Raw genomic sequence first — 241,647 nt, 5'->3', positions numbered from 1 at the left:
ATTTTTGATGGTCTCTCTTTCATCATCAAGGTTATGTCTTAAAACCTACCTACCTCCTGTACATTTTTCATATAATTTTCAATGAATTGAACTCAAATTTTGGGTTGGCAGTGCTACTGCGAAATATTTGATATGCCTCCCACTTTATTTCAAGGCTTTCTCACTTTATAAGACCAACCAAATGATTTGGTTGTAGATAAAGTCTGTCTCGAGAATCATAACTGCAAATTTCTGCCCCTCCACAACCACCGCTCTTCATTCATAGAGATGTGGGACAGGGACCTTCGGTGGGACAAGAGCAGTCATTCTTCTTTCTTTTCTTCTTTCTTTGGCTTGGCTTCGCGGATGAAGATTTATGGAGGGGGTAAATGTCCACGTCTGCTGCAGGCTCGTTGGTGACTGACAAGTCCGATGCGGGACAGGCAGGCACGGTTGCAGTGGTTGCAAGGGAAAATTGGTGGGTTGGGGTTTTCCTCCTTTGTCTTTTGTCACTGAGGTGGGCTCCGCGGTCTTCTTCAAAGGAGGTTGCAGCCCGCCGAACTGTGAGGCGCCAAGATGCAAGGCTGGAGGCGATATCAGCCCACTGACGGTGGTCAATGTGGCAGGCACCAAGAGATTTCTTTAAGCAGTCCTTGTACCTCTTCTTTGGTGCACATCTGTCTCAGTGGCCAGTGGAGAGCTCGCCATATAACATGATCTTGGGAAGGCAATGGTCCTCCATTCTGGAGATGTGACCCACCCAGCGCAGTTGGGTCTTCAGCAGCATGGATTCGATGCTTGCAGACTCTGCCAGCTCGAGTACTTCGATGTTGGTGATGAAGTCATTCCAATGAATGTTGAGGATGGAGCGGAGACAGCACTGATGGAAGTGTTCTAGGAGCCGTAGGTGATGCCGGTAGAGGACCCATGATTCAGAGCCGAACAGGAGCGTGGTTATGACAACGGCTCTGTACACGCTGATCTTTGTGTGTTTCTTCAGGTGATTGTTTTTCCAGACTCTTTTGTGTAGTCTTCCAAAGGCGCTATTTGCCTTGGTGAGTCTGTTGTCTATCTCTTTGTCGATCCTTGCATCAGATGAAATGGTGCAGCCGAGGTAGGTAAACTGGTTGACCGTTTTGAGTTCTGTGTGCCCGATGGAGATGTGGGGGGGTGCTGGTAGTCATGGTGGGGAGCTGTCTGATGGAGGACCTCAGTTTTCTTCAGGCTGACTTCCAGGCCAAACATTTTGGCAGTTTCTGCAAAACAGGACGTCATGTGCTGGAGAGCTGGTTCTGAATGGGCAACTAAAGCGGCATTATCTGCAAAGAGTAGTTCACGGACAAGTTGCTCTTGTGTCTTGGTGTGAGCTTGCAAGCGCCTCAGATTGAAGAGACTGCCATCCGTGCGGTACCGGATGTAAACAGATCCTGTCGGAAGAGGCCTGTGAGGCCTTCAGCCACATCAAAGGCAATATTGCCAAGACTGTGATGCACGTTGTTGACAAATCCATTCCATTCCAGGTGGAGAGCAATGTGTCTGACTTTGCCCTTGCCACCACACTTAACCAGGCAGGCAGACCTGTAGCAATTTTTTCCAGTATCCTCCAAGGCCCTGAGATCTGGCACTCCTCCATCAAGAAGGAGGTCCAGGCTATCAGTGAAGCAGTACGGCACTGGAGGCACCATCTTGCCGGCAAATGATTTACCCCTCTGACTGACCCACATGCAGTCATTTTCATGCTCAATAACAAGCAGTGGGGTAAAATCAAGAACAATAGGATTCTGAGGTGGAGAATCGAACTCTTCACCCCGTTTGGATACACCAGCTATATTCATAGCGACTGAAGGTCCTCCTTCATGAGTGATGAGCTCTGCCAAAACCTGCTGCCCAGAGATATCTTCATGAGCAGGACCACCAGCTACAACAACAGAGGGAATGGTGAGGTTGAAAGGGAGAAAGGCCCCGAGGTCAAAAGACCTACCTGTCTCCCACTGGCAAGAGGTCCTCCCCGAAGTGCCCACACAATCAGATCCCTCCTGTGCACCGTCACCAATGCCACATGAAAGGTTGTTTCCCTTCTCCAGGAAGTCTGTGTCTGGGACCACGCTGCCATTCTAATTGACGAGTCCAGGGCCAGTCCTGCTCCAGAAGGATGTGAGAAGCCGTAAGTCTGAACCACTCATTGAGAGGGTCTATATCCTCCACGCCAACCCCTAATATGCCAATGTGGCATACCCGGATGGGCATGAGGACACTGTGTCCATCCACGACCTGGCGCATGCAGGAGATCCCACGACTCTGGCCAACCAACCAGTACCCTATGACATACCATGTCACCCTACCCCAGCCCCCACCCTAAATGTCTTAGTTCAGTCACTAGACACCCTACCCATCAACAACAACCAGACCATCCAGGAGTTAACAGCTGAGCCACAGCCAGAGCTACGACAGTCACAACAGTGGACAAGACTACAGGACAGACTGAATTTGTGATGGACATGGAACCCAGTTCACACCTCTTTTTAAAAGAGGGGTGAATGTGGTGGAACCACTATTAGTACTGTTTGTGTGTGTATGGCTGGCCTGCCCTTTGCTGATTGTACCCCCTTGATTCCCCTAATTAAGGCAGCAATACCATAACCCCTTCCCCAGAACAAGCTCAGGACTCAGGGCAGCAACACGAGATGCGCCTTCTGTTTATGGTAATAAAAGCATATCATTCAGGTAACTTCTAGTCTTTGGAGTTGTGGTGATACAACCACTACTATAGCTGCACTTCTACTGGCCTGCTGCAGGGGACAACCATTGTATCTGCAGGTAGGCAACCTGGGAGGCTGGCCCCACCATGCCATCTGTCATTCACCAGGCCATATAAAGACTTGAGCTGGCCTCTTCCTAAATCAGTCAGGTACATGGAACCAGAGGCTACAGAGACCTGGTGTTCAACTTTAAGCTGATTACAGCCTGTAGTACAGTCTTCTCGAGTTCTGTGTCTGCACCACAATTTAATCAGCTTAACATTTTGAGGTCCATGGAGAGATTCCTCACCCTTGAGAGGCTGGACACAGACAGAGGCGATCCACACTCAAGCAGAGGTCATCAATATGAACCAGAAGAAGTTCATGGTCCTATGCACCAAACTGGGCCCCCGTGCTTTCCGGGCTATCAGAGACTGCACAGACTTTGAACCTGCATTGGCTACCCTGGAAGGTATGTACCGGCCCCCGACAAATATACTCTACACTCAGCATCAGAGTACAGCAGCCAGGTGAGAAGGCTGATGATTACCTGGGGGCTCTGCGAGAGCCTACCACACCCATGCACCATTGAAACTGACGTGACTGCTGAGGAAGTGGAGGGACTCGTCTGAGATGCATGCATGCGAGGGCTGCAGTCGAGAGCAACTCAATGGAGACTGTTGTAGGAGAACAATGCCTCCCTCATCAGGATCATGGAAGTTATCCGCTCCCTTGAAGCTGCAGCTCACCATGTGGAGGTCTTCAATGTTTGCCTCCCCCATTCACTGGCCTGGCCGACACCAATGACAGCAGCAGTAGCTGAAGGGCCCCACAAGGAAGAGACGATCACAACTGCCGACGCCAGCTGCCACTATAAGTACTATGGGTCCTGGTGTGGGTCCCGGTGTGGGTCAGACAGGCATTCCTGAAAGAACTGCCCCGCGAAGAACTCGCACTGGTTCCGGTGCGGGATGAAAGGGCACTTTGCTAAAATGTGCCTCCCCAAACCTACCGGGAGTGCTGCAACCCTCCGCAACCAGCCGGGAGTACTTCCCCACCCTCTGGGTCCCTCATGTGCGAGTGCGGGCGATGTCATTACCCTGCCCATCGCTTCCGCCCGCACCGATGTCACTTCCGGTCCGGCCGTTGAACTACGCTACTGTCTTGTGCTTACCATGGGCGCTGCCATCTTTCACCATCCAACTACTGCCTGCACAGATGAAATCATTTCTGGCCGAACCTCCACCCACAATGGTAATGTCACTTCCACCAGGCCACCGGGCTGAACTGACGCCATATGCATCCCCTGGGCGATGCCATCATGGGCCAGCCGTCCCCCATCCACACTGACCCGAGTCACACCAGCACACCGACCAGACATCATGGTCAACACGTGTGTGCACAGAACTGCGCACTCGTCACACCCCACACTCCAAAGGCCACCCACTGGCTTCTGCTCACCAAAACCATTGGGGAGCAATGACTCAGACCACAGCCTCACTCTTGCCTTCATTGGCCCACTCTCCCATTTACTGTCCACAACACAAAGACCAGCGACCATTCCAAATCCACCTGCGCACTTTCCACCCTTCAGGTATCCCTGCCATCCCTTTTCAATTACCTAATGCTGGACTGCAAACTAATTGTGGCCAAAAGCAGGTGCTACTGTGCAGCCAACTGGGCCTTTATCAAGGCTGAGGTGAGATGACTCCTGGCTGAGGGAGTTATAGAACCCAGCAACAGCCCCTGGAGAGCCCTGGTCCTAGTAGTAAAAGGGGGCAGCAAACCGAGGATGGTTATCGATTATAGCCAGACCATCAACTGGTGCTCACAGCTGGACGCCTACACATTGCTGATGTGGTCAATGAGATCGTCCAGTACCAGGCCTTCTCCACCATTGACCTGAAGTCGGCCTATCACCAGCTCCCTATCCATGCCTGGGATAAACCTTATACTGCCTTTGAAGCAGACAGACGCTTCTACCAGTTCCGTTAGGTCCCGTTTGGGGTCACAAACGGAGCCTCCATTTTTCGCGGGAGATGGACCGTATGGTAGACTGGCACAAACTAAAAGCAACCTTCCCATACCTGTTCAATGTCATCACCTGCAGCCACAACCAGCAGGACCACGATGCCAATCAGGAGAGATTTCTCCAGATGGCAGATGCCTTAAACCTCACCTAATAACAGGGTGGTGTGTATGTTCAGCACCACCGGCCTCACTGTCCTGGGTTGCATCATGGAACATGGTACCATCAGTCTCAACCTTGAATGCATGCGCCCACTAATGAAACTTCCCCTTCCCCACATGCTCAAGGCCCTCCGCAGGGGCCTAGAGCTTTTTTTGTATTTCTCCCAGTGGGTCCCCCGCTTCTCCAACAAGGTCCGTCCACTAACCCAGGCCACCACCTTTCCCCTCCCCGCAGAGGCGCAAGCGGCCTTTGCCTGCATTGGACAAGACACCACCACGATACATACTGTGGATGAGACTACCCAATTCCAGGTGGAGTGCGATGCCTCTGACGTTGCCCTCATTGCCATCCTCAATTAAGGGGACAGACCTGTGGCATTTTTCTCCAGGACCCTCCACAGTTCAGAGCTTGGGAACTCTGCCATCGAAAAAGATGCCCAGTTGATCATGGAAGAAGTCTGCCACTGGCACCACTACCTGGCAGGCAGGAGGTTTACCCTTCTCACTGACCAGTGCGCGGTGGCATTCAATTTCAACACCACCCACAGAGGCGAGATCAAAATCGACAAGATCTTGGACTGGACAGTCGAGCTGGCCACCTTCAGCTACAACATCCAGTATAGGCCGGGGAAGCTCAATGACTCCCCTGATGTCCTGTCCCAGACCTGCACCAGTGTGCAGTCCGAACAGCTTCAGGCGCTGCACAACACCCTTTGCCAGGCGGGCGTCACATGCCTATACCACTTCATTAAGTATAGGGACCTCCCCTTCACTGTCCAAGAAGTCCGGACCATGACTGCTTCCCGCAGGGTCTGTATGGAGTACAAACCGCACTTCTTCAACCCACCACAGGCCCATGTAGTAAAGGACACTCGGCCCTTCAAGCGACTCAGTATCAACTTCATGGGACCACTGCCTTTCATGAATAAAAATGTCTATTTCCTCTTGGTTATAGACGAATACTCCTGTTTTCCCTTCGCCATCCCTTGCCCTGACACCTCCACCGCTTGCTTTGTCAAGGCACCGGCGCAGATCTTCACCATGTTCGAATACCTGGCATTCATCCACAGCAACCAGGGGTCTAGCTTCATGAGTGAGGAGCTGCACCAGTACCTTGGGGTGCGAGGCATCACAACTAGTCACACGACTAGCTACAACCCCAGGGGCAATGGGCAGGTTGAATGCAAAAATGGGGTAATCTTGAAAACACTCCTCCTGGCCCTGAGGTCAAAAGGATGGTCCATCAACTACTGGCAAGAGGTCCTCGCAGAGGCATTTCACGCCATGTGGTTGCTGTTGTGCACGGTTGTACCTATCAGACTCCTCACAAACGCCTTTTCTCCTTTCTTAGGAAATCGGCGACTGGCATCTCCCTGCCAGCGTGGCTGACTTCCCTCGGACCAGTATTCCTCCGTAAGCATGTGAGGACCCATAAGTTTGACCCCCCTGGTCGAGCAGATGCACCTCCTCCACGCAAACCCAAACTATGCCTACATCCGGTACCCCAATGGACGGGAGGACACCGTCTCAACCAGGGATCTGGCATCATCAGAGACCCAGCCCCCTCACCCAGCCCATTCAGGACTCCCCTGGGGATGACGCCTGCCTGCTGCTTCTCCACAGGACTCCACCCCCTGCGGACCCGCCCTGCTCCTTCACACCCGCTCTGTCAGGCACTATCCCACTTGCGCCAGCAGTCGCCCTGACCAACCCAGATCCATCTGATCTTCAAGTGGCCCCACACCCACTGACCATTGGCCAGGAGCCTACCCTACCATGGTCCCAGCGACAAAGGCAACCACCGAACCGCTTGAACTTGTAAATACACTTGAACAACCCCCACACCCCACCAAATCCACCGGGACTCTTTTTCGAAGAGGGTGAATGTGGTGATACAACCACTACTATAGCCGCACATCTACCAGCCTACTGCAGGGGGCAACCACTGTGTCTGCAGGTAGGGAACCTGGGAGGTTGGCCCCACCATGCCATTTGTCAATCACCGGCCCAGATAAAGACTCCAGCCAGCCCCTTCCTAAATCAGTCAGGCACATGGAACTAGAGGCTACAGAGACCTGGATGATTCAAGCCTGTAGTACAGTCTTCTCGAGTTTTATGTTTGTTCGCTACACCAGAGCACAGCACAGCCTCAGGAGTTATTAATAGTGCATCACCATGCCTCCTCCTCCTGCTTGCTGCTGTGCCCTCCTCCCTTCTTCACCTATAACCTCCTCCCTTTGGGATCATGCTTCTCCCCCACCACTCCCACCTTTACATTTTCGTCTGGAAGCCTGCCAACATTTTTCCATACCTTGATGCTCAAGCTGAAACATTGGTTCTGTATCTTTATCTTTGCTGTATAAAGTTTGACTGTTTGACTTCCTGAGTTTCTCCAGTGTTGTGATTTTACTTTTCCCTTCTACACTGTGTTTTCCTTGCCATACTATGTTTTGGGATATCTATCTGGATGGCTACAAACTCTCACTGCAGCTGACCCTAAGCTTGAACATCAAGGGGTCAGCAAGGGAAAGGATAAAGAACTTCAATTCCTGGGTGTCACCGTCTCTGAAGATCTATCCTGGGCGCTCCATGTTGAGGCAATCATGAAGAAGGATTGCAAGCATCCCGACTTATGTCACCAAAGCTTCTTGCAAATTTCTGCAGGTGTACCATGGAGAGCATTCTTGACATTTAGGGCCTGAGCCTTTCTTTAAGGATGCTGCGAGACTGGCTGAGTTCCTCCGGCATTTCTGTGTATTTTTACATCACCATCATGGGCACCAAGTAAGGTGGCCATTTTCAAATTTCCATGAAGGAGGGCATGCAAGGTCAGCATCAGAACAAGTCAAGGCTGTGAGAGATGAGTAAAACTAATATGAAAATATGAGAGATGAATAAAGCCAGTATGAAAGGATAGATAATAGATAATAGAATGTAGGAATAAAGTTAGTCTGAATAAGATAAGGGACTTCTAGTCTTAGACAGAATCAGCAAGTTCTGCATATAAGAAGTTAGTAAGTCCTGAGGGTCGGGAAGGTGTGAATAAGGACAATAAGGACAATGACATGATGGGACACCGACAGGATACCCCCTGGTCCTCCAAGTTCACAGAAACAGCACATAGGCAGACAGGATTGCCTAATGCCAAACTCATCCAGGAGGCAGAAGAATGTAAGGGGGAGGGTACCTCTACACTGAAATAAACTGTATAAAAGTTGGGTGAGCCCCAGTGTGTGTGTGTATTCCCAGGGTAAGGGGAAGCATCCAACTTTGCATTGTTGTATAATAAATGTTCTTTGTTCTCAATTTTTGTCTCGAGCAAATTCTGTGAAGGTACTTCTGTTTCTCACAAGGCCATTAGGATAACCGTCTGGGGGTAGGGGACAAACTGCCGTTAGAAGACTCTCTTGTGGGGGGGGGTGGTTGCTGTGATTATATCGCATGCTGATGCTAGTGACACTAGTGTTGCAGGTGGGGGGGGGGCACAATAACTCATTTGCAGGGGAAATGCCAGCGAATGACACCCCCCCCCAACCTTGGCGCCGGCCCTGGGGATATGGTCATAGCTATCATATACAGTCTGTTTCAAAATAAAATTTAAACTGTATTGCAAAAACAACAAATACAAACAGATGATCACCTCATTTATTTTAATTAAATAAAAATTCTAACATGAAACTTTTTTTACCGATATAAATCCAGCAAAAACCTAGCTATTTCAACAAATCAGTGATTATCTGCTAGAGCCCTTTTTCCTATTCAATGATTTAACATTCTGCATATCACATACTTGTATTCATGCAGTATAAATAAAGAACAAAATGTCAACCGCTCTGTCTCCAACTCTCTACACCTCCAATATATTAGTATAATGTAAATTTATGTAACGGTCAACAAAATATCTGGAGCCTCACTTACCCTCCTTCAAAGACCCCACATGCACCAATTGGCCCCAGTAAATTAACCCACTGGCACATGCACCGGCTGGCACCAGTACTCAAATCCATTGCATTTGCGCCGGTCAGCACTCGCGCATGCACGCAAGAAGAAACATGGCTGTGCACAGCCTACAGCCCCTGGGCAGCCGCTGTTGCCACATTTGACAGGTAAGTGTCCCCACCAAATGGAGGAAAAATTAACGTCAGGCTCGAGGTGGTGCCGGACAGAGGACAGAAAAGCCGGACTATCCGGCCACCCTATCTACAAGAGGCAGTGTCTCACGAAAGCAGCCTCTATCCTCAAGGACCCTTACCATCCAGGCCATGCCCTCTTCACACCGCTAGTATTTGGGAAGGAGGTGGAGGAGCCTGAAGACGAGCATCCAACGGCACAAAGGCAGCTTCTTCCCCTCTGTGAGAAACAGAAGTACCTTCACAGATTTAGCTCGAGACAAAAATTGAGAACAATAACAATACAATGTTATTGTATAACAGTGCAAAGTTGAGTGCTTCCCCTTGCCATGGGAATACACACACATTCTGGGGCTCACCCAACTTTTATACAGTTCATTTCAGTGTAGAGGTACCCTCCCCCCCCTTAACATTCTTTCGCCTCCTGGATTGGTTTTGCATTTGGTAATTCTGTCTGCCTACGTGCTGTAATCTTGAAAGACCATGGGGTATCCTGTCTGGGTCCCATCATGTTATTGTCCTTATTCATGAATCTGCCTTTGTCTTTATTCACACATCTCATCCCCCAGGACTTACTAATTCTATGTAGAACAACACCCAACCCCAACCAACCAATTTTCCCCTGCAACCGCTGCAACTGTGTCTGCCTGTCCCGCATCGGACTTGTCAGCCACAAACGAGCCTGCAGCTGATGTGGACATTTACCCCCTCCATAAATCTTCGTCCGCGAAGCCAAGCCAAAGATAAGACCCTTATTCTATTATACTTGCATAACCCTTCCTCACACTCTTATCGGAATTCATCCCTACTCAACACTTACTTAACTTCCTCTAGTCTAGTCTATTATTCTTTATTTCATTCATACTAGCTTTACTTCCTATATTCTATTATCTCTCACAATCCACCCTTTTTCTTTAATTATGCTTAGTAAATTCTCAACTGGAAGCTTGGTCTTTTTTCCAGCGAGTCAGCAAATGAACTGCAATCTCAGCATCATATGCAGATGGAGTTTGGGAAACATACATGCTTTGGGTTGCAGTGATCTGATGAAGGGTCCGTTGAATTAAACACTGCACACAATTCATTAGGCAGGGAAGTATCATGATGGCTAAAAATAATGAGTCCAACTGCTATAAGGGCTGTGTGTATCCACCTCCAGTCACCAGTAAAAAGTTCAACTGCCTGACCATTGTGACCGTTGTCATCAATCGATCTTCCACAAACGCCGCCCTCAGCAACCAACAAGTAATCGAGAACCAGGAGGTTTTGATAAGCTATAGCTCGTATCTGTCGTTGATCTTCAGCCAATAAATCCAAGGCCGTCGCTGTCTGTTTGGTGATAATCTCCAAAACTGCCTGGAGTCTGATTAAACGGTTTAAATGCCAAACAGCTGTGGTACTCTGGAGCAGCTTGAGCCGTTTACAACTGGAATCCCCCTTATAGTGTTGGCCTTTAGCCTTCTGAATGTATTTGTGACCCAAAGGATGATTTACAAGATGCCAAGTTGGGGGGGAGCGTTTATTGTTACCTAACCTGTGAGTAGCAGCTTGTCTGTGAGTATTAGCATATATACCCCCTTTATCCCTACTCCAAGTATAGCCCTGACTAATGTTCTACCTATCATTTTCCCACCATCTTCTTTGTACCATATTTTTAGCACTCATCTCTTTAATATCTGTAGAGGCCGGGACGCAAACCCAATCCACTCCCCTAGGGCAGTTCTGTTTCCCTGGTCCATGTTGGGATCCTAAATTAATCCATACTAAATAAGGTACCCCACTATGAATACACTCTATACCTGTGCCCTGTCTGCATTCTAAAGGTAAACTTGTCCATCCCTCAATGTGCTGCCCCTTTTCCAGGAGGACTTAATACACTGTGTACACTTGGGTGGTTTCCCAAAAATTGGGAACCAGCAGAAAAACAATACAGCAAATAATAAAAATAACATTACAGCACTTTTTCCCGGCGTAGCGTAACTTTCAGACCAGAAGGATGTGAGACTGCATGCCAGGTGGAGGGTATATTATCAACGTCTTTAGTTCGTGGATTAGCTTGTTTAATGCGTTGTATGTGAGTCCACCCCTTTTCTTTTGTTCGCACTGCAGTGTCTGTAATCAGAAGTACACAATAAGGGCCGTCCCATATCGGTTTTAGTTTATGGTCTTGCCACGCTTTTACATATACCCAATCACCAGGTTTAACAGAATGAATAGGATAGTCCAGGGGTGGGTTCTGAGCTAATAAACCCTTCTGTCGTAAGTCATACAGAGAAGTAGAAAGTCCCTGTAAATATTTAGATATGTACTGGTCATTTGCCTCAGGGATAGGGGTATCAGTGTGGAATCCCATGTAAGGAAGACCAAACATCATTTCATATGGTGAGACAGCAAGGTCCTTACGAGGAGCTGTGCAAATCCTGATTAAAGCTAAGGGTAAGCATTTAATCCAGGAGAGGCCAGTTTCCTCATGAAGTCGAGTGAGTTGATTTTTCAGGGTCTGATTCATCCGTTCAACACGGCCTGAACTCTGGGGGTGCCATGGGGTATGTAACTGCCAATCTATTCCCAGGATTTTACACACACCCTGAAGTACCTGAGAGGTAAAATGTGTACCTCGATCTGACAATGGTTTGAATAATGCCATAATGCAGAATAACAGTCTCTAGTAATATCTGGATAACGGTGCTAGCACGATCATTAGGGGTCGGGAAAGCCTCAACCCATCGAGTAAAATGATCCACCATCACCAGGAGGTATTTATAAACCCCTGTCTTAGGTAATTCCGTGAAGTCAATCTGTATTCGTTGACATGGGCGTACGACTATATCGCGACCGCCAGGCATTACCTGGCGCATGACTTTCTTATTTACTCGCTGACAGATTGGGCATCCCCGAGTACTTTGCTTGGCTATGGTGTATATTCCCGAGCAATTAAAGGACCGTACAAAAGCATCAACAAGTGCCTGTGTTCCCCAATGTGTCTGCTGGTGGAGCTGATCAATAATCTGATGAGCCAAGGCTTTGTTCAGTACTTGGCGTCCCTCTGCCGTCCACCACAACCCATCGGCAGTTTGACGCATTCCATGGTCTTTCATATAAACTTCCTCTTCCGGTGAAAAGATGGGAGTCTTTTGAACCTCATGTGGGGTAGGGAGTAACAGCTGCATGTCTATTTTTTCTGTGAGTGCAGCCTGTTTGGCAGCTTCATCTGCCCGTCTGTTCCCCTGTGCTTCAAGACTGTCAATAATTTGATGGCCCCATGCATGAACTACAGCTATCTCCTCAGGTAACATAACACCATCTAAGGATTGAACAATTAAGTTTTCATGGATCAACTTTTGACCTTTCCCAGTTATCATTCTCCGCTCTTTCCAAATCTTTCCAAAGGTATGCACTACACCAAAAATATACTTTGAGTTGGTATAGATTGTGCCCACCTTTCCCTCCAAACCCTGGAGAGCTCTACAGCGGGCATATAATTCACAGGATTGTGCCGACCAATGTCCGGGAAGATGACCGGCTTCAATCACAACTCCTCCATTCCCATCCACTACACTATACCCTCTACCCCTCCTCTACCCCTCCCTCTGCTCTGGTCTCTACTTCCCCACTCCCGGCCCTCCTCCCAACGTCCAAGAGCTGGCATACAGCTCCTAACATTTCTCTGCTGTCCCTCCACAACTTCCTTGACTGCCTGCATCAAAATCTTAGCCTTTCCTTTCTGTTTATCTTCAGACCTCTGGACGTATGCCCTTTGTGCGAGCTGTAAAAGCTGCCTGTCCCGCATCGGACTTGTCAGCCACAAACGAGCCTGCAGCTGACGTGGACTTTTTACCCCCTCCATAAATCTTCGTCCGCGAAGCCAAGCCAAAGAAAAGCTGTGTTATTCCCTGTTCATACCAATTCTCTGTCTTTTGTAATTTCTTCCTGACATCTGGGGCTGAATTAGTAACAAAGCCCGTCAATACCAACTGTTCACCTGCTGGGGATTCTATATCCAACCCCCCATATTGCTGTATGGCCGCACGCAATCTATTCAGAAATGCAGAGGGGGTCTCCTCAGGACCTTGGGGAACCTCAAATGCCTTCTTAAAGTTCTGTCCTTTTGGAACAGACTCCTTCATTCCTTTTATTAGATTAATGCTCTACTCCTCCATTCGTGTGCGACCATCATTAGTATTCTTATCCCAATTCGGGTTTACCAGGGGGAATTTAAGTTCCCCAGGTATCGCCTCTAATCCCCTTTGGTGTTCCCTATCCCAGACTCTAATCCCTGCCTGGCGAATCATTCCACGCTCATCCAGAGTGAATAGAGCCTTGAAGATCGATATTAATTCATCCCAGGTATATATATTCGGTCCCAAAAATTGATCTAATTGTTCTGCACATCCCTGAGGGTCTTCTATCAGGGAGGTCATTTCCTTCTTAAAATTGCGTACCTCCGTTCTAGTCAGAGGCACATTTACGAACCCAAGACCCCCCACATCCCCTCCCATGGGAACCTCTCGTAAAGGTCTCATCCAGTTAATTTCTGGCTTATCCCCTCCTCTATGATGTTTAGGTTCCTGCCCTCCGGGAGACAAATCAAAGGGTTCTGCCCTTCCCTCCCGAAGGGTCTCACACTGTTCTGAATAACCCTCATAATCAAAGTCTCCTCCCTCTCATGTCATTTGAGGCGGTAATCTTGTACTCTGTGAGCGGGTCATCATACCACCCCTACTTTCTTCTTCTTTCTCTCACTGTGGAGGAGGAGGGGAAGGTAAAGAAGGGTAAAGCGTAGGTGAGAGGTGGGAGATAGGACCCGGCACAGGGGGAACATAAGGTGGAGAAAGGGAATGTAACACATCCCATCCTTGTATTTCAGGGGCAGAAGGTTCCTCATCCTTCTTGTACTTACATTCCTTTTCGCTCAAAATCATTTGATCAAACGATCCACTGAGCCAACAGGCTGCATATTCTCTGCTCTCGGTATTACCTCCTTGATTTTGGTAGAGCCAGATGTTCAATCCCTGACACATCCAGTCCTCGTCGGATCCGAACTTTGGCCAATATACCGAACTCCCTTTTATCGGATTCTTAACCCATTCCTGACAGCAATACCTGACCATGGTCTGTTTATCTTTCCCACGGGTTTTCCCCGCACCCCAATCAGATAACATTAATCCTAACGGACTATGTTTAGGTATCTGATCATCCCGTCCTTCCTTTGGACTATTTCCCTTGCTACTCACACCTCCCATACTAACAGGTAAGTAAAATTCCTCTTACCAGGATCCAGTAGCTATTCCTAGCGCGCTTCCTTAACGTTCTCCCGTCGTTTGTTCTCAATGCCTCCTTTCGGATATCACTCGCTTCGTCCACTGACCAGTCACCCGTCGTCCGGGAGTCCAGCTGAATCAGCCGGGGTGCACCTACTCTCGTTGTTGGGCACTCTGTCAGTGGAGGGAGTGGGATCCCGGACGACCCCCATTTGTGAGAAACAGAAGTACCTTCACAGATTTCACTCGAGACAAAAATTGAGAACAAAGAACATTTATTGTACAACAGTGCAAAGTTGGGTGCTTCCCCTTACCCTGGGAATACATACACATACTGGGGCTCACCCAACTTTTATACAGTTCATTTCAGTGTAGAGGTACCCTCCCCCCCATAACATTCTTCTGCCTCCTGGATTGGTTTGGCATTTGGTAATTCTGTCTGCCTACGTGCAGTTTCTGTAAACTTGAAAGACCATGGGGTATCCTGTTTGGATCCCATCTTGTCATTGTCCTGATTCATGAATCACTATAAGACCCTTCCTCACACTCTTATCGGAATTCATCCCTGTGATATAGAGAATTTAGGTTAAAAAGACTTAAGTTAAAATGTGATGATTAATCATAAACAGGGAAGCCAGAACGGACAGAGAGTTTACTAGCAGTCAAGGACAGAAGGAGCTGCTGAATATGTTTTTTTTTAAAAACCTATCTTTTCATGGTCATAGTGAGAGACATGCAGGAGACAAAGGATTGATAAGAAGTGTGAGAAACAGAATTCAGTGAATGTAGAGTTCACAGCGTACGTAACGAACGTGATAATTAATAATGCAGTTATACTTAGAATGTTTTTGTAATACTAACCAATTAAAACAGTATTAATAAGAAGGGGAAGGGCAAATAATAAAGGTATAAAAATCAATGCACTGTATGTATCGGGGCTTAACTGGTGAGAAACCAGTTGAGTCCAACTCTGCAGACTTGTAAATAAAGCTTGTCGTGTCATCAGTTTTAAAGAGACTCATGTGTGAGAAGTTTTATTTCTGACAAATGGGGACTCGTCCGGGATCTACACTCCGGCCGTGAGGGGAGGCGAGAAGAGGGACATCGGAGGCGGTGCACCCCGCTGAGTTCAGCGGCTCCTAGTCCCTTGCTCGTCGCTTCGGGCGGCTTGAGCGAGTGGTATCCGGACAGGGTGACACGACAAGACGGAGAGGAGAAGGGTGACGGTTCAATCCCCGGGAAGACACCGGTAAGTGACGACTTACGATTGTGGTGTGGGGATTGGGTAACAGGTGTAACGGGATACACCTGTTTGGATAAAAACCTAACGGAATAGATTAAGTATAGATCTTTTGTCGTTGTGTGAGGACCCTGTCGCGGGACTCTAGGATAGACCCCAGGGAAACCTCGGCGGTAACCGAAGGAGGGACAGCACCTCCGACGAAGTGCCGAGAAGAGAGGGGTCAACCCCAGGAAAACCTCGGCGGTAACCGAAGGAGGGACAGCACCTCCGACGAGGCGTCTGAGAGGAAGGGAGTAGGGTCCAGAGCGAGAGGGTCCTCAGCAACGATAAACAGATCTAGGTGGGAAAATGGGAGGATCAAAATCTAAGGGCTCGTCTGAAAATTCAGGACAATTCCTGGGAGTACCCCTTGACAGCCCTTTGGGGAGAATGTTTGAAAATTGGGATAGTAATAGATATCGGGACAAAAACAAGAAAAAGATGGTCCAATATTGTCTCCTTTGGTCAAAACAACCTATTAAAGGTTCCTCGGTCTGGTGGCCGAAATTTGGATCTGATGAGGATTGGGTTAGACAAGCATTAAACATATATGTAAATTCGAGACCAAAGGTGAATCAAGAAGAGTCAGCATATGCATTTTGTTGGGTTCCCTGGCCAGGATCCTTAACAGAATGTTTTAAATTGAGAGTGGCAGGAGAAAAGAAATGGGAACCTCTGGACAACCTTCACCCTCCTTATATTCCCCCGGTGCCTACTGCGCCCGAGGAAAGCTTATTACCGGAGGGGAAAGGTGATGAATCTGATTGCCCCGAAGGGGGCCGGGATAAAAAGGATGAATTAAGGGAGTCGGACCCTAAACTTCCACCGGTAAACCGACCCTGGACAAGATCCCAGACTGGTCCAGGACCATCAAAGTTTTCAATAAACCTAAATCCCCTGAGAGAAGTTCCTATGGGAGGACCGGGAGGGGGAACGGGATATGTGAATGTTCCCCTAACTAGTACAGAGGTGCGGGGATTTAAGAAAGAAATGAAAAAGTTATTGGAAGATCCTATAGGACTGGCTGAACAGCTTGACCAATTCTTGGGACCAAACACATATACGTGGGAAGAGATGCAGGCAATAATGGGAACATTATTTTCACCCCAGGAGAGGCAGATGATTCGACGGGCTGCCCTCCTCATGTGGGAATATGAACAACCTGGGGACCCTAGACCCCATGAACAAAAATATCCCCTAAATGAACCCAGGTGGGACAAACGAACACCCGAGGGATTGGCAAGTATGAGACAATATAGAGAGTGGACAATTAAAGGGATACGGGAGGCTGTGCCAAAGGGTCACAATTTTACCAAGGCATTTGGGAACCACCAGGGGAAAGACGAGTCCCCTACTGATTTTTTGGAGAGGGTGAGAAAGAATGTCCAACAGTATGCTGGTGTGGACCCTAGTACACCAATGGGTGAACAGCTTATTCGAATTGAATTTGTTTCCAAATCATGGCAAGACATTAGAAAGAAACTAGAAAAGGAGGAGGACTGGAGTGAAAAACCCCTAAGTGAACTGTTAAAAAAGGCACAAAAAGTATATGTGCAGAGAGAAGAAGAAGATCAAAAGAAGGCGACAAAGGTTATGGTACAGACTATCCGACAGATGAATGCTGAATCCAGAGGGGAAAGAAAACAAAACCTTCCTCTAAACAATCCAAAATATCCAAGAGAGGGAAGACCCCGGAGATTCGTTAAGTGCTATTACTGCAATGAGGAAGGACACTTTAAGAGGGAATGCCCCCGATACAAGAGGGAATTGCGTGCCCTCGAACTTATGGAAGAAGATTAGGGGTGTCAGGGGTTCCAAATGTTAGGGACCAAATATAAGAGGGAACCCCTGGTAAAACTAAAAATTGGTCCCAAGGGAGAAGAGGTGGTGTTTATGGTGGACACAGGAGCGGAACGAAGTAGTGTAATAACTGTGCCAATCGGAACTGAGCCTATAAAAAGTAATTTGACAATTTCTGGGATAGAAGGAGCTCCCAGAATGGTATCAATAATTCCCCAAGTAACAGTGAAACTGGAAGAAAGAGAAGGGGTACAAGACCTCTTGTTATTACCTTCGGCTGGATTTAACCTCCTAGGAAGGGACTTACAGGCTCTCCTAGGTTTGGGTGCTCTCCCTGTGGACGGAGAAGTGCGAGTCCACCTCTGCGCTTTAAAGGAAGAGGATGAACGGCAGATTGACGAGAGAGTCTGGTATAAGGAGGGAAATCGAGGAGGTCTGGACATCCCACCTTTACATGTCACATTAATACCAGGTCATCAGCCGGTAAGGAAACGTCAGTATCCTATTTCTTTGGAAGGGAGAAAAGGGCTACAGCCGGTAATTGAGACTTTAATACGAGACGGACTATTAGAAGAATGCATGTCACCTTATAACACCCCTATACTCCCAGTAAAAAAGTCAGATGGATCCTATCGCCTAGTTCAGGATCTAAGAAGTTTGAATGCTATTGTTCAGACCCGCCACCCAGTGGTGCCTAATCCCTATACTATTATGAGTCGGATTCCCCCAGACCATGAGTGGTTTAGTGTTATCGACTTGAAGGATGCCTTCTGGACTTGTCCGTTAGAAGAGGAAAGTAGAGATATGTTTGCGTTTGAATGGGAAAATCCATGGACAGGTAGACGGAGACAGTTTCGGTGGACTGTATTGCCCCAAGGGTTCACTGAATCTCCAAACCTGTTTGGACAAATGCTAGAACAAATCCTGATGGACTATCCACAATCTGATGATTCCCAACTAATGCAGTATGTGGATGATTTACTATTATCAGGACCCAAGGAACAAGAAATGAGGAGAGAGACCATTAGACTCTTGAATTATCTGGGGAAAAAGGGTCTACGAGTGTCCAGAAACAAGTTACAGTTTGTTGAGAAAACTGTGATATATCTGGGACACCAGATAAGTAAAGGACAGAAACGGATTACCCCTGAACGAATTGCGGGAATCACTAGAATGCCTTTACCCCGTAATAAGAAGGAAATAAGACAATTCCTGGGACTCTTAGGATACTGTAGGTTATGGATAGAGGACTACTCAGTTTTGGTGAAGTTTATGTATGATAAACTGACAAATGAAAATGACTATCCATTGAAATGGACCCAGGAGGAGGACGGATGGTTCGAGGACTTGAAACATCGCCTAACACGAGCCCCAGTGCTCACTCTGCCCTCTTTAAAACAGCCCTTCCAGCTATTTGTCACTCATAACCAAGGAACAGCTGTGGGAGTTTTAACACAAGAAAAAGGCGGTCAGCGACACCCAGTAGCTTTCCTTTCCAAAATGATGGACCCAGTGTCTCGCGGATGGCCGACGTGTATCCAGGGAGTAGCGGCTGCTGCTCTGTTGGTAGAGGAAGCACGTAAACTTACTTTTGGAGGAAAGATGACTGTGTACACCTCCCATTCTGTGAGTGTTTTATTAACACAAACTGCCCATCGATGGCTGACTGATTCTCGCATATTAAAGTATGAAACCATTTTAATGGTTGGAGAAGATTTACAGTTTGCAAAAATTAATAGCTGCAACCCAGCTCAATTTTTATACGGTAGTGAAACAGAGAAAGAGGTGGAGCATGACTGTGTCGAGTTGACAGATCTTCAGACCAAGACCCGAGAAGACCTTTGCGATACTCCGCTGGGAGAAGGATATGAATTCTACATTGATGGCTCCGCCAGATGTGTTGACGGAATGAGAAGAAATGGGTATGCTATAATAGAAGGAAATACTTGGAAAGTAGTAGAATCCACGAGACTACCCGGAAGCTGGTCAGCACAATCCTGTGAACTATATGCCTTGCAGAGAGCCCTCAAAATACTGGCAAAGAAAATTGGAACGATTTACACAGATTCCAAATACGCATACGGAGTAGTGCATACCTTTGGTAAGATCTGGAAGGAGCGTGGTCTAATTACATCAAGAGGAAAGGAATTGGCACACGAACAGATGATTACTCTGACTCTAGAAGCCTTAACATTACCCCAAGAAATAGCAGTGGTCTACATACCAAGCCATCAAAGGGGAGATAACCCGACAGCAATTGGAAACAGACTGGCTGATGAAGAAGCCAAAAGAGCAGCCATGCAACAAGAAGTCCGTTTGCTGACTTTAATCCCAATAAGGCAAGGCATAAAGACAGCTCCCATTTTCACTGCTAAAGAAGAAAAGAACATGGATCAGCTGGGCGCAAGCCAGTTACCTGATGGAACATGGAAAACACCAGATGGAAGAATTGTTCTAAATAAAGAAATAACTCGCAATATTTTAAAACACCTGCATCAACAGAGCCACTGGGGCACCCAAGCCTTATGTGACACAGTGCTTCGAGAATATGTGTGTAAGGGAATCTACACCTTGGCCCAACAAGAGGTGCAAAATTGTTACCTATGCACAAAAATTAATAAGAAGATAATGAGGACAGGGACCATGGGAGGTCAACCATTAGCCATACGCCCTTTTCAACGTATCCAGATCGACTTCACAGAGTTACCTCAAGTTCAAAGATGGAAATATCTGTTGGTGATAATAGATCACTTTACCCGATGGGTAGAAGCCTTCCCAACAATAAATACTACAGCCTCTACAGTAGCTCGCCTCCTCCTAGAGCAGATAATCCCCAGATATGGTATAATGGATTCTATAGACTCAGACAGGGGTCCACATTTTTCTTCAAAAATCCAGCAATTGATTTGTGATGCATTACAGGTCTCTTGGAAATTACATACCCCTTGGCATCCACAAAGCTCAGGGAAGGTCGAGCGTATGAATGGAACACTAAAAATCCAATTGACAAAGTTAATGGTGGAAACTAAAATGCCTTGGATAAAGTGTCTGCCCCTAGCCTTATTGAGAATTCGTACTGCCCCACGAAAAGATGTAGGGCTGTCCCCTTATGAAATGATGTTTGGGCTTCCCTTCTGGAGTACAGTTGAGGGGTGTCCCACCTTGGGGGAAGGGGATATATTTGTTAGGAACTATTTACAGGCACTGTCACGCTCTCTTACAGATTTACGAAAGAGAGGACTATTGGCACAAACACCGCCTCTAGACTTTTCTTTACACAAAGTGGAACCGGGAGACTGGATTCTTATCAAGACCTGGAAGACTGAAAAACTCCAGCCCCAGTGGGAAGGTCCATACCAAGTTCTCTTAACTACAGAAGCTGCAGCACGAACAAGAGAGAAGGGGTGGACACACGCATCCAGATTTAAGGGACCTGTAGAGGCGCCACAGGACCCTGATACGAACTCAGATTGGACTTGTATTCCTGGAGAAAAACCTCTTACCTTACGATTTCGCAAAAAGACTTAATTCACAATGTTATTGTTATGTTCTTTGATTTTTCTTAGTTTGCCTATGTCTTTATCAGGTGTGAAATGTAAGAAATGCAGAGATACAGTGGTCCTGTTTCAGGACCACATTTGGGGAAGAAAGGAAGGTAATTTCATTTCCCATACCTCAGTTCCTGAGAAATGTTGGGCAGAAAATACCACCCAACATCCATATACCCCTTGTGTGGAAAAAGAAGGAAATAATATGGGTCATTATATACAGATTCCTAATACCACTCCTTTCCCTCTTAACGGTTGGAAAGGTGACTCAAGCCCACCATGCCCTGATGGACTCTGGTTTTGCATACACCAACGTACTGTTCCAATGAGAAGTTACACTCCACACTCGAAATTGCCTGTCCCTTTAAGACAGCCGGACTTAGTTCGAGTCCATCCAAATAACCATGTAAGTTTCGGTAATGTAATTGAGGGAGATAACCTTTTTGTAGATCTGGCAACTAAAATTGCAGGAACTTTTAATGTAACTAATTGTTGGGTCTGCGGGGGTCCACGGATGTCAGAACAATGGCCTTGGTGGGGAGAACCTCTCAATTCATTGACCATGATTTCCCGCATTTGGACAACTAACCGAACGAGATCAAGAGAAACCTGGTCTCTCTCTAATGTCCCCTCTGGTTTTTATTGTCTCTCACGAGCCGGCAAATACCCAGTAGGAGAAAGTCCCTGCAAGGCTGTATGGATTCGCATTTCGCCTGGTGTTTTCACTTGGTTTCCTAAACCTCAGACTTGGTTCTTATCCACTGTTTTTAAAACTAATTGCCTACCCCTGTCTAATAGCAGTATTCAGTTTTGGAATTGTACCACTTCCACCATCACAGGACCATACCAATCAAATCCTGTTCTTAAAAGAGTTTGGGAAAGGGGGTATGGAGTATCCCCAAATGGATTATTCTGGGTATGTGGTAATAAAGCTTATACTCGTCTTCCCTCACAGTGGAGTGGAACTTGTTTCCTAGGAATAATCCGCCCAGAATTTTTCCTTCTACCCCACGATCACGGTCATAAATTAGGCGTGAAGGTCTTTGATACATTACATCGTGAACCCCGCTCTACCACGGTACATTTGGGAGAATGGAGAGATGATTGGCCTCCAGAGCGCATAATTCAATATTATGGTCCCGCTACATGGGCTCAAGATGGATCTTGGGGTTATCGTACTCCTATATATATGTTAAATCGCATAATTCGCTTACAAGCAGTGCTTGAAATTGTTACAAATCAAACAGCTATAGCCCTGCAATTACTTGCATCCCAGCAAGGTCAAATGCGCTCTGCTATATATCAGAACCGTCTAGCCCTAGACTATCTCCTAGCCACGGAAGGAGGTGTATGTGGCAAACTTAATTTGACTAACTGCTGCTTACAGATTGATGATAATGGAAAAGCCATTCGTAAAATCGCTGATAATATTCGTACATTGTCCCATGTACCGGTTCAAACCTGGCATCCTTTCCCACAATTTAATTGGATGGACAAATGGTTTGGAGGAACCCGGTGGCGTACCTTCTTGTGGGTCATCGGAGGTATTTTATTCCTCCTACTTATTTTGCCCTGTATTATTCCCTGTCTACGCAGCCTGGTGATTTCCATGGTCGAACAAGCTATGCAACCAGGGGGGATGGGAGACCCTGTAAGACTTTTATTTCAGCGTGAGATTAATGTATCATAAAACATTTCTCTTCCCTAGCTTAGAATCCCCATTCATATCTATACATATATTCAACACATTTTAAAGAGAGAAAGGGGTGGATTGTGATATAGAGAATTTAGGTTAAAAAGACTTAAGTTAAAATGTGATGATTAATCATAAACAGGGAAGCCAGAACGGACAGAGAGTTTACTAGCAGTCAAGGACAGAAGGAGCTGCTGAATATGTTTTTTTTAAAAACCTATCTTTTCATGGTCATAGTGAGAGACATGCAGGAGACAAAGGATTGATAAGAAGTGTGAGAAACAGAATTCAGTGAATGTAGAGTTCACAGCGTACGTAACGAACGTGATAATTAATAATGCAGTTATACTTAGAATGTTTTTGTAATACTAACCAATTAAAACAGTATTAATAAGAAGGGGAAGGGCAAATAATAAAGGTATAAAAATCAATGCACTGTATGTATCGGGGCTTAACTGGTGAGAAACCAGTTGAGTCCAACTCTGCAGACTTGTAAATAAAGCTTGTCGTGTCATCAGTTTTAAAGAGACTCATGTGTGAGAAGTTTTATTTCTGACAATCCCTACTCAACACTTACTTAACTTCCACTAATCTAGTCTAGTATTCCTTGTTTCATTCATACCAGCTTTACTTCCTATATTCTATTCTATTATCTCTCAGACCCTCCATCATCAAATTTCTGAATGGACCACGAACCACTGTTTCTCTTCTTTCGCATTAATCAATTAATTAATTTCAAAGTATAATTTACAGCAATTTTTGCACCTGCTGCCACAGAACAAGATTTTGTGGCCGTGTATTCATGACAATAAATTCTAATTAATGCAATTCATGCCATTAAATTTCAAGGAACAGATGTGATTTAACTCTATTAATGGAAACCAAAATTGGAATAAATTTTAATTAAAAATACATTAAATGTGCTGTTGTTATTTGAGGAAATCTGATATTTGGCTTCCAAGTTTGGCCTGTGGGTAAAACTAGCCGGAATCATGTGGTGTTATCAGTCATTTATCAGACAAGGACAGATATTATGGAAACACTCAACCATTCAAATGTCGTGAACGAAAGAGAAAAAAATACTTTTCAATATAGAGGTTGCGTTTGTCATGGTGCAGAATAGGCTTGGCGCAGCTCGGTTCGCCTCAAGAGCGGCGCCATCGTGTATGTGTCATTGGGGCTCGAGCGGCGCCATCTTGGGTGTGTCCTTGTACCCGAGCGGCGCCATCTTGGGTGTGTCCTTGTACCCGGGCGGCGCCATCGTGGGTGTGTCGTTGTACTCGAGCGGCGCCATCGTGGGTGTGTCCTTGTACTCGTGCGGCGCCATCTTGTGTGTGTCACAGCGCGAACGTCGTTTCTTCGCGCACTGCCATATACTGCGCCTGCGCGGCGTAGTTTCCGGTAGACGCAGCCGGGGCGGGGCGGTAGCAATGCCGGAGGATTGGGACAAGGACGTTTACCAACCGCCCACCAGCCGGACTCCGGTGGCGGACAAGCAGACCGCCTTACCCAACCCCGCGGTCATTGTCGGCAAACTGTTTTACTATGCGGTGGACTTGCCAGTGACAACTTTCCGGGGTGAGTGAGCGTTGCTTGTGCATGAGGCCTGCTGCCCTGGGCCGGGTGGGGGTCTGCCCTTCACCGGGTTCTGCAATGGAAGGGGTTGCGGTGGCTGCCCCACACATACTGCAGATGCTCGTATCTGCATTCAGGCAGGAATTGTGAACACTCAGTGGGTCGAGCAGCATCTGTGGGGAGAAACCCAAACAACCCCAGCTTTTTTAAAGTTTGATGACAGCTGACTGGAGAATCCCAGCTCAGTTTGTCAGGAAACCCATGCAATTCTGTTTATCATCGGCGCAATTGTAGAGGCAAGTCTCTGAGCAACTCCCAGAGGAAGGAGTTGGTTCCTTGCAACACATTGCCATCATTTTGTCATTGTGCCTTGAGCAGCAAGATGCTGGTGTTCACTATTTAGTTTTTCTTACTATAACACGCAAAGGATTAAAATTAATCCAGGTTGACAACTTTCTGAGAAAAATCAGAACAACAAGAAGTTTTTTTTAACTAATGGGGCTGAGATAGAGGGAAACTCAATTGGAAGTGATTGACAGTGGAATCAATGTGCTGGTGATGGAGCGGTACTAATCAGGCAGGCTCCTTTGTCCCAACGATGTGGGACTTCTTTGAAGTTTGGAACCGTACTCATTCCAGGCAAGTGAAGGGCATTGGGTGTGCATTGAAGATGGTGGAAAAGCTTGGGAATAATAGGAGTTCCTGAAAGGATACCAAGGTTTATGACTTTATATGACTGCACGAGTGAAGTTTCTGGGCAATTGTGACTTCGGTGATCGGGGAGTTAACATTTGTAATTGTTTGAATATAAAGGGAGTGTTAATGTAACAAGTAGAAGATTTGTGCCTGGTGTGTAATTTTTAATCAGATCATTGGTTATCTTTATAACCATAGTGCCACTTTACTTTATAACCATAGTGTCTCTTTTGGGGCTTTTCACTCCATGCCTACACTTTCTCTCGGTCTTGTTGCAGACAGAGGTGGATGGCAAGTTTGTGTACAGTCCATAAATTAAACAGTGGGTTGAATTATTTAGCTGCACTTTGGATGGTGCCTTTTGACCCATAGTCTCAAGATTGTGCATTTTGAACTTGAATTAGATTATTTGAAATTTTGTATCCTGGGAGGCCTTTGTTGTTCAATTATTGTGTGTATTTAAAAACTGGGATGAGTAGATTTGTGGTCAGTGAAGAATTCAGAAATTCTGAATTAGACAGAAATTTGATGAAACAGGAAATTCATCTGTAATCCTATTGAATGACTGAGCAGGATTGGGAGGGTCTTAAGACCGGCTTTTATCATTTTTTTTTCTCAATTTATATATTTGTTCCAACACAATTACATTTGAACAAATGTATGCCCTTTTGTCATGCTTCAAATGTATTATTGATTGTGCAAGTATTTAAAATCTTTATGCTAAAGATGCCTCGTGTTGCACTTGTACCAATAATGGAAAGTGGTTATAGGTTGAATATTTTTATATTCATGTAAAATCTCTTTTCAAATCTGGGCAGTACTGCTTAGATAGTGAAATCAAATTTGATTAATCTGGGGACAAGGTGCATGGTGCTTCATTGTTGAATGAAGTTCAACAAAATCTTCCAATGCAAATATCCCCCAAGCTGTTAACTGTTTCTTCCTCCATAGATGTTCCATACCTGTATTTTGGTAAATTTCAAATTCAACAGCAAATCCATTCAATAAAGATCTTTCTTTAGGATATGTTGAATCAAATTTATTGTCAAGAGTGGATACATGACATCTCACACAACTCTGAGATTCTTTTTACTGCAGGCCAGACAGAATTTCTAATTACTGGTATTATTCATCCTGGCCATTTTTATTTTAGGACCAAGGACAGGACTGAACCTACAGGAGAAAGAAAGAATCGTGCGCTGCTGTATAGTGATGAAACAGCGTTGGGAAAGCTGACAGCTGTCAAAAGAGTGAGAGTCATGTTCTAGAATCCAGTGGGCTTGTGGAAAGTGTGCCTGTAATGGAGACAGCGTCCACCACTGGGTGAGGCTGTTGCGCTTCTATTTGGAGGACGCACTACCTGCCAATCAAGGTCAGAAACTCACCCCAAGCCATCAAGGTGACCCTCACGATTGGCCCAGTTGAATCACCTTGGTTCACCCCTGCTAAGCCCCTGCACTTGGCCTTGAGCCATTGGACACAGCCACCAACAAGGCCCATACTAGCCGTATGATTAGGGCCCCCCCCCCCCAGCTTTGCCCCCAGAACCATAAAAGGACCATGTGCTCCTTTGTTCTGTCTCTTTGGACTCCTCGTGGATCGTGAGTATCACCTTTCATACTGGGTTGGGGTGAGTCCCGAGGCTAAGTAACAAGAGCCATGCCCATACTGACCAAGGAGTGGGGGCTCATACAATCACCTAGAGCGTGTGCATTGAATGTGTCTGTTACTGTAACTCTTAGTTTTGTTGGTTACTCCAAAGTGTATATTTTTCCCCCAGCGTACTGTGTATCTGTGTGTTTAAAGGTCTACTTGATAAACCAACCCCCACTGCTTCCTCTTTTATTCCCGAAATAAAAGTTTGTTTTGTACCCTCCACCTCGGTCTGGTTCTTAACCTGTGGGACCCACATGAACCCGAACAACAGCGCCAACTGCTGTCAACCTCGCTCCATCAATAGGGGAGCTGAAGGCACACATTGGGGCATTTGAAGAGGCCAGCGTGTTGAGTTTTCAACAGGTTAGTCTGTTGGTTGGAGGGCAGTCAGTCAGACTGTCGGTGTCTTCATCCAGTAGTTTCAGTGGGAGAAAGGAGACTGAACTACTTTGTTTGTGAGTGCCAGCACTGTTGCCCTCACAGCAGTTTGTGCCACTCTGATACCCAGAATGTGTGTGTGCGACTGACATGGGCTTCCTCAATTCCCTTCCAAGAGGAGAACTTTGTGTGACAGGAATCACTTGACAACCCAAGACTGGGTGTTTACAGGGGAAGACCTGTGTGACAGAAGGTCACTTGTTAAACCTAAAGTGGGCTTCGGAGGCGTGAACCTCATGTAGTGACCAAGAGGTCACTGGATGAAGATTTCCGTGTGAAGAAATCAAAAGTGGTTGTTTCCACATTCAAAACTCAGGAAAATCTTAAGTTTACTGTGATCACGGCCATCTGTCTCGATGTCCAACTAGAAGACCAGTGTGCAACCAAACTAAGAATTCCATTCGTGGAGACCCGACTCTGGGAGCTGTTCCTCTTTGACTGACAGACTTGACGTGAGTGACTTGAGGTTTTGTTTTGAGAGTTTTCTTTTGGAGCTTGGATGGTAAATTTGTTGTAAGCCCCGAACACATGGCAACTCTACATTAATGTTTATTGAGGTAATTCTATTATTAATTTGTTACTAAATTTTGCATTAAACCTAACTCATCTGTTTATGCATCTCTCAATTGTTGCTGGTGAGGCATAACACTGGTAACTGTAAACTACCTAAAGAAAAAATGTAAAAAGAAAAAGGTGTAAAGAAATTGTGCAAATACAGAAATACAAGTATTCAGTAATAATGAGCAAAGTACGGATCCTTAAATTGAGTTATTCAGGAGTCTGTAGGGGTAGCAGCTGTTTCTGAACCTGGTGAAATGAGCCTTGTGGCACCTTTTCCTCTTTGCTGATGGCAACATTAGGAGCAGACCATGTCCTGGATAGTGTGTATCCTTGACAATTGCTGCTGCTCTCGGACGACAACATTCTATGTAGATGCTCTTGTCAGTGAGAAGAGCTTTGCCTGTGATGTACTGGGCTGAGACCACTAACTTTTGCAGGACTTTTTCACTTTGAGGTATTGGTGCCCCTATACCAGGCCATGATGCAGCTGGTCAGCATACTTACCACTACACCTCTGTAGAGGTCTGCTAAGGTTTCTGATGTCATACTGAACCTCTGCAAACTCCTGAGGAAGTAGAGGCACTGGCGTGTTTTCTTCACAATGGCATTAATATGATGGACCCAGGACTGATCCTCCAGGCGAGTGACCCTCAGGAATTTAAAGTTGCTCAGCCTCTCCCCCTCTGATTTCCTCTGGTTTTCCTTTCCTGAAATCCACAATCAGCTCTTTGGTCTTGGTGACATAGAGAGGTTGTTTTTAGTATACCATTCAGGCAAGTTTTTGATCTCCCTCCTTACTTATACTTGAATGCTAATTTATTCTTTTCAGAATGGGTGGAACGCCAACAGAAGAAGAAGTTTTATTATTATCATCAAAATTTCAGACGAGTGCCGGATTTGACGGAATGCCATCTTGGTGATTATCTGTGTTTCTATGAGGCAGAGATGCAGTGGAGAAGGGACTAGTAGGTATCTCTTTTTATTGGGAAAAAAAAATCCCATTGGATAAAATTCTGCAAGTACAGTTTTGCTAGTGGAGAAGAGATGGAGATGGGTAATGGTTTCAATAAAGTGTTAAACTTGGCTTCATAATCAGACATCAAAGTACAACAGGAGACTGGTTTCTTCCTTGATTGTTTTATGATTTTTCTCCTCATTTGCTCATTATTTTGGAACTAGTTTCTCAGCTCACATTGCTCAGCATCCATTCAGTTGTAAGTTTTAGTTATAGTAAATAAGCAACTGCTTGTGGAAGTCTAATATCACTGGACAACAAAGATTTTTGTTCCTGAACATTTTTGGGTGTATTTTATGAATTTTGGGCTGTTGATTATAAATATCACCTTAACATTTCCTATCATATACCTTTTTTAAAGAAATAACCTATTTGTGTGATTTCTTGTCATTTAAAATCTATTTCAAGAATCCAAAACCATCCAAGTGCAGCATTTCATTGAAAATTCATTCACTGCTGATCTTGGTGCAGTTGGTGACGAACATTGGGAAAGGTTTTTACCAGGACATTGATCAGGGCAACTGGAATCCATCAAAGCCAGCTGACTATTGTTGGACACTGATAGGAGAGGCATCAGATGCTGAGTACAAACGAAAATTAGCAGCGAGACATATTTTTTGGGACAGTTGAACTAACACATTGTGTCCACATCATTATGTGATCAAACCTGCTAAATTCAATAAAAGTTGATGTTTCTCCAATTTCCTATGTGATACAGCAAATCTGAAATTATCTTTGTGTTCAGCTTGAAATTGTCTATCAAAATCCCCAATTATTTTTTTCCGGAAGCAAACCTTTTGAAAAATTTGTTGCCCAGTGTATTCAGGTATTACTAAAGCCGCTTTCAGGTGGCCAGAATACCCGACTGTAAAGCTGCCTATTTTACCCCAATGCGGCTGTCAGGTGGCCATCTGAAAGTGGAGAACCCGTCCAGGAGGAGCACTTACCTAACCCTCCTCGGATATGTATATTTTCAGGCCTGGAGAATCCCCCCGATGCACCTGAAAGTAGCACCAGGCAAAGTGGCTCACAGCTTTCAGGGGCCTAGCAGTCCCCACTGCCTGAAGGTCCCCGGCGTGGGATGTCCTGCATCGGCCACTCCAGCCCCGTAGTCCCATGCTGGGGGGCTATCGGGCAGCGAGGAAGGGGCTGTCGGCAATGGGGAGGCGAGCTGTCAGACTGATGCCCCGACTCAGGAGCCGGCATTTGCTCCACGGCACCTCTCTCTGCCTTCAGCGCTTCCACCTGAAAGTCCCTTTGCAGACACCTGCAGCCGCCCCGGAGCTGGAATTCCACCTGAAAGCGGCTTCATGTATATAGACTTTTCCAAACAGTGAATCTTCAAAAAATGAAAACTTTTGTTTTAAATAAATTTCCACACTTTCCTTCAGCAAAGTCGATCAGGAAATTATTAAAATTCTCCAAGAGCGCCTGAGGGCCTGTCAGCAAAGGGAAGGTAACAGCTATGTACAGAACTGTGCCAAGGAGCTGGAACAATTCAAGGAAGCAGCTAAAGGCTACCAATCAAGATGTAAGTGACACCAATTATCTGTGTAAAGAGAAACAAAAGTTAATCTTTTGTGTTGAACATCCTTTGTCAAATCATTGACTCTGATCCATCCATAACTTGGTGTGTAAAAACAAAAATCAAAAAAAAAAAAAAATTTTTTTTAAAATTCCAAAATTAAAATGTGAAAAGTCATCGACTAAGCTGGGAATCCTTTAAGGATGTTTGAAGTAGAATAGGTGAGGGGGAACCAAATGTTGTATTCAAACTTTTGATATGGTACCACACAGTTTAATGAATTTGTGGAACTGGGGGTAGTTCACTGGGATAGACTGAAAATTGAATTGTCAGCAGTTATAGGTAGGATTTAGTGCCTGGGCCCCAGCTATTCCCAATCTGTTAGCCATGATTTGTGCCAGGCTTCTAAAATTGGTAGGATTGTGAATAATATAAAAAGGTTTCAAGGGAATGTTGATCCGCTGAATGAATGGATGAGAACAGGGCAAATGGAAAAACAGAAGTGAAAAGCAGTTTTTTTAAAATTTGGTGAAATACCTGGAAAAGTTTGTCCTCAAAGGTCCTAAATGTTACTAACATTCAGGTGCAGCAGCAGGTCAGGGGGATTTTATTGCAAGAAAATATGAATGCAAATAAGGGTGGCATGGTTGGTGTAGCAGTTAATGCAATGCTGTTACAGAGCCACTTCTTGGGACTGGGGTTTAAATCCCGTGGTGCCTGTAAGGAGTTTGTACGTACACTCTTATGTCTGCATGGGTTTTCTCCGGGGACTCTTTCCTCCCATCGTTCAAAACATACTGGGGGTTGTAGGTCAACTGGGTATAAATTTGGGAGCACGGGCTTACAACCATGCTGTATGTCTACATTTAAATTTTAAGTAAAATTATGTAGACCATCAGTGAAACTGCTCCTGGGATATTGTGCCCTGATTAGAGCAAAGATCCAAGGAACTAGGCTGGTGAAAATATTTGGTGCATGAGGAAAGTGAGTCTGAAAGACTTTATTCTCTAACTTTAGATTGTGAGGCAAGCTCATTGAAGTCAGGTCTGGATATGTGGATTTCAGGATGTTTTGCCAGTGAAGTCCAGAATTGGCTAATTATGTTTGGCCATTTAAGGTGGTGAGATTAAATGTCTTCACCCAGAGGGTGATGGATCTCAGGACTGGAGATCAATTTCTGATTATGGAAGTTATTTGAAATTTTAAAAGTTCCAATATAGTATCTTTACCTAGTTTGAAAGAGTTGTAAATGAATGTGAGATTTGTTGAATTCCTTGCAGTAGCTGGTGGACGTCTTTTTTTTGCTTTCCTTAAACACAAATTGTTGAGTAAATGGACTAACTTTTTTCCTTGTGGACTGTTTCCCTCTTTTAGATGGAGATCTTGGAGCTTATGCTAGTTCCAGAAAATGTCTAATGAAACAGAAACATCGAATGATTGAGGAAAGGGAAAAGGCTAAACAGGAAGCAAAGTCCATCCACTGAACAATGCTGTTGTCATTTTACAATATTTGTGACGTTGAATTGTGCAGAATGCTAAATTTCACGTGAATGTGATTTAAGATGCATAGACCTGCTAAATAAAATACAAAATCTGTTAACTTGTACTTTGTCAATGCTTGTGTTGATTGAGACACAAAGGTTCACTTTGGATTTTTTTTAAAGAGATGGGTTATGAATCTTTAGCAACCTCTGGCTCACACACGTCAAACGCTGGCCCGTTGGCCCGCGATATAATTATATTTGGCCCGCAAGATCATTTCAAAAATGTATTAGAGGTGGCCCGCCCTGCAGCGAGAGCCGATGCTGTTTTTTGGTAATGTCACCCCCACCATCCTGCCCCATTGTAACACGAGAAATTGTAACACAAGAAGTCTGTCAATGTCATCAGCCGGCAAGCCAGTTGGAAGGCTCCCCGCACAACCAGTCACTTCTCCCACCTGTTGAGCGGTGCGGCAGATGGGCGAGCGCCTGTGATTTCCTGTCGGCGCGACGGGCATGGCAGGCTGCGCACGGCCCCCGCGCGACTGGCACCGGACGGCCCTTCCACAGCGCGAGCGCACTTCTCCCGATCGCCATGGCCTTCAGCGCTTGCACCCGCGCAGACCCCAGGGACGGCTGGTTCGGCCCTGCACTTGGAGAGAGATGGTGGCTGTCCACAAAGGCTGATCGGCAGCACACTGGGCCTGAGTGGGTGGGTAAGCAGGGGTGGGCAGAGTGTGTAGGTGAGGAGTAATGGGCAGGGGAAGTTATGGTGGTGCGAGGGGCAGTTAGAGGGAGGGATGAGTAGAAGGAGGGGTGGATAGGGAAGAGGTAAAAGGGGAGGGGCAGGGCAAGTAGGGGAGGGGTGATTAGAGGGTGAGAGACAGGTAGAGGGACAGGTTGAGGGGAGAGGCAGTAGAGGGGGATGTAAAGGATGGGTAGAGGCAGAGCGAGTGGAGTGAGGGGTGAGTAGAGGTTGGGTAAAGGACTGGTCAGGTAGAGGGATGGTGGGTCGAGGGTGAATAGAGGCCTAGAGCCTGAGGAGTGAGCAGGAAATGCTGAGTCCTGATGCAGGCCAAAATGGACACAGCCTGTGAATGCTGACTACATCTCCACAGGGACCAAATAGGTTTCCCTCAGGTCAAGCAAAGGGTGAACTTGAGCTACCTACTCCTGACCTGTAACATTATCCTCCTAAAGTTATATCCTAAAGTTTAACATTACATATGTTGAAATAAGAGAAAACATGCAGATGTTGTTGAAAATTTTCAATAAATATTTAGTTCGGCCCTCGACTTAGTCCAAGTTTTTAATTTTGGCCCTCCGTGAATTTGAGTTTGACACCCCTGCTCTAGGCCTATAAGTAACTGCCATTTAATAAGTACATTACAATGATCATTTTGAAAATAAAAGGGTTTTTTACCCATAGGAAGGATTTCAGTATTTATGTTTCATTGGACTTCTGAGGAACAACCTGACAGTTAAGATTAAAAACTTGTGATGATCTTTCCACAAGTATGCTACATTTACATTTCATATACCCAATTATGATACCCTTAAATTGTATTCTGGAAGAACTTTATTCATTTTGCATCATTTGAAATTAAATTGCTATTGTATTGTTGGACAAGCAGTTCCAATGATCTGCTCCTTAATGAAAAGTACTGTATCTCCTCCTACCATACATTCCTTGGAATGATACATAATGGCTACATTGTGTACCATTTAAAACATACTGCAGGCTAATCTTATCACTTATGAGAGTAATTTGCATTTTTCTCGTACCAGAATGGTCTAAGTTCTTTAAATATTATATTCTAGTATGGAGCAAGTCCTCACACAAAATGACCAAGCACCAGTAATTGGAGAAAAATGGTTGACATTTTGAGCCAAAACCTAAATGGGACAATAAATGATAAACTAGGTAATGTTTTCAGTGCTTGCTTAATGACACACAAGCCTGCTTTTTTTGATAATATTTGCTCAATTATTTGAATCTGGTTATATCAATGTATTTCCAGTTTTAATGTTTTACCCTAGCAAGTTTAAGACTTGGAAATGTCATGAAAAGTATGGCTATACAGAGCCACAGACTGATCACCTTCCAATAGGGTCAACCATGTTTATAGATCATGAGTAACATGACCAAAAGGTTTGCATCCATGGTCCCAATGGAATAGTGAAAATGAGGTGATGCAGATAGTGGCATTCTAATAAGGGAAAGTTATGGAATAGTGAATAGTCTGTGTACACATCTAGAATAGGACGAAAGATCCCCTTAATTCTCCACTACTGAATAACAAAATTCTAATATGCTAGTTTACTTAAGCAATTCTTTCTTGCCTTAACAATTGAATGCTAGTACTGTAGATTTTTTTTACATAGGGGGAAATGGAAATAAGTGGAACAGAATCCATGGCAGGATCAGATACGATCTTATTAAATGTGGAGCAGATCAATAGGTCAGGTGGCCACCTCATGTTCTTAGAGGTAAACTATTACAGGCAAAAACACTCAAGATGCACACAGATCAATCTGTGTGACAGCAGCATTTGAATTGTAATGAAATGGAGTTTCAATTATTACTACTGAATCCAGGATTGATGATCAGTTGACACTAAATCCATTGCATAGACTGAAGGACAAATCTCCTTCCAAAGATCAGGGGTCTTTAACACAAGGTTGCTAATTTCCTCATAATTCCATTAAAAAATTCAATAAAAATTATTTGTTTTTATACTTTCATAAGGACTTTCAAATTCAATAGTGTTTAGAAATGCTATTGGTTTAAATAAAGTAATGTGGATCAGTTGTCTAGAACAATTAAAATCTATTAGTTGCAAGGTAAACTATCAGGTTCAGAAGGGAAAGAACTCATTGAAACCAAATTTTTTTTAAGCCAGGAAAGTGAACAAAAGTCTGATTTTTGGGCTAGAGAGAATAACAAGTATAAAAATTAGAATGTATACCCCTCAATGTAGAAACCTGCAGTACTTTATATTTTAATTTCCACCTCTATTCAATTATTTCCAAGGGTCAAAGGGTAGGTTATATCAGTGTAGTGGGAAACTGTCATCTATTGATCCTGCTCTCAACTTTAAAAATGATCAAAATATCCAATCAACTACATTCATTTATAACAAATTACATTTTCTCCAAAATTAACTCCTATCCAAAGCAGCACAATAAACGCATTAATAACATGAATTAATTTTATTTCATTCTTTTCAGAAATGCTCATGTTGTTGGAGCCACAGCAGACTGGGACCTTTGAACAGACACCCGGGTGTGAGTTTTGGCCAGATGATCAGTGAATTCCTAAAAAAAAAAGATTTTAAAGCTAGTAACACTGACTATGGAATGAACATTAGCACAAAAAAACACACAAGGGTGTTAGCTAAAAGTTAATATAAACAATGTAATTGACTACATTCTACATAGTGTAACCAATATTTGACATACAACTAAAAAATAAAATCTTTAAAATCAACGTCCAAAGCCTTCATCGTAATAAATCATGCTCCACAAAGTCCAGTGTAAGTCAATCATAACATAAATTCATGATCTTGTGCACATCAAAACTCCTTAGGCATCTATAACTCATTTGCTTACCTGGTAAGGAGCCTTGGTAAATACAGTCTCCTTCCAAAGATCAGGGGTTAGATAGCTGTAAGTCTTAGAGACAGCATCAAAGGTCGCTTTAGCTGTAAATAAGCAAAGCAAATTATGCTACAGGATCTAGATTGCTCAGTTTTCAGAATGAAACTTGAAAGCCAGTGTTAAATTATCAAGAGATCACAAGCATTATATTTTGCACAAAAACGAACTGAAATAAATAGCTACATATAATTAGGGTGACCTATGAAGTTATTAACTACCCAATTGTTTTAAAAGTTGTATCAGTCAACAAATCTACTTTCATGTTACTCTATCTTCAAACACAAGTATGTATTACAGACTTTTCTCCATAGGAAGTTAAAATGGAAAACTCAACAAAAAGGTTTTTGCCAAGGCCAGGAACCTGACTTACCAAAGTTGCCCAGTGTGGCGGTGCAGCCTCTGGCTGAGGTGTAGCAATCATCTATACCAGCCATCTGGAGTAGTTTTTTGGGCACCGGGGCTGAGACAATGCCAGTCCCACGGGGGGCAGGAATCAGACGGACCAAAACTGAGCCACATCGACCAGTCACCTGTTTAGGAGGCAATCAAAAGGAAATTTTTAACTTCAAAATACTAGTTAATAAATCACAAAACATGTTTAAAAACTAGCATGTATTTTAAAACTTTACCAAAAAAAGCAGAAAACCATTTGTCGTACAACACAATTATCTGAGTTATTAGATTTCAATAAACTGCTGCAGTGTTATGGGCTCACACATACAGATTAAAATGTTGTAGACAGAATATTAAAAAAATAAGGTGGTGGCATCCCTCCGAGAGAATGGAATTACATTATAGCTGTACAAAGCTTTGCTTATACGTCACCAAGTGGTGACCACTATTTTGGTCCATATATTACAAAAGGCCTTCATAAATTTGGTGTGCAGGTTACATTTTGCTAAGCATTAAATGAGAAATGGAAACTGAAACAAAGATCAATTATCTTTAGATATCAGATTAGCAACTTTTAAAATCCCAAAGTGATACAAGGGGCATGTGATGGTCATAAGTTGACTGCAATTTTCTTGAATGGCAGAGCACCCCCTAGGAAACATACATATCCTAAGCACATTTACATATTCATGTTGATGCATCCACTTCAAAAAATAAATGAACTAAGGCAATTGATAACGTGGTGCTAGGTATCAGACGCCACTTTCTTCAAGTCATTATTAAAAACTAATTAACTCCATCCCATCATGTTGATTTACATTACTGTGCATTTCTGATTAACTGAAAACCGATCAACTGAAATTCCGAATATCTGAAAGTTTCTCCTGGTGAGTCAAGACGTCACATTTTGAAAAAAAGTTGGAAAAGATTTACCCACGGTTCTGAAGTGGAGCTACTAGGAATCAGTTTTACAAAGGAGACACATGTCCACATGTTACACATTGAAAGGATAGCACTGATTATTTTTAAATTGTCATGTTTTGCTATCAGTTACTGCAACTTTGTGATAAATTGCATTGTGGCATTCTCAGAATTTGAATGAATACAAGTGCTCTCTCGCCGCTTGCCTGAGCCACTCCCTCTGTCAGATAACCTTTCAGCAGGGTTGCTGGAATTCTGCTGGATGACAATCCATGTGCAATCACCTATCAATTACAGGTGAGGTGAGGCTTTGGGCAGGTACGGGAACCTCAGGCCCCTGGGCAGGATCGGCGACGGTGGTGGGGAGGTGTCGGGGATCAGAGAGAGCCGATACAAGTATTCTCCTGACGCTCCTGAGCTGCTTTAGAGAAAATTCCCGACTATCCGAAAAATCTGCTCGACTCCACGGTCCTGCCCCAAGCATTTCGGATAATTGGAAACGTACTGTACAAGGCTTATTCATTAAACCCACAACATTCACCAATATTTGAACTTGCCTTGCAAGGTACAGTATGTGGTTTTCCAATTTTGTTACCCCAGTAACCACGTCGCACAGGAATGATTGACAGTTTTGCCAGAATGATAGCTCCTCGAATGGCGGTGGCTACTTCCTTTGAACATTTGACACCCAATCCAACATGGCCATTATAATCTCCGATAGCAACAAAAGCCTGAAAATCATGAGAATAATTAAAATTCATGATTAAAAACTGAATAAATGTGGTCATCTAAAAGGACACAAAATGCTTACTTTGAATCTTGTGCGTTGACCAGCACGGGTTTGTTTCTGTACAGGCATGATTTTGAGAACCTCATCTTTTAAGGCCGAACCCAGGAAAAAGTCAATAATTTCAGACTCCTATACAACAGAACAATGTTTTACATCAGAGGATTAGAAAAATAGGCAATATTTATTAAAAGATGCAATTATTGATAAAACTATTAAACCAGTCAAAATACTCAGAATCTTGATAATTATCATCCAACTAGAGGCAAGGCATTTTCAACAACTACCATGACCCATAGCCATGCATCTGAACAACCAATGAACTGATGCTACATTAACTAAAAGGTATTTAATACTGTAGTCAACCCATTAATTAACTTAATCATCAACTGGCAGCACTTTACCTTAATAGGAAGGGAAAAAAGGTAAATTTCTTCCAATGTCTTGATCTTCATATCTTTCACCAAACGTCCAAGCTTTGTAACTGGCACCCACTGTGGAGGGTTGAAGGAAAGGAACACACATCATGACTTGGCCCCAGGAAGTAGGTGTTTACGCTCAAAAATAGTAGTCATTTGACACGCTCAACTTACTTCCTTATCTTCAGCTTTACCACCACGAGCACCCCTGCCTCTGCCACGACCCCTACCACGGCCTCGACCGCGGCCACGCCCACCAGAGCCGAAACCACCACGAAACCCTCCTCTACCACCGGCGTCGTCCGCCATTTGCTACAAAACAAAAAGGACTTGGGGATCACAGGTTGTAATAGCCCGTTTATATTTCCGGAGTAAAATCCAGAGTTTGATCTATGTAAATGCAGTGTAATGGAACCCTTTTAGTGTAACACTGTGCGATCAGTTTGCAATCCACACATTTATCAACCCTGCAGAACTGAGATGAGCCTTGAATACTGCACAACACCAGGGGCTATCCCTTTATCCATATCTCAGTAAAGAGGGAGATTCAATAGCAACGTGGGATGCCAGATTGATAGAGAAGCAAGATTGAAACTTGCAACAATAGACCAAATACTAGCCCTCATTCTGCCAACCCAAAAAGGGTTGGCAGAATGAGGTTAAAAATATAACGCAGACAAGCAGGCCATTAGATATCACAGGATATGAACCGTGATTGGGGGTTAAACACGAGGAAGGACTTTGCACTCAAATATCCTGTGGAACTTTGGAGCTGAATCGTTGCCCACTGCTAACAAATGGATAGCACGAGCTTCATCCCATCGCACCTCCAGATAAACTGGGCGCGAAGGTGATTCAGGCCAGGCTACTCGGACTCCACGGGAAGGTCCTGCTCTTCACGTTGGGTGCGCGACGTGAACGGGCCTAGTCGGACGAAAGTCAGGAAAGCAAAAAATATCCTCAGCACCCGCTTTATGAGCCGCGCCGCAGCGCTTCCCGGCCTTGGACAGGCGGCGAGGGGGGCAGATTGCCGGGATGGGCCGCCGACGTGGTTGGAGGGGCGGGGGGGGGGGGGAAGAAGCACCGACAACCTCCTACTTACGTGATAATTTTCAATAGAAGGCCCAACTCTCGCGGGCACGGTAATTAAAGCTTTCGGAGTCTCGCGAGAGCACCGCGGTGGAACCCCGGATCGAGCATTCCCTATTTCGTCGGCACTGCGACAATAGGTCGCGGTTATGGGTGATGCATCGTTAGGGGTTAGGCGGCCGGGGTATTTCCACCCCCCCCCCTCCGCAGGCCTATAAAAGAGGCGCTCGGCTGCCGTCCGGCCTCAGGTCTAGTCGGGAGGTGAGCGGGGCCGGTGAGGGTGTGTGTGGCCGCAGTATGTGGTTGGGTTTAGAGTCCATACGGGTATATGTGCGGCTGTCGTGGGGCATAATTATATTGGGCACATTTTAAGCGCTAATTAGTGTATAATCGAGTTAGATAGTAAGATGTAGATAGGATGCGCCCTGTGAAGGCGTGATGTGTGTAGACACGTTAAACTCAATGTTGAGGAGAACCAGTGCTCCTCCCACCGTGGTGCCGATGGGCGTTTGGCCATGTGTGGAGCACACTTGAAAATCACCCACAGCATTTATCGGTTGTTGTCGGTAAGATGCGTGTGCTGAGATTAAACGGCATGCTAAGCTTATTGCCACACTTCCCTCACTGTGGCCAATGAAACCCGCGTGCCAATAAATTTGAAATTGTAAAGCATTGAGGCGAAGGAGCGGGAATTAGTTGAGGATGAAAAGCCTTTGATAAAGTTGGCAAAGAGGAAATGTTTCTCGTGTGTTGATTCCATTTTGCACTAATTCTAGCTCATGAAATTGCAGGGTGGCCAACCTATGGTGCATTCGGTGAGGAGAAGTCGCTGCTCGAGTTGAACTGGAAACATCCATGACAAGTCATGAAATTCATCTAAACCAGAGAATCCCTGAGCAGCCCTGGATGTTTGGCCTTCTGTTGTGTTCTCTATTTTCCATAAGATGCAAGTTGACTTTTGAGCGAACCTTTGTAAGAAGTGTTTTTGTTTGCTAATAAGTTTCTTTTTAGAAATAATTTTACCCATGAGTTCCTCAGCGGAAGTATCAGCAGTATTTGGAATAAATCTCTGCAAAACTTAACAGTGCAACAACTGGATGCTCCCTTAAAAGTTAAGCATGCCCCCTCCCCGACTTTAGATTGGTTATCCTCTGCAACTTGTTTTCCTTTTATTTCTAATGAAGGGTCTTTAAAATGTTAATTGCTGGCTGCTCTGTTTAGCACTTTCACCACTTTTGTTCTTGCCAATCAAGTTTTAATATGTGCAGTGTTATAAGTACTATAGTGTGTCTAAATTTTAATGGGTGAAAGTCTTTATTTCAGGCATCAAAATATGAAGTGAAGTGATTGTCATTTCTAGATTTGTTTGTATATTTAAATCGGGCTGGAACTCTGAGATAGGGAAAATAGTGTAGATGTTGGAAATTTGAAATGAAGCACGATGGTATTATTAAACAGACCTGTTGTCCTCCATTTTAGTTTCATGTTTGGAGCAACATCTTCTGATCAGGCATATTCAATATATTCAACAATGCTCTTTTCTCTATTTTTGGTTGACAAAAAACCATTTCTGCCAAGTCCATATGGGAATTAGAGGAGCAACACCTAATCTGTCTGGGCACTGCAACCTGATGGCATTAACAGCAACTTCTAGACTGCTCCCTGTTCTCCCTCTTTCCTTCACCTGTCTCCTTTCCTCTAGCTCCCCAGCCCCTTCCCTCTCCATTCACAGAACTGTCTCTCTCCCCCCACCTCACCCACCACCATGTTTACAAGAAGCCTGGCTAGTATACTTAATAAAGATATAAACTCTTATTAGAGCTAGGGAGACACTTTGGGAGTCCCCCTGCAGCATTGACTGGCTTTTTGTCCTGGTCAGGTGCTTGGCGCAACCTAACTCACCTCCATGCAAGTGTCCCAGTCATGCTTTCAGTGCAACCCGGCTCATCTTATAAGTGTCCTGGTTAGGCCCTTGGTGTTCCTTTAAATTCAAATCCATTTGCTGCTGCTGTGAGTGTTGTGCTAACTGCTACACTAACCATGCTGCCATCATGATTGTCCCCCTCCCCAAGTTTACAGATAAAGCCTTGTATACTAATAAAACTCTTACTAGGCAGGGTCAGGGAGAAATGTCTCCCCATCAACTGGCTCTTCATCCTGAGTGCTGCCGTTTTATTCAAAAATAACTTTATTCAAACAGCTGTTGTGGGCTGGGCTTTCCACTAGCTGAGCAACTTTGGTTTCTGAATGTAGTCTTTCGTTTCCCAAGTATTTTGTACATACAAATAAACCTTGTTTAGAGGGAAGAGTTTTTAATAGAGGAGGGTTTCTGTTTTCTTCCTTTGTTTTCTTTTGAGATGTTTTGAGAAGTACAAATGATCTGTCTTGTCTTAATCCAATACATGGATTGAAATGTGCATTTTTTAAAAGAAAAAAGGAGAAAAAAAACCCTTTCTCTAAAGATGAGAATGTGCTTTTGATTCTCAGTTAATTTCGTGCCTGTCTCTTTACGAGAACTATTGTTTGTAGTGTTACCATAGTGACTACGATGTAATATTTTGTAATATCTGCCCAGGCTAACAGCTTGCCTTTCCTTCTACAAGATGTGAAGGAAGCGTGAGCATGTGAATATTTTATTTGACCTTTTGTATCTTTCTCTGTTATTCATTGTTATGAAAGATGTGAAGCTCTGTAAAATGTTTATCCATTCTATCAATGAAATAAAACTACATCAAGTAACAGCCACAGTTTGATTTGTTGGATTAAAGAGATTGAAATTTTGGATATGATTTTGAAATATGATGCTCTGAATTGAGATATTAGAATAAGGAAAGTGTCATCTATACCTGCTTAACAATGTTGCCAGATGCTAGATGTGATTTAATATTAAAAGAAAAAATGGAATGCTACGAGTTAGACAATTTGATAACCATAAGATGAAATTGTAAAGTGAGTCATAAATGACCCCCATAACATCTGAAATCTTGTATCGCACACATGTCAAACTCTGGCCCGCGATATAATTATATTTGGCCCGCAAGATCATTTCAAAAATGTATTAGAGGTAGCCTGCCCTGCAGCGAGAGCCGATGCTGTTTTTTGGTAATGTCACCCCCACCATCCTCCCCCTTCATTGCACATCCTTCCCCATTGTAACACGAGAAGTCTCAATGTTATCAGCTGGCAAGCCAGTTGGAAGGCTCCCCGCACAACCAGTCACTTCTCCCACCTGTCAAGCGGATTGGCGAGCGCCTGTGATTTCCTGTCAGCGCAACGGACATGGCAGGCTGCGCATGGCCCACACTGTTCCGTGAAGGCTGACCGGCAGCACGCTGGGCCTGAGTGGGTGGGTAAGCAGAGTTGGGCAGAGGGTGTAGGTGAGGAGTAATGGGCAGGGGAAGTTATGGTGGTGCGAGGGGCAGTTGGAGGGAGGGATGAGTAGAAGGAGGGGTGGATAGGGAAAAGGTAAAAGGGGAGGGGGAGGGGTGATTAGAGGGTGAGAGACGGGTAGAGGAAGGAACAGGTTGAGGGGAGAGGCAGTAGAGGGGCGTGTATAGGATGGGGTGGGTAGAGGTTGGGTAAAGGATTGGTCAGGTAGAGGGATGGTGGGTTGAGGGTGAATAGAGGCCTAGAGCTTGAGGAGTGAGCAGGAAATGCTGAGTCCTGATGCAGGCCAAAATGGACACAGCCTGTGAATGCTGACTACATCTCCACAGGGACCAAATAGGTTTCCCTCAGGTCAAGCAAAGGGTGAACTTGAGCTACCTACTCCTGACCTGAAACATTATCCTCCTAAAGTTATATCCTAAAGTTTAACATTACATATGTTGAAAGAAGAGAAAACATGCAGATGTTGTTGAAAATTTTCAATAAATATTTAGTTTGGCTCTCGACTTAGTCCAAGTTTTTAATTTTGGCCCTCCGTGAATTTGAGTTTGACACCCCTGTTGTATCTGAACTATTAACTGAACAACAAATCTTCTCTATTCAAACAGAACATGTTCTCTATTCAAACAGAACATGTCACGCAACCACTAATGATGAGTAGGTGGGGCAGCATCCTTCCGTTTAAGCAAAATTGCTCATCTCGTTGAAAGAGGCAAAAGAGATAGCAGGACTCTGAACCAAAGACCGAAGAATCATTCTCCCATTGTACTAAGAGGGCCACCAAAAGAGTCAGCATTAGATCTGTTAAACATTTTTGACTAAGCATGGATCTTTGAATAGTGCCGACAGGGTGTTTGCTTTGCAGCCAGCGTCAAGATTCTTCATTTTTTTTATTTTGCTGCCCAAACTATCTTTGCTATAAATCAATTTCTCGTATCATTGTCATGTGGTCATTCATAAACTAAATGCTGGCTTGCACGGTCCAGGCTGTACTGACTGAGTATTTGATGGACATCTCCATTTGATCTTGAACCATGAACACTAGCCATTAATGTAGGTAGTGAATTGAACTAGGTAAAATCATGACTGCTTTTAAAGTTTTTGTAGGTGCTTGTGTGACCTACATTTCTAGCATGTTACACTAATGTACTTGACTTCCATTTTCGGATCTGGGACTTGCACAAGTTTGTGAGCAATGCTAACAATGGAGCCATGGCTGACAATCAGGAATCAAATGTGAATCTTTACAAACTACTTGCCTTGACTCTGGGGTTGATGTTATTACAGCAACCAGTGTTTGAATCCAGTGATGTAAGGTGTTTGTCCTCCCCATGTCTGCGTGGATTTTCCCCAGGTACTCCCATCTTTGAAAATGTACATGGATGTCGGTTAATTTGGGTGGCATGGGTTTAAATGGTTGGAATCAGCTTCTACTGTACTGTAAATAAGATTTTAAATTAAAATGAAATTTAAATTATATTTTATTGAAAAATGGCAGGTGTTTAAGCAGTTAATTAGTAATTGAATAGGTTAACCTTTACAGGAGCAAGACGCATTGTACAGATTTCCACTTAATACAGGCACTTGTGTTCAAATAAGTTCTCCATTTGGAACATACAGGGTTTGTAGGTGAACTTGGATGGCACACATTTGTGGCTTGAAGAGCTTGTTGCTAAGCTGTAACTTAATTTAAATTAAATTGTGAAGAATTTTGTTTTAAATGACTGGGTTGCAAGATTAAAATGCGACTGCAGATCCCAAAATCAGGAGTGGGAAAAATCTGGTGGAATTCAGCTGGTTAAGCAGCAGATTAGAACCCGTCAAGGTAGTGCAAAGGAGAGGATAGTGGGGAGGTGCAGGCACGTGCCAGATAAAGGCAGAGGAAAATGGGGTCAGGTGGAGGAAAAGGAGTTGTACATGGTGAGATCAGACAGCTAGAGGGGCTGACATTTACCCCCTCCATAAATCTTCGTCCGCGAAGCCAAGCCAAAGAAGAAGGGGGTGGTACTGAAGGGAGGAATAGTAGTAGAGAACACACTAATAACATGAAATTGGAAAATTCATTTGAAAATACAAGTTTAGGCAGAAGACAGGGTTCTTCAAATTTGTACTGGGCATCATTCTAACACTGAACCAGGAACTTAAGATTGGCATTACAGATTCTCTGAAACAGTTTGGATTTCATCTTGGAGGAAGCTATCGGAGTTGATGAGGGAACGTACATGATTCTTTGCCCCAACCCGAAGGGATGTTTAAATACCCAGAGGGAGGAAGTCATCCTTGGGGCTTTCAATGTAAACTAGAGGAGCACCTATTTTGGCTGAATAATGGTAGAGTACAGATCTTAAACCCATTTCCTTCTGCGCTACTGTTTTGTTTTTCTTCCCCCATGTTTGTCACCTTTCCCATACAATATACCCTTTTGTTCCATTCTCTTGCATGCACACTCTTCCCCCACCCACTTTAGGTTCCATTTGATCCAATTTGTACTTTCCTAATAACCTCTTGTCACCTTAAACAGGAAAGTCTGCAGGCAATACACAAGTGCTGAAGAAACTCAGCAGATCACACACCATCGATAAGAAGTGAAGTAACCAATGTTTCAGGCCTGAGCCTGAATTGTACCTTAAAAAAGCCTGAGCTTTGTTATTTTTTCATTTCTACAGATGCTGCATGACCAGAGTCTCCAGGATTTGTCTATTGCATTTTACAGGGTATCACCTTTTCAGATTCTACCACTAGGGTTGGTCTCTAACCCTGTTTGGCACTTTCTCATCAACTACCCCTCATTAGTTCACCCATCCTGTAAACCCTGTCCTCAGTAGCCATCTCCCTCTGCACGTCGTCTTATATAGTCATTGAGCAATGGGAGAAAAATAGTCAATGTATCAATTTCCTCTAACGATGGTTTTCAAACTGTCCCCTAAACTCACATTCCACCTTGAGCAACCCTTATGCCATAAGTGCTGTGATTAGTAAGGGATTGCTTAAGGTGGTATGTGAGTGGGAAGGGAAGGTTGAGAACCACTGCTCCAGACCCAATTGCTATTGAAATATTTTTGAGAAAAATTGTCATTGGCCCATTTCCTTTGGCGTTATGAAACCGTGCACATAACGAGTCAATTAGGTACGATTAAAACTGGTTTTCAAACTTTCTTTCCACTCACATACCATTTTAAGCAATCCCTTACTAATCACAGTACTTGTGGCTTAAGGTGGAATGGGAGTTTGGGGGGCAGTTTGAAAACCACAGCGCTAGCACATTATCTTCATCTTGTACTTAAATGTAGGCTGAGATAACAAAACAGTGGCAACATCATAACCCTTATTTTTCTGAATATGTTTTTAAAAAATTACAAAATAGTACATTACACATTAAGAATTTTAACACCTTGTCTACCTTTCATTTAGGCCCACTTGTTAAATTGAATACAATTAAGTAGGTTAGATATAATCTTGACTTTAACTGGAGATCAAAAGATCCACTTTTAAATTTAGTTGTTTGTTGATAGTCATCCCATTTTTTTTTTAAAAAACCACCAAATTAAAAAGTTCAGCAAGCAGTGGTTTAACTAGTGTTGTGGAAAATAGTAAGATTTTCCAATAAAGTGGTTTGTTCTTCATCTGGAAATTTGAGCTTTTTCCACAACAAATAGTTTAAAAAAGACCAATGCTTTTTCTTTATAAATTAATGGAACACCAAACACTGGTGGACACACTTGGAGACCTGTAGCTGAAGTGTGCAAAGAAGCAACATCAATAAAAACCTGATCTGTAATTCTATGTTTAAATGTACAATAATGTAGAATGCCTTGACAAATGCATCAAATGTTATCTGACCAAAGTATTTTCTGTTCTTCTGGATGTTTTCATTAGTGATGTAAATAATGCTGGAAAAAATAGTGGGAAACAGTTAAATCAACAATATACCTCTGTCCAACTCATACAGCTTTGGATATTTTAATTCCTTTTGAACATTACCAGTTAAGAGCACTTGTCTTTGTGCTCCAAGCAAGATCAATGAATGAGCAAATTTGTCATACACCAAGAACTGGACAGACCAATTTTGTGAAATGTGGGGATAAGGGTTTAATTTCAGTTCCAAGAAACTACAGACTTATGACCAATGTTGAATATAACAGGCACAAATATTTCAGATAAGAGCACTGTTCTGTACAGCATGTCCTGTTGTACTCAAGAGGAAACAGTTGCTATCAATGTGTGTGGTGGGGGGGGGGGGGGGGGGGGGGGGCGGCGGAAGCAAGTTTTAGATTTCATACATTTTTAAACACAAACTTGAGTCACAAAAATTTTTGGTTTTAGCATTAACTGAAAAGATTAAATATAATCACAATACAAGTTATGTAAGTTGAAACAGCAAGTGGTATTGTTATGAGCCCAAAGGACCTTAAAACCCAGCAGCAAAAGACATTCAAGACGTGGCTTTTAAAACAAAAGTTATTTTTAATCAACTTCAAACATGAAAATAGAATCAAACTTTAACTTAACTCTATTCTTATACTATACTCTATACTAACCCAAATTACCCCTTCTAATTCTAAGCGCATGTGTATGTAAATTCAAGAAAAGTTCTTTGGTTCAGAGTTCAATCTCACTTCTTCCAAGTTCTCTGATTGCAGGCAATCACCATACTGTGCACAGAATTTAACATATATAAAGTTCACCAGGTTTGGTGCTTGAAAGGTAAATGTTTACCGGTCAGGAAGGTTCTTGTAGGGTTTGCAGAGAGATATTTGTTGCTCCAGGATATCCACAACTGAGGTACCGCCACTAGACACCTCAGGATCTCGCTGATCAAACTTACCCCATCAGGGTCATCTAGATGGCAACCGCTTTCTTCAAGCTACCACAGAATTCCATTCCTTCCTCTATTTCAAGAGAAACATGAGACAGATAGCACTTCCAGCCATCTACTGCTCTGGAACTTGCTTTCATCAGTTTCAAACAGTTTTCCCTGGATTGCACTTTTCAGTTACTTGTCAGTGTCCCATACACTGACTGAACTGTTGACTCAACTCTCTCTCTTTTCCAACTCCCAACTCCAAAGAGAGCATGTGACTCATGTCTTGCAAACCACCCCCCCCCCCCCACCTTCCTGAACAAAACAACAGGATTCTTTCTTCTGCTCCCATCTGTTGTCAGATAAATAAAATCCAGGAGTGACCTTTCTATGAGCACTTTGCAGAAAGGGTACTTACTGATAGACAGCATGACTCCAGCAAGACAATGGTCAAGCATTTTATGACTCAGTTCAATGAACACCAACTTGTTAAATGTGCTTCCATTCTCCAAAGATCTTGGAATGTGAATTCTTCAGTCTTTCAAATAAGATCTGTTTTAAAATGTGTGAATGTATGTAACCTGCTCTAAATCTTATAAATTTTCCCCAAATATTAATATTACAGTAGTATTTTTCCATCTTTTTGATGGTCTCATTAGAGCAGAATGCCATCAGTACGGTTGGGTTTTTGTCGTCTTGGGAGAAATCCAAAGTTCGCCTTGCTTCGCTTCCCAGAATACCTTCGCCATCTAAGAGGAGATAGAGGTAATGAATGTTTAAAAAGTTAACAAAATTTGTGTCCTTTGGGAAAGGAAAAAAATAATGGGGCAAAACATGTTCAAAATTATACCAAACTGAAAATCTAGAGACAAAGGCCGTAGAAAAATCTGATCTAATAAGCTGCTGATCAGTTGCAAACTGACAGGTTTTTAAATCTTATTTTTTCCCCCAATCTCAATATGTGCAAGTTCTATGCCCAAAAATGCTCATGGTTGAGAATGAACATACAAGATGGCATTGTCAAGTGCATGCAGAAGCCCAACATCAAATCATGCAAAGAGCATTACACTTCTCAAACTGTATATTGATTGCCTCAAGTAATGAGTGTAGGCTCTACATTGGAGGTGGCTAACGAGACCTGATACGAGGCCCCAGAAGATTGCTGCTAAAGAGAACATAATGGGTCCCAAGATACCAATTGTAGATAGCTGAAAATCAACATTTTGCAAATGTCCTAAAATTATGATCATACAAAAGCATCATAAAAAGTTCACAGTGGTTATTTAATGAGATTCAGCAAGTCTAATGAAGTTTTCCTGCAATTTTAGAGCCAAAGTTTTAGCAAGTTGGTCACTTAAATCGAGGTCAAATGAATTATTGTAAATAAATTACCTCAATAAATTAAATGTCCATGGCCTGTGTCTCTTTCTGGCAGCAGAACTTTGACTAATTGAATTATTGGAAATCTGTGAAGCAGCATTCTCATTTTCATCATCCAGTTCAAAATACAAATGGGAGGTGTAGGAACTAGTGTTATTTCCATATTGTCTGGGTTCTTGTTCAGTGGTGGAAACACTGTCCTCAATTACATGGTTGGGTGTTGCTTCATCCATCTCTCCATTGTTGTTAACTTCAGATTCAACTGATGGGAAAAAAAAACTTGAAAGTTCTTCATTGCATCTTCAAAAATATTTGTCACATTTCTTAAAGCAAATGTAATTTCAAAATGAATTTCACATCTTTGCCATATGAATTGTTATGTAAATAGAATCTGATCAGCAGAATATAGACTCAAATTCTTGTCTGAACAAGACCAAAAAGCTACCCAAGATGTTAGTCATCCTCTATAAAGAGAGCAGAGTGCCCAATCTCAAGTTTGTTCTAATGTCTAGTTTGTGGTAAAAAAAATTAAACTTGATTGCAATGAATAAAATTCCAAAGCTTTGTTCTTCTTAACAGGAGACTGCAACCATACCATCCTTAGCGTGCTACAAAAATTCCACAGCACATTACAATTTGCTGGAAGAACTCAGTGAGTCAAGCAACAGTGTGAAAATAAATTGATTAAAAGGGTTCTAGCCTGAAACATTGTTCCCCCCCCCCCCATTGATGCTGCTCCACCCACTGTGTTTTTGCAGCAGATTGCATTTTGCTCCCAATTCTCTTGTGTCACCACCAACAAATTACCTCTTCCAAGGCACCAACATTCTCGACCACTGCTGCATATCCAAAGATATCCACTGCTCTATCAACATTGAAAGCATCATGTCAGAGTTCATTGCTATTTAGTACAAAAGGTGCTCCACCCAAGACTGCAAGAAATTGCAGAGATTTGGGAGCATGGCTCAGCAATCCCCACCCCATTCATCAACTGTCTACAACTCCCACCATCTTGGAAAAGTAGCCAACATGTTAAAAGACTCATCCCACCCTGGCCACACTCTCTTCACCACCACCTACCTCTACCCTGTAAGGAAGAAGATGCACAAGCACGAGATCATGTGCCACAAGATTAAAGAAGTTTCTTTCCGACCATATAAGACAGTCCCTTACCGACTGATACATCTGTAACTCAGTACAAGAAATACAGGGCAGAAGTACAATGCAAGCAATATCTATTGGTCTATTTGCAATCCACCTCTATTTTGGTACTTGCAGACTAAACTTTAAAAATGCAAAAAAAAAACCTTGCAGTTCTATATTACTGCTCTCAGATACATTTTTATGAGACATTAGCTTGTATTAATTCAAACAGCAATGATTATTACTACAATTAGTCTAATCAATGTGCAAGGCCTTCAGTTTTTATTTAAATATAAATTAGTTCAAAGGAGTTCTCTGCAGCAAAGAAATAAAATAAAGCATGTTTACTGGGGGGGGGGGGGAGCAACAACTGCACATTTTCACTTGGAAACAAATTTTGATCCTATTTTGGATTTAGCAGTTTTCCATATGACTGACTCACTTTCAGAGTGTACTCCTAAATTGTCCCAAGATATTTTAGTTTGCAACTTCAGAAGCTAATGTCTTAATTAATGAATTTTTAATAGACATACATTCAAAGAAAATACTTAGTTATACAGGTGGAATATTTATAATTAAAGCTCAATTACTTTTAACTTACTCCCTCCCCTCTCAATGTGATCCTTTAATAAAATTAAAAACAAACACACGAGAATAAAAGAAACCTCTGACAAAACAATTCCCCTCCTTTAAAGTATTTGGCAGCAACTACCAGGGGCAGAAAATTTCACCCTGGTTCTCAAATGAATCTTTAAATGGACCAAAGCCAACATGAAAAAAGATCTCAAAATGCAACAGAACTTGGGGCAAAAAAAATCATAGGCCAATTTTTCATATTCAACCATATTTGCCAGTTTTAATCTTTGGATTGTAAAGTTGATGCCAGCTCAGCGTTTCAAGGGAATATTTATTCCTGGAAATGCTAAAAGTTATAAGAAAATCCAAAAGTTATAAGAAAAAAGTTAAAGATGAATATTCTGCATGGCTGAAATTACTGCTGCTTTTTAAAAAAAATATTAAATTTAAATCTAAAACACGATAGAAGTAGGTTCCAGCCATCGAAACCCACGCTGCCTAATTAATCTACTAACCTCGTACATTTTTGAAGGGTGGGAGGAAACCAGAGCACCCAGTGAAAACCCACGCAGGTCAGAAGGAGAACGTACAAACTCCTTGGAGGCAGCACCGGATTCAAACCCAGGTCAGCGACGCTGAAATAGCATCGTACTAACCCCTACACAAACTATGCTGCCATTTTCTGGTATATATGCAAACCATTTTTATTCAAAGTCTGTGACTGTGATTATATTAGTTTTTTCTCAGCAAAGAAACTGTATTGCAGTACATTCACTTTCCTGCCGTTACCCAAATTAGTGATAATCAAAAGCAGCTGCTTTCATGATTATTTACTCTAGTCCTGGTGTAAATTTACTGGTTGAACTCAATCAGCTGTCAAATAAATCATTATGTGCTATGTGACAGAAGAAATTTCTAAACCAGTGAAGGATTTAAAAAATTAGACAATTATAGATTCCTCCCTGGCCAAAAGCTAGTATTTTCCATCCTTCCCATTACATTATTTGAAATAAAATGAGAAACTGAGTTATTCTGTCTCCCCACTTTTCCAGTAAATGCTGTGACAAGGAATGATGTTTATAGTTTCGTGCACAACTACAAAGTTTACTCCATCCTTGTTGCTATTTTGAAACAATGCTCAAGAGTTCAATCTATTCTGTAGGGAGTTGTGATTACTTACCAGTATCTCGACCAGCACACGATTCCAAACGCTGTAGGTGATTGCTTGCAGTCAAACTCTCCACAATTCCTTCGACTGACTTTAAACGGCAGTACATACAACTCAAGCGCATTTTGAGAACTGAAATCTTTTCCTTGTATTTCTTCTTCATGTCCCTGTAACAGTTGTGCTCCTCCAACTGATTCCAGGTAAGTTGCACTCCACATCCCATCCTGCATGGTTCTTTCCAGTGTTCACAAATTTGTTCATGAGCAGTAATGTTCTTATGAAACATTTCAGTGGCACAGCCTTCATACTTGCAGCTCACTATCCTAAATTCACAAGTAGCCTTGTGGATTTTGCGCTGTTCAAGCGGAAATGTACACCGGCAACCATAGCCTTTGTTTTCACACTGAGGCGGAAAAAGAAGCATTTAGCAGGAAAAGAACTCAAGTGCAGTTAGCAGATTTTCTTAAATTGAGAAATTACAGTACATATATCCAGATCTTTTGAAGGCCAGTACAGAAAAAAATAAATGAAAATAGAACTACAACAACAAAAATATTTCCACTTTCTATCACTTGATTTTTTTTTAAATCAAATTTAAGAGCCTATTGATTCCTGAGGCATCACAATGTTATTCAAGGTTAGAATCATCAGCTGAGTTATGAGGAAACAAAACAAAAAAATCCTGGCCTTAAAACTTGAATATATTGTGAAGAAGTGGTCAGGAAAGTCCAATTACATGCGAGTGAACAATTGCCAACATTCCTCAAGGTCCTTTCATCTTGTTCAGATGAGAGCAAGATCATGCTGTGGTTAAGCTAACTGACTACGACACCATGGATCAAAAATGATTGAAGTGTGGGAGCGAGTAAATATATAGTGGTGGGGGCCAATATTACATTTCTCTGCAGACAGCAGCAAGGGTCCAGAAGTCTGTGTGGTCTGTTTACTATATGAGTTTAGGAAATCTGCTCTTGGTTGGAGAGGAAGTTGTTTTAATTATGATGGAACATGCAAATACCAAAGGAAAGTCTGTTATTTAGTCAGTTGGAATTAGTTATCAATTTAAATATAATCTCAAAAATTATTTCCAGAAAGTGAGACAAAGAAAACTAGTAAAAGAAAATAAAGAGATGGAGAGGTAAATTACATAGGCATTTTGCATCAATTTCCCTGCAGATGAAACAAATAATAACCCAGAAGTAGGAAAAGGAACTGAGGGTGAAACTCAGAAAAACTGTAAATAAATAAAGTCACCAGGTAGGCACATGCTATTGAAAGGATTGTTAACTCAATTAGAACTCTCACCTGAACAAGCTGAAAGGACCTTGAGGAATCTCGAGGGACTGGATGGCCTGTTTTCTGTGTAAAAGCCATTAGCGAGTTAACAGATGCTTTGATATTAATTTTCCATATTTCCCTTTATTTAGAGATGTTCTTTTAGATCGAATAAGGCAAATGAAACTCCTTGAAGCCATTATATCAAAGCAGTGAGAAAAATTCAAGATATTCTGCCAATGGTCAAAATCTTTTGTTAAATGGAAATCATGTCCAGCCAATTTATTGGAGTTTATTGAATTAGTGACATGCATGTTGATAAAGGTGGGCTAGTAGCTGTACTATACTCAATTCCAGGAATGAATTTAGCAAGAAGCCAAAGAGTATTGCGGAAAATATAAGCTAACAAAAGAGATAATACTGGCTTATTGGAAACCAAATCAGCCTAAATTTGTCTTTTTTTTCCCCCCATTTAGCACAATTATCTACAAATCTACAACAAGAATCAGTGCTGGGACCTCAACTTCTTACAATTGATACAAAAATAACTTGGAAACCATGATTGTTAAATTTATGATGGTAAAAGCAGACAGGAAGGCAAGTTATGCAGAGGGGCAAAAGGAGATGAAAAATGGGGTGTAGGCAGATTGAAGATCTGGCAAATGGAGCAAAGCAGGAAACAGCAAAGCTAAAAATTGTAGAAAATTTCAGGCAATATTTAAGAGCACAAATTCAGTTATCATCAGGGCACTTAACTCTTAACGCATGCACCAACTGAACTCCCATACACGAAACCACTGTGCATGAGCCAAATGAAGACTTAGAGCATGTGCACAGGAATCAAGATGGCTGCGCCCAGCCTATGGACCCCAGAACACTAACAAGGTAAGTATGCACATTTTGACTCTTACATGCCCTATATCCCTGTTATAGTTTGTCAAATACAACAAAAATCTACGATGAAAAAAAGATTTTATTAAAACATTTGCTTTAAGACTTCAGTACTCCAGGCACGCAGGCAAAATTCCAGCTTATGTCCATCTTGAGGTATGACCAATCTTTTGGTCCTAATTATGGTCATATGTCAAGGACTACCTGTACCACAAGTAGTTAGGGAAGCTAACAATGTCATTAGTAGGAGAGGTGAAAAAACTCCAGGGTTAATATAGGCAAAGAACTGTCAAACACTCCTCATATGATAATCTTTTCATTTCCATATTTATCCTGTGAACCTCATTTGAACCCTCTCCAACTTCAGCACAATTTGTTTTCTTAAATGAGGAGCCCCAAACTGCTCACAATACCCCCAAGTGAAGTCTGACCAGTGCTTTATAAAGTCTCAACATCACACCCCTGCTCTTATATTCTATTCCTCTTATAATGAATGACAGCATTGCATTTGCCTTCTTTACTACCGTTTCAACATGCAAGTTTACCTTCAGGCTGTCCTGCACAAGGACACTCAGGTCTCTTTGCATCTGGGTATTTTCAATTTTCTCCTGATTTAAAATAGTCCGCCTGTTTATTTTTTTCCACCAAAGTCCACTTTCCAACATTATATTTCATTTGCCACTTCTCTTCCCATTCTCCCAATCTGTCCAAGTCCTTCTGCAGCCTCCCTGTTTCCTCTACACTATCTGTTCCTCCACCTATTTTGGTATCATCTGCAAACTTGTCAACAAAACCATTCACTTCTTGAATAGTGGGGTGACATTTGCAATTATCCTGCTCTCATGGACCATGCCAGAATCTATTGATTCCTGAAAGATCATTTCAATGCCTCCACAATCTTTACATCTACATATTTTAGGACCTGAGGGTGCAATCCATCTGGTCCAGGAGACTTAACCAACCTTAGTCCTTTCAGCATTCTGGACACCTTCTCCTTTGAAACAGTAACCACATTCACTTCCCTCCCCTGATACCCTTTGACATCTGAAACACTGCTTGTGTCTTCCACAGTGAAGACTGATGCAAAATACTCATGTAGTTCCTCTGCCATCTCCTTGCCTCATTATTATTTCTCCAGCAACATTTTCTAGTGGTCCTATATCTACACTTACCTCTCTTTTACTCATAATTCACTTGAAGCTTTAGGTATCCTTTGATATTATTTGCTTGCCTACTTTCCTTTGATCCTCACTGGGACATATCTACTCTGTACCCTCAAAATTTCTTTTTTGAATATCCTCCATTTTTCATTTAGTTAGTTTTGGGTTCCTCATTTAAGAAAAAAAAAATTGCTAAAGAAATGGTGCAGGGGGCAAGGGATAAGATTTCTGAACAATTGGGATCTCTTCTGGGGAAGGTCAGACCTGTACAAGAGGGACGGACTCCACTTGAACTGGAGGGGGACCAATGTGCTGGCAAGCAGATTTGCTAGAGCTGTGGGGGAAGGTTTAAACTAGTTTGGCAGGGGGGTGGGGAACAGAGTGTGAGAGCAGTGTCAAGGGAGCATGGCCACCTAGATAGGAATAATAATGACAACAAAGGTAGGATGGAGATTAGGGTAAAAGGTAGAAAAGAGAATATAGGTGAGGGTCATTCTCTGAAATGCATATATTTTAATGCAAGAAGCATAGTGAACAAGGTAGATGAGCTTAGAGCATGGACAGATACTTGGGGTCATGATATTGTGGCAATTAGTGAGACCTGGCTACAGGAGGGGCAGGACTTGCAACTTAATATTCCAGGATACATTTGTTTTAGATGTGATAGATCAGGGGGTAAAAAAGGAGGAGTTGCTCTGCTTGTTAAGGAGGACATTACTGCCGTGAGGTGGCAGGATGGTCTGGAGGGATCGTCCAGTGAGGCTGTTTGGGTGGAACTGAGAGGTGAAGGAGGCATGAGGGTGCTAATAGGGGTGTATTACAGACCACCAAATGGGCCAAGAAAATTAGAGGAACAAATTTGTAGGGAGATAACGTGTATGTGTGAGAATCATAAGGTAGTGATCATGGGAGATTTTAACTTCCCTCACATTGATTGGGATACCCATACAGTTAGAGGGCTGGATGGGCGAGAGTTCATTAAATGTGTTCAAGATTGTTTTCTAAATCAATTAGTAGAAGAACCGACTCGGGACGGTGTAATACTGGATCTCCTGTTAGGGAACGAGCTAGGTCAGGTATGGGACATTAATGTTGGAGAACAAATTGGGTCTAGTGATCATAACTCTGTTAATTTTAGGGTAGTTTTTGGGAAGAGCAAGGAGGGGCCTAAAGTTGAGGTTCTGGATTGGAGAAGAGCAAATTTCGAAGGAATAAGAAAGGATTTGGGGAGTATTGAGTGGGACAGGATATTTTCAGGTAAGGATGTAAATGAAAAATGGAGGATATTCAAAAAAGAAATTTTGAGGGTACAGAGTAGATATGTCCCAGTGAGGATCAAAGGAAAGGCTGGAAGTCATAGGGAGGCTTGGTTTTCGAGGAATATTGGAAATTTGGTTAGGAGAAAAAGGAAGGAGTACAAGAGGTATAAAGAGCAGGGTGCTGAGAATTTGAAGGAGGACTACAAGGAGTGTAGAAGCAATCTTAAGAAAGAAATTAGAAAGGCCAAAAAAAGGCACTAAGAGGCTTTGGCAGACAGAGTAAAAATAAATCCAAAGGGTTTCTGTAGGTACATTAAAAGTAAAAGATTAGTGAGGGATAAAATTGGACCCCTTGTAGATAGCGAGGGTAGGCTGAGTGAGAAGTCAGAGGAAATGGGGGAAATTTTGAATGATTTCTTTGCCTCGGTATTCACTAGGGAAAAAAATATTGAATCAGTTGAAGTAAAGAAAAATAGTGGGGAGGTCATGAAGCATACAAGGATAACCGAGGAGGTAGTGATGGTTATGTTGAAAAAGATAATGGTGGATAAATCTCCGGGACCGGACAAAATATTCCCAAGGACACTCAGGGAGGCTTGTGGACAGATAGTGGGGCCATTAACAGAGATATTTAGGATGTCACTGGCCACGGGGGTAGTGCCAAAGGATTGGAGGGTGGCGCATGTGGTTCCGCTGTTTAAGAAAGGGTCCAAATGTAAACCTGGGAATTATAGGCCCGTGAGTCTGACGACTGTGGTGGGCAAGTTGATGGAAAGTGTTCTGAGGGATGGTATTTACAAATATTTGGAGGTACAAGGATTGATAGGGAGTAATCAGCATGGTTTTGTCAGGAGTAGATCATGCTTGACAAACCTGATTGAGTTTTTCGAGTGGGTTACAAAAAAGGTTGATGAAGGGAAAGCTGTGGATGTTGTCTATTTAGACTTTAGTAAAGCTTTTGACAAAGTTCCTCACAGGAGGTTAGGAAAAAAGGTGGAGGCATTAGCTATAAATAAGGAGGTAGTGAAATGGATTCAGCATTGGTTGGATGGGAGGTGTCAGAGAGTAGTGGTAGAAAATTGTTTGTCCAATTGGAGGCCGGTGACTAGTGGAGTTCCTCAGGGATCGGTCCTGGGTCCACTATTGTTTGTTATATATATTAACGATCTGGAAGTAGGGGTGGAGAATTGGATAAGCAAGTTTGTGGATGATACAAAGATTGGTGGTTTTGTGGACAGTGAGGAAGATTACTGTAGATTAAAAGGTGATTTAGGAAGGCTGGAAGTGTGGGCTGAGAAATGGCTGATGGAATTTAATACAGATAAGTGTGAGGTGTTACATTTTGGAACGGCAAATCTAAATAGGTCATATGCATTAAATGGTAGGCTATTGAGATGTGCAGAGCAACAAAGGGATTTAGGAGTGATGGTAAATAGTACCCTCAAGGCTGATACTCAGGTAGATGGTGTGGTGAAGAAGGCATTTGGAATGTTGGCCTTCATAAATCAGAGTATTGAATTCAAGAGTAGGGAGGTTATGATGAAATTATACAAGGCATTGGTGAGGCCAAATTTGGAGTACTGTGTACAGTTTTGGTCACCAAATTATAGGAAAGATATAAACAAAATAGAGAGAGTGCAGAGAAGGTTCACGAGAATGTTGACAGGATTTCAAGGTTTGAGTTACAGGGAAAGGTTGTGCAGACTGGGGCTTTTTTCTCTGGAGCATACAAGATTGAGGAGGGACTTGATAGAGGTGTTTAAGATTTTAAAAGGGACAGACAGAGTAAATGTGGATAGGCTTTTTCAATTAAGAGTGGGGGAGATTCAAACTAGAGGGCATGGTTTAAGATTGAAGGGGGAAAATTATAAGGGGAACATGAGGGGAAATTTCTTTACGCAAAGGGTGGTAGGGATGTGGAATGAGCTTCCGGCAGATGTGGTTGAGGCGGGATCATTGGTTACATTTAAGGAAAGACTGGATAGTTACATGGAGAGGAGAGGACTGGAGGGGTATGGACCGGGTGCTGGTCAGTGGGACTAGGAGGGTGGGGATTTGTTACGGCATGGACTAATAGGACCGAACTGGCCTGTTCTGTGCTGTAAGTGGTTATATGGTTATATCTTTTCCCTCAAGTTTTTTATTTCCTCTTTTTTGGTATGTATTTATCTTGCACCTTCCCTATTTCTTGCAGACACTCCATCCATTGCGACTTTGCCATCTCCCCTACTAGAGCCCCCTTTCAATCTATTTTGGCAAATTCCTCTCTCATGTCACTGTAATTCCCTTTAATCCACTGAAATCCGACTTTAGTTTCTCCTTGTTAAATCTCAAATAGAACTCTTTCATATTGTGATCACTGCCCCCTAAATGGTTCCTTTACCAAGCTCTCAAATCACCTCTGTGCAATGCACAACACCTAATCCAGTACAGCCTTGTGAGCTCATCAACAAGCTGCTCTAAAAAGCCATCTCAGCCTTCTACAAAATCTCTCAAGATCCAGTTTCAATCTGGTTTTCCTATTCTACTGCATGTTAAAATCCAATGACTATCACAACATTGCCCTTCTGACATGCATTTTCTATCTGCTGTTGCAAATTGTTGTCTGTTAGGAGGTCTATATTTAACAGCAAACAGTGTCTTTTAACCCTTGCCATTTCTTAACCCAACCCACAATGATTCTACATCTTCGGATCCTATGTCACCTCTTTCTGATGATTTAATATTTTTCCTTACCAAATGAGCCACACCGCCCCCTCTGCTCACTATCGATACACTGTGTACCCTTGGACATTTAGCACCCAATATCCATCCTTTAGTCCCGACTCTGCAATGGCCAAAACATCCTACCTGCCAATCTGTAGCTCTACTACAAAGTCATCCACTTTATTTCTTATGCTGCGAGCATTTAAATACAAAACCTTTAGCTGTTTATTTGTTACATTTGACTGTGTCCCTGTAGCATTGCAACGCATTCCCATAGCTGCAATTTTGCCCTGCCTGTCTTTCCACACAAGCTCTCTATCAGCTGTTCCTACTTGGGCACAAACCACCTCTTCCTCTGCTTCACTTTGCTTCTCACCCCCCTCCCCAATGAATCTTTTTTAACTTCCCCCCCCCCCCAAGAATATTGGTTCCTCGTGTTTAGCTGCAACCTATCCCAATTGTACAGGTCACCCCTTCCCCAGAAGATGTTCTCATGACTTGAAACCCTGCCCCATCTCTTCAGCCACACATAGGTCTACTCCATCTTCCTACTCTGACTTTCCCTCTAGCTCATGGAACTGGGAGTAATCCAGAAATTACCACCTTGGACGTCCTGTTGTTTAACCTCTTTCCTAACTTCCTAAACTTACTTTGCAGGACCACTACCCACTCCTGCCTATGCCATTGGAACCTCTATGTACCATGACCTCCGGCTCATCACCCTCCCCATTAAGAATATTCTGTATCTACTCAGAGACATCCTGGACCACACCTGGGGGGCAATGCACTATCTTGGAGTCTCTTCAGTGCCCGCAGATTCTTCTATCTTTTCCCGATTTTCAAGTCCTCCATGACTATTGCTCTACCTGACTTCACCCTTCCCTCCGAGGCTCAGAGTGAGGGGAATAGCTACAGGATTCCCTCCATTGCTTGCCTGTCCCCTTTTCCTCTCCTGACTGTTATCCAGCTACTTTCCCTCTACCACCAAGGTGAGATTGCATCCCTGTAACTCCCATCTATCATATCCTTAGCTTCTGAAATCCCTGTTGTACATCCCAAAAGTGAATTAAATAAATCTGATAGTCTATTTATTTTTTTCACTCCCCTTTTCTCACACCTTTATAACTGAAGCATCTTTCCATCACTGAGTAGACAAATGTCCATTCTTCAAGAATAACTTGAGATTAATGTAACTCCACAGTCATCTAAAAATGAAATAATTTCAAATACCAAATTTTCAATTACATCTCATTCTATAATATTCACAATTTACCTTCATTATCAATCGTCCTATCATGTTGTGGATCATAGGTATCACAGATCGAGTCACACCTTTCACCTTTTTCCTGCAATATGGACACTCCCACTTCCTAGAATACATCACATTAAACACAAGGAAAGTTGAACTTTGTTGCTGAATACATTAAAACCAGTCTGCAAAATACACGACCCACTGAATAGCTTTTATTGGATTTATTTACATATCATGGCCAGCATCTCCAACTTAATAGTTAGTAGTTTAGCCTAGAAAAGCTGGCTTATCTAATGGTTCTAGATCTTTAGCAAGGGTGGATCATCTCAGGACTCAGCTGACCACTGCCATCATCTTTACCATAACTCCAAAGCATCTCTGCCAATGTCCTCGTACTTATCCTGCAGAAGATGCAAATATCTGTAGATTTCCAGCACCCAGGCTAGAAGTTTACTGATGCACTAGGGAGGTCAAATTCAAATGACAAGAAATGAGTACAACATTGTAAAAGGGAAATCTAATAATTTTAATATTTCAATAGTTTGAGTATTTTTGAATGTTCCCTAAGTTATCAACTAGCCAGCAAATCTGGGCAAATTGTTCAACTGGTCTTGGATCTCTTCCTGTGGCTGGGACCACTAATATTTACAATGCTGGAAAACTACTTGGCCTAAGTAGTTGGAAGATTGAATAAAAGGAGATGCTCTTGGTGAATCTGTCAGTCAATTGCATAACTAGATTATTATGGAGATACAAATGTGGGTTTATTGACATATAATTTGCAAGCTTATCAATGCTGACAAGGTGTCGATGTAAGTTAGTGTCATTTGCCTACATTTGTCTAATATCCCTCTGAACCTTCTCTTCCCAATCATGTACGTATCTTTCAAATATTGTAATTGTACCTACCTCTACCATTTCCTTTGGCAGCTCATTTCATGTACCAACCACCTTTTTATGGAAAAATTTTCCCCATAGATCCTATTTAAATATTACCCCTTTCATTTTCACTCCTGGGAAAACAATCCCAGCTTTGAGTCTTCCCTCACAATTCAAGCCATCATGTCCTGACAAAATCCTTATGAATAATTTTTGTACTTCCTCTAGCTTAATCATTTTCTTCCTATAGCATGGTGGCTGGAACCACACAATATTTCCAGTCTTGCCAATACTTTTACAGTGATTCCATGTCTGATGAAGGCAAGAACGCCATACGCCTTCATCAGTTTGTCTACTTGTATTGCCACTTTCAAGGAACCATACACTTTTATCCCCAGGACTTTGTTCTACAACAATCACCAGGGCCTTGCCCATTCACAGTGCATTATCCTGTTGTAATCTTTACACTTCTACAATTTAAATTCCACCTGTCATTCCCCCATTTTTAACGTTGATCTAGATCAGTGGTTCTCAACCTTTTTCTTTCCACTTATATACCACTTAAAAAAATCCCTATGCCATTGGTGCTCTGTGATTAGCAAGGGATTGCTTCAGGCCATATGTGATTTGGAAGGGAAGGTTGAGAACTACTACTCTAGACCCAATTATTAATGAACTATTTTGCTTGAGTAAATTTGCCATTGGCCCATTTCCTTTGGAGTTATGAAACCGTGCACATAACAACTCAATGAGGTATGATTAAAACAGTGGTTTTCAAACTTTTTCTTTCCACCCACTTACCACCTTAAGCAATCCTTTACTAATCACAGAGCACCTATGGCATAGGGAATGTGAGTGGAAAGAAAAAGGTTGAGAACCAGTGATCTAGATCCTGTTGTAATCTTTTACCTGTTTCACACTTGCCTGATTGCAATGCCAGCATATGCTGGGGATTGTACTAGGGGTCGAGGCCGTCAATCCCCAGTGTGAGGTGACATCATATGATGCTGGCATTGAGCTGATTTACTTTCACACTATTTGTATTTTCCTTATCCAAATCTTGACTTCAGTCAGTTTTAATGCCTTAAAAATAACCATCAGTTCCTCTTTTCTCTTGCTCTGCAGCTCTGCAGGTGACGGATGTGACAAAAATGTATCAACATCCATTGCTGCTGTTTTTCCACACACAAGCTTTAAATTAGCTTGAAAAAAACAATTAACATATAAATCACAAATACTCCAATTTTCAATCCGAACGGATGAGTCCCCATAAAATGTTACGAGCCCAGAGGACCCCAAAACAGAGCAGCAAGAGATATTCACCAAGATGAATGGTTACTTAAACAAAAGTTGCTTTTAATTATCTTTAAACATGAAAACAGAATCACACTTTAACTTATCACTATTGACTTAACTAACCTAACAACCCCCTCTTTTAATTCTAAGTGCACATGTATGTAGTGTGTGTGTAAATTCAGAAAAGTTCTTTGATTCACAGTCCAATCTCACTTCTCACTCCTCCAAGTTCAGTGGTTGCAGGCAATTCTTATACTGTGCACAGAATTTAACATTTATAAAGTTCACCAGATTTTGGTGCTTGAAAGGTAAAAGATTACCACTCAGGAAGGTTCTTGTTGGTTTTCAGAGAGATTTGTTGTTCCTGGACACCCACAACTGATTTACTTCCATCAGCCACTTCAGTGTCTTGTTGACGAAACTTGCCCCCTCAGAGTTCTCCAGATTATTACCTTTTTCTTTCAGGTCACCACAGAATGCCTTTTTGTTTCTCTTATTCCAAGTGAAACATTAGACAGCCAGTCCTCTTCTCTTGCATGAATCACAAGGGCTTTGATCAGGCTGAACTAAGCACTCACAATCTGTCTTCCAAAAGGGGTTTTCCACAATCTTGCCAGCTTGTCCTGCTCCAGTCCCAGTTACTGCTGCAGACTGTAACATTGTAGAACTGATCTCTGTGTATGTGTGTGTCTCTCTTACAGAGAGAATGCCTCCTTGACTCTCTTCGCTTACAAAACCACATGATCCTCTTATAACAAGTTCCCCCGCAGACAATTAGTGGCTCTGACAAGTTCTTTCATCTGTTGCCTTTTTCTAAACAACAATCCATTAGTGACGGACTCTCCGAAGCTTTTGCAAAGGCTCTGAGGCCCCAACATGTCTAGCATTAACAGAGATCCAGTATTTTAAATAAGATCTGTTTTATACTGTTTGTATGTCACCTACACTAAACCTGCCCCAATTTATCTCCCAAAAACATATCTATATTCTGTCACACTTTCCCCCTTCAAAGGAATTTTAACTCTTGAGTTAAAATTCAGTTATAACTAAACTGTCTTTAAAATCACTAAAGAGATAATAATATACAATATATAACATGTTATAATTAAGTAACCCAATGTTGAGAGTATATATTTCTAAACACGATCACTTTTAACATCCTGACAATCTGCTATCACATAATTTGTATCTCTGATATGACTAATTTGCAGATTATATTCTTGTAATATTAAACTCCAGTTTAACAATCTTCTGTTTTTATTCTTTGTTTTATTTAAAAAGACCAGAGGATTGTGGTCAGTAAATATCAAAATTGGTTCATGAGAGGTACCGAGATACAAGTCAAAATTATGCAGAACAAATATTATAGACAACAGTTCTTTATCAATAGTAGAATAGTTCCTTTGATGAACATTGAATTTTTTTGAAAAGTAGGCAAATGGATGGTCAATTTCATTACGTTTTTTCATAAAACTGCACCTGTTGCTCTCTCACTGGCATACACTAAAGAAAATGGTCTGTCAAAATCAGAAGATTTTAACACAGGTTAATGGCATAGCATCTCTTTTAAATTTTCTAAAGCTGTCTGACAAACATAGTCCACACAAATTTCTCCCCTTTCTTCAAAAGATTGGTTAAAGGAAGAGCAACCTGTATTGGGAAGGGTTGTGGCTGTTATATGACCCCACTGCCACCTATCTAATTGGAGGACACACAAGCTCCCAATCAAGGTTTGGTTCCGCCCACCCATTAGTGCACACCTTGCTGTTGGCCATATGTAAATTACCTGGACTGCATTCTTGAGCCTGCTTGTACTTGACCTTGGCCCATTGGCTGCTGTAATTAGATTAGCCCTCTTGCCACTGAGCTATTGGCCTCCAGTAACTGATGTGGGCTTGTCCCTCCACCACTATAAAGGTGCCATGTGCTCTTTGTTCTTTCTCTTTGCCAGCTTGGGACCACCCTGGTTCACTCCAAGCCTAGAAATGTGGAAGGGTGCTGGAGAAAGTATTGGTCAGATATGCACTGTTAAAAGGGTTGGGAGTGTTTAATTAGTGTCCCTTGTAGCATCGAGCCGTGTCTGCACTGAGTCAAGTGGTGGTGGGGCGTTGTAGTGATTTTTCTCTGATCATTGTATGTACCAGTTCATTGTGTGTGTGTGTAGAGGTTTTTGTGTGTGTAGAGGGACGCTGCTGTCCCATTTCCATCCCCAAAACAAATATGAACTTTGTACCCTCAATGTGGTCTGTTCTTAACCTGTGGGACCCACAAGAACCAGAACTCAACTACATTTCCCAAAACGGTTTAAAACAATTTACAAATAATTTCAAAATTAGAAGTTTCTCTCAAATAGTTTTTACCTTGCAAGCCAAATTGAAATGCAGCTTTTGCAGAAAACATGTTGGCAGCGGAGTTCCACAGGATCTTTGAGCACACCATGACAGACAGTACAAATTAATTCAGGGTCTGGGGCATTTACAAACAGCTCAATATCATATCCAGAATCCTAATTAAAACAAATGAAATTAAAATGAAAATGTTGAAAGCTGAAAGTAAAGCAGAAAATAGTGCTGAACATTTCCATATCAGACAGTATGTGCGAGAGGAAAATACATTTGTAATTGCCTTAAAAAGTCTTCTCATGAGAACGAGAATGGTCGGTGCTGGAAATGTCAAGTCTATTTCTCTCTCCACAGATGCCGAATGCTTCCAGTATTTTCCATATTAGGCTTTAAAAAACAATTGCAAATTAAAAAGAAAAATATTGTTGACTTTTATGCTGGAAGACTAAAAATTCAAAAGGAAGTTGTTTCAAAGTCAAAATCAGATTTATGGAAATAAACATCGCATACACTTGGAGACAAGTTCTGTTCACCATAGATTTATGGTCCTGCAATTGTGGTGATGGGTTAGTGTCAGACTGAATATGTCAGTACAATGCTAAGCATCTATCATTGAAATCCCTGCAAAAGTATACACCACTATACTAATGTACAAAATCATTGCAAAGGTAATAAGTATATCCTTGTGAGAGATGAGTAAAACTAATATGAAAATATGAGAGATGAAGAAAGCTAGTATGGATATCTTCTCTTCTTCTTGGCTTGGCTTCGCAGACGAAGATTTATGGAGGGGGTAAAAGTCCACGACAGCTGCAGGCTCGATTGTGGCTGACAAGTCCGATGCGGGACAGGCAGACACGGTTGCAGCGGTTGCAGGGTAAAATTGGTTGGTTGGGGTTGAGTGTTGGGTTTTTCCTCCTTTGTCTTTTGTCAGTGAGGTGGGCTCTGCGGTCTTCTTCAAAGGAGGTTGCTGCCCACCGAACTGTGAGGCACCAAGATGCACGGTTTGAGGCGATATCAGCCCACTGGTGGTGGTCAATGTGGCAGGCACCAAGATATATCTTTAGGCAGTCCTTGTACCTCTTATTTGGTGCACCTCTATCACGGTGGCCAGTGGAGAGCTCGCCATATAACACGATCTTGGGAAGGCGATGGTCCTCCATTCTGGAGACGTGACCCACCCAGCGCAGCTGGATCTTCAGCAGCGTGGACTCGATGCCGTTGGCCTCTGCCATCTCGAGTACTTCGATGTTAGGGATGAAGTCGCTCCAATGAATTTTGAGGATGGAGCGGAGACAACGCTGGTGGAAGCGATCTAGGAGCCATAGGTGATGCCGGTAGAGGACCCATGATTCGGAGTCGAACAGGAGTGTGGGTATGACAACGGCTCTGTATACGCTAATCTTTGTGAGGTTTTTCAGTTGGTTGTTTTTCCAGACTCTTTTGTGTAGTCTTCCAAAGGCGCTATTTGCCTTGGAGAGTCTGTTGTCTATCTCGTTGTTGATCCTTGCATCTGATGAAATGGTGCAGCCGAGATAGGTAAACTGGTTGACCGTTTTGAGTTTTGTGTGCCCGATGGAGATGTGGGGGAGCTGGTAGTCATGGTGGGGAGCTGGCTGATGGAGGACCTCCGTTTTCTTCAGGCTGAATTCCAGGCCAAACATTTTGGCAGTTTCCGCAAAACAGGACATCAAGCGCTGAAGAGCTGGCTCTGAATGGGCAACTAAAGTGGCATCGTCTGCAAAGAGTAGTTCACGGACTAGTTTCTCTTGTGTCTTGGTGTGAGCTTGCAGGCGCCTCAGATTGAAGAGACTGCCATCCGTGCAGTACCGGATGTAAACAGCGTCTTCATTGTTGAGGTCTTTCGTGGCTTGGTTCAGCATCATGCTGAAGAAGATTGAAAAGAGGGTTGGTGCGAGAACACAGCCTTGCTTCACGCCATTGTTAATGGAGAAGGGTTCAGAGATCTCATTGCTGTATCTGACCCGACCTTGTTGGTTTTCGTGCAGTTGGATAATCATGTTGAGGAACTTTGGGGGGCATCCAATGCGCTCTAGTATTTGCCAAAGCCCTTTCCTGCTCACAGTGTCGAAGGCTTTGGTGAGATCAACAAAGGTGATGTAGAGTCCTTTGTTTTGTTCTCTGCACTTTTCTTGGAGCTGTCTGAGGGCAAAGACCATGTCAGTAGTTCCTCTGTTTGCGCGAAAGCCGCACTGTGATTCTGGGAGAATATTCTTGGCGACACTAGGTATTATTCTATTTAGGAGAATCCTAGCGAAGATTTTGCCTGCAATGGAGAGCAGCGTGTAATGAATAAAGCCAGTATGAATATGATAAAGGTAGATAATAGAATGTAGGAAGTAAAGTTAGTCTTAATAAGATAAAGGTCGTAAGCTTTAGACAGAATTAGCAAGTTCTGCATATAAGAGTTAGTAAGCCCTGAGGGTTGGGAAGGTGTGAATAAGGACAAAGGCAGGTGAATAAGGACAATGACATGATGGGACACAGACAAGATACCCCCTGGTCCTCCAAGTTCACAGAAACAGCACGTAGGCAGACAGGCTTGCCTAATGCCAAACTTATCCAGGAGGCAAAAGAATGTTGGGGGGGGGGGAGGGTACCTCTACACTGAAATGAACTGTATAAAAGTTGGGTGAGCCCCAGTATGTGTGTGTATTCCCAGGGTAAGGGGAAGCACCCAACTTTGCACTGTTGTATAATAAATGTTCTTTGTTCTCAATTTTTGTCTCGAGCAAATTCTGTGAAGGTACTTCTGTTTCTCACAAATGGGGGTCGTCCGGGATCCCACTCCCTCCACTGACAGAGTGCCCGACGACGAGGGTAGGTGCACCCCGGCTGATTCAGCTGGACTCACGGATGACGGGTGACTGGTCAATGGATGAAACGAGTGATATCCGAGAAGAGGCAATGAGAACAAACGACGGGAGGACGTTAAGGAAGCGTGCTAGAAATAGCTACTGGATCCCGGTAAGAGGAACTTTACTTACCTGTTAGTATGGTAGGTGTGAGTAGCAAGGGAAATAGTCCTAAGGAAGGACGGGATGATCAGATAACTAAGCAAAGTCCACTAGGATTAATGCTATCTGATTGGGGTGCGGGGAGAACCCGCGGGAAAGACAAACAGACCATGGTCAGGTATTGCTGTCTGGAATGGGTTAAAAACCCGATAAAAGGGAATTCGGTATATTGGCCAAAGTTCGGATCCGATGAGGACTGGATGTGTCAGGCATTGAACATCTGGCTCTATCAAAATCAAAGAGATAATATTGAGAGCAGAGAATATGCAGCCTGCTGGCTCAGTGGATCGGTTGATTAACTGGTTTTGAATGAAAAGGAATGTAAGGACAAGAAGGATGAGGAACCTTTTCTCCCTGAAACACAAGGATGGGATGTGTTACATTCCCTTCCTCCAACTTATGCTCCTCCTATGCCAGCTCCTATCTTTCCCCTCTCTCCTATGCTCTACCCTTCTTCACCTTCCCCTCCTCCCCCACAGCTAAAGAAAGGAGAAGAAAGTAGGGATGGTATGATGACCCGTTCACAAAGTACTAGATTACCACCTCAATTGACAAGAGAGGCAGGAGACTTTGATTCAAAACAGTGTGAGACCCTCCGGGAGGGAAGGGCAGAACCCTTTGATTCATTTCCTGGAGAGCAGGAATCTCGACATTATAAAGGAGATGATAAGCCAGAAATTAACTGGATGAGACCTTTACGGGAAGTTCCCATGGGAGGAGGTCTCAGTTTCGTAAATATGCCCCTGACTAGTACGGAGGTGCGTAATTTTAAGAGAGAATGCCCAATAAACAGAAAGGAAAGGCTAAGATTTTGATGCAGGCAGTCAAGGAAGTCGTGGAGGGACAGCAAGGAAAGGGTAGGGGCTGTGTGCCAGCTCCTGGACATTGGGAGGAGCTCCAGGAGTAGGAGAGTAGAGACCAGAGCAGGGGCAAGGGTAGAGGGGAATTCTGGGGACGACGACCGTTCCCGGGACCTCGTGGTAATCCGGTAGGAATTGGGAAACAGAAGCATTAGTTTGCTACCATTATAAAAAGGAGGGACATTTTAAGAGAGAATGCCCAATGCGAGCCAGGGAGACGCGATCTTATGCACTGATGGAAGCAGATTATGTATGGGGGGGTCATGGTTCTCAGTCAATACACACTGTGGGGCTGCACGGAGAACCATTGGTAAATTTAAGCATAGGACCCCCACAGTGACAAGATGACCTTTTGAGTAGATTCTGAGGCAGCCCGGTCTAGTATTTTACAACCACCCGAGGGTGTTAAGATCGAGGGGACAGTGATGATTTCGGGAGTAGGAGGAAGAGACTTTACAGTCCCTGCATTAAAGGATGTAAGAATACAAATGGATGAGAAGATAGTAAAGGAGGACATTCTACTAGTTCCCCAAGCTGGAGTTTGTTTGTTAGGACGAAATTTACAGGACCAATTGGCTATCGGCACCAGACCACAGGAATCAGGTATCGGGGTTCAATTGTATGTATTAACCGAGGATGATCAGGAACTAATAAATCCTGGAGTATGGGCAAAAAGAAGCAATAGAGGAATGTTAGATATTCCTCCCCTGCAAGTTACTTTAAAAGATCCTGAGCAAGTAATTAGACGAAAGCAGTATCCAATTCCGATGGCTGGCTGAAAGGGGCTGCAGCCAGTAATTGACCAGTTGGTGAAAGATGGTATACTCGAACCTTATATGTCACCTTTTAATACCCCTACCCCTGAGGCTAACGACCAGTACATATCCAAATATTTAAAGGGACTTTCTGCCTCTCTATACGAATTAAAACAGAAGGGTTTATTAGCTCAAAACCCATCCCTGGAGCATCCTATTCATTTTATTAAATCTGTTGATTGGGTATATGTAAAAACATGGCAAGATCACCAACTAAAACCTGTCTGGGACGGCCCCTATTGTGTACTTTTGATTACAGACACTGCAGTGCGAATGAAAGAAAAGGGGTGGACTCACATAGAACGAATTAAACAAGCTGCTGATCCACGGACTAAAGACATTGATAATCTACCCTCCACCTGGCGTGCAGCCCTTCATCCTTCTGATCTGAAAGTTACACTACGCCGGGAAAAAGTGCTGTAATGTTGTTTTTACCATTTGCTGTTTTGTTTACTTGTTGGTTCCCAATTTTTCGGAAATCACCAAATTGCTCACAATGTATTAAGTCCTCCTGGAATAGGGGCAGCAGAGGTGACAATTATTTACCTTTAGAATGCAGACAGGGCGCAGATATAGAGTAAAGTCATAGTGGGGTACCTTATTTAGTATGGGTTAATATAGGATCCCAACATGGACCAGGGAAACAGAACGGCCCTAGGGGAGTAGACTTGGTTTGTGTTCCGGCCTCTACAGATATTAAAAAGAGGAGTTTTAAAGAGATAGCACAAAGAAGATGGTGGGACAATGACAGACAGAATGTTAGTCAGGATTGTACATGTAGCAGAGATAGAGTGAATACAGATGCTAATGTTCACAGACAGGCTGCAACTCACAGGTTCAATGATTCTTATGCTAATGTTCGCAGACAAGCTGCAACTCACAGGTTCTTTGGCTTGGCTTCACGGACGAATATTTATGGAGGGGGTAAATGTCCACGTCAGCTGCAGGTTCGTTTGTGGCTGACAAGTCCGATGCGGGACAGGCGGACACGGTTGCAGGGGAAAATTGGTGGGTTGGGGTTGGGTGTTGGGTTTTTCCTCCTTTGCCTTTTGTCAGTGAAGTGTGCTCTGCGGTCTTCTTCAAAGGAGGTTGCTGCCCGCCGAACTGTGAGGCGCCAAGATGCACGGTTTGAGGTGACATCAGCCCACTGGCGGTGGTCAATGTGGCAGGCACCAAGAGATTTCTTTAGGCAGTCCTTGTACCTTTTCTTTGGTGCACCTCTGTCACGGTGGCCATTGGGGAGCTCGCCATATAACACGATCTTGGGAAGGCGATGGTCCTCCATTCTGGAGACGTGACCCACCCAGCGCAGCTGGATCTTCAGCAGCGTGGACTCGATGCCGTTGGCCTCTGCCATCTCGAGTACTTCGATGTTAGGGATGAAGTCGCTCCAATGAATTTTGAGGATGGAGCGGAGACAACGCTGGTGGAAGCGATCTAGGAGCCATAGGTGATGCCGGTAGAGGACCCATGATTCGGAGTCGAACAGGAGTGTGGGTATGACAACGGCTCTGTATACGCTAATCTTTGTGAGGTTTTTCAGTTGGTTGTTTTTCCAGACTCTTTTGTGTAGTCTTCCAAAGGCGCTATTTGCCTTGGAGAGTCTGTTGTCTATCTCGTTGTTGATCCTTGCATCTGATGAAATGGTGCAGCCGAGATAGGTAAACTGGTTGACCGTTTTGAGTTTTGTGTGCCCGATGGAGATGTGGGGGAGCTGGTAGTCATGGTGGGGAGCTGGCTGATGGAGGACCTCCGTTTTCTTCAGGCTGAATTCCAGGCCAAACATTTTGGCAGTTTCCGCAAAACAGGACGTCAAGCGCTGAAGAGCTGGCTCTGAATGGGCAACTAAAGTGGCATCGTCTGCAAAGAGTAGTTCACGGACTAGTTTCTCTTGTGTCTTGGTGTGAGCTTGCAGGCGCCTCAGATTGAAGAGACTGCCATCCGTGCAGTACCGGATGTAAACAGCGTCTTCATTGTTGAGGTCTTTCGTGGCTTGGTTCAGCATCATGCTGAAGAAGATTGAAAAGAGGGTTGGTGCGAGAACACAGCCTTGCTTCACGCCATTGTTAATGGAGAAGGGTTCAGAGATCTCATTGCTGTATCTGACCCGACCTTGTTGGTTTTCGTGCAGTTGGATAATCATGTTGAGGAACTTTGGGGGGCATCCAATGCGCTCTAGTATTTGCCAAAGCCCTTTCCTGCTCACAGTGTCGAAGGCTTTGGTGAGATCAACAAAGGTGATGTAGAGTCCTTTGTTTTGTTCTCTGCACTTTTCTTGGAGCTGTCTGAGGGCAAAGACCATGTCAGTAGTTCCTCTGTTTGCGCGAAAGCCGCACTGTGATTCTGGGAGAATATTCTTGGCGACACTAGGTATTATTCTATTTAGGAGAATCCTAGCGAAGATTTTGCCTGCAATGGAGAGCAGCGTGTAATGAATAAAGCCAGTATGAATATGATAAAGGTAGATAATAGAATGTAGGAAGTAAAGTTAGTCTTAATAAGATAAAGGTCGTAAGCTTTAGACAGAATTAGCAAGTTCTGCATATAAGAGTTAGTAAGCCCTGAGGGTTGGGAAGGTGTGAATAAGGACAAAGGCAGGTGAATAAGGACAATGACATGATGGGACACAGACAAGATACCCCCTGGTCCTCCAAGTTCACAGAAACAGCACGTAGGCAGACAGGCTTGCCTAATGCCAAACTTATCCAGGAGGCAAAAGAATGTTGGGGGGGGGGGAGGGTACCTCTACACTGAAATGAACTGTATAAAAGTTGGGTGAGCCCCAGTATGTGTGTGTATTCCCAGGGTAAGGGGAAGCACCCAACTTTGCACTGTTGTATAATAAATGTTCTTTGTTCTCAATTTTTGTCTCGAGCAAATTCTGTGAAGGTACTTCTGTTTCTCACAAATGGGGGTCGTCCGGGATCCCACTCCCTCCACTGACAGAGTGCCCGACGACGAGGGTAGGTGCACCCCGGCTGATTCAGCTGGACTCACGGATGACGGGTGACTGGTCAATGGATGAAACGAGTGATATCCGAGAAGAGGCAATGAGAACAAACGACGGGAGGACGTTAAGGAAGCGTGCTAGAAATAGCTACTGGATCCCGGTAAGAGGAACTTTACTTACCTGTTAGTATGGTAGGTGTGAGTAGCAAGGGAAATAGTCCTAAGGAAGGACGGGATGATCAGATAACTAAGCAAAGTCCACTAGGATTAATGCTATCTGATTGGGGTGCGGGGAGAACCCGCGGGAAAGACAAACAGACCATGGTCAGGTATTGCTGTCTGGAATGGGTTAAAAACCCGATAAAAGGGAATTCGGTATATTGGCCAAAGTTCGGATCCGATGAGGACTGGATGTGTCAGGCATTGAACATCTGGCTCTATCAAAATCAAAGAGATAATATTGAGAGCAGAGAATATGCAGCCTGCTGGCTCAGTGGATCGGTTGATTAACTGGTTTTGAATGAAAAGGAATGTAAGGACAAGAAGGATGAGGAACCTTTTCTCCCTGAAACACAAGGATGGGATGTGTTACATTCCCTTCCTCCAACTTATGCTCCTCCTATGCCAGCTCCTATCTTTCCCCTCTCTCCTATGCTCTACCCTTCTTCACCTTCCCCTCCTCCCCCACAGCTAAAGAAAGGAGAAGAAAGTAGGGATGGTATGATGACCCGTTCACAAAGTACTAGATTACCACCTCAATTGACAAGAGAGGCAGGAGACTTTGATTCAAAACAGTGTGAGACCCTCCGGGAGGGAAGGGCAGAACCCTTTGATTCATTTCCTGGAGAGCAGGAATCTCGACATTATAAAGGAGATGATAAGCCAGAAATTAACTGGATGAGACCTTTACGGGAAGTTCCCATGGGAGGAGGTCTCAGTTTCGTAAATATGCCCCTGACTAGTACGGAGGTGCGTAATTTTAAGAGAGAATGCCCAATAAACAGAAAGGAAAGGCTAAGATTTTGATGCAGGCAGTCAAGGAAGTCGTGGAGGGACAGCAAGGAAAGGGTAGGGGCTGTGTGCCAGCTCCTGGACATTGGGAGGAGCTCCAGGAGTAGGAGAGTAGAGACCAGAGCAGGGGCAAGGGTAGAGGGGAATTCTGGGGACGACGACCGTTCCCGGGACCTCGTGGTAATCCGGTAGGAATTGGGAAACAGAAGCATTAGTTTGCTACCATTATAAAAAGGAGGGACATTTTAAGAGAGAATGCCCAATGCGAGCCAGGGAGACGCGATCTTATGCACTGATGGAAGCAGATTATGTATGGGGGGGTCATGGTTCTCAGTCAATACACACTGTGGGGCTGCACGGAGAACCATTGGTAAATTTAAGCATAGGACCCCCACAGTGACAAGATGACCTTTTTAGTAGATTCTGAGGCAGCCCGGTCTAGTATTTTACAACCACCCGAGGGTGTTAAGATCGAGGGGACAGTGATGATTTCGGGAGTAGGAGGAAGAGACTTTACAGTCCCTGCATTAAAGGATGTAAGAATACAAATGGATGAGAAGATAGTAAAGGAGGACATTCTACTAGTTCCCCAAGCTGGAGTTTGTTTGTTAGGACGAAATTTACAGGACCAATTGGCTATCGGCACCAGACCACAGGAATCAGGTATCGGGGTTCAATTGTATGTATTAACCGAGGATGATCAGGAACTAATAAATCCTGGAGTATGGGCAAAAAGAGGCAATAGAGGAATGTTAGATATTCCTCCCCTGCAAGTTACTTTAAAAGATCCTGAGCAAGTAATTAGACGAAAGCAGTATCCAATTCCGATGGCTGGCTGAAAGGGGCTGCAGCCAGTAATTGACCAGTTGGTGAAAGATGGTATACTCGAACCTTATATGTCACCTTTTAATACCCCTACCCCTGAGGCTAACGACCAGTACATATCCAAATATTTAAAGGGACTTTCTGCCTCTCTATACGAATTAAAACAGAAGGGTTTATTAGCTCAAAACCCATCCCTGGAGCATCCTATTCATTTTATTAAATCTGTTGATTGGGTATATGTAAAAACATGGCAAGATCACCAACTAAAACCTGTCTGGGACGGCCCCTATTGTGTACTTTTGATTACAGACACTGCAGTGCGAATGAAAGAAAAGGGGTGGACTCACATAGAACGAATTAAACAAGCTGCTGATCCACGGACTAAAGACATTGATAATCTACCCTCCACCTGGCGTGCAGCCCTTCATCCTTCTGATCTGAAAGTTACACTACGCCGGGAAAAAGTGCTGTAATGTTGTTTTTACCATTTGCTGTTTTGTTTACTTGTTGGTTCCCAATTTTTCGGAAATCACCAAATTGCTCACAATGTATTAAGTCCTCCTGGAATAGGGGCAGCAGAGGTGACAATTATTTACCTTTAGAATGCAGACAGGGCGCAGATATAGAGTAAAGTCATAGTGGGGTACCTTATTTAGTATGGGTTAATATAGGATCCCAACATGGACCAGGGAAACAGAACGGCCCTAGGGGAGTAGACTTGGTTTGTGTTCCGGCCTCTACAGATATTAAAAAGAGGAGTTTTAAAGAGATAGCACAAAGAAGATGGTGGGACAATGACAGACAGAATGTTAGTCAGGATTGTACATGTAGCAGAGATAGAGTGAATACAGATGCTAATGTTCACAGACAGGCTGCAACTCACAGGTTCAATGATTCTTATGCTAATGTTCGCAGACAAGCTGCAACTCACAGGTTCTTTGGCTTGGCTTCACGGACGAATATTTATGGAGGGGGTAAATGTCCACGTCAGCTGCAGGTTCGTTTGTGGCTGACAAGTCCGATGCGGGACAGGCGGACACGGTTGCAGGGGAAAATTGGTGGGTTGGGGTTGGGTGTTGGGTTTTTCCTCCTTTGCCTTTTGTCAGTGAAGTGTGCTCTGCGGTCTTCTTCAAAGGAGGTTGCTGCCCGCCGAACTGTGAGGCGCCAAGATGCACGGTTTGAGGTGACATCAGCCCACTGGCGGTGGTCAATGTGGCAGGCACCAAGAGATTTCTTTAGGCAGTCCTTGTACCTTTTCTTTGGTGCACCTCTGTCACGGTGGCCATTGGGGAGCTCGCCATATAACACGATCTTGGGAAGGCGATGGTCCTCCATTCTGGAGACGTGATCCACCCAGCGCAGCTGGATCTTCAGCAGCGTGGACTCGATGCTGTCGACCTCTGCCATCTCGAGGACTTCGACGTTAGGGATGAAAGTGCTCCAATGAATGTTGAGGATGGAGCAGAGACAACGCTGGTGGAAGCGTTCTAGGAGCTGTAGGTGATGCCAGTAGAGGACCCATGATTCGGAGCCGATCAGGAGTGTGGGTATGACAACGGCTCTGTATACGCTTATCTTTGTGAGGTTTTTCAGTTGGTTGTTTTTCCAGACTCTTTTGTGTAGTCTTCCAAAGGCATTATTTGCCTTGGCGAGTCTGTTGTCTATCCCGTTGTCGATCCTTGCATCTGATGAAATGGTACAGCCGAGATAGGTAAACTGGTTGACCGTTTTGAGTTTTGTGTGCCCGATGGAGATGTGGGAGAGCTGGTAGTCATGGTGGGGAGCTGGCTGATGGAGGACCTCCGTTTTCTTCAGGCTGACTTCCAGGCAAACACTTTGGCAGTTTCCGCAAAACAGGACGTCAAGCGCTGAAGAGCTGGCTCTGAATGGGCAACTAAAGCGGCATCATCTGCAAAGAGTAGTTCACGGACAAGTTTCTCTTGTGTCTTGGTGTGAGCTTACAGGCGCCTCAGATTGAAGAGACTGCCATCCGTGCGGTACTGGATGTAAACAGCGTCTTCATTATTGAGGTCACAGGTTAAGTGACAAGAAACACCCCTCCCCAACTTGGTCTCCTGTAAATCATCCTTTAGGTCACACAAACATTCAGAATGTTAAGAACCACCACTGTAAGGGGAGTTCCAGTTGTAAACGACCTAAGCTGCTCCAGAACACCACAGCTGCTTGGCATTTAAATTGTTTAATCAGACTCCAGCCTTGGAGATCATCACCGAACAGACAGTGATGGCCCTGAATTGATGGGCTGAAGAAAGACGACAGATACGAGCCACAGTTCAACAAAACCACCTGGCTCTCGATTACTCTTTGGCTCCTGAAGGCAGCGTTTGTGAAAGACTGGTTAATGACAATGCTCACAACGGTCAGGCGGATAAAGACACTTCTTCAGGAGTTCGAAAATCTTCCCATGCCCAGGTTCAGACTTGGCAACCTTGGTCCGGTGTGGGATGGACTAGACTTTTTATTGGTAACTGGAGTCTGATACCCACAGCCCTTATAGCAGCTGGACTCGCTATTCTGGCCATTATGGTGCTCCCCTGCCTAAAGACGTGTGCAGTATTTAATTCAACGGACCCCTCGTCAGATCACTATAACCCAAAGGATGTATGTTTCCAAAATTCTGTCTGATGATGCCGAGACTGCAGTTCGTTTACTGACTCGCTGGGAAAAGTTTACAAGTAATACATTCCAGTTGAGAATTCACGAAGCGTAGCTAAAAGAAAAGTGAGGATTGTGAGAGATGAGTAAAACTAATATGAAAATATGAGAGATGAAGAAAGCTAGTATGGATATATGTGTAATGAATAAAGCCAGTATGAATAGAATAAGGGTAGATAATAGAATGTAGGACGTAAAGTTAGTCTGAATAAGATAATGGTCTTCTAGCCTTAGCGAGAGTCATCAAGTTCCGCATATGTAATTAGTAAGCCTTAGACAGAATTAGTAAGTTCTTCATATAAGAGTTAGTAAGCCCTGAGGGTTGGGAAGGTGTGAATAAGGACAAAGGCAGGTGAATAAGGGCAATGACATGATGGGACACAGACAGGATACCCCCTGGTCCTCCAAGTTCACAGAAACACCACGTAGGTAGACAGGATTGCCTAATGCCAAACTTATCCAGGAGGCAGAAGAATGTTAGGAGGGGGAGGGTTACTCTACACTGAAATGAACTGTATAAACGTTGGGTGAGCCCCAGTATGTGTGTGTATTCGCAGGGTAAGGGAAAGCACCCAACTTTGCATTTTTGTATAATAAATGTTCTTTGTTCTCAATTTTTGTCTCGAGCAAATTCTGTGAAGGAACTTCTGTTTCTCACATGCTTCAATATCTTTACAATTCACATGATCAATCCTGCTTCATCAAGTGGTAAAGTACACCAAGAGTACATCAGAAATATCCAAAAAAGTGTCCCGCTGAAGCTGCATTGCAGGCTGCAAGTGCATTTATCACCTTGCTGACAGACACAACAGAGCTTAAAGCTCTCTGGTTAGGAATGGTGGGGCTCCATTAAACGGCTAACAGATAGTAGAAGTGTCATCGATTATCCAACTCTACTTTCACCCAAGATCCCCACCAGATTTGAGTGAATTCAATTCACTCCACGTGATATCAAGAAACAGCTGAGAGCTCTGGAGAGCAAAGAGAGATCAAAAGAGAATGGAAATAATCAACATACCAGACGTAGCACTGAAGTCTTGCTCTCCGAGGAAGACAACACATACATTTACAAAAGTGTAAAATTGTTTAGCATCTATTCAAAATCAAAATGGGAAAATATAATTAATTTCGACCAAGTACCTTAATGAAGCACTAACTCACCAAAACCTTGCACATCGATACCTACTTTGAGTTTCATCAGGTCCATTCTGCTTCAAACATTAAATACTTGATCCAAACATGAACTCAAGAACAGATTTCTAAGACACATGGCCAATTCGACTGTCTTTGCTATCAAGGCAGCATGTAACCAAATGTGGCATCAGGAATCAAAAGGAAACTTAAAGTCAATAACAATCAAAAAGGAAACACTCCAATGGATGGTGTCATTCTGTGCTATTGGAAGCCAATCAGAGTCCAAATGCTCAAATGAAAGAGGGCAGTGTCCTAATTCAATACACTCCACAGGGCTGCAATATGTTCTCAAGAGCAAATGTTTCCACTGAGAAGAATCCTCCTAGTGAGATCCTTCTTGTACAACCAGAATATCACCCTCTACGCACGTTGTCCTTGGGATGGCTGCGGTGGAGTGGAGACTGTGGCCCACCTCTTTGTTGAATGGAGAATCATAAAAGAGTGTGTGGAGAAGGATGCAGGGGGCTTTGTCAAGGTTCATCCTGTGACAGTACAGATTCTATGACCAATGTGTATATGTACATATGGTACTGTAGGATTACTGTGATTGGCTGAGAGTGTAGCCACACCTACTGGCAGGTCTTAAAGGATTGCTCCTCGCCAGACCTGGTCATTCTGGACTGGTCGACCTACTTGTAATATGCTCCAGTCTTTTAGTTAATAAAAGCCTTGGTTTGGATCATCAAGTCTTTGGTTCTTTCTTTTTTTTTCACACCATAAACCACATTAACCATGATACATACTTTTTCCTTTTCAAATATATACAGTGCCATTTTCTCCCCCCCCCCCTCCCTCCTCCCATCCCACCCTCCCTACCTTCCCCCTCCCGTCCATTTAAAGTACAAAATCTAGGATACTTTTAAACCAGTCAAACAATGTTGTCATTCAATAAAAATAAACAAGAAATTCCACTGAGTCAATTCTTTTCATTTCCTTCTCCATTTGTTAATTTAGGTAGTGCATGTCCCCGGTCGGTTTTCGCTATTATGTTTCATGTAAGGCTCCCATATTTGTTCAAATATTTCAATATTATTTCTTAAACTATATGTTATTTTTTCTAATGGAATACATTTATTCATTTCTATATACCATTGTTGTATTTTCAAATTATCTTCCGATTTCCAGGTTGACATAATACATTTTTTTGCTACGGCTAGAGCTATCTTAACAAATCTTTTTTGTGCATCCTCCAAATCAATTCCAATTTCTTTGTTTTTTATGTTACTTAGGAGGAAGATCTCTGGATTCTTCGGTATATTGTTTTCTGTAATTTTATTTAATATTTGGTTTAGATCTTCCCAAAATTTTTCTACTTTCTCACATGTCCAGATTGCATGAATTGTTGTTCCCATTTCTTTTTTACATCGAAAACATCTATCAGAAACTGTTGGGTCCCATTTATTTAATTTTTGAGGTGTAATGTATAACCTGTGTATCCAGTTATATTGTATCATACGTAACCTCGTATTTATTGTATTTCTCATCGTTCCAGAACATAACTTCTCCCATGTTTCCTTTTTTATCTTTATATTTAAATCTTGTTCCCATTTTTGTTAGTTTTACCATTTGTTTCCTCATTCTCCTTTTCCTGCAGTTTAATATACATATTTGTTATAAATCTTTTGATTATCATTGTATCTGTAATCACAATTCAAAGTTACTTCCCTTTGGTAAACTCAGACTGCTTCCTAATTTGTCCTTCAAGTAGGATCTCAATTGGTAATATGCCAGCGCTGTATCTTGAGTTATATTGTATTTATCTTTCATTTGTTCAAAGGATAATAATCTATTTCCTGAAAAACAATTTTCTATTCTTTTAATCCCTTTTTTCTCCCATTCTCTAAAGAAAAGGTTATCTATTGTAAAAGGGAGTTACTTGTTTTGCGTCAATATTAGTTTTGGTAATTGATAATTTGTTTTATTTCTTTCTACATGAATCTTTTTCCAAATATTGAGTAGATGATGTAATACTGGAGAACTTCTATGTTGTACCAATTTTTCATCTCATTTATATAATATGTGTTCAGGTATCTTTTCCCCTATTTTATCTAATTCTAATCTGGTCTAATCTGGCTTTTCCCTTGTTTGATAAAAATCTGATAGGTATCTTAATTGTGCGGCTCTATAATAATTTTTAAAGTTTGGCAGTTCTAAGCCTCCTTGTTTATACCATTCTGTTAATTTATCTAGTGCTATCCTCGGTTTCCCCCCTTTCCATAAAAATTTCCTTATTATTTTCTTTAACTCCTTGAAGAATTTCTCTGTCAGGTGTATTGGCAATGCCTGAAATAGATATAATATCCTTGGAAAAATGTTCATTTTAATACAGTTTATCCTTACTATTAGTGTTAGTGGTAAATCTTTCCAATGCTCTAAATCGTCCTGTAATTTTTTCATTAGTGGATAATAATTGAGTTTATATAGTTGGCCGAGATTTTTATTTATTTGTACACCTAGGTATCTTATTGCTTGCATTTGCCATCTAAATGGTGATTCCTTCTTGAATTTCGAGAAATCCGCATTATTTACAGACATTGCTTCACTTTTATTTACATTGATCTTGTAACCCGACACTTCTCCATATTCCTTCAATTTCTTATATAATTCTTTTATTGATAGTTCTGGTTCTGTTAAGTATACTATAACATCATCCGCAAATAAACTGATTTTATATTCCTTGTCTTTTATTTTTATCCCTTTTATATTATTTTCTGTTCTTATCAATTCTGCTAGTGGTTCTATAGCTAACGCGAACAGTAAAGGTGATAGTGGGCATCCCTGCCGTGTTGACCTGCTTAAGTTAAATTGCTTTGATACATATCCATTTACTGTCACTTTCGCCAATGGTCCCTTATATCATGCTTTAATCCAATTAATATACTTCTCTGGTAAACTGAATTTTTGCAATACTTTGATAAATAATGCCATTCTACTCTGTCAAAGGCCTTCTCTGCGTCTAAAGCAACTGCTACTGTTGGCGCTTTACTCCCTTCTACTGCATGAATTAAGTTAATAAATTTACAAATATTGTCTGTTGTGCGTCTTTTTTTAATAAATCCAGTTTGGTCTAGATTTACCATTTCGATACATACTCTGCTAATCTGTTTGCTAATAGTTTAGCTATTATCTTTTAATCTGTGTTAAGTAAAGATATTGGTCTATATGACGCTGGTGCGAGTGGATCTTTCCCTTGCTTTAGTATTACTGTAATTATTGCTGTTTTACATGAATCTGGTAAGCTTTGTGTTTTATCAATCTGGTTGATTACTTCCAGGAGGGGAGGAATTAATAAATCTTTAAATGTTTTATAGAATTCTATTGGGAATCCATCCTCTCCTGGTGTCTTATTATTTGGTAATTTTTTTATTATCTCTTGTATTTCTACTATTCCAAATGGCTCTGTTAATTTATTTTGTTCCTCTATTTGTAGTTTTGGTAGTTCAATTTTAGTTAGAAATTCATCTATTTTCCCTTCTTTCCCTTCGTTTTCAGTTTGGTATAATTGTTCATAGAATTCTCTAAAGTTTTCTTTGATCTCCTTTGGATTATATGTGATTTGTTTGTCTTTTTTCCTTGATGCCAATACCATTTTCTTAGCTTGTTCTGTCTTAAGCTGCCATGCTAGAATTTTGTGCGTTTTTTCACCTAGTTCATAATATTTCTGTTTTGTCTTCATTATATTCTTCTCCACCTTATATGTTTGTAGTGTTTCATATTTTATTTTTTTATCTGCCAATTCTCTTCTTTTAGTTGTATCTTCCTTCATTACTAATTCTTTTTCTATATTTACTATTTCCCTTTACAACTGCTCTGTTTCCTGATTATAGTCCTTCTTCATCTTGGTTGCATAACTTATTATTTGCCCTCTAATGAATGCTTTCATTGCATCCCATAGTATAAACTTATCTTTCACTGATTCCGTATTTATTTCAAAATACATTTTAATTTGTCTTTCAATAAATTCTCTAAAATCCTGCCTTTTGAGTAACATGGAGTTTAATCTCCATCTGTACATTCTTGGAGGGATGTCCTCTAACTTTATTGTCAATATTAAGGGTGAATGGTCCGATAATATTCTAGCTTTATATTCTGTTTTTCTTACTCTATCTTGCATACGAGTTGATAACAAAAATAGGTCTATTCTTGAGTATGTTTTATGTCTAGCCGAGTAATAAGAATATTCCTTTTCCTTTGGGTGTTGTTTCCTCCATATATCCAAACGTTGCATTTCTTCCATCGATTTAATTATAAATTTGGTTACTTTGTTTTTTCTGTTAATTTTTTTCCCAGTTTTGTCCATATTTGAATCCAAATTCAGGTTGAAATCCCCTCCTATTAATATGTTCCCTTGCGTATTTGCTATCTTCAAAAAAATATCTTGCATAAACTTTTGATCTTCTTCGTTAGGTGAATATACATTGAGTAGATTCCAACCTCCGAGTATATCTGACATTTTATCATTACATATCTCCCTGCTGGATCTATTATTTCCTCTTCTATTTTAAATGGCACATTTTTACTAATTAACATAGCTACTCCTCTTGCTTTTGAATTATATGACGCTGCTGTTACATGTCCTACCCAATCTCTCTTTAATTTCTTGTGCTCCAATTCAGTTAAATGTGCTTCTTGCACAAATGCTATATCAATTTTTTCTTTTTTCAGTAAATTTAGCAATTTCTTCCCTTTAATTTGGTTATGTATTCCGTTAATATTTAAAGTCATATAGTTCAGCATAGCCATTTTATACTTTGTTTATCTTCCCTTTCCGTTTCTCCATCATTACCTTTCCTTCTTATCCATTTCTGCTTTCTTATTTTGAACACTTTATAAGACAACATTTCTAAAACATCAAACATTTTCCCTATTCTCCTATTTAAAACTTCTTTAACCCCAATTTCCCCTTCCCCTCCTGGGTTGTCCTTTATCCCTTGCCGGACAACCACATCTCCCCTCTCCATTTGGCTTTGCGAATTCACTCGCAAACGTCAGCTGATTTTGCAGTGACTGTAACTCCTCCCCACTCAGCCCCCCCAGAAAAGATTTCAATTTTCATATGTAACAAAGGTCACCCTTTTAATTCCCTCCTTATTCCCTCTATTCCATTTCCCTCCCTTATTAATTCTTGTCTATACTCTATATATTTTCCTCTAAATACGGATACATTCATGTATGCACACTATATATATATATATATATATATATATATACACATATACCCCTTTACGCACATACATATAGATCGTGGTCATTTTTACTCTTATTACATGTCTTCATCTCTCTGCTTGTTTTGTAGTTGTTCTGCAAATTTCCTTGCTTCCTCTGGATCCGAGAATAGTCTGTTTTGTTGCCCTGGAATAATTATTTAAAAGTACCGCTGGGTACCTTAACATAAATTTATATCCTTTTTTCCACAAGATGGTTTTCGCTGTTTTGAACTCCTTCCTCTTCTTCAGGAGTTCAAAACTTATGTGCCTTTTTAGTTCGCAGTTTTTTGTACTCTCGTTACACGTCTTCATCTCTCAGTCTATTTTATAATTGTTGTGCAAATTTTCGTGCTTCCTCTGGATCCGAGAATAGTCTGTTTTGCTGTCCTGGAATAAATATTTTCAATAACGCTGGATGCTTTAGTATAAATTTATACCCTTTCTTCCATAAAATCGCCTTTGCTGTATTGAACTCCTTTCTCTTCTTAAGGAGTTCAAAACTTATATCTGGATAGATAAAGATTTTTCGCCCTTTATACTCCAGTGGCTTGTTGTCCTCTCTTACTTTCTCCATTGTTTTCTCCAGTACCTTTTCTCTTGTAGTATATCTTAGGAATTTTACTAAAATAGATCTTGGCTTTTGTTGTGGTTGTGGTTTAGAGGCTAATGCTCTACGTGCCCTTTCTATTTCCATTTCTTGCTGTAGTTCTGGACATCCTGTCTCTTTAACTTTTTTATTAGATTCCTCTAATTTCTTTTTTAAGTCCTCTACCTCCATTTCTACTGCTGCTTCTCGTTCTTCCACCTTGTCCATTCTTTTTCCTATTTCTGATATGGTCATATCTATTTAATTCACTTTCTCTTCTGTACTGTTTATTCTTTTTCTTAAATCACTAAATTCTTGTGCTTGCCATTCTTTAAATGAATCCATGTATTCTTTAATAAGAGAAAGTATATCCATTGTCTTGCCTTTCCCTTCTTCTTCCATTTCACTGTACTCTTCCTCTTCTTCTTCCTCTGGGTTGGCCATCTGTTGTTTCTTTGTTGTCTTTTTCTTCTCTTCTTTCTTGTTTCCGTTGTCTTCTATGTTCTCCTCTTGCTGCTGCTGTACTGTAGCTGTCAGTGCCGGCTGTGGAGATCGACTCCCCAGCTGGTCACCCCTCCCGTCGGTGTGTTTTTTTTCATCCGCGGTTGCGCACTTTTACTCGGCTCAGCGAGCCATTTTTGTAGTCCACTTTCTACCGACCTGAGAGAGCGGGTTTCTCTCTCCACCGCAGGCCTCTTCAAAAAGGTAAGGCCTTCTCCTTCTTCTTCCGTTGTGTTCTCTTCCTCTCTTCTTACCGTTGGTTTCGATTTTTCTTTTTTCGTCGCCATCTTCTTTCCACCTTTATACTCACTTTACTTTAATTTTTATTTTTGTGCCTTTGTGCTTTCCTTTATTTTTTCCGACTTTTCTGGAGAGGGCTGGAGTTCACCGTCCGGTCACTACTCCATCACGTGACTCCCCCCAAGTCTTTGGTTCTTTCAATGCGGATTTCAATTTTATTAACTAAAATAAATTTTGAAGGGATGGAGCGTATGCTACTGTGAGAGATAATAGAATATAGGAAGTAAAGCTAGTATGAATGAAATAAGGAATACTAGACTAGACTAGAGGAAGTTAAGTAAGTGCTGAGTAGGGATGAATTCTGATAAGAGTGTGAGGAAGGGTTACGCAAGTATAATAGAATAAGGGTCTTAGTGATATTCAGAATTAGCAAGTTCTGCATATAGAATTTAGTAAGTCCTGGGGTTGAGATGTGTGAATAAGGACAAAGGCAGATTCATGAATAAGGACAATGAATTGATGGGACCCAGACATGATATCCCATGGTCTTTCAAGTTTTACAGAAACTGCACATAGGTAGACAGAATTACCAAATGCCAAACCAATCCAGGAGGCAGAAGAATGTTAGGGGGGAGGGTACCTCTACACTGAAATGAACTGTATAAAATTTGGGTGAGCTCCAGTATGTGTGTGTATTCCCAGGGTAAGGGGAAGCACCCAACTTTGCATTGTTGTACAATAAATGTTCTTTGTTCTCAATTTTTTCTCGAGCGAAATCTATGAAGGTACTTCTGTTTCTCACACTACGGCTGGAATGCCTCAACATCGACCCACAGTCAGCCACAGCCTCGAATGACTTTAAACACTGGGTGAGATGCTTCAAAACATACTTACAGCTCTCTGATCCTGCTGTGACAGAGGACAGCTATCGACTACTAATATTGATGACCATGGTGTCCCTGAGAGTCTACTAGAGTGTCCAGGACGTGACCACTTATGCCGCAGCCGTGAAGGTGCTGGAAGCAACCAGTGAACAGGGTCTATGCTCGGTACAAACTTTCTACAAGGAGGCAACAGCCCGATGAGTCCTGTAAAGCTTATATTCAGGCACTAAGGGCAATGGGCAAGGACTGTGCCTGCACAGACAGAACTGATGCGGAGACCACAGATGATCTAATTCGGGATGCCTATGTGGCCAGGGTTAGATTAAATGAGGTGAGGCAGCGTCTGCTAGAGCACGGGGAAGAAAACCTAGAAGACGTGATCCGGATCGCAGAGACGATGGAGGCTGCAATCTTAAGTATGGACATGTGCACTCGGGGCTGGACCCCACACTCTGATGTGAGTAGGATGCCTTCCCTCTACCCTACTACTGCCGCTACACTGCCCGATGCAACCCCAAAGTGTTATTTCTGCGGGAAGAACAACCACAGCAGGTCCCAGTGCCCGGCGAGAAAATCCAGGTGCCAGAAGTGCCCTAAAAACAGCCATTTTACTGCTGTTGGTCGCTCCAAAATGGCTGCCATCAAACACAGTGCCTCATGAAGCCAAATCACCACTCTCCATTTCAAACATTTCTTACTCCAATGAGAGTGAAGACTCTGCCGTGCGGCAGCACCTGACGTCATGGGGCAGATGCCGAGCGTGGAAGGTACAACCCACTCTTGCCGCAATCACGCTCACCCTAATGTCCTACCAGGCCCCAAACTCAATGCCCGCCGCCGCCGATTAGATACCCACTGCCGATTAGGGACCCGCCGCCGCCGACCGGGGACCTGCTACCGCTGCCGACCGGGGACCCGCCACCCGCCGACCGGGGACCCGCTGCCACTGCCGACTGGGGACACGCTGACGCTGCCGACCCGGGACCCGAAGCTGCCAACTGGGAACCCGACGCTGCCGACCGCCCCACCGCCGACAGCATGCAGCGACCCCCAACACTTACCTTTGGCTGCAGGCAGCAACACCACCTCCCCAAAACTGTTTTTTCAGGCCCCACTGTTTGCGTGACATCATCATGCAGGTCTCCACTGTCTACATTACAAGTCTCTGCCTCAATAACCCTTGACCAGGACTTCCCCTAACCCCTCATAAAAGCAATGGAATTGATTAAAGTGCATGGACACTATACCACTTGCTTATTTGACTCGGGGTCATCTGATAGTTTTATCCGCCAGGACCTGGCCCACCGTTGCAGACTGACTATTCTTCCCACTGTAATGCGTGTCGGAAGAACCAAAGACTTGTTGATCCAAACCGAGGCTTTTATTAACTTACAAGTCTGGAGCATATCACGTAGGTCAACCAGTCCAGAATGACCTGGTTTGGCTAGGAGCAATCCTTTAAGACCTCTCAGCCAATCATAGTCATCCTACACTACAATCTGTACATATTTACATATACACATTGGTGATAGAATCTGTACTATCACATTCACCCCTTCTTTGAGAACCGACCCCAGGGTGGATGGAAGTTAGGGGCTGTACCAATCAGGGGGCCTGACCATCTGGCATAACCACCGTGGTGCCGGAATTGGGGTCGCAGGAGTTGTGATGCCGGGTGCGACCACTGCTTCGCTCAATTTCCCAAAGGCGTTGTCGACAGACTGGCCTGAGCTGGTGTGGAGGTGCTGGTCCCTCTGTTCAAGCACATGACTGGGGGAGAAGGAATAGGGGGAGGTTGGGTTAAAGGCACTGCTGCGCCTGATCCGGCTTGGGCTAGGTCCCTTACCGAGACTGTGTCCTCCTGTCCGTCCAGGTACTCAACGTAGGCATAATATGGTTTCGCATGGAGCAGAGTCACTCAGTCAACTAAGTGGTCATTCTTAGAGTACCGGCCGTGGCATCATAAAAGGACTGGACCAGGAACCGTGGTATGGTCGTACCCGACTCGGATTTTCTCGGAAAAGAGAACATCATTTCATGGGGGGTGGCATTGGTCGCAGTGTATAGGAGGGAGCGGATGGAGTGTAAGGCACTAATGAGCACATCCAGCCAGCGAGAGGTGGGGAGACCTTTGGAGCCAAGGGCAAGCGTAACCGCTTTCCAGACGGTGGCATTCTCTCTTTCGACTTGCCCATTACCACATGGGTTATAGCTGGTGGTCCTGCTTGAAGCAATACCACGCTCCAGAAGGTACTGCCGCAGTTCTGCGCTCATAAACGAGGACCCCCTATCACTGTGGATGTAATTAGGGTACATGAAGATGGCGAAGATGCTGTGCAGGGCCTCTATAACTGAGGAGGCAGTCATGTCCGAACAGGGCACAGCAAACAGGAAGTGGGAGTACTCATCAATGGCTGTAAGGATGTAGGTGTTACGGTTGATCCACGGTAGGGGCCCCTTGAAGTCTATGCTGAGATGCTCAAAGGGGCGGGTGGCTTTGATGACGTGGATGTTCTCCGGATTGAAGAAGTGGGGCTTGCACTCAGCGCACACTGGGCAGGTTCGGGTCATGGAGCGAATCTCCTTGACCGTGTAGGGCAGGTTGCGAGATTTGACAAAGTGTGCGAACCTAGTGACCCCTGGATGACAGAGCTTCTCGTGGAGTTTCTGCAGCCTTTCCAGTTGCATGTTGGCGCAAGTCCCCCTGGAGAGCGCATCTGGCGGGTCTTTGAGTTTACCTGGCTGATACAGTATGTCATAATTAAAGGTGGAGACCTCGATTCTTCACCTGGCGATTTTGTCATTCTTGATCTTACCTCACTAGGTATTGCTAAACATGAAGGAGACCGTGCATTGGTCGGTCAGCAGCGTAAAGCACCTGCCAGTGAGGTAGTGTCTCCAACGATGTACTGCCTCGACTATGGCCTGGGCCTCCTTCTCGACAAAGGAGTGTCGGCTCTCAGGACCCTGGAAGGTTCTGAACAAGAAGGCTACCTGCCGACCGCCCTGGTTCAAAGTGGCTGCCAGTGCAAAGTCAGACACATCGCTTTCGACTTGGAACGGAATGGACTCGTCGATGGCATGCAGCGTTGCAGCAGCGATGTCTGATTTGATGGTTGAAGGCCACTCTGGCTTCGGTTGACAGGGGGAAGGAGGTGGTCTTGATGAATGGCCGTGCCTTGTCGGCATAGTGTGGAACCCATTGGGTATAGTAAGAGAAAAATGCCAAGCAGCATTTGAGTGCCTTCTGGGTGTTGGTGGGGGGTGGGTGGGTGGGCAAGTCCATGAGGGGATGCATACGGTCAGGGATCAGCATGTCCACCCCGTTCTCCACCACACATCCCAGAATTGCGAACCGAGTGGTCAGGAAGACACAATTGTCGAAATTGTAGGTCAAGTGCAGCCGAATTGCAGTTCAAAAAAATTTCTCAAGTTTGGCATCATGATCCTCCGTGTCGTGGCAGCTGATGGTGACATTGTCCAGATACGAGAAAGTAGCAGTCAGCTCGTTCTGGTCCACCATCTTGTCCATTTCCCGCTGGAAGACCGCGACACCATCTGTGACTCCAAAGGGTACCCTGAGGAATTGATACAGCCGCCCATTCACTTCGAAGGCTGTGAAAGGTTGGTCTTCTTGGTGGATCGGGAGCTGATGATAGTCCGAACCTAAGTCAATGGTGGAAAATACATGGTATTGGGCGATCTGATTCATCACATCCGTGATCTGTGGAAGGGGGTACGCATCCAGGAGCATGAAGTGGTTGATAGTCTGGCTATAGTCAACCACCATCCACGGCTTCTCCCCGTTTTTAACAACCACTACCTGGGCGCTCCATGGACTTGAGCTAGGTTCGATAATGCCCTCATCCAGCAGTCTGCGCACCTGGTTTGTCATAAAATTCCTGTGTTCAGATCTATAATGCCGGCTTTGGGTGGCCACAGGCTTCCAGCCAGGGGTGAGATTTGCGAAAAGAGCTAGCGGAGCAACTCGGTGTGTGCAGAGAGTTCAGGTGAGGCACGGGGGCGGGTGGCTCGGGCTGCCGCTGGGTTCCCGGGCTGAAGTTGTTACAGACAGAGAGCAGAGCGTGAGGCCCCCCAAAGTGCAGGGAAATGGTTTGAAATTGGCACTGAAATCCAGTCCCATCAGAGCAGGGGCACACAATTGGGGAAGGACTAATAGTTTTAAGTCTGTGAACGTGATGCCCTGGACTTTCAGGGTCGCCACGCAGTACCCCTTTATCCCAGTAGAGAGCGATCTGGTCGCCAATGAAATTTTCTGTGTAGTGGGGAGAATAGTTAGTCCGCAACGGTGGGCCAGGTCCGGGCGGATAAAACTGTCAGTTGACCCCGAGTCAAATAAGCAAGTGGTATAGTGTCCATGCACTTTAATCAGTTCCATTGCTTTTGTGAGGGGTTGGGGGAAGTCCTGGTCAAGGGTTATTGATGCAGGGACTTGTAATGTGGACAGTGGAGTGCTTTGGCTGCAGGCAGCAACACCACCTCTCCGACACTGATTTTTCAGGCCCCACTGTTTGCATGATATCATCACGCACATGTTGCGAGTCGTCATCACACAGGTCTCCACTGTCTACATTACAAGTCCCTGCATCAATAATCCTTGACCAGGACTTCCCCCAACCCCTCACAAAAGCAATGGAACTGATTAAAGTGCACGGACACTATACCACTTGCTTATTTGACTCAGGGTCAACTGACAGTTTTATCCACCTGGACCTAGCCCACCATTGCAGACTAGCTATTCTCCCCACTACACAGAATTTCATTGCTGACCAGATCGCTCTCGACTTGGGTAAAGGGGTACTGCGTGGTGACCCTGAAAGTCCAGGGCATCACGTTCACAGACTTAAAACTATTAGTCCTTCCCCAATTGTGTACCCCTGCTCTGCTGGGACTGGATTTCAGTGCCAATTTCAAACCATTTCCCTGCACTTTGGTGGGCCTCACGCTCTGCTCTCTGTCTGTAACAACTCCACTACAGGAACACAGCGGCAGCCCGAGCCACCCGCCCCTGCGCCCCAGGGCCTCACCTGTAGTCTCTCCACCCTCCCGAGTTGCTCCGCCAGCACTTTTCGCACATCTCACCCCTGGCTGGAAGCCTGTGGCCACCAAAAGCCAGCAATATAGATCTGAAAGGAAATTTATCACAAATGAGGTGCACAGACTGCTGGATGAGGGCATTATCAAAACTAGCTCGAGTCCATGAAGGGCCCAGGTAGTGGTTGTTAAAAACGGGGAGAAGCCGTGGATGGTGGTTGACTATAGCCAGACTATCAACCACTTCATGCTCCTGGATGCGTACCCCCTTCCACAGATCACGGATGTGATGAATCAGATCGCCCAATACCATGTATTTTCCACCATTGACTTACGTTCGGCCTATCATCAGCTCCCGATCTGCCGAGAAGACCAACCTTTCACAGCCTTTGAAGTGAATGGGCGGCTGTATCAATTCCTCAGGGTACCCTTTGGGGTCACAAATGGTGTCGCAGTCTTCCAGCGGGAAATGGACAAGATGGTGGACCAGAACGAGCTGACTGCTACTTTCCCGTATCTGGACAATGTCACCATCAGCTGCCACGACACGGTGGATCATGATGCCAACCTTGAGAAATGTTTTTGGACTGCAACTCGGCTGCACTTGACCTACAATTTTGACAAGTGTGTCTTCCGGACCACTTGGTTCGCAATTCTGGGTTGTGTGGTGGAAAACCGGGTGCTCATGCTGGACCATGACCGTATGCATCCCCTCATGGACTTGCCCCCCCCACCAACACCCAGAAGGCACTCAAATACTGCCTGGGATTTTTCTCTTACTATGCCCAATGGGTTCCACACTATGCCGACAAGGCACAGCCATTCATCAAGACAACCTCCTTCCCCCCGTCAACTGAAGCCAGAGCGGCCTTTGACCACATCAAATTGGACATCGCTGCTGCAACGCTGCACGCCACCGACGAGTCCATTCCATTACAAGTCTAAAATGACGTGTCTGACTTTGCACTGGCAGCCACTTTGAACCAGGGCGGCCAGCCGGTAGCCTTTTTCTCCAGAACCCTCCAGGATCCTGAGAGCCAACACTCCTCTGTCGAAAAGGAGGCCCAGGCCATAGTCGAGGCAGTACATCGTTGGAGACACTACCTCACTAGCAGGTGCTTTTTGCTGCTGACCAACCAATGCGCGGTCTCCTTCATGTTTAGCAATACCCAGCAAGGTAAGATCAAGGATGACAAAATCGGCAGGTGGAGAATCGAGCTCTCCACCTTTAATTATGACAAACTGTATTGGCCAGGTAAACTCAAAGACCCGCCAGATGCGCTCTCCAGGGGGACTTGTGCCAACATGCAACTGGAAAGGCTGCAGAAACTCCACGAGGAGCTCTGTCATCCAGGGGTTACTAGGTTCATGCACTTAGTCAAATCTCACAACCTGCCCTACACGGTCAAGGAGATTCGCTCCATGACCCAAGCCTGCTCAGTGTGCGCTGAGTGCAAGCCCCACTTCCGTCTGGAGAACACCCACGTCATCAAAGCCACCCACCCCTTTGAGCGTCTTAGCATAGATTTCAAGGGGCCCCTACTGTCGACCAACCGTAACACCTACATACTTACAGCCATCGACGAGTACTCCCACTTCCCGTTTGCTGTGCCCTGCTCGTACATGACTTCTTCCTCAGTTATAAAGGCCCTGCACAGCATCTTTGCCATCTTCATGTACCCCAATTACATCCACAGTGACAGGGGGTCCTCGTTTATGAGCGCAGAACTGCAGCAGTACCTTCTGGAGCGTGGTATTGCTTCAAGCAGGACCACCAGCTATAACCCACATGGTATTGGGCAAGTCGAAAGAGAGAATGCCACCATTTGGAAAGCGGTTACTCTTGCCCTCCGCTCCAAAGGTCTCCCCACTTCTCGCTGGCAGGATGTGCTCACTAGTGCCCTACACTCTATCAGCTCTCTCCTGTGCACCGCGACCAATGCCAACCCCCCATGAAATGATGTTCTCTTTCCTGAGGAAATCCCATTCAGGTACGACCATACCGTCATGGCTCACGGTTCCTGGTCCAGTTCTTTACGACGCCACGTCCGGTACAATCCCTTGGTTGACCAAATGACTCTGCTCCATGCGAACCCACATTATGCCTATGTTGTGTACCCGGACAGTTGGGAGGACACAGTCTCCGTAAGGGACCTAGCCCAAGCCAGATCAGGCGCAGCAGTGCCTTTAACCCAACCTCCCCCTATTCCTTCTCCCCCAGGTCATGTGCTTGAACAGAGGGACCAGCTCCACCCCACCAGCTCAGGCCATTGGGGAAATGACCGAAGCAGTGGCTGTATCCAGCGACACAACTCCGGCGACCCCTATCCCACCGCCACTGCGTTCACGCCGGATGGTCAGGCCACCTGACTGGTACAGCCCCTAACCTCCATCCACCCTGGGGTCGGTTCTCAAAGAAAGGGTGAATGTGATAGTATAGATTCTATCACCAATGTGTATATGTACATATGTAGAGATGCAACCTCCTTTGAAGAAGACCGCAGAGCCCACCTCACTGACAAAAGACAAAGGAGGAAAAACCCAACACCCAACCCCAACCAACCAATTTTCCCTTTCAACCACTGCAACCTTGCCTGCCTGTCCCGCATCGGACATGTCAGTCACCAACGAGCCTGCAGCAGACGTGGACATACCCCTCCATAAATCTTCGTCCGCGAAGCCAAGCCAAAGAGAAGAAGAGTGTAGGATGACTGTGATTGGCTGAGAGTGTAGCCAGACCTACTGGCAGGTCTTAAAGGATTGCTCCTAGCCAGACCAGGTCATTCTGGACTGGTCGACCTACTTGTGAAATGCTCCAGTCTTTTAGTTAATAAAAGCCTTGGTTTGGATCAACAAGTCTTTGGTTCTTTCAACATGCATTACACATCCCTAGCAACAGCTGACAGAAGACTCTTTCATCCATGGACTGTTCCAGGGAACACAGACTGAGTCCGACATCCAGAAAGGCTGGAAGACCATCAACTCAGTGAAAGACACCTTTTGGTTGGCCTGAAACCTGTTGGTCTTTCAGCACAGTGAGATTTCAGTCCTGGAATGCTACCCACTAGCACATTCCAGGCTGTAGAAGCATGTGGTGAGGGATGCAATGCAGCCAAAGCGAGGGCACTGTGGGGAATGACCACAGTCCAGAGGCCTCCCATTACCAGGCATTGAGCGGAAGTCCCTCAAGCAACAGAGGGGAGGAGGAACAACAAGGTGCCTCAGTGAAGGTAACGAAAAGAATGTACAATGATGAGAATGTATCGATATGACTGACACTATGTAAAAAGTCTTGAACAGTTTTTCCTGTATTGTAAATAATTTATTGTGAATGAAGTATTTTTTTGGGGGGAAAAAACAGGGGTTTAATCCTTGTAAAGACTGTGTGAAGGAAACGGGGGTTTAACCCTAGTAAAGACGCTGTGAAGGAAACCCTACTCTACTGCGACATCCTGCAAGAGAACTAGAAGCTGCAGCTGCTGACAGATCCTATTGGTGAGCCCTGTTCTATGAAGCCCACATCAGTTTTGCTGACAGGCGCTGCCAAAAACTGATGGAAGACTGTGAACGGCATCACAAAGCATCAGTACAGTTATTACAAAACTGGACTTCCAGTGCCCCCATTGTGCTACCCTCTATGCTTCCAGACTGGGACTGTGTTTGTTATTGTGTGCTTAATAACGAGTCAAGTTGGTGGCGGAGCTAATCAAATAAGAGACTTTACTGAACACAACTAAACATGATAAACGGGGTAGAGAGAGAGAGAGAGAGAGAGAGAGAGAGAGCCCACAGCGTGGCTTCTGCTCCCTACTGGTACTCAATTCAACTAACACACCTTCACAGTGCTCGCGTATGTGCAATAAGCTGTTGCGAGTATGGTTGCAGTGGGTGAAAGCAGCTGATGGCAGCAGTGTTTACAGACTGCGGTCACCTTCGTGTCCACAGATGAACTACACAACAATGTCTTCTTCGAACCGAATGACTACCAATACAATGAATGTAAAAAGTCTTGGAGATTTTCTTGTAAATATATTTTTTGTGAATGAAGTATATTTTTTTGAAAATAAAACTGGGGGTTTAACCCTAGTAAAGAGACAGACAACAATTCTCATTGACATACCGGTGGGCCCCACTAAAGCGGCGAAGCCTAATGCAGCAAGGTTAGCAATGTTCTTACAGCTCCAACTACACTTATTCAAGTCAGCGGTTGTCTGTAATGAGCTTTGTAAGTTTTCTCTGGTTTCCTCCCAAAACGTATGGCGATGGTAGGTTAATTGGCTGTAACCGGGCAACACAAGATTCCTGGGCCGGAAGGGCCTTCTACTGTGCTGTATTGTTCAAAACAGTCTGCAGACACTGAGATTGAAGTAAAAATACAATGCTGGGGAAATTCAGCAGGTCTCAACTCAAGGATGAAGGGCTCAAGTCAAGCTCGAAACAGTTGGCTATGTAGTTTATAGAGCAAACTGTTTGACCTACTGAGTTTTTCCAGCATTGTGTTTTTAAAATTAATTATGGCATCAACCATCTAGCATCTGTAGAGTTTCTTGCTTAACTTAATGTCCATTCACCTGAACCCGGTCACCTTCATCGGTTTTTCTTACAAATTGTTCCCATTCAATTGTTCAATTAGCCAGTAATTTTTTAAAAATAAAATGTATTCATAAAGTTAGATATCCACAGACACACAAATACAAGACTACACGACTTGCTTCACAATCATAGTTACCTGTTCCTGCTCCTCAGCCTTTTCCATTCTAGTGGAACCTCAAACTCCTCTTACTCTGCCTGATCAGCCATCACGACCCAATGACCATTACTGTATGTGGTGATGGAAGACGTTTTTCTGACAAAAATCCCTTTTAAAAACAAAGCAGGAAACCTCATTGAACGTGGATTGTTGAACTGAGGATGGATTTTGCACTACAAAACAAACCAACAATATAGAAGGCCATGGAAATAACAATCAATGAATTGGATTGTATTCTAAAGAATGGGATTGCACAAGCTTAAAGTGAGTAAATGCATTGTATTGTGATCGATTGAGCTGGATTTTACTACAGTAAAATGAAAAGCACAGACTTTTAAACAGGTATTGTGATTACGATTAGTTTTCACTCATTGGTACAATAATTGGTACAATGACAGAATTGGATGGATGGAGCTAAAATTGAGCATTTCAGTAGCCCCTTTCAAATTGCAGCACCTGGGTAGCCCTCCTGGGACCCGGGTACGATTGCTGGAAGCACCTTTCAAATTGCAGAGGGATCTACCCAATAAATCACCAACACGGTGATTTAAGGGGGAATCCTGTCCCCGCAATGATGCGTCACGCACTCCGCAGAAGTACTGCTGGATGTTCAGATCCTGGCTGCCCGGTGACGCACGCACGCACACAAGCGCTGACTTCACCGGAATAAGCAGACCGGCCTTTTTCGCTTTCAAACTGGTCGTGAACAAGACCGAGGTAGGTTCAACTGGGATACCGTCAGGTTGACCCGGTCGGACCCTTTCCGACTGCGGCGTCACTGGGGCACTAACCGTGCAAATTGCCCGTTAACCCCAGGTTACGCGGCAGCTTGAAAACTGCGTGCTCCAACTCCGGTGTGGCATTTGGGGGAGAAAGGAGACATCCAGAGCTGATCCTTGTTAACGAGCACTCGCGCAGCTATTTGTGCTGAGTTTTGAGTCATTTCTCTTTTTTCAGTTTTCATCGGTCTTCAGATTCAAAAATAGGATAACGCATAGATGTCATTGATTAGTTAATGCCAGTCATTAATTACACTTGAAATGTATAGTAGAATCAGATGTATTGGGACAGGCGAGGAAAATAGCTGAGAAGAAGAGAAGCAGGCATTTTGTTGAATAATGGGAGAGTCTAGTAGGGAAGGGCCTGTTGGGTGTGCTGTCTGGCCCTTGACCTCCTCATGTGGACAGAGTCGTCCCCACCCAACCAGCTCCTCCGGGACTGACTGTCACAGGGTGGGAATGACACAGTGCAGCAAAAATCCCAGCCTCACCCAGTCAAAGGAACTGCCTCAACCAGAGGGCACCAACGCAAGTGAGCGGGACAAACGAAGAGGGCGGTCCGTTGCTATGGGAACGGGGTGACGAACATCGGGGCCGTCATCAGTGTGCGCCGGAAGTGCCCCGCGTGCCTGGGAGGAACGTGCTGCCGGACCGGCACGTTGTTGGTCGCTCGCCTGGTGCCGATGTGGTGTGTGTGTGCACGGAGTGACGATGGCTGCCGGCGGAGTGCGCTTCAAGACAAAGTGAGTGTCGCCGGCAGACCCTGATCCCGCTCGATAAGGCGCTGGTGCATGTTTCGGACGTGCCGGCGGTCCGCCTTGCGCAGGCACCGCTCCCTCCCTTCTGTGACTCCCCTCCCCACCCCACCGATCGTCCCCTTGGGGCCCCGACCACTGGTGACCGCAGAAGATACTCCACTGGCGCCCACATCTCCTCCCTCACCACCATTCCGAGCCCTAAACAACCCTTCCAAGGGAAGCAACGTTTCACTTGTGAATCTGCTGCATCCGGTGCTCCCATGGAGATCTCTTCATCGAGCAGACTTGTCACAGACTGGGAGAGATCGCTTTGGGTTGTCCTCCCCTCTGCTTGCTGCAATAGCGTGGATCTCCCAGTGGCCATTCATTTCAGTTCCCTGCCCATGGTCTCATATACTGCCTGACTGAGACCACCCACAAATTGGAGGAATAACACCTCATCTTCCAATCAGGCACCCTCCAACCCGATGGCATTAATATCAACTTCTCTGGCTTTCGTTAACAACCTGCCACCTCTCTCCTTTTTTCCCGTCTCCTTTCTCACCTCTCCGTTTATCGTAGCCAATGAACCCCTACCTCCCCGACTAGCATTCTCTGAATTCTGAGTTTTCCTGGGGTTTTTTTTGGCTCTTTCTGCTTATTCTTTGAAGATGGGCTCAGGCCCGAAACTTCGGCAATATATCTTTGTCTTCCATGGACTCTGAAAGACCGGCTGAGTTCCTCCAGCATTTCAGTGTGTTTTTACTAGTCACAGTGTCTGAAAACTCTCGTGTTTCACATCAGCCCTGCTTCATCCAGTCATCAGAACCTGTGAGGAGATGGTGGAAAATGAGCAAAAAGAGAACATAATTGAAGTAACTCTATGGGTCAAGCAGCATCTGCAGAGGGGAAGAGGAGGTCAATGTTTTGAATTGAGACTTTGTACCCTATGATGTTCCCACATTAGCCGAGGCACTGTGCGGCTGTGACCACTAAAGCTGATGTATTGTGTCCAAGGTGGCTGCACTTACTGGTTTTAAAATGTCACATTATTATTCATAATATTGGATATCGAAGATTTCAGATATCTTATTGCTGACAGTGCGTCCAGTTCAACTGAGTGGTTTAAATATCTATATTTAAAATGCTGAAAAGGGATTGAATTGATGAGTGGCATTCATTTTGTGGATGGTAAATGTATTTTTGGTTTCAGTAAGAGAGAGCTGTGCCCATGTTTGTTGCAAAAATGGGAAATTTATTTTCCAAAATGGGAGGGAAGACACCTTATTCTTAATATTTAATTTGAGATTGGTTTGGATATGACACTGGATTTACATCACCAGTCACATTGGCTCTAAATTATGATTTGCACTTTAGAACTATTGAGAATGCGGAATTTGATTTTCTGAATTTATTTTTGGGATTTGTGCTTGGCAAGGCCAGTGTTTATTGTCCATCCCAAAATCGTCTTTGAAGATGATGGTAACCTGCTGTCTTGAATGGTTGCAATCCTTCTGATGAAGGTACTGCCACAGTGATGCAAGTTTCAAGGTACAGACACAAGAAGCTGTGGATGCTTGATATTAATGCCATTGGGTTGGAGCAAAGAACAAATTACTGGAGGAACTCGGGTACGCAGTATCTGTTGTGTATGGTGGTGGTGGGTGCAATTGTCCATCTTCAAGACCCATTCATAATAAGGATTGGTATTGTGTGACTTGGAGGAGAACCGGCAAGTGGAAGTGTTCCCATACGCCTGATATCCTTATTTTTCTTGATGGTGTGGAAGAATCAGTTGGGGTAGCTCATAAAAGTATGTGTTGCATTTTGTAAATGGTACGTGCTCCTATTTGTGCTGATTGAGGGAGTGAATGTTTAAGATAGTTGATGCTTATAAACTAGTCGGCTTAGTCCTGGATGGTATTGAGCTTCTCAAGTATTGTTGATCATGTAATCATTTAGGCATCTGGAAAGAATTCTGTGATATTTGTAACTTGTGCATTGGGGTGGAAAGGCCTTGAAACATGCAACAGCGTCAGTCTTTCAAAGTGGGATCAGGATCTGCCAGCGACACTCTTGGGTCAATAGATGATTCTCTTGCTACCGCCTCTGAGCTTTTCTTGTAACTGTAGTATTTAGGTGAATGGTCCAATTGAATTTCTGGTCTGAGGTGACCCCCTGGGATATTATTTGTGGAGAATTGATATTGATAATGGCAATTGTTGTTAGAGTGGATCATCATTGATCATTGCCTGGCAGTTTTGTGATGATCATATTTCAGATTTAGATTTCAGAGTACATACATACATATAACCCTGAGATTCCTTTCTCTTGCGGGCACGACAGAATTACCACTCATTGGTAGTGTAAAAATAAACTGTATGCAGCATAAAACATGGAAACAAAGAACTGTAAACAAAGTGTAATACAGAGAGAACAAAAAGAAAATCAATAAACTGCACAAATAAGAGTCCTTAAATGAATCTCTGATTGAGTTTGTTGTTGAGGAGTCTGATGGTGAAGGGGTAGCAGCTGTTCCTGAACCAGGTGGTGTGAGTCTTGTGGCACCTATACCTCTTTACTGATGGCAGAAGCGAGAACAGAGCATGTGCTAGGTAGTAAGGGTCTTTGATGATTGCTGCTGCTCTCCAACGGCAGCACTCCCTGTAGATATGGTGAATAGTGGAAAGGGTTTTGCCTGTGATGTCCTGGAATGTGTCCACTACCTTTTGAAGGGCTTTACACTTGATATTGATGCTTCCATACCAGACCGTGATGCAGCTGGTCAGCACACTTTCTACCACACATCTGTATAAATTTGTCAGGGTTTTTGATGTCATGCTAAACCTCCGCAAACTCCCTAGGATGTAGAGGCGCTGATGTGCTTTCTTCACGATTCCATTGGTGTGTTGGTCCCAGGGAATATTTTCTGAGTTACTAACTCCTAAAAACAAACTTGCCACTTTTCAGCCAAGCCTGACGGTTGTCTTGGGCTTGATGCATGCAGGCATGCATTGCTTCATGTGCTGAGTATCAAATGCCATGGACATTGTAGAATCAACTGTGAACATTCCATTTTCTAATGTGGTGAAAGGAGGGTCTTTGGTGAAGCAAGACAGTTAGATCTAGGACACTGCTCTAGGTAATCCTGTGATAATATCCTGGGGATGAATTGATTGTCCTCCAACAACTATAGCAATCTTTCTTTGAGAGAGATTTTACTCCAACAGCTGGTTTCTCTTTGATATCTATTGACTTCAGTTTTACCAGTTAAAAATTTGTGCTAAATTAGGAGTAAAATGCACATTGTGATATTTTAATATTTCCTCAGGAGATTCATTGATTTAAATATTTTTTTTAACTTCTAGCAAGCAGTGATCAATTGTATATGTAACTGTTGAATAATCAAAAAATATATGATAGGATGGAATTTAGTTTGTCTGTACGTGGTGCACAATTACCTTTTTTGATGTGATTTGGAAAACATCAAACCTCATACTTGAAGTAAAGAAACTGATAAATTGAATAGGTTCTCATAATTAAAAAAAATTATATTGAAAGCTAGAAGTAAAACACGAAAATCTGCAAACACTAAGGTTGAAGTAAAAACACGATGCTGGAGAAACTCAGCAGGTCAGTGTCCTTTATATAACAAAGGTAAAGATACATAACTGACGTTTCAGGCTTGAGCCCTTTATCAAGGAATGGAAAAATGTCGGCAAGCATCCGAATAATAGAGTACGGGGTGGGGGGAAGAGGCGTAGTCCCAAAGGCAAGAGGTGTAAAAGGGAGTGAGGGGACAGCGGCAAGCAAGGGAAGGAGAGATGGCTGGGTGAATAGAGAGGAAAGGGTAGGGGGAAGAAGAGAGATGGAGGGGAGGAGGAGGAGGAGGAGAGCTGGAATGGGGAAGGTGGGATGGAAGGGAGAGCAGGTTAGCAGAAACTGGAAAAGTCAATGTTAATACCCTTTGTCTAGAGCGTGCCCAGACGGAAAATCAGGTATTGTTCCTCCAATTTATAGGGGGTCTTGGTGGAATAATATGCTGCACTCTCCAGCCAGATGGTATTAACACCTACTTTTCCAGTTTCTTCTAACGTGCTCCCACCTAGGCTCCCCTCCCCCCTTTTGATCACTGCTGTACACTCTTTCCCTTCACCTATCACTTCCTGCATTTGTGACCACTCCTCCCCCCCCCCCACCCACCCTGCTTTTTTATTTGGACACCTGCCGACATTTTTCCATAACTTGACAAAGAGCTCAAGCCCAAAATATTCTTTTGTATTTTTACCTTTTCTTTATAAAGGGAACAGTTTGATCTCCTGAGTTTCTCCAGCATTGTTTTGTTTTACTACAGTATATTGAAAGCTTTTTGTTAATGACACTTGTATTTTGCTTTCATGGCTCCTGTCAATATTTTAAGGTGCATTTGCATTGCAGTTGTTGTGTAGGTGTGGAAAGTGTTTAGACTTTTTGTCATTGGGTAACCTGAATGGAGTCAAGATGAGAGCCCTGTTTGAATATATACTGCACACTCATGTGCGTGGTCCTTCGATGGGTATTAAATGCATGTTTTGTGAAAGCTGAAGACTGAAACTGAGATGAAAAGTATGTAAAATTATAATAGCCATCTAGTATGAATTACAACAGATGAATTCATGATAGGTATCCTCATGCATGGCTGTACAGTTTATTAAAATAATTATTTTTAATGATTGACATCCAACAAAATTCTTCAAATTTTCAACAGAAATAAAAACAAGGTATTCATTGCAAAGGGAATGGTAAAAGTCATGGTACAAAATGAGGTGAAATTAATGTCTAGGCATTTAAAGAAGTGAGTACTGTCATTACTGAGTCTTAGTGAACTCCATTTTTTTTTCCTTTTTATTTGTGATCTTTAGTTTTTAAGGTCCTTACCTGATCCTGAATTGTAAAAAAAAGTTCATCCGTCCACCCTACAACTGTTTTTCTTTTTTAAGTGGTAGAATAGATAAGTCCATGATTATTGAACTGGCAATGTGCCCAATTTTTGTCCTAAAAGTAATAGATCTTGTTTTAGATGTTCACAGGACAAGCTAGAATTAAGTAGGTTAATGCATAAGATGTGACCCATGGCCAAAATATAATAAACAACGTTTTCCTGTTATTCATTAGATCACGAAACATCTTAAACGTTTGGATTGGATTTGGTTGTTGTTGTGATTTTCTGAAGAGTTTTCATTTGCCGAAGCAATTATGAGGTGCAAGTGTGTTGAAACTGTGACAAGAGGTTTCTCCAACAAAATTAAGGATGGGTGATCAGCAAGCTTTGAATCTAAAACCTTGAAAAGCAAGAATGCAGAAGAAGTAAGAATGTGACAGAGTATTTAGAGGTGGTTTGGGAGGAATTGTTAGAGCAGCTTGCACACACATTTTAAAAGACAGAATATTCTTGTGTCATTAATGTTGTCAATCCTCAACTGATGGGCATTGATTTACTTAGTAAATAATTATGAAAGGATTGGCTGTCACAAAGCCCCTCCAGGACTTTGCGTTTAATACAAAAAAAAATCACATTTTGACAATAAAAAGAATCTTAAATCCTGCTGCCTTGGCCTCATTGCATTGCTGATTGAAGTTTTAAATACTGTCAAATTTACATTTTCATTTATTGTTTTTTGATTACCATCTAATCCACTGTTTGCATCTTTTCCAGTTATGCTGTTTCCAGCAAAATTGAACCATTTTACAAAGGAGGAAAAGTACAGGTATCTTTAAATTTATTGAAATTTAGCACAGCTGTGTTTTATTTGTACTTCCATCTTTGCAGTTGTTCATAAGGTTTTCATCCATCTTGTATCTTAATTTTCTTTCACATTTGATCTCTGCCTAGCATAATTTATCTTTCATTTTGCATTCAGTTTTTTTTCCCATTAGAATTGAAATTCTACAGATGTCAAAATTGTGAAATAACAAACGCTGGAGATAAGTAGGTGGCTTCGATTGGAAGAGAAAAACATTAACTCTGTTTCAAATCAATGACTCTGCATCAGAATTTGCAGTTAAACTGGCAATGCTGGATATCCAAAATATAAACAGAATTATACAAAATTTGGGACTTTAGAGCATTGGAGGTTCGGAGGTTGTCTTGCAGAAGTTTATGAAAAAGTGAATGCTTCTTGTCTTTCCCAGGGTGGATGATTCTGGAATTAGAGGGCACAGTTGAGGGCATAGGTTTAAGTTGAGAAAGGAGAGGCTTAAGGGGGACCAAGGGGGCAATTTACAATGTAATCTGTTTCTGAAATGAGTTTCTAAAGGAAACTTTGGAAGAGGGCACAATTCTAGCATTCAAAAGACTTAGACAGATTTCTGGATTAAAAAAAAAGGCTTTGAAATGTATGGACCAAATGGGACAAACCTGGAATTCCAACTTGGTCTGTGTGGACGGAAGGGCCTGTTCCCGTGCTGTATGACTGTGCTCAGCAGGTCAAGCAACGTCAGCTGGGACAAAACTCAAGATGGCCTTACTGGTCAAGAGCAAGTTCTATCAAAGGCTCCTTCGCCTGCTGAGGCCCTTGATTGTCTCTTGTTACGAGCCCAGAGGACCCCAAACCCAGCAGCAATAGATATTCACCAAGACAAATGGTTACTTTAACAAAAGTTGATTTTAATTATCTTTAAACATGAAAACAGAATCAAACTTTAACTTATAACTATTAACTTACTTTACCTAACTTAACCCCATATTAATTCTAAGTGCACGTGTATGTAATGTGTGTGTGTAAGTTCAGAAAAGTTCTTTGATTCACAGTCCAATCTCACTTCTCATTCCTCCAAGTTCACTGGTTGCAGGCACATCTTATACTGTGCACAAAATTTAACGTGTATAAAGTTCACCAGGCTTTGGTGCTCGAAAGGTAAATGGTTACCACTCAAGAAGGTTCTTGTTGGTTTTCAGAGAGAGATGTGTTGTTCCAGGATATCCACAACTGATGTATTTCCATCAGTCACCTCAGTGTCTTGCTGAGGAAAATTGCCCCATCAGGGTTCTCCAGATGAAAACCTATTTATTTCAGGTCACCACAGAGTTCCTTTTTGTTTCACTTATTTCAAGTGAAACATTAGACAGCCAATCCTCTCCCCTTGCATGAACCAGAAGGGCTTCGATCAGGCTGTCTTCCAAAAGCTTGTCCTGTCTCAGTCCCAGCAACTTCTGCTGGCTGACACTGTCAAGTCCTCTGCTTTTCTCTCTCTCTTTCTCACACACAAAGACTGAGACTGAGAGAAAGCCCGTATAAATCTCTATGCTTGCAAAACCACATGACCCTCTTACAACAGCAAACCTCTCCTGCAGACAATAACGGCTCCAGCCTGCTCTTTCATCTGTTGCCTTGATAAACAGTAATCCATTAGTGACGTCTCTGGAGCACTCTTCAAAGCTCTTGCAAAAAGGTGTGAGAAGCCACTATGTCTCCAGTATTTCAAATAAGATCTGCTTTAAAGTGTTTGGATGTGACCTACTCTAACAAACTTTTCCCAATTTATCACCCAAAAACATTTCTATATACTCTGTCATGCTCTCATTTGATTTTCTGAGCACTTCCAGCATCTGTTCTTTATCACAAGAGTACCCATTTTGTAGTTTATTGCAACATGAGGTTGAAAGTAGGAAACAACTTTTTAGTAAATGTGAAGCATATTATTTAAAAAAAGTTCTCTTTCCAATACAGATGAATAAAGATGGAACATGTATGTTCTGCACATGTGGAACAAAGATCAATATCTTGGATGTTGCCACAGGAAAAGTTTCAAAGACCATTGAGCAGGTGAGGAGTTCTAGAAGGGATGCTGTACTGCTCATATTTTGGCACGAACACATTTATGCTCATACAGAACCTTTCCGATTATCCGAAAACCATTTTACTGAAATTCTCAGTTATCCAAAAAATATTTGGTGGCAACATGACGTCATAAGTTGAAAACAAGTTCTCCTGATGTGCTCATGTGGGACTCGGACGCCATGCTAGTGCCAGTTTTGTAACAACAGAACCAGTCGAAGCAATTCATGGCATGAAATGGGTGGGGGGGGGTGGAGGTGAGATGTGGGGAGGCAGATACTACTATTTGAAAATGCTGCCATGTTTTGTGTTGCTGCAAATCATTCTGGGCTTTTTCTGGGGAAATACCACGACAGACCTTTGTGAGAGGGCATCTTCGTGTATCAAGGTGGAAGGCATCCTTCACATCTCTAACCTGCAGCATTACAGCACGCCCCCCCCCGCTCCCCCGGGCTGCGCTCTCTCCCCTCTCCCCCGGGCTGCGCTCTCTCCCCGCTCCCCCGGGCTGCGCTCTCTCCCCGCTCCCCCGGGCTGCGCTCTCTCCCCGCTCCCCCGGGCTGCGCTCTCTCCCCGCTCCCCCGGGCTGCGCTCTCTCCCCGCTCCCCCGGGCTGCGCTCTCTCCCCGCTCCCCCGGGCTGCGCTCTCTCCCGGCTCCCCCGGGCTGCGCTCTCTCCCCGCTCCCCCGGGCTGCGCTCTCTCCCCGCTCCCCCGGGCTGCGCTCTCTCCCCGCTCCCCCGGGCTGCGCTCTCTCCCCGCTCCCCCGGGCTGCGCTCTCTCCCCGCTCCCCCGGGCTGCGCTCTCTCCCCGCTCCCCCGGGCTGCGCTCTCTCCCCGCTCCCCCGGGCTGCGCTCTCTCCCCGCTCCCCCGGGCTGCGCTCTCTCCCCGCTCCCCCGGGCTGCGCTCTCTCCCCGCTCCCCCGGGCTGCGCTCTCTCCCCGCTCCCCCGGGCTGCGCTCTCTCCCCGCTCCCCCGGGCTGCGCTCTCTCCCCGCTCCCCCGGGCTGCGCTCTCTCCCCGCTCCCCCGGACTGCGCTCTCTCCCCGCTCCCCCGGGCTGCGCTCTCTCCCCGCTCCCCCGGGCTGCGCTCTCTCCCCGCTCCCCCGGGCTGCGCTCTCTCCCCGCTCCCCCGGGCTGCGCTCTCTCCCCGCTCCCCCGGGCTGCGCTCTCTCCCCGCTCCCCCGGGCTGCGCTCTCTCCCCGCTCCCCCGGGCTGCGCTCTCTCCCCGCTCCCCCGGGCTGCGCTCTCTCCCCGCTCCCCCGGGCTGCGCTCTCTCCCCGCTCCCCCGGGCTGCGCTCTCTCCCCGCTCCCCCGGGCTGCGCTCTCTCCCCGCTCCCCCGGGCTGCGCTCTCTCCCCGCTCCCCTTACCCACTCCTTCTGTCAAATACACTTTCAATGGGGTCACTGAAATTCTGCTGGAAGACAATCCCTGGGAATGTACCTGCAATGTCCTACTACTTAAAGGTGAAGTGAGACCTCTGGCTCCCAGGTAGCAGTGGGGACCTCGGGCTCCCGAGCAGGACGGGCGACAGCAGTGAGGAGATGTTGGGGATTGGTGACTGTGGTGGAGAGGTGTCAGGGATTGACAACAGCCGATACAAATATTCTGCTGATGCAACTATAACAATTTTCCAGTTGTCAAAAAATCCGGTTATCTTTTTAAATTTTAATTTAGACATACAGGCCATATCGGGCCACAAGTCCAAGCCACCCAATCACACTCAATTAACCTACAACCCCTCGTAAGTTTCAAAAGGTAGAAGGAAATCTGAGCCCCCGGGGAAACCCCACGATCAGAGAGAGAACATACAAACTCCTTACAGACAGCATGGGATTCGAACCCTAATCCCAATCGCTGGCGCTGTAACGGCATTGCGCTAACCACTACTCTATCCATGCTTCCCTTTTATGATCACTTTAGAATGGAAAACAATAAGTCCCCAAAGGCTCTGACTACCAGATTTCTGAGGCTGGCGTGAAAAGAACCTTCAGGAAGGTGAATTCTCAAAAAGCGTCTGCACCACGCGGTATATCTGGCTGTGACTTTAAAACCAACTGGCTGGAGATTTTGCATATATTTTCAACCTCTCACTGTTATGATCTGAATCCCTATCTACTTCAAAAGAATACCCATTATACCAGAAGAGCAAGGCAACCTTCTTCAATGACTAATGGCTGGTGGCACATCTACTGTGATAAGATGCCTTGAGAAGTTGGTTATGGAGCAAATCAGTTCCTATCTTGGGAAAAGCCTGGATTCACTTCAATGAGCTTATTGTCACAACAAGTCCACAGTAAGCACCTTGTCGTTGGCCCTCCTCTCTGTGTGTGTTAGATGAACTGGATAATAAGAGCACTGATGTCAGACTATAATTGACTATAATTCACTGTTTAACACCATCACATCAGTAAAACATAATCAAAATTAAAGTTCTGTACTTCCTCTGACAATGGATCCTAGATTTCCTTATTAGCAGACCCTAATGATTTGCAGCTTGGCAGCATCACCTCCCCCTCGCTGACCTTCCTTCAAAACCTCTGAGCTTAGATAGAACAGTAGAACAATTACAGCACAGAATCAGGCCACCTCAGCACCTCTAGTCTGTGCCAAACCATTTCTCTGCCTAGTGCCACTGACCTGCACCCAGCCATAGCCCTCCTTGCCTTTCCCATCCATGTACCTGTCAAATAAGCCCACATTTATCACTTCAGGTGGAAGCTCGTTTCATACTCCCAACACTCTCTGTGTGAAAATGTTCCCCCTAAACTTTTCCCTTTTCAGCCTTGACCCATGTCCTCTAGTTTGTATCTTACCTACCCTGGAAAATGCCCTCTTACCTTTACTTTGTCCATCCCCCTCATAATTTTAAATACCTCTATCAAATCTCCCCTCATTCTTGTATGCTTCGGGGAATAAAGTCCTAACCAGTTTAACCTTTCCCTGTAACTCAGCTCCTCAAGTCCAGACAACATCCAAGTCAATCTCTGCACTTTTTCTATTCTGTATAAAATACTGCAAAAACTACCCAAAACTGCACACAATACTCCAAATTTGACCTCACCTAAGTCTTGTACAACTTTACCATAACATGCCAACTCATATACTCAATATTTTGATTTATGAAGGCCAATACGCCAAAAGCTCTCTTTACAACCCTATCCATCTATGACGCCACTTTCAGGGAATCATGTATCTGTATTCCCAGATCCCTCTATCCTACTGCACTCCTCAGTGCTCTACCATTTACCGTGTCCGTTCTTGGTTTGTCCTTCCAAAATTCAACACCTCACGCTTGCCTGCATTAAATTCCAACTCCCATTTTTCAGTTCATTTTCCAGCTGATCAGATCCCTCTGCAAGCTTTGTAAACCTTCTTCGCTGTCCACAACACCTCCGATCATAGTGTCACCTGCAAACTTACTGATCCAATTTACTGCATTATCATCCAGATCATTGATAGAGATGAAAAACAACAAATGACAAGCTTCTTGTTCATTGGGAAGGGGAGGCTGAGGACAGATGGAGGGGGTTCGTACCTTCAAGATTCTGGATGCTCAACAAAGTACTATATAATTTATTCTATTCGAGGGTAACAGATATAGAGCATTAGAGAAACTGTTCATTGCTTTAGTCAAAGGCTCCTAATATTACCTTTTATAAGTTGTGTTTGTGGCAAAATAATTTAGTGTTTTGGAAATATATTTTTATGTAATACATCACTCTGTAAGGTAGCTAGTTCATTAGTATACATTGCTTTGAATTGATTCATGTTCCCATTTTCTTTGAAGGAAGAAGAAGAAGATATTACCTGCTTCAGTGTCAGCCCTGATGATAAGGTACATATTGGAACTGATTTTTTTTTTTGCAGTCTATCAAACCATACTTTAGGAAAAATTTGTGATTATGGAATTCAGTCTAGTACTGTAGTTATAACTATTTTGTTAAGTAAAGGACACTATTTGACTAGCTGAGTTTCTCCAGCATTGTGTTTTTACTTGTTAAGTAAAGTGCTGCATTAGCCTAGGTTTGTGTATTGCTATGATAGCACAGTGCTGGAGGCCTTAGTTCTTCTAAAAATATGTAAGAATCCACTACAATACAACTCCAATTATCCAAAATGGTTGGGGCCAGGCTATGTTTGATAAACATTTTTTTTTCAGAGAACTGGTCATTATTTAAAAACAGTCCAGTAGCAACATCAAATCACTTGTAAAATGTTTCCAATACAACAAATAACAAGGGAAGGCTTTTCAAGCATTAAAATAATGTTTAATTCTCTCCAAAAAAAAATGCTGGCAGCTACCAATCACTGACACTTCCCCACCAAGGCCCTGCTGCCGCTGGCAACCCGAGGTCCCCAGTCAGTTCAGCTCCGAAAAAAAATTGGATGAAAGGATATCCAAAACAAATCAGAAATTCGACATCGGATAATTTTAAAAGAATTTTGGATAAATGAGGATTTTGGAATATCCGATATCAGATAATCAGGGTCGTCCTGTATTGCTGCTGGAGAATTTTAAATTTAAGATATCTGAAATATTAAGCTTTTTGCCATGTAACTACAGCCTTCAGGAAAGTGAATCCACCTTCCCTGTAGATCTATAACTTCAGACCCAGAGTATTTTGGTTGGTTCTAAACCCAGCCAGCCAGTCATTTCAAGAGCTGTTTAGGGAAGACCATACGTTGATCTTGTTGGGGGTGGGGTGGGTGGGGGGGGGGGGGTCATGTGATGGTGTAGCATCAGGTCGGAGAACTTTGCAAACTCATAAAATAGAGATATAATGAGAACTAAGCAAAAGATATTATGAATTAGGAGAGAGGACTCAAGGTTCTTGCATGGCAATAAAAAACAACAGGTATCTAGAACAATTATAGCAACTAAGAATGAAATTAGATTACTTATAAATCACAAGAAATAATTGAAAATTTTAGAGGTTTATAAAAATTTATATCAGTCAGAATCGTTAAAAGATGACAATAAAATAGAAGAATTTTTGTATTGAATAAATTTACCAAAATTATGCAGAGAAGATCAAAGAGTATTGGCCACTCCATTTACTCAAAAGAAGGTTAAAGAAGCATTGCAAAATAATGTCTCATGGAGAAGATGGCTTTCCCCTTGAATTTCATAAAGCATTTAAAGATTTATTAATTCCTCCATTTATGGGAGTAATAGAACAGGTGGGTGCGACAAATGATTTGCCAGAATCATTTAAGACAGCAATAATAACAGTGATTCCAAAAAAGGAAGGATCCTCTGAAACCATCATCACATAGACCTATTTCATTGTTAAATGCGGATTATAAAATAATATCTAAAATGTTAGCAAATAGAATAGCAAATTATTTACCTAAATTAATAAATATGGATCAAACTGGATTTGATAAAAAAGAAAACTAGCTAATAATGTAACAGAGTTAATGAGTATAATACATTTAGTACAGTTAAGAGAGTAACCTAGTGTAGTAGTTACTTTAGACACTGAAAAAGCATTTGATAGATGAATCAGATTTTTAAAATTTAAAATCTTAAGGAAAATTTGGGATAGCACCCACATTTATAAATTGGGTCAAAGCTCTAGATAAAGCGAAAGGGCAAATATCATTATCCTTTTTATTGACTAGATCAAGTAGACAAGGATGTCCATTGTCACCTTCATTATTTATTTAGCAATAGAATTTGGCAGAATTAATAACACTTGATAATGATATTAAAGCCTTTAAAGTAGACAGGATAGAATATAGGATTAGTTTATTTATAATATATTTGACTGAAGCAGAATGGTCATTAAGTAAATTGTATTTAAGATTAAAAGAATATGGTATATCTGGTTACAAAATAAATTGTGATATAAGTGAAATAATGCCTATAGTAAAGGCAGATTATGAGGAATGTAAAAAGGAAAGTAAATTTACATGGCAGAGAGATACAATTTAATATTTAGATATTAAAATTGATAACAATTTAAATAATTTATTTAAATTGACATACACCATTGCTTAAGAAAGTAGAAGATTTACTGAAATAGAAGGAACTACCTATACCATTAATAGGAAGGGTTAATTGTATAAAAATGAATATATTCCCTAGAGTGCAGTATTTATTTCAAACACTACCTATATTTATACCATCAAAAAAATTTTCAAGAACTAAATAAGTATAAGGAAATTTATGTGGAATGGGAAAATGAGAAGAGTTGCATTAGAAGAATTAACATAATAATTTGAATTAGGAGAACTACAATGACCAAATTTTAAAAATTATAGAGCAGCACAGTTGAGGTTTCTCTCTACTTTTTTTTTTCCAAGAGGGAGAGAAGCCAACATGGATTCATATCGAAATAAATAAAATAGGAGAAGATCAGTCAGAGAATTTTATATATAAGTAAAATGATGTTTTATATTGGAGATAGATAGTCCTTTGTTAAAACGTATTTTTAAAATACGGAATAAAATAAATTTTGAAATGGGAATAAGAAATTTTCAAGTACCAGGAATGATATTAAATCAGGATCAACTTATTCCTTTTACCATAAATAATTTTTTTTTTTGATATTTGGTTTAGCAAAGGAATTAAGACTATAAAAGATTGTTTTCAAGGTTCAACTTGAAATGACATTTGAGCAATTGAAAAGTGAGTATGGAATCCAAAACTACAATATTCTCAGTTAAAGGCATATTTAAGAGATAATTTAGGTCCAGATTTGATATTACCTGAACAAAGGTATTTAGAACAATTAATCACAGATCTAAGTATTAAAAAGTTTATTTCAATTATGTATACAATTTTTCAAAATGAAAGTATAAATCAGGTGTTCATCAGTCAGGACATAGATGGGATAAAGATTTAAAAATAGATATTCAAGAGGAAACTTGGTTAGAACTTTGTCAGGATAACATGACTGGACAATTAATGTCCGGTACAGAATTGTACAATATAATTTTTTTACATCAACTATATCTTACTCCACAGAAATTAAATGAATTAAATTCTAATTTTTCAGATAAATGTTTTAGATGCAGTAAAAAAAATGGGTACTTTTTTATATTCTAATTGAGATTGTTCAAAATTAAGGCCCTTTTGGATAGGATTAGGTTTATGTTTTGGAAAGAGTTGCAAAAGTTAAGTTTCCTCAAGATCGAAAAAATTTTTTTACTTAGGAATATTATTGATACAGAATTGAAATTGAAATTAAATAATTATCAAAAAGAATTCATCAAATTTCTAGTGATAGCTAGAAAATGTGTTTCAGTAACTTAGAAGTCAGATGCATATTTGGGAATGAATAGATGGCATACTGAAATAGGTCATTGTATGCCACTTGAAAATATTACATAAAATTTACCTAATAAATGAAATTTTTCAAAAGATTTGGAAATCAAATTATAGGAATTAGGTTGTAATCGCCCAACCTGAATCTTCTGACTCCTAAAAATTAAGATATGTTAGACTTTATTTGATAATTTTAGTAAGTTTTTATAAATAATAACTAGATGTTCTCTTTTTTTTCTTTTCTATTGGGTTGTTGAGGGGAGGATGGGAGGGGAAATTTTTAAAAAAATTCACTACGTATTAATTCTAATGTTTTTAATCAAGAAATTTATTTTTAAGCATTTGTGAAATGAAATAAAATGTTCAAAAAAAAAGTTGGTCTTGCTAGCTGCATTAAAGACCACAATGGTGGAGAAACTTTGCAGGTCAAATGGTGAACTTAATGTAGCAAAGATACATAATCAGCATTTCGGGCTTGAACCCTTCAAGATATGAGGAAAATGTGGCAGGGACCTGCTCATATTTTGTACATACCTTAATGAAGGCCTCATGTATTTTTATCTTTGCTGCATCAAGGACACTTTTTGACCTGCTGAGTTTCTCCAGCTTTGTGTTTTTACTTGGAATCCAAGTATCATTAAATTAGATGCTGCTTTCCCACAGACCGTAAGGTTGGTTGTGACCTGATGTTAATAGATAGGTTTGGTGTGGTCCTTTCTTAAGATTTATGATGAGAAAAGGTGCTTGAATCAAAAGGAGCAACATGCTGAAAACTACCTCACAATAGTAATTTCTCTTAATGAGACCTATAGTTAAACTTTGGGTTCTGACTGAGACCAAGTGATGGGCTCCATTGCTAGTTGAGCAATTAGCTCAACTTTAGAGTCCAAACATTGCCTTTTGTTCAGATGTTCTCTGCTTAATTAGTTTGGACCCATTTAAATACTTTTTTTGACCTGAGAATGTAATTGTGCAGGATAGAGGAGACACACATATACACAATTGTCTTGTTAAACAAAAGTTATTTTGTTGTTCACTAGTCTATGGACTATCTGTGGTAAAGGGAAAGAAAAGAAACCTGCCTCAATGTTAACCAAGGTTTCTGCTAATATTCAAATGAGAAAAACTTCCAATTGAAGCATTCTGATCAAATTCATTTTTCTGACTGTTTTACTTGCCAAAGACACAAATTGTTTGTGGTCCAAATCAGTTCTTGAGAGTAAGTAATCGTCGGCTGAGTAGTATAATTTTGGGCAGAGATGGTGGAATTAGGTATAAGCGAGGTGGATACAAGATAGTTCACTGAAAGCAATACAGAAGTTTTTGGGTGAATTAATTTTAAATTTTAAATTTAGATATACAGCACGGTAACACGAGTCCTTGCTGTAAAATTTATACCAATGAACTTACACCCCTAGTACATTTTGAACGGACCCCCTGGGGAAAACCCACGCAGACATGGGGAGAACAAACAAACCCCTTATAGACAGCACGAGATTCGAACCCCGGTTCCGATCACTGGTGCTGTAAAGGCGTTGCGTTAACTACTACGCCAACTGTGCTGTAAGTGGGATAAATTGAGAAAAAAAATATAATGGAAAGCGAAATCGGCAGATGGCGTGGAGGAAGAAATGGATGAAATATTTTGTACGGAATGGAATGAGCTTCTTGCATTATATATGAAGCTTTCGTATTGATGTACTGAATGTTGATCAGCAGTTCCATGCAGTAGGAAATATAATTCAAGATTCCTTTGTTGTCATTGTAATAAAACAGATGTAATATTACTTAAAATATTGCATTTAGACCCATAGGACAAAGATTCATCATCAACTGAAATTGCCCAACACTCCTTACAGTCAGAGAAAGAGAAGCAAAACAGAGTCACTGAGTGTCCGTGGATTTGTCTCCAGTACTCCCATAAGTCTGAACAATCGGCAACCCGAGTTCGAGACCCAAACCTCCAACTTGATCAGGAATCCTTCAGCATTCGAGTTCCCTGGAGAGCTCCTCCTGTCCATGGCACACTCTCACATTCCGGTTCCGATATCTGGTATCCCTTTAGCCGGTTTTGAGCCAATCTCCAACAGTCCACAGCCTGGAATGAGTCCTTTAATCTCATCACCAGCAGCCCTCAGCCTGCATGGGTTCCTCGCCTTGAATCGACAACAGACTGTCACCTGCGTGTCCTTCAGCTGCAGAACCCCTCACTGGTCCGTCACCATGGTCACTGTCCTGTCGGGTCGTCTTCTCTGCTTCTCCTTCTCAAACAGGGATGTTCCCCTTTGTGCCCTGATCCAATCCTTTGCTTCCCCAGAGTCTGTAACCCCTTGAGGCCACTGCCAGCACAAGCGCTGCCATCTTGGGACCAGGCCTTGCATTCCCAGGATTTAAAAATAAAATGCTGTCAGCACCTTTAACAGGCTGTTTAAAGCCTGTACTGCACCATCAGTAGTAGGACTGGAGATTCAAACCCTGCGGTGGAGTGCTGTATCTCTGCTACCCTCTCTCCCCGGGTCCATATCAGCGGCGTCACCTGCCATTGAGGCAGTTCTGGCAGTACTGCCTTTTTTTAAAGTACATGTTCTGCATCTCCCAATTAGAACACAGTGATTTATACACTGCTTTAAACGGTGTTTTTGACGCTGCCAGTCTTTACTAGTTTGCCAATGGTGAAACACGAAAGTCTGCAGTCGCTGTGATTATAGTTAAAAAGAGAAAATTGCTGGAGGAACTCAGCAGGTCTCAGTGTCCGGAGGAGGTGAGGATATACAACCAACGTTTCTGGCCTGAGCCCTTCATCAAGGTATGAGCAAAAAGCTGGCATGTGTCTGAATAAAAACGCTTGGGCAGGAGGAAGAAAGGACAGTGGGAGGAGCATAAGCCAATAGCTAAAAGGTGATAATTGGACTTGGATAGGACGGGAGACAGCAAGAAAGAGAGGGAGACAGAGCTAGAGGAAAGAAGACATAGGGATACAGAAAGAGAGAGACACCAATGTGTGGGGGTGGGGGGGAAGGTGGGCGAGAGCTAATGGAAACCATGTTAATGCTCTCTGGTTGGAAGGTGCCCAGGTGGAATATGAAGTGTGTTCCTCCAATTTGCAGGTAGCCTCAGTCTGGCAGTGAGTGTGACCAGGGACAGACATGATGGCATGGGAATGGGGCAGGCAATTGAAATGGGTTACCACTGGGAGATCCCCGCTACTACAGTGGACAGAACAAAGGTGCTCAACGCAGTGAACTCCCACTCTGCGTCCAGTAGAGGAGTCCACAATGGGAGCACTGGATGCAGTAGACGACCCCTGCAGATTCAGAGGTGAAGTGTTGCTTCACTTGCAAGGACTGCTTGGGGTCCCAAATGGTGGTGAGGGAGGTGTAGGCTCAATTGTAGCATTTCCTGTGGTCACAGGGGTAGTTGCCAATGAGGCAATTAGTGGGAAAGGCAGAGTGGATGAGGGATCACAGAGACAATGGTCCCAGTGGAAGGCTGGGAGGAAAGGGGAAGATGTGTCTGGTGGTGGATTCATGTTAGTCGATGGTGGAAATGGTGGAGGATGATTTATTGAATCTAGAAGGTGGTGAGGTTTTAGGTGAGGACAAGGCCAATCCTGTTCTTATGCATGGATGCGGAGGGACCCAGGGTCGATATGTGGGTAATTGAGGGGGGGGGGTGGTGAAGTGGTGGGAGGGCTGAGTTTATGGTAGTAGAGAAGAAGCCATGTTTTTTTGAAGAAGGAGAATACCTCAGATGATATCGCATGGAATATCTTGTCCTAGGAGCAGATGAGATGGAGAAATTGCGAGAAAGGAAAGGTTGCCTGGAATTTCCTGGGTGGTGGTGAGAGACCATCGTAAGTAGGGAGTACCTTGTAGTTCTTGTGCAATTTAATTAGGTCTTGTTCACAAGCAACAAAAAAACAGTTTGTGTGTTTTCAGAGGAAACCCATGAAAAGTGGCAAAGTTACTCTCTCAGTTTTGCTGACTGTCAGAGTGGACAAGATCAATATCTCTAATCTATTGTCCATAAACCCACTTCTTGTATTTTCCAAAATGCCACATCATTCAGGTTTGTTAAAGGTGATTGCTTAATATATTTAATGATGCTTGCATATTGTTTGACAGATGCTGGTGACAGGTAGTCGTGCCTTGCTCTTGAAGCAATGGGACTGGAAAGAGAATGTGTGTATTCGAACCTGGAAAGCTATTCACACTAGTCCAGTGGCTAGCATGGCTTTTGACCCTACCTCAACATTATTGGCCACAGGTATAACTATATCCTTTTCTTGCTTTTATTCATTTTTGGAATCTAGGCGTAATTGTCCTTGATAAGGTGATAGTGAGTGTGATAGTACAGATCTATCACCAATGTACATAGTGTATATAGTTACTGTATCTAGACTGTGCTTACAGCGATTGGCTGAGAGCTAAGCCACACCTATTGTCTGGGCCTTAAAGGGTTGTGTCCCTAGCCAGGTCGGTTCATTCCGGACTGGTCGGCCACCTGTGAAGAGCTCCGGTCTTTTGCTAATAAAAGCCTTGGTTTGGATCAACAAGTCTTTGGTTCTTTCGACGAGCTCTACAATTTTATTAGCAAAAAGAATTTTTTTTTGAAAGGGATGGAGCGTTTAACTCGGCCAGAAAAACTTGATATCGACCCACAGTCAGCTACAGCCTTCAAAGCCTTTAACTACAGCGATTGGCTGAGAGCTAAGCCACACCTATTGTCTGGGCCTTAAAGGGTTGTGTCCCTAGCCAGGTCGGATCATTCCGGACTGGTCGGCCACCTGTGAAGAGCTCCGGTCTTTTGCTAATAAAAGCCTTGGTTTGGATCAACAAGTCTTTGGTTCTTTCGACGAGCTCTACAGTGAGTGGTTAAGTTGAACTGCTGCAATCCTTCTGATGCAAGTGGGTAGGGGGTTCCAGGATTTGGATCCAGAAATGCTGAAAAACTGGTGGTATATTTCCAAATCAGGATGATGTGCAAACTGGAGGTGATGTTGTTTGAAAGCACTAGTGAACTTCTCTTTTTTGGGGGGAGAGGTTCTGCCTAATAGGATGCATCAGGGTTGACACTGTTTATCTTTTTAGATCACACAGTGGATTCATTTGGTGGACTTGTGAAGAATTCAACACTTACAACATGCTGTTTTTATTTCAGGTGGATGTGATAGCACTGTCAAGATCTGGGATATCATCAAGCAATACTGCACACACAATCTGAAGGGCTCTTTTGGAGTAGTCCAGTAAGGAAAATTAATTGTACTTAACATCGAGTGAAATTATATTTGGCTCTAATGATGCCAAGCATAGGTTAAGTTTTCTTTTTAAAAAGCACAACATTGAATTAAAAGTTAAAGGCAAAAACTTAATTCCTCCAATGTTTACAGGTAAAATGGTTCAGTATATTGGCTAAAAATTGAAAAGGGATAACCTGGATTAACCCCTTTCTTTGTGATTCGCTATCCCCATTCTGTTCTTTTGCAGCCTTGTTGAATTTCATCCCGACATATCACGTCTTCAACTTTTCTCCTCTTCAATGGACAACAAAATACGACTTTGGAACTTGAACACCAGCAAATGTAGGATGGTGCTGGATGCTCACTACAGTGCTGTGACTTCATTGGCTTTTACTGAAGACGGAAACACACTTGTCAGGTACTGTCAGCATTTAGGAATCATAACTTAGTAATATAAACTTTGTAGTAAAAACACAAATATGCCGGAGGAACTCAGTGGGTCTCACAGTGTCTCGAGCAGGGGTGGGGGCGGGGGATGGTTGAGAAGCACTTCTCTAGTTGTTCCTGAAATATTTTACTTGAGAAAAATTGTCATTGGCCTATTTCCTTTGGAGTTCTGAAACCGTGCACATAACGAGTCAATGAGGTACGACTAAAACAGTGGTTTTCAAACTTTTGCTTTCCACTCACATACCCCCTTAAGCAATCCCTTTTTAATCACACAACACTTATGGCGTAGGGATTGCTTAAGGTGGAATGTGAGTTTTATTTAAAGAAGTTGCCCGCCCCTGGTCTAGAGGATGTAAAGATGCATAGCTAACTCCTGGGTTAATGGATTTCTACAAATAAATAGATGCCGATGTTTTGTGAGCAGGACTTTGCAATTTGTTTAAAACATGAATACATTTGCTCCCTTTGTGTTCCATTTATACCTGACTATCTATTTCATTTAAAATACCATGCTTCTTCAAAACTTTACACTCCTGAATATGCTAAGCACGAAATACTGCTTAATAACATTCTATATTTTGCTGGAATTAATGCATTCTTTCCCTTGCAACTTCCTCCTCCGGCCATACATCCAATTCTGACCTTTTTTCCCAAACATGCTCATTGCACAAGCCTAAATCCCTGGATTTTGAGAGTTTTTAAAAGAATCTTCGTATGAACCTAGACAGTAAATATTATGGAAGCTATTGAATCATTGGGCCGCAGTTTGCATTCACATTGCAGCACTCTTCATTTGATGAACATATTGCTCAAGTCACTAATTAAGATTACCAATCAAATTAAGATTCAAGATTCCTTTATTGTCATGTAATAAAACAGAAAAAATGCTAATTTTACTTTAGTCTGCCATAAGGCTGTCTATAAGGAGTTTTTACATTCTCCCTGTGTCTGTGTCGATTTACACCAAGGGTTATAAGTTAAAATGATGTATTAGACAATAGACAATAGGAGCTGGAGTAGGCCCTTTGGCCCATCAAGCCAGCACCGCCATTTTACAGATCATGGCTGATCACTACCATCAGTACCCCTTTCCAGCCTTATCCTCATAACCCTTAACTCCTTTGCCCACTAGAGTCTTATCTAACTCTCTTTTGAACATAATCAGCGAATCTGCCTCTACCACCCTCTGTGGCAGAGCATTCCACAGATTCACACTTCTCTGGGTAAAAAAATGTTTTCTCATCTCCGTCCTAAAGGGCCTACCCTGTATTCTTAAACTATGCCCTCTAGTCCTCGTCTCCCCCATCATTGGGAACAAGTAATCCGACTTCACCTTGTCTATCCCCCTGATGATTTTGTAGACCTCAATCATGTCCCCCCTCATCCTTCTAAACTCCATCGGATACAAGTCCAGTTTTTCTAGCCTTTCAGCATATGTCAACCCCGCCATCCCTGGAACTAACCTTGTAAATCTGCGCTCCATACCCTCTCTAGCTAGTATGTCCTTCCTCAAAATTGGAGACCAGAACTGGACGCAATACTCCAGGTGGGGTCTCACCAGGGCCCTGTACAACTGCAGAAGGGCGTCTCTGTTCCTATACTCCAATCCCCTCTTTATGAAAGCCAACATGCCATTAGCCTTCTTCACAGCTTTCTGAACCTGCATGCTAGTCTTCAGTGACCGGTGAACAAGTACTCCCAGATCCATTTGCTCCTCCCCACTCCCTAGCTTGTCTCCATTTAAATAATACTCAGCTTTCCTATTATTGCCCCCAAAATGGATAACCTCACATTTGCTTACATTGAACGTCATCTTCCATTCAGCAGCCCACTCCCCCAACCTGTCCAAGTCCCTCTGCATTTTCCTGACATCCTCCTCACACCCCACACCGCCACCCAGTTTCGTGTCATCTGCAAATTTGCTCAAGTTATTAATAATCCCCTCATCCAAATCATTTACAGTAAATTACAAACAACTGAGGACCCAATACCGATCCCTGCGGCACTCCACTCGTCACATCCTGCCATCCTGAAAAAGACCCGCTTACCCCAACCCTTTGTTTCCTATTTCTTAACCAATTTCCTATCCATGTCAGCACCTTACCTCCAATACCATGCTCCCTGATCTTGCCCACTGCGGTACCTTATCAAAGGCCTTCTGGAAGTCCAAATACACCACATCCACTGGCTCTCCCAAGTCCACCCTCTTTGTCACATCCTTGAAAAATTCCAGAAGGTTAGTCAAGCATGACTTACCCTTAAGGAATCCATGCTGACTAGCCCTTATACTATTATTTCTGCCTAAGTGTTCTGCTATTACTCCTTTTATGATAGACTCCAATATCTTCCCCACCACCGACGTCAGTCTGACCGGTCTATAATTTCCCGTTTTCTCCCTCCCTCCCTTCTTAAAAATCGGCACCACATCAGCCACTCTCCAATCCTCAGGGACCTCCCCCGAATCTATGGAACTTTGGAAAATGTCGACCAGTGCTTCCACAATTTCCATAGCAACTTCTTTAAGCACCCTGGGATGCATCCCATCAGGCCCTGGGGATTTATCAGCTCTCAGTCCCAACAATTTACTCACAACCTCCTGTTTCTGGATCCGGATATCCATTAGATCCCCTACTTCCCCAGGAAAGTTCCACAAGACTCTTGATACCGCAAGACCACTACCCCTTAACTGACCATAACCTATATCCTCCTTGGTGAAGACAGTTGCAAAGTATTTGTTAAATTCCTCAGCAATCTCCTTGTTTCCGGTAATAATTTCACCCTTTTCCATTCTTAATGGACCAATTTTAGACCGAACCAATTTCTTCCTCTTCACATATTTAAAAAAGCTTTTGCTATCTTCCATTATATTATTTGCTAATTTCCTCTCGTACTTCATTTTCCCCTCTCTTATGACTTTCTTAGTTTCCCTCTGATGCTCTTTGAAGATTTCCCAATCCTCTAACTTCCCACTCCGTTTCGCTATCCTATACTTACTCCCTTTGGATTTGATATTACACTTGATTTCATGAGTTAGCCACGGCTGCCATTTGCATCTCCTAGAGCCTTTCCTCCACTTTGGAATAAATTTGTCCTGAAACCTGTGAAAAATGTCCAAAAATACCTGCCATTTTTCCCAAGTTGTCCTCCCAGCTAGTGTACCTTTCATTTTATTTTGGCTAGCTCCTCCCTCATAGCTGCATAATCCCCTTTATTTAACTGCAGTACAGATGCTTCCAACTTCCTTTCTTTTTCCCTTTCTAATTGCAGCTCAAAAGAAACCATACCATGGACACTATTCCCTAATGGCTCCCCTACATCGAGGTCACTTATTAACTCTGCATCACTGCACAGCACCAAGTCCAGAATCGACTTCCCCCTGGTAGGTTCCTCCACTAGCTGCTCCAAGAAAGTATCTCGTAGACATTCAATAAACTCAGTCTCCTGTGCTCCTACCCCCGTCTGATTATCCCAGTCCACCTTCATGTTAAAGTCCCCCATAACTACTGTATTGCTACCACTTTGACATGCCACTCTTAATTCCTGATTTATACTTCTACTGATATCTAAGCTACTTTTCGGAGGCCTGTAAATGACCCCCATTATGGTCCTCATGCCTTTACAATTTCTTAATTCTATCCAAACAGACTCTACCCCACCTGTTTCAATGTCTTTCCTTTCAAACGCCTGAATTTCATTTCTTACCAACAGAGTTACCCCACCTCCTCTTCCTAACTTTCTGTCTTTTCTATAGGACGTGTACCCTGGAACATTTATTTCCCAATCCTGCCCTTCCCGCAGCCATGTCTCCGTTACTCCGACAATATCGTAACCTCCCATTGCCATTTGTGGCTCAAGCTCATCCATTTTATTCCTTACACTCCGTGCATTCATACACAATACCTTGATACCATATCTCCTTTCTCCCTCCACCTTTGTTCTCGATGCACTTGCCCCTACTCTCCTATTCTTTTTAGTTCCCTTTTTCCTTATTGTTTCACCGTCTAATGGAAACACCCCTATATTCACTCTCCTATCTGCTTCCCTATCAGTCCTGTTCCCTTCCCCCTGCCAAATTAGTTTAAATCAAATCTGACAGCATTTTTAAACCTAACTGCCAGTATATTGGCCCCCATTGCATTCAGGTGTAAACCATCCCTCCTGTAAAGGTCTTGTCTTTCCCAGAAGAGATCCCAATGGTCAATGAACCTGAATCTCTGCACTCTGCTGGACTGTTCATGGGCTGGAAGAGCCTGTTATCGTGCTGTATGTTAAATTTAAATTAAAAAAAAGATTTGCCATCAGTAGAAATTGTCTGGCGCCCCTTGCAGTCAGAGAAAGAGAAGCAAAAGTGTGTACCCCAAGAGTCACTGAGTATCCATGGATTTGCATCCAGCGCTCCCACAGCCTCACAGACTTCAGTCCAAACCATCAGCAGCCCAAGCTCCAGATCCAAACCACTGACACAATCAGGAAGCCTTCAGCACCCTCTCGAATTTCAGCTCCAATACATGGTACTCCTTTAGCTAGTCTCCAGCTGTCCGCTGCCTGGTATGAAACCTTTGACGGCAGTCACCCCCATTGTCCACAGCCTGTGTGTTCTTTAGCCATTGAGCCTCTCACTGGTCCATCACCTTCTCTGTTTCTCTTCTCAAACTGGGGGATGGTCTCCCCATTTTCTGATGATTCATCATCAGCTCCTTTAACAGGCTGTTTAAAGCCTGATGGAGCCATCAGTAGTTGGACTAGGTGGTAGAACCCTGCGAAGGAATGTTGTATCTCCTCTAGCCACAGCTCTACACCACCAACAGTGCTGCCGATACAACAGCTCCAGCAGCGCAGACATTTTTTTCTGATACTAGTCCTATATTTTTTTTAAATGGAAGTTGTTTTGGTAAAGATTGTGAAAAATACACTGTAGATTTAGCCTATAATTTCTGACTTACGGGAACTTTTTTTCCCCCCCACAGTTCTGGCCGTGATAAAATATGTACCGTCTGGGACTTGACAACCTACAAATCACTGAGAACAATTCCTGTGTTTGAAGTGAGTTGAACTGGGAATATCTAATGTTAAAGCTATTTTCAAAGTAGGAAACATTTATTACGAGCGAAACGACTTTTGCTAGGTTGACTTTATTTAAATCTCCACATGGATGGTTATTTCGATCAAAGTGTGAAAGCACATAATCAAGATAATAAAGCAGTCGTGTTTAAATATGGAATTATAGAGCACAGTTTTGGACCTAATTTCTATTTAATGTAATTCAAACATACCATAAGATGTTGAAGCTGATGCTTACAAGTGGAATTTAGGTACATTTTTTTCTTTTTTGTTATTTTTATTAGTTTTCATTTAGCAAATGTTACGTAGGTAAATAAACAGGAGTAGTCCACTATCTGATAATGGAAAAAAAAAGAATCAAAAATTAGTTAAACTTACAAATTTGGGAAATAATTAAGAAAAGAACCCCATAAAGAAATAAAGTTTACATCATTACAGTAGTGGAACATCACATTTTTATAAAGACTAAACAAGCTATCATATCAGACAGCCATTTAGAGTGAGTAGGAGGGACAAATTAGGTACTTTTTTTTAAAAGAAGCAACAACTCTGGTGGGCAGAAAGACCTGGGAGTCCTTATGTGTGGATCGCAAAAAGTTAGCTTGTAAATGCAGCAGGAAATCAAGAAAGCAAATGGGATGTTGGGCTTCATTGCTGGAGTGATCGACTTTAAGATCAAAGAAGCTCTTCTGCAACTGTACCGAGTTGGAGCACTATGTGCAGTTCTGGTTTCCTTACTTGAGAAGAGATACACTGATTTCAGAGGTATTGCAGAGGAGGTACACCAGATTAATTCCAAAAATGAACAGGTTAGCCTATGAGGAGAGATTGAGTAGCCTGGGACTATACTCTTTGGAGATTAGAAGGATGAAGGAGGGGAATCATAGAGATGTATACAATTATGAAAGGAATAGATAAGCAGAGAACTTGTTTCCACTGGCAGGTGAGAGTAGAACTATGGAAATGCAGCCTCAAAATTCAGGGGAGTAGATTTAAAACAGGGAAAAGGAGGAACTGGTTCACCCAGAGACTTGTCTATGGAATTTTCTATGCAAGGAAGCAGCAGAGCTTGACTCATTGAAGAGGAAACATCATCATTCAGGAGTCCCAAAATTGCTCCTTTCTTGAGTTGGTCTGGACAAAATGGAGTGAATAGTCCTCATTGTGAATATCTAAGAACTGTTGAAAAATAGAACCTTTTATCTGAAAGAAAGGCAATTTAATTTCATTATTCCAGCATCTATCTAAATCTATTGATTTCTGATAGGCTGTGGAAACCGTAATCTTACTACCAGAAGATGAGGATTTAACTGCTTTGGGGGTGATGAACAAAGGACAGTATTTTATCACTGCTGGCCGCAAAGGTAAGATATATAATTGGGTACTAATGAAACCATTTAAGCAGTATGTCTAACAAATGCAAAATAAAGGGACGTAAATGGATTCAGCCTTTGTTTAAACCGTAATTAGTGTGTTTAAGGTAACTACCTTGGAAGATATTGATCATAACATGAAAGAATTCACCGTTCAGTTTGAGAGGAAGGGTGCACAGTTAACATAGTGATTTAGCATAATGCTGTTTCAACGCCAGCGTTTGGGACTGGGGTTCGAATCCCGCACTGTATGTAAGGAGTTTGTGCATTCTCTCTGTGTCTGAATGGGTTTCTTCTGGGGTTCCAGTTTCCTCCCACCGTTTGAAATGTACCAGAGGTTGTAGGTTAATTGGTGACACTGGCTCGTAGACTGAAATAGCTTGTAACTGTGCTGTATATCTAAATTTTAAAAAAAGTTAAAGTCAGTTATGTTGGTGCTACCAAGGAATAAAAGTGACCATGGTGATATGAGAAGAGCTGGCCAAAGTTGATTGGATGAGGACTCAAGCAGGGAAAATGGTGGACCATCAATGGCAAGAGTTTCTGGGAATATTTTGGAAGACTCAGGATAGATTCATCCCAAAAATAGAAAAAGTTTTCTAAGGGGAGGGTCAGGGTGACAAGGGAAGTCAAAGACTGTATAAAAGCAAATGAGAAGACATACAGTCTTGCAAATTTTGTAGGAAGCTGTAAAATTAGAGTAGTTTTTAAAAGCCAATGGAAGGAAACCACAAAAAGCAATAAGGGGAGAAAAGAGTAAATATGAAGGTAAGTTAGCCAGTAACATAAAAGAGCAAGGGCAGCACGGTTAGTGTAGCAGGTAGCATCAAGCTGTTACAGCACCAGCGATTGGGTCCGGGATTTGAATCTCGCACTATCTGTAAGGAATTTGTACTTTCTCCCCTTGTCTGTGTGGGTTTTCCTCAGGGGCAATAGCTTCCTCCCACCCCTCAAAAACGTACTGGGAGTGTAGGTCAATTGGGTGTAATTGGTGGCACAGGCTCGTAGGCCAAAAGAGCCTGTTACCGTGATGCAATTAAGTATGCCAAAAGTTTTTTCAGGTATATACAGTATGGATATTGGATTGCTGGAAAATGTAACAGAGTAATGGCAGATGAACTGAATAGGCATTTTGCATCAGTTTTGACTGGAAAACACCAGCGACATGCTAGAAATTCAAGAGAATCAGGCGAAGAAGTGAGCGTAGTTGTTATTACTGAGGAGAAGGTGCTTGAGGTAGATATGTCAACTGGACCAGACGGACTACTTGCCAGGGTCTGAAAGAGCTGAAGAGATTGTGAACCTATTAGTAGTGATCTTTCAAAAATCGCTAGTGTCAGTTAGTCTGAAGGTCGTTTAGTCTGACTTGGGTGGTAAGCAAGATTTCAGAGTCCATTAATAAAGATGATGTTTCGGAGTACTTAAAAGCACAAGATAAAATAGGACAAAGACAACATCACAAGATAAAGGAGTAGAAATAAGCCCATTGGCCATCAAGTCTACTCCGCCATTCTAATCATGAGCTGAACCATCCACCCATTCAGCCCCACTCCGAGTTTCTCCCTGTAACCCTTGATGACCCGACTAATCAAATACCTGTCAATCTGTGCCTTAAATACAATCAATGTCTTCCCTTCCATAGCCGCCTGTATCAACAAGTTCTACAGACCCATGACCCTCTGACTAAAGAAATTTTTCTCGCATCTCTATTTTAAATAGAAGCCCTTTTAACGTGAATCCCTAGAATCCCATACCATGGGAAATATCCTTGCCACATCTACTCTGTCCAGGCCTTTCAGCATTCAAAATGCCTCTATGAGGTCCTCCCTCCCTAGCCCCTTCCTTCTGTACTCCCAACAAGTACAGTCCAAGAGTCGACAAATGTTCCTCATCATTCCTGATATCATTCTAGTAAATCTTCTCTGAACCCTCTCCAAAGTCAGAGGAGAGGGAGTTATCCGAAACGAGAACAATAGTTCTAATTTTATGTCGAGTGGTTTTCTTTTGAGCCTGTGACGTCAGTTTAGCTCCAAAAATTTTTTGGGTAAATGAGGATTTCTGATTCATTTCAGATATCCTCATTTATCAAAAGTTGTTTTTAAAAATTCATATAAATAAAGATTTTGGAGAATAGATTTCAGATAACCAGAGTTGTACTGTATTCTCCAAAGCCACACACAAACCCTTGGGAGCAAACATTCTTCCAGCATAGCACCCTGATCAAGCCCCGCCCTCAGCAGGTTTTTGTATAAAGTTTCAATAAAATTGCATTGGAATGAAATAGTGACGCCTAGGATAAAGAGATGGTTGATGCAGCTCGCTGCTGGCTACTCTCCCAAAGTGTCTCCATTATCCTTGCCTAGTGAGAATCGTTATCTTTATTAGTATATTATTAAGTATATTAGTAAGGCTTTGAATGTAAATTTTGGGGGTAGGGGTTAATTATGGTTAGTGTGGCAGATGGGTCAATGCTGTTCCAGCACTTGCAAATGGTATTCAAATTTAAAGGAAGGTGTGCTGAAGGCCTGACCGGGACACTGACATGAAGATGAGTTGGGTTCCTCCGAGGGTCTGACTGGGACATTTGTGAGGAGGTGTCAGGTTGTGCCAGCCACCAGGGATCGAATTTAAATTTTGTAAGTTACGGGAATGACTGATTAAAGTGACCTTTACATTATTAAGGACTACAATACTGATTTTTTTTTTTTTCAAAATTGCTTTACATTTGGCACTGTCTTGTCTTTTAAAGGGTGTATTCTTAATGCATGTGCATTAGTTTGGCATTAGAAGAGTGAGTCACAGTTAACCAGAAAATTCACATTTCCAGTATCGGCGATCCTGTGGTACCAAGTAATGGGGATTTTACGGTACAATGTACTCTTCATTTCAAGAGGACTAGAATATAAAAGCTAAGACTTTCTAAGGCATTAGAAAGACCACATTTGGAGCATTGTGAGCTGTTTTGGCCCTTGTATCTAAGAAAGGACTTTCTGGGATCCAGAAGAGATTTATGAGAATGATCTCAAGATTAAGAGGAGTAATACATGAGGAACATTTAATAACTCTTGGCCTATGCCTGCTGGAGTTTAGAAAGATGAGGTAGGATCTCATTGAAATGTATCAAATATTGAAAGGTTGGATAGAAATGTTTCCAGGTGGGAAAGTCCAGGACCAGATGCACACACAGCCTCAGAATAAAAGGGCATCTCTTTTCAACAGAGATAAGGAGAAATCTCTTCAGCCAGAGAGTGGTGAATCTGTGGAATTCATTGACACATACAGCCGCAGAGGACAAGTTATTGGGTAGATTTAAAAGCAGGCATTGATCGGTTCTTGATTAATGTCAATCAAAGATTATGGAGGTTGAAAGGAAAAGTGCATCAGCTATGATGCTTTGAATAGTGGAGAGTCTCGATGGGCTGAATGGCCTAATTCTTTTATGATTGTGATAATTTTGCTAGTTGGGCTGATATCGCCTCAAACCGTGCATCTTGGCGCCTCACAGTTCGGCGGGCAGCAACCTCCTTTGAAGAAGACCGCGGAGCCCACCTCACTGACAAAAGACAAAGGAGGAAAAACCCAACACCCAACCCCAACCAATCAATTTTCCCTTGCAACCGTTGCAACCGTGTCTGCCTGTCCCGCATCGGACTTGTCAGCCACAAACGAGCCTGCAGCTGACGTGGACATTTACCCCCTCCATGAATCTTCGTCTCCGAAGCCAAGCCAAAGAAAAAGAAAGATATGTGTTTACTTTAAAATAAAATAATTCAAAGTCAAAAATACAAGCCAAGATAAAGCCTGCCCACACACATTGAATGCCAATGCTAGAATCTAAAACAACCACCAATCTGATGGGGGATTAAAATAAAAATTAGAATACAGCACTGAACAGGCCAATTCACCCTTATGAGTCCATGGCGCCCATTTTACTCACCATTAACCTACGATTCAGTATGTTTTTGAAAGTTGGGAAGAAACCCCCTGGAGAAAACTCAGGCAGACAACGGGGAGAACATACAAACTTCTTACAGACAGTGGGATTCAAACCCAGGTCCCGTTCCAATCGCTGGCTCTGTAAAGGCATTGTGCTAACTACTACGCCATCCGTGCTCGACAGGTTGAGCAGCATCTGTGGGAGAAAGAAAGTAAATTGTCAATGTTTCAGCCAGGATCTCTCACCAAGACTGAAAATGCAGACATCAACCAGATTTCTGTGTTTTACTTTCAGTAACTTAGGCTGAACATTCTAACATCCAACCTCCTTCAAGTAAACAGCATCAGCCCTTTGCTTTTCACTTCCCTTTTTGATCTTGCATGAAGCCAGCCTTTCATCCAAGGTTTTGTTTATTCCTTCGAATATCTCCCTTGTATTTTTGTCTGTATTAATTATTTAACTCTGAGTTAATTAACTCTGTGAAGTGTCTTATTTCAAATTAGAGGTGTTCAATAATAGATTTTACAAAAATGTTATTGCATATTAACTATTTTAAAATTCACATGCTTTTGTTTCAAACCCTGACACTTAAAACAGCAAATATATGAACTGTTTCCCAAAATGGTTTTATCTTGCATTTACTTCTCAGTTCTAATATCTGAAACTTTTTTGTTAGGAATCCTTCGAATTTGGGAAGTTCATTCTGGAAAATGCATCTATTCCCAGAATATACCTTTTACGCCGATAATGGAAACTGAAGATGAGGCAAATGAGCGATCTTTGACTCACTGCATGCTTGTCCCAGCTACAAAGAAACTAACCACTGTAACTGCAGAACATAACATCCTCGTATACAATCTCTGCACTCTGCAACTTGAGTGCCAGGTGAGTAAAGCTAAAGGAATGACTTGATGTGGGCATCATAAAATTACACCTGAAATGTGAATATACATATTAGGAAATGTTGCATTGCCATTTAACTGCAATAATATAATTCATACCCTAACGAATGTGTCATATTTTCTCCTCATATTGTATGCAATTTTCTCCTGGGCAGCCTTATCTCCAGCATATAGGTACGCAGATATAGAAGAAAGGTTAAAATCCGTACTAATAGATAAATGAAGTGGGTCATGGCACAGATGACGTGGTCTTGTTTTGTATCTTTAATTTATGTTACTCTGGGTTTGTATTTGGTTCCTTTAAGGGTCTGTGACTGTCGATTTTTGGTTCTTTATGTTTGTTTAATTTTCATAATCTTTTCCTTGTGGCATTAGGGTATGGGAGGGAAGGGAGAGGGGTGGGCAGAGGGAAAAAGGCTCTGAATGTAATATATCATGTTGAGAAGGTTGTACTGTTATTTTGGATTTGTGTGAGTCTTGGAAAATCAAATATTCAAAAAAATATATTATATAATTCATATAGTGCTTAATAAATTTTGAAATGATTCAGTGGTAATTTTTTCAATGTTGATTTCCCTCCTAGAAATCAAACTGATAAACTTATCTGCCCATATGATGGAGAATGTTTCAGGGAAGACTGCTGGTTACCTTAGTGCATGTTGTGGATGGGACTGCTTGGTAGACAGCACTTGGTTAGGAGGATTGACGGTTCTATGGAGAACTGGTGGGTGCAAAGCTGTCATCAGAGAGACTGGCAAAATTTTGAGGTTTGGTAACAGTGGGCGAGAGATTTGGCAATTAGGGGTGGTTGATGACACTGGGGTAAAAGGGTGCTTGGATTTGCAAAAGACATGGAGGTAGAGGTTTACTGGTTATCGTGCTAGACCAAGGGGAAACTATGTGTTCTTGGCTCAGGAGCAGGATCGTAAAAACATTTAACTTTCTCATAATTGTTGGGTTTCGTGATCCATTAAATCGAGGTTAACTGATTATAGTCACGTCCTCAATGTTTCATCTTTGGTAAACTGATTGCCTATTAGCAGAATCTACAGAAATGGTCGATGATATTTCATCAGGAGCACTTTGGTTGAATACTCATTATCCACAGATATGGCCAAATATGCTGAATATTTCTGGCATTTTTATTTCAATTTTACAACATCTGCAGCATATTGGCTTTTGTCTACCTCCTGTTTGCCTTCATAATAACAGAAATTGGCTGAGTTCAAATGGAAAGGGCATTTTGTCCTAGTTTCAGAATTAGCTTTACAACCAACCCATGACCCCTGTTTTTGGATAATTAAAATTAACCCAATATTTCTGAAGTTATAAATGTACTCATTAAAAAAGATCGGTAAATCCTTTTAGTTTCTTCATTAATAAGGAGCCAAGAATGCTTTGCTGTGGGAAATAATCATTACTAAAACCATTGTATTTTAAACAAAATAAGAATTAATAAGAAAGCAGAGGATTTTTGCAACTATTGAAAAGAGCAGAACAATGGGAAGTGTCATGTATTAGTGTGGCACAGCCAGGGTGAGTAAAATTAAATCTTTCACTGCTACAGGAGTTTAGTGTTGCAAGGAGCTGTTGAATTCTTCATATCACATATTACAGTCATGCACCACTTAACATCCACAATACGTTCTGTGAACTAGGACGTTATGCGATTTGGACATTGTGCGAACACCATAATATATACTAATGACAGGTAATTAGAAGTGGCATGGGTGCCAGGGTATTTAAACCATTCCATGTCAGTAACATTTGGTGCTGTGGTATTCCTGCATTAGAATAATTGTTGCAGCACAATTTCACCAGCTAAGTCACATCATTAATTTTGTACTGGAACATGGTGCCTGGAGAAATGGACGCTGGTTCATTTCCTGCAACCCTTCTGCTGGATGCCTGGAATTCTTCAGTCTTGTGACAGTAGTTCTGTCAGTGTATGTGACAAGAAGCATTTTGCAATAATGACCAACAGTGGCTGTGACTGAGAGGATCACTGAGTGAATTGAGCAAGTTCAGTTACAAGAGATATGTCCGCTACGTCCCATTCTCTGATGGGGATTTCTGAATGGACATAGATACGGTCAGACGTTGCCCAAATGGATGTTAAGTGGTGCATGACATTAAAAATTTGGTGAAAACCTAATTGTCTATGAAGCCATGTGCAGACCCTGTAATGTGAGAGCACTAGTATTTAAATATATGTAAAAGCATCATTTAATGTCTGCATGCTTTACAGCATAAATTTGAAGTTCTAATCCTTTCTCTTTTTAGCTTGTTGGTTATAATGATGAGGTGCTGGACGTAAAATTCTTGGGACCTTCTGACACACATATTGTGGTGGCCACAAACAGTCCTCAACTGAAAGTTTTTGAGCTTGCAACGTTAAATTGTCAAGTCCTATATGGACATACAGGTGAGTGGAGAGTATGGAGAAATTATTATGTTTATTTTTGCCCGAGGAAGTAGACTGTTATTGTTGGTTTGGCCATCGAGCGAAATGGTTATGTCTAATACGTAAGATTTATTGGATCTGTGTCAAGGGAATGCAATTCCTTTGCAGGCCAACAGCTCTAAATGTTTCTGATTTCTGAAAAAAAGCTCTGCATGAGAAATGGAAGTTTGCACAAATCAGTTTCTGAATAAAACTTCAATATGTGGCAAAATGTTGCTGTTGAATCTGTTCTTTTGAATCCATAATTCTAACTCCCTTTTACCTCAGTTTTTCTTTGTTTTTTAACATGTGCTGATAAATCAGTAGAGGACTACTACAGTCATCGATTTATTATTCCTTGACTTTTTTTTAAAAAAAGGAACTTTATATCAGTAAGAGAACTGGAATTTTTATAGTGTGTTTAAAATTAAATCTATTTAAAGTGTACTCAGTGGAAAGTGGAAGTCGATTTATATTACCTATTCAGAGTGACCACCCACTTTTATGATGTTGAATAAGGGATAATTATTGGCCAGATGATAATTTTTATTTTCTACAAAATAAAGTTGTTGCAGCCCCTCAGCACAGCACTGGATCATCATTCTAGATTTTCTCTGAAATGGGGCTTCAACCTATAACCTACTGTCCTGTGTTGTTGGCTGATAATTATTCACTATTTTTTCAATAGCATCTTTGTGTCTAAAATGTATTTTGCTTGATTTTTTTTCCTCAAGGATAGCCAGAAGAGATTGTGGGGGGAATATCTTGTGATCTTTTTCATCAGTATTCACTCAGAAAACTGGCACAGAGTCGTGGGAAGTAAGGAAAATGAGCAGTGGGGTCATTGAACCCATGCAGATTAAAGAGATGGATGTGCTTGTAGCTTAAAGCATAAAAGGGTGGATAAATTACAGCAGCAGTGATCGGGACTGGGCTTCAAATCTCGCACTGTCTGTAAGGGGTTTGTACGTTCTCCCCTTGTCTGCGTGAGTTTTTACCCAGGGCCTCTGGTTTTCTCCCACCTTTCAAAACTTATCAGGGGTGTCGACTTGGTGTAAATTGGGCGGCACGGATACATGGGCTGAAATGGCCTGTTACTGTGCTATATGTCTATATTTATATTTTTAAAAAGATATTCCCCTGGACTTTGAGGGAGGCTAGTGTTGAAATTGCAGGGACTCTGGCAGAAATATATAAAATGTCCTTGGCCATGGGTGCGGTGCCAGGGGATTGACACGTTGTTCCATTCATTGAAAGAGTCTCCTTAAGTAACCCTGGAAATTATAGGCTGGTGAGCCTGATGTTAGAAGTACGTAAATTATTGGAAGGTGTTCTAAGAGATTGAATGTACAATTATTTGGACAGCCAGAAACTGATTAGGGATCGTCAACATGGATTTGTGCATCGTAGGTCGTGTTTAACTAATCTTAGAGTTTATCAAGGAGGTTAGCAGGAAAATTGAAGAAGGAAAGGGGGTGGATGTTGTTTACGTGGACTTTAATAAGACCTTTGACAAGGTCCCACGTGGAAGGTTCAGATGCTTGGTGTTCATGATGAAGTAATAAAGTGGGTTCAACAATGGCTGGATGGAAGAAGCCAGAGAGTAATGGTGGATGATTGCTTCTCGGGCTGGAGGTCTATGACTAGTGGTGTGCCTCGGGTCAGTGCTAGGACTTGTTGTTTGTCATCTATTATCAATGATCTGGATGATAATGTGGTAAATTAAATTGGCAAGTTTGCAGATGACACTAAGATTGGAGGTGTTGTGGATTGTGAAAAAGATTTTCAAAGCTTGGAGAGGAATCTGGACCAGCTGGAAAAATGGACGGAAAAAAGGTAGCTGGAATTTAATGCAGACAAGTGTGACGTGTTGCATTTTGGAAGGACAAACCAAGAAAGGGCATGCACAGTAAATGGTAGGCCACTGAGGAGTGCAATAGAACAGATGGATCTGGGAATTCCCTGAAAGTAGCATCTCAGGTGGATTGGGTTGTAAAGAGACCTTTTGGCATATTGGCCATAAATCAAAGAGTTGGGATGTTATGGTAAAGTTGTATAAGACATTGGTGAGGCCATATTTGGAGTATTGTGTGCAGTTTTGATATAAATAAGATAGAAAGATTGCAGAGAAGATGTATTAAGATGTTGCCTGGACTTCACGAACTGAGATACAGGGAAAGGTTAAACAGGTTTGGTCTTTCCCTGGAATGTAGAAGAATGAAGAGAGATTTGATAGAGGTGGAGGGGTATGGAGGGATCTGGGCTGGATGCAGGTTAGTGGGACAAGACGGAAAAATGGTTTGGCACAGACTAGAAGGGCTGAAGGAGCCTGTTCCTTTGCTGTAGTGTTCTTTGGTTCTCTGGTTCTATCTCCTAACCTCTTTCTATTACCCTCGTTATATCCACAAAAAACTCCAGTAAGTTTGTCAAACAGGACCTGCTTTTGCTGAATTCATGCTGCGTCTGCCTGATGGATCCATTTTGCTCCAGATGCCTCACTAATTCTTCTTTAATGATAGCTTCAAGTATTTTCCCAACTACAGATGATGAACTAACTGGACTACAGTTCCCAACCTTTTGCTTGTATCCATTTTTGAATAGTGGCATGACATTCATTGTTTTCCAATCTGCAGGGACTTGCCCAGAATCAAGAGAATTTTGTGGTGTTATCACCAAAGCCTCTAGTATAACTTCTGCCATTTCTTTCAGTACCACTCCATCAGGACCAGGGGACTTATCAGTACTACCTCTGTAGTGATCGCTATTACATCCAAGTCCTCATCTCCCATTACATCCATAAGATCTGTCTTTGGCATGGTAGATATATCCTCCACTGTGAAGACCAACACAGAATAGTCATTCAGAGCCTCAGCCATTTCCTCATGACCCAATATCGATTAGCCCTTCAGGTCAGCCTTTAAATCGATCATTCCTCAAAGGTTGGTGGAGAAGCTGTCCTCGCTGAAACTCAACACCCCACTCTGAAACTGGATCCTAGACATCCTAACGGAAAGCCCACAGTCTGTCCAGATCAGTAGCAGAACAGAACGTCTAGCACCGTCACGCTGAGGACTGGCGCACCACTGACCCACGACTGCAAGGTCAGATCCAACTCCAGCAGTATCATCAAGTTTGCAGATGCCACAACAGTCGTCGGCCTCATCATCAACAACGATGAGTTGCACTACAGAGAAGAGGTGGAAAATCTCATGAAATGGCGCGAGAGTCTCAACGCGGATAAGACTAAGGAGATGATCATGGACTTCAGGAGGACCAAGAACAACCACTCTCCATGACAAATCAACAATTCTGTATTAGAAAGAGTGGAGAGCACCAAGTTCACTTGAAGTTCACTTACTAGTGACCTATCATGGACACTCAACGTCATCTCACTTGTCAGGATCTCACCTGCAACAGTGGCTGCTCTTCCTGAGATGATTGAAGTGGGCAAGGCTACCAGCCACCATTATGTCAATCTTCGATAGGAGCTGTATTGAGCGTCCTGGCCAGCTACCTCAGAGTGTGATACAGTTGCTGTAGAGAAATGGATCGGAGGTCAATCAATAGGACCATAAGAGGATCACTGGAGTCTCCCTCCCCACCATCAATGTGATCTACCAGGATCGTTGTCTGAAGAGAGCGCACAAATTAATTGAGGACCCATTCCACCCTTTACAGCTGCTCCCATCAGGGAAGAGATCCAGGAGGATCAGAGCCACCACCGCCAGACTGAGGAACAGCTTCTTCCCACAGGCAGTGAGTTTGCTGAACAACCAAAGGAACTGCACACACTAACCACCTGAGACTCTCGTATTTCTGAAACAATATTAATTTATTTATTTGTATGGATGATTTCAGATTTTTCAGATTCAGCATAGTCAGTTTGTTGACATTCTTTACCTGTTTACAGTTCCTTCATTTGTTTATCAGGTTATTAGTGGTAATTCTGCTGTGCCTGCAGGAAAAGGAATCTCGTGTACTCTGACAATAAATCTGAAATCTGATGAATTACTTGTTCTGCATATGCATTGCTTGTCTGAATGTGTGCTATATCTGTTTGCATGTTTTGCATCAGTCTGGAGTACGCTGTTTCGTCAGGTTGTTGTACAATCAGATGACGACTTGACCTTCCTATCTTCTAAGGGACCAACGCTTTAGCCACCCTTTAGAGCTTAATATAATAATAACATTTTTACCAACTTTGTACTCCGTTTTTACATTTGTCTGTTTTTATACTTTGTGCTAATGTTTTTTCATAGTATGCCTTACCTCGTTTTATTGCTTGATTCATGGTTCTTTGTGCTTTTTAAAATTTTCCCAGTCTTCTAGTTTCCCAGACATCTTTGTGGCTTTGTACGCATGAACTTTAAGTTTGATTCCTTTTTTTTTCCTTAGTTGTCCAAGGATGGCTGTCCCCACCCTTATTGTCCTTGCTTTTAACTATAGGATACTTTTGTTGAGCCCCGTGAAAAAAATATTTTTAAAGCCCTCCACTGTTCCTCAACCGTCCCTCCACATAGTCTGCAACTCTTACCCCATCCTCGTGTAGTTTCCCTTGTTTAGCCATCACACATTTGTTTTAGACTGAACTATTTTGTATGAGAAACTCACTCATACTGTAATCACTCTTTCCAAGAGGATCCCAAACAAGATCACTAATTTTACCTGTCTCATTGCACAGGACCAGATCCAAAGATAGGATGTACCCTTGTCAGTTCAATTACATGCTGTTAAAGAAAGCCATCACGTCAATCAGTGCCACCTCAGTTAGTGTTACATCGTGCATTGCATCCCTTTCCCTTTTGACCCAAGTTATTTTTATGAAATCCTTACCTTGGTTTAGCTTCAGATACATCACAATTACCCAACCAGGCTGCCAAATCTGAATGGAAGGATATGTTTGTCATTCCAGCATTTCTATCAAAATCTTGCCTTATCAATAAAACATCTGGAACTGTGGATTAAAATACCAAGTTCAAATATTTGCAGTTTTCGATATTTAAAATTTTGCCAGTGGCAGATCCTAAATTCTGAATTACCCTTTTCGGATTAATCAAGAGCTATATTTTCTTTAAAAAAAAAAATTTCAGCGTTAGAAAATGTCCTTTATGATGACTGCAGTGATGCTGTCTCGTGCACCCATGATGAGCTTGTCAACTTTGCTGCTAACTTTCACCCCGACCTCATTCATTTGGTCCATCTCCAGTGACAATCTCCCCTTTCTTGATCTCTCTGTCTCTCTCTTGGGAGACAAATTTTCTGCAGACATTTCCTATAAATCTACCATCTCCCAGAATTACATTTATTCACATCCAGTCCTCTCAGGATTCTATTCCTTTCTCTGTCTCCGTTACATCGGCTCCCAACTTGCAGTCTTCTGTTCCAGATCATCTGAGATTATCTTCAAACAAAACATGGCTTCCCCTCTACCTCCTCACCACAAGTCCTCCATTACCCGCACCTCTGCCCTGGCTCCTCTGCCCCGAGACGCAACAAGAAAGGTATTCCCATTATCCTCACCAGTCTACTTATTCATGGTCATTTCCGCCGTCCACTGCATGATCCCACCACCACACATCTTACCCCCTTTGCTTCTGTAGGGACCACTCCCTCTGTGACCCCCCCCCCACCCCGTTCCATTCATCCCTTCCCACTGATCGCCTCCTTGGCACCTTCCCTTTTACCCACAGGAAGTGCTACACTTTTACCTACATCTCTTCCCTCACCACCTTTTGGGACCCCAACAATCTTTCCATGTGAAGCAAATTTCACCTGCAGGAGTCATTACTGCATCCGATGCTCCTGCTGTGGCCTTCTCTACATCAGAGAGACTGGATGCAGACTGGGAGATCACTTCACTAAGCATCACCCCTCCTTCCATAAAAATGACAGTGATCCCCAATGGCCAACCATTTCAATTCTGCACCCCACTCCCATGTCAACATGTTTGTCCATGGCCTCATGCTATGCCATACCAGGGCCACCTAATATTCCATCAGGGCATTCTCTATCGGCTTCTCTGGTTTCTTCTAGACCACTCCCCATTTTCCTTCTCTTCCCTATCCCTCTGCCTCCTTTCCTCCATCTCTCCTTCCCCTCCCCCTCCATTCATAGAGCCATCTTCCCCCCCCCACCCCTAATCCCTTGTTTTCTTGATGCCCTGCCTCCCTTATCCACCTGTTACTTCTTGCCTTTTGGACTGTGTCCTCCGCACTAACCATTTTATTTAGGCACCTGCCTACATTTTGATGAAGGGCTCAGGCCCAAAACATTGGTTATATTTCTTTATCTTTGCTATATAAAGTACTGTGAGTGAGCTACTAAGTTTATTCAGCATGGTGTTTTTAATACAATCTCTGCACCTGCAGACTTTTCTATTCCAATAACTGCATGTATGCACTGTTCTGGAAATTAGCGATGACTAGTAATGGTTTCTGGTGAGAAAGTACTGTTGAGGCAAGTACGTCACAGATTCAGCATGTCAGCTGTTTCTCTTTGGCTCAGCTTAATAGTCAAAGTAGCGATTTTGTGTAATTAACATTATCAAACAGAACGTCTTGTTTTTTGGGGACAGGAATCATGGAATTGGGTCTCCATCTCCACTGTTTTAATTCAACATGGGCTCGGAGACTGAAATGGTTATTATTGGGTGGTCTGGTTAAAGTGAGCCACCTGAAAAATATTTGGAAACCAAAGGTGGAATGTCACAAAGAAGGCTCACCAGTGGCTATACTTTGAGAAGTGTTTGAGTAGATTCTGTACGTCACCAAAGACTCTCGAAAACTTCTACAGATGTTCTGTGGAGACCATTCTGGCTGGATGCATCACTGTCTGGTACGAAGGCGCCAACTCTCAGGACAAGAAAAAAAACTCCAGAGGGTTATTGACTTGGCCTGCGACATCACAGGTACCAGATTTCACTCCGAGGACATCAACATGAGGTGGTGTCTAAAAACACAAAAGCAGCTTCTATCTTCAAAAATTTTCACTACCCAGGCCATGACCTCTTCACTCTGCTACCATCAGGAAAAAGGTTCAGGAGCCTGAAAACAAGCACTCAGTGGCACAGGGACAGCTTCTTCCCTGCTGCCATCAGATTCCTGAATGATCTATGATCCAAAGACCCTACCTTACTTTTCATACACTATTTTTTTAAATTTATTGTTGTAAAAGTGGATTACATAAATCTTTGCACTGATACTGCCACAAAACACTGAATTTTGTTACTTGTTCATGACGATAAATTCTGATTCTGATTGATGATGGTGCATCTTGATTGTAATACTCACAGATGTACTGTAGGTGGTGCCCTATACCGTGTGGTTGAGTACTGCATCCCATCCTTGAGTTTCTAGTAAATGGTTTGTCTATGGTGGTTCATTTGCATTTCTGATCTTTCAGTATGAAAAGGAGCAGTTGTTCAAATTGCCTTTTTTCTGCACGCTTTTGTTGAGGAAAGTGATTTCCTTCAGAGGGATTTTTTTAAAATTTCTCAGCAATAATTTTCCTTTCTGAGATAATATCTGTTGAGGGCTAAAACACCTGTTATGTACCTAAACTGGGTGATGTTCGTCTAAGATCACAATGAGTGGCTTGGAGGGATGTGGGAGAAAGAAATTTCAATTCAAAGGGTACAGGTGCCAACATTGTTGAAAGATGGAGCTACAGTATTAAAACGAGCTTCAGTTGAAGTAGGCTGTGTTCTATCAAATCAAGTTACTGTTTGCAGATAAAGCCTCAAGTTAAATAGTGTGCATAGCGGTTGGAAGGGGAGACTTAGTGTGAGGGAAAAAAAATGAAGGGAGTTTAAAAAGCAAATACAAGCTAACAATTTTGTTCTGGTGAAGTGAGAATGCAGTAACAAAAAAAATCAATGCAGTGGTTAAGAAGTCAATAGCAAAACCTCCAACAGAAGTGAGCTCATAGTTGATGAAAGAGTGATTGTAATACGATAGAATCATGTAATTATTTGGAGACTGATAAACTTAAGTCTGAAGCTCTAATCTCGAGTGTCCATTTACATTCTAGATTTCAATTTAGATAAGCCAAATTGCATCTCTTCCATAAACTCATGAGACAATTAGTACTGTTGTTAGTTTTTTCAGATTTTGGGTGCAGCACAATCTTTAATGCTGTCGACCTTTGAGGCTGGACATTGTGTCTGCAAGTCACATTACTGAGGTTGAGTAGAATCTTGGCTGATACTCTCAAGCAATATCTTTTTTAAAATATTTTATTTAAAATGTTCTCCATACATGCAGAAATCAGAACTAATGTAATAAGACAGATTGCAAAAGAAACAAATCAAAAGTTGCATACATTATGGTATTCACCCTCCCCCAACACCTCCCTCCCGAACCTCCTTCCTTCAAAATAGTCAATATAAAAGATATAATTAGCTATATAGCTAAATGTAGAAAGAACATTTTCAGGATTGCACAGAGAAATGTCGTCTTAACACGCGTAAACAAAATTTCTTACCGTGCAATATCAAGGGAGTGGTATATATTGCTGCGAAATAAATTTCTGGTCAGATTTAAAATGAAATATTGTCCTCGTTCAGATGTATGCAAAAGATTGTGTCGCAGAATTGCCAACCTGATTAATATTCATTCCTCGATCTACAACTCGAAGAAAGATTGTCATTTAATTTTTTTTTAGACAAACAGCAGTCCACAAGTTCGTGCCACCCAATTACATTCAATTGACCTACAACCTCCATATGTTTTTGAACAATGGGAGGAAACCGGAGCCCCCAGGGAAAACTCACGGGGTGAACGTACTGTTATGAGCCCAGAGGACCTCAAAACCCAGCAGCAATAGAAATTCTACAAGACAAATGGTTACTTAAACAACAGTTGATTTTTAAATTATCTTTAACCATGAAAGCAGCATCAAACTTTAACTTATTACTATTAACTTCACTCCCTTCTAATTCTAAGTGCATGTGTATGTAATGTAATATGTATGTAATATAAAAGTTCAGAAAAATTCCTTGATTCACAGTCCAATTTCACTTCTCATTCTTCCAAGTTCACTGGTTCCAGGCTATTCTTATTCTGTCATAGAATTTAACATTTATGAATTGATGTTGGAAAGGTAAATGATTACCACTCAGGAAGGTTCCTGTCAGTTTTCAGGGAGCGAGATTTGTTTCTTGTTGGACACCCACAACTGATTCCTTCAGATCAGCCACTTCAGTGTCTTGCTGAAGAAACTTGCCCCATCAGGGTTTTCTAGATTATAACCTCTTTCTTTCAGGTCTCCACAGAGTTCCTTTTTGTTTCCCTCATTTTAAGTAAAACATTATAGAGCCAGCCATCTCCCCATGCCATCACAGGGCTTTGACCAGGCTGAACTAAGAACTCACAACCCATCTTCAAAATGTTCTTTTTCCAAAAGCTTGCCAGCTTGTCATGTTCCAGTCCAAGGTCCTGCTGATGAACTGTAGAATTGAACTTTCTCTCTCTCTCTCACTCAGAGAAAACCACATGACCCTCTTAGAACAGCCAACTGCACTCAGACAGACTGCAGCTCTGGGCCTAATCTTCCGAGTTCGTTCATCTGTTGCTTTCCAAAACAATAATCCATTACTCTACAGCATGTTCAATTAACACCTACTTGTGAAGTCCATATAGGCCTTTTTCAAAGTTTGTGCAAAGCCCTGTACTGATACTCTCATGCAATGAGACCCTGAACTGTCTGGCTTGAGCAGAGCTCTGGCATTTGAAATGAAATCTGTTTTGAAGTGTTTGTGACCTACATTAAAAAAACCTGCCACAATTGATCTCCTATAAAACATATCTATTTAAAATATAGTAATCTGTTACAGTACCAACTCCTTACAGTATGGGATTCCCAGTCACTGGTGCTGTCATGGAGTTGTGCTATCCATTGCCATCATGAACATAAAGAGTCTTTTTATGGAAGCTTGTATTTCAACTGTTTGACACATTCCTCGTGCTTTAATTCTGTGTTAAGTTATTTAATTGGCTGTAAAGTTCATTGCTTCTTCCTAAGTTCATTAAAACTTCTGCGATTTTGATGAAAATCTGCTTGCCATTCATTAAAATTGGATCCTAAAAGTTAAGCCAAATAGGAGAACTCAGTTTGTTCTCAACATTGGCAAAATTTAAAGCAGTAAAACATGAACACTAGCACAAATGATAGATGATATTAGTGTTAGCTGGATTTAATTTTTTGGGAATTCCACAATCAGCACATATAGGCAAATGTAAAAATCCTGATTGAGGCTTGATAGCCACAGTCCTGAACCCAAGGCCATTTCTCATTGCACTCTGATATTGTATGCCACATGGGGTTCAGCGTTGGAGTACGAACCTGCTAAATTCCCTTGCATTTACACTGGGGGATCTCACTATTGACTCTGTGCTGTTTTACACCATCAATTTGAGGACAGCTGAGGGGCATAAAAGCAAGTGCTGGGTAGATTATTAAGTGTTTTTGGTTTTAATAACCCAGTTTTTGAATGATTCTCAATGCTTCTGCATTCGTGCATTACCATTTAAAGTTTTAAAACAAGATTTCAGATTTATTGTCAGAGTACATATATGACATCACATTCAAACCTGAGATTCCTTTGCCTGCAGGTGAGCCAGAATTACCATTTATTGGTAGTGCAAGAAACTGTACACAGCATATACATGTAAACAAATAAAGAACTGTAAACAGATAATGAATGTAAACAAACTGACTGTGCAATGCAGAGAGAATTTAAAAATCAATAAAATGCACAGGTAAGAGTCCTTAAATGAGTCCCTGATTAAGTTTGTCGTTGAGGAGTTTGATGGTGGAGGGGTATCAGCTGTTCCTGAACCTGGTGGTGTTAAGTCTTGTGGCACCTAGACCTCTTTCCTACTGGCAGCAGTGAGAACAGAGCTTGTGCTGGGTGATGTGGATCCTTGATAATTGCTGCTGCTCTCCGACAGCAGTATGCCCAGTAGATTTTCTTGATCATGGGGAGGGTTTTGCCTTTGATGTCCTGGGTTGTGTCCACTACCTTTTTAGAGGGCTTTGCACCAATGCAGCCAGCCAATCATCAGACTTTCCACCACACGTCTATAGAAATTTTCCAGAGTTTCCAATGTCATACCAAACTCCTGAGGAAGTGGAGGTGCTGATGTGCTTTCTTCATTGGTGTGTTGGGTCCAGGAAAGATCCTCGAAGATAGTGACTCCCAAGGACTTAAATGTGCTTTCCCTCTCCACTTCTGATCCCCCATTGATCACTGGATTGTACACCTTTGGTTTTCCCTTCCTGAAGTCAACAATCAGCTCCTTAGTTTTGGTGATATTGAGTGCAAGGTTGTTGTTGGTCTACCATGCAGTCAAATCTAGAAAATAGCTTGCATTTAATTTATCGGTTTGGGATAGTAGTCATACAATAGCCAGTTCTCCTTCCTCAAGTTTCAGGGACCAAACTCGATTCTGATCTTGGATTCTGGAGTCTGTACATTCTGCCCATGACTGCATGGGTTTTTTTATTGGGTCCTCTATAGTTTCCCATGATCCAAAAGATGTGCTGTGGCTTTAAATGGGCCCGTGATGTATATGATAGAAAGAATCAAGTGGGAATTGATGGACACTTGAGGTAGAACAAGTTGTAAAGCTACAACAGAATAAAGAGAGAGGAATTGAGGTTGATGGGATTTGCTCTGCGAAGAGCTGATGTGTACATGATGGGCATAATGGCCTCTTCATATATTCTGATAACCAAGTAAGAAATGCCTTTGTAATCTCCAGAGTGAATCATAGAAAACTTTGTTTTTATTTCTAGACACAGTACTAGCTCTGGATGTTTTTGAAAAGGGCTCCAAATTTGCCAGTTGTTCTAAGGTAAGATTTATTATTTTCTAGAACTACTCGGATAAAATTGCAAACTGATTTTATTGTATAATTAAAAGAAACAAAAACCCACATGATTAGTTTTTAAATTTTAGTTTCTCTTCCATCTTTCAGGACAGAACTATTCGAGTCTGGAAAATGAATAAGGAAACTGGCAACGTGAAATGTGTGGCCTGGGGGGTAGGGCATACTCACTCTGTTGGCGTTATTTCCTGCTCACGGTATGAAAGCTGTCAAAGGTTTTCAATTACTTTTCATTAAAGTTTCGAAGATACTTCTGCCACAAAATTCTTTGGAAGTCTGGAACTGAGGGAAAGAAAATAAATTGGTTTTATTTTAAAATTCTCATCCTTACTTTCACATCTCTCCAGAACTACCTTGACAATCTCCGCAATCCTTGAAATTTCTGCCAAAACTTGCTTGTCTGACAAGCTTTTTGACCACCTGTACTAATGGCTCCTTTTTTTTGGCTGGAATTTTTTTTATTATAATTCTGTGAGGTTGTTTTGAAAGATTTGTATTATATTTAAGTTAACATTTAAATGTTTGTTGGCAATTGAAATAGTCAGCACTTGATTAATAGCGTGCACTTGATTAAGCTTCTCTCCTGATGCCTGACAAGTATCACAACCATTATTTCTTGGTTCCTTGATGATGCAGTGTTATTTTCTCTGAAGCTGCGTTCTTGATTTCCAGCTTGGGAGATTACATTTGGTCGTCTTTCAGTGGAAACTTTCAAATTCGAAAAGATGATAGTCGATCCCTCCTATTAATAATGTGCTCAACGTCTGACCTCTTTGTCAATGGTTTTTTTGCATTGAATCCTGAGTGAATACATTTTCTCTCTCTGCTCATTTTCTGATAACAGTTTGAAGTCCAATTTCATAGTTAGTGGGAGCCAGGACTGTACCGTTAAGATGTGGAACCTTCCAACATCCCTGGCTGGTAGGAGGGGTAAGAAATCTGCAGAACCTGAAGCCCTTCATGCTGATCTGACAGAGAAGGCCCACAGCAAAGTAAGAGATTACATATTCTAGTCTTTTTAATCCAGAACAGCAGTGAACAGTTGTGCTAAAAGTGGCTTTCAAACTTCCCCCCTTAACTCACTTTCAACCTTAAGCAATGCCATAAGTGCTCTGTGATTAGTAAGGGATTACTTAAGGTGGTATGTGAGAGGGAAGGTTGAGAACCACTGCTCTAGACACAATTGTTACTGATACATTGTGCTTGAGAAAAATTGTCATTGGCCCATTTCCTTTGGAGTTATGAAACCATGCACATAACGAGCCAATTAGGTACAATTAAAAGAGTGGTTTTCAAACTTTTTCCCCCCACTCACATGCCACCTTAAGCAATCCCTTACTAATCAAAGAACACTTATACTGAAGGGAAAAACAAGGAAATGTTATGGTTTGGAGGGAAGTTTCTGGGTTAGATCCATAAATATTTACCCAACATATGTCACTATCTTGGTTGGTTCCACATTTCCCTCATGCTATTGTATAAGCAGACCAATATTTTCCTTTTTTTCTATAACCACCCGTAGAATGTTTCCATGCTCTCTTGCTGCTGCTTGAGAAAAGCTTTTACCAACTTGGGAATGGCATAATTTGCTTTATCATCTCAGCTCTCTTATCTCATCTACCTGTGTTCTTACTTGGAGAATAATTTATTTAGACATACAGCACATTAACAGGCCATTTCAGCCACGAGCCCGTCCCTTCTAATTACACCCAATTAACTTACAATCCCCCGGTTGGTTTCAAACGGTGGGAGGAAACCAGAATCATTGGGGAAAACCCACGCAGGCGCAGGGAGAAGGTACCGACTCCTTACAGACATCACAAGAAGCAATTCCCAGACCCGATTGCTGGCGCTGTAGCAGCGTTGAACCAACTGTGCTGCCCTTGCGCTAACCATGCAGTGCTGCTCTATTCATGCCGCATTCTCCTTCCAGACATTCCAACACATCCTCCTGTTAAATGTTGGGATGGCCGAAACAAATGGATTGAGATTCTGCATGCCCACACCATTGATTCCATCCACATGCTGCCCATTTGATTTATTTCACATTGTCAGCATCTGATCTGACTCTGAGCCAATATCCACTTCAATACAAACACTAGCCTCCACCTTGGTTGCATCATCCTCCTTTGCTACTTGGCTCTGATGCTCCCATATGAGCCGCAGTCATGAGACCCAGGCTCAGTCCTGGCCACTGGTACTATCTGGATGAAGTTTTCACTTTCACCCGGGAATTGCTTAGGTTTCCTCCGCATGCTCCGATTTCCTGTCAAGTGCTACAGACATGTGGGTTGATAAGTTAATTGGCCACTGTAGAGAGCACGAGTGGTAGAATCCAGGGTAGTTGATGGGAATGTGGGGATCTTTTTAAGTGGTGACTGGGTGCCTGATTGCTTCTGTTTCTGTGCTATATGGACTATCCATGCATTCATGATCTGCTTCAACTTCCACTTTGCCGACCACTCATTCTCCTTCCTTAAACCTGATGAAAGATTTGCATGACCTTACAGAGTGCATCTATTCTCATTGATTTGCATTGGCTATTAAGCCTTTAGAACCTCCGAGACTAAAGGTTTCTATTGTTGCATTAAATCCCTTCATGAAATAATGCTTTGCTGTCTTTGTCCCTGTAGACTTACTTTCCCAACCAATCTCAATCTCAGCAGGATACTCCATTCCACTGACCCCCCCCCACCCCCCACTCACCCCCACCGTAGCTTTTGTTTCTCCACTCTACCTTGTTCTATTCCCCCTCGCAGCACCACCTCCACTACTATCGCCATCCATACCATCTCAAAAATACCTCTAACCAGCCTTTTTACCCCCCTTAGTCTATGGGATGGTTTGTGAGGTGTATTGCAATTTACCAGGTATTTAAGCTACAGTAAATGCATTTATAATTATTATGAACCATATTGCATTGGGTTTAATGCTGATCATTACTTATGAAGGAATCAGTTTTATTTACTGTGTTCTCATTTTGTAGGATATAAATAGCGTGGTTATTTCTCCAAATGATAAGTTGATAGCAACAGGCTCCCAGGACAAGACAGCAAAACTCTGGTCGTCCTCCAATTTCTCTCTCATGGGAGTATTTCGAGGCCACAAACGTGGGATTTGGTCTGTCCAGTTTTCCCCTATGGATCAAATCCTTGCCACCTCTTCAGCAGACAGCACTGTCAAACTGTGGGGACTAAAGGACTACAGCTGCTTGAAGGTAAAATAAATAAATCGAATGCAAAGAGAATGTGTCTTTCTGTGTGACGGAAACAACCGAGCTTCCTTAATATGAATGCTGGCAAGTGATGATTCCTTAACACCAGCTGAAATCCACAGCAGGAATTGGAGGGTTTGGAATGGGTGGTCAAGGAGGATGTTGAAGCATTTCAGCTGTCCGATTTAGCTTCAGGGCCCCAGCCTACAGTTTTGTCACGGATTCTTCTGAAACAGGTGGGATTTACCAAAAGGGGGGAGCCCAGACCATGGAGCATCGCTAGAGACTTGTGGAAGATCCTTGCTCGGAGAAGTGAGGGAACTGCTGTGAAAGTTGATGGGAAAAGATCAAAGATAGCTTGATACGAGAGAGGTTTTTTTCTTATTTTTTAGACATACAACACGATAACAGGTAATTTTGACCCACAAGTCTATGCCTCTCAATTTACACCCAATTAGCCTACGCCCCCCGGTACATTTCAAACGGTGGGGAGAATCCTATCCAGGGTGAACCCACACAAGGCAGTGGGACCAGATAACATACCTGGCCAGGTACTGAAGGACTGCACAGACCAATTGATGGAGGTCCTTACAGTCATCTGCAGCAACTCACTACAGAAGTTTTCAAGATAGCCACCATCATCCCGGTGAGCGACAGTAACATGCCGCAATGACTACTGCCTGCGCACTGACCTCCACCGTTATGAAATGCTTCAAGTGTCTGATGATTTGAGTGGGATTGCCTTGGATTGGCATAAAATCTGAAAATAGGTCAATATTTGATGTGTATCCAGGAGAACTGCTCACACGCCATTCAAGACTTATATTTACCAAATAATATTTATTTATTTGTATATGTGAATACTTGTCCTGCATATATATTTGTCTGTATGTGTATTATGTCTGGCCATGTGTCTGCGTGTTTGCACCGAGGACTGGAGAATGCTGTTTCATCAGCTTGCACTTGTACAATCAGATGACAATAAATTTGTAAGGAAGGACTTGGCATGTGTAGAATGGAATATCTACTTGCATCTCTCTACATCTGCACAGTGGAAAACATTCAGGGGTGAAATTGTAAAAGTGATTGTATAAATAGGGTAACCAGTATAAGAAATCCTGGATTTGAGGGATATTTAGGGTTGGATAAAGAGCAAAAAGGAACAAATGACAAGTATGGGGAAGTAATGGCGGGCAGACCTGTCATAAGTATAGGAAGTGTAGGGAGGCACTGGGAAAAGAAATTAGGAAGGCTGAGAGGGGTCATGAGAAATAATTGGCAGACCCCAGTAACCTGCCATTTCAATTGAGTCACACTCCCAGACTCGCATGTCTATTGACGGCCTCGTACCATTCCACCCCAACCACCCGCAGATTAGAGCAACACCTTATTTTCCATCTGGGCACTCGGCAGCCACATGGCATTAACATAAACTTTACTGCTTTCCACTAAACTTGCTCACCTTTTCTTTCCAGCTCTCCCCTCCCTCCTATCCACCTTACCCAGCCAGCCACCCCTCATTTCTCTGCTTACCATCTCTTGCCTTTACCAATCCACTCCCCTTTCCTCTTCACTCTTGTTCAGATGCCGGCCAGCATTCTCTCATACGTTGAAGGGCTCAAGCCCGAAACATCAGTTCTATTTTTCTTTGCGACATAAAGGACACTGACCTGCTGAGTTTCGCCGGCATTTTGTGTTTTTAGGGAATAATCAGTGACAACCAAAATGGCTTTGTCAAGGGCAGATCCCATGAGAGCAATTAGATTTAATCATTTGAAGAGATAACAAAATGTATTGATGAGCAGTATGTATGATTTACATTAATTTTAGTAAAGCCTTTGACAAGGTCCCACATGTGAGACTGGTTCAAAAGGTTACCTACGCCGATGGGATCCAAGGCAAGTTGGCAAAGTGAATGTAAAATTGACTTGGCAATAGGAGACAACTGATGATGGGAGAGGGTTGTTTTGCAACTAGATGTCTATGACTGGTGTGTCCCACAAGGATCAGTGCTGAGCCCTTTGCAGTTTGTATAGGTGAATGTACAGGTGAATGTCAAGAGCAAGTCAAGAAATTTGGTGTTTTGTGGCAGCATCATTATGCAAACATTCATGTTATAGCCATTTTACAACATTACTTTGTAAAAATAATAGTACAGTGTCTTTGGTTCATTGATTATTCAGGAATGTGATGGCAGCGGGGAAGAAGCTGTCCTTATGCCAGTAACTGCTCGTCTTCAGGCTCCTGTACCTTTTCCCCCAATGGTAGCAGAGTGAAGAGGACATGGCCTGGATGGTGGGGGTCTTTGAGGACGGAGGCTGCTTTTTTAATACACCACCACATATTAGATGTCCGCAATGGAGTGAAATCTGGTGCCTGTGATGTCACAGGCTAAGTTAACAACCCTTTGGAGTTTATTCTTGTTCTGAGAGTTAGTGCCTCCATACCAGGCAGTGATGCAACCAGCCAGAATGCTCTGTAGAAGCTTACGAGGGTCTTCGGTGACGTACAGGATCTCCTCAAACACCTCACAAAGTATAGCCGCTGGCAAGCTGCCTTTGAGATTGCACCAATGTGGAGGCTCCAGGACAGATTCTCAGAGATGTTGATACCCAGGAATTTCAAGTCCTACTGAGCCCTCAATGAGCACTGATTTTTTTCCCCTGAAGTCCACAATCACCTTAGTTTTGCTAACGTTGATCACCAGATTGTTGATGTGACACCATCAACAAGCTGATATGTCTCCCTCCTGTACACTTCCTTATTGTCATTTGTGATTCTGCCGACAACGGTGATGTCTTCGGCACATTTGTGAATGGCATTGAAATTGTGCCTGGCCACACAGTCATGGGTGTATAACTAGTAGAGCAGTGAGCTAAGCACACATCCTTGGGATGCACCTGTGTTGATAATCAGTGAGGAGGAGACGTTTCCAATTCATACTGACTGGTTTTCCAATGAGAAAGTCAAGGATCCAGTTGCAGGGAGGGGGGGGGGGGGGCGGGTACAGAAACTTAGAGTTCTTGACTAGCACTGAGGGAATAATGGTATTGAGGACTGAGCTGTAGTTGATGAAGAGCAGCAGTATGTAAGAAATAAGGTGATCCAGAGCTGAGAGGAAAGCCACTGATATTTTATCTGCTGTCGAGCGATTGTGACAAAATAGGCAAATTGTAGCAGGTCCAGATCTTTGCTTATGCACTATTCATTCTGACCATGACCAGCCTCTCAAAGCATTTCATCAGAAGTTGGTGCCATTGGGCTGTAGACATTGAGGCAGCTCACACACTCTTCTTGGGCGCCGGGATAATTGACGCCTTTTTGATTTGTATGTGGATGTGGTGAAGCACGATTAGTAAATTTGCAGATGTCGTGAAGATTAATGGAGTTGCTGATTAGTGCAGAAGGCAATCTTCGGCTGTAGTTATATTTATCTGTTACTGAAATGAGCTAAAAATGGTAAATTAAGTTTTATCCAAACACAAAGGTGGTGATACATTTTGGGAGTTCTAATGAGGATAGGATTAATGAAAGGTGGGACCTTGGGGAGTATTGAGGAACAGCTGGTCCTTGGAGTACATGCCCCTAGATCCTTGAAGGTGTGAAACAAGAAAAAAAAAATGTGGTTAGGAAGGCATACTGGATGTAATAAAATATGGAACTAGAGAGGTTTTACCCAATGTTATAAAGCCTTGATCAAATCTTAGCTGGAGTACTGCATGCTGTCCTGGTCCCATGTGATTGTTCTGGAGAGGGTGTAGAGGAGATTCACCACAATATTGTCAGGAACAGGCAGTTCTGTTATGAGAGACTGGGGAAGCTTGGCCTGTTCTCCTAAGACTAGACGATGTGATTGAGGTATACGATCATTGTGATAGATTAGAGTGCAGGAAACATTTCCTCATATCAGAGGTGGGTAAAACTTCCCCTGAGAAATTAGTGAATGTTTTAGTCAATATGCTCTTTTAAACTGCAGCACTTGGGTAGCCCTCCTGGGACCCAGCTGCGATTACTGGGGCAAATGTGCTGAAAGCACCTTTTAAACTGCAGAGGGATAGACCCATTAAATCACCAACCCAGTGATTTAAGGGGTATTCCACCCCCACGATGGCGTGGTAAGTGACATGTCACGCATTCACAGGAACTATCGGTAAATCTCCCCCGTAAATCCCCCCGTTAGTTACCACCCACCGTCAGTTTTCACCCCACCGTCAATCACATGCCCCTCCGTAACGTAGTGGCATTGCGGCCACCCCACTCTACCCCCCCTCCCCCGCAGCAGCAGCTCCTCTCTCCCCCCGATCATGGCACTTCAGCCAGGGGTTTCCCTGTGATGCCAGCACGCAAGCACTGACGTCACAGGAGTAACTGGGTTTGCCATTTTCCTTTTCAGGTCACGGGTGGACACGACCTAGTTAAGTTTAACTGGGTTCCCATGACTATCTCCTGAGGTAGGTCAGAGACTCGGTTGGATTAGGACTTCGCTGACTGGGTCGGACCCTTTAAAGCTGCCGCGTGAGTGGGGCATTAGCCAGGTAATTTGCCCGGTTAACCCCATTTTATACGGCAGCTTGAAAGGGCCTAATGATGTTCATCAGAACTGAAAAAAACGAGAACATGAATACATTTTAAATTAGAGAAGAAGGGTGGAAAGCACAAAGGGAATGTCTATGAATTAATGTGTCAGATAACACATTAATTTCAGAGCTGTCTAATTAATAGATGACTGAGGCAGTCAGTGGATGGAAAAAGAGCCTGTTGGAGCAATGAGAAGAATACAGCAGTCACTGGAAATAGGAAATAAAAGAAAATGCCCAGCAGATTAGTTAGAATGTGTGGAGAGAGAAAAGAGAGCCACAAAGGAAAAAACATGTTTACCTGAAATTCTTGAATTCCTTATTGAGTCCCTAATGCTGTAACATGACTACTATGATGCTGTTCTTTGAGTTGACGTTGAGTCTCATTGGAACAGTGTAAGAAGCCAAAGATAGGGAGGTCAGAACAGGGAAGGGATGGGGAAGAAAAGTGACAAAGAACTGGAAATTCAGGGTGATCCTTGCAAACAGAAAGAAGAATTCTGCAAATTAAAAACTGCTGGAGGAACTGAGCTGATCAGGCAGCGTCCATGGAGAGAAATGGGCTGTGATGTTTCAGGTCGAAACCCTGCTTGGATCCAAAATGTTGACTGTGCATTACCTTCCTGGCCTACTGAATTTCTCCATTGTTTTGATTTTGCTCTGGACTTCAGCATCCGCATCTCTTGTGTCTCCAACGGAGTGTTCTTCAATGTGGTCACCCAATCCCTATTTTGTTTCTCCAATATCAAGAAATTTGCAGTGCCAGTTCCAAGAGTAGTCCATTAGATTCCAGCAGTATTTCTCAACCTGTTATCTATGAACCACGGTCCATGAGTTTGTTACAACTGCTCCACAGTGATCCAGTGAAGACACCTGGTACCTGTACAATAAACAATCTGTAAATAAAGGTCATAAATTTGACAAAACAAAAATCTCAAAACGTTTAAAAATACTATTAGTGGTTTGGTGGCCTGGAAAGTTGCTTGAGCTTATCCGCCCACCCTCCTCCTCATTTATTCTGCTGGTGGACCAAGGGGTTTGTTAATTTAGAGTGGTCTGCAGTAATTAATCGAATGCTTCATGTGACCTATGGGTGAAAAAAAACATTGATAATTATTGGATTAGAGGAAATGTAATTGAATGTGAAAGAACAGTCAAATTTAAATTACCACAAAGATGTAGCTATTGCTAATTATTAATAGGATAGTGTTTTTTTTGCACTAATCTAAGACCCTGGTATCATTTCAATTTAATTCCTAGTTTCATTAACAAACTGTTTACATTTTCAGACATTTGAAGGTCATGATTCTTCAATACTGAAAGTTATTTTTGTCAGCCATGGAACTCAGCTATTGACAAGGTACAGCCTATAATGCATTGGTATAAATATAGTAAGTGGGTATCACCATTCATTTTCAACATTGGAGGAAAATATAAAGGCAACAGAACCCCTCCAATTTACTTTGCAGATCGTGTCTGATCTGCTTCAGTTTTCTGTCTTTTGTCATATATGCTACGAACCTTTACCTTTCAAAAGTCCTTATCAAACTCCATTTCCAGTGACCCAGCATCCAAATGAGGTAGAATTAAATTCCTGATTTCCAATATCTTTTGCAGAAAAAAGATTACTGTCCAGCCTATTTTTTAAATAGAAGAAATAATGTTGGTATCTGCCCGATCTAGTCCATTGGTCATTTTGAAAACTTAATTCGGCAGTCGCTCAATTGTCTAAATAGACGAACCCGTGCTAAGTTTGTAGAGACTCTCTGCACAACTGGAATCTTAATCAATGCCACCACATTCAGGCATTGGGAAGTAACATGGTGAAATAAAGAGTGTAGACAAGTACCACTCATTAACCACCACCTCCAACAAGAGAGAAACTATCTCCCATTAACAATGGCATTTCTAAGACTTCACAGTTCATGTGTTGTCACTGGCAGAACAGCATTGCTTCAAAATGGTAGCTCAATGTCATCTTTTCAAGGGCAATAAGGAGGTCAGTAAAGCCTGGTCTCTCCACATCTCTAAAAAAAATCTTTTTAGAAAAACCCATTATCAATCTACAAGATCAACAGCTAAATTATTTTTCCTTTCAAATACATTTTGGACCCATGCATAAGTTTTTATTGATTTGAGGACAAAAGCACTCACCCTTTTACTCTTCCACAGTGATTTTTGAAAATTGAATTCTGATTTGTCTTTCTCAAAATTGAATGTTCCACAAATGATCACACCAAGCCCCCCCCATCTGCACAAATGATCACACCGACCCCCCCATCTACACAAATGATCACACCGAACTCCCCCCCCCCATCTGCACAAATGATCACACTGAACCCCCCCCCATCTACACAAATGATCACACCGAACTCCCCCCCCATCTGCGCAAATGATCACACCGAACCCCATCTGCACAAATGATCACACCAAGCCCCTCATCTGCACAAATGATCACACCGAACCCCCCCATCTGCACAAATGATCACACCGAACCCCCCCATCTGCACAAATGATCACACCGAACCCCCCCATCTGCACAAATGATCACACCGAACCCCCCCATCTGCACAAATGATCACACCGAACCCCCCCATCTGCACAAATGATCACACCGAACCCCCCCATCTGCACAAATGATCACACCGAACCCCCCCATCTGCACAAATGATCACACCGAACCCCCCCATCTACGCAAATGATCACACCGAACCCCCCCATCTACGCAAATGATCACACCGAACCCCCCATCTGCACAAATGATCACACCGAACCCCCCCATCTACGCAAATGATCACACCGAACCCCCCCATCTACGCAAATGATCACACCGAACCCCCCCATCTACGGAAATGATCACACCGAACCCCCCATCTGCACAAATGATCACACCGAACCCCCCCATCTACGCAAATGATCACACCGAACCCCCCCATCTACGCAAATGATCACACTGAGCTCCCATCTGTAATAAATTTGTCTTGTGTTTAGCTCTGCCCATGTTGCTTTGAAACCTCTTGCCCCAAGTGTACAACATTGTGTAACACTAACAGTCCCAAATAAAAACCTAGATAAACTATTCTCTCCTTTTGGTGAAAATACGAAATGCATAGATTAGATTTACGAAGGAACTACAGTCCATGCTATGTGAGTAATTATTTTATGCTAAGGATAAATTTGGAGAAGTCATTCCTCTTCAGAATGAAGAGACTTTTAAAGCAAAGGGAGGCCATTTTATCTTGAACTGTAGATTCTTTGGACGATTGTAATGTTGTTTTTGCCTCGTCTGCCATCCAACTGCCCTCTTCACATTGCTGTTTTTTATATTGCTTTTGCTTTATTTGTATTTCTTTTCCCAATTCTCTACCTCCTCCATAATTTCTCCCCCCCCCCCCCCCCTTCCCCCAATTCCATTTCCTGCCTTGGTCTTTAACCTCCTGATTTCTTGAACACTGGAGAGAAAAGCGTATGTTTTGAAAATATCGTAATTTTTTTTAAAAAAGGGTGGTGAGGTGAGGGCTTATTCTGTAAAATGTCAGTTCTTCAATTTTTAGTTTGTGCAATAATCAAGATTTGATTGCTCAGATCAAAGATTTGATGCAACTTTAGTGTAAATTGAAAGTTATTTATCGTTTTATTTGTTTTTTTTAATCCACAGTGGGTCTGATGGTCTCATGAAGCTCTGGACTATTAAAACCAATGAATGCATCAAAACATTAGACGCCCATGAAAATAAAGTATGGGGTTTGCACAGTAACAAGAAAGGTGACTTGGTTGTTACTGGATCGGGAGATTCGTGCATAATTATCTGGAAGGTATCATAAATGAAATCACTGATACAGCTTTGACACATAATTAAATCTTGTGTTTTCAATCATTCTGTTGTATTTCAGATTTTTGCATTCCTTTGGTCAGAGAGGGATTTCTGTTTGGTAGCATTGTTCATTTTCTATGATGAAACAAGGCCTTGTGCTTTATTTGGCACAAGGATGAAACTCCCATCAAATATATTTCTGTCATTTTAAGAGTTATTTTCAGATGAATGGACACAGCAGTAGTTTAAGTACTATCTTATTACCTTTGGGCCTGTTCATAAACCAGGAAGATAACTGAAGAAAAATCTATTAAGCTAGCTGTGCTTTTGGACCATATGAATACTGGGCTTGGAGTTGTATCACTAAGCTTCTTGCAGTGCAACTTGATTGGCAGTCTCATTTCCAAGATTACATTACACTTACTTTGGACTGGAAAGCATAATGCCTACACCAGGTAACTAGAATGCACACCACTATCCTTTAACTTCACTTATCTATTCTCCATGCAGCCATCTGAGAAAGGGCAGCAACATGTACATCATTAGAGCACCTAGCATGTTAGTTAAGCCATTTTATTATTGGAGGCCATTGTGGAAATAGCTTGTAAAGCTCTGTACGTTGGCGGCCTTAAAATAAATTTTGTGGGACAGGTTTAAAAAAATGTATTTTTGTGTTTCAGGATGTTACAGAAATAGAACTTGCTGAAGAGCAGGTCAAACAGGAAGAACAAATTTTGAAGTAAGTTGTGTCGTTAAAAATTCCCAATACCATGTTTATATTTGTGTCAAGGTAATTTTGCTCTGAATTAGGTGCCTTGTTGAACTTGGAGCTCACTGTCCCATTCTGAGGAAGATGGTGCAGTAGCACTCTCATGAGTTCTAATTGAATGTCCTTAAGTAAATAAATGTGTATTTTAACGAAATACAACAGAAAGTGGGTCATTCTATGTCTTCTTATCCTGAAAGGGCGGGAAAGAGCAAAGCATTAAAGAGTTCACTTATGGTGTTTGTGCAACAATTGCCATTGATGTCGAATGAGTGAGAGTGATCCCGTAAATGAGTGAGAGTGATCCCGTAAATGAGTGAGAGTGATCCCGTAAATGAGTGAGAGTGATCCCGTAAATGAGTGAGAGTGATCCCGTAAATGAGTGAGAGTGATCCCGTAAATGAGTGAGAGTGATCCCGTAAATGAGTGAGAGTGATCCCGTAAATGAGTGAGAGTGATCCCGTAAATGAGTGAGAGTGATCCCGTAAATGAGTGAGAGTGATCCCGTAAATGCTGCCGCACAATTTATCAGCATTTTTCAACTTGTGCAGTAAGTGTGGTTACTCATGTCAGAAATACATTCACCTTTTGTCTCTAAAACAAATCTTCCTTTTCCAGGCAACAAGAATTATCCAATTTATTGCAAGAAAAGAAATACTTGAAAGCTTTGGGCTTGGCCATCTCTCTGGATCATCCACAAACAGTACTCAGCGTCATCAAAGGTAAATATGATGTTTCTACCATCATAGATGTTTGCTTAATTACTTTTTTTTTGCACATGTAACACAAAATATAGCAGGCGTGGGAAAGTCGAACTGGCAATTTATAGCGGGCGTGGGAATATAATAGCGGCATTGAAAGAACGCGCACGATTTATAGCGGCCATGGGAAAGACGCGCTGGCAATTTATTAGCGAGTGTGGGAAGTTATAGCGAACATAGGAATATACATTCCGCTCTGTAAATGGTTATATGGTTATAATACTGGCAGTGAAATAGTGCACTATTTATAGTGGCTGTGGGAAAGATGCAATTTATAGTGAGCATGTGAATGTTATAGCCAACATGAGGATGTAATAGCGGCCATAAAAGAACGTGTACAATTTATAGTGGATGTAGGAAATTTTGATTTTCGGACTATTTCATGGTATTCCTGTAGACAGGAGATTCTGGCTAGGACACTGTATCATATCAATGTTAATTGTTCAGACCTGTCCCTAACATCTCAAGTGCCTCTGATTTGAGACAACATTAGAATTAAAATCCTGCTCAACTCTGAAGCAAGTCTTTCATTTAGTTAATTGATTCCTCTCCGAAGCATGTTCATGTGTTGCAACAAGATATCATCTTTCGCATGGGTGATTGACACCTCTTGGGGAAGTTGATTGGGTGTAAATTGCAAGAGATTAACTGTGTCCCATTTAAATGCAAATTGCTTTTGAAATTTAGAATAATACTTAAATTCAAAAAATTTAGAATACTACACACACCCACATGGTATATGTGCGTGTGCGTTATGCGAAAATATTTTTACACAATTTACGTTATAAGTGTGTGTGTGTTTTATAAGTGAAAATACAGTAGTATAAACTTAAGCAATAAATAAGTAATTGGAACTAATGTAATATAATATAATATAATGCAGATCTCAAAGTTCAAAGCCTTTTACACTTTCACTCCTGTAAAATGCCTTGCAGCTAATCAACTATTTTTGATGCAATTTCATCAGGAGATCTTAATCAACAAAAAGGGCTTCAGGTAGAAAAGTCGACCATTCTTTTTCTCCCGTTGACGCTGCGTGACCTGCTGAATTCTTCCAGCAGATTGTATTTAAAATCTGTTGCTTGTTCAGTGCATCTTTGTCCAATATTCCATTCCAGACCCCATAAACAATTCTGACCCACTGAAGGAGGCTGCAGGCCATTGGTAATTTCTTGAAATGCTACCTTCCTTCAGCAAAGTTTAGTCATTTTCAAAAATGCGTGTGATATTATTTTGAAAAGTAGCTTGTCATTTGGAGTTAGAATGTAGTTTCCCAGTTGTTGGAATAAAATGAACTTCTGTTGGTATAATCAAATTCCTCAGTCAAATTAAAGTTTTGCCACTATTTCTGCCTTCACGTGTGTGAGAGATGGGAAAATTGATCTAAAATTATGAACATGGAAGAAACTAAAATTCATCAGTTAATGGCTGTAACCAGTACAAACAGGATGAGCTTGGGGATTAATTTGCAGGAAAGCAGAGTCAGCACGATTAACATAAGAATCTTCTGTGTGACAAGAGCCACCATAAGACTAAGAAAAGGAATGGTAAGGTACAATAGAATGTAGGAAGTTGAGGTAGTCTGGATCAGATAAAGGTCTCCTAGACCTGGACAGAAGTACCAAGTCCTACATATCTAATTAGCTAACCATACACAGATTTATACATATGAAACTAGCCAACCCTAGATAGAATGAGTCAACTCCGCATACCAAGAGATTGTAGCCCCGAGAATCAGGAAGGTGTGAATAAGGACAATGACATGATGGGACACCCACAGGATACCCCCTGGTCCTCCAAGTGTACTGAAACTGCTCGTAGGCAGGAAGGATTACCTATGCCAAACCCATCCAGGGGGCAGAAGAATGTAAGGGGGAGGGCACTCTGATACTGAAATTGACTGTATAAAAGTTGGGTGAGCCCCAGTATGTGTGTGTATTCCCAGGGTAAGGGGAAGCACCCAACTTTGCATTGTTGTTGTAATAAATGTTCTTTGTTCTCAATTTTTGTCTCGAGCAATTTCTTTAAAGGTACTTTAATTTCTAACACGTGTTAGATCAAAAAATTTACCTACTTGATGCCCTTTATCGTTTTAAAAAGTTGAAATCTAACCTATAAAGTTCTACAAATCCAAACTGACTCTGTCCTTTTTATAAGCACAAGGAAGAAGAGCAGACCGTAGACCTGGTCAAGTTTGCTCCACCTTTCAGACGGATTTTTTTTAATTCAAATTTTAAATTTAAATTTAGACATACAGCATGGTAACTGGCCCTTTCGGCCCACAAGCCTGTGTTGCCCAATTAAACCCAATTGACCCTCCACCCCCAGTATGTTTTGAAGGGTGGGAGGAAGTTGAAACCTCTTCCGCCCCCCCCCTACTCCCCCCGCCGCCGCCAGGGGAAAACCCACGTAGACACTGGGAGATCGTAGAAGCTCCTTACAGATATTGCAGGATTTGAACCCACTGGCGCTGCAACAGCATTTCACTAAACCACTATGCTAAACGTGCCATCCTAATAGGGGTGATTTCTCTCAACCCTATCTCACTGATCTATTATATCTTAATTTTCTTAGTGTCCAGAAATCTATCAATCTTAGACCTCAACGAGGTAATCCTGAGGGCCAGACAATAACAAAGGCTCCACAGCAGGTCTTCATTTTGGTTTCAATACTAACTAACCCCTCCCTCTAATCAAGATTACGAGAAATAGAAAGATGAATCAAGTCATGACCTCCAAAAGTTGGATGGATCAGGACTAGAGCACCCAAATCATCTAAAACTGGCACTTATAATAGTATTCTATAAATGGGTCCCATACTTGTCAAACTGAAACTTTTTATCTTTAATACTTTACCTAATTTTCTCTGAACTTCGATATGTCGTTACATCCTGTAACCACTGTGCCTGAGTCAATGGGAGTTCATCTTTCCATTTCATTGAAACTGCTTGTCTGGCTATCAATGTGCTAAAAGCTAAAACTTTCTCTTAAGATGCCAATAAAAGTTTTATCTGGTTCACGTGAAAAACAAAATAGGGCAGTTAAATGGAATGGATCTAGTTTAATCTTAAAAAATAATTGACAGAGAATGAAAAATATTCTGCCAATATCTTCCTAATTTAGGACATTCCCAAAATGTATGAATGAATGAGGCTTCAAAAAATGCCCGCTCTTTGATTGTAATAAGCAACTCTCTTACTGTATTATGGGATGGCACATAGTTGTACCAGCCCACTGAATCATCACCACATATATCTAGATGCTTATATTGTCATGATAATGAATATGCATGAGATGTATTCACCTGACCGGAAGTCACATGGTATGAGTGAGAGAGAAGAGCGCAAAATGGAGGAACAATGAAAGCTGGAGAATAAAGACACGGAGATGTTTAACTGGTAAAACTTGCGTTATTAGTGTTATTAACTTCACATTTCGGGCCACAAATGTGACATTGGCGACGAGGATTAAAACAACAACATTTTGGAACTTCAATGTGATAAGAATTTTGATCTTTGATTCGGTGGCTTTGGGCTGAAAAAAGTTTTCTCATGGCAGGCGCAGAAGCTGACTTTCTAACACTTCGAGGTGTTCCTCATTTTTGACCCAACGGGTGATGCAAGCACTGTAAGTGTGAAGTGGAAGGCATGGCTGGAAGAATTTTAAGCCTACGCCGACAGTCGTGGCCTATTTCTTGATAGCGGTACGGTGGAACAAGAAGCGCAGAGGAGGGCGTTACTTCTTTTCACCGCAGGACCCGCAGTTCGGGAAACTTTTAAGACACTTTTGAATACAGGAAGGAAGGATGAATACCAGAAAGCAGTCAATGCATTGAATGCACGCTATGTAGTGACACCGAATGCTACATTTCAACGCCATTTGTTTCGGAGAACGAAACAAGAAGATGGACAAACAATTTCTCAGTACGTGACGAGATTGCGCCAGCTGGCTTTTGGATGCAATTACATGGCATCTGATTTGGACAACCAATTATTTGATCAAGTCGTGCAGCACTACAGATCAGACAAGCTCAGGAGACGTCTGCTGGAAAAAGGGAGTGAGTTGAAGCTCACCGATGCTTTAGCCATTGCTGCTGAATTAAAGGCTGTTGAGGGGCAATTTCATACCATGACCCTGAAGGACAACTCAAGCCAGCAAGTTAAGAGGCTCTCGCATCGCCATAACCAGCCAAGATATACGTCGACACATGACGTGGAGTGTTATCGATGTGGAAATAGAGGTCATTTTGGAAAAGACCCATGCTGCCCAGCAAAAGGCAAAGTTTGCAGAAAATGCGGAGGTAAGGACCACTTTGCAAAGAAGTGCAAAAGCAAGTCCAATGCAGAACAGAAGGGGAAGAGCACAGCTTCCAAAGACAAAGCTTGGGGGGAAAGGAAAGTATCCTGGAAAGAAAGACACTATTCGCCATATAGACGGTGACCCAGAAAGTGACGATGATAATGATAACCAGGATGGACAGATATTATCAATTTACATTGAATGATGTACATCATGAGAAGGTCCCAGTGATCATTGGTGGTGTGACAGTTCAGGTCATTGTAGACTCTGGCAGTGAGAGTAATGTAATTGATCGACATTTATGGGAGAAATTGAAAAGGAAAAAGATCATCTGTACCTCAAAGAAGTGCTCCAAGAAACTGTATCCATACACAGCAACCAAGCCATTGCAGACCATTGGATGTTTTACTGCAACTGTTGAAGCTGGAGATAAGTACACTGAAGCAGAGTTTATGGTCATAGAAGAGAGGGGAGAACCATTGTTGAGTAGAAGCACAGCGCAAGACCTGGCAATACTTCATATTGGAGCTTGTGTCAATTCAATTCAGTCATACGAGGATATGAAGCAAGAATTCCCCGCAGTCTTCCAAGGAGTAGGAAACCTGAAAGGTCGACAATTGAAGCTAGCAGTGGACAAAACGGTCAAACCCAAGGCGCAACCAGTGCGCAGAACTCCGTTTGGACTTCGTGGGAAAGTCGAAGCCAAAATTAAAGAGTTGATCGAGCAAGACATTATTGAACCTGTGGAACATTCGACACAATGGGTCAGCCCAGTAGTGATTGTGCCCAAACCAAATGGTGACATAAGACTGTGTGTTGATATGAGGATGGCCAATGAAGCTATAATTCGAGAACGACATCCTATACCAACAGTGGAGGAAATACTTCAAGAGTTAACTACCAGTAAGATATTTTCAAAAATTGATTTAAAGTGGGGCTATCGTCAATTAGAGCTGGACCCAAAATCCCGAGACGTAACAACATTTGTGACTCACTGTGGATTGTACCGATACAAGAGACTATCGTTCGGCATTAATGCAGCTTCTGAGATCTACCAGTATGAAATCCATCGAGTGATTCAAGGCATTCCTGGAGTTGCCAATATTTCTGACGACATCATAGTCCATGCACCTACAGACGGTTGAGGCGTGTACTATCTAGACTACAGGAGGCAGGCCTTACCATGAATGGAAACAAGTGCCAGTTCGGTGTGTCAGAAATGGACTTCATGGGACTCAGACTTACACAGGAAGGACTAAACCCAGCAGAGGCCAAGGTGAAGGCTATTGCAGATGCACGTGCACCCCAGAAAGCAACGGAGGTGAGGAGTTTCCTGGGATTGGTCAATTATTGCGCAAAGTTCATCCCTAATTTTGCTACGGTGGCAGAACCACTAAGGAACTTAACCAGGAAAGGTGTACCATTTCATTTTGGATCGGAGCAGAAGAAAGCGTTCACAACGCTGAAGCAAAGTCTGACAGATGCTGATATTCTTGGATATTATGATCCGGCTGCACCAACCAAAGTCATAGCGGATGCTAGTCCCGTTGGTTTAGGAGCCGTGTTGGTCCAGATGCATGATGTAGGACCAAGAATCATTGCCTACGCCAGCAGATCGTTGTCAGATGTGGAAAGAAGATATTCTCAGACAGAGAAAGAAGCACTTGGACTTGTATGGGCCTGTAAGAGGTTCCATGCATATTTGTATGGCATTGAATTTGAACTCATCACAGATCATAAGCCATTAGAGGTGATCTATGCCACTAGATCCAAACCGTGTGCCAGAATAGAGCGATGGGTACTCCGACTCCAACCCTACAAATATAAAGTAGTTCACATTGCCGGGAAAGCAAACATTGCTGAACTGCTGTCCAGATTGGTGAAGGATGGATGCCCGCAATACAAGTCAGAATTGGGACAGAAGCAGAGAGCTTTGTACGCTTCGTAGCTATTCAGTTGACACCGAAAGCTGTGACCACGAAGGAAGTCGAGAGAGAGTCCGAACATGACCCAGAACTCATGGACGTGAGAGAATGTATCCAGAGTGGACAACGGGACAAGTGTACTCACAAGGCTTACATTCCCATTAGAGACGAACTTTGTTGCATCGGACAGTGTGCATTGAGAGGTTATAGATTGGTGATACCACAGAGGTTGAGACCGAAGATCGTATCCTTAGCTCATGAAGGACACCTAGGTATTGTTGGCACCAAGCAAAACCTCAGGAGTAAAGTATGGTGGCCAGGTTGTGATAAAGACGCAGAGAAATTTGTCAAAACTTGCCATGGATGTCAAATCACAAGTAGGAGTAATCCTCCAGAGCCGATCCGGAGTACGCAACTCCCGACAGGACCGTGGATCGACGTAGCCGTTGATTTTCTTGGACCTTTACCGACTGGTGAGTCAATCATGGTAGTGATAGATTACTACAGCAGATACTATGAGTACGTTGTGATGAGGTCCACGACCACTGAAAGAACAATACAAGCATTAGCAGAGATCTTCGCAAGATATGGATTGCCTGTTACGCTATACTCTGACAATGGTCCACAATTCATTTCAGGGACATTTGCTGAATACATGAGGACCACAGGTATCTAACATCATAAAGTAACTCCGAAATGGCCGCAAGCCAACGGGGAAGTAGAGAGACAAAATCAGTCCATTGAAAAACAATTACGGATTGCTCACGCAGAAGGACAAAATTGGCGAGAAGCATTGCTATCTTATGTGGCTGTCTATCGGGCAACGCCCCATGCAACCACAGGAAAAAGTCCTGCAGAAGCATTTTTTGGGAGAAAAATCCGCACAAAAATGCCCGAAATAAAGGAAATCTGGGACGACCAGGAGATGAGGGACCACGATGCTGAAAAGAAAGGAGCGTGGAGCCAGGTACTCAGACATCATGCCTGGAGATAATGTTCTGGTGAGGCATGAGAATGGTGGTAAGCTAGACACACCTTATTACCATCAACCCTACACTGTCGTATCCAGAAGTGGCAGAATGGTAACCGTCAAGTCTCCGGCTGGAGTCCTGTACAAAAGAAATGTGTCAGGTGTAAAAAGGTACCAGTCCAGAGAGACATCGAGCGAGGTGGTTGAAAGTCCAATACGAGATGCTCAACCTGAGAGACCAGATGATGTTCCCGAGGCGGTTATCAGCATTCCTGATGAAGTGACTAGACGGCCAGAAGCACCCGAGGCCGTGGCGAGCAATGTTTCCGACGCTGAGAGTGAACAACCGAGTAGCGACGATAGTATCGCAGGAAGGCCGAAACGAGACAGGAAAGCGCCTAAACGATACGAAGACTTTGTGTCGTATTTCTAATTGTGCCCGCATTATCACAAAAGGAAAAGTTTGTGACGGTTGGAATGATAAAAGAACATTGGGACAGTGATTTGATCATATATCATAAAGTGCGTGTATGAGTGCTGTATGAAGTACATTTTAGTTAGTTGAGTTATTGTATTACAGTTAGTTACAACATGTTCATGTTACATTGTGTGTAGAAGGAGTTTGAACTTGTTTGTTTGTTAGACATTGTTTGTTGGTTCCGAGGGATATTGTTAAGGTGACGGTGTTTACATTTCAATGTTAAGGTGTAAAGGTTATTTCTGGTAAAAGGAGGGATGTCATGATAATGAATATGCATGAGATGTATTCACCTGACCGGAAGCCACATGGTATGAGTGAGAAAGAAGAGCGCAAAATGGAGGAACAATGAAAGCTGGAGAATAAAGACACGGAGATGTTTAACTGGTAAAACTTGCGTTATTAGTGTTATTAACTTCACATTTCGGGCCACAAATGTGACATATATTATTTTCAATTTTGTGTCATTGGGCTTTGGCAAATGGAAATGTCAAATGGGATAATTATTTGTGTGGATAAGTCATTGGTTAACTCATTTGTACATATAATTCTCCAGAATAGTGAGACAATGATAGCTCCCTAATCTTTGTCCCTTCCAGGCAATTATATGGTAGAGGGTGTATTGAAAGAGGAAGTGTTTCACATATTCCAGGTCACGTACTAGTTGGCCCCACTTGGACCTTTCCAGGCACTCGTTTTATATATTTACATTCTTGAGGTTTTTTTTAATGTTCCATTCTACATTGACTCATCCCTTTGGAATGAGAATTGTGTCGAGAAGTGTACACATAACAAGAAATTAAATTGTCAGAGTGTTACCAGCAATTATGTGGTTATGTCAGAAGCCCTTTCTCAGCAACCATCTTCCCATATAGCCTACCCAAAAATTGAACTGGATACAACAAAGATAGCATAAAATCTATGGTCAAAATATGTTCTTATCATTATTAATTTTGAATTAATTTGTGAAAGGTGCTATACTTGAATTTTCTGTTCTCATGTGGATTCATGGGAGGGGGGGGTGCTATGTCATTGTTCTCCCAATGTGGACTTTTAGAGGGAAGAAAGAGAAGTCGCTCTTGGGGAAGCATGGTTGTTGTAGCATTTGGGCAACGCCGTTATGGCGCCAGCAATCAGGACTGGGGTTTAAATCCCACGCTGGCTATAAGGAGTTTGTAAGTTCTCCCTGATTTTGCCTGGGTTTTCCCCGAGGCCTCCAGTTTCCTCCCGCCATTTGAAACATACCGGGGGTTGTAGGTTAATTAGGTGTAATTGGGCGACCCAGGCTCGTGGGCCAAAATGGCCTGTTACCGTGCTGTACGTCCAAATTTGAAAATTTAAAATTTAAAATTCTGCACTGTAGATAAATTTAAATTAGACGTACAGCATGGTAACCGGCCCTTCCAGCCAGCAAGTCCATGCTGCCCAATACACCAACCCATGAGGAAACCCATGCGGACATGGAGAGAGTGAACCAATTCCTTACGGACGGCATCGGATACGACTCCAGGTTGCTGTAAAAGCTTTGCGCTAACCTTGCCATCTGCAACTTGTAACTGTGCATCTAGTCCAATTAATTTCTGCTTGATGGTTATTTCCCTCAAAACCCATCGAATGTTGATAGTGGGGCATTCAACCATGATAATGTTGCTGGAAGTCATGTGTGGTGGCTGTTAATTTTAGCATACCAACCAAGATCTGAATGAAATCCAGAGGCACAGATCACTGCAGTATCTGAGGGGTTATGAGCGGCTGTAACAGCAGCACTGCTTCTGGTGTGGACTCAGGAGAGCGGAGACACAGTCCTGCTCCGAAGGGTTCAACCACCTGGTCCTAAGGCTGGTGCCTTTGTAGGCCTGTCAGAGGAGCCGATGGTGCTTTAAAAAACCCGCAACCACTGGTCTGTGACAAAGATGGTGACGCCTGTGCTCAGCAGTGGCCACAGGGGATTGCAAACTCGGAGGAGCACCAACGGGGAGAACACCTCCCTCCCCCCCCCAATCTCCATTCCTTTGATAAGGAGAAGCAGAGAAGATCCTACAGGGCATTGACCATGGCGACGAACGAGCAAGGAACTCAGTGGCTGAGGGCTGCGCACAGGTTGTGCGTGTCTTGCAGTCAGGGAACCCACACGGACTGTGGGCGGCTGGAGGTTGGCTTATAGGAACCAGGTGTCAAAGCCAGGATTTGAGAGGGTGCTGAGGGCAAGATGGGCGTTCAAAGGGCCTCTGGTGCTGAAGAATTCCTGATTGTATAAGAGGTTTGGATCTTTAGCTCGGGTTGCCAAACACGATTCTGTGTGGCTACAAAGCTATAAGAATACTGGAGGTGAATCCATGGACTCTGAAGAAACTTTACTTCTCTTTCTCTCATGCTATAAGGGGTGCCGGGCCATACAAATGACAACTCTTTGTCTGCCTTATGGCAGGCAGAAGCCAATTTTCTGTAATATTATTACATGACAAAATAAAGGAATCTTGGGTGGGCATGGCGTGATGGCGTAGGTGAGAGATGTGAAGAAGACACCTTTCCCGACAGGACTAATTAAAACCCAACTTCTAGCAATTTTTTTTATAAAACAACAATATTAAAACTCTTTTAAACATATTATAATTGCAACTATGAAAAAAAACCAGGAAGCAGACAATAAAGAAAACAATTCCAAAAGAAACGACATACTGAGGAATTGGGGCCTGCCTTAGAAGTGGGTCTTGGAGACTCGCTTCCTCTTCCATCCAGATAGACTCAGCAAGTCCTGGCAAAGTTTCAGGTAACTCCAGCGCCACCTCCCCAGGAAGTTGAGGAAGTGGGTGCTGGACCTAGAAAACGGCAGCTTCAGCTGTTGGAACTACAAGATAAACCGCGCATGTGCGTGACACTGGTCGTGACTTTGCCTGCAGGGAGGCCTGAACCCCCACAGCCTAGTGCTTATGGACTGTGTAGGGAGAAGCCTAGACCCCATAGACAAGTCGAGCAAACATTGACTGAAGAAGAAGAGGAAAACCTCAGGTCAGAAAAAGAGGACACTTTACCAGTAATGGAGAAAGAGGAGACAGTGATATATCAGGGAAGGCCCATATCTCAATATGTGGCTCAAGGAGATAAAACTGGAGCTTCTACTGCCTCCTATTATGTGACCTCATCAAGTCAATTAGTTACACTATCAAAACAGATTCAAACATCGACCCAAACGAGTCAGGTTTTGGGTCTATTGAAGACCAATTTGAAACAAGATTTAGTAGTATGAAAGAAGAAATGATTACTATTAAGACTGATGTTTCAAAATGTGCGATGTTGGATAAAATTCAGATTAACTTTCAAAAAAATTGAAGAAGTCTTTCAGATTGTCATGAAGATGTAGAGCAATGTAAAGATATGCCTGGCAAATTGGAGGATTCATACTGCTTGGGAAGTTCAGAGAAAAGAATTGACAAACATTGATGTTTTGGAAAATGAAAGTCGTAGAAATAACATGAAAATAATGGGTTTGCCTGAAGAATTTTGAAGCTTCAGATCTGGTACAATATTTTCCAGAAATGGATTCCTGAAGTTTTGGGAAATATTTTCAAAATGGTTTGGAGTTGGATGGAGTTCTTAGAGCTATTTGGAGGAAGCCTTTTCCAGGTCATCCACCATGCTCTAACACCTAGGTGTTAGAGTGTTATCAATTAGGTGTTAGTGTTATCAAGATAAGGAAATGAATTGCAGTATAGAATGCACCAGACCCCTTTGTTGGTTGGAAATATGGAGATTTGAGTCAAACTATTATTAAACATCACAAGAAATTTATTCCTCCCAAGGCCGGGTTATGGACAAAGGGCAATAAATTTGCTTTTAGATACCCTGCCTCGCTTAAGTTTTTTTATAGAGAATTTCAATCGCAATTCTTTGCTGATGAAGATTATGCTCTTTTATTTGTTAATTCATTACCTGACAACAAGCAGAAGGGGAAATCAAGACCAGTCTTCTCAACAGGTGAAATTGGCTCAAGAGATGGCTTACAGAAGGTATTAACTGAAATTGATATTGATGATGATCAAGTTAACAGAAACTTGGAAGCAGCTGATCATATGTGAAGTATTATTTTTCCCTTGTTATTCTGCTCAGGGGAGGTGGATTTGTTTGTTTCTCCTTCCGAATTTGGCCACTTGGTGGCATAGGTCGCTTCCCATATGATAGAGTTGTAGCACTGCTTCTGAAGCGGTGATTTTTCTTTTTGGGCTTTTTTATTAATCTCTTTTTTTCGGGGTTTCTTTCTTTTCTGTTGATGAAGATGTATTTTATAGTGAAGAATTGCCGAGGATTGGAGTCCCATCATTATGGGAATTTGATGTTTTTATTATTAAATATGTTGATGGCTAATTTGAATTTTGCGACATTTAATATGAATGGGGTCAATAATACAATTAGGAGAAAAAAGGTTTGGGCTTGGATAAAAAAAAATAAAGTAGATATTGCTTTTCTATAAGAGACTCATTTGACTGAAAAAGAACATCAAAAATTAAAAAGAGATTGAGTTGGTCAGGTTATAACTTTTAATACGAAAGCAAGAGGTGTTGCTATTTTGGTTAATAAAATTGTCTTTTAAATTAGAATCAGTTGTTAATGATTTATCTGGTAGGTTTGTTGTTGTAAATTGCCAAATTTATTTGGAATTTTGGACACATGTATATTAATGCTCCAAATATAGATGACAAAAATATTATTTAAGATTCCTTTTTTAATTTGGCACATGCATATGAAAATGTAATGATTGGTGGAGATTTTAATTGTGATCCATTAATAGATAAATCTCTGAAAACAGTGATTAAAACTAAAATGGCAAGACAAATTTTATCAATGATGAAGGAAATGAATTTAGTGGATATCTGGAGAACATTAAATCCTTAAGCGAAGGACTATTCATTTTATTATTTTTGATATGATTCTTTATCTAGAATAGACCTTTTTTTTTATTATCGGCTCATCTGCAGGGCTGTATAGTATCTGCTGAATATAAAAGTATAACCTTGTCAGTTCATTCTCTTTTGATAATAACATCATCCGGTACTGCACAGATGGCAGTCTCTTCAATCTGAGGCGCCTTCAAGCTCACACCAAGACACAAGAGCAACTTGTCCGTGAACTACTCTACAGGCGATGCCGCTTTAGTTGCCCGTTCAGAGCCAGCTCTCCAGTGCATGATGTCCTGTTTTGCGGAAACTGCCAAAATGTTTGGCCTGGAAGTCAGCCTGAAGAAAACTGAGGTCCTCCATCAGCCAGTTCCCCACCATGACCACCAGCCCCCCCACATCTCCATCGGGCACACAGAACTCAAAACGGTCAACCAGTTTACCTACCTCACTGCACCATTTCATCTGATGCAAGGATCGACAAAGAGATAGACAACATACTCGCCAAGGCAAATAGCGCCTTTGGAAGACTACACAAAAGAGTCTGGAAAAACAACCACCTGAAGAAACACACAAAGATCAGCGTGTACAGAGCCGTTGTCATACCCATGCTCCTGTTTGGCTCCGAATCATGGGTCCTCTACCGGCATCACCTATGGCTCCTAGAACGCTTCCATCAGCGCTGTCTCCACTCCATCCTCAACATTCATTGGAATGACTTCATCACCAACATCGAAGTACTCGAGCTGGCAGAGTCCGCAAGCATCGAATCCATGCTGCTGAAGACCCAACTGCGCTGGGTGGGTCACGTCTCCAGAATGGAGGACCATCGCCTTCCCAAGATCGTGTTCTATGGCGAGCTCTCCACTGGCCACCGAGACAGAGGTGCACCAAAGAAGAGGTACAAGGACTGCTTAAAGAAATCTCTTGGTGCCTGCCACATTGACCACCGCCAGTGGGCTGATATCGCCTCCAACCGTGCATCTTGGTGCCTCACAGTTCGGCGGGCAGCAACCTTGTTTGAAGAAGACCGCAGAGCCCACCTCACTGACAAAAGACAAAGGAGGAAAAACCCAACACCCAACCCCAACCAACCAATTTTCCCTTGAAACCGCTCCAACCGTGCCTGCCTGTCCCACATCAGACTTGTCAGTCACCAACGAGCCTGCAGCAGACGTGGACATACCCCTCCATAAATCTTCATCCGCGAAGCCAAGCCAAAGAAAGAATATAGGTTCGAAAAGGATAGATACAACTTACAGATGGAGATTTAATTCTTCATTGTTAAGAAATGTTGAATTTTGTAACTTTATAAGAGACTAAATTCAGCAATATTTGAAAATAAATATAGATTTGGTTGATAGTAAATTTGTTTGTGGGATGCTTTTAAAAACATACTTAAGAGGACAAATTATTAGTTTTTCAACTAAAATTAAGAAAGAATATTCAAAGGAAGTTGATAAATTAGAGAAAGAGATAGAGTATTTAGAGAAAGATGTACAGAAGGATTCAACAAAGACCAAAAAGATACAATTAATTAATAAAAAACTGCATTATAATTCATTACAGACATAAAACAAAGAAATTATTATGAAGAACTCGACAAAAATATTATGTATGGGGGAGAGAGCAATTAAAGACAGAACAGGTTTCTAGAATAATTAATGCTACTAGAAAATATCCAAAAATTACATATAACCTCAAGATATTGATGCTTTTAAGAAATTTGATTTGAAGTTATATACTTCTGAGTCTGAAAATAATGATGTTAAAATTAATAATTTTTTACCTCAACTTCAGTTACCTTTTTTGAATACTCGAGAACCTGATGAATTGGACTCCCCTTTTACACTTTAAGAAAATATTGATACACTTAAGTCAAGGCCGAATGGCAAGTCTCCTGATGAAGATGGTTTTAAATCGGAATTTTATAAAAGATTTCAGGATTTATTAATACCTCTTTTAACGAATGTGTTGAAACAAGCAATGGAGGTTCATTCTTTACCAGATTATTTTTCTAATGCAATTATAACAGTCATTCTCAAGAAAGACAAAGATCCGTTAAAAACTGAATCTTATAGACCTATTTCTTTGTTAAACATTGATTATAAAATTGTAGCTAAGGTTTTAGCAAATAGATTGGTGAAGTATTTACCGAGTTTAATTAATTTAGATCAGGCAGGATTTATTAAAAAATCATTATTCTGCAGATAATATTGCAAAATTAATTAGTTTGGTTCCTATTTCTCAGAAGAAATCCAATTTATCAACGGTCTTATCATAAGATTCCTAAAAAGGCATTTGATAGGTTAGAATGGAGTTTTTTTTTTAATTTAAAGTATTGGAAAAATTTAGGTTTGGACCAATCTTTATTAGTTGGATTAAAACCCTTCTGCAAGAGTGGTGACGTATGGCCAAATATCATAATCATGTGGCGGCCTGCAATTGCGGAGATCAGGCCGGCTCATCACACGGCAGCAGACGCAGACAGAGATTACTAAAGTGACTCCCAGGACAGCGAACTGGCGGGGGTAGAAGCTGGGGCAGCATCAGACCAACAGCCCTAAAATGGCATTGGTCAAGCTGCCCAGCTAATTCAGCAGAAACAGGTTGGGGAAGAAGGGCCTTCATATGCAAGAATGTTCCCGCCCGTTATTGTTATTCATACGGCTGGTACCCAGAACTCTGTGTTTTAAAAAAAACCTACTCATGTCCTCTGGTGTTTTACTGTTCCCACCCTGGGAAAATGGCACAGGCTGTCCATCCCCTTAATCTTGTAGATCTTTATTGTCTCCTTTCATCCTTCTACGTTCCAAAGAGAAAAGTCCCAGCTCTGCTGACCTTGCCTCACGAGACTTATTTTCCAATCCAGGCAACATCCTGGTAAATCTCCTCTGCACTCTCTCCAAAGCTTCCTCATCCTTACTATGATAAGATAACCAGAACTGAACACAATACTCCGTGTAGTGTTACCAGAGATTGGTAGAGTTGCAACATGACCTCTCGACTCTTGAACTCAATCCCCCTATTAATGAAACCCAGCATCCTTTATCAAACCTCCACAGGTATATTGTGGAAAGTATAATGAAGTTTGGTAATTGTTCAAGAGCATATAGAAACATAGAAGATAGGAGCAGGAGTAGGTCATTCGGCCCTTCGAGCCTGCTCCGCCATTCAATGAGATCATGGCTGATCTTAAAGTTCAGTATCCCGTCCCCGCCTTCTCTCCATAACCCCTAATTCCCTTATACTGAAGAAATATATCTAATTCCCTCTGAAATATATTCAATGAACCTGCCTCTACTGCCCTCCGTGGCAATGAATTCCACAGATTCACCACCCTCTGGGTCAAGAAATTCCTCCTCATCTCGGTCCTAAATGGTTTACCTATTATCCTCGAACCATGGCCCAGGGTTCTGGATTCCCCCACCATTGGAAACATCCCTTCTGCATCCATTCTGTCCAGTCCTGCCAGAATTTTATATGTCTGTATGAAATCCCCTCTCAGTCTTCTAAACTCCAGCGAGTTCAATCCCAAATTGCACAATCTTTCCTCATGAGTTATTTCTGCCATTCCAGGTATCAGCCTGGTGAATCACCTTTCCACTCCCTCCTTCCTCAGATAAGGCGAACAAAACTGCACACAATACTCTAGGTGTGGTCTCACCAAGGCTCTGTACAGTAAGAAATCCTTATTCCTATACTCAAACCCTCTTGATATGAAGGCCAACATACCATTTGCCTTTTTAACCGCCTGCTGTACCTGCATGCTCGCCTTCAGTGACTGGTGCACAAGAACCCCATGGTTTCTCTGCACTTCCCCATCTCCCAATCTATTGCCATTCAAATAGTAATCTGCCCTCCAGTTTGTATTACCAAAGTGGATAACCTCACATTTATCCATATTGTAGTGCATTTGCCATGTATCTGCCCAGTCCCCCAATTTATCCAAATCACACTGGAGCTTCCTGACCCCCCTCTTTAGTGCACATCACCCCTCTTAGCTTAGTGTCGTCTGCAAATTTGGAGATATTACATCCAATCCCCTCATCTAGATCGTTAATGTAAATTGTGAACAGCTGGGGTCCCAGTACAGATCCCTGTGGCACCCAACTGGTCACCGCCTGCCACTCAGAAAACGAGCCGTTTATCCCAACTCTCTGTCTTCTATCTGCCAGCCAGTTCTCAATCCACATCAATACCTTGCCCCCAATCCCATGAGCCTTGATTTTGCATGCCAGTCGCTTATGTGGGACCTTATCGAAGGCCTTTTGGAAGACACAGAAGGTTGCAGAAGGAAGCATATGGAGCCAGCATTTCAGTATTTTGACTGTAGCCAAGTTAATCACTGGCTCCAACCTGCTGTTCATTGTATGCATCTACATGAGCCACTGCCTCAAGTAGGCAGCCACCACCCTGATAACAATCTCTTGTCGCTGCAACCTTCAGGAAGAAAGTACAAAAGCCTCGGGTTCAAGGTTCAAGTACAGGATTTATCCCATGGCTGTCAGGTTTTTGAACCTTCCCTTTCTACCATGACCTTAAACTACTCCAGGATCACAAAATGACCTGTCTACACAATTGAAACACCATTTTCTTTCTTGCACTAGCTATAATTGTGAATATTTATTTATCTATCCTTTATTTATTATCTCCACACTGGGGTAATTTAACACAGTTGGTATATCTTCCAAACTTGTTTGACTGTAACAAGAATATTGGTGCATATGGTGCATTTTACTTATGCGTATGACATAAAACTCAAACTCATTATATTTAAAGCTCTTTGATGTCAAAATTAATTGAATACTGGCTTTTCCAGTCTCTCACTTCTGAAATAAAATTGTTCAAATCTTGATGAAGGGCTCAAGCCTGAAACGTTAGTTCTGTATCTTTATCTTTGCTCTATAAAGGACACCGTTTGACCTGCTGAGTTTCTCCAGCATGGTGTTTTCACTTCAATCATGGAGTCTGCAGACTTTCATGTTTTAGTCCTCTCACTTCTGAAATTCGGCTCTTTGGTCCATGTTTCTACCATGATTGTCATGTGATTTGGGTGGGTAGGAGTGATGGAGAAGCCCAAAGCATATGTTACTGAATAAATGCCACAAAGACATTGCTGATGGCACCAGCCGTCACTCTGCTGATGGTTGAGGCTCGATAGAGAGTCAGTAATCAGCCACAATAAATCTATCTGTTTACAGTCCTGGTGATGTCCAATGTGAAAACAGGCCCAACTTGTCCAAGCTTGACCATGTTGCCTGCACCTGCATCATATCCTTCTCACCCTTTCCGATCCACTGTTCCAATTTATTTCTAAATGTCATAATTATATACAGCACCCTCTGTGGGGGAAAAGATTGCGCCTCAAATTCCTTTAAAATCTTTCCCCGCTCACCTTAACTCTATGTACAAACCTTGAAGGCTAGCTCACCCTGGGAAAGGGACAGACTATTCACCTATTGCTTTTCTTTGTTGACAATACATATCTAGGCAGTTTTTACTTTGGTAGCTTCTGTGTTGCAACTAAGCTGGAAAAGCATGGTAAATAAGATAGTTAGAAGTGCAACTCAGTTAACATGTGTAGCAAATAAAATTTGAATTTAATGGACCACGAGTGGGAGTCTAAACACCTCCCCATGATTTACAGTGCCATGACGCTCACTGAATTCTTTCTCCATCCATAACAAGCAACCTCGCTGGACAAGTCATGTAAATGCTGCAGCAACAAATATTGATTAATATTTTAAATTTAGAGATTTAAAGCGGAACGGTTAGTGATCAGGGCCAGGGTTCGAATCCCGCACTATAAAGAGTTTGTACGTTCTCCCCGTGACTGCGTGGGCTTTTCCCAGGCAGTCTGGTTTCCTCACACCCTCCGAAACATACTGGGGATTGTAGGTTAATTTGGGTGTGACTGGGCTCGTGGGCCGAAAGAGCCTTTTAATGTGCTGTATATCTAAATTTTTAAAAATTTTACACTTAAATGCAGCACCCTGATCCAAATCTGATCCACAAGCCCACGTTGCCCAAATAGACACATGTGGCCATGGGTACATCTACCTATTAATATGAGAGGAAACCAGAGCATCCAGATGAAACCCACGCAGACACGGGGAGAACAAACAAGTTCCTTACACATAGCGCTGGATTCAAACTCGGTCCCTTGTGCTGGAATAGTGTTCCAGTAACTGATTCACTTGATACATGGTTGGAAATACCAATGTATGAGATCTTTAATTTTTAGGCTTTTTGGCTCTGTTTACCCAGCACCCTCTGTGTGGGAAAAAGTTACTCCTCAGTCCTTTTAAATCTTTCATCCCTGGAGGGTTTTTCAGCCAGGGAGAGAGAGAACAGACAGGTTTTATTCCCTGAGATTAATTGCTGTGAACTCTAAATTGAACCTATTCTTGAAATGGAAAAAATACCTTGATAATCAAACCAAATTGTTTCACTATTATCACCACATGGAATACTATCTTTGTTGACTGCTTTAGCTTATTATTCATTACCCATTTCAGATGAGTGGCCTCCTGGGTTCTTGAGGCTTTTTAAAGCTACTTACAAAAATAATCGGTTTTGACGCTACCTTGTCTCCTTAGAAAGCAAGTTTAAGACTTAATATGGCTACAGCAACTTGCCTGTGGTTCATTTAACTTGGTAAATTTGATAGGGCATCAGTGATATAAATTTGAAATTCTGAATCAGGCCAGACCGTTAAAGACCTGAACATTGGAATAAATTATTAAAATCTTTTTAAAACTACCATGTGTCAAAGTACTTAATTATCCTTGTCAAGGATGAGTGAATTCAGTTAGAAGGTTGGAATGGATTGACGAGGCATATTGACAAGGAGATGTGTACAGATGTGTATGAGATTATAATGCCATTAGGGAGGGTAAATAAGGAGATGCTGATCCTATTAGTCAGTGGTTTATTGAGCCGAACACATTTAAAATAATGGGAAAAAATGCATGGGAAATGTAGGTAAAAGTGTTTTTTTTTAAACAGAGAATAGTTGTGATCTGGAATTCACAGCCTGCATGTTTGGTTAGTAGAAACAAAGTTCATTGGGATGTTTAAAAAGGCGCTTGAGAGAAAATAGTTGGCAGGGAAATGTGGTGACTGGATCGCTCCACAGGGAGCTGATGATGGCTCAATTGACCAAATGAATGCCAGAAAGCATTATGATTTTAAATACAACTGGTTTTCTAAGAATTGAATATCTGTGGCTGCCATCCTACAATGGACGATGATTGAAAAAACAAAATAGAAACTTGTTTGAGTCCAAAGATAAGATATATTTGTATGAAATATTGATTGAAATTTATTTTCTGACAGCTCTTCTCAGTGAATGTAATGGGCAAGAAAATTTGGAATCGACACTGCTCAAGTTGCGACAAGATCAAAAAGGTATGGAAGTATTATAACACTTGAGAGCACACAAAAATTGGAGCAGGTGTAGGCCACCAGGCCCTTCAGTATTGCCCTGCTATTCAGTGTGGTCATAGCTGGTTTATGCTGGGTTCAGCTCCTCTATTGTTCTATTTATCCATATTGGTCTAATCCATCAATCTAACCAATAATTATCCACTTCCACTTTAAATGCTTCCCTTGATTCAACTTCTACCACCCACTGGGGCAGAGAATTCAAGGGAATCACTGCCATCTGTGAAAAGAAATTTCTAAATATAATAAAACCCCTGTTATTTAGAATTCAAGCAACAGTCAGCCTTGATCATCTTGCAAAAAAAAAGAGGAAAATACATAGGTAAAGTTTAAATTTGGCACACCTCACCATTAGTTCACTACTCACTCAATCTCAAGCAACTGGAAAATAAACCATCTAGCATCTACCAAGTCCCATTGGTGCCAGATACCAGGGATTTTACTGTACCACAATTTTAAATGACTGCCCTTTATCTTGCAGTTACACCTCCTTGTTCGAGATACTCCCTGTTGGAAAAGTTGCAGATGAAGCAAATATTTTGTTTAGAAATATGAAATAACTATCTGTTTGAGTTTGATGTGTGAATAGGTGAGGTCAAATTAGAATCTTTCTTTTTGCTGAAAGACTTGTACATCTAATTTTTTTTGATGTTTCAGTATTGTAAATGCTTGTCAGTTAAAATTAGTTCATAGATAAAGAGGAAACATGAGGAAAAGAGATGGCAGATGCTGGAATGGTGAGCAAAAACCGACTGCTTGTTGGTCTTTATATTTAAAAAGAATGGAATTCACCAATGAGGAGATGATTATATAGAATCTTGATCAGATTTTGTCTCCATTCGACTTGAACTGCCAAACCTCAGGGTCAGATATAATGTAGATTCAGCGGTGTGATAAGGAGTCAGGAAAGCAATCAATGTTTTGAAACACAAAAGCTGCAGACGCTGGAATCGTGATGCAGGATATTGTCCCGAAACATCGACTGTCCCTTTGCCTCCACAGGTGCTATTTGACCCACTGAGTTCTTCCAGCAGTCTTGTTTGTTGCAATTATAATCTTTGGCTTGGCTTCGCGGACGAAGATTTATGGAGGGGGTAAATTATAATAGGTTTCTAATAAGACACATGTATGTAGGAGATTGTATACTGATCTGATCACACTTCTTTAGGAAGGATATATTTTAAAAGAGGGGGATGTAACAAAGGTTTACAAGATTGATTTCTGGGATGGGGGGGTATTATCCTATCTAGAGGATAGAAGGATAAGAGATCATCAGACTGAAGTGTACAGAATTCCTACAGGGTTCGATAGGGTAGATGAAGGAATTATATTTTCCTTGAGCTATCAAGCACCAATGACCACAGCATCAATGGTTGGCCATTCAAGATTGAGGTGTGACAAAATGTCCTCACCTTGTAGCTGGAGAAGGTGGAATTCTTTACCCAGAGTGAGGAAGACACTGTTATACTGCAATGTCAAAAAGTTTCAAAATTATTTCTTTACCCAGTCAGCATGTAGAGGCTCAGAAAGTTATGTTTGGATGTGAAGAGAATTAAGGTGTAGGAGAGTGAAACACAGATTAAAATTTAAATGGCAGAAGGCCTTTTATGCTGGTCGTGCCTACTCCAGTTTGAAACCACATATGATCTTTTACCACATTCCCACTGTGGCCCCATAATCCCGCGATTGTCATATTTTCTGAAAACTCTGTCCATTTTCATCTTAAAAATACTCAGTAACTCATCCTCTTTTAGAATTTTTTTCTCCCTCTTGAATTTCCATTCAAACAAATTAGCTGTCCACAAGTTAGCACGTGGCAGAATTTTTGATAATTTTAGAAATATATTCAAAACTCGATTCTGTTTTCTAAATAGAACTAAGTGAATTACACAAAATAGGTATCTTTACTATATGCCTGATTCAACATCTATCAATGACTTGATTTTTAAAAATATATACATTTAAAATTCTCCAGAAACACTTTCTAGTTATTTTGGTATATTCTCTTTCTTTTTGGCTTGGCTTCGCGGACGAAGATTTATGGAGGGGGTAAAAAGTCCACGTCAGCTCAGGGTAAGGGTGGGGTAAAACCATCATGTAATCATCGTAAATTTTATCTGTGTGAAAGTTTATTAATTGCATGTATGGAAAATTTTTAAATAAAATCCAAAAAAAGTTAACTTCTCAATCAAGAAAAATATTTAAATACAATTCCAACTGAACATAATTTGCACTTGAAATTTCTTATCCTGTTGTGTTCGTTGGCTGTCTTCAGGCAAATTTGATTTGGAGAAAAAGCATATCTATGTGCTCACTTCAGTTCTTGTTTTATTTTGTTGCATTGTCTCGAACAACAAGATTGACTATTAGAAAGGTATTTCTCAAGTTGTGATCCAATATATATGCCACTGTACTAATTAAAATGCATCTGAAAAATTGGCATTTTTCTTAGAATCTTTGTTAAAGTTCTGTATGGTATGGAACACAAACTCCAAAAACTGCCATGAAGCTCAGTACGTCATCCAGATCCTTCTGAGAAATGAAACTCCTGAACATCTTCTTCAGTATAATGGAATTAAGGCTGCTCTGGAGGGACTAGTTCCCTATACCGGTAATTCATTCATTTATGATGGTTGATTTCATAAACCATAACTTGTTTTCTCTCCCTTCTCATCAATGTACCATTTCCATCAAAGCATTGATCTGGCAGTAAATCCAGAAATGATTTAACCTCATGCAAATCATTTTAGCAAGCATGCCTTGTGAGCTATCAAGTGGAAGAGTATTCTCCGATTCATTGCTGCAGTTTCCTTGTCGTCCTGATTGCTATTGCTAATGCCTTGTCAAAGTGAATTATTTCAAATCAGTTTATTGCGCACTATGTTTGGTCCAGTAGAAGTCCGATAATCCGGATTGATAGGGTGGGTTCAGATTTTCCGGATTCTTGGGCAATACTTTTAAAATTTGAATTGAAGGAGGAATAGAACTGCTCTGCTTGTGGATGGAATATTTGCAGTTTCTACTGCATCTGTTGCACTACCTGATGCTTCTTTTGCTTCCTTTAAATACTTTCGTCTGTGACCTTGTTACCGCTCTCCATCTGTGGCCCTTACGCATGTTCACGTGCACACAAAAGCCCGCTAAATGGTCTGGATTTCTGCTGTGAATGAAGTCCATTGTTGTTATCTAAAATGTTGTGTAAGATCATTATTAACAGGTTCTTGCAAGTTTAGCATTTGTACTCTAACTACCATCTAGCACGAGTTGTAAAGAATTTTTTAGTTCATGTTTGTAGGTAATTCTCCTATTAGTCAGCCTTTAAAATGCTGCAATTTCTTTGTTGCTCAGCACTGGTTTGTGCACATCTGGTATTTCAAGTTTGAGAAGTCCCTAAAGGTCTAAGTGATGTTGATGGCTTCTATCATGGGTATATCCGATGCTCTTGAGCTGATGATTTTGCATAATTTTAGCCTTGAACTTAATTTTCTTTCCTCTGAAGTTGAGTTGCTTTTCATTGAATACTTACAGAGCGACATTTCCAGAGAATCAGTAGGTTGCTACAGGCTTCTATGTTTTTGGATTATATGTGGCAGAACATGAGACTGACTGGCAAATCCAGGTATGTACCAACTACACATTACTGGAAAGATGCAGTGTTTGTACTTCTTTGGGATGTGCAGCGAACTACACAGTTCATTTGCTACCATATAACAGGATAGATGTCGCAGTGTATGACTAATAATCTCAGTAACGAACTGAGACACCTCCAGTGTCACAGATTTGGTAGCCCATTGAATTTAACTTTAATTTAAAATTTTATTCAACTTTGAGGTAAAGTACGGTAACAGGTCGTTCCAGTCCAGCAGGCCAGGCCGCCCAAATACACCAATTCAACTGCTCACCCATGCATTTTTGGAGAGGGTGAGAAAACCCACCCAGACATGGGGAGAACGCACAAACTCCTCACAGACAGCAACGAATTCCAACTTGGTGTTGCAATAGCGACGCACTGACTGCCACGTGAGAATAAACAAAACGGAAATGTGAAAAAAATTCAAAACAAAGGCTTGATATTCCATATCCTATATTAGTTGCAACTTCTTTGAATACCGGTCAGATTTCTGCTTTACTGTGATACCAAGACAACTGTAACCAAGTTTCCAGATGATTTTTGAACATTGTTCTTCAATCATTTTGCAGCCTGCATCATGTTTGATGAGAGCTATGATAGCACCATACAAACATATAAAGAATACACTCACTCGTTTCTTTCACCACACTGTGAAATCGACTTCTTTTTTTATTATTCACTAGACACAATGTTGCATTCTTCAACTCTCCAAACACCACCCAGTAAACTCCTCTGACCTTCTCATTGGCTCATAGTGCACGGGTGGTCCTGACACGCTCACACTCCTCCCCCCAGCGAAGACAAGTACGTGACCGTACTTATCTTCAGTGTAATTCAACTGAAATGAGACTACTTTCTGTCTTCTTATTCATTCACTGATTACAGGCGCAGTATCCTTAAGGCACCATGTTGCCATTCCATCACCTTTGCAGTCCCCAAACTTTGTTCTTTCTTATCACATACTGCAAATGGGAATTCTGTATGGACTTTATACCTATTCTCTCCTCTTACTGATGATTGACCATAAATATATGGAATGTCATATCCTTCATTTTGCACCTGAGTGCTCTCTAACCATCTGAACTCCACCATATCCCAGCCCCAAAATCCTCCTTATCAACAGGGTAGAAACCTGCTGAGAGCTAGGTTGATGGCATTTAAGACTGGTGATCCAGATCTCTACTGGAAGTCCAGGTGCAACCTGTGGAAGGATATCTCAGCAAAGAGGCAATTCTGAGAGAAGCTAGAAGCAGAATCAGATACTCGCCAGCTATGGCAGGGTTTGCAAGGCATCGCATCCTACAAAGTGAAGCTTGTAAATGGCTGTGATGTTTCACTACCTAATGAGCTGAACACTTTTTATGCTTCTGAAAGGAGAATTCGATGATACCAATGAGAATCCCTGCAGAAGCTGGCCAACCAGTGATATCTGTCACTGAGATCAATGACAGAACATCTTTTACAAGGGTAAACCCTCACAAGGCTTCAGGCCCTGATGGCGTACCTAGCAGGATACTGAAATGTGTGCCAACCAACTAGCTAGAGTGTTCGCGGACATTTTCAGTCTCACGTTGCTGCATTTGGAGGTTCCCACCTGCTTCAAAAGGCATCAATCGTCCCAGTACCCAAGAAAAGTAGAGATCTGCCTCAAAGGCTATCACCCTGTAGCACTCACATCTACTGTGATAAAATGCTTTGAATGGTTGGTCATGGCCAGAATTAACTAGTAAAGACCTGGATGCACTGAAGTTTACCTACTACCACAATTGCTCCACAATGGATGCAATCCCACTGGCTCTCCACTCAGTCCTGGATCACCTAGACTACAGCAACACAAACATTAGGCTGTTTTTCATTGATTACAGCTCAGCTTTAAACACAGGAGTGAGTTAGATGAGTGGTGTCGTAACAGCAACCTTGCACTCAAGGTTAGCAAAACTAAGGAATTGATTGTGTACTTTAGGAAAGGGAAACCAGAACACAAACCATTCCTCATTGTGGAACTTCAAATTCCTGGAGGTTAACATCTCTGAAGATCTATCCTGGGGCCTTCATGTCGATGGAATCATGAAAGAAGGCTCACCAGCGACTATACTTCATTAGGAGTTGGAGGAGATTTGCTATGCCACAAAGACTCTTGCAAATTTGTACAGGTTTACCACGGAGAGCATTCTGACTGGCACCTCCTTACCAGACGGTGATGCAGCCAATGTAGAGGACAGAAAAAAGCTACAGAGTTGCGAACTTTGTCATCACCATCATGAGCATTAGTCTTCACTCCCTTAAGGACATCTACAAGAGGCAGACTCAGAAAAGCAGCATCTACCATCAGGGACCCTCACCACCCAGGCCATGCCCAGTTCTCACTGTTGCCCTCAGGAAGGAACTGCAGCAGCCTGAAAACACCCAATGGTAGAAAAACGGTTCCTTTCCCTCCACCCTCGGATTTCTGAATGGATAATGAACCACAGACATAACCACACTTTCTTTCTTCTTTTACACTAATTTATTTCATTATTTTTTTTTAAATGTAATTTTTAACACATTTTGCACCAGTTGCGAAACATCAAATTTTGTGAAATGTTCATGACAATAAATTCTGATTCTCACATTGCTATGTGATGAATCCTACCCTGTCAATAGTATATTCTGCCAGTTGTATATCTTCATTTTCTAAAATGATGAGGAATAGAATTTAAATCTATAGAGATTTTTAAAGTTGGAATCAAAGTTATGGAATTCAAGGTGTGTTTAATAAAAACTATTTGAACCAGATTTTGGCACCAAATTGGGGGGTGTGAGAAAGGAAACATTGAAATCCATTTAGAAAACATAGAACAGGCCCTTCGGCCCTCAAAGTGGTGCCAACCCATATATCCCTCCCTTAAAAAATGTACTTAAACCTCCCTACCCCATAACCCTCTATTTTTCTTTCATCCATATACCTGTCTAAGAGTCTCCTAAATTCCCCCAATGTTTTAGCCTCCACCACCATCTCTCCCTTCACTTTATATATATGTTCTCTGGTGTGTGCTGATCCTGTTCTGGGAAAGAGGCGCTGGCTGTCCACCCTTTCTATGCCTCTCATAATCTTGTAGACCTCTGTCATGTCTCCTCTCATCCTTCTAAGCTCCAGAGTGAAAAGTCCCATCTCTGCTAACCTTGCCTCATAAGACTTGTTTCCCAATCCAGGAAACATCCTAGTAAATCTCCTCTCCCCCTCTCCATAGCTGGCACTTCCTTCCTATAAGGAGGTGACCAGGACTGACCAAAGATTTGTAGAGTTGCAACATGACCTCTTTACTCTTGAATTCAATCCTCCATTAATGAATCCCAGCACACCATAGGCCTTCTTAACTTCCTATGAACCAGTACGACAACCTTGAGGGATGTATGGATTTGCACCCCTCTCTGTTCATCCTCACTCTTACCATTAACCCTGGACTCAGCCTTCTGATTTGTCCTTCCAAAATGTATCAACTCTCTCTTATCCGGATTGAAATCCATCTGCCACTTTTCTGCCTAACTCTGCATCCCATCTTCATCATTTTGTAACCTTCAACAGTCTTCATCTCCATCCACAACTCCTCCAGTCCAATCTCCGTGTCATCCGCAAACTTACTGACCTATCCGTCCGCCTCTTCATCCAGGTCATTTACAAAAATCACAAAGAGCAGGGGTCCCAGAACAGATCCCTGCAGCACTCCACTAGTCACCAACCTCCAGGCAAAATACTTTCTTTCCACTACTACTCTGCTTCCTTCCGACATGACAGCTTTTATTTCATGCAGGTAATTTTTCACTCATTCCATGACTCGTGACTTTCTGAAGGAGTCTCTTGTGGGGGGGGCCTTGTCAAATGCTTTGCTAAGATCCATGTAGACTACATCTTCCACACTAGCCTCATCAATTTCTTTTGTTACTTCCTCAAAAAACTCAATTAGACTTCTGAGGCCTGACCTTCCCTTCACAAAGCCACGCTGACTATCCTTGAGTAGATACGACTTCTCCAAATGTTCATAGATCCTATCCTTAAGAATCCCTTCCATTAGTTTACACACCAATTACATAAGACTCACTGGTCTAAAATTCCCAGGATTCTCCCTATTACCTTTTCTTAAACAAGGGGACCACATTTACCATTCTCCAATCCACCAACACCTCCCCTGTGGCCAAAGTGGATTCAAGGATCATAGCTACTGCCCCAGGTCTCTCTCACTTCCCAAAGCAACCTGGGGTACATCACATCCGGCCCCGGGGACTTATCAATTTTGATGTTCTTAAGAAGATCCAACACTTCTTCCTTAATCTCCCCATTGTCCAGCGGACAGGCCTCTTCAATTTTGACCTCAATGTGATCAAGGTCCTTTTCTCCTGTGAATATTGATGCAGAATGTTCATTTAGCACCTCCCCAACCTCCTCCACCTCCAGACACGTGGCCTCCTTTATCCTTTAGCGGCTGCACCTTCACTCTCGTCATCCTGTTCTTCACATATGCATAGAACACCTTGGGGTTCTTAATCCTACAGGCCACACCCTTCGTGCTCTCCTAAGTCCTTTCTTACAATTACTAATTTAAAACTTCCTGATGTTTTAACATTATCATTCTAATTGCTTAAAAATAGGCTCAATGCTGCAGAGTGTGTAACCCATTTATAAATGATAGTTTGAGATTAGACAACAGTGGGCAAAAAGCACAATGACTGGAAAGGAGAACGGTTAATGATGATCTTGTCAGTGAGTTATGTCAGTTAATTTTGATATTTTTCCCCACTAGTGATCCTGAAGAAATGGAGGTTGAGCCATCACTTCCCACGAAGAAAACATCTAACAGGAATAAAAAGTCAATGATTATAGCGACCAACTATTGTACCCAGAGGAACGAGTCTGAAGAAAGCGATGATTATGACTGTGACACTGTTGCATCAGACAAAGGACGTTACGTGAAGCAAAAGCAGTTCCCACGACCTGAGAAACATTCCATAGAGAGCCTGGAGTCTCAAGCAGAAAGTGAGAATGATTCCGAGGAAGAAAGCTTGTGTATGATCAAATAGAAAAGGCAACTTTGGAATGAGTAAAACAGACATGACCCAAATGTCAGAAAGAAATCAGAATCTGGCAAAAGGAACTAATGGTTTTTTGTCATGTCTTCTGAAATCTGCCATCTTCATGGTGTGATACAAACCCCCTTCATCATTTGTTCCAACTTCGACGATTAATACCACAGATCTGGAGTTCCTTTCCTTTGAAGATACAGATGAGATCTTTGAAAAGGACCACTCTAATTTTATATTTTCAGAACCAAGATTTTACAATAAAGTTTCCAAAATGATCAATGCATTTTTTAATATGATCATCACTGAGTAAATCGTGGAATTTCGTATTATTGAAGCTAACAACATGGCATCTTATTATTAGCTCATATTAAGTTCACGAATAATTAAATAATATATGTCCAATTTTTCACTATGCATGGTCAGAATTTCAGTACATGTTTTGTTCTCTGCTATGGTGATGTTACTGCTTCTAAAATAACGAAGATACATTTTAAATCACTTTTTTAAACTATGCACCTTGACATAGAGCTGCAGAATTTGTACTTGCAACAGTGAGTCACCTTTTATAGCCAGGAAAATGTTCCTTTCCTGTGGACGACAGGTGAGTAACCAATTTGAGATGATTTGGGTTCAATAATTTTGACCTTCTGCCAAGAAGGAGTTTGTATCATCGAGCCAGGGAAATGTTGAGCGGTTACTCCGATGCACCAATGCCCTTTAAAGCAGAAGCATTTGGGCATTACTGGAGAAGTGCTGGAATTCTGATGATGCTGGCTAGAATATTCCCTCCTGCCACCAGATCATATTTTAAATTTCCAGCTTTTCTGATCGTTTTGAATTCCAACATTTTTGCATTTTTAAAAGGATTGGTTTCCAAATGAGAAGGGTGCAAAAATAAAATAAGTTGAAACATTATTTTTCCATCCACTGTCTTACAGACAGCTAGCTCCATGAATATGTGTAATTATAGAATTTAAGAAATAAATAAATGAAAGGTATGTGATGTTTTCTGCACTTGGGATTCGACAGCATGCCGGTATCCTTCAGATATGACAATCGTGGTGCATTCAGCCACAAATAAAGTTGCGTGAACCTGTCTGAATTGTATGCATGCTTTTATGGTGTGGTCACCAGTTAATAAGACATAGACTGGTTAATGTTCCATTTCCTATGACACTCTTCTTTGTATCTAGCTGACAAGTTTACATAAACAATATGTTTCTCATATCGATAAAGCACCAAGTTGAGTCGCTCATCATGTGAGAGATAATTTGGACATAACTTACTCAGCATGGTTATTTGCTTGGATTGACATTTCTCTACATTTCCAACCTTTGTGCAGGATGCATTTTTTTAATTAATATTTCACCAACACCAAACATTTTGAACTGTGTTGTGAGGTTTGCCATGTCTTCCAAATAATCAAGAAGGTTTTTGATATGATTTCTGTATATAGAAATCCTGAATTTATTTAGCATTAGTTGGTTTCTCACTGTAAACTCCAGCATTTCCTTTCATAGTTAATGCCAAAGTTTCAACTGTTTGGCTGTGAGGAACATCAGAGTTATATATTGTCACTTGTGCTTCGGAAAGTAAATTTTGATGCCAGGGAGATGCTATTGCCAAGTATAGTGCTGGAAAGAACAATAGCCATGACCAAACACACCAATTGAGTAGAACAGTTCCCCACAGAATGGGGTGGGGGGTGGGGGGTGGGGGGGGAGAAGACTTGAGCAATCACAGAGGAGGAGCAATGAGAGAGGGTCTCACAGAACTCCTGTCAAAGAGAGGAGGGAAACCTCAGAACAAACTTCACACTCCTTTCAAAATGCGAATCAATCCTGGCTGAGGAACTCCTGCCATTGATGGTAGGCTCACCAGCCTGTACTTCTCTGTGATCTTACAACCATTCTTAAATAAATGCACAACATTAGCTTTCTTCCAGTACCTCACCCGTGGCCAACAAAGATATAAAATTCTCTTCCAGGGTCCAAGCAATCTCTTTTTTTTCCCCTCACAATGTCCAAGGATACACCTGATCGGGTATTTTTCGCCCTTTATGTGCTTCAAGATCACCAATGTCTCCTTGTTCAAATGTTACTACAGGATTTCACTTTCGCATCTCTGAACTCATGAGCTATATCCTCCTTGAAGGACCTATTTTGCTCTTACAATGCTTTTAGAATATTTTAGAATAATGCTTTGCCTTATTTGACCGGGATATATCATGAACCATTTTTTCCTTTCTAATTTCCTTAAAAGTGTATTCCTTGTACTTCTCAAGGGATTCACGCAATCCCAGCTACCTGTAGCTGCTGAAGATCCAACTGCGCTGGGTAGGTCACGTCTCCAGAATGGAGGACCATCGCCTTCCCAAGATCGTGTTATATGGCAAGCACTCCACTGGCCACCGTGACAGAGTTTCCCCAAAGAAGAGGTACAAGGACTGCCTAAAGAAATCTCTTGGTGCCTGCCACATTGACCACTGCCAGTGGGCTGATATCGCCTCAAACCGTGCATCTTGGCGCCTCACAGTTCGGCGGGCAGCAACCTCCTTTGAAGGCCACAGAGTCCACCTCACTGACAAAAGACAAAGGAGGAAACACCCAACCCCAACCAACCAATTTTCCGCTGCAACCATGTCTGCCCGTCCCCGTCCGCGAAGCCAAGCCAAAGAGAGAAGAGAAAAGACAATCTCAATATCTGTCATTAACCAAGATTTCTTAAACCTTCCAGCCTGGAATTTCACTAACAGGAACATCCAAACTCTGAAGTTTTTAATCTCACTTTTAAAAGCCATCTTCTTGCCAAACATTCCTTTCCCTGCAATCCCCCTCTCCCAATCAACTTGGGTGGCGCGGTTAATGTAGTAGTTAGCGTGACACTATTACAGTGCCAGCAACACGAGTTAGAATCTCACACTGTCTAAGGGCTTTGTACATACTTCCTATGTGTGTTTCCTTCCACCTTCCAAAATATATGGGGTTGTTGCCCTCAGACAGCTCCAAGAAAAGTGCAGAGAACAAAACAAAGGACTCTACATCACCTTTGTTGACCTCACCAAAGCCTTCGACACCGTAAGCAGGAAAGGGCTTTGGCAAATACTAGAGCGCATCGGATGTCCCCCAAAGTTCCTCAACATGATTATCCAACTGCACGAAAACCAACAAGGTCGGGTCAGATACAGCAATGAGCTCTCTGAACCCTTCTCCATTAACAATGGCGTGAAGCAAGGCTGTGTTCTCGCACCAACCCTCTTTTCAATCTTCTTCAGCATGATGCTGAACCAAGCCATGAAAGACCCCAACAATGAAGACGCTGTTTAAATCCGGTACCGCACGGATGGCAGTCTCTTCAATCTGAGGCACCTGCAAGCTCACACCAAGACACAAGAGAAACTTGTCCGTGAATTACTCTTTGCAGACGATGCCGCTTTAGTTGCCCATTCAGAGCCAGCTCTTCAGCGCTTGACGTCCTGCTTTGCGGAAACTGCCAAAATGTTTGGCCTGGAAGTCAGCCTGAAGAAAACTGAGGTCCTCCATCAGCCAGCTCCCCACCATGACTACCAGCCCCCCCACATCTCCATCGGGCACACAAAACTCAAAACGGTCAACCAGTTTACCTATCTCGGCTGCACCATTTCATCAGATGCAAGGATCGACAATGAGATAGACAACAGTCTCGCCAAGGCAAATAGCGCCTTTGGAAGACTACACAAAAGAGTCTGGAAAAACAACCAACTGAAAAACCTCACAAAGATAAGCGTATACAGAGCCGTTGTCATACTCACACTCCTGTTCGGCTCTGAATCATGGGTCCTCTACCGGCATCACCTACGGCTCCTAGAACGCTTCCACCAGCGTTGTCTCCGCTCCATCCTCAACATCCATTGGAGCGCTTTCATCCCTAACGTCGAAGTACTCGAGATGGCAGAGGTCGACAGCATCGAGTTCACGCTGCTGAAGATCCAGCTGCGCTGGGTGGGTCACGTCTCCAGAATGGAGGACCATCGCCTTCCCAAGATCATGTTATATGGCGAGCTCTCCACTGGCCACCGTGACAGAGGTGCACCAAAGAAAAGGTACAAGGACTGCCTAAAGAAATCTCTTGGTGCCTGCCACATTGACCACCGCCAGTGGGCTGATATCGCCTCAAACCGTGCATCTTGGCGCCTCACAGTTTGGCGGGCAGCAACCTCCTTTGAAGAAGACCACAGAGCCCACCTCACTGACAAAAGGCAAAGGAGGAAAAACCCAACACCCAACCCCAACCAACCAATTTTCCCCTGCAGCCGCTGCAACCGTGTCTGCCTGTCCCGCATCGGACTTGTCAGCCACAAACAAGCCTGCAGCTGACGTGGACTTTTACCCCCTCCATAAATCTTCATCTGCGAAGCCCAGCCAAAGAAGAATAGGGGAGCATGGGTGTACGTGACCAGAATCAGCTTCGACTGTGCTATAAATGAAATTTAAGTACCTTCATGTTAGCTACAGGAAGTGGAAAAGGGTGGCTAAAGTGAACATGGGTCCCTTTCAAGGATGAGAAAGGGAAATTAATATTGGATAATACAGAAATAGCCGAGGCCTTAAACAGCCACTTTGTGTCAGCCTTCATGGTGAAAGACGTGTCTCGTGTCCTAAGGATTGATGTGATGGAAGGTGAGGACCTTAGTACAGTCACTACCGATAAAGAGGTGGTACTGAGAAAGCAAGTGGATTTAAAAGTAGACGAGACTCCTGGTGCTGATATAATGCATCCGATGGTACTGACACAGCATGGATTGAAGAAGAACAGGTCATGTTTGACAAATTTACTGGAGTTCTTTGAGGATGTAAGAAGCACCGTGGATGTTATATACTTGTATTTCTAGAAGGTGTTCAATAAGGAGCTGCATAAAAAATGTATCCATTAGATCAGGATACATGGAATTGGGGGTAATTATTAGCATGGACAGAGAATCAGTTAACAAATAAAAGATGGAGAGTTGGGATAAATATGTTTTCTCTGACTGGCTATCAGTGGTAATTGGGGTCAGTACTGTTCACAATATACATTAACAATTTGGAAGAGTGGACTGAGGGTAGCAAATCTAAGTTTGCTGATGACATTAAATTGTGTGGACCCTTCGATGGACAGGTCTATGTCCAATCAGGAATTTCCAAACATCTGCCTATTTTATTAATTCTTTTTTAGTTAATTCTGGAATTGTAGACGTTTGGAGGCTTCTACACCCCAATGATAAAGTTCTCATTCTTTATTCAAGAATAGATTACTTCTTTATCAACACTCAATTAGTTCGTCTGTTAATGAATGTAAGTACATAGGAAGTAGGAACAGGAGTAGGCCAAAAATGGCCCATCGAGCCTGCTCTGCCATTCAAATCGATCATGGCTGATCTCATTTATGACCTAACTCCACCTACCTGCCTTCTCCCCATATCCCCCAATTCCTCTATCATGTAAAAATTTATCTAACCTAATTTTAAATATGTTTAATGAGGCAGCCTCAACCACTTCGCTGGTTAGAGAATTCCAAACATTCACTACTCTGGGAAAAACTATTTTTCCTCATCTCTGTCTTAAATCTACTCCCCCAAATCTTGAGATTGTGTCCTCTCGTTTTAGTTTACCCGGCCAGCTCAAAAAAACCTTCCTACATCTATCCTATCCATACCCTTCATAATCCTATATGTTTCTATAAGATCTCTCATTCTTCTGAACTCGAGCGAATACAATCCTAGACAATTTAATCTTTCATCATAAGTCAAACCCTTCATCCCAGGGATCAATCTAGTAAACCTCCTCTGGACCATCTGCAAAGCCAGTATATCCTTCCTCAAATATGGAGACCAGAACTGGACACAGTACTCCAGGTGCGGTCTCACCAGTACCTTATACAGTTGCAACATTACCTCCCTACTCCTGAATTCAATTCCTCAAGTGATGAAGGCCAACATTTGCCTTCTTAATAACCTGCTGCACCTGCAACCTAACATTTTACGATTCATGCACAAGCACTCCCAAGTCCCTCTGCACAACAGCATGCTGTAGTTTTTCACCCTTTAAATAATATTCAGCTCTTTTATTTTTCTTGCCAAAGTGGATAACCTCACACTTACTAACATTGTACTGCCAGACCTTTGCCCACTCATCCAGCTTAACTATATCCCTCTGCAGACTCTCCACATCCTCATTACAATTTGCTCTTCCACTCAATTTGGTGTTATCCGCAAACTTGGCTACACCACATTTTGTCCCCTCCTCCAAGTCATCAATGTAAATGATGAACAGTTGTGGGCCTAACACCGACCCCTGCGGCACCCCACTTACCACTCTCTGCCAACCTGAAAAACTCCCATTTATCCTGACTCTGCCTCCTATCAGACAACCAATTTTCAATCCAGGCCAATATACTTCCCCGGACTCCACTTTCCTGTAACTTACTGATAAATCTCTTGTGTGGCACCTTATCAAATGCTTTCTGGAAATACAAATATACAACATCAACCTGTTCCCCTCTATCCACCGCACCCATTATATCCTCAAAGAATCCTAACAAGTTTGTCAAACAAAATCTTCCCTTTCTAAAACCATGCTGCGTCTTCCTGATTGAACCCTTATGTTCCAAAAGTTTCACTATTTCATCTTTAATGACGGCTTCAAGCATTTTTCCAACTACAGACATCAAGCTAATTGGCCGATAATTTCCAGTCTTTTGCCTACATCCCTTCTTAAAAAGTGGCGTGACATTTGCTGTCTTCCAGTCTGCCGGGACCTGCCCAGAATACAAGGAATTTTGGTATATGACCACCAATGCATCAACTATAACTTCTGCCATTTCCTTCAGAACCCTTGGATGCTATCATCAGGACCAGGTGATTTGTCTGGCTTTAGTCCCATTAGTTTCTCCATCACTACTTCCTTTGTAACAACTATTTTATCAAGGCCCTCCCCAACATTTGCATCTTTAACTCCGCACTTGGGCATGCTGGACGTGTCTTCCACCGTGAAGACTGAGACAAAATATTTCTTTAATGCCTCGGCCATTTCCTCATTTTTTGCTACCAGTTTTCCTTTCTCATCCTCCAAGGGTCCTATGTTAACTCTGGCCACCCTCTTCAGTTTTATATATTTATAAAATTTTTGCTTTCTGTTTTTATATTTTGTGCCAATTTACTTTCATAATCCTTTTTCCCATTTCTTATTACCCACTTTGTAACCCCTTGTTGTCTCTTAAAGAAAGTTTTCCCAATCTTCCAGTTTCCCACTGCTCTTTGCAGCTTTGTACACCTGCACCTTCAATTTTATACTCTCCTTTATTTCCTTTTTTAACCACGGTTGATTTTTCCCTCCCTTGCTGCCCTTTTTCCTGACCGGAATATATTTTTGTTGAGCATTACAAAATATTTCTTTGAAAATATTCTACTGTTCCTCAACTGTTTCATCAATTAGCCTGTGCTCCCAGTCCACTCCTCCCTCATCCTATGGTAGTCACCCCTGTTTAAGCATAATATATTAGTTGTAGATCGAACTATTTCCCCTTCCATCTGAATGAGAAATTCAATCACACTATGATCGCTATTTCCCAGATGGTCTCTGACTATTACATCATTTACTCTACCTATCTCATTGCACAACACTAGATCCAGGAGAGCATTTTATCTTATTGGTTCCTTAACATGCTGCTCAAGAAGGCTATCGCGGATGCATTCTATGAAGTCCTCTTCCAGACTCCCACGACCAACTTGATTTTCCCAATCTATGTGGAAGTTAAAGTCTCCCATGACTACTGCCGTATCATTATTACATGCCTCACTTATCTCTCTATTTCCTGTGCCACAGGAAATAGATAACACCCACCAATAATTTTTTTTCCCTTTGTTATTCTTGATCTCTACCCAAATGGACTCAACATTATGCTCTTTAGATCTTATATCATCCCTCACTACTGCCTGGAGCTCATCTTTGATTAAGAGAGCAACTCCACCTCCCTTACCATCCTGTCTATCTCTTTGCCCCACCTGATACCCTTGTAAGTTTAATTCCCATTTAGGGTCACCTTGTAGCCATGTTTCCATGATGGCTACCAAATCATAGGCATGGGTACTGATTTGCGCCTCAAGTTCACTAACCTTATTTCTAATACTGCGGGCATTCAGATAAAGTGTCCTTATGCTCTTCGTCCTTTTAATATCTAGTGACTTCTGTAACCTTTTCTTTTGATTTTTCTGCCCACTATTTTTCTTTGTAATTTTCTTAACACTATCATTGACCCGAAAACTCACTGCACGATCTGATTTTTTACTTTCTCCTCCCAACATATTTTCCCTATTTTGCTTTTCCTGTCCATTACTTTATCTTCCCTACCCTTTTCCCTATCACTCTGGTTCCCATACCCCTGCCAAATTAGTTTAAACCTTGCCCCACTGCTGTACCAAACATACTTGCCAAATTGTTGACACCTTTTGGATTTTGGTGCAACCCATCCCTCTTGTAAAGATCATGCCTTCCCCAAAAGAGATCCCAATGAACCAAGAAGCCAAATCCTTGCCCTGTACACCAGCACCTCAGCCACACGTTCATTTTCCTTATCCTTACATTCTTTTCATCACTTGCATTTGGAACAGGTAGTAATCCCGAGATCACCACCCTAGCATTCCTGTCTTTCAGCTTTCGTCCCAGCTCACTGTAATCCCTTTTCATTACCTCCTCCCTTTTCTTGTCAATGTTGTTTATACCCACATGTACCAAGACATCAGGCTGCTCTCCCTCTCAGAATATTTTGGACCTGATTTGTGATATCTCGTTCCCTTGCACCAGGGAGGCAGCACACCATGCAGGTATACTTATCTGGCTCACAGAACCTCCTGTCTGTACCCCTGACAATGGAGTCCCCAATAACTAATGCATTTCTCCTTTTCATTTTCTTTTGCACCACTCTGCCAGGCTCATTGCCATTGACCTGGTGCCCGTGGCCATCTTCTGTTCGGTCATCTCCCTCAACAGAATCTAACATAACTGTTGCTGAGTGGGATAGTCATGGTGTGCTCTCCGTTTTTCTCGCTTTTTTTCTTTCCTCCCCTGACGGTTTCCCACTTACCCGACATGGGTTCTGGAGTATTTATCGCCCTGAAAGTTGAGTCGATTAACTCCTCACTCTCCCTTACAAGCCGCAGGTCATCAATCTGCAACTCCATATCCCTAATTCGCTCCCTTAGTAACTGCATCTCGGTACACCTGGTGCAGATGTGGCCATTTGGGAGGGTGGAGGTCACCCATTGTTCCCACATCTGACACCCAGTACAGAGCACTAACCCTATTGGCATGACTCTGAATACGAAGGCAAATAACTCAGCTTACCTTTTCTCCTTGACTGCTTTCGCTGAAGCCTGATAACCCAAAGCCAGGAAGTCTCACTCCTTCACTGATCCTGATAACCCAAAGCGAGGAAGTCTCACTCCTTCACTGCTCCACTCACTCACTGAGCCGCTCCTCACTGGCTGCTCCCTCCCCTTTCACTCCTTTTTTTGTCCCCTTGACCAATTAACCCTGTCAATTTCAGCAAGCTCCTCCTCCTCTGACTCACAGTCCGACTCTCTCCAAGCTCCTCCTCCGACTCCCAGCCAAACCAAGTAGGCCCAAGCCCCGGTAAGCCCCCGACTTTAATAGCTTACCTTCTCCTCACTTTCAGCAAGCCCCTCCTCCTCTCACTTTCAGCAAGCTCCTCCCCCTCTGACTCACTTTCACCAAGCTCCTCCTCCGACTCACTTTCAACAAGCTCCTCCTCCTCCTGACTCACTTTCAGCAAGCTTCTCCTCCTCTGACTCACAGCTCGACTCTCTCCAAGTTCCTCCTCCGACTCCCAGCCAAACCAAGTAGGCCCAAGCCCCGGTAAGCCCCCGACTTTAATAGCTTACCTTCTCCTCACTTTCAGCAAGCCCCTCCTCCTCTGACTCACTTTCAGCAAGCTCCTCCCCCTCTGACTCACTTTCACCAAGCTCCTCCTCCTCCTCCGACTCACTTTCATCAAGCTCCTCCTCCTCCTCCTCCGACTCACTTTCATCAAGCTCCTCCTCCTCTGACTCACTTTCAGCAAGCTCCTCCTCCTCTGACTCACTTTCAGCAAGCTCCTCCCCCTCTGACTCACTTTCAGCAAGCTCCTCCTCCTCTGACTCACTTTCAGCAAGCTCCTCCTCCTCTGCCTCACTTTCAGCAAGCTCCTCCCCCTCTGACTCACTTTCAGCAAGCTCCTCCCCCTCTGACTCACTTTCAGCAAGCTCCTCCCCCTCTGACTCACTTTCAGCAAGCTCCTCCCCCTCTGACTCACTTTCAGCAAGCTCCTCCTCCTCTGACTCACTTTCCCCAAGCTCCTCCTCCTCTGACTCACTTTCCCCAAGCTTCTCCTCCTCTGACTCACTTTCAGCAAGCTCCTCCCCCTGACTCACTTTCAGCAAGCTCCTCCTCCTCTGACTCACTTTCAACAAGCTCCTCCTCCTCTGACTCACTTTCAGCAAGCTCCTCCTCCTCAGACTCACAGTCCGACTCTCTCCAAGCTCCTCCTCCGACTCCCAGCCAAACCAAGTAGGCCCAAGCCCCGGTAAGCCCCCGACTTTAATAGCTTACCTTCTCCTCACTTTCAGCAAGCCCCTCCTCCTCTCACTTTCAGCAAGCTCCTCCCCCTCTGACTCACTTTCACCAAGCTCCTCCTCCGACTCACTTTCAACAAGCTCCTCCTCCTCCTGACTCACTTTCAGCAAGCTTCTCCTCCTCTGACTCACAGCTCGACTCTCTCCAAGTTCCTCCTCCGACTCCCAGCCAAACCAAGTAGGCCCAAGCCCCGGTAAGCCCCCGACTTTAATAGCTTACCTTCTCCTCACTTTCAGCAAGCCCCTCCTCCTCTGACTCACTTTCAGCAAGCTCCTCCCCCTCTGACTCACTTTCACAAAGCTCCTCCTCCTCCTCCGACTCACTTTCATCAAGCTCCTCCTCCTCCTCCGACTCACTTTCATCAAGCTCCTCCTCCTCTGACTCACTTTCAGCAAGCTCCTCCTCCTCTGACTCACTTTCAGCAAGCTCCTCCCCCTCTGACTCACTTTCAGCAAGCTCCTCCTCCTCTGACTCACTTTCAGCAAGCTCCTCCTCCTCTGCCTCACTTTCAGCAAGCTCCTCCCCCTCTGACTCACTTTCAGCAAGCTCCTCCCCCTCTGACTCACTTTCAGCAAGCTCCTCCCCCTCTGACTCACTTTCAGCAAGCTCCTCCTCCTCTGACTCACTTTCCCCAAGCTCCTCCTCCTCTGACTCACTTTCCCCAAGCTTCTCCTCCTCTGACTCACTTTCAGCAAGCTCCTCCCCCTGACTCACTTTCAGCAAGCTCCTCCTCCTCTGACTCACTTTCAACAAGCTCCTCCTCCTCTGACTCACTTTCAGCAAGCTCCTCCTCCTCTGACTCACTTTCAACAAGCTCCTCCTCCTCTGACTCACTTTCAACAAGCTTCTCCTCCTCTGACTCACAGCCCGACTCTCTCCAAGCTCCTCCTCCGTCTCCCAGCCGAACCAAGAAGGCCCAAGCCCTGGTAAGCCCCTGACTTTAATAGCTTACCTTCTCCTCACTTTCAGCAAGCTCCTCCTCCTCTGCCTCACTTTCAGCAAGCTCCTCCCCCTCTGACTCACTTTCAGCAAGCTCCTCCCCCTCTGACTCACTTTCAGCAAGCTCCTCCCCCTCTGACTCACTTTCAGCAAGCTCCTCCTCCTCTGACTCACTTTCCCCAAGCTCCTCCTCCTCTGACTCACTTTCCCCAAGCTTCTCCTCCTCTGACTCACTTTCAGCAAGCTCCTCCCCCTGACTCACTTTCAGCAAGCTCCTCCTCCTCTGACTCACTTTCAACAAGCTCCTCCTCCTCTGACTCACTTTCAGCAAGCTCCTCCTCCTCTGACTCACTTTCAACAAGCTCCTCCTCCTCTGACTCACTTTCAACAAGCTCCTCCTCCTCTGACTCACTTTCAACAAGCTTCTCCTCCTCTGACTCACAGCCCGACTCTCTCCAAGCTCCTCCTCCGTCTCCCAGCCGAACCAAGAAGGCCCAAGCCCTGGTAAGCCCCTGACTTTAATAGCTTACCTTCTCCTCACTTTCAGCAAGCTCCTCCCCCTCTGACTCACTTTCAGCAAGTTCCTCCTCCTCCTCCTGACTCACTTTCAGCAAGTTCCTCCTCCTCCTGACTCCCTTTCAGCAAGTTCCTCCTCCTCCTGACTCCCTTTCAGCAAGTTCCTCCTCCTCCTGACTCACTTTCAGCAAGCTCCTCCTCCTCTGACTCACTTTCAGCAAGCTCCTCCCCCTCTGACTCACTTTCCCCAAGCTCCTCCTCCTCTGACTCACTTTCAACAAGCTCCTCCTCCTCTGACTCACTTTCAGCAAGCTCCTCCTCCTCTGACTCACTTTCAGCAAGCTCCTCCCCCTCTGACTCACTTTCAGCAAGCTCCTCCTCCTCTGACTCACTTTCAGCAAGTTCCTCCTCCTCCTGACTCACTTTCAGCAAGTTCCTCCTCCTCCGACTCACTTTCAGCAAGCTCCTCCCCCTCTGACTCACTTTCCCCAAGCTCCTCCTCCTCTGACTCACTTTCAGCAAGCTCCTCCCCCTCTGACTCACAGTCCGACTCTCTCCAAGCTCCTCCTCCGTCTCCCAGCCGAACCAAGAAGGCCCAAGCCCTGGTAAGCCCCTGACTTTAATAGCTTACCTTCTCCTCACTTTCAGCAAGTTCCTCCTCCTCCTGACTCACTTTCAGCAAGTTCCTCCTCCTCCTGACTCACTTTCAGCAAGTTCCTCCTCCTCCTGACTCACTTTCAGCAAGCTTCTCCTCCTCTGACTCACAGCTCGACTCTCTCCAAGTTCCTCCTCCGACTCCCAGCCAAACCAAGTAGGCCCAAGCCCCGGTAAGCCCCCAACTTTAATAGCTTACCTTCTCCTCACTTTCAGCAAGCTCCTCCTCCTCTGACTCACAGCCCGACTCTCTCCAAGCTCCTCCTCCGACTCCCAGCCAAACCAAATAGTGTAACACAGTTGCTGTTTCTGATCATGAGCCCCTGAAACTTTAATTAAATTGGCCGATGTAACTTCCAGAGCCAGGTATTGGTGATTCAATTCTACTCTATTCCAAGATTTAAACTTTGTTAAAGAACAGATTATCTTTTACTTTCTAAAGTCAGGAGGAGGAAATAAAGAAAGCAATCTTTTTGATAAACTCAGGTAAAGCACCAGGCCTGGATAGGCATACTGTTGACTTATTAAAATCTTTTGCAATCTGGGTTACGTAAAACCTTTAAGGATGCCCTGTTATTGGGAAATTACCACAGCTTTTTATGAAGTATATATCCCTTTAATCTCTTTAAATAAAAACCCTACTGAATGTGCTTCATATAATTATTGGAATGAATATTGGGGATTAAATTCCCACAGGATCCCAATGTAATTTTTATTGAGTGATATTAAGGGTTTTCAAACCTAAACTGAAAATGAATGTGTATCAAAAGAAGTTTGTTCAAATTGCTTTAGCAATAGCAAGTAAATGTATTGCCATAAATTGGAAATCTGACATGGTTCTGGGTATAGAAAGATGGCATGCTGAAGTCTAGATTTGTATACCACTTGAGAAAATTACTTATAATGTAAGAGACAAATATATATATTGGAAGATGTATAGACCTTAATTACAAAATATGGTGTCAATATTTAATTGAGGCTCTGATATTGCCTTTCTCCTCAGGACTCAGTATATAGGAAACTTTTAAGTAACAAGTACCCCTGTTGAGGGACTCTTGTCACTTTATTTTCATTTTCTTCTTTTTCCTTGTAGGGGGATAGAAGGGGGAGGTTTTCTTATCTTTTTTAGATGCCACATGTATTTGTATTGAATTTAATTATTTTTTATTATGTTTTATTTGTGTTGTTTTAAATCTATAATTAAAATGTATTTATTTTTTTAAAATGTGCTTCATATGGACCTCTTTCTTTATTGAAGGTGGTGTGACAGATTATGTTATATTTTATATTGTATATCGATATGTTTTAAAGGAGATAAATTGTGGTAGGTTTTTTAGTGTAGGTCACAAACAAACACTTCAAAACAGACCTCATTTAAAATGCCAGAGCTCTGCTCAACCCAGACAGTTCAGGCTGCGAGTGGCTTTGCAAAAATTTTGAAGACTGCCTATAAGGACTTCACAAGTAGGGGTTAATTGGACATGCTGTGGAGTAATGGATTATTGTTTTGGAAAGCAACAGATTTACAAACTCAGAAGATTGGGTCCGGTGCCGCAGTGTATATGAATGCAGTTTACTGTTCCAGGAAGGTCATGTGGTTTTCTCTGAGTGAGAGAGAATGAATTCAGTTCTATAGTTCAGCAGCAGCAGCTGGGACTGGAACAGGACAAGCTGGCAAACTTGTGGAAAAACCCCATTTTGAAGATGGGTTGACTGCTTAGTTCATCTTGTTCAAAGCCCTTGTGGAACATAAAAGAGGAGATGGCTGGCTGTATAATGTTTCACTTGAAATAAGGGAAACAGAAGGAACTCTGTGATGATCTGAAAGAAAGAGGTTATCATCTGGAAAACCCTGATGGGGCAAGTTTCTTCAGCAAGACACTGAAGTGGCTGATCGGAAGGAATCAGTTTGTGTCCACTGAGCAACAAATTTCTCTGAAAACGGACAAGAATCATACTGAGCGGTAACCATTTATCTTTCAAGCAACAAAGCCTTGTGAATTACATAAGTGTTCAATTCTGTGCACAGTATAATAATTGCCTGCAGCCAGTGAACTTGGACAAGTGAGAAGAGAGTGTGTTCTGTGAATTAAAGAACTTTTCTGAACATATACACACATTACATATTGAATTAGAAGGAGTTAAGTTAATAGTAATAAGTTAAAGTTTGATCCTGTTTTAATGTTTAAAGAAAATTAAAAGTAACTTTTGTTTAAGTCACCATTTGTCTTGGTGAATTTGTATTGCTGCTAGGTTTTGGGGTCCCTGGGTTCGTAACAGTGGACTCTTTTTTTAAAATTCTCAAATATTGGCTGCTAAATTGGAAAATGTCCTTCCACAAATCATTTCTAAAGATTAGTCAGGATTTATCAAAAATCGTTATTTGCATTTGCATAATGAATGTTCTATATTCTCCTTCATCTAAAACTCCAGAATGTGTTATCTCACTTGATGCTGAGAAGGTATTCAACAGAGTTGAATGGGAATATTTATTTAATATGCTGGAGAAATTTAATTTTAGTCTAGAATTCATCTCTTGCATAAAACTGATGTAATACTCACCTTTGGCTTCTGTGTTTGGCAATGATCAGAGATCCCTTTCTTTAGGTTCTTTCAAGGTGCGACATGAGGTTGTCCTTGGACCCCTTTATAATGTGGCATGTTCCTGGAACCCCTGGCAAGTGCTCTTTGTGACTTACCAAATATATCTGGCATTATTTGTGGGGATGGAATAAATAAGATTTCACTATATGAAGATGAATTATTACTATATACTTCTCACTCTGAGAAATTTATCCTGGCAGTACTATTAATACTTCACAATTTAGTCATTTTTCTGGATCTAAATTTAACCTCAATAAAAGTGAGCTTTTTTCTATTAAATATACATATTCCAATCTATGAACAATCTCTATTTAGTTTGGTTACTAATCATTTTACTTGTTTGAATGACAAAATCACTAAGAAGCGTAAGGATTTATTTAAAGTTAACTTTTTACCCTTAATGTTTTTATAATATTTATAAATATTTAAACCACAATATAATTGCATTACATTCAATTCTAAATTAAAAAGATGTTATACATGTGGTATATATCCTCCCAATCCCATCAACCCACCCCTCCCTCCACAAGAGGATGTCAAGAAAATAAAAGACATATAGTCTGTTGGAAGTTACCAAGAAGTGAGGTCTTCAGAGAGTTGATCATGCATGCAAACCTAAATTTTGTAAATATGGGCTCCATCTTTTCCAAAAAACATTATGTGTATCTCGCAGATTATAAGTAATTTTCTCTAATAGTATACAATTGGGAAGTTCTGTGTGCCATCTTTCCATACCTAAATCTATTTCTGACTTCCATGATATTGTTTTACATTTCCTAGAAACTGCTAAAGCAATTAACACAAATTCCATTTGATAGATATTTTATTTTAATCTTGGCCTTATAGCCTTAATATTTCTTAATTTAAAAAATAGCATTGGATCCTGTGGGAATTTGACCCCCTGATTCATTTCAAAAAATTACCCACCCCTAATCAAAATTGTCTACATTTTTTAAACAATCATTTACTAAATAGTCTCCTTTGTCCTTATCATTGATTGGTTGAATTAACAAAGTTAAAATGATTATTTTACTTAAATTCTTGTATCAGGTGGTTCCAACCTTCATCCCCAAGTCTTTTTTAAATTATCGATTCTAGAATTTCTTCATATATATGGCAAAATAAGAACCTGAGGTTAAATAAAAAATATTTACAGAAATTAAAACAATATGGTGGTATCACATTGCCTAATTTTAGATTTTACTTTTGGGCAATTAATATTCAGTATATAATTTTCTGGACACAAGATCTGGATGAAATTCATTGTTCATGATGGGTGAGACTCGAACGTGGGTTTGTGCAGGGGTTTTCATTGGCTTCTATTTTAGGGGCTTCATTCCCCTTTGCACTCACTAAATTGAATAAATAAATGACGAATCCAATAATCAAACATTCAGTACGAATATGGTTTCAATTTTGTTGATATTTTGGATTGAACAAATTTATCTTGTCATGTCCTATTCTACCTAATTTTTTCTCCCAACCATCTAGAATTGGTCAAGCTTTTCTTTTATGGAATGCAAAGGCAGTATTATGTTTTCATGATTTATTTATGGATAACTGCCTCGTGTCTTTTGAGCAGTTGTCTAATGAATAGAATTTGCTGAGTTCACATTTTTTTCAGATATCTACAAATTATAAACTTTAAATGTTATTTTATCTACTTTTCCGATACCACATCAGGCTGAAGTTACCAATAAAACCCTTTTCAGAAGAGTTTAATAGCAACAATTTGTGATTTGATGCTGAACATAACGTCCAGTGATTTCTGACAAAATTGAGAATGAATGGGAAAGAGAAGTTCAATACCTTTACCTATGGAGAAATTCTCCAATTAGTGAGCACTTCTTCAACATGTGCTCGACACTCTTTGATACAGTTTAAGGTGGTTCATTGGGCCCATACGTTCAAGGACAAGCTCGTTTGTTTTCACTCCCCTATAAACCCGATCTGTGACAGATGTAATTCTGAGGTGGCTTCCCTGACACACGTGTTTTGGTCCTGCCCTTCCCTGAAAAAATATTAAAAATATATTTTTGAACAGATTTCAGCAGTTCTGCTCATTGACCTACAACCTCGTTCTTTTTGGACCAGTTTTGCACTCTGGCCACTTATCTCCTTCAGCTTGCTGTGTGATTGCATTTGTTACTTTAATAGCCAGGAGATCTATTCTACTTGAATAGAAAGACCATAAACCACCTACTACATTTCAATGGTTTTCCCAAACTAGAGCATGTTTAAATTTAGAAACAGTTAGAAGTGGTACTGCTGACCCTTCAGTTAAATTTGAAGAAACATGGAGGCCATTTTCCTCTGAATGTGGAAGGACAGAATTAACCACAAAATAATTGTTTAACCGCCGAAACATGATAGCCCTGGTTTTATTTTCTGTTTTTTGTTTCTTAATTAAAGGGATATTTTTATAATAAAATTTGATTCCTTTTCATGTTTGGTCTTGAAGAGATTGGGAGGCTCAGTTTACGTATGTTGCTTGATGTCTGTGTTTGTATCTGTTAAACATTGTTAATGCAATCCCGATCTCTTTGTATCATTCTTATGTTTATTAATCTGAAACTTAATAAAAAGATTGAAAAAGAAAGAAGTAAATTGTGTGGAAAAGCAAATTGAGCAGAAAGACTCAGGGAGATATACCGTATATACTCATGTAATCGTTGATATCATGTAAAAGTCAACTCCCCCTATTTTTGGCCTTGACCACCTGCCCATCCGAGCTCCCAATGCCCCAATTGCAGACTTACCACCCAGTCCTGGCCATCCAAGCTCCCAACACCCCGACTGCGGACTTACCACCCAGTTCCGACCATCTGAGCTCCCAATGCCTTAAACGATGTAGGTACTTAGCACTGTCAAAAATTTGACCCATGTAAAAATTGACCCCTCTCCCCCTGTTTTTGGCCCAAAAGAGTGGTGTAAAAATGTTGACAATTACACGAGTGTATCTGCTGGAAAGGTTAAGGGAATAAGTGGGCAAGGGTCAGGGGGATGGACTACAATGCGAGGTCACCACTTTGGAATAAAAAATACAGTAAAACCTCATTAGAATGCAGTAGTTGGGGTCCAGGATTTCATACTGCGTTACAGCTGAGCCGCGGAACAGATGCTTATCTGTCATGATTCAGGAAGCAGGAAAACAGAATACTCTGACTCAAGCCCTATAATAAGACCTTTAAACTCCACACATTAACATACACATCTTGTAAATGTCCATTTTTGAATTTGTGGCTGTTAGCCACTCATCCTAAAATCAATGTTTTGGGTCCACAGACACTATAAGCGATTCCATGGATTAATGAATCGCGTTCTAATGAGGTTTCACTGTTGTAGATCAGATTATTATTTAAATTGTGAAAGATTACAGCATGTTGTTGTGCAGAGGGATCTGAGAACCCATTAATTGCAAAAGGTTGGTTTGTAGGTGCACCAGCTAGTTAGAAGGCAAATGGAACGTTGACCTTCCTTGCTGGAGGGATTAAATAAAGAGCAGGGAAGTTCTACTGCAGCTGTGCAGGTTACTGAGAAGGCCTCACCTTTAGCTCTGAAGGCAATTCTGGCCTCCTTGTGTGAGAAAGGAAATACTGCTTTGCAGGCAGGACAGAGGAAGTTCCAGGTTGGTTCCAGCAATGAGGGAGTTGACCTCCTGAGGAGTGAATGAGTTCCTGGGATGATACTCACCAGAATTTAGAAGAATGAAAGGGAACTTCGAGAAACATAAGCTTATGAAAGGGCCAGATGCAGGGAAGTTGTTTCCACTGATAGATGAAACGAAAACCAAAGGGCATAGCCTGCTTTTCCCAGAGAGTGGTGAATGTGTGGAAGTCTCTGCCTCAAGAAAGCAGATATATTTAAATATGTCTAAGATGGAATTAGGCAGATAGGTGAAGGTGAGTCCACGGCCAGATCAGCCATGATTATATTTAATGCAGGACAGGATCGGCAGACCTCGATTCCTATTTCATATGTTCTTATTAGTGACAAATTAAATAAAATAAAAGTCTTTTACTTTGTTAATGATCCATTAAGTGAATATTTGTAAATTGAGCTCTGTATGTTAAATCTACTAAAGAAAGATCATATTTGATAGAATTAGGGGAAAAGAGCAGAGGGAGCCATGAAAGGATTGAAACGTAGAAAGGAATTTGCCCCTGAAGTAATGACGTCTGTGACGTATTGCTAACCGGGCAGCCTCTGGGTCCCACTTGAGCAATAACTCAGTCTGAGACAGCAACTGAGAAGGCGAGAATCGCTCAAACTAGAAAAGAAGAAACGGCTGGAAAGGAGTAAAACATAAAATGTTTATTTCCCATTGTAAAAATGCAGGAAATTGGTAGTTAGCGAGGAAGGTCGAAGGCAAAAGGGTGAAAAAGATAGTGAGAATGAGCAGTCAACACAATTCAGCAGGGCAAAGCAATCACACACAGTGTGAGCCCATGAAGTTGCAAAGAGCAGACTAGGGATTATATCTTGTAGATAATCATGATTACCTCAGGTGATTGGCCAAGATCTGGTATGCCCTTGCATTAGTGAAACAGGATTTTCCAGTCTTTAGCCTGTGTACAAATGCTAAGAACAAAAAAAAGAGTTGCTGGAGACATTGAGCAGGTTGTCCGGCATCTGGAAGGGGAAATGGAGAGTTAACGTTTCTGGTCAAGACATTTCATCTGAACAAAAGAGTCAAGGGGAGATGGTTAATATAAAAACTGCTCCACCAGACGGACTGATGAGAATCAAAATCAGGATTTATTGTCATGAACAAGCCATGAAATTTGCTGTTTTGTGGCAGTATCACAGTGCAAACATTCAGATTATAACCATCTTATGACATTTCTATATTAAAAAAATAGTGCACGAAAAGTAAAACAGGGAATTTGCTTCATTGATTATTCAGGAATCTGATGGCAGTGGGCAAGCTGTCCTTGTGCCGCTGAGTGCTAGTCTTTAGGCTCCTGTACCTTTTTCCCAATGGTAGCAGAGTGAAGAGGGCATGGGCTGGGTGATAGGATCTTTGAGAGTTTATTCTTGTCCTGAGAGTTGGCGCCTTCATACCAGGCAGTGATGTAACCAGCCAGAACGCTCTCCATGGTACAGCTGTAGAAGTTTACGAGAATCTTTGTTCTCACAAAACAGATAGGCTAATGAGCTGATTGTTGATATCAGGAAAGGAAAGCCAGAGGTACCATCCAGTGATCATTAGGGTATCAGAGGTGGAGAGGGTGAGCAAATTTAAGTTCTTGGGAGTCATTAGCTCAGAGGATCTTTCCTGGACCCAACACACCAATAGCATCGTGAAGAAAACACGTCAGCGCCTCTACTTCCTCAGGAATTTGCGGCGGTTTGGTATGACACCAAAAACCCTGGCAAATTTCTACATAGGTGTGGTGGAAAATATGCTAACTGGCTGCATTACAGTCTGGTATGGGAACACCAATACCCCTGAGTGCAAAGCTCTCCAAAAGGTGGTGGACACAGCCTAGGATGTCACAGGCAAAACCCTCCCCACTATTGAGCACACCTACAAAGAACGCTGCCGTTGGAAGGCAGCAGCAATCGTCAAAGACCCACACCACCCAGCACACACTCTGTTCTCGTTGTGTAGGTGCCACAAGACTCGCACCAGGAGGTTCAGGAACAGCTGCTCCCCCTCCACCAACAGACTCCCCAACAACAAAACTCAATCAGATTCATTTAAGAATTCTTACTTGTGATTTTCTTTTGTTCTCCCTGTATTCCATAGTCAGTTTGTTTATATGTTTTACGCTCTGTACAGTTCATTTTTTGCAGGAGAAAGGAATCTCAGGGTCGTATATGATGTCATGTATGTACACTAACAATAAATCTGAACAGAAACATAGTGAAGAAAATGTATGGGCTGTTTGCCTTGATATGTTGAGTGCAAGAATTGGGACATTGTGTTACAGTTGTACAGGTATGATTGCAAAATATTATTGGACACTTGATATATTCTAAGGTTAACACAGTTGAAAACTGAGAATGGGTTTTTTTATCGAAAAAGCTACTTCTCAGCTAATATAACAATCTCGGAATGTTGCCCAGATTTGCAGTAATTACAATACTACAAAAAGAATGCAGAGAAATGTGAGGCTTCATGTTATATGGGTGAGATAGCAGAGAGTATAGAAAAGCATATTCTCTAAGAAGAAATGGGTCATTTCAGGTGAATTACCTTTACTTAGAACACTACAGCACAGTGTAGGCCCTTTGGCCCACAATATTGTATTGACCTATATATTCATCAAAAAAATACTAAACCTTCCCTACCCTGTAAGCTTCTAATTTTCTCCATCCATGTGTCTGATGTTTCAGCCTCCAAACCATTGCTGGCAGGGTGTTCCAGGCACCCAAAGCTCTTTGTTATTAAAAAAAAACACCCTGATATCTCCCCTAAAATTCCTTCCCTTCACTTTGTACATATGTCCTCTCATGTTTGCTATTCCTGACCTGGGAGGAAGGTGCTGGCTGTCCATCCTATCTATGCCTTTCATAATCTTGTAGACCTCTATCAAGTCTCCTCTCATCCTTCTAAGCTCCAGAGTGAAAAGTCCCAGCTCTGCTAACCTTGCCTTATCACACTTGTTTCCCAATCCAGGCAACATCCTGGTAAATCTCCTCTGTATCCTCTCCATAGCTTCCACATCTCTCCTGTAATGAGGCGACCAGAATACTCCAAGTGTGGTCTCACCAGAGTTTTGTAGAGTTGCAACATGACCTTTGCTATTAAATGTGTTAAATAAGATAATTTAGTCACCTTAGGCAATATAAAGGCACAGCAGGTAGTTCTGCTCCAGTGCTGACGATAAGGAGTTTGCACATTCTCCCCGTAAGCCATGGATTTTCTTCAGCTGCTCAGGCTTTCTCCCACACTCCAAAGACATGCTGGCAGGCAAACTGGCAGGGAAAAGTCTATTCCAGCATGGAATTGTGACAGGAGAATGATGGAGGAGTAGAAAAGCATGTGAAAGTGAATAGGAAATAAGCAAGGGAATGTGCCCGACAGGTTCCTACAGTGAGTTGGAATGGGCTCTTTGTTTGGCTTCCTTGTTTGGGAAAAATAATGAGGAAATGGCTAGTGAGCTACAATCCCACAGACTCCCATAAACACCTTGGCTACACTCCTCCCTGTGAGGACTCTCTCCCATCCTCCCAACCTCTCTGTCTGCACCACACCCATCCTGTAATCATAATAATATTGCAAGGAGTCTCGATCTAAATGAGTTCTCTGTAAGTGTCATATTGATAACAAGCACATTTCAATAAAATAAAGTAGGAGAGTTTGAAAATGTTTGATTGATATGAAGCTGAATTAAGAATCAAACCAAGACTTAATTAAAAAAAAATATTGAGGGAAATAGCATGGTAACAGGCCCACCTGCCCCATGAGCCCATCCACCCAGTAAGATCAATGAACCTATTAACCCCAAATATCCTTGTAATGTGGGTGGAAACCCACGCAGACGTGGGGAGGGCAGACAAACTGCTTACCGATAGCTTTGGATTTGAACCCCTGGTCGCTGGTGCATTAATAGCATGCTAACTAATTCACTAACCATTGCCACCCTTAACATGAAGTGCCAGACAAAAATGTTGTTTCAGATCAAGCATGTGATTTGCACCCCACCCAATGTTGAGCTCAATTACAAGCTTGCAAACAGAAAATGCTGGAGGTGAGGCAGTGCCTGAGGAAGGAGAAGCAGAGTTAATGGACCAGGTCAAAGATCCCACAGCAGATCCGAGAACCGAAAACCCTAGACTCGCTACCTGATATTTTCATTCTGTGCTACGATGTCTCTGAATTTTATCCTCAACTTTTTTTTTCTGCTAAGTGGTCATCAAATACGTGTTTGTGATTGTGCTGGAGATCGTGGCCATCGAGTCGCAGGGAGATACAGTATCCCAATAGGCCTGAATGCATGCCAATCCTCATTGCCATTTATGCTTCTTGCACTAATCTGATTTTTCTTTTAATTCTCCCCACGTTCTCGTCAATTACCTCAAATTATGTAACTCAGCGAAACTCTACAGCAGTCAGTTAATCTGCCATGGGAAACCCATGTGATCACTCCATGCAGCCAGGGTCAGGAGTGAATCCAGTTCTCTGGTGTTGTGAGGCAGCTGCTATACTGCTGTGCCACCACATCTGGGTATTCAATCTCGCAACCCTAAAGGCAAAGTGTGGTGCATTTGCAGTAAGTTTGAATCGCAATACTATAGAGAAAATAGGGACAATTTCTCGATTTCTCAGCAGGAAATTCTTGTGGGGGCCCACGGGAAAATGGATCCAGGATAGAGTAGTAAAGTCGGTATGAATGTTACAGCCATTCTTTGCCACCTGTGGAACCAACCTGCACATTGTTTGGATGTGGGAGGGGATGGGAGCATGTGGAGTGAAGCCACATGACCACAGAAAAACCATGCAAGCTCCACACAGGCAGAAGCCAAGACTGAACTCTGGTGATGAGTGGTTTGACTTTCATTAGGCTGGATTCACAGCTCATGTGTTCCTCTATCTCTCTCAAACTTTTAATAAATGGTGGAATTTTATTGGTAGACATAATTCAGTGACTTTCAGTCATTTACAGGCATTTATCTGTGGGGGCGATGTGTTCATTTATTTTCAGCAGAGCTTTCACTGCGTAAAATGGGCACAAATGTTCTCTGCTTTACACAGGAAGTTAAATCATTCGAAACAGGTCTGAGATACTCTACAATAAGGGAGACGTTAAACAGATAATTTACATGAAACAGCCACCCCATTTTGAATAAATCTCATCAAAGAGGGTGGTATTGCCAGAATGGGGTGTGATTGAGACAGGGATATAGAGAGAATGAAAAAGTGTCCATACGGGAAGCAGATTAAGATCAAGGCATTTGTGGGAGTCTTTGGGATTGCAGTTCCACTGAAAGGTGGTGAGGAAAGGGAGAATCCGAGGTAGTGGAAATTGACGGTAAACATGTAATTAGTTGGTTGGTTCTTCTTTTTATTAAATAACTAAACTTGGGTTCTTTAAAAACAACTTTACTTTATTAGTGTAAAGAATTCACACAGGACCATGTGGAGACATCCATCTTGAATTCAACCGAAGTTGCAACAAACTAGTATACAACTCCCTCTATGGTCAGGAGTGTCACTAGCACTCTACCGCTATGTCCCCTTTCCTCGAGATGTTTAATCTACAACATGACACACTTTTTGGGGATTTTTTGAATTTTTTATTTAAGATCAACACATATATAACAAACCATAAAGACCATATATCACATTATTATAAAAGTTAATTAAATACATGTTGATTTTTATAAAGAAAAAGAGAAAAAAAACTACAAAAAAACCATCTAAACCTCAACTTAACCCTCCTTCCCAACCCCTACTACCCCCACTAAAAGAAACATCTAAATTACTAAAATACATAATGAATATGATTATATATTGAATTGGATTGCTTCAGAAAATGCTCAAAGATTTGGGATCTTTTCACAAGCATTTCACAAGAGAACATTATTTATTTTTAAGGGAAGACTTCTCTAGTCTGGAGGATTCAAAGGAATTATTTATAATTTCAACCCAATGTTTGAGCATATGTGCTCAAAATCTGTAAAAATACAATATTTACCTCTCAAATTATATGTATTTTTTTCTATTGGAATATGACTTTGCATCTCTGTTTGCCACGTCCCTAATGTTGATTTGATTTCCAAGTGACAGCAATAAATTTCTTTGCTATTGCCAAAGCTAATTTAACAGATTTCAACTGAAAATCTAACAAATGTAATTTAAGAGGTATATTTTCAAAATTTCCCATCAAAAATAACTCAGGATTCAACAGAAAAACAACACCTGTAACCTGCTGTAAAAGCTTACTAATAGAAATCCAAAAAGAATGAAGAAAAGTTCCGATATATCCAATTTCCATCTATTCAATTTCTGAGATGTAATATGTAATTGATGTAAACAATTATAATAAAGTCATCTATATCTTACATTAATTGTATTAGACAATACTTCTGTACATAAATTTTGCCAAATTTGTTGATCTATTGATAAATTTAAATCTTGTTCCCATCTTTCTCTTGATTTAAATAAACCTAATTTACATGTTTTTTTTCTTGTAACATCATATATGCTATTGAAATAAACTTTTTGACCATTCCATCAACAATCAACTGCTCTAAATCTGTAGGATCTTTCAATATCATATCTGGTCCTAATTTTTCTCTTAAATACCTTTCAACTGCTGGGCCATACGATCATTTGTGCAAGAGGTTCTATAGCCAAAGCAAACAGACCTGGAGATAAAGGGCATCCCTGCCGACTTGATCTGGTCAAATTAAATGATTGCGATATCTGTCCACGAGTTACTACTTTAGCTTTAAGATTTTTATAAAAAGCTCTAATCCAATTTACAAAATTCAGTCCAAAACCAAACTTACCTAGAACCTTAAATAAAAAGTCCCATTCTAGTCTATTGAAAGCTTTTTTCTGCATCCAATGCAATGACAACACTTAAATCCCTTTTCTTTTATGCTAAATGAATTATTCTTAATAACCTTATTATATTTTTGCAAGTTTGTCTACTATTAACAAAACTCACTTTTTCTTCTGTACTTTTAGCTTGTTCTGTTTTAAGTTGCCAGGCTAATATTTTGTGTTTTTTCTCCTAGTTCGTAATGCTTTTGCTTTATTTTCATTATGTTCTTCTCCACCTTGTATGTTTGTAATGTTTTGTATTTTAATTTTTTTGTCCGCCAATTCTCTTCTTTTTATTATATCATCCCTTTTTGCTAGTTCCTTTTCTGTACTTACTATCTCCCTTTCCAACTGTTCTATTTCCCAATTGTAGTCCTTTTTCATCTTAGTTACATAACTTATTATCTGCCCTCTAAAGAAAGCTTTCATTGCAACCCATAATATAAATTTGTCTTTCACTGATTCCATATTTATTTCAAAATATGTTTTAATTTGGCATTCAATAAACTCTCTAAATTCCTGCCTTTTAAGTAGCATGGAGTTTAACCTCCATCTATCTGTTCTTGGTGGGATGTCCTCCAGTTCTATTGTTAATAATAGGGGTGAATGATCAGATAGTAATCTAGCTTTATATTCAGTTTTCCTAACTCTCCCTTGAATATAAGCCAACAAAAACATACCAATCCTTGAGTATGTTTTGTGCCTACTTGAATAATATGAGTATTCCTTCTCTCTTGGGTGTTGCCTCCTCCATATATTCATAAGTTTCATTTCCTGCATTGATTTAACCATAAATTTGGTCACTTTATACTTTTTGCTAGTCTTTTGTCCAGTTTTATCCAACATTGGATCCAAATTAAGGTTAAAATCCCCTCCTATCAATATATTTCCTTGTGTATCTACAATCTTCAAAAAAATATCTTGCATAAATTTTTGATCCTCATCATTAGGTGCATATATATTGAGCAAATTCCAAAATTCCAAAATTCTGAATATATCTGACACTTTATCATTACATATCTCCCTGCTGGATCTATTATTTCCTCCTCTATTTTGATTGATACATTTTTATTAATTAATATAGCAACACCTCTATCTTTTGAATTATATGATGCTGCCGCTACGTGCCCTACACAGTCTCTCTTTAATTTATTATGTTCCACTTCAGTTAGATGCATTTCCTGCACAAATGGTATGGCTATTTTTTCTTTTTTCAGTAAATTTAATAGCCTCTTCCATTTAATTTGGTTATGTATTCCATTAATATTTATAGTCATATAATTCAGCATGGCCACCTCATACCCTGTTTACACCTCATTTTCGCTTCCTCACCACCACCATCCCCCTTTTCCCCTTTTTCATCTCTCAGTTTTCCTTTTTTAAACTCAATGTATGACAGCACATTTAAAACATAAAATACTTCAACAACTCCCAAATCCAATATCCCCTTAGCCCCAAATATCACCCCCCCCCCTCTCTGAGCTGCCCCTTATCCCTTGTTGGGCAACCACAACTCCCCTCTCCATTTGGATTGTGAACCTGCTCACAAGCGTCAACTGATTTCACAGTGACGGTTATTCTCTACCACCCCAACCCCCCCCCCCCAGAAAAGACTTTTTTTTACACGCATAACAAAGCTCACCCTCTTTTTCCACCCTTACTTCCTTTCTTCCCTTCTCATTCCCTTCTTTAGTTCTTACATATAAATTATTTTTACATCTTTATTTCTATTTTATCGCCATTCTTCATTCTTGTTACATCTCTTCATCTCTCTCTGTCCCACAGGCGTTCTGCAAATTTTTGTGCTTCCTCCGGATCCGAGAACAGTCTGTTTTGCTCCCTAGGGATAAATATTTTAAGCACAGCTGGATGTCTTAATATCAATTTATAACCTTTTTTCCATAGGATTGATTTTGCTGTATTAAACTCCTTCCTCTTCTTTAAGAGTTCAAAACTTATGTCTGGGTAAAAAAAAAATATTTTTTGACCCTTGTATTCCAATGGTTTTTTGTCTTCTCTAATTTTATTCCTTGCCCACTCCAGTATATCTCAAAAAATGTTACTAAAACGGATCTTGGTTCTTGATGTGTCTGTGGTTTCGGAGCTTGTGTTCTGTGTGCCCTTTCTATTTCCATTCCTTCCTGTATTTCTGTCATTCCCAGGACCTTTGGGATCCATTCTTTTGTAAATTCCTTCATATCTATGCCTTCTTCATCTTCCTTTAGGCCCATTATTTTTATGTTGTTTCGCCTTCTATAATTTTCCAACATATCAATTTTCTGAGCTAACAACTCTTGTGGCTCTTTAACTTTTTTATCACTTTCTTCCAATTTTCTTCTCAAGTCATTCACTTCCATTTCTATAGCCATTTCTCGTTCTTCCACATTTTCTAATCTTTTCCCCATTTCCCCATTTCTACTCACTTTTTCTTCTGTACTTTTCATTTCACTAAATTCTAATGACAACCATTCTTTTCATGCTCTCATTTGTTCTTGAAAAAAAACTTTATCTATATTCTGTCCATCTGTTTTACCTTCTATTCCTCTGTGCAGATCTTGGTCTTCTTCTTCCTCTTCTTCCATGTCTGTACCTGTGTTTGTGTCTTCTTCTTCTCTTCCTTGTATCTGTGTCTCTTCTGACTTTCCTGATGAGTTGTTTGTCTCACTTTGCTGGGCTTCTTCTTGCTTGGCTTCTTGCTGTTGGTCCTCTTCTTCTGGGCTACTCATCTGTTGGGACTCCTGCTGCTGCTCTTTTTTCCTTTCACTCCCTTTCCTGTCGCTTTCCTCTTCTTCCAGCTGAGGCCTGGTGTCAGGCATCCCTCAGCTGGTCGCGTTGTGTTTGCCCACTCCTCAACTGAGCCCCCTCTCATCGGTGTTCTCCTTCTCCTTAGTAAGTACACTTTTGTTTGGCTCAGAGAGCCATTTTGCAGTCCAGCGGTCGGGGGGTCGCAACTGTGCGGGGTCATCACCAACCTCGGAGAATGGGTTCTCTTCTCCACGATGGCTCCCTGTTTCTTCAAGCAGCTAAGGCCTTTTCCTTTCTCTTCTGGCATCTTTTCTTTTTTTCCCATTGTTTTTACTTTTTCCTTCTTGGGTGCCATTTTCTTTCTTTTCTCTACAACTTTATCTTTTATTTGTTATGTTTAGTATTTCTTGAACTTTGTATTTTCTTCACTTTATTTCTTCTTTTCTGGAGAGGGCTGGTATTCCCCTACCGGCCACTACTCCATCACATCACTCCTCAATTGGTAATTTTTTTTTAAGTAGAATCGCCACACCCCTGGCCTTAGAATTAAATGAAGAAAAAAAAAACTACTTGATCTACCCAATCTCTTTTCAGTTTCAGATGTTCTTTTTCAGTTAAATTAGTTTCTTGTTAAAAAAAAACATTACCACCCCTAATTTCTTAATATCAGACAAAAATTTCTTTCTTTTTATTTTTCAGTTAATCCCATTAAAATATATCTCATTTGCTTTATTCATTTTTCCTATTTTTAAAATCCCTTTTCATCACACCCATCCAGGAATAACTCCCATAAAATAATTTGACCCTGAGCATTGTCACATTTAATCCAAAAACATTAACATTTTTCAGATTGAATACAATGTTTGATTATTAAAATAGAAAGAATTAAAAAAGGAAAAATATCTCCCCTCAACAGCACTTACCTCCCTCTATTTTATGGGTCATAGCTAAGCCATAAAAACACACGTAACCACTAGAAACCAACCTAACATCCTTCAAACCCCACGGGAAACAAAAACTTGATATGACCAACTAATTCCATCTAACATAAACATTCTTCATGCATCACGAAAAAAAAAAGGGGAAACCCCCTCCCTGAATATCAAATTGATTGCAACAAATCAGTGCTTTCTGTTACTTGAACTCTAAGCACATTCTTTAGCTTGAACAAAATTTGTGAAAAAAAATATTCTGTTGACCAGGTACAGTAGCAGGATAATGCAACACAAATCATAACACACCTTTATCATGCAAAACTTTCTTAATGAGGTTAAATTCTCTCTTTTTCTTTAATAAAGTTTGACTCAAATCTGGATAAAAGAAAATCTTATCCCCTTCATAGTTCAAAGGTCCATGTTCCTTTGCCCTTTTCATCACCAAATCTAGAAGCCTCTCTCTATCCTGGTAGTTATAAAATCTGACCAGGATAGATCAGGGTCTCTGGTTCAGACCTGGCTTTGGTCTTAAAGCTCTATGGATTCTTTCGATCAAAATCTTGTCTTCAAAGTGCTCCTCTCCAAATATCATCAGTATCCATTCTTGAAAAGATGAATCGCATCTTCTCTTTCTTTACCTTCAGACAATCTTACTATTTTAACGTTATTTCTTCTGCTATAATTTCCCATAATATCTACTTTCTCCAACAGTTTTTCATTCATCGAGATTAAACTAGTCATCGAATCTTCAGACATATTAGATCCACTTCCTGCACTTCCTCTCAAGCATCTTGAACTTTATTTTCCATCATATCCACTCTTTGTGAAACATTTTTCATCACCTTCAATGCATTATCCACTTTAACATCCTTCAATTCTTCAGACAACAATGTAAAATTATTTTCCAAAGACAAATTAATTTTTATTTGAATTTCATCCATTTTTGATCCAATCTTACTTATTTATTTCTTAAAAGTCTTTTTCTTGCCTCTACTCTGCTCTTCTTCTGAACTTGATGTATCTTCTGAACTTTCATACACTTCAAAAGCTTCTTCCACTGGACTTGAATCTCCTTAATGTTTGACGTTGACATGCGGTCTGTCTCTTTAAGAGACTTTGAGTTTTTTTTCCAACCTACTTTTCAACTGTACCATGCATGCACGATGCAGTTTTAGTTTTTCCTCCAGCGCCATCTTTACAGCTCGATGTGAAGAAGGCTCCAGAGAAAGGTCTCTCTCCTGAGTCCTCGCTGGAGAATCCAGAAAGTACCTCAGCATCTTCTTTGCAAGCTGTTTCAAACAGGTCTCACAGCTTGAAGCCACCCTGTCAATGTCAGCTTTTATCCCTGGTCAATAAACAGCAGTTCTGGCCCTCCTCTTGCATTTTTCCAATCCAGGATGCCCCTCATGCACCCTCTTCAGCATCCCTTGTTGCATTGATTGAGGAATGATAATTCTGCCCCGTCTGACTAGAAACCCATTGACAACACTCAGCCCAGCTCCGATGTTGTAGGATGCCTGACATTCACCTCTCGGCCATCCTTCATTCAGATTCTTGATGACCTTCTATGGAACTGTGTCTTTTTCTGTTTCAGCTGTGATCTTCTTGGATTTCATGTTGGATATGGGAAGAGATTCAGTGATCATATTCACATAGAAATTCATATCTATCTCTGTGGAACTCTCATTGTGTGCTTTTCTCTGCGTTGTTGCCCTGAATTACACATCAGCTAATACGACAGTTTTCCCTGTTATGTAACTGTCTTGGCTAGGTTTATGTTTTGACATGCTTTGTCATGTCCATCTGGGGCTACTGCAAACCTGAGGTGGAATTGAGTATCACCATGTTTTTATTGAGCTAAATAGACTCCTGAATAATAAATAGGGTTTTGAGCAATAACATTCAACCTTCATAAGGGTGAGTCCTGTTGCAGGATCTCGACCTACAACATTGCCTTTTACTGCTTTTACCTCTGCAGTTGCTGATTGACCCTCTATTCTTCCAGAATCCTTTTTTATGGCTCGATTCCAGCAACTGCAGCCTATTTTGTCTCCATAAGGCCGAGGTCAGATTTCCTTATAGGCAAGGTTGATGACAATGTGATGCTTGCACATTAGAGAGTGCTGCAAGTTTTGGCTGGGAGGACGTCAAACTACAAGTGAATGAAATGGAAGAATTGAACTAGTTGAAATGCCACCAGAAGTTTGAGATACAAAGGTCTGGAGAGGGCAGATGGCCAGAGAGTCAGTGATAGTCTGAATGCAAAAGTCCCTGTAATTCAATGAAAAGATATTTGGTCAGAGAAGCTGGTACTGAAATATTCCAGTGGAAGAATTCAACAGCACATTGACCTTGAAATTCATTAGGGCAGGAATTTAGGGGGATTAATTGACAATGAGGATAAGTGACAATGCTTGGGAATGAAGACTTTGCGTTGTATACAGTCATTTAAATAACAAAAGTTGTGTGCTCAGTCATTTATTTTTCAAGATAAGGGAAACACGGTTGGCGTAGCAATTAACGCAACACCTTTACAGCACCAGCGATTGGCACCGGGGTTCAAATCCCGTGCTGTCTGAGTTTGTATGTTCTCCCTGTGTCTGTGTGGGTTTTCCCCTGGGTCTCCAGTTTGCTCTCACCATTCAGAACATACTGGGATGTAGTTTAATTGGGTGGCACAGACTTGTGGATGCAAATGGCCTGTTACTGTGCTGTAGGTCTAAATTTTAAACATTTAAAAATTCACACATGAATTCACAAATAAATGAAATGTATTAACATACAGAGAACACTTCTACAGTTTATTATATTTTGCAAATACAAAGTACATGGTTATTTTCAATCGTTTACAAAGAATATAAGCCATTGAATTAAAAGCAGGGAACAAGATTCACATAAAAACACTTACCCTGTATAGTTACATGTCTTAATATAAGTAGATGGCAGATAATAAAACAGTATTTTTCCATTATGGAAAATATAATGTATTCAAACTTTTAATTCAATAGTTAATTCAACATTGTATTCCGATATATATTTCACTCTTGATTTTCTTTTTCAATTGGTGACTAGAGTGACACTTGCCTATTCTGCTCGATAGCTTTACGTTGTGCACAATAACATTGTTCATCTGATTCTACATTTCTACTCAAACTTCAGTTTCAGTTCCAGTGAAGTGAGGAAGTGTGTCCCCAAAGTTACAATTGATTAATTTTCAGTCTAACTTTACTTGCTACTTATCTTGTGTAACAATTTTTTTGGGGGAAAAAAAAAGCATATGGGGGAATTGCTGATAAACTCTGCAAAACTATTGTCCACCTGCATTGGTCCTGAAAAAGTGTGTGGCTCATCATTTTGAACCGTTACAGCAATAAACTGTGCAGATTAATCTTCAATGGGCAGCCTTGTAAAAGGAGCAAGTAGATGTGCAAGAAAAAAAGCACATGACAGCAACAGACACTGAAAACTACGCTTGTTTACATTTCCAAGTGTCATTGCAGGACAGGGTCTTAATCCAACAAACTTCAAACAAAGGGTCTTTGTTGGCTCTGTTCCTCTTTCCAAAGATATGGTTGGATCTGCATTTTTTGTTTTTATTTTAGATTTGTATCTGTGTTTTTTTTTTCCTCAAATTCTAAATCAATGTCTCGGAATCAAAATTAATGTAATTAATTTTATAATTACAGTTAAAATTTTTAAATTTGATTAACATTTACATAATATATTGTCTCTTTGATTGATGTACAAAAATTACCATACCATAAATTCATTATATATGCCTTCCTAGCGTTATGTAACAGTATTCATTGAAATTACACTAATATGTGGAGTTAGACGCCACTTTTCAAGGACTATAATACAACTGAATAACTTTACCATACAATATGGTAATTAGTTTTCTTTGTGACTCAATTTAAGGATTGAAATATTAACCCTTTTAAATAAAAATTGAACACATTAACCAGAATAACTCTTCAAGCTAATTGGATAATAAGATAAATGTTGCAGGTTCCGCATACTATAATGAATCTCATCTAAATATTGTTTGAATAGAAACAATTGTTTTCTCAATAAATTATTTTTTCTTGTGTTTCATAATTTTTAAAGCCAAAATAATTTTGGGATTTTAAAACCATGTTCTTGGTTATGGTTGTGCATCTTGATAATATTTCTTCTTGCTGTGGTCTTGGAGGTATCTTGGGTGTCAGATTTTTATCAGAATTACTCCCACTTGTGGAAGCTTCAGGTCCGCTTTTCAATTCAACAATTTTTTCATCGTTCAGATTTTTGGATGTTCTTTGAGAAATTTGGTTCTTCAAAAACAGCACAGGTACATAAACAGAGCACGGAGAAGTGTTGGAACCATCTGAACTGCTGTCCTCAGATAAACCTGACTTGCCTGAACTTATGGTGGACAAACTAGCATTATCACTCAAGCTATCTGACCTGCTTTCTGTCTGATTTGAACTGTGAGAGCTTAACTCTTTTTCAAATAGGTTCTCATCAGCCAAGCAGTTGATAGATTTTGATTTGTCCTTATGCAGTCCTTTTTTGACATCCGTGGTAGAGAAAGAATTGTCAGCCTTGTTCAGAGCCTCATTTGTTAATTGGGTGTGTGGTTCTTTGTCAGGAATGATGAGATTTGGGGTGGAACTGTATATGGCGGCCTTGGTGAGGAGCTGGAATTTTGAATGAGGGTTTCTGTATGGCTGGAGATAAATTGATGGCACAAATCCAGATTGTTTATTGTACCTGTTTATCAATAAAATCTTAAAGTTAACCTTTATGTTGCTCTATTTCAAAATAAGCAATGGTAATATCTTACAAATTGCGAATACAAAACGCAATACATTTAGAATTTCTCCGAGACTCCATAAATCCTGCTAAAATGTCCTATTTAGCTAGATCTTGATATAACGAAGTTGCTCAAGACTGAATATTAATGTCATTAATGGAAACTATATTTCTAAAACAGCCATAGGCTAAGAAGCCCTTTGAGATTGAAAGGATGATGTTAAATTCATTTTAAAAATGTTATTCTATTACATCACAAATATAAACCAAGATATTTTCATTAAATTTTGAATCCTTTTTGGAAAAAATATTATTAATTATTTCAAGTGATGTGTAAGTGAAGAAGAGATGTAATTCACCATTTATTCTTTGCCACTATTGGCGAAGGAACAATGAGAAAATAAGACAAACCTGACAAGCCACCAGCCATCAGAAGATTTTTTTAAGACTTCAACAATTACTCCAATATGCATGGATAGTTCATCTTCAGCTGTGGCTTCATAGTTTTTAACAGCGTAATACTGAGATTCAGCATCTAGAGTAGATTTTAAAAAAGACCGCAATTATTTTTTTGAAATATTTAATAATAGCTAAATAATTACTTGAAATCTGATCAAAAAAATTGCCTTCTGCCTTAAATAGTACAAAAGGTGTGGGAATAATAACTGAATTTCATTGTCATTTACATGGTGAAAGAAGAAAAATGAGCAAATCTTGACAATTTTAGACAATTTGCTTGAGTGTGTTTGGTATCGCGTCTCCCAATGGCTTTTACCTTCTCAGAGCTTGTTTCTAAAAACTGTTTCTTAATCTTGAATGTTCTTTCTGTTTGTATTCAGCACTGAAACAGAAGCCGGCAGCTTAACAGTGTGCCTGCTTTCGTACCCCTCAAACAGAGCCAAATTATGAAAACGTGTTGTTTAGGGTTGAGGAGATAATTATTTGAATGAGCTAAGTGTGCATCAACAAACTGTCCATGAATAATTACTCAGTAAATATGGAAGACAATCTCAGAAGGAATGAAGAATCATTCAGTGTGAATTTGAAATTATCAAGAGGTTTTGGTCACAATACTACAGAGATGAAAAGTAACTGGTGTCTCTAGTCCTTTACTGCAAAGATTTTTTTAAAAATCTCTAATTGTTCCTCACTCATTTTGTTTTGAATATAGTTTCTGTGCAAACCCATAACTGTAATCTATTTTAATATATACAGTAAAGCCCCCTATGTGGATGACTGGCAAGGGGTGCCAATTATAAGTTTTTAACCTATTTAGTTTGCACAATTTTTTGCCCAGTTGCTTGAATTCCGGTTAACAGAGGTTTTACATTAAAATGGGGCTTCGACATCGTCAACTTACCATCCATTTCATTCTCGGATGCTCTCGATGGGGCAGAGTTGAGAGACCTTCTGAGATAAGGAGCTGGAAACCAGGCTAACTGCTTCCTCTCGTTCTCCACAAGCCACCAGCCTAGAGAAACAGACCTTGTTCCAATTAGGGCAAGAGTTTGCATGTGAAAATCCATATCAAATATTTATTACTGTCCGAAAGAAAAATACTGTGGATGAAATTAAACTGATCAAATGTCCGTTTCGAGAGTCAAACAGACTCAATGGTTCAGGCTCTGATAAATGGTCATCAACCTGAAACATGAGCAAGACGCTGTGAGCGTAGTTGGAACACACCGAAATGCTGGACGGACTCAGCCGGGCTCTCAGCGTCCACAGGGCACTGAAGGAGCGTCTAAGTTCCTCCAGCGTTTGTGTGCTTGTAACCTGAAACATTAGCGTTGTTTCTCTTGACAAATTCTGTCTGACCCACTGGATGTTTCTGCCTCTTCTGGTTTATTCTCATCTAATATTGTTGACATACGAGTTTCTTTATAAGTGAGTTAAGAACAGCTTCTGCATTTAAAGAGTTCAAATGCGAAACAAGTGAAGAGTTAGTAGATTCCACCCCCTAAAACTACTTCAGATTTTGTTGGAATTTTGGATTTCATTGAAGGGATGAAGTGTCCTTATCTTTTGCTGTACAGATTAACAGCCCAACAATGTGGTGCGGACCGACATCAACCTCCTCTCAATCACTCGTGGACTCTGCCTTAAGATGCTCTGTCCAACCAAACGGCCAGAGTCGGACCCCCTCACCCAGACACAACCATCCCTGCTCCTTGAAATCGTGGCTTTGCTACCTGCTCTTGGGCTGTGATTTACATTCGTGGAAAACAAACCAATGTTTGGCTGGGTCTCAACGTTATTACCCGACGAGTTCTTGGTTATAACGTCGACTATCTCATCCTCCAACACTTTAAATGGCCTGTTCTCAGTGTCTTTTCCTTCGTAAGCGGCGACGCATTTGTAATTCTCCGAGGCCACTGGCTGGGTGATGGTCTGGGCATAGTTCGGGCGCCTCCAGCTATTGGTATTGCGCTCAGTGGCCGACGGCAGGATGATAACGCTGCAACGAAAGGAGAGAAGGTCCCCATTTAAAAATACACTCCAATTTGAGCCGTGTCCTCCGGCAAGTCAGGGGAGAGGGGTTTGACCAGCTCACCTGTCGGAGGGGAACGAAGGGGCCAGGTCGCTGTCGGTCGGCAGGAAGAACTGGCTCACGTCTTGGTCGCTGGAGATCTTCACAGTGGATCGCAGCAACTCGGAGCAGTATTTCTCCAGCACCCTCATCCTCATCACCGATTTACCTACCCCGGCAGATCTTCTTTCCTTCAGGGAAACGTCTGCAAGGCAAGTTGGGATGTTTCACCGAAGGATGGATCACTCCAAAGTAAAGGGCGGCGCGGCGTTTCCCTCCAGGATTTTGTTAATCTTCACCACCCAGAGAACAAACCCAACACAATCATCCCCTCGTCTAGTGCTGACACCGGGAAAACAAGATTGTATCCACCTTACCTTGAAACTTTGGCAGTACTCGATCAGACTTTTTAATGCGACCCGCCTCCAAGGGGTATTTCTTGACAACTGTTTTCTGTCATTCAAATAGGAGGACAATGTATAAGTGGAACTGCCTGCCATGGGGGCATTTAAAAGTGATGTAATTTTTTTGGGGGGGGGGTGGGGTGGTTCTTACATGGAGTTTCTTAAATTCTTCAAACGTTCTATACACGATAACATCACTTCGATCCGACCACAGAACGGAGGAAAGGTACGTCTGTCAGGAAAGGGGGGGGGGGGGGGGGGGGAGAAGGAAATGGGCACATTACACACACAAAATACAACATATGCAAGAACAAGGGGGTAGAGAATTATCACAATCAGAATGACTTGTCACGAACAGGGCGCGGATAGTCACCGTTCGTGGTATTTAATCTGGTACACGACGTTGAGAATTATTATTGCACCAACACAATTACACCTGGATTACCTTCTGCCTTTGGTTTTGCACTAATCCAATAATCCGGACGTTGAGGGGAAAGCGCCTGTTCATTCCTGCTGTTTTCACCAGGATCTATCTATCTATCTTTATCTATCTTTCTCGCTCTCCGCCCCCACCCATACACTGCCTGTTAACAACATCGCTGGGGTTTTTATACCTTGCTCATGCCCTGCCCGGTGATGCCGCAGCGCCGCCTTCTTACCGCCACAATTCGGGCCGGCGGGAAATTCCTCGAGGACGGGGAAGTGTTTTGTAACATAACATTCCGGGCAGGTGGCGAATTCTGAAGGAGATAAAGGACATGGTCATGGCAGAGCGAGTTTCCGAGTGCCCTCCCCTGTCCCCACCACCCCCCTCCCCTCCCCTGTCCCCACCACCCCCCTCCCCTCCCCTGTCCCCACCACCCCCCTCCCCTCCCCTGTCCCCACCACCCCCTCCCCGTCCCCACCACCCCCCCTCCCCGTCCCCACCACCCCCCTCCCCGACCCCACCACCCCCCTCCCCGACCCCACCACCCCCCTCCCCGACCCCACCACCCCCCTCCCCGACCCCACCACCCCCCTCCCCGTCCCCACCACCCCCCTCCCCGTCCCCACCACCCCCCTCCCCGACCCCACCACCCCCCTCCCCGTCCCCACCACCCCCCTCCCCGACCCCACCACCCCCCTCCCCCGCCCCCATCCCCACTACCTCCCCTCCCCGTCCCCGTCCCCGGCCTCCGGAGAAGCAGCTGGGCGGACACACCAGAGACTGCAGATGCTGGAATCTGGAGCAAAATCCAAAACGTTTTCCCGCCACTGATACTGCTCGACCGGCTGAGTATAGATTGCCTTCTTGGTTGTTTCCTGCGCAGGTTGGGGATCGACATCCCGCCAACCAAGCTGGTCTCAGTGAGGCAAGTTTATTGTCATCTGATTGTACATACAACCCGAGGAAGCCGCGTTCTCTGGTCCTCAGTGTAAAAAGTGCAGACACACAACCAGACATAACATACATCCATATGCAGGACAATTATTTATCTATACAAATACATCATTATTGCTTTGTGCATATGAGAGTCTCGGAGTGTTAGCGTGAGCAGTTCCTTCAGCGTTCTCAGTGCCCGTGGGAAGAAGCTGGTGGTGCTGGCTCTGATCCTCCTGTATCTCTTCCCCCAAAGGACCAGCTGAAAGATGCTGTGTGGAGGGTGGAAGGGGTCCTCATTAGCCTCTTTCACACTTGCAAATGGTCCCAGGAATTAACACCCAATCAGCCTAAAAAGGGTCAAATGTGGAATGAAAGTCCTCTCCACACTGGTGTGAGATGATATCTTCTCACGCCAGGATAGACTGCTGCGACCCGACGTCTGTAGATGTCAGCATTGCAATCAGGCCAATTCCGGGCAGATAGCGAATTCTGAAGGAGATAAAAGACATGGTCATGGCAGAGCTAGTTTCTGAGTGCCCTCCACTGTCCCCACCACCCCTTCCCCTCCCCTGTCCCCACCACCTGGTACTCGGATGGCCAATTGCATTCTAGGACAGAAATTACCCAAGTTTTTATGTGAGTGGAGGAAGAAAAGATTAAAATGAAGATATAAATTTTGCCGTGGGAAGGTCCCAGCTGGGGGTGGGTGGGAGGGCGGAGTAGAGGAAAGTGCTAGCAGTAAATAGCAATAGTGGCATGGAGAACTCATGGAGGGAATTCTGGGAGGTCAGGTCTGCCATCGCATTTTCCCATGGTCTTTATAAATTGTGATAGCACGACCAACTTTCCCATGCTGTCTAAAATTATCCATTATTGCTATTTATTGCTTAACTTCCCCACATAAAGGTTCATATAGGTAGGTCAGCACAATGACAACAGGGGCTGAAGGTCTCATACTTTTCTGTACATAAAGCTTAATTATGTTATAATTAGGCATGATGAATTTTGTTCAAATATAAGATCATAATACATTGATCAGGATTTAGGGCAAGTCCACCATCACTCAATTGTGGCAAGACATCACTGGTGGAAGGAAGAACAGTCCTAACCCTGGGGAATGCTCTTTGCAGGTGTGAATGCATGCAGTGTCCTAGTTAAGAGTGGCCAAGTGTGAACAGCAAAAATCCCATTCCTATCCCAGGATACTGAACAACCGATTTAGTGGGACACAAATGTAAAAGGGGCTAATTATTCTGTGCTCCCTCTTCAGATACTCAGATCTGTATTATACATAAATAAATAAGGAGGATTTTTTTATTACCATATCGTAAAAACACAGAAATGCTGTATGAACTCAACAGGTCTTACAGCATCCATAGGAGCTAACGATATACTATACAACCAGCATTTAGATCCAGAGTCCTTCTTCAAGATATAAGTGAAAAGCAGACAGGCATCTGACTTGAAAGAAAGGGCAGCAGGAGGAGTACAGATTAACAGACAAAAGTGTTAATTGGATATAGAGAGGAGCCCAGGAGAGAGGAAAGGTGAGAGTAGATTGGGTGAGGGGGTTTGGCTCTGTGAATGCAGAACTGGGGTGAAGGAGACAGAGAGATAAGGGAAGAGAGAGAGAAGAGCTAGAGGAAAGGAGATTTGGGGGGTTGGGTGGGGAATGAAAAATGAAAGTAGCTGCTATTAATGCCCTCCAGTCAGAGGGTGCCCAATCAAAAGATGAGGTGCTGTTCCTCCTATTTGTGGGTGGTCTCATTCTGGCAATGCTGAGACCAGGGAAAGACACATCAGTAAGGGAAGGGGTGGGGAATTGAAATGGTGGCCACTGGGGGGGATCTACACAATTACTGCAGAAAGAGGAAAGGTGCTCAATGTAGGCGATCTCCCAATCTGTGCCCAGTCTCTTTGATGTCGAGGAGACCACAATGTGATAAAGTAAGTGGTGGTTTGCTTGGAAGGATTGTTTGAGGCCCTGAATGGTAACAAGGGAGCAGGTAAGAAGGAGGAAATTGGTGGGGAAGGAGGAGTAGACAAGGAAGTCAGGAAGAGAAGGCAGAGAGGGGAAGAGTCAGGAAGGTATGTCTGGAGGTGAGATCACATGGTAGGTAGAGGAAATGGCAGAGGGGGATGAGGAGGCTGATGGGGTGGTAGGTGAGGTCAAGAGAAATCCTGTCTTTGTTGCTCATGGGGGGGCAGAGGGGGCCAGGGCAGATGTGTGGGTAATGGAGGATATGTAGGTGAGGGCCAAGTTGATGGTGGTAGAGGGAAAGCCATGTTATTTGAAGAAGGAGGACATCTTTGGTAACCTGACATGAACGACCTTGTCCTGGAAGCAGATACAATGAAGATGGAGGAATTAAGAGAAGGGAATGGAATTCTTACATGGGACATGGTATGAAGTAGTTGATGTAACTGTGGGAGCATGCCACTCCAACTTACAAATACAACCTTTGTTCATTTAAGTTCAGCAATTTAAAGCTATTTATTATCTTGGTAAATTTGGTTTAAATCCATCTAAACATATACTTCCCCAAGTTCATGAGTCTTCAAGTCTTTCTCCATGATAAATGCAGATGAGAAATACGTGTTTTGGACATCGTCCATCTCCATGACTCCACACATTGATGACCTAGATGTCTTTGATTTTTAAGGACCTCTCTTCTCTTTTGCTCTTATTATACTTAAAGGATTTCTTAGGGTTCTTCATTACTAGCTGCCAGAGCCATTTCATGTCCTCTCGTTCACCTCCTGAATCCCCTCTTAAGTGAACTTCTTCATTTTCTAGACCCCTCACTTGATCCCACTTGTCTCTAACTAACATCTTTCTTTCTTTTGGCCAGACCCCCAATATCTCCGGCTATCCATTGTTCCTTAATTTTTCCAGCCATGCCCTTAATTCTATCAAGTGCATAGAACATAGCACTGTACAGGCCCTTCAGCCCTCGATGTTGTGCTGGCCCATGTTGTTCGTGGTTATTATTATCCGATTGCACAAGCACAGTCTGACGAATCATTGTTCGCCTGTTGTCTGTGCAAAACATAATACAAAGAAAGACAAGCAATACATATGCAGGACATTTATTTACAAATAAATAAATAAATTGTGTTTAGTTAATATTAGGGTCTCTGGTGGTTAGTGTGAGCGGTTCCTTTAGTTGTTCAGCATTCTCAGTGCCCGTGGGAGGAAGCTATTTCTCAGCTTGGTGGTGCTATATATAACCATATATATAACCACACAGCACAGAACAGGCAAGTTCGGCCGACTAGTCCATGCCGTAACAAATCACCACCCTCCTAGTCCCACTGACCAGCACCCGGTCCATTCCCCTCCAGTCCTCTCCTCTCCATGTAACTATCCAGTCTTTCCTTAAATGTAACCAATGATCCTGCCTCAACCACATCTGCCGGAAGCTCATTCTACATCCCTACCACCCTTTGCATAAAGAAATTTCCCCTCATGTTCCCCTTATAATTCTTCCCCTTCAACCTTAAACCATGCCCTCTAGTTTGAATCTCCCCCACTCTTAATTGAAAAAGCCTATCCACATTTACTCTGTCTGTCCCTTTTAAAATCTTAAACACCTCTATCAAGTCCCCCCTCAATCTTCTACACTCCAGAGAAAAAAGCCCCAGTCTGCACAACCTTTCCGTGTAACTCAAACCTTGAAATCCTGTCAACATTCTCGTGAACCTTCTCTGCACTCTCTCTATTTCGTTTATATCTTTCCTATAATTTGGTGACCAAAACTGTACACAGTACTCCAAATTTGGCCTCACCAATGCCTTGTACAATTTCATCATAACCTCCCTACTCTTGAATTCAATACTCCGATTTATGAAAGCCAACATTCCAAATGCCTTCTTCACCACACCATCCTACCTGAGTATCAGCCTTGAGGGTACTATTTACCATCACTCCTAAATCCCTTTGTTGCTCTGCACATCTCAATAGCCTACCATTTAATGCATATGACCTATTTAGATTTGCCTTTCCAAAATGTAACATCTCACACTTATCTGTATTAAATTCCATCAGCCATTTCTCAGCCCACACCTCCAGCCTTCCTAAATCACCTTTTAATCAACGGTAATCTTCCTCACTGTCCACACCACCAATCTTTGTATCATCTGCAAACTTGCTTATCCAATTCTCCACCCCTACTTCCAGATCGTTAATATATATAACAAACAATAGTGGACCCAGGACCAATCCCTGAGGAACTCCACTAGTCACCAGCCTCCAATTGGACAAACAATTTTCTACCACTACTCTCTGACACCTCCCATCCAACCATTGCTGAATCCATTTCACTACCTCCTTATTTATACCTAATGCCTCCACATTTTTTCCTAACCTCCTGTGGGGTTTTTTTTCCTAACCTCCTGGCTCTGATACTCCTGTATCTTCTCCTTGATGGGAGATGCTGTGTGCGGGGATGGAAGAGGTCCTCAATAATTTTGCATGCGCTCTTCAGACAATGATCCCTGCAGATCACATCGATGGAGGGAGAGAGAGACCACAGTTATCCTCTCTGCTACCCTTATGGTCCTGTGGATTGACCTACAATCCAAGACTCTACAGCAACCATGCCATACTGAGATGCAGCCAGCCAGGACGATCTCAATGGAGCTCCTGTAGAAGGGTGACATGATGGTAGTTGGAAGCCTTACCTGCTTCAGTCTTCTCAGGAAGTGCAGTTGTTGTTGCTCCTTCCTGACAAGTGAGGAGATGTGTGTCCATGATAGGTCACTTGTTATGTGGACTCCGAAGAACTTTGTGCTCTCTATTACCTCTACGACTGAGTTGTTGATGTGTAGTGGAAGTTGGTTGGTCCTGGTTGTTCTGAAGACCACGATCATCACCTTTAAGACTTAGGTTGTTTTGGGATGGTGGCTACAGCAGTGCTACAATACTGCTTTGAGACCATGGATTGGAGCACCAATATCTCAGACTGGAGCTGTTTCAGGGAGACAGCCACCTACAGTTGGCGACCAGTGATTAGCAGTACAGATCCGAGTAACCAAGGGGCGAGGCGCAGCCTTATATGCACCAGGGATGTTGTTGTACACCCGATCCAGGGTGTTCTCTCCTCTGGTGGCAAAGTTGACCATGATGTTCCTGAACTCTTCCTATCTCTCTTTTAAAGACCTTGCCAGATGTCCCTTTAACTGCAAACAACCTCTTGCAATCAACCTTTTCAAGTTCCTATCTGATGCCATCAAAATTAGCCTTGCCCCATTTTAGGATTTTAACACGTGGACTAGTCCTATCTTCTTCTGTTACACAGGAATGAAGGATTGAGGTTGCAATCAGATTTAAGTGGTTGAGTGACCTCCTTCTGATCCAAATTCTTGTGTCCATAATTTGTATGTTTGTTAGATTGTTAGCATGAAAATCCTTTCCTGCTGTTTCCAAATTGAGATGATTTCAGACAAGTGGGTGTGTAAGTATGGACTAATTGCACACAAGAAAAATGAATGAGTTGTTTAACATTGCTACAATTGGTGGAGCTCTTTTGAGATTAGATTCTTATGCTCTGCAGGTTGAAACTCTCTAAATCTGTACCTGTCATATTTCAATGGTGCTGGGTGAGAGTTTTTGAACAGGAGACCTCCCTATGCATCTGCCTTTCTGGTCTAAGGGTTCCTGATAGCAGCAGTCAAAGTACAAACTGAGAAGAGCACTCCATTTTGGAAACACAGTAACCTTGCTCGCAAAGCCTAAAAATGGGTTCAAAGTATTTCTTTTTAATTAAGTAAATAAATTGCCTACAGAAAGTGATTATCAGGGATCTGTGTCAAATTAGAGGCAATCTTTCATCTGGGTTGTAATTTGATCAGAAACAAATTCTCAAGTTCTTTTTGTGAAAATGGCACACAAGAGCTAATAAACATTTAAGGTACAATGCCATGAGAATGTCAGACAATATCTGAAACATTAGGTGGTCTGCGATGCTGAGAAGATCTACATTTTCAAAGACCAACAATTTTCTTGATGCTTGCCATTGGTGAAGAGAGAACGATTCCCATTTGTGCTTTGAAATATCGGATTGTGATTGGCCGCTGAATAAATCTCTAGATGGGCATCTTCCCGAAGCGTTCAACACATGATCGGCGGCTACCTTTCATTGGCCTGTTTGAACAAAATGTGTTCACAGGTTTTGGAAGAAATAAGAAAAAAAGCCAGACAGTACCTTGAAGCCTGTATGAACTTTCTCTGGGGCTGTCCCCAGTAGTAGCTGGGATACTGTATAACCTGTGCAGCAAAGCATTGCATCCACCCACTTTTTGTGGCTTTCTGGAATTGGGGCAGGTGATGATTAGTGCATTAAAACAACATGGGTGAATTGGATAATTGTCAAGAAATATCCTGCTTTCTCAAAAAGCAGATAAGAAACAAAAATAGATTTTAAAAAATCTGCTGATGCTGTAGCTCAATGGCATGATCTCCCAGGCTGAGCCCAGTCTCTGGATTATTCCTGGATTCCGAGCTAGGGAAGTGTTAGGCACTACCAGTAACCACAGAGACTAGGCTGAGGGAACGATAGGCTTTAATGTACAGAAGAATCTTGCTGGCCCCGATCCAGGTATAGGAATAGAGGGAAGGGAGAGGTGGCTTGACCTTTATGGCCCAGGACCACGGGGGAAGGAGTCATAGGGTATGAGTCATCAGTGGGCGGGCCAGCTCCATATATTACAGTAGTCAACAATAACTATATACAATGGAGGAAATATATCACCACAGGAAGGTAGCACAGAAAAGTCAGTGTTTTGATGAGATGGTGCAAGGGGCAGGGTTTCAAGTTCTTGGATCATTGGAACCTTATCTGGGGAAGGGGGTGACCTTACAAATGGAACAGGTTACACCTGAACTGAAGGGAAACCAATACCCTCCCAGGAAGGTTTGCTAATGTTGTTGAAGGGAGGGAACGGCTTTAAACTACATTCGTAGGGGGTGGGAACCAAAGTGAAGAGGCAGAGGAGGAGAGAGTTGCTGAACAAGCAGAGACTGCTGTTAGGGAGATTATGTGGAAGGACAGCCAATTAGGGCAAATGGCAGCCATGGGGATGAATTGCAATGCCACAGTTATTGTTTTTAGACTGCAGGCACATAACGGCACAATCAAGGAATTTTGCTGCTACACGAGGCCATCTAAAAAGGAATATGCAGGAGTTTTGAGTCAATTCCTGCCCTGCAATTTATCCTGCAGGACCCCCTACAACCTTTTGGAGGAAGCTTGCAGTGTTTCAGAAAAATTCATTGATGGTCACCCACCCAACTCCCGGAACTGTTCCACTCAGGGATTTGAAGTCTAAAAAGGTGCCCATTGTGAACGACCACACGGGCAGTAATTAGGTTAATTTTTTCAGCTATTTTACTGACATTGCAGTCGAAAAAACATAAAGGACATAGGGCCTAAAAAAAAAACAAATGCAGGGCTAAAGGTTTGGTATATAAATGCATGCAGCATAAGAACTAATGAAGATAAATTTGTAGTACAGCTACAAATTGGCAGGAATGATGTAATGGCCATCATGGAGTCATAGACAAAAGATGGATGTCATTGGGAACTCAATGACACAGGATACACAGTGTACCGATAGGATAGGCAGGTAAGCAGAAAGGTTGTGTGGCTCTGTTGGTAAGGAATAACAAGAAATCATTAGAAAGGTATAGAATCATGGGTCAAGTTAAGAAATGGCAAGGGTAAAAGGACAGTGTTGGAAGTTATATTCAGACCTATAGAGAGTAGCCGGGCTGTGGGAAACAAATTACAACAGCAGATAGAAAATGCCTCTCAGAAGGGCAATGTTATTGTAGTCAAGCGGAATTTTAACATGCAAGTTAATTGGGAAAACAAGGTTGGGACTGAATCTCAAAAGAGAGAATTTGTAGAATGCCAATGAGATGGCCTTTTAGAGCAGCTTGTTTTTTTTTTTGGAATATTTTATTTAACATTTTTATCCATGCATGTAATTATGGCAAAATACAATAGTCAAATATTAATGTCGGTTCCATTATACATGATGGTATAAATCCCTCAACCCCCTCCCCCAGCAAAAATATCCCCAAAAAAAGAAATGATAAGAAAAAGCAAGAAAAGGAATAAAAGAGAAAGTAAAGAAAAGAAACATGATTGCCAAGAAGACATCACCCACATGGTTCTAACCATTTATATTTTTTAATCCTTCCAAGGAGGTTAACAAGGTTTGAAGTTTCGGGAAAATATCTATAAATTAATTCCCACAATTTGTAAATACGGATGTCAAATTTTCAAAAATACATCATATTTATTTCTTAAATTATGTAATCTTCTCAAGGGAAATGCAACTGTGCATTTTTCGTTCCATTGCTCCATACCTGATTTCCACATAACTGCTATACATTTTCTTGTTATGATAATGAAAATTTTACAAATTATTTTTGATATATAGTTAATTTCAATTTCAGTCTTACAATCTTACCCAATAAAAACAACATTGGATTTTGTGGAAATTTCATTCCTGTATCCTATTCTAAACATGTTCTCAAGTTTATCCACAAAATGTGGAATGTAAAAAGGTACCTATCTCCTGGCTACATCTAAAACATTGATCTGATAAATCTGACCAATCTATTTAATTTCTGAGATGTAAAATATAATTGATGTAGAAAATTATATTGAATTAATCTGTATTTAACATTTATTGTATTTCTCATACCATCTTAGCATAATTCTGACCAATTTTGATAATCAGTATTAATATTTAAATCCAACTCCCATCTCTGTCTGGACCTATGTATCCCCTGCTTAGGAGTTTTCTTTTGCAATAAAGTGTGCATAGCTGAATTAAATTTCTTTATATGTCTATTACGAATCAACATTTCTACATCACCACATTTTGGACCAATTTTATCTCTTAAATATGGCCTCTTTCATAACAATCTTCTATATATCTAATTCCTTTACAAGACCAAATATTTAAAAATTGATTATCCATTGTAAATTTAATGTCAATTTAGAGTCAGAGGCTCTTTAGATAACACAAAAACCCTCATTCCAATTTGAATGTTTATCTTACTCTAGGTATTAATAAAAGGCTTCAACAAAGGGGTTTCCCCTTTCACCTGGTATTAGTTTCGATTCCCATTTATATACAAAATCTTCTGGTATTCTCTCTCCTATTTTATCAATTTCTATTTTAATCCATGCTGACATCTCTCCCTCTTCAAAAGAATGAAGCAATAAACCTCATTTGAGTTGCCTTATAATAATTTTTTTAATTTAGAAGCTGTAGGTCTCCTCATTCAGATTTCCATGTTAATTTATCAAAAGAAACCTTCGACATCTTACCCTTCCAGAGAAACTTTCTAATATTTATTTAATTCTTGAACAAACGTGGTAACAGTATTGGCAGTGTTTTAAAGAGATACTTTATTTGAGGAAATATATTCATTTTAACACAGTTAACTCTGCCCAATAATGTTATTGGCAACACCATCCACTTATTCAAATCTTCTCCAATTTTCTTAAGTAAAGGTGAATAATTTAATTTATATAAATTATTTAAGTTATTATCTACCTGTATCCCTAAATATTTTATTCTATTCACCAGCCATTTAAATTGAGTGTCTCTTTGGCACTGAGTATCATCTCCTCTAGTGAGAGACGTAATTTCACTTTTGTCTCAGTTTATTTTATAGGCCAACACTTTCCCATATTTCTCCAATCTTGAATATAATTTACAGATCTAACCTACTGGTTCTGTCAAATAAATAAAAGCATCATCAGCAAATAAATTCATTTTAGATTCTTCTCAATTAACTTTAAATCCCTTAATATCAGGGTCAGATCGGATCAATTCTGCAAGTGGTTCTATCGTTAGAATAAATAAAGCTGGCGATAATGGACATCCTTGTCTACTAGATCTGGTTAACTGAAATGGTGCACACACCTATCCATTTGTTACAACTTTAGCTTTAGGTTCATTATATAAAGCTCTGAACCAATTTGCAAATATCTGTCCCAACCCAAATCCTTTCAATACCTTAGACAAAAAATCCCATTCTAATCTATCAAACACCTTTTCTGCATCTAAAGCTACTGACACACTTAAATCTCTCCTCTCTTGTGTCAAATGTATTAAACTAAGTAGTCTAGTTACATTATCCACAGGCTGTCACTTTTTTACAAAACCTGTGATCCATATTTATCAGCCTTGGTAAAATTCTCATCAGTCTATTTGCTAAAATGTTTGTACTTATCTTATAATCTGTATTTAACAATGGAATAGGTCTATATGATGATGGTTTTAAAGGCTCCCTATATTTTATTGGTATTATTGTAATTATCGCTGTAGAAAAAGATTCCGGAAGAGCGTGCATTTCCACCTTCTGATCTAATACTTCCATGAAAGGAAGGATTAACAAGTCCATCTTCTCCCAGAGGTTTATTGCTTTATAATGAGGTCAGTGCCTCCCACTCCAGCTCAACTTCTTCCAAACTTAACCTTGGTAACCTTATTTGTGACAAAAAAATCTTCTATCTTATTATCATCTCTTTGCAACTCCAATTGATATAACTTAGAATAAAATTGCTTAAAAGCCTCATTAATTTCTTGAGGTTTGTAAGTAGTCATTAATTGTTCTTGAGACTTGCTCTGCTTTCAACTGCCAGGAGAGGACCTTATGGACCCCCTCACCTAGCTCATAGTGACTCTGTTTAGTTTTCATCATTGCTTTCTCTGTTCTCTATGTTTGTAATGTATTATATTGAAGTCTTGTGGCAGGGCACCTAATTGCAGTGGCGAACCGGCCCCGCTTGTCACACGTGATCAGCAGGACAGCTGCGACAAAGATGGCATCATGCGTCCTTCTCTTCCGGTGCAGACTGGAAGTGCGCGTACACGCTCAAGTCAGCATGATGTGAGTCCTGGGACGCGAGGGGTGGGCTTGGGACAGTCTTAAAGGCTGCAGCGTGAACTTAAAAGTACATCAGTTGTGCTAAATGAGCTCACAGCCTGTTGTCTCACTCTTTTCACTGCGCTCGCACACAACCCGCTACACTGGTGACTCCAATGAGTCTTTGTGTTCTGAAGACTTGGCAATATAGACCCAATTGCCATAGGAGCCATTGCGTTAAAACTGCCGACTTTCTGGACCAACAGGCCCCGCATTTGGTTTGGCCAAGCAGAGGTGCAGTTCCAGCTCAAACAGATGACCTCGTACTTCTATGTCGTCAGCTCGCTCGACCAGGAAGCTGTTTCTGAATAGATTACCTCATCCAGGCACCGCCAGAGCAAGGTAAATACATGGCTTGAAAGAACCTCCTCATTAGCCTATCATGGCGCGAAAGGACTGCCAGGCTGCTTCACTTGGATGGCCTAAGGGACAGGGCAAGTCCAACATGTGAGCAGGAAAAACCCCCACCACCGAACTGAAAGATCTGAGCCAAAATGCCATTTCTACCATCAATGGTGGGGAGCAGGAGCGCACAGGTGCTGCTAGCCGTGCTCATTTCAGGGAAATGATAGGGGCCATTAACGACGGCTGGCCGACTAAACAGCTTTATTCAGTGCATAGAATTTAACATTTATTAAGTTCACCAGGCTTTGGTACTTGAAAAGTAAATGGTTACCTCTCAGGAAGGTTCTTGGCAGTTCTCAGAGAGAGATTTGTTGTTCGCTGGACACCCACAACTGATTCCTTCCAATCAGCCACTTCAGTGTCTTGCTGAAGAAACTTGCAGACGATAACCTCTTTCTTTCAGGTCACCATAGAGTTCCTTTTTGTTTTCCTTATTTCAAGTGAAACATTATACAACCAGCGTGTATGCACCACAACGGTTTTGAACCCATCTTCAAAATAGGGTTTTCCACAAGCTTGTCAGATTGTCCTGTTCCAGTCCCAGCTGCTGCTGCTGAACTGCAGAACTGAATTCTCTCTCTCTCTCTCTCTCTCTCTCTCTCTCTCTCTCTCTGAGAAAACCACATGACCCTCTTAGAGCAGCCAACTGCACTCAGACAGACTGTGGCTCCGGGCCTAATCTTTTGAGTTCGTTCACCTGTTGCTTTCCAAAACAATAATCCATTTCTCCACAGCATGTTCAATTAACACCAAATTGTGAAGTCCTTATAGGCATTCTTCAAAGTTTGTGCAAAGGCACCCGGAGCCTGGACCGTCTGGCTTGAGCAGAGGTCTGGCATTTCAAATGAGAGCTGTGTGGTGGCGCACTCTCTCGTGGTAAACCAGCCCCGCTTGTACTGCTGCATGGCGGGGCAGCCATGAGAAGATGGCGTCGTCAGGGGTTCTCCCTGCCTCGTGGTTCCAGCCCAGTGTGCGCCTCCAGCAGCCATTATGATGTCACCACACATGCAGTGGCCAAGCTCACGCTGCCCTTAAAGGGGAGTGCACGGGATTTGGACTAAACATTTGTTAAGGGCATCCAACGTGGTGGCTCTGAGTTTCTTCGCTATAGCTTGCGCTACATTGGTGACCCCCAAAGAGCCCAGATGTCTTTCTGGTCTCACAACATGGATCCAGCCGAGATCAACAGCATTGCTATCAAACTGCTCCCCTTCTGGATCCATCACCCGCATATGTGGTTCGGGCAGACGGAGGCGCAGTTTCGCTTCAGGAACGTTTACCATGTCGTGAGTGTGCTGGAAGAGGAGACCGCAGCCAGGGTGGACGATCTCATCCATCACCCACCAGCTGAGGGTAAATACCCCACCCTTAAGAACCTCCTCCTGGGCATGTTCAGACTCTCCCCTCAACAGCGTGCCTCCAGACTCCTGCTTCTGGACGGGTCGGGAAACCGAATGCCATCAGACCTCATGGATGAGATGCTGGCACTGGCGGAGGATCACAAGCCCTGTTTCTTGTTCCACAGATCTTCTTGGAGCTTGAGGACATTTAGCTCCTACTGGCGGATGAGGACTTCACGGACCCATGGCAAGTCGCAGCCTGAGCAGTCACGCTCTCGTGCTCCTACTGGCGGATGAGGACTTCACGGACCCACGGCAAGTCGCAGCCTGAGCAGTCACCCTCTGGTGCACCAAGAGGGAGAACGAGGCTGCCCTCAGTCAGGTCACACATCCAGGAACCAGTCGGTCGCAGCCCCTCCCAATCACAAGCCAGAGGAGCACCATCCCATATGATGCTTTTATCATCAACGCTGGGGGGCACAAGCTCGTAAGTGCAGTCAACCGTGTACCTACCATGGAAATGACCTGGCCAGCCGCCATTGATGGCTGCAACAGCTGGCCACACGAACAGACTCCTGCATGTAACTGATAAGTCCACCGACTGGTGTTTCCTGGTGGACACCGGAGCGGAGCTGATCATCTTTCCCCCAACCACCTCGTGGTCCCACCTTGCGGGTGGCCAATGGTTCCACCATTAAAACCTTCGGCACCCATAGGTCGCAGATCCAGATCGGGAAAGATAAATTCCATTGGAGGTTCATGCTGGCCTCAATGGGTACTGCGCTGTTGGGGGCCGACTTCCTCAGAGCGCACGGCCTACTAGTCGACATGAAGGGCAAAAGACTGGTCAACGCTTGCACATTCCACTCGGTTCACCTCAATGCCATGGACACCTGCAAGCCTGAAATCTCCACCATCACTGCTCCCAGGGATAAGTATTCCAGCTTACTTGATGAGTTTCCCTCCATCCTGCAGTCCCGGTTCAATGCCACCTTGCCCCAGCACGTGTGTACCACCACATTACCAGACAAGGCTCCCCACTGCATGCCAAGGCCCGGCAGCTTCCGCCTGAGAAGCTGCAGTTAGCCAAGGAGGAGTTCTCTTGCCTGCAGGAGTTGGGTATCATCCGCCGCTCGGACAGCCCCTGGGTGTCCCTTCTTCATATGGCCCAAAATGCTCCAGGGGGCTGGAGACCATGCGGGGATTATCGATGCCTGAACGATGCGACCACGCTGTCAGGTACCCGATTCCCCACATACAGGACTTTACAGCCAACCTCCACAGTGCCCAGGTCTTCTTGAAAGTCGACCTGGACAATGTCCCAAGGACATTGGTAAGACGGCGATCATCAAACCTTTCGGCCTTTTCGAATTCTTGCACATGCTTTTCGGGCTCAAGAATGCGGCCCAGAATTTTCAGTGCCTCATGGACGCAGTGGGTAAGGACTTGGACTTAGTGTTTATTTACCTTGACGACATCCTTATCACCAGCCACAGCCACGAGGAGCACAAGGCCCATCTCCGCACCCTGTTTCCCCACTTGGCGGAATTCGGCCTCACAGTCAATGTGGTCAAGTGCCAGTTCGGCAAGCAGAAGATGCAGTTCCTAGGGCACACCATCTCGGCAGCAGGAGCTGCCCCAGTGCCAGAAAAAGTCATGGCTGTCCGGCAGTTCCCTGAACCCACCACCCTCAAGGGCCTGCAAGAATTCGTAGGGATGGTAAACTTTTATCATCGCTTCATCCCCAGCGCCGCCCACATCATGTGGCCACTGTTCGCTTTGATCGCCACTAAGAATAAGGTTCTGGTCTGGTCAGAGGAGGCAGCGAGCGTTCTTATGGCAACGAAGGACACCCTGGCTGGCACCACCTTATTGGTCCACCTGTGCCCGGAGACGCACACTGCGCTCTCAGTAGATGCTTCAGCCATGGCAGTAGGGGCCGTACTCAAACAGTGGGTAATGGACAGTGGCGCCCACTGGCCTTTTTTAGCAGGCACCTTCGCCCGCCAGAGCTCAAGTACAGCGCTTTCGACCAGGAGTTCCTGGTGCTGTACCTAGCCATTCAGCACTTCCGGTATTTCGTGGAGGGCAGGCCATTCACGGTGTTCATGGACCACAAGCCCCTCACACAGGTTCTCGCGATAGCCAAGGATCCGTGGTCAGCCGGCCTGCAACACCATCTCTCCTATGTGTCGGAGTTCACCACTGACATTCAGTTGCCGAACAGCCCGGACACGCTGCTCTGCGACATTTCCACCAGTTCACTGCGCCCGGTAGTCGTGCCGCAGTGGAGGTCACGGGCCTTCAGCTTAGTCCACGACCTGGCCCACACCTCGGTGAAGACATCAGTGTGTATGGTGGAGGAGCGGTTCGTATGGCATGGGCTCAAGAAGGAGGTGGCCGAGATGTCAAGGAGCTGCACCAAGTGCCAGGCCTCCAAGGTCCACTGGCATACGTAGGCCCCGATTCAGCAGTTTGACCTGGCAGTTAGGAGATTCCAACACATCCATGTCAATATCATGAGCCCCCTGCTGGTGTTCAGGGAGGCACACAACCTGCTCACAGTGGTTGACCGGACCACGAGATTGCCAGAAGTCATTCCCATCAAGGAGGTTTCCGCTCAGACGTGCGGCAGGAATTTAGTCAGCTACTGGATTGCCAGGTTCGGAGTTCTGGCTCACATCACCAGTGACAGAGGTGCCCAGTTCACCTCCACCCTCTGGTCTCAACTGGCGAACCTTCTGGGGGTTAAACTCCACCACAAGTAAATGGTTTGGTGGAGAGATTCCATCGCCACCTGAAGTCAGCCCTCATGGCTCACGTCACAGGCCCAGGTTGGGCAGACGAACTATCCTGAGTCCTCCTTGGCATCAGAACAGCACTCAAGGAGGACCTACAGGCGTCATCTGCAGAGCTGGTTTACGGCGCGCCACTCTCATTGCCCGGCGAGTTCTTCGGCCCAGAACCCAGCTCTTCTTATGAACACATGAACCCGTTAGCGGATCTCTGTAGCAAGCTCTCCTCGCAGGGCCCCCACCGCCCACGCATCACGGCACACGACTGATCCATCTTCCCAAAAAGTTGGACTCGGCGGAATTCATTTTTGTTCGGTGCGGATGGCACGCTGCACCTTTGCAGCGTCCATACGAGGCCCCATACAAGGTCCTCCAGCAGTCCGGTAAGATTTTTACTTTGGACATAGAGGGGAAAAATGAACTTTTCACTGTAGACCGCCTAAAGGCAGCACACTTTGACCTCTCATGGCCAGTTCAGAACGGCCATGCCCAAAGCCAGGGCCGCCTGCCTAAGCGGTGGGATGTGTAAGCCTGTTCTGGGGGGTAGAGTTGTGTGGTGGCGCACTCTCTTGTGGCAAACCGGCCCCGCTTGTACCGCCGCATGGTGGGACAGCCTTGAAAAGATGGTGGCATCAGGGGCTCTCCCTGTCTCGTGCTTCCATTCCAGCATGCACCTTGAGCAGCTATTATGATGTCACCGTGCACGTGGTGGCCAAGCTCACACGCGGGATTTGAATAAAACAGTCGTTAAGGACATCCAATGTGGTGGCTGTGAGTTTCTTCGCTGTAGCTTGTGCTACAGCTGTTTTGAAGTGTTTGTATGTGACCTACACTAAAAAAATACTGCCACAATTTATCTCATTTAAAATATAATCTATGTAAAATATGAAATATAATGCAATCTGTCACATCTTGATTAGCCAGGACATCAAAGGTATCGAGGAGAAGGCCAGGCAGTGGGGCTGAATGGGAAGATGGATCAACTCACGATTGAATGGCGGGGCAAACTTGATCGGCTGAAGAGCCTATTTCTGCTCCTGTGTCTTATGATCTTATTGTCTTAATTATTAATAAAACTTATTTTTTCATGTGCTTTTTAAAACAGCTTTTGCATCTTGTATTGCCACCTTCTAAGATTTGCTCATGTACACCTAAGGCCTGCACCCTCTCCAATAATTCCCTTTCTTTCTTATTCCCTCTCCTTTTACCCTTCAGCTTCTTTCTACCACCCCCGCCCCCGCCCCCCAACCCGAAGTCAAATTTGGATATTTCCTAATCCTTTATTTTTCTTTCCATTGTGTTCAATTTGATCCCTTATCAAATGTCCTCAGTGCCTCAAGCGTTTCCATTTATTAGTTAGTCAACCAAAATATTACTTGACCGTGACATCAATTTATTAGCCTCTGAGTTGCCAAATCCCAAATGAATATTTTCTGATCATTGCCTCTAAAAACTCCTTTACACCTCTGCTGACTAAGCAAAAGTTAATGGATTTCACCTTTATCCCTTTTTCACACTGGCAATCTTCGATCAGAAAGCACTAGCCCTCTCCTTTTCCAATTACAACTGGAAAATGCTGGCTGATTGAATCTTCAGTATATTTTAATTAGCTTTAAGTCATTGGACCTCCTTATGAGTCATACTCATCTCTTGCCTGCGGGTGTTTACACATGTCCATGTGTAACAAAGTAATTTGCAGACTTATTGAGAGGAGTTCCAGATGATCCACCCAGAGGTAACGCGTAATTTCTGATCACTTCATTTTCCACACAATTAACCTTAATTTCGATCCAATGTTGGATGAAACTGGACAAAAGAAAAGTAAAAAGAATAAAGTGGCCAAATTTATGGTAAAATCAATGCAGGAAATGAAACTTATGGATATATGGAAGAGGCAGCACCCAAGAGAGAAGGAATACTCATATTATTCAAGTAGGCACAAAACATACTCAAGGATTGATGTTTTTGTTGTTGGCCCATATTCAAGGGAGAGTTAGGAAAACTGAATATAAAGCTAGAATACTATCTGATCATTCACCCCTATTATTAGCAATAGAACTGGAGGACATCCCACCAAGAACATATAGATGGAGGTTAAGCTCCATGCTACTTAAAAGACAGGAATTTAGAGAATTTATTGAATGCCAAATTAAAACATATTTTGAAATAAATACGGAATCAGTGAAAGACAAATTTATATTATGGGATGCAATAAAAGCCTTCATTAGAGGGCAGGTAATAAGTCATGTAACTAAGATGAAAAAAGGACTACAATTGGGAAATAGAACAGTTGGAAAGGGAGACAGTAAGTACAGAAAAGGAACTAGCAAAAAGGTATGATATAACAAATACAAAACATTACAAACGTACAAGGTGGAGAAGAACATAATGAAAATAAAGCAAAATTATTACGAACTTGGAGAAAAAATACATAAAATATTAGCCTGGCAAGTTAAAACAGAACAAGCTAAAAGAACTGTATTGGCATCAAGGAAAAAGGACAAACAAATTACATATAACCCAATAGAGATTAATGAGAACTTTAAGGAATTTTATGAACCAACTCCCAAGAACCCAAAGAACCCAAGAACCAACTAAGAATTAGGGGAAAGATGATAAAATAGAAGAGTTTTTAGCTAAAATTGAACTGTTGAAGAGTAACAAAACAAACTGATATAACCATTTGAAATAGAGGAAGTATAGGATATATTAAAAAAGCTGCTGAACAATAAAATGCCTGGAGAGGATAGATTCCCAATAGAATTCTATAAAACATTTAAAGAGTTATTAATTCCTCCTCTCCTGGAAGTAATGAACCAGATAGAAGAAACACAAAACTTGCCAGATTCAT

The 241,647-nt window shown here is 42.4% G+C and overlaps 5 protein-coding genes, 1 long non-coding RNA gene and 1 other non-coding gene across 15 annotated transcripts; 4 read left to right on the top strand and 3 right to left on the bottom strand.

Moving 5' to 3' along the window:
- The first annotated feature begins 24,006 nt into the window (after window positions 1-24,006).
- ndufb10 (NADH:ubiquinone oxidoreductase subunit B10) lies at window positions 24,007-31,687 on the top strand. Its single transcript, XM_069904698.1, has 4 exons — window positions 24,007-24,199; window positions 28,377-28,512; window positions 29,954-30,093; window positions 31,462-31,687. The coding sequence occupies exons 1-4, from the start codon at window positions 24,052-24,054 to the stop codon at window positions 31,569-31,571; spliced, it is 534 nt and encodes a 177-aa protein (XP_069760799.1). The 5' UTR covers window positions 24,007-24,051; the 3' UTR covers window positions 31,572-31,687.
- A 3,079-nt stretch (window positions 31,688-34,766) lies between these two features.
- Window positions 34,767-38,082, bottom strand: rps2 (ribosomal protein S2). The gene is made up of 7 exons (XM_069906905.1): window positions 37,923-38,082; window positions 37,734-37,823; window positions 37,354-37,461; window positions 37,100-37,273; window positions 35,599-35,758; window positions 35,181-35,272; window positions 34,767-34,886 (listed from the first exon to the last, which is right to left on the bottom strand). The coding sequence occupies exons 1-7, from the start codon at window positions 38,055-38,057 to the stop codon at window positions 34,806-34,808; spliced, it is 840 nt and encodes a 279-aa protein (XP_069763006.1). The 5' UTR covers window positions 38,058-38,082; the 3' UTR covers window positions 34,767-34,805.
- Window positions 37,929-41,576, top strand: LOC138747572 (uncharacterized). Of its 4 annotated transcripts, none has more exons than XR_011347556.1 (2): window positions 37,929-38,091; window positions 39,629-41,576. It is a non-coding gene; the product is annotated as an uncharacterized lncRNA (long non-coding RNA). The 4 variants fall into 4 exon arrangements; XR_011347553.1 differs by lacking the exon at window positions 37,929-38,091 and adding an exon at window positions 39,000-39,098; XR_011347554.1 differs by lacking the exon at window positions 37,929-38,091 and adding an exon at window positions 39,074-39,098 and having other exon boundaries at window positions 39,614-41,576.
- On the top strand, window positions 39,362-39,493 carry LOC138747825 (small nucleolar RNA ACA64). Its single transcript, XR_011347680.1, has one exon. It is a non-coding gene; the product is annotated as a small nucleolar RNA ACA64 (small nucleolar RNA).
- Window positions 41,577-43,660: 2,084 nt separating the features above from the next.
- Window positions 43,661-96,491, bottom strand: rnf151 (ring finger protein 151). 3 transcript variants are annotated; one of them, XR_011347420.1, is made up of 8 exons: window positions 96,214-96,491; window positions 94,923-95,052; window positions 64,371-64,516; window positions 59,857-59,953; window positions 51,305-51,695; window positions 48,418-48,667; window positions 47,050-47,774; window positions 43,661-46,114 (listed from the first exon to the last, which is right to left on the bottom strand). XR_011347420.1 is itself a non-coding variant. In XM_069906393.1 (7 exons), exons 2-7 carry the CDS (start codon window positions 94,947-94,949, stop codon window positions 47,681-47,683), a joined length of 1,005 nt encoding a protein of 334 aa, XP_069762494.1. In that variant the 5' UTR covers window positions 94,950-95,052; window positions 96,214-96,491; the 3' UTR covers window positions 46,466-47,680. The 3 variants fall into 3 exon arrangements, 1 of the variants encoding a protein (XP_069762494.1); XR_011347419.1 differs by having other exon boundaries at window positions 43,665-46,114; window positions 46,941-47,774; XM_069906393.1 differs by lacking the exon at window positions 43,661-46,114 and having other exon boundaries at window positions 46,466-47,774.
- On the top strand, window positions 96,326-185,767 carry tbl3 (transducin beta like 3). 4 transcript variants are annotated; one of them, XM_069906391.1, is made up of 23 exons: window positions 96,326-96,465; window positions 102,155-102,206; window positions 104,169-104,264; window positions 108,060-108,107; window positions 115,670-115,811; window positions 116,706-116,790; window positions 117,032-117,202; window positions 122,202-122,277; window positions 123,563-123,659; window positions 128,282-128,490; window positions 130,791-130,932; window positions 142,747-142,805; window positions 142,929-143,035; window positions 143,683-143,830; window positions 145,825-146,055; window positions 151,919-151,989; window positions 154,288-154,444; window positions 155,124-155,182; window positions 155,828-155,931; window positions 175,875-175,946; window positions 178,435-178,593; window positions 179,511-179,601; window positions 184,392-185,767. In XM_069906391.1, the coding sequence occupies exons 1-23, from the start codon at window positions 96,434-96,436 to the stop codon at window positions 184,666-184,668; spliced, it is 2,685 nt and encodes an 894-aa protein (XP_069762492.1). In that variant the 5' UTR covers window positions 96,326-96,433; the 3' UTR covers window positions 184,669-185,767. The 4 variants fall into 4 exon arrangements, with proteins under 4 accessions (XP_069762492.1, XP_069762491.1, XP_069762489.1 ...); XM_069906388.1 differs by lacking the exons at window positions 96,326-96,465; window positions 102,155-102,206 and adding an exon at window positions 106,193-106,565 and having other exon boundaries at window positions 104,181-104,264; XM_069906390.1 differs by lacking the exons at window positions 175,875-175,946; window positions 178,435-178,593; window positions 179,511-179,601; window positions 184,392-185,767 and adding an exon at window positions 156,938-157,973 and having other exon boundaries at window positions 96,328-96,465.
- A 31,224-nt stretch (window positions 185,768-216,991) lies between these two features.
- On the bottom strand, window positions 216,992-222,574 carry LOC138747482 (NADPH oxidase organizer 1-like). The gene is made up of 8 exons (XM_069906734.1): window positions 222,385-222,574; window positions 222,091-222,171; window positions 221,913-221,988; window positions 221,560-221,740; window positions 221,267-221,463; window positions 220,366-220,476; window positions 219,417-219,540; window positions 216,992-218,963 (listed from the first exon to the last, which is right to left on the bottom strand). Exons 1-8 carry the CDS (start codon window positions 222,445-222,447, stop codon window positions 218,279-218,281), a joined length of 1,518 nt encoding a protein of 505 aa, XP_069762835.1. The 5' UTR covers window positions 222,448-222,574; the 3' UTR covers window positions 216,992-218,278.
- Between the last annotated feature and the right edge of the window lie 19,073 nt (window positions 222,575-241,647).

This window comes from Narcine bancroftii, chromosome 12 (assembly GCF_036971445.1).
Source record: "Narcine bancroftii isolate sNarBan1 chromosome 12, sNarBan1.hap1, whole genome shotgun sequence".
Taxonomy (NCBI): domain Eukaryota; kingdom Metazoa; phylum Chordata; class Chondrichthyes; order Torpediniformes; family Narcinidae; genus Narcine; species Narcine bancroftii.
Note: the sequence above shows the minus strand (reverse complement) of the source record. Positions and strands in the feature narration are given on the sequence as shown.

Bases quoted from the DNA above. Each gene is read 5' to 3' on its own strand.
- tbl3 (XM_069906391.1), top strand. From the start codon at position 96,434: ATGGCTGCCGGCGGAGTGCGCTTCAAGACAAA. The intron at 130,933-142,746 runs GTGAGTGGAGAG...TTTTATTTCTAG, and splicing joins AGTCCTATATGGACATACAG to ACACAGTACTAGCTCTGGAT. The intron at 146,056-151,918 runs GTAAAATAAATA...TTACATTTTCAG, and splicing joins AGGACTACAGCTGCTTGAAG to ACATTTGAAGGTCATGATTC.
- rps2 (XM_069906905.1), bottom strand. From the start codon at position 38,057: ATGGCGGACGACGCCGGTGGTAGAGGAGGGTTTCGTGGTGGTTTCGGC. The intron at 37,462-37,733 runs GTAAAGTGCTGC...TCTGTTGTATAG, and splicing joins TTTTTTCCCTTCCTATTAAG to GAGTCTGAAATTATTGACTT. The intron at 37,274-37,353 runs GTAAGCATTTTG...CATGATTTTCAG, and splicing joins GTCAACGCACAAGATTCAAA to GCTTTTGTTGCTATCGGAGA.
- rnf151 (XM_069906393.1), bottom strand. From the start codon at position 94,949: ATGGAAAAGGCTGAGGAGCAGGAACAG. The intron at 48,668-51,304 runs GTAAGTAATCAC...TTTTCCCATCAG, and splicing joins GTGTGCTGGTCGAGATACTG to TTGAATCTGAAGTTAACAAC. The intron at 47,775-48,417 runs GTAATTTATTTA...ATCTCCTCTTAG, and splicing joins TGGACATTTAATTTATTGAG to ATGGCGAAGGTATTCTGGGA.
- LOC138747482 (XM_069906734.1), bottom strand. From the start codon at position 222,447: ATGAACAGGCGCTTTCCCCTCAACGTCCGGATTATTGGATTAGTGCAA. The intron at 220,477-221,266 runs GTAATAACGTTG...CTGTTTCTCTAG, and splicing joins TATAACCAAGAACTCGTCGG to GCTGGTGGCTTGTGGAGAAC. The intron at 219,541-220,365 runs GTAAGTTGACGA...AATCTACTCTAG, and splicing joins ATCCGAGAATGAAATGGATG to ATGCTGAATCTCAGTATTAC.
- ndufb10 (XM_069904698.1), top strand. From the start codon at position 24,052: ATGCCGGAGGATTGGGACAAGGACGTTTACCAACCGCCCACCAGCCGG. The intron at 24,200-28,376 runs GTGAGTGAGCGT...TATTCTTTTCAG, and splicing joins GCCAGTGACAACTTTCCGGG to AATGGGTGGAACGCCAACAG. The intron at 28,513-29,953 runs GTAGGTATCTCT...ACTTTCCTTCAG, and splicing joins ATGCAGTGGAGAAGGGACTA to CAAAGTCGATCAGGAAATTA.